Source organism: Corvus cornix, chromosome 3 (assembly GCF_000738735.6).
Source record: "Corvus cornix cornix isolate S_Up_H32 chromosome 3, ASM73873v5, whole genome shotgun sequence".
Lineage (NCBI taxonomy): Eukaryota > Metazoa > Chordata > Aves > Passeriformes > Corvidae > Corvus > Corvus cornix.
The window spans coordinates 66,053,273-66,341,630 of record NC_047056.1 but is presented as its reverse complement, the minus strand read 5'-3'; the positions used below and the strand labels follow the sequence as shown (position 1 = coordinate 66,341,630).

The window sequence follows — 288,358 nt, the reverse complement described above, 5'->3', positions numbered from 1 at the left end:
AGGCATTTGCAGCTAAAACTTTGCACTTGAATTTTTAATTTTTTTTAAATCTGTGGGCTTTTTTTTCCCATGTGTTTTGTGGTATTTTGGGGGGAATATGCAAGAGTTGAGTAGACATAAACTAAAAAAACAAATAAGGGCAAGGAGCAAGGCCATATTTTGAGTGTCTGAGACTGAAGTTTGCTCTAAGAGTACTTGACAAATTTCTGTCTCCTGAGAAATATCCTTCTACCTATTTCAACAGAGAGATTATAAAGAGAGCACTGTGAGGAATAGCAGGAGGTATGCCCTTGCTATAGCACTAGGACATATACTGATATAAAACTGATATAATCATCAATTTGCTGATAATCCTCTCTTCCTCCTTCATTCAATTAATACGCTTCCCTACATCCACACTCTGCTGGTCTACTGTTTCACAGTGAGCATATATTGACCCTACATTAATCTGTGTTTTGAAATACAGTGTGAATAGCTTGCATGAATCACAAACAACTGAGTTTTGAGGTTTTCTGGTCCAACCCTCCCTGCCCACGGATGGTCATCTAGGCAAAGTTGTAAAGGAATATGGTCTGTAAGTTTAAACTTGAGTATCAACATGACTGGAAACTCCATGATGTCGTTGGAGAACTAGCTCCAACATTTGATCACACTCACAATAAAGAAGTGGTTTTTTGTGTTCTGGTGACATTTCCTTTTTGTTTTTTGTTGCTGTTTTTATTTATGCCCAGTGACCAATCCTCTCAGTGGGCACTACCAAGAAGTGTCTGGCTCCCTCTTCTTCATTCCCTTCCATCAGGGATTTATCTACTCTCTCCCAAGCCTATTCTTCTCCAGGCTGAATGAGTCCCAGCCGTCTCAGCCTCTCTTCACATGAAAGATGTTCCAGTACTTTAAGAAGAGATGAGGGAGAAAGATGACATCTCAATATTAGCAGTAGAAGAGGTGGATGCTGTATTTGTTTTGTTGTTTATTTGTTTTAAAAGATTGATTGAAAAGTCTTTTTCTTCCCAGTACTATGGATTGGAAAAGCCAAATGAAGCTCATATTTGCTGTTTGTGCCTGCTGCTCTACTTACTGTATTCTAACCAACATTTTTCCACTGCCCATGTTCATGTTCCTAGTAAGTGATTAAATGTTTTCAATAAAATGTAAAGAGTGTATTTGTATGTGCATTCTTTTTTTAGTAGATCTGAACCACTTTAGCTGCATTTTTGGCAAACTTCATTCACTTCATCTTCTTGGCATTTCATTATATTTTGTGTGATCACAAAATCAACTCTCCAGCAACAAAGCGAAACACGACTCTTTGAAATAAATGTTGTCATTAACAAGCCGTGCCAGGCGCAGTGACAGATTTGCAGCTGTAATGAATAACATTTCCCGCAACGTTCTCCTGTCTGACAGAAAAGCTGTGACATTACTGCAGGCAACAGTGTTGGAAACTAAAAGATTGATTGATGCAAGTAGATAATTGAAACCTCAGCACTGTCACATGAATGCCAACCTAACAACCAAGCTACCACTCTACAATAACATTTATCATACAACAGCCTCTCCATGAGTAACACACACAAAACATGGAATATTTCTTCATGATCATGAGTTACTTATTTCTAATTTATCCTAACCAACTGATTAATTAAGTCTTGATCTCTAAAACAAAAATCAATTCTGTTACTTCTGGTATCTTAAGTTCCCAAATTCAGTCCAGAGTTGTTGTCAAAAGCCAAAAATACTTAGGAGGAATGAGATGAGTAGGACTGTACCTTTGACATGGTAAGTGATAGCATCATTGTCATATCTAAGTTCCTGAAGTTAGATGCAATAATCCATATTTATTCTTGTCTATATAAGTCAGTGACTGTCAGAGGTTCTGGGATTCAAGAAGTTATGACTAATATTTATATATAAAAATGTTTAGTGCAAGGCATCTAAATGATTGGATGATGGTTTTATTATTTATTTGATTGGATTTCAGAACACCCTCAAATTTTGTATCATAACCATAATTTATTTAGATTCCAAAATCATATTTGAACATGTCTGTAAGGCTACTTAGGATAGTTTGTCACTATTTTTTCATAATCCCATTAAAACTCACAATAGACATTTGCTCATTTAAGATAATGTTTCCTCTTTCACAGCTACTGTTAAAGAATGTTTTTATTATATGGTTTTCTTTCAAGAAAACTTACAAACCAAGTAATATCTAACATACATCATCCTTGGAATAAAAGGTGTAAAATGGATCCATGTGAAGCCATTGGATTTAGTAGAATCACACTGATTTGCAAAATTAAACAGTAATTTACAAGTCCACCTAATCTTAACAAGTGACTGATAAAAAATACAAGGACATTTACAAAGAGACCACTGAGTATGTGGCATTAGCAAATTATCACATAGCAACAGATCTAATGTTGCTAAACAGGCAAATGTCACTGACAGAAATACCAGGTAAAGAGGACAGAAACCATACCTGTAAATCGGAAATAAATTTAAAAGAACAGTATTTCATTTTTTTTCTGATACTTTCACAGCAAATATTTTAATTAATATTAAGAAGAAAAACTAAAAATGTCAACTTGTTATTGTTTTATACCAGAAAAGAAATGTAATTCCCCTAATAAAATGGGGCCTGAAATAATACTCCAGATAAGTTGTATAGTTTTTAGTATAGTTTTTAGTATAGTTTTTAGTATAGTCTTTACCCTGCAACTGATGTTAAATGTAATATATTTTACTCTTTGCCATGATTCTATAATTTATTTACCACTATTCATCATACAGGTCTGACAGGAACAGTCCATGAGAGGGGTTAAATTTTCAGCCTCTGCTGAGAATCTGGCCTGTCTCTTTCTGGTTTTGTCTTTTACTGATTGCCTCTCTAGACATATCTTTCCTCAAGTTCCCCTCGGGCTTCCTTCAATCTCCTTAAGATTTTTTTCTTTCTCTTCCCTCCATGAGCTTTGTTTCAAGTGTTCCAACAATCTGTTGACTGATTCCTGCAGTTCTTAACCATTCATCATGTTCTAAGAAGCAGCTTTGGTTGACTTCACCAAGGGCAGCACAATTTTGCCTGTGGTTATTCACTTTTCCTCACGTCTCTTTTCCATTTCATTTCATTGACTGGAAATTTGATTCAATTTTTTTCTGCTCTGGCCTGGCTTCCTTCATTCCTACAATTCTTTGCTGCTGCCTTTATCCTTTGCTGTTTTTCAGTCTCTCTTCTTTCCTACTGAGAGAGTAACAGAAGACTAATGAAATAGGAAGCAGTCTTTTGTTTGGGTAGGACCTCTAAAAGACTGAGACAAATACTGTCTGGGCTTAGGAAAGAATTAAGAGTCATAGAGAAGTTTCTTTTAATGAAATTTCTTACTTCTTAACTTTAAAATCAGATAAGCCATTAAAATGCTCAATAAAATGTTCAGTGCCTTTTTTAAGGACTTTTTAATTCTTATGTTTGTTTTGGCTCACTATCTTTTATTGCAAGCAGGGAGTTACATCATTATTCTCTTTGACTCTGTTTAGATTTCATTTCATTCAGTATATTTTAGTTCATACTCAGCTAAAAACCTCTCTAAATTTAATACAGATTCTAATATTAGGAAAATAAATTTTAGGATGTTAACTGATTAAAAAAAACAACAAACTTCCTTTTCTGATCAAATATTCATTTAGCTATTTTATAATCTGATCATTCTTTCTGAAGTTCCTATATGTCAGAAAACTGTCAGAAATTTGTTTTATGAACAAGCTATTTGAATTAATTCCAATTAAACCTTTCAACCAGATCAAGGTGCTGTTACAGGGCTCAGTCTCAGCTGGCTTTGATGTTTCCCTGGATACAGCTCCCAGCTCCCTGTCTGGTCCTATTGTGCAGCTGCAAATCTGCAGGTGGAGCAGAAGCCATCCTCCGGGGGCCACCAGCTCCCAACCTCCCATCGTGGGAGTCTCCATTTTCCAACCTGCTAAGCACAGACTATCTTCTCCTCCTTCACTGTGGTTTGGGGGTTCAGACTCTTGATGCTGCAGGGTCTCAGAGGAGATCCATCTGCTCTTTATCTCTGATGTTGCACAGTGTGCTGACCTCCTCCCACAGTTTCTTTACCTGGTGGCAGAGATCCCTCACCAGCAGTACTGAGTCACGCAAATCTGCTGGAAAGGTAAAATAGACAGCAGCAGCTGAGGCAAACCAGGAAACGCTACATCTTTTTCTCAGGAGAGGGTAAAAAACTTGCCTTGAACTCTCCTCTCCTCTATAAAGACTCATTAATTGGACTCACAGGATGTGCTATGGAATATCCTGTCTCTGTGAGTTTACTTTAATTTCTTCATTTCTATGCAAACATCTTCAAATGGCAACAATACATGAAACTAAAAAGCACGATCGGTAGTTCATATTTTTAAATAGGAGACTGTGAGTGCAAAACTAGAATTCTACATGATTGCAGTGAGATAATATGCATGTTGAATTTATAAAAAACAAATTGAATAGATAGTGGAATAGTCATTAGAAAAGCCCAATTCATGATGTGTTCCTATAAAAGAGGCAACTACAAAAAGGTGAGAATAGGAATCTCTTCTCTTTGCCTTCCTGTGAAGAGGCTGTCTTGATGTCAGTCTTTGTATTCTTTCATTTCAAGTGACTACCCAAATCTTCCACCATCTGCTCATGGCCAGCCCTCAAACTGGCAAAAAGAAGACAGCTTTCCTAAAACTAAACCATAAAATGCCAAATGCCATATGAGACATAAAGCTCCTTTAGAAAAAATGCAATGTTTTGTACCAAGCAAAGTGATACAATAAATAGATAAATAAATAAATAAATAAACTACTCTGCAAGAAATTAACTCTTAATGCCATTAAAGTAATGAGGCATAAGGTCAAAGGAAAGGAAACGAGATTTTAAATTAGTATTTTCACTGTGGTGATGGAACCACTGCTGAGACCCCTAATCCATTCATGCTGACAGACCCATTATCTGCAATTATTCTTTATTCAAGTGTAAACCACCTTTATGCACGGAGCTGTTGCTACTGCAATAAAAATTTTTAGAAGCCCTGTACTGTAAGTAGCAGCTGGCTTCACCAAACTGCAGGGGCCTTATATAAAAAAAATATCCTTTTGTTTTCAGTCATAACTTGAGTCTTATTTTGTCCTTTTGAGTAAATGAAAATAAAATATTTAAAGTCTCTGCTTGAATCTCAAACTTGCATCAGGGCTTAGGGTCAAAGTTTATTTACCCATATCATCTATATCTGTATTCATGAATATATTAGTATTTCTTCTGAAATGTGTGGCCTTATGTGAACCTCATTTTTGAAAAGCAGTAGATAAAGATGGGTGTTGTGTTCTGTAGTAGGCACAATGATTTTGAGAGTTTTCTTTTGAGAAGAGCTGGTCCTGTCAGCTTCCATCATCCTCAAACAGTTGCAGGTTGTTCCGTAGAATGAAAGTAGCACTTCTTCAAATTTTCAGTAATCTTATTCCTTTCCAGTCTTGCGCCTAAAAAGATTATCTAAAAATAGAGTGAATTCAAGAGGAATATTTTGCAAACCTAGTAGAGACTGAAGAAACTTGCTTACAAAAAAATTATTGGCTCAAGTATCTAGAGCTATTGCCAAGAACTAGAAAATATGTGAAATTAAAAATAAAAATAAAAAAGAGACATTATTGTCATTAAAAACAAACAACAAAAAAAGCCTGTGCTATGCCATTGCTCATACCAGGATGTATTCTAACTTCTGGTCACACCAGAGAAAATGATTTAGTAAATTGGAAAAACTAATAAGCTTATGTTAGCTTTCTCATTTCTGACTTCATTCCCATGAAACAAAAACGGTAAGAAAATAAAGTACATAGAGAATATAGAAGTGTAGAATTGTAACTGGGCTAAATAGATACAGACATAATTACTGAAAATTAATAAAAGACGTGTAAAGTAGACACAGGGAGAGAAATGTAAACGATGTCAGAAAAAACTCTCATATATAGCTTATACAGCTTTTGATCTCATGATGAGTACTCTGCCCTGTATTAAACATTTCTCAAATCTGTCACAGCAACATTATTGCATTTCTAAATCTGAGCCCAAATCCTCTAATAACCTATTAGATATAGACTTCCTTCCTGATACCAGAGAGGTCCTGTCCGAGTAGGACTAGTTCATATCATGGTCATTGTGCAAAGACATATTGCATTGAAATTAATATATGGGAAAAAGTATTATAACTCTGGAAAAGTAATAAATTGAAGAAATAACACTCCCTTTTCAAAATTCCAGCTTTATGACACAAAGTTCTTAACTATACAATCTGAAGACATAGCCTCTGTCTGATTTTTATCTCGTTGAGTCTGCTTGAAGGGTAAGGATGCCAAGAGTGAGACCATCACCTAATCCTCATTCCTTTAGCCCAGTGGTAGCAGCCACAGCAAAGACCTGTTTCAGTCACAGAAAGGCACCAAGGTACCTCTGTGAGGAAGATGGCAGTCACATATGTGCATACGGAGCTTGTCCCTTGGGTAGATATGGTGGAAAAGTGATGTGGGCTTCATGCAAATCGTGTCCCTAAAGATCTTGACTTACACATGTTGAGAAGTTTGGTCTGAGCAGCTTAGTCATCTGCAGGCACATTTTCTCCTGCTCAGCAGAAACCCCATCCAAGAGTGCAAGGCATTCAATTTCCTCTGTCGCATCCAAATACATTGGGGTCACTAAAGATTTTCAATGAAATAAGCAAGAATACTTCAACAAGCAAAGCAACTTATCTTTTCTAATTATATACTTTTAAAACACAACCTGACTTTTTGTGGAACTGCTTCTAAAATGCTCTGTTCTAAACTGATGCTAATCATGGAAGATTTCAGCCTGGATTTAAATCTAAGTTTAGCAGAGTTAAAGTTAAGTAAATATATACGTTTTCACCATAAAGCATCAGGCAGCCTGAACAGGCTGAATCTGCCTTTCCTCTACCAAAAACATTCTTTCAAGGTAAGAGACCAGAGGGGAAAAACAAGGGGAATTAGGTATCTTCCTATTTTTATACTTCTCAGGCCTTCCTTTCTTGAATATATGGCCCTGAACATGACAGAGGCATTTGGACTTTAATGTACATCTTAAAATTATTAATGTCACCTGGTTAAACTTCTTCATCATACAAGGGTAATGGACAGTGAAATAGGCAGGCTCTTCTCATGGCATTCAGCATGATGGCTTTAAAATAACTACAAACACTATGTAAAACATGATGTCTATTTAATCTACCACACCCGTCTCCCAAACCCTCTTGCTGCTGAGCAAATTGCTTGTACAGTCTTCTCACTAAAAAAGAAGAAAAGCCATTGCTATAGTAGCCACACTAACATAAGATATCATTTTAAATGGAAATAGCCTGTACAGGAGGTGTAGTTTGAATTCTTCAGTTTCATTTTTCTTACTTTTTCAGGTGATAAAAGCATTTCTGGGTGTGTTAAATGTAAACCATTCAATAAGGGAACATGAAATTCAATTATTTCAGGGATAATGTGATGTGATTTCACAATTCTTTAAGCAATGTGTAAAAGGTCAAACAAGTTTGAAAATTGTAAAGCTAAAATATCAGAAATAGGAATAATGGCCAAATGGAAAAACAGTAAAAAGAGATAACAGGTGGGTAATATACAATAGATATGATAGCTGGTAGATTAACTGAGTAATTTGTATATGCAGTTCTGTGATAATCCAGAATAATCATTCAGTGAACTTAAAAAATTCTTAGTAATTTTGCATTCTGTGCCTTGCATCTTTCCCTTTCTTTATTGAATTGGGCAATACGGGACTATACTTTCATACTGAGGAGTTATACTGTGGAAATACAATATAACATTTCAGAATATTAATTTCTTACAGAATTGTTTCTAGTAGAAGTAATGCACCTTGTCACCTGTGGGACCCATGGTCGGGTTTTGGACCCTACAAGGTGTGACTTCACCCAAGAAGTGCTGATGATGGCTGGGACACATTCCAATGAGAGCCTGATGAAGTCATCAAAGTAGTGTTTGTAACACAAGGAATGTAGTATAAATAGACCAAAACTAAAGCAATGACAGGTTTGATGGCAAATAATTATGTGGCTTTCATATTTATGTTTCTTAGAGTCTTTTCTCTCTCCCATCATCTCTTTCATTCACTGTCACCACTTGGCTATTTTCCTATCAATCAAAACCTCTGTATTGGCTTTGGTTTAGTGCTTTTCATTTTTTTTCTTGCAGTTTGGTTTGATCTTCCATCCTCAGAAATACACGTTAACCCATGTCACCTGCTGTTAGATTTGTCTCAAATATATTGTAGGAAAGAAGAAAACAGAAACTCATATTTCAAGGATTTAATATTTTAGAGATTTTATTCTCACGGTGTAAACTGGGAATATTAAGCTCTTAGGGAGCTGATTGCTCAGTAAAGTAATTTATTACTTGCACACCTATGATTTACGGTGCCTTCTTATATCCACTGCACTTTTATTACCAGCCATTCTCAGACAACAGTTTTTCAAAGTGCTTTAAAGAAGCACTGTTTTCTGAAACACAGTCAGCTGCAGAAGCTGGGCGATCAAACCTGGCCAAGATATTTTCCAAATTTACCAACCCTGAAGTATATGCAATTCCAAACCAAGTTGGAGGTTACTGCAGATGCTACTTGTGCAAAAAAGGCTGTGATTAGTCTGTGATAAGAGGTGAGTGAGCTGAGAGATGCCCTAGGCGATGTTTTGTTGCACAGTTAAAAAAATTTAGTATCTGGCCTCTCCTGCACAAAGGTTTCACTGCCTTGAAGCACTTGGGCTCTGGATGCCTTCAGGAACAGCTCTCCCAGCAGCCACTGCTACACTCCCGGAGTCTGCTGGGGCTGCCAAATTTTGGCTTTGCCTTCAGAGGTTTGTCACCTCATTCATATGCCTCGCTGCAGCACAAAGCTCTGGAAAAGCAACAGCATGCTCTAAGCATCCTTGCAATTTCTTGCTCAGCCCATCTACAAGTCTGCTTGGAGTGTCCACAGCCTCTGCTGCTGTATCAGGGGAGTGGCCCGAGGGTGAACAATTCCCCCTCTTCCCTGGCAAGAGGACAAAACTGTTTAAATCGAACTCCTTTCCACATCAATGGCCCAGACTGTCTGACAGCAAGGGGAAAGGGGAAGCAACTGTCTGCAAGAAACCTAAAAGAGCTGTTCCCAAATAGCTGAAAAAAATTTATTTTCCAAACATGGAAAAGCAACATGAAAAATGTTTATTTTCCAAACATTGTAGACAGAAAGAGAAAACAATTTCACATCACTGTGATAACTCAGGGGATTCCTCTGATAATAGCCATTTTGATAACCTTCGTAGAATGGTTGTTCATCCAACTTAACATCCTAAATACACATTTTGTCTATGTAGCTTATAGAGAGGTGACTAAAAGCTACAAATCTTGTGGACCAAGAAAAAAAGTGTAGGATTATATGAGCTAAATACTGCTTGGCAAGTATTTGACTGACATCCTCTAGCTGGGATCTGGTAACTTCTTTGAAGGAAAACACAGTCAATCATTTTGCCTGGCACCCTGCTTCATTCCTTTTCTCCACTTTTCTCTCATTTCTTTCCACTAGTTGGAGGAATAGAAGTTGAAACACAGTTGCTTAATGCCCAGGACAAAAAGTGGGGAAAAATCATTTAAACTTTTTCTTCATTCCTTTTTCCCCCAGGGGGAATGAGGAAGCCCTACAAGTAACTTCTTTTTGAACCAAGAGAAGCAGAGATATAAAGTCAACTCACAGACAGAAAATTACTCTCTCCTCTTAGAAAGTACAGAAATCCCACTACATCTTCTTTAACAGCACACCCTGGAACATCTCTTTTAAGAGAGCACTATCTCACAAGCATTTGCTTTCTGAAATTCTTCATTAACCTGGCTCTCTCTCCCTTGCTTCAGCTCATGTGGCAATTGCTTTCTAATACTGAATAATTTTTCCAGTTACACATCTTCTCATGTGGAATTATGTTCTGCTGTAATCTGTGTTAGTTTCTGCAAGACACTGCTGTGCTAAATTGCAGCTGTGACACAGTTCCTTTCTTGCTACATGAAGGTCAAGAACAGACTCATTTGTTTTTTTCTAAATGACTCTACCTAATTGCTCTTCCTTTCCTCATTGATTCTGTGAGGGGTTTCCAATTACATCCTCTTATTGTGGATAAATGCAGTAGGTGACAGAGCCCAGCTTTGCAGGTATCCTCTGGATTAGCAGGTCTTCATCAGTCTACCTAGGACATATTTTTCTCTGGTATAAGTCAGATTTATTAGGCCATCTTAATATAAAGAGAAGCCATCCTTACAAGTCAGTTTCTTATGTTCTCTAATTCCTTATTTACCTTTTTTTAAAATTGTCCTTGGAACAGGAAGAGTGGATGGCAGAGAGGCGAAGGTGCTATTTCTTAGATGATCATTGAAAACCTACTGAAACAATGACAGCAAAAACATCTGTTCTCACAAATTTTAGGGTATTTTGTACAAAATATATTTCAGACATCATAGTAGTATAGGTTTATCTAATAAATCGAAAAAAAATTAATTTACAACAAGCTAGCAGATCAGGAATTAAGCTTTTGAGGCATTTTTTTCAATCATCTTGCAAATTCACTTACTTTTCTGATGGAAAAAAACAGGAAGTTGACTCTCAGGAGTAGAGTTAATAATGGATACTCACTGCAGAATCTTGGATTAGGGAAAAATCGGCAAGAAAGCTCCCAAGAAATGTGAATGTCAGGTTCTCAACAACAGTGATTTTGCATTCAGATCCTTTTGTATTGCACCACCCAGCTTACTAATTTAGTCACAGATTTTCTCTGCTGCAGTCTAATAACACAGTTAACATTAACTGTTAAAAACAGAAGAACTACCTGAACAAAGCTCACTGCATAGTTTCCATAGTGCTTTAAAATTTACATGTCAGCATTTGATAAGAAAAACAGAAGAAATGAAATAGAGGCGATAGAAAGATATTGCAGTGTAGTTCCACCTTTATGGGACAGGCAGTAGTTTCTCCTTGTGCAGAGCTCAGTAGGAGTTTTATTTGTGAAATAAAATTAGATCTAAAATGTCTAATAGTTTGTGTGAATGGGAAAGTAACCTTATCTCAAGCTTTACAAATAAAGGAGAACAGAGGACAAAATGGAGAATTTGAACATGAACAATGCTGCGTTGTAAGGAAAGAGCAAATACTAACAAGCACTTTGTACCTTTCATGAACTATCCAAAATCAAAACTCTTGCAGTACTTTTATTTTAAAATACCATGTTATTTTCTAGATCAGTACTGCTCATTTACATTTGGCAAAAACACAGGAAAGAAAAATTGAGAATACAGAGGTACAAGTTGGTTGGTGGTCCTTTTACAGCTAAAAAGTGAATTTAAGCTCCTAAAATAACCACCTGTTCAATCAAGTGAAACTCCTTTCATGTGGTAAAATCCTTATAAATGCAAATACTAATCATAAAATCAGACAGTAGGAGTGACTGTCCCACCGGGAACTTTAAATACGGCTTTTAATAAATGCTATATCTAAATTGCTAAAACCATAAGTCACTGTAGTGTCCCCACTGGTCTGACTAAAAGAAATGGTCAACATCATGAATATTACAACAGAGATTTATTTCTAAATCTTGCTCACTTTCTCTCTCCAGAGAATGACGAACAACACAATAAACGATTTTAGTGCAGAAATATTTTTGTGAGTAAATAAAGCAGTAAAGACTAAGGATTCTTGCTACTCTGAAGTAAAAGTGGAATTTCTTAAGGCTAAAAGATTAATATAAAAGCCCCAAAGATGTAGTCATACAAGGATTTGAAAAGGAGAGGATTGCCATTTTCACTGCCTGGTACTGAGACCAGGTCTGTGCATGCCTGGTCCTTTTTGAGCTCTTACATTTTTGGAGGGACTCCATTCAAACTATAGAGGATATTTCTGTGATAGATTGGCTCAAATGCCTTGAAGCTAGATACTGCCCAAAGTTAAACAGTGAAACTATATAATTGTTATAATATAGAATTGGTATGCATTTTTTAAAAAATTTTTGCATGCATTTTAAAATAAATCCATTTAAAGCTGCTTGTTTTTTTAATATTTTTTTTTTTAACAGTAGTTGAGAAGTACACCTAGAACTTCACATGCAAACATATGAAGTAGCCAGACTTTATGGCCTGAAGATCAGTCGCCCTGACGCAGGCCCCTCTTCTCAGCCCAACAGGTCCCTAGTATTGCCTCCGTTAACCCTTGCCTACCAGGTTTGTGTCACTGTACATTTTTTGTTTATCATTCACCTCCTTACTTATTATGCCCTTTACAATTAATTGGTTTTCCTTGACCAGATAACCTTAGGGAATTAAATGAGCTCACCTTCTATATACCCTTACAGGATACTCAGCAACTCATCCCCAGGGTAACTTGTGAGTTCTCAAACAGAGAACAGCCCAACAGAGCTCAGCAGAGCCACCTCTCCAAGGTCTCCTCTTTTTCTTAGGTTAGGCAGAGCTCTGATCATGATAAAGCCTTCTTGGATAGTTTTGGTGTTTGACCCTTGAGACCAGTAATGACCACTGCACCAAAAGACTCAGGGCATGATCCCTTAGGCATGCTCACCAATTTTCCTGTCTCCTCTTCCTGCTCCCTGACGCACTCTGATTGCTCCGCCTGCAATTAGAAACCTGGATGTTTGAAGCCACGTAAAAAGGCTAAGCATATACCACTGAAACCTGGCAAGAAACTCTCACAGTGGGGTCTGGACAGGGAAAGAATTTTCAGTTCCACAACAAAGAAGACAATAGGATGACTAGTTAAGAACATAATTATTGTTATAATTAGAATAAAACTATCACAATTTTTTATTTTTAATTTACATTTTTGAATAATTATACTAGATTTAAAAATTGGCTGTTATGCGACAGAGCCTAAGAAGATTAGCATGGTTATCCAAAGAAGCTTGCAGACCCTGTTTTGTTTCAGCTTTTCAACAAAGATAAATTTCAACTGTTTATAAGTGGTGGCACTCGCTCTTCTTGTGTAGTACCACTTCATTAATAAAGGCTAGTGTTTCAGGATCAGACTTGTCAGAAACTCTGAAGACAAAGCTCAGCTCTATCACAGCCATTACTGTTGCATTGGGCAACGCTCTGAGACGGCTTTTAATGAAATCTGTAGATGACACTACAGACTTTTAGGATTCCTCATAGCTGCCAATTTTCAAGGTTAAAGGAACATCATTTTAATGTTAAGGGGGTTTGACAAAGGCTTAATTTTTACTCAGTGCTTCAATTTAAAACAGCAGTCCTCATTTATCACTCATTACAGATGATTCCGTTAATATTTTATGGCACTTAACAGAAGAAGGATGCAGATACTGATTTTTTTTTTAAGTGTAGTTATATTCATCTGTCACATTGTACTTCAACACTGATTTTGTAAGCACTTTAAAAAATCTAGCTTGGCCATCGTCTTTCTTTTCTCTCTCCTTTTGCACAACTGCTGTGTTTGTTTGCTTTTTCTGAATCTGAGCACGTGCTTCAAGCTGTTGCCACAAATGACAGAGGAAGTGCAAACCATATTCTACTTTGATAGCACTGTAAGTCAAAACCATTTTAACTGCTGTTGAGATTCCAAGTTATGCTATTAAGTCTTTAAAATGTTACATACACATTTTATGTTATCTTGTCCTGTTTTGCTGTGTTTTGTGGGGGTTTTTTTTCTGGTTGGTTGGTTGGTTTGAGTGTGGGTTTTTTATATAATTTCTTGCTTCGCAAGTTAAAAAACGTTTGAGTGAGATCGGGATCCTTGCAGATTGCCTTTAGTTCTCGGGTCATTGTCACAAAGGCTTCAAAGTTACTGTGGATATCTGGAACTGTAAATCTTGGCTGTTCTTGCGGAGTGTTTGTTATCTTTCTATGTAACCTTTCAAAGTCATGATAGGATTATGTTTTAAGCATCCTTCTAAACTCTTATCAAGGTGTCCTATAGTTTCATTGGGGAGCCCAATGTTATGTCAATAAGCAGCACATATCTGTTATCAGGGTGTTAGAATTGCTAAGTCTAAAACTCACAAAAACTTTAAAAAGTTCAGCATTTTCCAGACTTTTTCAGTTAACGTAGAATGGAGACAACAACTATTCTCTTCCTTTTTGTTAGGGATTGCCAGACCCAGTAGCCTGACAGAGATGAGTTTGCTACAGCTCCATATCCCCAGGCCAAGAGAGTATTGAGGATGAACATGTATTCCCAAGAGGCACAGACACACACATACAGGAATATACACAGGAGTGGCCAGCCTCCCACAAAACAGGAAATATTCAGTGCTACCACAAACACAAACATCACCAATGGCTTCATCCCATTCCCCTCTCTAGTCAAAACCAGCAAAAAGCCAGTAGTGGGAAGTATCTACATTGTCTTATCCACTGACACACACATGCAAACAAGTATCTCCAGAAGCTAGCCCAGACTCATGACCTTAACAGTAGCTGACAATCAGATCCCATGATCTCTCCAGTATCCAGCTTGGGCCTTCTGGACACTCCAGTAGCTGTCACAGAGACCCTCTGCTTTCTACAGTATCTGGCCCAGACATATGGCTGCTCCAGTATCTGGCTCCCAGACCTCTTACTCAACCCACAGGGCAGCCCTGTGTGATGCCTGTCAGCAGTCACACATTGTCTCTGACACCCCACAGTTCCCTGAACCTGAATCTACCCAGCATTCACAGTTCCTTGTGACCTGATCCCTCTCCAGTGGCTGCATTCACAGCCCCTTACACAAACATACACATGCACACGTGCAGAGTCACTCATCCAGGCAAACTGGTAGAAATGGAGCTGAATGAGAAGCCAGGACAAACTGCAGGTGCCAGGCACAGGGCATGGCTGTGAACATGCAGAAGTGTATAGCTCTGTTGGCTGTTTACACCAAACAACCCGTTCCCTTCATTTTCCCTAATTTTTCCTTCTCAGTCAACTCTGATCTGTCCCTTCCTGGCCTTTGGAATCTGCCTAAAAATACCATCATTTTTGTACAATCCCCAAACACTCTTTGCCCCCTAATGAGCCCATATGACCAACAGTGACACCCCCACACACACCCCTTGCCCCACTCTGTCAGTAATCTCAGGACAGCCTCTCCTAGTGGCTCACAATTGTGGGTGTCATCCCAGATTCATGGGGTTAATGGCCCCCTGGGATGCCCTGGAGGGCCAGGGCATGGGCTTGTGTCTCTGGCTGGTTTATTGAGGTTTCCCTGCTTGGCACTGCTGCTCCTTCATGTCTGGAAAGACTGGATCAAGTGTCACTCATATCTTCAGCAAAAGCAAGAAAAAAATATGGGAAACTGTGGGGAAACAGCTTCATCTCTGTCTGTGGGAACATGACGGTGCAAATAACTCTGGAAACTACAATACATGAAGGATAAGGAAGTGATCAGGAACTGATCATGATCAGTTGACATGGACGTATAAATGGGAAAACTTGCTTAGCCTACTTGACGACCTTCTACAATGACAGGAAGAGCTTGGTGGATTAGGAGAGAGCAGTGGTGCTTGCCTCTGTTTTAGTAAGGCTTCCAACACTATTTCCCATAGCATCCTCACAGACAAACTAATGAAACTAATGCAATCTAGATGGTAGAGCAGGCTAGACTAGACTAATGTCTTGGTGGTAGACAGTAGGGTCAACTGGAAACTGAATGGCTGGGCCCAGAAGGTGGCGATCAGGGGCAAAAGGTCCAGTCTCTGTGTACACAGCTCTGTGTCTAGCTCTATTTAAACCCTTCATTAATGAACTAAATTGGACTCAATGACCTTGGAGGTCTTTTCCTACCTTAATGATTCTGTGATTTAGGTTAAGGGGCATGCCACAATGACAGCAATCTTTCATGTGTTACAAAACTGGGAGACATGACTCATATGCCATAGGCTGGAAAACTGGGCAGTTAGGATCCTCATGAAGTTCATTAAAGGAAAATGCAAAGTGCTCACCTGAGAAGCAACAATCCCACATTCCAGTACATATTTAGGGCTCTCCAGATGGAGAGCAACTCCATAGAAAAGGACCTTGGTATCCTAGTGGATACCAAGTCAAACATATACCAAAAATGCAGCCTCATGTCAAAGAAGGCCCAAATCATCCTGGGCTGCATTACAGGTCAAGGGAAGGTGTTCCTTTGTTTCTAGGAGTACTGGTGGGATTACACCTGAAGTTCTGGGTCCAGTTCTGGACTTCCCCATACAAGAAAGACATGGATATACTAAAGTGAGTCCAGCAAAGAGCCACAAAGATGATTAAGGGGCTGGAATATCACTTATAGGAGAGGCTGAGAGACCTGGGACTGATCAACCTGCAGATGTGGAGATTCAGAGGGGATTTATCAATCTATTGCTGGGAGGGAAGGAAGAAGAGTAACCAGACTATTCTCTGTAGTGTCTGTTGGCAGCACAAGAGGAAATGGGCACAGACTCCATCTGCACACAAGAGAATACTTTTTTAATGTCAGGGTGGTCAAACACCGGAATTGGTTTCTCAGAGAGATTGTGGATTCTCTCTTCATGGAGATATTCAAAACCCAACTAGAAATGGTCATAGACAATGTTGTCTAGTTTGCCCAACCTGAGCAGATTGAACTAGATGTCAAGAAGTCCTTTTCAGCCTGAATGATTCTATGATTCTGTGGGAAGGATCTTCATTCACAAAAGCTAACACTTTTAAATTAAAATGTCCAAGTTCTTAATGGAGAAAATTGCTACACATCTCAAAATTCTATTTTCATTATCCAGGGAACACACTAGTAATTTTAAATATCATGGTACATTCACAATGCAGGCCCATTTACAGCACTACTGAGATGTACAAAATTGGTGCTTTTTAGACTTACAGTCACTACAGATTTTTCTTGGAATTTATATTATCTGCATGGATTTGGAGTTGCATATTTGTGGAACTTTTAGGAAAATAATACATGGTTGAAGTGAAGCAGAAAATAAGAAAAGGTGACAGATTACTTTGGAGAATTGTAACTTTACCTGACATCCATCCAGAAGCAACGAAACAGGAAAGAAAAATCAAGCAGGCACACAAAGGATTGAAAAAGGGAAATGCTTACATAACTGCATCATACCAGAAACATCCAAAACATACTCCAAGCTGCCACTCTTGATTAAAAAAAAATCTGAAACTATTACAGCTTTCATTATATTATTAGCTAATTTCAACTGATTTGTAAGGAAACTTTTTTCTTTTGTAATCACTCTGATTCAGTGTGAACTCTGTGCCATATTCTGCTTCGTGAAGTCATGATAAATGCATGACCACAATATATTAGTAGAAATGTTTCAGCCTAATGGATGTATAATCCATGAACCAAATATCTTTGAGATATCATGATCTTAGAAGAGTTAGATATTAATGGCACCAAGGGAGCTATTATGATCTAGTTTGCTAAAAAGAGCATTCAGATTAATCAGATTCAGGGCCATTGTACTGTAGAGAGTGACTTATACTTGAGCTAATATGACAGTTGAACTCCCTTCACATAAAGTTGACTTGAAATACTGTGGAGGTGTATTAAGGGAGACTTCAGATACATAAGCACAGTGAAGATGGTTGCATACTTTGTATTTTTTAGTTAAAATCACATTTGACTGGAGGATAAAATCTGAGTACGAGACATTATAATTCAATTACTATTTTGACTTATTTCATTCCTTTTCTGACTGCTTTAAACCACAGTTTGGGAAGTACTTAACATTTTTTCAGTGAGGTTACATTTTATAAAAACAACTATAGATTAAAAAATCATATAATGCATTTAATAACAGATTTGCAAACAGTCTAAGACATGCTTTTTATAAAACTCCTTGCATGACATCAAGAGACTGATTTCTGGAAAAGGGCTATAAAACCCTGCAATTATAATCAGGTTAAGAATGATGTTCCCATTTAATTACAAATCTTCATTAGAGTCTTCTATGCTAAGTTCTCTTTAATATTAAGATTAAATAATGAGCTCCATAAAAGCTATCCAGTTTGCCTGACCTTTATATAACACTGGGTCAGATATCAGTGTACTGTAAAAGTGCCTTTTATGAGTCTGTTAGTTCAATCTATGTATCAACTGTATTTGAATTCTGTTAATGCATCTGCTGCCAGAATGCAGTCTAATAAAATAAAAGATGGGCAGAGAATGGTAAAAAGCTGATTTTCTCAGTCTTTTGACCTAGAAAAGTATCCTAGGGGAAGGCCGCTAAGTAAATTAGGGAATTTTCAGACATATGCCTATGTCTAGTCAGAGATGCTTGAATTTAACACGAAGTATGGAGGTAATGCAGAGAAGTATAATTATTCATCTATAACAATCCTCTTTATAATTAAAGACCATTTTTAATCTTCTTAAACTCACTGGTTTAATTTTAAGATTCATAAATTTATGCATTTTATGAAACCAAAAAAGTTAATACTGTAATTTGTCTACTGGAAAAAAAGATAACTGAGTGTTTTATGAGCATTCATAAAATAAGGGGGAAAAAAAACATTGGGAAAAGACATGCTCGAGTTGTGATGATTTTTACAAGCATTTCAATGTCAAAGTTTAGCTTGCAAAACTTAATTTCGAGGTCACAGGCAGGTAAATTCTGGCAACAAAGTTTAAAAGAAGTTCATATGAGATCTGCCTAAAAACAGGCAATATTTCATGACACAGAAATATTAATGGCACTGAATATCAAACATAATTCTTCCGCAAATCAATGCTTTAAAATTCAAAATGTATTGCAATAACTTAACCTAAATGTCCGGTTGTTCTTTTCAAATGCGAATACCAGATACTCTGGGGATTGAGATTAAGATTGTCCTTGCTCATTTTCTTAAGATTCTCTGGTCTTGGCTTCTTTTTTCATCAGAAAGAGGCAGTGATTAAGAAGTACACTTAGTAATTCTGTCCAGAAAATAGGAAGGGCAACACAAGCCACTGAGTAGCATTTCCCACTAAGTATCTTTCAAGTATGTTCAAAACTGCAATGGTTCTTTTTTCCCGGATCATTTTCAGCAGAATTTAAAATATCCAGTTTAAATGTGTTCAGGGTTTTCAAAATAAAAAAAATTAAAGTATGGGGTTTTTTCCCTGATAACTGTAATTTTTTTAAAAAAGCAAATAAGTTGATTTAGTTAAGGCAGATAAGTTAGCCACAGCAGCCACAGCAGTGAAAACTTGACATTAAACAAAGGGGATTCCTGAAGACCTACTGTAGAAAATTCTTTTCTTCTAATTCTTTTATTACAGAATACTGAAAAAGGGCCAAAACACAAACTGCCAAGGGAGGACTTGTAGAAAAGCACACCTGGCATTAAAAAACACAAAAATATTTTTTCCATGCATTTAGCATTTCTTCAAAAACACTGAAATATGAAAAACTAAAGTGTTTTCATGATAACAGCCTGTGCCAGACCCTTACTTAGGAACAGAATATTCACTATAACTAAACCTTTTCTTTCAAAGGATATTTGTGGTTGTAAAAGTTTGCAGTACCTATTGCAATTTTAGCCTGTAGTTCTCAAGATTTATGGTCAGATTTTATGTCTTAGTAGAAGTGTGAGCTGGAAATCTGATCCTGCTATAAAATTCAGGAAAAAAAAATTGTGTAAATTGACCTCATAGCTGTCTGAATAGTAATGCTGTTAATGAGTTAACTTCTGACATCTTTACTTACTTTTGAGTCAGTCCCGTTTCAAATTATTCTCTGCCATATTCCCTCAGTAGCAATTTTTCTCCATTAAATTTTTTTTGTCTTTTATAATATTATACCTGGGCACGTATAATTTGACCTCTCTGTTGACAATTGTGAGGTTCGTTTCAGATCTTTTAGTATGTTTATCTCACTGAAACCTCTGGGGCTGATAAAACCAATAAAATAGGTCACTGTGGAATCTGTGTCAAGCTGAAGATTCTGAGGGAATTCTGGGGCTAGGTGCCATTTAGAAGAATCAGCTGTTGTGAACATTATATTCGAGTTGAGACAAACCTGCCTCTGGAACTTGTTTTCTTCCTCCATAGACTGCAGTCTGAAAAACCAGAGTAGGAGCCTATCTTCTAAGCATCTATCATTAGGTGACCTGACTACTTGTTCTAAATGATGAACTGGTTCTCTCCAAACCCTTTTCTCTTAAGACAAGTAACATCTTCTCCACTGAAGGTGCTGACTCCAATGATTTTCATTTAACTCTCCCTGAATCCTTCACGCCTGTCTTGGTTCTGTCCAGGACGGGGTTAATTTTTGCATCAGCCGGGATGGAGCATGACCAGCACCCAGAGATTATTCTGTACTACCTCAGGTCACATATGAACCTCTTCTCAAAAGGAAGGGGAAGCAGGGAGAGACACCCTGTATTCAGGTGACAGTCTTCAAGCCATCTCTCTCCTTATGACAAGTGAAGATGACAATGAATAAGACCTCCTGTGGATCATAATATTAGCATAACATCTTACCAGATGACTGAAAGTACAAAGAGCTCCTTGAAACTCCAAAGGGGTCAATACTCTCGGTGAGTGAATTGATGAAGTAGGTGCCTTACCGTGACAAAAACATGGGGTGAGCTTTGAGCACAAGCTGAATTAGATATCTAGATAGTCTGGGAAAAGCTAAATGCTATGATGTTGAAACTCTAAGACGTTTTCAAGATTGCAAATAAGACACAATACAGTCTTTATAATTAGCAATCACAGTGGCACCAGGATCAAGTACAAAATCTGAAGAATGACTATTTGTTTTAAAACAACCTTGCTTAATCATCCTGTGATCACTCAAAGAATGATGAGACCTTTTAGAAAATCATTAGCAGTGCTGTCTTGGCCAGCACCTTAATTAGACTTTCTATGAACTTGGGAATTTCAGTAAAGGTGACATTTGCATCAGAGAATTTTCCCTTTTGTTTTTCAACGTATGATCATTTAAGAGAATACAGATCATTTATGCTGGCATTAAGAGCTTTTCATTCTTCTCCAGGTTCCAGGTATCATTCATGCAAATTAATTCATACAGACATTAAAAAGCCTATTAATCTCTTTAATATCCAAGAGCCTACTGACTTAATCATTTTTACCTTTTGTTATAAGAACTTGCCCGTTTTCTTGCTATTAACCTAGAAATTTTATGATTTCATCAAGTTAAAGCCAGTTCTTCCAGTGAGAAAGGCAAGGGTGACACAGGTAAGTTAAATTATTTCCTTCTTAAGCATTGATTTCTACTTTGAGATCTACTTAAGTTATGACATTCTTTTTTCCTTCTTGCTGTAAATAACATTTCTGTCACTGAATTTCTAATGTAAGATTTTCATATAAAATAGAAGTCTTATATAAAAGCAGTTTATTTTTAAAAAGCAATTTTAGGTAATAGAATAGAAACAGATTTCCTTCTTCATAAGTTTCATGAGAATAAATTATTTTGATGAGAATGATCAGGATTAAAAGATTAAAAGAAAATATCTATTACACATAGAAAACATCCAGAAAGAAAAACAAGACACAGAAAACATCAAAAAGAAAAATTTCAAAGATCTTTGTAATCACAGATTTCTTCTCTGCCTTGGCTTTGTCCATTGCTTTAATACATATGTGAACAGCACAGCTCCAATGCATAGAATAGGTTATCAGTGTCTCTGTAAACAAGGTCTGATTTATTTAAGTGCTTAAATACAGATTCAGGGACTTTTCTTTGGGCATAGTGTTTTAAAAATACTGGTTCAAGTAAAACATTACTCTGTCAGGGTAGGTGACTGGTTACATCCTCCAAGATATTTTGGAGACATTCTTATCATGAGTTCCTAATACTGATAAAGTTTTGTTTGACACAGAGGAAATCATTACCTGACATACATAAATAAACATATAATGGGTCATACCTATATTATCAAGTGACATACTGCTTCAATATAGCATAATACGAGCTTGAAGTAACTACCTTTATTGTCACAGGAAGACTCATTTAAAACACCATCCCCTGCCTTTTAGTAGGTTTTGACAGATGAAGATTGCTTCTCAAAAGTGTCTATATAAAAAGTATAGAAAATAAATTTAATATGATGATAAACCTCCTGTCAGTAGCCTATAATGCAGCGTGCATTTTTTGTCTTTATGGCTGCTTAACAAGGCTATTGAACCCCTGTGATTTCCAGGAGGAGGTTTGTTCTATTTATCCAGACAGACCAGTTTAACACAGAAATTATGAGTGATTCATATGAGTACAGGACATCCCACTCAATTCAAATTTCAGGAAAGCATGGGGAGGATAAAACCAAAGTTTTAACAAGGTTCACCCAAAAGTCATGAAGTTATGGTATCTAAAACAGACTAAGAATTAGTATTTGGCTTTTTATATTCCTTTCACAGATGTGATATTCCCATATGAATGGAGTGATGGCATTTTTTTCAGTTGCATTAGCACCACTAACAGTACAAGGCAGACAACAGTGGAGCATCAGCCTGCAAAAATAGCAGCCCAAGTAATTTTGCATAGATTGTCTTCTTCTTTTCTGTTCTTATGCCTTTGTTTTGTTTGGGGTTTTCTGGGGGCCTTTTTGGAGGACAGAGGCATAAGAGTCTTTCATAATTCCATTATTGCTGTGTTTGAACGTTTATCCTCAAAATCTTCCTCCTTGCTTCTATTCTTTGCCTACCCTGTTCCCCCCCAAGAGAGATAAACACACATCCTCAATCATTTGGCAGCTTGAAGAATGGAGATACAGAGGCATAGCAATTTGCCAAGGGTCAAATAAAATACCTGTGGTGGAGCAAAGAATCATATCCAGGTCTCCTTGGGGCCAGATTAATGAGATAAACATTGAACCAGACACCCTCTCTACACATTATCCATTTTCCATAGAGAAGTTTCAAGCAACTTATTTTCAGTGCCAGAATAGTTCTAAAATAAAAATTGAAAATAATTCAGCACCAGCAGTCTCAGTGGGATGCCTAATAATAGTACAGATAAGACAAGATGGATACATGCACATATTTATATGTCTATACAAATATATATATATACACACACAAAGCTATACACACAGAATAAGAAAAAGATGTGTTTATTCAAAGTAAAAAAGTGTTAAAATAGAGATGTAACTAATGCTTTAGAGACATTAATGCAAATAAAAGTACACATAAAATAAGATCTAGCTCCATAATATCAGGACAAAAAATATTAATAAATTCCATTTATGTTGATTTAAATCTGTATGTAACTTGAAAAAGAATGCTTGGGTATTGTTGTTTTGTGTTTTTATTGACTAATGAATTCCTTTGTTCATGTGAGCAAAATCTCTCCAAATCCAATAGCTTAAAAAAAGAATTTTAATTATAAAATCCAGAGTATATCAAGCTTTCAACAGGTAATTGTTTTCTCACCTTCCAACTACTATCTGAAGTTTTATGACATATTGGATGTAAGTGAATGTGCCAAACATTTTGATTTACAGTATTTCCAGTGCTGTTAACTTGTTCAGAATAACAAAAAAGATTGCTCAAAGACAAAGGGGGTAAAAAAAGGCAATAAATCAGGAAAGACAATAAAGAAATAAAGGTAAAATTCTAAATGTAGTAAAAGTCTTCCAAGAAATTCTGCCTAAGCCACTAAAGCAAGTGTTATGTCTGATTAAATAAATGGGTAATAGTTAAGTTTTCTTTTGCAAATGACCCTAACATTGCAGATAGATCATGACCTGAGTCCTCTATGTTTCTTTAATCATAGTCTAAAAATCTGATTTTGAGTCCCTTGAAACTGATAAAAAGAAGATAGATTATTTCTTTGAGCTATAGATCTAGATCAGGATCTTAGTACTAACAGTGATTCCAGCTCACTGTTTGTGGTTGTTTACTATTGGTTATTTCTGCATATGTTGACACACACATTCTCAAATGTTTCATAACCCATTGAAATAGCTGTGCCAAGATACATATCCCTCTGAAAAAATTAAGGGCAAATGTTAACTTTTTGGTTGTCATGGCACTAACATTAAGCCCTTAAGACACACAGTGAAACAAAAGGAAAGTTGAACTTTCTCATCAGCTTTTTTCCTGGAACAATTCAAGAGAGAAAAATGTCACCACAGTTAATAGTGTAAAGCCTCTGAGTGGCCTGAAGCAAAAGCACCTGTCAAAGCTGCAACCACAGAAAGAAAGGGTCACCAGAAGGACAAATGCTGCATGTATATAGTTGTATAGCAGTTCTCTGAAAATCAAGTTTAAATATGCTTTATTTCCACTGTTATACAAATAAATCCAAGTTTGGTTTTTTTTAATATGGAACTAAAGAATATCACTAAGGATATGAAGTCAGTGGGACTTAAAATGAAAATCACTACACAGCAGGCAAGCTATATTGCTGAATGCCCAGTTGCAGTATTGAATTTGTGACTAAACTCGAGCTAAACTGAAGAAAATATACTTGTGGAATTTTAAATTCTCGTGGCAAGGAATAAGACTGTTTTCCTACGTTTAAATGCCAGCCTACCTAATGGATGTACTGTCTCGTATTGTGAAATTAGAAAGACCGAGGAGGCAGTGTGCTTTCAGCAATAAGAAAAAGAAAAAAAGAACAAAAAGCATCCCCTTTATAAAAATTACAAATTCCACTTTGGCTGCTCGTGAATAAAGCAATTTACTAAATGGAAAATGTTGGTTTATCATAGCACTGGAAGGAAACTACACAGTTTTTGTTTCCTTCCCTCAGCCAGGACTCAGGACTCACTTGAACTGCACCAGCAGCCTCATCCTGTACCCCTCTCTGATTGATCTGGGTTAGTGTGATATATACATATATACAGAGAGAGAGACAAAGAACAAAGAACTGAAAAAGGAAGCAATTGTGTCTACTAAGTACTCTTGTTGCCTTGTTTTTCTCTTCCAGAAAAATTTTTAAGATATACTTGGCTGAAGTGGTGGGTCAGTAAGAAGCCAACTGCTGTGACAATACCTTTGAAGGGCTCACAGGACCCTACTGGGTAAGGACTGATGTGAATTTCTTCGCCTCTGGGTTTCATATACATAAATTGGGAAAGTTTTCACAAGTACTTAATCCAAACATTCATTTAGCTTTGAGGTATTGAAATATCACTTTCCGTTGTTGTTCTAAAATAAATTTCTTTTATGGTAAATACTATTTAATGTAAAAGAAATCAATAATTGCACTAGTTCAATCCAAGATAAAATAAATAAAATAAAATAAAATAAAATAAAATAAAATAAAATAAAATGTAAGAAAGTTGTGTGACATCAAGGGTTTACACATAAACAAAGTCTATAGAAAACTTTTTCAGCAAAAACTAAATCTGCTTTGCTGTGTGAGACCATTTAACCCAGGGCCCCAAATTGCTCTTAAGAGGCTGCTGCTCCACCTCCCTGGGGGTGTGGCTACCACATACACAGCCAGCTCTGCTGCTGTGTCAATGCAGGTCCAGCCACAGGAACAGAGCTGGGCTGGGAGAAATCTACCATCAGGCCTGCTGGGCTTTCCCATCACTCAGGAGCTGAGATTCAGCCCCAGTCCTGCCCTTGCTCCTTGTCTGAGCTGCCCTGCAGACACCCTGGCACCTGGCCCTCGGATGCTTGGTCAGGACCCTGAGCCAATGATGCCACTTCCCCAGCCTGACCTGAGAACCTGCCTTGGCACCATGGACTTGTCTTGTGATTCAGACTCTTGGGTGGCCCCAGTCAGTGCCTGCCAACCTGCCCAGCTCTCCCAGCCTGGTCCCACAGCTCAGGCCACCACTGACCTGCTGACCTTGTAAACCCAACTTTTCTACAGCACTGAGCCTTGTGCCCATGATACAAAACCAAACTAAGTGGTCTCAGATTTTTTTTTCTTAGAGTTTATGAGCAACCCTAATGATAACAGCTTTTTTATGTAATAATATCTGATTATATTATATTCACAACCTGCAATTTCTCCTTTTCATTACGTTCTTCTTTACCTAGCTACTGTACTAAATTATTATTCTTCCCGACAATATGAGATAAAATAATTTCATTCTTGCATGGTGCAAACTGTCTGCATACTTTGTTTGAGATAGTCTTGCTACTAGAAAGTCTTAAAAGCTTTCTTTTCCTAATTAATCTTTTTCTTTCTTGTCAAGCTTCCTTCTCGCATAGATGATGTATGGAATAAATTTCTATGCCCAAATGTTGCCAAGCTGAAATAGCTGACTGTTCTCACAGTTCAGTGCTTTAATCTGAAATTCCATCTGAGAATCCATTACTAGATTATTCAGTAGAAGGTATAGGAAAGTGCAAGGATTGATGCATAAACTCAGTTTTGGTCTCTCAAGTTCAACAAGACTATTCTCAGTCTCCAGATTTAAAAATACGCTGGAATTTCATGTCAGAATCTAATTCATATATATGTATATTTAAATTTAAGCACAGAGGTGTCTTTTCATGATTTTTTGGTTCCTTGCTAATACATAGCTGACCATCAAAATGGAAAGGGAAGAATAAGCTGTAAGAAATAAAAATTATTTCCACCAAAACATTTTCATCTATATATTTCAATCATAATGTGGCAGGTTATTTGTATTACAAGCACTTTATGATATTAAAATTAATATATTTAGTTTCACAATTCATTTACCCTCAGTCATATGATGATAAACTTCACCACTATCCAGATTAACAAATCAGTGCTAATAAGAACAGAGATCTCAATCCAGCTCATTGGTCTCAAACTCAGCATCTGCACTAAGTTACCACATCTGATTTAAGAGGGAAGTACCTCCCAAAAGGAAAACAGGCATAGGTTACATGACACCATGTCATGGTTTAATGCTGGCTGGATGCCAGGCATCCGCCAAAGCCTCTTTATCACTCCAATCCACAGTTTGACAAGGAAGAATAAATGTAACAAAGGGTTGATGGGTTGAGATTAAGGAGAGATCACTCACCAAATACTGTCACAGGCAAAACAGGCTAGAATTACGGATGTTGATTGAATTTACTACTAACAAAATCAGTGCAGGATAATAAGAAGTAAAACAAGGCCTTAAAAACACCTTCTCCTCCACCCCTCACTATTTCCCAGCTCCACCTCCTTCCCCAGCAGTGCAGGGAGACAGGGAATGTGGATTATGGTCAGTTCATCACCCGTGGTTTCTTCCACTGCTCAGGGAGAAGAGCCATTCCCCTGCTGCCGCATGGGGTCCCTCCCGTGGCAGACAGTTCTCCATGAACTTCTTGAACATGAGTCCATCTCACTGACAACAGTCCTCCACAAACTGCTGCAATTTGGGTCACTTTTCCATGGGGTGCAGTCCTTCAAGGACAGGCTGATCCAACATGGGTCCCACATGGTGTCAGAAGTCCTACCAGGAAACCTGCTCCCCCTCTCTCCGCGGGTCTGCAGGTCCCTGCCAGGAGCCTGTTCCAGCACAGGCCCCCCGTGGGGCCACAGTCTCCTCTCAGGCATCCACCTGCTCTAGTGTGGGTCTTCTTCATGGGCTGCAGGTGGATCTCTGCACCCCTGTAATCCTCCATGGGCTGCAGGGAAGCATCCTTCTTCACTGTGGGCTGCACCATGGGCTGAGGGGAAACACAGGTCCAGTGCCTGAAGCACCTGCTCCTCCTCCTCTGCTGACCTTGGTGTCTGCAGAGCTGTTCCTCTCACACGTTCTCACTCTTTTCTCTGGACGCAATTACAACTGAGCAGTAACTTGTTTTTCTTCTTCTTAAATCTGTTATCCCAGAGGCGTTACCACCATTTCTGATGGGCCCAGCCTTGGCCAGTGGCACAGCTGTCTTGGAGCCAGCTGGCATTGGCTCTGCTGGGCATGGAGGAAGCTTCAAGCATCTTCTCACAAAAACCACCTCTGTAGCCCTCCCACTGCCAAAGCTTGGCCATGCAAACCCCATATGCATCACTCCTAAATTTACTCTGTTAATTATAGATGTGCTAATACTGTAAAACAGCAGTAGTGAAGATTTAGTTTCTTTAACTAGGCAGCCCCTAGAGAAGAAATGTGAATAACTGAACAATAAAATTCACTGATCACAGTGAATATAAGAGGGATCCCAAATATAAGAGTGGTCATCAACCTCTTTTAACCAAATGTACCAGATGCTTTTGGCCACAGTTGTTACCTCCAGCGCCAGGAAGCCTGTGATCTATTAATGCCCAATCATTGCATTGTGTCACATTTCACAATCACATTGTTCAGTTACTGGTGCCAGTTCTGGCTGTTTTGTCCAGTCTCTGGCTTCAAAACAAGATTAACTCTAGTTTCTCTGTATTGCAGAGAAATTAAATACTTCAGTGTAAAGAAGACAAAGAGAAAGGAACACGCTTTAATAATCAGAAATCTCCTTGTTAAAGAAATATTTATACATCAAAAATCTATATGCATCTGGAAGAATCCATGAATAAAAGCAGATTGAAAAAAATAAGTAAATGCAGTTTATCAACACCCCAAATAGAAGGCCGAAGGAAACAATGGGTTTTCTGGTCCACGTGTAGATATAAATCTGAAAGGACAGAGTCCAAAAATGATAGAGATTGCATAAACCATCATAGTCTAATAGTCCTCTATCAGTATTTGAGATCAAAGTACATGTATTTGCATCTGATACCAGGGGGAAGTTCAGAAGGAAGACTCCTACCACCAGCGAGGCAATGATAAATGTATCCAGTGCTATTTCCAGCCTACTCCTACTTCTCTCCTGCCAGTAGGGACAGAGAATTTTTTTTTTTTAATTACAGCATATAGACAGTTACTATGCTTATAGTGTGCCAGACACATTCTCTCAGAGTTATGAGTGTAAAAGGCAGTTCAATTCCTTTCAGTCCAGAGAAGTGAGAGTCCTGATCTTTAGCACTTCTTTTAAAGTTGAGCATCACAGATGGATGCACAAGGACTAGATCCCCTGGCGGCAGCTCCCTGGTGTCTGTAAATCCTACTGCAATTCTTAATCTAACTGACCCCTTTCCTCTCGTGTCTCTGTGATCACTGTTTGATTGAAAGTGACCAAAAGCAACCACTTCAGAGTAAAATGCTTCATAGCAATTTCCCTAAGAGTGTGTAGAATCCACAGAAAACCAGGTAAAACATAGGCTGCTTGTATATTTTCCTCCTCCTAAAGCCCACTCTTGCCTTGCATGTTCAGTAATTCTCATTCAGCCCACTTACTACCAACTTTTGGCTGAGAATGCTTTGCTACTTCTTCCAAACACTCCCTTCCAGATGCTCCTGTTATTCACTTCATTGTGTCCTCCTGTCTATTGGGAACTTTCTGAAGCAAAAGTTGGTCTTTTCTTCTCTGTATACTCAGCCTTGGCTAAGTAAATGTGTAACTCTTCCCTGCGCCTGGAAAATAGCATTTTCCGAGTTAACTGCCTAGCTGTTATAGTCTGACTCCAAATTTCCACCTTGGTTTCTTATCTCATTATAATTTAATTTTCTTTTTGTTATCCCTTTAACAATTCCCTTCTGAATTCAATGCCAGTGGGAGGGAAAGTATTAAACATGTAAACTATTTTGCCTTTAATAATAATTTAAAAGAAAATATCCTGATTTTACAATTGTTGTCTTCATGTTTGTATCTATATTGTTTCCCTTTTTGTGTAAGACTGTTTTTCAGTTATGCAAGTCTGTTTATTATGGAATAATGTTATGGAATACAATGGTAAACTAAAACTAAAACATATACGTTTGCCCTTTTTCTGTTCTCGAGGACTGTTTTATGTCCAGCAGGTCACACTGTCAACAAGCCTGATCCCGATTAGGAACAAGATGTTCTTCAGAGGTTGAATCAGTCTTATTTGATGGATTTTTCTTGAATTAATCTTTGTGTTATGGTTTCTAGTTTCGGTTTCAGAACTCAAGGGAACATTTTTTTCTTGTTAGGTAGTTTTTTTCCTGTGACAGCCCACTGGGTTGTCATCAAGGCACTCTTCTGTCGATTCTGACTCCTCCATTCAACTGTTTTCATTACTGAATTTCATCTATCCTCTAATCTTCAGTCCACGTTGAGCTGCTGAATTCCTGACAGGAAAGAGGGCACATGCAGGGACCAGGCAGTTCTTGACATGCTTAACCTGGAATGAAGTATTCCACATTACCATTTCTCCTGCCTCAGATCTGCCATTTTTTCCAGCCAGAGTAGTCACCCTTGGCCTACCATAAAACTCCCACTCATTTCACCCAGTGAACTGTATCTCTCTTTTTACATCATCTCCCTAGATTCATTACATCTCCGGTGTACTAATAAGCCCCCTATCCATACCTTTCCATTAAAAATACCTTAAAGTTTTTGACTCACAATATTAAAATATGAGAGGATAATTATATATTTTATTTTAAAATTATATTTTAAAATGTATATGTATGTTGAATTTCCTCCTTCTTCCTACTGCTACTTTGTTCAGGTTCAGCTCCCCAGTACCTCCCTTCTAACCTCCTGCTTACTATATTCCCCAGGATCCTGGTGTTTGATGCCAAGGATTGGTGACAGCTGAAGCCAAGCCAAAAAGGTTCCGTGGCCCTTCTTGCAGAAAACAAATGTTTCTGGCAGGAACATCAAGTAGACACTTCTTATAAGAAATGCGAACAGCCAGGATTCCAGGAGTCAAATAATATGTGTCAAAAAAACCCCACAAAATGTCTATAGTAATTTTAAACTCATACAAATTTGAGATATCCTAAAGGCCTCCAGATGCAATTGCACTTCATCTTGCATTAAAAACTCATATAATCATGTACTTTAAAATATATTTCTTTGAAAATTATCTGTATTCTTTAGGAAAACCTTAGGTTTAGTTGCTGTTTCTTTGAGGTCGTTTGTGTCAGTACTAGAAGATGTGTATGAGCAATATTACTGGCTACATCTCTGTGGCTGTACATTCCTCAGGGATCTTTGTCAATAACAGCAAACCCAGCTAGCTCAGTAAATTTTTTCCACACCATAAAATAAACCTATTTCTTTTCTCCTCTGGCATTTTTGATTAGAAAACTCCATTTCTGTTTAACAGACACTATTAAGTCAAGAAGATTAGTCCAAAATAAATAAATAAATAAATAAACCCAGAAAAACCCACAACAAATATTTTGTCCAAATCTATAGGCTTTTTAAGTAATTGTACACAGAGTGGATTAGTGACTCGTAAATATAGTGGCTCAGCTACCTTTCCTATTTCTCCACCACTCTGCATTGTTGTCACACTCCACTGTGACTGAGTCTCATCAGGCACATTGGGCTTAGTAAGTGATCTTGTCAAGTAAGCTTCAGTCATGCCTAAGGCTCAGAAGCTTGTTGCAGTCAGCGTTCCTTTGGGCTCCTCTGTCAGCAGAAACTGGAAGTAAAGCTCTCACTTAGGTTTTGAATCTGGGCACCTGACTACCTCGAACTACCCACTTGATGCTCAAATGCTGTGCATTCAGAAAATGTTAGTTTTGCTAGTTTGGCTTTTACCTTACACATATCGCTTTTGCTGTGACACCTCTTCTCACAGGCACTTGAAAACGAGAGAACTATCACCAGGATATATGTAACTCCCTGAGGTGTTGAAGTAAGAAGAGAAAAATAGTGCCTCTTTCATTGTGCTAAATTACTTGCAGATCAACTTCAAAACAGAGCTGTTTACAGCAGCATTGACTAGGTATTTCAGTAGAGGGATTATGCATTTCTTTTGAAGTGAATGTACAGCTAGCAGCAATTTTGGCAGTTAAATGCAACAACTGCTTGAAGAGTTTGAAAAATATTTTTTAAATAGTTAAACATACCAGATACTTCATGAACCATATTCTCTAGTTGTAGTTGTATCCTTTATATCACTTAGTAGTCAGGAGTACCTTCTGGACCACATCCTTCATTTCTGAAATGACAGAAGTTGCATTGCACATGTTGAGGTAAGGGAGGAGTCCCAGAACAGAGAGGATTTATTCCTTTCATTTCTGCCTGTTCTCCAGTGGTTTATGTGCCTCAAAGCAAGCAGCGAAGGAACCTGATCCTAAATGAAAATAGCTTCCTGAAAATTTCAATTGCATTTCTCTGTGTAGAGCTATGACACTGATACCTCTCAATAGTTACTCTTTTATTTCTTGTGCTTGTATGTAAACAAATTAGTTTGCATAAAAATTCGAACTTTCTTTATAATTTAATGCCATCCTACTGCATGTTCCTTGCTGAAATGTTCTTCTTCAAATGTGACAAGTGTATGACAATAGAAACAGAAGACCACCTTTTTGACAGATAAGCAAGGATCATTGAGAGAAAAAATACTTGGCAATAAGATTCTGTGTTGCAATTCTACTGCTCTAATCCATGTCTGTGCCCCTGCTGACTGAATTAGCACCAAATATCAAGAGGTAGCACTAACACAAGGAGAAATGTAGGAGGCAGTTAAACTCTGAAATTCTTTCTAAAGCTTCCAAATAAAGTCTTTGTAAGACAACTCTATTTCAAACTGAATAACACAGAGTAGTTGCAGAAAGTAAATTATAAATTAATAATCACAAGTCTTCACAGTGAAAACTCAATTCCCTCTGAGTTTCACATGAACAGAAAGAGCAACATGACCTACTTTGCTAGTCAAAACTGTTTTAATAGCAAATACTCCCATGGAACTCTTATGGATGACATATAGTCTACGTATAAGTTTACTGCCAGTTAGAATCTGAGAAATTAATAATTATTTGCCTTCTTGAAAGCAAAAAAATACAGTACATATATGTTTACATACACATTACATATGTACTTGAATATATGTGCATTTAAATATATATTAATATCTTACTGAACTATAATCTAGTAATGGGAAAACCTAGACTTCTTCACTGTCTGCTTCTCTGTTTTATGAAAATTGATGTGAAATGGACTGGCAGAGTATGGGTGAGGGCAAAGTACAAGATCATTTAATTCACTCCTTACAGACAGTCCCACTGTGCTCAGAAACTTTGGGCTGATTCAGCTGAAACCATGGCAGATGTCCAAATCATCTGGCACAAATTTTAGTCAGCCCTCTCAGATACCTACCCATGCTGTCCCTTCTCCTTGGAGGTCAAAGTAATCATGGGTGCCTTTTCCCTTCACTGTCTTCTCTGTTGATCTCAGAGTCATGTAGCCCTTGAAGAATTTAGCAGACAACTTTGTCCTCTTCATTCTTTTCTTCTTTGTTTAGGTTTCTATGAAGAAAGCCCTGCCCGCTTCCTTTCAGTGACTCCAACGTGTCTTCAGGGGCGTGTGTTTTGCCCGCAGACTGGAGGCTATAAAGGCATAGAAATTCTCAGAGGTACCAAAAATTAATTCAGGTAGCATTTTTGAAAAAGCAACCCCAAAAGGCTGGCAAATATTTTCATGAAGTCTTATCCACACAGGAAAACAAGCTTCTGGCAAAGAGCTACTATTATTTCACTAACACATATAAATATATGAAGCTCTGGTAGTTACACTTCTGATTATGTAAGGAAATATTTATGTTTTCTTAAATAAGCATTCAAGGTTTGCTCTTTTCCAGGAGGTGCGAGCACTTGAATTTGAACACACTGAAAAATCAATTAGTGATTACAAGGGTTTTTTAGTCTAGGAAATGCATATCATTATATTAATGACATGATATTAATATTTAGATATTTAGGATTGCTTCCTCATGTTTTTTCAGTATATGGAATGATTAATATGTGTGAAAACAAGCATACAGGTGCCAAAATATTTGCCTGTTAAAGTGACTGTCCTATCTATGCTATGCGTCAGTCTTTTCAATGTGAGCCAAGGCTCAACTCCAGACAAGATTATTTATAGGTGTAACAAAAGGGTAACTGGTCTTTCATAACACTGTGCACAGAATCATATTTAGATGTTGCAATGTAGCTGAAATTAGTAAAAATACAATACTTCATGTATTTTGGAAATAGCACCAACATATGAATATAATGTCATTCACTGGTGTTTAAGCCTCATGCCTTAGAGATGACCAAGATAAATAGCCAGAACCATGTTAATCTTCAAAAAGAACTTGTTCTTCATATCATGAAAAATCCTTTCGTTCAAGTGATGGAGTTTACCCTGTAAATTAAATCTCTAAAGTAATGGAAGAAATAACCCATGACACTGGTGGGGGAAATTAAATTAGAGTCACTAATAGCAGGTCAGCACAGTACGACCAGAGGTAATAGAAGTGACCACAAGAATGATAAGCAGGCCTTCACTAGGCTGTGACATCTGTGTCCCAGTGACTGTGACAAACATTCATCCATGTGGCAAGCAATTCACAAGTCAGGTACTAGCATGTTTATAGCGCAGTCTGACACTGCTGGAGCCGAAGCATGCCAGTCTTTCTCAACAGGATGCTCTAATGAAGACCATTACGACAAGTAAAAATCTTTGACCCCAGTCTCTCTGCTAAATCAATCTGCCAGTGCTCCAGATAATCTTTTTACTTTATTTATTTATTTTTTCATAAGCACGGAAGATATTTTCTGAACTAATATAATTCCCATTTGTGCCAACATTGCTAAGTTAATGTAATTCTACCCTTCAGCAGTAAAATAGAAGGGAAAAGCAGTGGGAAAATAAAAAGAACAGATTCTGGTTTGAATTGTAAAAACCCAGTGTATGCTTTCTCTAAAGATTTTAAGATCATTGCAATAGCCATTGGCAAAATAGTAGGGTGAGATGTTAAGGTAAAATGGAGTCTTGAATGTCATACAAAGCACCTTTGAAGTTCACAGCCTTATTTATTTACTAACACCTGAGCATGATCACTGATCTTCTGATGTAAACCTCACAGTGTAGTAAATAACATAGGTCCAGAGAAAATACAGGTTTCTATAAAGTACAGAGCTAAAGGGTAAAATGATATTCCACCACCTATTTTCTCTGCGTTAGAACAACTCACCAATACACACCACCATTATTAGCAAATATTTTCAGTGGGAATTAAGGATATAGACAGTAGAAGGAGGGACAGTAGGATGACAAATATCAAAGTGCTTGGCAAAGTAAGCATGTAAGTAAATAAATAAACTAACCTTACAGCTTATGAGCTTCTGTTCAGAAAATTAAAGAGGTTGAAATAAGTCCTTGTTTACATTTTCCACAGAATATATGTGATCTTAACCTCTTAGTCATTATGTTGAAACAAACAACATATTAAAATGGAAATTTCCCCAGAGTTAGTGAAATAATGAACTTCATATCTCTCGTTTACTCACACTACTTGTTTCCATTTAAATGGTGATTACGCTTACTCAGATCAGGCTTACTAATGATCGTTTGGCAGTATTATTACATGGCTTAAAAATCCAGAGGTACAACAACAAGGATAAAGTGCTACTAAAAATGCCAGTCAGTGTTTTCTGGTGTTGCTCTAGAGTCTGAGATTTCCAAACTGCATCCTAGTACAAAAGTACCCCTTGTTCCAAGGCTCAGGCAGTCTTTAGAGGCAGAGTGTCAATCTCTCCAGCTCTGCAACACCCTTCCTCACTGCTGAAAACCTCCTCCTGTAGACAAACTGTACCCTCCTGTGTGCACTGATATCTGTCCATTACAAACTGGCATAAGGTCAGACCCCACCGATGACAACAGGAGTCCTGAAGAAATGACCAGCTGAAGATTCACAAGCAGAATGAAAATGAGGTATAGTGTGGAGGTCCGTCAATACCCCCAAAAAAATTCCACTGATTAGTTTATTAATTACAGACCTCTCAAAGCCCAATTTTTATATTTAACATAGACTGGATTTCAGAGCTTGCTAACACCCAGATTCTCTTAACTGAATTTTTAAAAAATTTTAACAACCTTCATAGGTTTTAACCATAAGAATTCTCCTTGTCAGACAGCCCTTTCCTAGGTCTGAGAAGCCCAGCTCTGCTGCTTCCCAGCATTTCCAAATTTACTTCACACTTCATCTCCTTCTCCTTGTGAGATAAAAAGAGGAAAATGGACAACATCAGTCCTTCATCCTTTCCCCTGGGAAGCCTATACTAGAAAGCAGAAAGAACTTTGAATGGAGAAAAATTTCTTTAAGAAAAATGGCACCAGAATTTTTATTATTATTATTATTATTATTATTATTATTATTATTATTTTTACTGGATGCAACATTCAACACTTGAGATTGTTCAGGGAAATGACTCTTTAGCATTGTAGCCATTTTACAGTACTTCAGCTCATGGTCTTCACCTGACAAGAGCCTGGGTGATATCAGCCCATCAGTAGAACTGACTCATGTCAGAATGCTTTGGGACTGAGGGAGCCCTCAAAAACAGGTACTGTGGTGGCCATGGGGCAGAAAAAAAAGATGAGTACCAGCTTGTTTACAACTTTTACCTGTCTCAACATGAATTATAGTTATCTGGGAGGACACACTATGTACTCAGACTCCCACACACTTAGCTGGACTTTTTATTAAACAGAAATTATCTCAGGAGACAAATATTTAATCTCAATCATATTTACTTTCTAATGTTAGTTTGATACCAAGTAAAGGCAAGGAGATAAACAAAAGCTCTTCTGAGCTCCTGGTTCACTTGGGATATGGAGTCAAAGCAGATGTGGTTCTAGTCCATAGTTACGTGAGATTTGCATGGACGTCCTGTGGCTGAGCAGAGAAAAGTATGCTGTAAGGATAGTGTCCCTTTTTGCCTTCGGTGAGAAGTGCTTGGCATACAGATGTCAAATTACCCCAAAATACCAAGTCCTGTTCATTTTTGGAAAATAAAAACTATGATCACTAATTGAACTTCTGGGAGATGGTAAACAAAAAAATACATTATAAAAATTAAAATTAGTTGAAAATATCTTTCTCATGTCTCCTTTTTCTCCTACCTCCAAACTTAAACCTAAAATTAGGCAACAAGGGAAAAGATTCTGACATCATGTCTAGTTACTTGAGTGTACTTACACTGGCTCGAGATCAGAATAATTTTTAGTGAAATTTAGTTAATGGTGTAATTTAAAAGTCAACCTAATTTAGTTCCCTATCCCTGCAACTGTGAGCAAGCAACATGTAAAAGGTGAGTTTTGAGGAAAGAAACTGATTTAGTTCATTAAGGTTTAAATGATGCATGGGGAAAAAGACAAAGTGTGTTGGTACCGGGATTGCTCCTCAAAGAGAGCGCCCACACTTAAGTGGTGTAGTATATACAAAGGTGATACCCATGGTTTGAACCTTAAGATTTTACAGACAGTTTTAGCTGTGATTTGGAGAGCAAAGAAATTATCTGGTTTATTTGCCCATCCTCAGGCACAGCTTCCCATTCCTCCTTTTGGGCTGCCTCTGGATAGTATACCATGCAGGGAATTTAGTCTAATTTAAAAGGGTTTTTTGGTGGTTGTTTGCAGACATGATGACTATGAAGAGAAGACTAGGGAGTGGAAATAAGTGAGACAGGATTCCTCTTTTGATATGGAGATAGCCTTAGACGTGTCAGATCTCAGAGAGTACACCCTGAGGTGTGTGCTCTTTGTACAGGTCTGATGAATTTCTGGAATTTCCTCAAAGATAGATCCTCATGGCAGAGCACAAGGCAATAGTGCTGCTGGCTTACATTAGCCCAGAATAAGGCCCATAGCCATATGCATGGCCTTGCCTAGGTATGTGTGTATATATTTCTGTAGATCTTCATGGTGTGACACACAAGTTTGTCTGTGTATGTTTATAAATATGTGCCTATACAAATGTATACAGGTCACATACAAAATATACACAGATATTACATATTCTTAAAAGCCTGGTCTCTTGCACTAACAGCAGACTATTTCCAATATTACTTTGCTTTGCAACAGTTCTCTCACCTTCTAAAGACAATTAAGGAGGAAAAAGTTGCACATTAAGTAGCACCATTATGAATTCATTTCCTACGTGTTTTTTGTATTAGCATAGAGGATGATGAATTATTTTTGTATTCAAGTAATGATCATTTCAACCTCCAGGAAGAGTTCCCTCATAACATACCATTAGTTAAATGCACCATCACAATAAAAAACTAACAAAAAAAGGCATTTATGTTGCTTTAAATAATGAGCTAAAAAAGAATTCCAACCTTTATATTACTTTAAGTAGTGAGCCCTGAGAGAAGCTGAATTAGCACTATAAATTAAGAAATATTGCATTATGGTAAGAATAAATTCTTTAGGTAACATCAGTTCACAACAGCAACAGCCAAGGTCAGTAGCTTTGTGTCCCAATTTAATTGCACAAAAACTGAGGGAAAAAAAGAAAAAAAAAGAAAAAAGAAAATCCTTCTCTAGGTCTCACGTATACTCCCCCATGTGCTCAGAGGGATCAAATGAAAATCATATATTCTAGCTTCAATATTAAAAGAATAAATGCCAGCGACCTACACGTGTCATTATGAAATTTCATTAGTACACACATACTTGTGTGCCAAAGCCTTCACTGGAAGTGTTACATAAGATAACGTTGAAGAACACGTGCAGTCTATCCAGGCATGAGTTTGCTTTTGAGTACAACCAACTGGACAACTGTCCTTCAGCTTGTTTCCTAATAATCTGTGTACAAATTCACACAGATTAATTTTACAACATAAACCTCCTCTAGTATATCAGAAATGTCATCTACAGTTCTTGCTCTTTGTGCCAGTGGCATACGCAAAATGCTGTAGAAATTCAGATATGTTTATCCTATGTATTAGTTAAACTCTAAAATATCATGAAGGATATTTTTATTATTCTTCTTGATACTTCACTGCTTTTCCTTATATTTTTGTCATCAACACTGAAATTTTTGCTCAAATTTCAGACTGCACCAGTCTATTGATTATACAGATAGGAACAGTGAATATTTGCCCTGATTTACAGAGATTTTGATGGATTTTTTTCAACAAAAAATAATCGAGTTTAGCTAAGAGATTCAATGAGCCTATGAATTTTTAATTTGATGCACACCTGCTCACCCATGCACTTGATGTAGACATACAACCCAATAACTAACACTGGCAGCGCTAAGCACAGAACAGGACCGAGGCTGTAAACACAGGCTACATCTATGCTGGTGAATTGAAAACACAAGTGAGTTCCATGCTGTAGTTTTCCATACTGTTAAATGAATAGCGCAGTATTGGCCTGAGTCAAACACTAATATCCTTGGGAATGCCCAGGGTATTTCCAGAGTTGATCAGGCTGGAAACTATCAGGCTAATAAACCTGTTCACTGTGGAAAGGGACAGGAGAGTTCAGCCACGTGAATTCAAACTCTGCCACGGCAGGCAGCCTCAGGGCCAGAGAACAATCTCTGGCTTATTTGCTGAGTGTAAATGTAACTACAGATTTGCACCAGTAGAATGCACCTCCTAATAAATAGAGCTGTTCAGGAAATTCCAGTGAAATTATTATGTTGGTTTTTTCTTTAGAAGGTTCTGGTTCATTAAAACTCAGACCTTTTGCAGGAATGATCATATCAGTTTCAGCAAAGATAGAATAGCTAATCAAAATTAGAGACAAGAATGTCATTAGCAACCAGAAAGGTCAACACTGATAGGATATTTACTTGGCATGTGAGGTAATGCAGTTCAAGTCCCTATTTTAAATCAGCTAGAACAAAGACTTGTGCTTCTTACTGATCCTGCACAAATATTTAGAGTTAACAGCTACTCTGAAACAAAATACAGGTATTTTTTCATTCTCTGTTTTTTAACCTGATAAAGTTTATGTTTCAGTCCATGGGGAAGGGATTTTTAAACTATTTCCCACAAAGTTCTAACCATAAATTACATCTCCATCCTTTCCCATTCTCTTCTTTGATATCCACCAAACACCAACTCAAAAATCTGTATGTTTTTCTATAAATAGCAGGGGCTAAGTACATAATTTTGATCTTTAATTTGATCCTGAAATAGGATTTAAATATAGGTCATAATCAGAAGTGATTGACAAGAATAGCAGAATGACATATAAAGAAAATTCCACTAAAGGAGCTGTATGAAATATAAGCTGTAACTGGTTTCTTAGGGAGATCAGTCAATACTTAATAACTTATATAAGATGCACAACAAAGGATAATGTTCTGATCTACAGGAGATCATTGCAAAAATCTATGAGGTGTGGATATGGATGCTTTCCTCCATTTCCTCCATTTCTCTTGTCTTGGAAATCAGGAAACAGGATGACTACAGCAGTTCAGGCATAGCCAACATTATAACACTGAGCAGACACTAAAATAGACAGCACAATTGAAATTATGCACATGATTCAGTGAGGCTGTACAATGATGTATATTACAATGTAGCTAATTCTCCTAAATTTATGCCATAGCAAACTGTTGTTGAAAATGTGAAACACACAAGAGAGGTTCTTTTGCAAAATGTTATTATTAAAGTGATAGCTTGCTTATTGTGTTCTCTTAGGCTCTGTTTACTACCAGAATTTATAGTCACCTAATTTTCTCTTGATTAGATATAGGTATTTATATTTATGATGGCTCCATTGAATTGAACTGTCAGCAGAGTTCATGCTGTATCCTTGTCCCAAAAAGCTAATGTCTTCAAACTCATTCTAAATTGATCACATCTGTTGATAATCACAACATCTCTCAGTCATACATGTACAATTGCCTCATCCTGGTGAACTGGAGATTTAAGCAGTTTCTTCAAAATAGTTTCTTTAGTTTACAACACCTGAACCACCTCCAGTTTTCCATCACAAATTGTCAGAAGGTTCCTGCTCCACTTGCCTGTATATGAAGCCATGAGACGTGAATAAAAGTACTCCTCTTTACTCCTTTGCATGTGCATATGTCTTTATTCTATGTGCAGTTTTTTCCTTTCTTATGTTTTTTTTCTTCTTTTCCCTCTTTTCTTTTTTTGGCACAAAAGAAAAAGAAGCTTATATCTGTTCTTTTTGTTCTCATGGTTTCATGCTCTCAAAAAAAAAAAATTTAATGCTTCTGTATTAGAAGATTTAGCGTGCTTTTCAGCCTGTCACTGAACTGATGAAAGGCAGCACAACTACACACTTTTCCCCACTGAGCTCAGATAGATAGTTTATTCACTAGAGTTCAAGTCTCCTGCCAACAACTCACTGCAGTTCCAAAGTATTCTCCTTACATATTCAATCTCTACATGTGGATCAGCCCATGCCCCTTCTTCCAGGCCATAAATTTGGCACTTTCAAAGATTTAATAGCAAGGTTGCTGCAGCGACAGTTCTATTTGTGGCACACCTCCCTTCCCATAGCTGATAGAGGTCTGCTGATCAGCCATAAAGTTCAATTCTCCTACTCCTTATCAATCAGCTTCACTGTGTGACCCACTTCAGGGAAGATTTAAACGAGGTAGTGCAGATCCTTCACAGTGAATATAATAATTGGAGGGAAGAATAAATCTTACATTGTTCTTCTAATACACCAACTCTTTCAGTGAATTGTTTGGCTTTGATATTAATTCAAAGATGGTACAGAATTTGGAATCTGTGGAAAGGTGCAATAAAATTCTAAAATAAGTTTAAACAAGCTCTTTTTTGAGAATTCTAATGGCTTCCCTGTCATGGTCTAGGAATGGTACTCCCCAATTCAATGCCCCTACCAAGACTCTTCAAACTATGCACTGCTCACTCATTCCCCTGCTTTCTCCTCGTCTTTCCTCTGTGGCAGGATGGAGAGGAGAATTGAAGGCAGGAACAGTAAAGATCATGGGTTGTGATCAGAACAATTTGCTGGAAACAGCAATGAGATAAGAAAATGAACAATAACAGCAACAATACTAATGACAGAGGGTACAAGAGTGGAACAATTCACACAGAACCCCCCTGGCTCCTTCTGCCACACTCCCTCTGGAAGGAACCTCTTCTCCCCCAGAGAGTCCCCTTCCTCCACCTCCAGCAATGGTGTGATGTGGTATAGAATAATCTCCTCATCCTGGCCATGCCCCCTCCTGGCTACTGCAAAAATTAATCTTGTCCTGGACAGAATCAGGACATCTTCCAACCTTAAATATCCTCTTCATGCCATGAAGCAAAAAGCATTCTCTGCCCCTTTCATTTCAAATTGGCCCATCATGGTTCCCATTTTGAGATTCAAAATATTGAACTTCTCTCCCAGTCGTGGCTTATGTCTGCTATTCCAGACAATGTGAGTGGGAACAGATAGGGAAATACTTCAATCTTGCTGAGAAGTGGATTTCTTTCTCAAGAACAAAAGAAGTTATCTGGCTTAACCAATATAGATTTCCTTTCTCCTTTTATTAGTACAGACAGCGCATGTTTAATTTAACTTGCTAGGTGGGGCTGCTTGGGATCTATTCTTAAATAACTTCCTGAATAAATTAATTTCCAGAGTCAGAGACTGGTAAAAAAAGAGAACACTCAGTCTCCTAAAAAGGAGGCAAGGGACAGTGCAAGCACAAGCTGCAAAATTCTCATTTCCTTCTTGATAAGGACTGTACTGAACTGTGTGGAGGAGGAAGAAAAGTTGCCTTCCATAGTATCTACTTTCAGACCTGCCAGGCATTGAGCAGATACAACTGCTAAGGAATACATGGCCACCTATCATTACAAAGGATATGACAGAACTGTCAGTGTCAGGAAAACAACATTCACAAACCAAGCTGTAGACAGAAGAAACAGACAGAATTTCAATCAAAACTTACTGCTTTGCTGTTCTACCTATATTTGCATCTTTCAAAATCCTTATTGTGAAAATCCTTTTAATCAAGAGTATGTCTCTCCAATTTTAAGGGTAGTAAAATATTATATTTTGCAGTCAAAATTACTGAGAAGAAGCAGAAAGTCAGAGAAGAAAACTAGAATATTAAGCAAACCAGAGAATAAACCAAAAGATTTGTGCATAATGCACTAAATTCAGCTAATTTACTTCTGTATCTTGTCCATTTCACGTTTTTGCTCAACCTACTCTGTAACAGTTGCAACCTTTGGTCAAGTTCCTATACACTGACATCCACTCTTCTCCAAACCAATCAAAAGATTAAAACTTTTTTATAGATACAGTTTCCTTAATACCATTAATCAAACAACACCTTTTTGGAAAACTCTAGATTCCCATTCTTTTGAATAAATGTCCACTTTGGAAACAGGAAGGGGCACAAATTCAGGTCCAGACTGCTTTCAAAGTGTGAAACCTAAAATAATAAAAAAGTGGCAACAGTTAAAGCCAGCTCCAGATACACGACAAAGGGTGTAATTTCAAAAGAAGAATCTAGAGGATGTAGATGAAGAATTCAAAAACGAATTTGAGGGCAGTTACATTGACCATTTGCTGAACAGCCACAATAATTTGAGTCCTCACAGATTCAGGCCCTGCTTCCAAACAGGTCACTCATTTCCCAATTATTTGAACCAGCCACTTGTTCCAGCAGTAGGGTTTGTCCAGTGTCCAGTGAGAAGTAGAGAACTGACCTTGAACAATAAACTTTAGAAGATAAAAGACTAAAGATCCCAGATACAGTGAGACACCAAGGAGAAATCCTTGGCGTATCTTGTTTAGTAGGTTGGACATGTTGATAAATCCCTTTTTCTGGGAATATCAGCCCAACAAATCTCATAAATTTGGACTCACCATTTATGGCAGCTGGTTTGGGGTCAGTAGCTCTGACTGAGGAAGCTGTGACCGGTCTGGAGAGATGGTCCCGAAAGAGATCATCTTCCCGAGGCCCGGTGTCTTCCCTCAGCTGCTGGCTAGGAGGGCCTATGCAGAAGCTGTCAGCTCTTTAGTGATTGTCAGCTTGTGATTTCAACTCAGCTCTGCAGGGCAGCCTCCAGGCCAGACCAGGGAGAGAGAGACGAGAGGCTCGTGTAGCTGTTCCGCACGAGGCAGCTTTATTGGTCCGGCAAAGGGAGGCCAGGGACGAGCTTGCTCTGCCCCCGCAGGGGCAGGGAGCTCGCTTTATAGCGATACGGGGGGGGGGGTGGGTATCGGAGGGTAAGGGCCAATGGGTTACAAAGGATCTGCATAGGGTCTCCCAGAGGTTTCTGGGTTTGTCTTCTTCTCGCCGTAACTGAAAAGTGGTTGCCTTTCCAGGGGAGTTCTGCTGGGAGGTTAGGCACTCTCCTTATCTCAGCAGATGTCTCTCCAGGGTGGGGGATGGGTATACCCCACAACCAGTGGTTATTTTATGAGTATGTTTTCAATTTTTCATATGCAATAAAAGACAGGTGACTTGTGTCTCGTGTACATGTCAGTGTAAACATTCCCAGCACTGTGGGACTGTGGTGCAGAAAGATTTATGATCCATTATTATTGTTAGTTGCAATTCATTAATCACAGAATCACGGAATCAATTAGGTTGGAAAAACCTCTGAGGCCATGGAGTCCAACCTATGATTGAACACCACCATGCCAACTAGACCACAGCACTAAGTGCCACGTCCAGTCTTTCCTTAAGCATCTCCAAGGACGGTTACTCCACCACTTCCATGGGCAACCCATTCCAACATCTAATCATCCTTTCTGTGAAGAAATTCTTCCTAATGTCCAGCCTAAATATTCCCTCTTGCCCTATTGTTAATTACTTGGGAGAAGAGGCTTTTTGAGTAGCAGGTCACTAGGAATGACCCATTAACTAGTGTTCTCATCATTGTCATGCACTTTGGTTAATGAACTGGTAAGTCCTACGTCGGTTTAGAGATACTGATTGTATTAATAATCAATGGTTGAAAGTCCATCACCTCTGTAGTTCTTGAATACACCCTGACACCAATCTTGTTTCCCTGACTCCATGAATTGTTTCTGGCAGCTGTCCTCAGATCTCCACCAAGTGACATGGCTGCTTGAGATGCTGAACAAAATGGAAAAGAAACGCTTAGAAGAAATTGAGATAAATTGAGAATGACCACACTGAAAGGTCTGGGTTTTATGAAAAGGAATGGAAACTCAAAATAAAGCAGTTGTTCTATCTGCTTTCTAAACAGAAGAATTCTGCACAGGACATCCAGTTCTTTCTGGTAGGATCACAGAAGAGAAACAAGTTTCTGGAAGAAAAAATGCATTCCACAAAGCTCAAAGCATCTTTTCATGAACCCAGCAGCAGTAGTTCTTCCTAACTATTTATTTATATTTTTTTCACACAGTGACCCTCGTTTCTTTTATTGCCATACTTCACTCTCTTTTGAATCAATCATGTTGTATGTGTCGATGTTGTAAAACCTATTTTCATGTATTTTACCTCCTTTCAATTTTACTGTCTTTGTTATAGAATAGAAACACACAAAAGAAATCTCCCTCGAGTGGGACTCTTTGACTTGGTTTTCAGAGATGCTAAATACTCACAGCTCACATCTCTGAATATCATGTCATTTATTACATTTCATGTCCTTGCACAGTTCGTCAAGGTACTCATTCTCCCTGCTTCTCTCCATCACAACATATCTATTCCTTTGGGTTTGGTTTATTTTCAGTATTTTTGTACTCTTTCAAAGAGGTTTGTATCTTTTTGTAGTATTGACTTACTTTTTCCAGAAAACTTCTGTAATTTTTTAAATGCATGTTCCATTTTGAACCTGGGAAACTTTTCCAGGAGAATGATGTCTACGAATGGGTAAAATTGATGCAAAAATATATGTCACTATAACAGGCATATTCTTTGAGCACATGGTTAAGTTCCATGCTGTCAGCAAAGAAGACAACTATTACTTACACACCTTCACAAGGGCTATAAACTGTAGCAGGCAAAACAGCCTCAACTGAGAGAATTTTTACTTAATTTAATTTAATTTATTCCCAATAAACACAAACATGTATTCACTGATTCCAGCATTAACATAAAAGAAATCATTGTTTTGGCCACACTTTATGCACTGTCCCTCCGAATAGCTTCAATAAGGTGACAGGCAGCACAGAAATTTGGAGTGGAGTGTATTGGTTTCTACCTGCTGCTCTTAATGTGCTAGTGTCTTTTCCCTGCTCCTTTGCACTCCTTACCAGGTTTTTTCCACTCCTCTGTGCATTTTTGTATCAGTCCATAGGCAACAGTCTTTCAGGGGTGTACTTGCCCCAGTTTGGGTCTACCTGAAGGTCAAAGCCCCTTCAGACTGGAGTGCCTCCTTGCAAGTGTGCACCCTGGGCTGCATATTTCCACAGCAGTGCCCCCTCCCTCTGTGTGTCTCTTCACATTCCTCCCAGTGTAACTCACCACATATCTCCTCATATGCCTCCTCCCCTCATGGCTGTTGCCCCTTCTTAAGCAGGTTAGAGCAGATGCCCCATGTGCTTTCCTGGCTTACTCTTATGCCTTAGGTTTTAACTTTTATATTTTTCAAATTCTGTGCTGCTTGGTGTGTGACTCTGAAGTTTCTTGTAGCCTGTTGATTTCTGCTCTCTCGTGCTGGGTAGGCACAACAAAGCCTCTCCAGCCCTGCTTTCCAACGACACCAACTGTCCTAGGCCAGAAGATAAACCAAAGAGCCGCTGGGGGGGGAGGGTGGGGCAAGCTGAGGGGAAAACTGAAGTTTTAATTGGAGAATTAACCCTGCTATGCAAATGAACCAAACCTATAAAAGGGTGAAGAACTCGCGACCTGGGGTCCATCTTGGGGTCCATTTTGAGAATAGCTTCAGAGTCCCCAGGGTGTGCCTTTGAAGGCCTTTCAAATAAATACCTACTTTTATTCCCTTCCTCCTGTCTAGTCTCTGTTTCTGGGAGGCCTCTTAAGGCATCAACTGAATTTCTGGCACCTAATGGGTTTGGGCATGTGATTGCTTTATTTCTAAAATAGATAATATCCTTGCCACAATTTACATCTGTTTTCTAAAATTTGCTGAGATTAAAAATGCAGAAAGTCTCCCATAATATTAAAATAATTCTATGGGTTAACCATCAGAGTATGTCCAAAGAATTATGCTGAACATATCCTTTTGTTTCCAAGCTATAGACCATAACATTAATTTCAGGGATGTCTTAGCTCCCTGCCTGCCTTTGAAGTCTACATTGAGGTCACTCCCATGTATCAACTTTTTTTTGGGATGAAAACATGTTTTGGTGTGAATAAATGTTTCCTTGGTTCTGTGTGCTTTTAAGTTTCCCTATTTTAAACTTACCACATGCAAAAAAATTATAACAAAAAAAGAACCCCAGAGACCCCTAAAATAAATGTCCTAATTAAAATCAAATAAAGTATGCATGAAAAAAATCAGGTATAGTTGACATTTTTGTTCCAAACTCTGTCTCTAATAGTCACTGTCAGCTGTTTTCATAAAGACTTCTCAGATTTAAGCCCAAATCACATCATATGGCATTGACTCTTAGAACAGCAAGTCAGCTATCCATCACTACAGCACCCAGAATTATAAACTCAGGAATGGGAATCAGCTTGTCAAATTCTCACAAAATATGTCCAGCATCTCTCATCAGTCACAAACAGTGAAGGACAAATGCAATAACAACCACCTGGTCAAAATGGTTGAGAAGCAGTCAAATTAGTTCAGTTTCCTACTTTTCACCTTCCCAGCAAGAGGAGATTTGCATGTTTGCAAGATAAGCTCTCTGTATGTTGTATTGACTTTCAGAATTAAGAATCAAAGGCATCTTCATCTTCAAATATCCTTCAGTCTTTTACTTACAATGTCTTCAAAGGAAAGTAGGGAGGAGGCAGATCAGCACTTTCTCCTAATCCCTCTAACTGGGTGGAAATCCATACTGAGAAAATCCATGGACAAATGCTATTTTACATGAGTAAAAATACTATTAATCTGTCATCCTTTATCATACTTGGATGATCATTAAGCCAAGCAAGAAAGCTGTTAATGTTTACAATATCTGATATTCTCCCAAAATATACACAATCTAATAGGAGGAAAACAGCTCTAATCCTGCCCTACTGTCAATGGGAATTAAATTCATTCAAATAAACATGCTTATAAAAATAAAGAAAAATTCTTTCTACAAACAGCTGGTTAAGTTTGACTGGTTTTTTTAATTCGTCCAAATAGACCATTCAGGCTGGGTGCAGTAATTGTTCTTCTCCCCCTGCTGTTGTTTTGCTAATTGCTAATGTTGGTGTATGTGAATACCAATTAAATCTGTTCCGATTTACTCTTTTTAACTGGTGCTTAGATTTTAGGGGGAAAAATGGCTTTTTAAATTTATATAGACAATGTGTGTCCTTTGTGATTTTCACAGCCTGTTCTGGTAAACAACAAATGAAGATAAATACAATGCAAAATCTGTTAAATACAATGCAAAATAGAACAAATTGCCCCATTTTTAAGGTGTTACCAAATACCTGGCATTTTATTATCCTTTACTTAGTTAGTTTTTGACCATTAAATTCTAATCTTTTAGCCCATTTGGTCACTTGCTTGTGATTTCCTATGTATCAACCACAGAATAAAGACAATGGCAAGGTAAATGTTATCTCACCAATTTACCTCAATGTTAATTGCCAGTGCTTTATTGGTGAAGGGTGGCAGTAATGACAAAGGAGGTGACAAACAGAAATGCAATTCAAGTGGAGCTAAAGAAAGTATTAAAATGGCTCCTTGGGTTTTATGTGTTTCACTTGACCCAAGTAAGCATCATTCCTCTAAATCATCATTTCAGACTGCTTTCTTCTGACATTCGGAGGATAATTTAGCAAGCTGGTCTGGTAAGGATGATAGACTACAGATGTAATACTGGGTACACCAAACCAGAGATGAAATGAAAGGAATAAGAAGGAGGGAAAAGGAAAAAAAAAAACAAAACCCAAACATTATTTCATTAAATTCACAGAGATTAGAGAATAGATTACAGATAAAAACTATGTGACACATTTTTACTTGGCTATGATTATATGGTGAAAACAGAAAGGAAGCTGAATATTAAGTTTGCTCTGCAGCAATTGTTTTATTAGGTTTAGAGAGGTGAAGATCCATCACAGGGTTTTTGTGTTCAGCAGTCCCATCAGTGCACCTTGTTCCTGATCTGTGGGTTTCAGCCTACAGCAGAGAGTGCCGGGAGCCACACAGAGGTTGTAGATTCAGCCAGCTCTGAGATAACCTGCTGCTGAGGGCAACGCTGGGAATTGATGGGCAGCAACAGAGTGGAGTAATGAAATCAAAGGAACTTGTTTCACACTGGATTCCTCACAACTATCTGACCTTTTTATTTTTTTTTGCTTCTTGGGTCAGGGTCTGTTTTCAACCTCCAGTCATTCATCGGGGTTGTAACTCTGCAAACTGGGTCTGTGCATTAGAGCTGTGCTCACTGCTCTTGCTTAAACCAGAAGAGAAGGTGGAGACAGCAAAAAGATACATTTAAAACTTCTGCTCACAGAAAGAAGAGCAGAACTCTGGTTCTGTCAAGGACTAAGATGAAAAAAATCTCAAACATTTAACAACTGTACAGCTGGTTATAGAGTTGTGACTAGTTTCTGATAAGCAGAGCATTTACTCTAACTCTTAGTTTCAGTGCACTCCAAAAGCAGCCCTCTTGGTTCACCTTTTTCTAACACTATAAATCAAGATTTACACCACTGAAGTCCTCATTTTCAGATTGACTACCCCTCCAAAGTGCTTCTAGTGGAAGTGGAGGTATTCTATAGTGTTTTCACAGACACGGATAGTAAGATTGCTTTTTCTTTTGTTATGTTCAATGAGCACTTAAGAGGAATTTAGAGGAAACATTTTAAAGCAGAATCTGAGATTTCTTCTTCATTGTTTGGATAAAATAAAAAAGTTGCTATTATCCAAACAAGGATCTTCAAATATAATAAAATCTCTATAGTATCACAAGTTATGTAGTAGTTTACAACCTAGGTCAAAATAGATGCTGATTTATCTGGTGGGAATTTCCAAGGCTTTTCCTCACAGGCTGGGCTGTGTTACGCGGCAGCTTTTCCTGGTATTTGGTCAAATCCTAGGTTAGCAGCACATAAGATCACAGAATCACAGAATGGTCAGGGTTGGAAGGGACCTCTGTGAGACTGCTAAAACAAGATCACTGGGAACAGGTTGCACAGGATCACGTCCAGATGGGCTTTGAAATCTCCAGCAAAGGAGACCCCACGACCACTCTGGAGAGCCTATTCCAGTACTCAATCAGCCTCAAAGTAAGCTTTTCCTTACATTCAGATGAAGTTTCCTGTGTTTCAGTTTGTGCCCATTGCCCCTTCTCCTGTTGCTGGGCACCACTGAAAAGAGCCAGGCCACACCCTCTTGACGCCTGCCTTTAAGATAATAATGGCATCCTGGCCTGTATCATCAATGGTGTGGCCAGCAGGACCAGGGCAGTGATTGTCCTCCTGTACTCGGCACTGGTGAGGCTGCACCTCAAATCCTCTGTCCAGCTCTGGGCCCCTCAATTCAGGAAGAACACTGAGGTGCTGGAACTGGTCCAGAGAAGGGCAATGGAGTTGGGGAAGGCCCTGGAGCACAAGTCCTGTGAGGAGCAGCTGAGGGAACTGGGGTTGCTTAGCCTGGAGAAAAAGACACTCAGGGGGGCTTTATCACCCTCTACAAGTACCAAAATGGAGGTTGGAGCAAGGGGATGCTCAGTCTTTTCTCCAATTTGACAAGAGATTAGACAAGAGGAAACAGCCTCAAGATGCACCAGGAGAGGCTTAAATTGATATTAGGAAAAATTTCTTCACCAAAGCTATAGTCAAGCATTGGGCCAAGGGAAGTGGTTGTGTCGCCATCCATTTAAATTTAAAAGATGTGTGGATGTGGCAACTGGGGGCATGGTTTAGTGGTAGACTTGGCAGGTTAATGGTTGAACTCAATGATCTTAAAGGTCTTTTCTAACCAGAAGTATTCTATGATTTGCTAACCAATTTGTTAACCAATAAGTTTATATTTGCTTATAAACTTAATCCCAGTTGGTAAAAAATTTCTATTTATTTCTCACTCATCCCTCTAAGCAAACCTGCAGTCCATGTCTACTTGTTAATAACTTGTAGAAACTGTATATGTAATAATATTTTAAATAAGGGAAATCAACTTTGCATCATATATCCCTGTTTTACTCATTCCATTTTCACCATCTTCTTCACTCACTGATGAGGAAGGTTAGTACTAAACATTCTGTTAATGGTTGTCAAATCAATCATGGTTTTCACTGCTAGAGTTATTCTAGAAAGAAGCAACACACTTTAGAAGAAATCAGAGAAGGCTGAAAGAGATAATGTAAAATCACTTATACAGACACTCTGGAGATGGAACCCCATTTAATATTTTATATAGTCATTAACCTGAGAGTGGAAGGAAGAGGCTAATGGATGGCCTATTGCTTTTACCTACAGGACAAGTTTCTGAAGCAAACTGTCTCCCCTGGGGCAAGGATCACACATGCCGAAAATCTATAAAGAAGGTCACAGATGAAAGGAGATTGAGCAGATTCAAAATTCCCATGTGAGCACGGTGAAAACTGCAGACAGACCAGGTGGTGAAACTTGTCATACTACACACAGCCGTGGGCCATTGCCATCCAAATGCTCAATTAGTTTATTATGGCAACAGACACACCATGCTAGCCAAATAACCAGCACATCTGCAGAAACTGCAGAAAATAATCAATTATTGAAGAAAGCTATCCACAAGTAACATTACTTTTACCCTTTCTTGTTCTTCTCTTTTTTTTTTCTCTGCCTAGATGCCCAGCTGTTAGAGATTACCCCAGAGAGCCAGAAATCCATGAACTATATATAGATATGAGAAGCATGGAGGGAAGGGGAGGAGAGGAGGAGCACTGGTGAGGGGGAAGGCATTAAGGATCCTTGATTGGCTGATTTGGTTGGGATTTTTTTTGTTCTAAGTAAAAGACTGAAAAACACATTAAACATTTCCAGGTGATCTTCAAAATACTATAAATATTTCCTGTGTGGACACAGTACAGCATACAGTATGTTTTTATGCAGTGTAGCCAATTTACATGGTAACCACTGCAGTAACAGGGCATGTGACCTGTTGTCACAAGGACATTTTGCCCAGGAATGAATTTACTCCAAAGGCTCAATGGTTGAGATACAATAGTTCCTCACTAGCACCACTTAGCATGGCACCCATCCCACCAATCATATAGACCTCCCAACCCCTTTGTTCTATAAGGATTGGTCAGCATCCAGTATTGAATTGCATTTCCCTGCCTCTGTGCTAATTAGAGAAGTTATCATGTTCTCCCACGTCCCTTCCAGCACCTGTTTCTAAGCTCCCTAAGGAAGCAGGGAACTGCTGACATGATAGTCCATCTATTTTCACAGGTACAGAGACCATTGCACGTTCTCCTATGACCCTGACATGCTTCCGTACAAGAATAGTCCTCCTCATCAAAGGGAATTTGGTGGATGTTGTTCTTCAGTGCTGCTCTGACTGATAGTCATGCAGTTGGCATATCTGTAGGTCAAGACAGACAATTTCTGACCCGGAGGAGAATGAAATTTTTCAGCACAGGAGTGTCAAATCTTTAAAAAAATGCAGAAATAGAGGTTTGGGGTGCTAACATCTTATTGGCTTTTGCCACAATATCTTATATTGTACTGAACTCTATGTAATAGAGATGGTTTCTTCCCTAAGGGACTTACTGCTATAGGGAACAAATGCACAAAAGTCAAGGTCATTCTTGGTTGGTTCTTATTCATTATTTTTCAATGAATAGATTAGTTTGGTAAACATTAAAAAAAAAAAAAAGTAATTTTTTCTCTACAGAAGAAAGACTTGTTTTCTTAACAATTATGTCTTCCTAAAGAAGTTTCTCTTTCACAGAATCAAAGACCAAGGTCCTGTATTTTGAAATCTCATTATTTAAGAAGTCTAGTTTAAAAATAAAAAAAAAAAATTTCCAGAAATAAGAAGAATGTTAATGTAAGCTTTCAGGGGAAGTGTTGGGGTCCCTCCCCTGCCGTGTAGCCCTGGGAGAGGGGCCCTGAGGGCACAGACACGGGGTTCCCCTGTCCCTGCTCAGCCTCGTTCCCATTGGTTGGTTTGTGTTCCCTGCACGGGCAGAAGGACCCTTGGTCCCGTGACTGGAACAGTTCCTCAGCAGAGCTCCGGCCATGCGGCTGGAGAAATAAACATCTCTCTGAAACAGCTATCAAGAATCTGTCTGCCCATATATATTTCCTTTCCACGGGACTCCTGGTTTGATATATGAGTGTTGCAGTAATCCCCGCTGCAACAGAGAAGCAGCAAAACAATTTCTGATATGCCTGAGAATCCACACAAAGGAAAATGCTAAGATGGATCTGATCTACCTGTGCTTTCACATCTGAAGTCTACCCTGTAGGCAACTCTGAGATGTTTCTATGACTTTGTTCTCAAAGATTCTGGTACAGCTGCTCATTCACAATTCACTGTTCTTTTAGCTTTTGTGGTTTCCAGACTACACTGTTTACTGTATTAGGTAATAAGAACAGCATGTTGAGCCACAGCAATAGAAAAACTATAAATCATTTGATAACCTTAAGAAATTATGGTTGAACTCAGACATTTTTCTAATGGTTTAGTGAATCTAAAGTGGAAAATAGCTATATTTCTGTACCTGTAATATCTGTCCACATATGAAAAATGCGAAAAGAGACAGAGTTCAGAGCCAGAGGGAAGGTGGCCTTTACCATGAAAGAATTTTGTATCATAATAATTAAAACTAAATTTAGTCACTAAAACAGGCTGTAAGGTCAACTGCGTTATCTATAATTATGGTAAGCAACAGGGACATTAAGATGAAATACTGAACTCTCAGTAGTTGGTGGAGGGGTAAGGAGGATATTTTAAAGCATGAAAACCAAAGCATACTATTTTACGTGTCCTTTTTTTGAAGCTTCACTTGAACATGATAATAGCTCTTAATGCTGATAAAGAAGCAGAACTTTATAGCTTACACTGTTCTCACTATGTTTCTCAAATCATGGTCAGCTTTGGGATATATGAGCATGCTGTATAGGGCCAGGAAGTTTTTATGGGTTTGGAATAGAGACAAGAACATAGATGTTTAAAATTGAAATGTTAAACAGCATGGTTGATTTTATATTTCATTTTAAAACTAAAAAGATGATGTACAGACAGACAGGTAGATAATATTTGTAGGTTTTTTTAAGAACCCTGGATGCCATGGGCCCTCATAGGATGCACCCATGAGTGCTGAGTCTGTCTTATGTCGCTGTGACACCACATTTGAAAATCTTTAATTGCTCACAGCAACTGGGAGAAGTATCAGAGATAGTATCAGAGAAGTGTCAGAGATGCCATGAAGATTTTTTGCTTTTTCTTTTATACCCCTGTTATACCTTTTTACAACTTCTGTATTCTTAGTGCTTTTTGCCTACATTCTTGGACTTGTTTGTCAAGCTGAGAGACTAAACATTTTAAAAGCTTCATAGTTAAGGATCAGTGTGTCCCAGAACCCCAAGGTTCTCCATATGGCTGCTTTCCACTTTCGTTTCATCCCTATGATGCGACAAGACCCGTCGGTGAAAAGAGCGTAGTGTGTGTCTTCTGATGGCAGTTGGTTGTACGGTGGAGCTTCTTCAGTGCGTGTCACTTGTTCTTCTTCATCAGCGAGACCAAACTTCTACCTCTACACTGATTCATGGATGGTAGCCAATGCTCTGTGGGGATGGCTAGAAAAGTGGCAAAAATCTAATTTGTCAAGAGACATCCATGACATGCGTTCAAGCCCTGCCTATAGCCTTGCTGAGAGTCCACATACAGCCAAGGCGAAGGGACAACATAAGTCCGTATGAAATATTATTTAGCAGGCCATACGAAGTTCCGCATATCCCGGGGGAAATTCATATGAGAGGTAAAAATGATTTGCAAAAGTATTTAATGGCTCTGAGTTCCACTTTACAGAAGCTCCAGAGATTCTTCGTGTTATCCAAACCAATAACATAAGACACACCTGCTCATCCGTTCCAGCCTGGAGATTGAGTCTACATCAAGTGGTGGGACAGCAACCCCTTGGAAACCAAGTGGAGGGGACCATTCCAGGTTTTGCTGACCACTTTTACTGCGGTCAAGGTTGCTGGCAAGGGACGGTGGATTCACTACTCCAGGGTAAAGAAAGCTTTTCTTCCCAAAACTACCAAGACAGAGACTGATACAAGTCAGAAAGATGCAGTTTAAACTGTTTTTTACATGTTTGCTGTTTGCCCAACCGGTAACCACGGTTCAGGGTTCACCCCATGATTTGCATAAGACTGTGGTCCAGAATGTGTTCAAAATTCTTAATAAGAGCAATTGCTGGATCTGTACTCAGTTACCACCCCTAGATGGGAGGGGTCACTGGCCATTGACTGGCATTTTAATGGAAGAGAACCGCACTGAAACGCGGGAACCAATGAATAGCACCCTTCTGCCCCCCCATTACCCTGAGTGGCCTGGTAGAGCATGCAAACTGTAAAGTTCCTTGTGCAATTGTAAATGCCACAGGAAAAGCCGTTCTTCCTTCATATTGTCATCAGACCCATTTCAGGGAAATAATAGACCCAAGAATTGCAGCAAAGATGAAACTGACAGGCTCAGCCATTTGGGACGGGGTTGTATTGGATATGTGGTGATAAGGCCTGGAAAGTTATGCCTGTGAACAAAGACCAGGCTTGTGCTATTGGGGCTGTGGTCCCAAATATAACATTATTTGACCATCTTGAAAAACCAAATGAGAGGAGAAAAAGATCTCTTAATCCCCTCGTTGAACGTCCCACACTTTTCCATAGCATAATCAGAGCCCCTGTACCCGCTTACGGAGTAGTTGAACTGGAGAGAGCAATTGTAAACATCTCGGCTGTCATTGAACGTATTGAGCAGCATACTGCAGATGCAATTTCAGCCTTACAAGAGGAAGTTAACAGTCTGTTCCGTGCAGTTATGCAAAACAAGATAGCTCTCAATTTTATATTTGCTGCACAAAGAGGTGTATGTGCTATTGTCAATACCACCTGCTGTTCTTATGTAGACCAAAATAAGAGAATTAAGAAAGATTTAAATGAAATTAGGAAGAGAGCTCAAATTCTACATAAAGTAGCTTCTAGAAATAACACCTTAAATTCTGATCATATTTTTTATACCCTCACCTCATGGTTACCAAACTAGGCCTGGGTAAAAGAAATATTTATAATAGCTGTAATTGTAGTTATTATCTGTGTAATAGCCTGTAGAGCAGCCGGTTGTGTAAACTGGCTCTGCAGGTAAAGAGTAGAGTAGAGTAGAGACTAGACAAGGTAGAGTTTTGTTAGTCTCTAAAAGGGGGGAAATGATGCCATGAAGATTTTTGCCTTTTCTTTTATACCCCTGTTATACCTTTTTATAACTTCTGTATTCTTGGTGCTTTTTCCCTACATTCTTGGACTTGTTTGTCAAGCTGAGAGACTAAACATTTTAAAAGCTTCATAGTTAAGGATCAGTGTGTCCCAGACCCCAAGGTCCTCCCCAGAACACATTCTGTAAACTGAGATAGAACCATCCAGGGGAAGGCTCCTTGGAGAAGGAGGCTCATTCAAGCCTCTCATTACGGAATTTTTTATAGATATGCTAATTAGTAAAACTTATAATGTTATACCAAATCTTTTTAGGGGTTTTGTGGGAGGCATTTTGGTGCATTTGACCTAGATGTGTGCACCTAAGGATCCTTAAAATCAATACCAAGGTAAAATCCCTTTTCCCCTTCTAACCATGTTTGACTCTTGATTTTAAGACCAGGAAAAGGCATCATCAGTACTGGGTTTGGTACCATTCAGCATCTTTATCCATGATCTGGATAGCAGGTCAGAGTGGACCCTCAGCAAGTTTGATGATGATACAAAGATGGGAGGAGCAGTGATATGCAAGGGTCATGCTGCCGTCCAGAAGGACCTCAGCCGTCTGAAGAAATGGGTTGACAGAAACCTCAGGCAGTTCAACAAGGAGAAGTACAAAGTCCTGCACATGGGGACAAACAGCCTCAGACATCAATATATGCTGGGGATAACCCTGCTGGAAAGCACCTTGTGGGAAAAGGACTTGGGGATCCTGGCTGACACCAAGCTGGCTGTGAGCAGGCAAAGGGTCCTTGCTGCAAAAAGAAATAATGGTATCCTGGTTTGCATTAGACAAAGTATTACCGACAGGTCAAGGGAGGTGATCCTTCCCCTCCATTCAGTGCTGGTGAGTCCACACCTGGAGTGCTGGGTCCAGTTCTGGGGTCCTTAGTCCAAGAGAGATACAGAGCTACTGGAGAGAGTCCAGCGAAGGGCCATTAAGATGACAAAAGACCTTCACAAAGGAGGAAAGGCTGAAAGAACCAGAACTGTTCAGCCTGGAGAAGAGGAGGCTCAGAGAGGACCTTATCAATGGCTATAAACACCTGCAGAGAGAGCGGAAAGAGGATGGCCCAAGGGTCATTTCAGTGTGCCCAGGGACAGAACCAGAGCCAATGGGCCCACACTGGAACAAAGGAGGTTCCATCTGAACATCAGGATATGCTTTTTTATTATAAGCATGACTGAGCATTGGTCCAGTTTCCTTATAGGCGTTGTGGCCCTCCTTGGATATATTTAAAAGCCATCTGGACACAGTCCAGGGCAACCAGCAATAAGTGGCCATACTTGAGCAGGGGGTTGGATCAGACAGCCTCCTGAGATCTCTCCCAACCTCAACCATTCTGCAATTCTTAGAATAACCACTTTTGTTCAGAAAGGGATGCAGGACTTTTGCTTTGATTTCTTTAAAATCACGCTTATGTCCTTCAAATGGTTAACATATTACCCAGTTACGTAAAATATATGCTGGATTTGGTTCTTTATCAGGAATGCAAATAAGAAAAAGAACTGTAGGAAGAGAGTATTCTTATTTACTTCTGATATTATCAGCATGGAATGAAACACACACTGACATTGTCCATATGTCAACACAGGAGCTCAGTCACTTCAGGAAAGAGGACTAGATGCACAAATGATGAAAATCATGTGTGCAGTGAGTCACCTACGTCAGTGGACTTGACAGCAGTGGTTGTTTCAGTGTTCAGTCACCAGTGGCTAGGCTAAGAATGTGTTCTGTGAAATAGCCTTTATAATCTTTCCAGTCCAAGGACAGCTGAGTATAGCTGCCTTTAAAAAGCTTAAGTATAATCAGTAGCTTATTTTACAAGAAAGCGATCAGGTTTTCTTACCATATTTTTCAAGGCTAGCAGTCCTAGCTATAAATATAGCTACAAATATATTTCCTTTTCTCTTAAAATGAAGTTCATTACACAGTATTCACAAAGCTTTGATTATTGTCATTTATTTACAGCATTTTCAGAGATGTTGGAATGTCTTGATGTCATGAATTCCAGCTCATATTGCATATCCCAAAGAAAAAGCAGTTGAAATAATTTAAAATATCAAGTTAAACTAAGGATTATGCTACTAGTAATTCTTTTATTTTCTTTGTAATTAGGACAATATAATACAACCAACATTTTCTCAAGAGGAAAAATCAAATAATTTAATTAAAATCAATCTTTATTTTATCACAAACAATTAATAACAATTGATCATTTTTAATAACAGCGCAGGTTCACTTGCATTATTCTTATCAACAGCAACATATGTCATTTTCACTCTTACATGCTAGCAAAGAATTAATCTGGTGATTTTGTTAGTATATGAATATTAAAAATTTAAATTGCTAGCATTGCTACAACAATAGGCTTTCCATGGATAATTCAAGTAAGAAACTACACACTCTTCTTCCCAAATAAAACTTGACACTTGGATAAAAGATATTGCATCCTTCTTTTGGCCAGTACCACTATTAAGCTAAGATGTGATGCATTGAATATTGAAAATGAAAGTTCTGGTAGAGAGGATGCTAAGTTACCTGTAGGTACAAAAATAACAACTATGAAAAAAGCATATAAGATTTCCATTATTATCTGATCTTTATTTTTCCAAGAGACATTATTAACTTTATAATGTAAATAAATATGATATGCATAAAAGCATGTCAAAATTAGAGTAAACAATTATTTTTTTTGTTTTTCAATAAAGCACATCTAAACAGGTGGTCTAAATAAATTGTGAATAGGCACAAGAAAACCATAATTAAATTATCCTCACTGGTGCTCAAAAAATAATCCTTGGTTCAATGAAAAGACACATGGAAAAAGGATATTAAACCCTGAGCTAAGGGTAATCTTAGTAAATTCACTTTTGAACTCACATTTCATGTGTGGTAGGAAAGAGCTCAAAGTTCTGATTATACTAAGTGTTTAAGCACCTGTCTAATTTCTCTGAGGCCAATGGGAGTTGAACATGGGTTCCTGAAGGCAAAACAGTCACACACAAGCACTATCACAGCTCAGAACCTGTATGGACACATTCCTGTTCATCTTCTAGAGCACTGCTGAGACAGTAGTGTGATGGAGGCTCAGCCTGGAGCATTCTGCATTCACGAAGTGTCTCTAGGATATTTCATGTGTACCTCCTCTATGGGATTTGCATACACAGACTAGGGATTTTAGGGATAATACTAGGTCCCCAAGACCAGGTATATGACAGACATGTAACATTTAAGCCCTCATGATAATTGCATACATCTGGGTTCCTCTATGTCATGATGTACTTTGAAACTTCCTTCATTGTAATAGCAAGTCCAGTGCACCCTGTTGTCCACCCTGACACTGATGCACTGGCAGGCTTATCCTAGCAGTATTAGCAACACAGGGGAAGTATATGAGAGAAGTAGGAGAAAACAGCAAGAAGCTAGTTCCCATACAACCACACGGTGTTGTGCAGATAACCTTGTAATTATCTGATTACTTCATCTCTTAGGTGCAAGCACCAGCCTTGCACCTAGTCCCAGGCACACTAAACTCTATTCCTGCACAGTGGCACCTTTGTGGGAAATCACAACAACTCGACCTTTTGTATCTTGACAGCTCCAGGCTCACACCTGCAGCAAGCTGCAAATGTCCAAGACCAAAAAGTCAATTTCTCTTCATTCTGAAACAAAGGGAGACTGATTGCATCAGTCCTATTTCTACATCTAAACTCAATCCTGAATTGACCAGGTATTAGCCTTTGGAAGACATCTATATCAGACATGAACAGAACCTGCAGAGCAATAATTGTATCAGTAAGTCCATTGCTGCGGGGTGTTAAATACCGTCTACTGCTTGCTCTACTTCTCTTGCTCATCTGTGATATCCTAAACATCAGCACATCCCTAGAGCAGGGAAGTCAATTGCACCAGAAGGCTGATAAGACAGTCTGATCCAGTACCTGCTAGGGAGGTTTGAAAGCATTCTTTGATTGTATTCTGACTCTAAAAAAATAAAATTACAAATTTTTTATGCACAGTTAGACCCGTTTAAGAGCGCAAGGGCAAAAGCAAAACATCTGCATGTTTCAGAGTTCAGGTATATCTTTCCCTGTGCTACACTTGCAATATACTGCATGGATACTGATAAGGTGAGGAAGACTGCCTGCTTTGTTTTGCTGTCTAGAGGGAAAGCTTGCTTCACCTGGGAAGATAATTGCTTCCTCCTAGTACCCACACAGTAAACACTTGTAACCACAACACACAGAGCACTCTAACGCATGCAAAAGAGTTGAGGATCCAAAAACTGTACCAAACAAAAGGCTTTTTTTTTCACATTCTACTTTCACCTTTGTGCCTCACCCTGAGAGAAGATTACTCTGTTCATAATGGGAAAGAGAAAAGACCTTTCCAAGGCCTTACTAATACTCCTGCCATCTGTTTGCCATTCTACTATTACATCATAGCATGCAAAATTATTGGATTATGACCAGTACCTGCCTAGAAATTTTTCATATATCACTTCCCTTCTTATTCCCCTGATGAGTCAAGTGTAGCTGCCCTATCTTACATCCTTCTTCCATTCTTACATCTTTCCTCCATTCTCTTCCAGCATGTAAACCTTACCATCTACTGCCACAAAAAGCTGCAGCTAGGTCCATCTAGGTGCTGTAGGGGGAATTTCATTTCTGCAGGTTTTCACAGGTATCGATTTAAGCTAACAGATACGTATTATCCACTGTAAAAGAAAATTACTGTTTTCATTACTAAGAAAACACTTTCCTGTTGTCAAAAGAAAGCAGAAATTATGTCCTTGCATTAAAAGGCTTCTAGGAAGAAATAGGCATTGAACTCCTGCTTGCAGTCTATTTCTTATGAGATTTTTTGTTCTTTTGAGAATGAAAAGGCCATACTTCCTTCATGCCATCTGAGATTAAATGGAGCCTGTATCTGGAGAATATATTCACATAGGACACCTTATTTCAACAGGGCAAACTCAATTTAGCCACAGTGCTTTTAAAGGAATGGGATGGGCCCCCATTCCTGGAACCATCTAAAATCATACACATTCAGGCTTTCCTGTGGCTTCTCCAAAAAAGGAAGTCAAGAAGTACAAAAACACAGATTACTCTCACTTAGCCCTTTAAATAGAAGAGAGTTGTGATTATACCAGCATAGCAAAGAAGAATCTGCCATCATTACAGTATCTTTTCTTATTCTGGGGATGTTGGCAAACCACTTCTACAATCTTCATGTTCAAGGTAAGTAATAACATCTATGCCTTGTCCCTGATATGTACTTACGTTCAAGTCCATGGGAAGATAGAGAGGATATTAAGATGGCTTTGGGGATGAGACTTGGCCCTAAAAGTGTGTCATATTTCTCCCCCTTCCCCTATTTCCCCTCATCTAGGTAGTTATTAAGAACTGTAGTGCATTGTGAGCCCTTCCAATCTTTCCTTCCACCATCTGCAGAATGGGACAGCCATGCTTCTCAGGAGGGATGAGCAGGCTTCAGCAAGGATATATGGTGTTCTTTTGTAGGTTGAGAGGTGGTAAACGTTCCTCAGGTTCCACCCTTTTAGGAGACATGCCTGTAAGTCAACACAGTCTACTTCAGAAAGTGTCTCAGTGGGAGCTTGCTGGCTCATGAGAGGGACTGGCAGCCTCCCTGAGATGGGGAAAGGAAGCCTGGCTGCTCTATGACATGGATGGGGATGAAGACTTACCTGTAATCATGGCTTACTGCAAGGTAGGTACACTGAGTGGCCGGTGGTCTATGGTCTCCTTTCTGATCACCCTGGCTGGACTAGCAAACTGATTTATAACAGATAGAGTCCTGTGAATGAAAGGCCTACTGATACACTGTGGTTTCACTTTGCCATTTGCACACTTCCCATTTGGAAGTGTCTGCCATTGAGTAGTTGAGAGTGCTCTTCAGTCTTTTGCGCCTTCTTTCAATTTTCCTCCCAGACCCAAAGTTAATCCTGCTGACCTTACAGTGCAGCCCTAGAGGTGTAAGGTGCGCCTATGCTAAGAAAATAGAAAAATAAAAATAAGAAAAGCACTTAAACACCATAACCACCCCACTCCCAACTCTATCCATAGCAACAATTATGTGGAAGAAAAGCTCTGTGTTCTCCAATACCAGATAATTTTGCACAGCTGAGGCGCAGCTACAAGTTTGCTCTTAATTGTTGTGCTATGAGAGGTGGAAACAATGACATCAGGCTAAGGTTATCTGTTAGCATCCTGACCCCTGGATTTATCTCATTCAACTTAGGTTACTTTACACTACAAGTCAAACCTAAGTCAGTTGTCCAGGCTGCCCCAAAAATCAGTGTTCATAGAAGTAATTCCTTTCTCTGGGTTATTAATCTCTGGCACCAAACTTGGAATAGACTCTAACCTGTAGGTACTGAAAGCTAAAGATGAAGAAAGCCCTCAATGTTCTGTTCAAAATTTTATGACAAAGCTTTTATTAGCTGAAACAGAAGTCTGGAGAATTGTACTACTTTAATATTATACAGAATACTCTGAAGCATTGGATTGGTGTACCAAAACTAGACAAAAACCCACAGTCAAATAAAAGGACAAGGGATCCTTCAAACCCATCTCAATTTGAATTGAACTATTAACTTCCATTCCTTCTGGGGCCTGATCTGAATTGTCCCAGTTCCTCCATTTACACCAGCCTCTGCTGGGATTTTATTACTCATTGACAGTGCTGTATCTGCTGAGACACATCGTTTAAGGATATCAAGAAGTATGTAGTAATATTCCTTACATCCTTGCAGAACAGTGATGTGGTAGCAGCCTCCAAGAACCAATTCCAATGTAAATCTCCAGACAAATGCTCCTCAACAGTGTGAAATACAGAATGCAGAACACATTCGAATGCATTACAGAAACTGAGTGATAGGGTATATTAATAAAAACATTTTGGACAATAAAAACTCTGCCATTTCAACAATGTTTTGTCATTACACAAAAAAAAAGGAGTCAATCTGGTTATTAAGACCTTGAAAAAAAACCATTCTGTTTAATATAATCTTTTGTTAGAGAAGTTAATTAGGGTGAAGAAATGCAATCTAGCAATTGCATTCTTCACTTCATAAACAGTATAACAGAATAACTGCTGAACTTCTGTAAACCAAATTCTTTTTAGCAAACACACACACACAAAGACTAAAGCTATTCTGACAAATTCCACATCATGTTGAAGTTCAGCGAAAAAAAGTAGGAAGGAGATTGCAAGCACACCACTAATGCTATCCAGAATGGATATGCAGACCCTGCTATATAGCCAATCAATCTAACATGTAAGAACAGTAGGATAATTAACTTCAAATTAATGGTCAGTAAAGAATTAGGCACACAATAAGCCAACTTCTCAGCTATGCAAATTGGCACAAATGTAGGACCTGGTCTGCTCTATGCCTCATAAATCATTGCAATTATAGACAGTAAGACTAGAAAACAACGTCCAAAGGTTGTTTCATTTACCCCCTGCCCAAAGGTGGAATCATCTGTACTGATGTCATTCCTCGCAAAAGCTTGTCCAGTCTGTTTCAGAAACACCCAGGAATGTGAACTTTATAAATTCTCAGCAGCCTGCTCCTATTCTTAACTGTGAGAAATTTTTTTCTTAATATTTAATCTAAGTTTTCCCTGCTGCAATGAAACCTTCCTTGTCCTAAAAATATGAATCAAGGAAGACATTATTGCCTCCCATACCACAGCCACATTTTATATATCCTTCTGTCTTTTTCTCTCTTGTTCTCTAAACCATACAAGATGTTCTGGTCTTTCTGCACCTGCCATGGTTTATCCATTCTTTTTTCTCTGCCCCCTGATCACTGTCACTAAATTCTTAACCACAGAGAAGAATTACTACAATTACAGAAGACGTGGAAACCACTGCATAGCTAAGTCTGTGATCTCTAAAGGTACAGGCCTTTGAATTGCTAGAAGATTCCCACACATTTTGAACAGAAATACATGGATAAATAAATCTGAGAATCTGGACTTCAGCATCTCCTGATAGCAAGTATCCGTGAATCTCATCCTTCTGTTTTTGAAGATCAAAATTCATCCAATAATGCCAACTATCTCTATGAGAGTAAGCTTATACACAGGAATGTGCATAAAACAATATAACTCTATTTTTGCCCCAAATAGGATAGATTTTTTTTTTGTGCTCATATACTCTGATGTGCTTTGATACTCTTCTTTTCCTGAAGGGGTTAGTTTCCTTATTATAGCCCTTAAAATTCTTTCAAGTAACACATCATTGCCTGTTGACTCTGATGATGAATTTCAACAGGGTGAATTTAATCCTGTAAAAACAGACATTTGTATTCTGATCCTTGCTATGTGATAGGAATGTATAATCTGTTATAATCTCAGTCTATCGTAGTGTAGTAGCAAGGATATTAAAAGAACCGGTTAATTATTCAATAGTGCAGTTTTAAACCATTGCCTTTGCAGCATCACCTCAATCACTACTTTCCCTCAAAAATGGTATTTATTAATTGATTGTCTGAATTCTCTTATTGCTAGACATAGCTACCTTTTATTCATGTCTTTTTTGTGTTAGATTTTGCTGCAGCTCTACCAATGAGGTATATCCTTCCTGCTTAAAACAAAGTGATCAAGATAACTACTTTGTTCACATTGCTTATCTCAGAAATACACCTTGAGAGTAAATTCCTGCTTTCATAACCAGAGCACTGTGGATTTTGTTGGGGGTGAGGGGAGTGGATGTTATAAGCAGTGATGCCACTGAATTCTTTGTTTCATAAACACCATTTATTGGTAAAGCTTGTCAGGTCTTATCCTTTTGTTTTACCTACTGGCTATTATTCATTGTATTTCTAACTTTTCACCGCAGTTATCACACAGTTGTACATATTTTAAGATGCTTTTAACAACTGCCATCAATCTCCCGGTATTGACCCAAATAACTTCATATATTCTCCTAACCTCCAGCAATTAAAGTCAGGGTGAATACTTCAAAAGCAGCATACTTCTCCTGGTCCTTAAGTTAGGTCTGGCTATGTTGATCTTTTAATGGAGCACAGCAATGTTAGCTCAGACCCTTAAAACAGTGAACATTTACTCAGATGTGGTGCTTATTCAATTCACAGTTCAGAGTGAGCATGTACAGTACCAGCTCTGTGTGGAGCATCATTCAGAGATGTGGATATTCTCTGGTTTATTTCACTTTAGCCAGAGGAGTATCCTCCATTCAGCTCCAGATGCATCAAAACTGTCTTTTTGCAGCTCTGATGGAACAAGATCTAAACACAATCCTTCCTATGTTCATGCCTTGATTCCTTTGGGAAATTGGGAGGGTTCCAGCTGGGAAAGAAAGTGCAAAGGTTAGAAGTTATGCATTACATGCTTCTAGATTTCCCAGACTAAACAGTGAAGTACTGGGACTGCAGGAGAAATTCTCTTGTAAGCATAATTTATTCCTGTGTTCTTTTGAGTAGTTGTCTCTTCCATACAATTCTTCATTAAGAATGTTTCTCACTGCAAACACCTCAGAACTCTTTTTATATTCCAGTGCATTCCTTTGCCATCTTTGCTTGAAACATTGTTTTTTTATTCATCTTACCAAGAATAGCCGCTGAAGGCACACACACCCCACAAAAAAAAAAAAAGAGAAAAACTCCTATTTCCTAAGATTCTAGGCTTCAGCATTTGCCTTTTTTTTTCTTTCTGGTTTTTTTTCCCTTTCTTTTCCTAACTTTTGAGGCAGAAGGAACCATAGTAAAAGGGTTGTCTCAGCCCCACATGCGGTTCCACTGGTTGGATATCCTTGGTATACGACCCACAGCTTTACTTAATCTGCAATGTTTAGTTCCAAATGTATGTTCTTGAAGATTACAAATAAGGGAGAGCCATTATCTTCCTATATAATTCAAAATGGTCTTGAACTTTCCAATTCTGAATTTCAGGTCATCCACTGGAGATGAAGTCTGCAGGACTGGAATTAACTTATGTTATTCTTAGAGTAGAATATGCCCCTGTGGGGCAAATTGGGCTAATAGGACAACAGAAATAAAAGAAACCAGTTCACTTTCTCTGAAGCATCTTGCACCCATGAATACATTATGGGAGAAAAAAGGAGATCTTTTTCTACTGTGGAAATACAGAATTTTCTCTGAATATACCCTGACAGACCTTGAACACAAACAGGTACTTCAGGAGACACTTTGCAAATGCAGTGATATTTAATTTGTCAGATCAAGATTCAAGTTAAAAACTGAAACCTCCTCAGAGGCATGATGGAATTCCAAAGATAATAGATGAATAAAATATGCTAAGACAACTTGTTACTAGTTCTGCCAGCTCAGAATTATTCTCTGCACAGCACTGCTGGCTGCAGTGTCCAATCTACTTTCCAAACCAGTTGCTTGAATTTCCACCACTAGTGGATTGGAGGTGAGGGAAAAAGGGACAATGGAAGTTTTATTCTACAGTTCATCAAGGGACATTTTTGTAAATACATTTCAAATTTTCTTTTGGTCATTTCATGGTAAATACAGAATCATATTCTGGATTCACTGAACTGTAAACTCGAAAGAGAAGGTTATACCAAAGTTTCTGAAAAGGTGAGAGAACTGATCCAGGCAAACACAGCAGTGTTTAACCACTGGTACTGATTGTGTAAGCCCATATCTTAGCCATAAGCATGAGGAGAGTAGAGGCAGGGGTTAAACATCTCTTTCAGTCCCCACCTGCTTTGTTTCTGCCTCTGCTATTCAGGTTGCTTCTAGTATCTCATCAAGCCCAAGGGCCAAGAAGGAAAGGAGAAAATCTCTTAGCTTCTCTAAGACAGTCTTACTACTACAGACTCATAAACAATCCCAGCTTTGGTCTCCTCTCTAGGCAATCCCAAGTTTACCCAACATCATTATGTCTTTTTCAAATCATTTTCATGAAGAAAGTACTTCAAAGCTTCAGAACAAACACCTAACAGAAGTCTATACTTGAGGATATAGGCTCAAATCTGCCATGGCAAGACCTTCTGGGCCAATATCTTAACAATTCAGCCACCTTCCCCAGCGTAGGTATTTTTGCCAAAGAAATGTACTGAAACATTAGACTCTGCCTGATACTCTTCTCTTGCTTTTGTTTCCTATGTGAGCTAGTGGAGATTCATGAATGGCACTGGTGACAAAGCACCTTGACACCTCCGTCCCTGGACACATTTCAGAGAAGCCAGCATGCATTATCTTATTTTCGCTGCAGATCGTCTGCAGAAATATTTGTGAACTTACTGGCTCCATCATGCGTCCTCGAGAGAGCACTGCAAGGGGAAAAACACTCCCCGGATTGTTCATGTTTCTAAGCTTATAAATGAGAACACTTAAGTTTTAAAACAAACCCTTTGAGTTACAAAAGACTCTGCAATGCCTCTGATGCACCTGCCTGGCTGGGAATGAATAGCCACACCTGTTCTTCATGATAAGAAAATCAACCCAAGTAAACAGACTATCTTTTGGTTTTGTGTTCTACTGTCAAAGTTGAACTAGACTTTTTAAACTTGCCAGTATTTTAGAATAATGATGATTTTAGTAAGCAGATTGAATTGTGGCTGCTACAATCAGCATCAAGCCTGGTTCTGGTTCTTTTTAATTAGCTTGCTATGGTTTTGTGCAAGTCACATAATTTTCTGCTTCGGTTTATCTGCCACCAGCACTTTGTTCCAGGATAATCAAGTTTGATGGTATATGTGTGCAGGTCATGATAGAGATTTAGAAGTTCTTGAAGGAAATCAAAATGTTCCCCAATAAATAGATAGCATTATTAAAATATCATGTACTCAATTAAACATTAATTAATATTTCTTACAGATTTTTATGCAAGAGAAATATAATCACTGACTCTTTTTATGAGACATCCTTCAAGTGCTATGCACTTTGCTGAAAGAGAAAGTATAGAAGGTCATTGTGATACTTAGGACTATGTTGTTCAGAATGTACACTAGCTGCCATTTCTGCTTGGTTTAATATGGTTAATGTAACATCCTACAGGCAGCATAACTACTGTGTGAATGCAATTAATTAAATGCAGGAGTCACCTGAATAAATGCACAATGACAACAAATGTATATGTAGACATCCAAGTTAGTCTCCCTAGGCTGTCTTTGTAGGCAGAAAAGAAAGCATCTTTAGGAAGTGGTCCATCCTGATCTGAGACAACCAACCAAACTATGCCACTTAAAGTACAGTCTAAAACTTCCTTCCCACGTCTTTCCAATAACTAAAAAAGGAGCTGCAATGATTAGTCAAACTGAAACCATTGAGACTGTTGTTTTCTAAAGACAGGTCAAGTGAAATCTACGTCAAAAGTTGGGATATGTATACACAGGAACTCGATTCACAGTTCTACCAGAAAAGTATCAGCTGGTTTTTAATAATTTGCTCCATTTCTTCATTTACATGAAGGTGATAATGAGATTTATTCATTAAGAAGACTTTTGCAGAACTAAGGTGAGGGGAAATGTTTCATCTCAAGAAATAATATGATGACAGGGAAGTGCCGTTTTCACTTCTCTTCTGAAAATGTCTATTTTGGTTTCAACCATGTGTCAAAGATGAAATACTCACTGCAGTGACTTCTTATCAAGCTAACTCTTCTCTCTGAACATTTCCAGTTTAATCAGGCTAAATAAATTACCCCTGAAAATATTAAAAATTTTGACCCATATAATATCATCAAAATTACTTACTTTCTTTGTGCCAACCAGTAAGTATTGCTTTTTGATAGCATGGCTCCTTTCAGCATAACACAGGCATAACAAATAAGAGGCTGGATCTAAAGGCAATGTATAAGTGTTAATGGAGGTGTAGCATCATTTTTATCCCCTTCCAACAAAACCCTCCTAATTTTATATTCACTGAGTAACACAATGAAGTACAGCAAGAATGAGAGAAGGGAAACATAGAACTTCTTACATGACCTTGAGCCAGACCTACAGGCATCCTGTCTGAGTGCAAAAATTAAAGCATTAAGTTTAGAATGTGTACCAACTGGAGCACTAACAGAAATTAGTTTGTCACTGCTGAAATTAAGTACAAAAGAATACTTAAATAAGTATAATAGGATTTTACTCTAGATACATTTTATACAACTCTCTTAAAGCTGTTTTACCAGCAAAACATATTCCTGATTCTGATAGTTTCTATGGCTGTCTCACAGTAAACAGCCCTGCTCATTTCGGGTGGTATAAGCTGCCACAAAAAATCTAGAACTGCCTGTATGTGAGAGGTGTGAGACGCCAGAATATTGTCTGTTTTGGCCATGGGACTGGTTCAGAAGACACATTATATGAGCATTGCTCTAAAAAGCAACACTGTTGTTCTTAAGCCATCACAATGGTTTGGTTGCTAATAAACTATATAACACTGGAGCAGCCAGTCTCAAATAGAATGCTGGCTGCTTTTCATCTAAGGGAAGGTGCAGTAACTTGGGGAGATGGATTAGTATACAAGGAAGAAAAGAAGTCAAGCTGAGCTGAGAGCTGATCCATCTGGAACCTACACCAAGTAGAAAATTCCAGGCTGAGTGGATAGCAAATCTCCAATTGTATGTGGGTTTTATTTGCTTGAATTTTTTTGTCTTGGTTTTAGTCGGAATATACCTACATTGGAAATAAAAGCTTCTGATTGAAATACACCAGTTTTAATTTAGTTCTAATTAGGACAGATTTTTGCATGATGTAATTCTGGTCAAAAATAGAATGGAAGAAAGAAAATTAACATCTATTAGGTAGTCACCATAGAACCAAGGTACTCCTCTTAAATATGGAAGACTCAAGTCTCCCAGTGTACTCTTTTTGAAGATAACCGAATCTTCTTCAACTCAGATGAGCTGATTGCTTGAGTTTTGGTTACATTCTAGGCTGAGGTGAAGATAGCTATGAAGAATAGGAAAAATATCAGTAATCTGTAGGAAAAGCACTTCTGAGATGGGTTTTGCAGGGCAACAATAATACTATCATGATAAAACAACAGGATTAAATTTTCACTGAGTCTACAGTGCATACAAATTCTCCTGTCAAAATCAAGAGTAAGTCAAAATCTCTGCTCTTTCACATGTCAGGACTACCAGAACACTCACTTGTTTGGGCCAAAAGATATTAAGCCTGATAGATGCTGGGACATGGAGGCATTGCTTTGCAGTGGGGGATATGTACATGTGTCCCTTGCAGAATCAGATCATCCCATCAGTATTATTTTCTGTCATAAATTGTTTAGTCTTACGGCAATTTCTAACCTTTCCTCAGAAGTAAGGAAGAGTTAAAGGACTGCAATCTTTTTGCATCCTTATGGAATCCACATTCTCACACATTTTCAACTATAATATGGATGTTTTCACCTCTTCATCTTGCACCTAAAAAATTCTGGATGGACATTAAATAATTTAATTGTGTACATTAAATTGAGTTTAAGCCTTTTAATGCTGTTTGATTGTTTACAAACCTCACTGTAATGAATTTATTGCCTTTGGGTTCAATTCTTCTTTTTTGCATAGAACTAAAAATATATATTGAATGACTTGGGAAAAAAAATTCGTAAGTGCAACAGATGAAAAACATCCTTCCTTCTTTATGTGTAGTAATAAGCAAATTTTTGGGGGGTATACCAGTCTGACTTTACTAAAATAAACAGTGATTTTGTCCCAGGTTTTATGTTTCCCCAGTAACCTTTTAAAATTTTTTTGAAAAGTGACTGTATGATAGGGAAACGTAAGAAAATATGTGTATTATTATCATTATTATATTACTGAATAGATTTTATCTGTGCTTAGACTAGAAATAAAATTAAAAATCCTTCACTAAGGGAAAAATAGAGAAGAATGAAGCAGGAAAAGAGCTGCATTTTATCCAGGCATGCAAACAGTAAACCACACTCCATTTTCATGATACTCTCCTCTGAGAGCCCATTGTCACGTTTGTGCTCAGATGTGCTGGTTTCCATTAGGTATTTCTGGAGACACACAACACTTAACATTCATACATAAAAGGCCACTAAACCATTAAGAGCAATAAGGGGCTTCCCAGGCAGCTGCAGAACACAAATATCACAGCTTGTGTATCAGAGAAATGAAATGGTGAGCATTTGGTCTAAGTATAGGCGTTCAAAACTTATTTTTCTGCCTTTTATGAATTTTGTGACTTCTAAATAGTAAGACCAGACCAAATAGTTCACCTGGTAATCAGAGCTGTGCAGTGGCTGTAGACAAATCTGCAGGAGTTCACAGATATTCTAAAAAGCAGCTCTGAGCCTCAAGGTCAAAGACGTATGAAGAGATAAGACAGTCCCCAAAGGTGGCAAAGACATTTTTCCTGCAGTTTTTGTGGCAATTTGAACAGATATCAACATATACACAGTAGAAAGATTGCCGCCAACTTTAGCCTGGACAGGCTGGTCCTTTGGAAAGGCAAAAGGGCAGGGAAGCTTCTTCATCTCTGGCATCTTTAGCACCTTCTTTTACAAGCCTTGTCCTTGGCAGGAGCACTTGAGCTGATGAAGCATGCATTCACCGTGGGTTTGGACTGAGACCCCCATGCTTTGGCCTGCTGTATTGTGGCCATGGCTAGGTTGGCAGCCCAGCTGTGTTTTGGAGCTGATCTCAGAGCTCATGTCTGCTCAGGGGTCACCTGACAGAATAGGAATAGCTGGCCAAACCTCAGCTCCTTTATACTGACCCAAAAGGGACCAAGAGATGAGAGAGCCTAGGAAAGGTTTGAAACAAGTAAGAAAGAAGTTATCTGACATTTGAATCCAGCGTTTAAGCCCAGAGGTGACATACAGTGTAAATGCTGCTATAATATTATGTATCCTAAGATTTGGATTGTTTAGTGCTAGTCCAACTGTAGTAGGTTTTGATGCCAGTAGTGTTTAGACATATGTAAATAAATGTTTACTGATAGAGTAATTACTACAGCTGTAGAAAAGTAAAGAAAGTACAAAAGCCTTTTTGCAAGCCATTAAAAGGTCACTAATTTTGTCTTCCCCCAGTCTATTAGCTGACATAATAAAAAACAATGTCTGCATCCACAGACTTTATCCCACTTTGCATGTATACTTTAATCTATATCTAATAGCAAAATCCTAAACCAAACTGTTGATGAACCTTTATATCTTTGTAAAACTACTTTAAAGTGCCCCCATGGTACTGCAAAGCCAGAGGTACCAAATTCACTACTTTGAGTCCGTTGTTGCCAAAATACTCACAGGCTGGACAAAATAATTTTCATTTCCAACATGATAAATTGATAATATGACTACAAACAACTCACAAACTTTGAATTCTCCTTCCAAAATAGATGACTACCTAAAGATGGGATTAAGTCCAAAGGATATCTCAGTTTTTTCATAAATATTCAATCATTTCATGATTGAAAAGTAGGGAGCAAAATATAAATACATGGTCAGCAACATATTTTCTAAATGTGTGCCCATTTCATTTAATTATTTGATTTTGTGTTGATTTATTCTTTTTAATAGAAAGCAAATCATGGTAGAAAGTTAGTACATTTCATATTTTCTGTCAAAAAATCACATCTTTCTTTTTTTATGTTGCACAGTACTTCATTCATCATCGATTTAGGTATTTTTCTGTTACAGTCTTTAAAAGTTGACGAAGGAGAAATGTCTTGTTTAGAGAAAAGTGAAATACTACACTCAGTTTCTTTTTTGTTTTATTTAAAGTTTCAACAGGTCTTCACTGCACGTTAATGTGGAATTTGTTATTGTTGCTGTATTTTCGTGTTAAACTCTACAGGTTTGTTGGGCAATTTCTAAATCTTTAATAGTAGTTCTAATGGCATTACTTGTTACAAATTAGAAAAAACCAACTTGGAATGCCATCTTAAATTATATAAACCCAGGGTTATTCATGGTTCTAAAGCAATATAACATTTGATAGTTCAGAGGTTGTCTAGATTAGAGATAATTCATTTGACCACAATATCAAATAGTCTTGGGATTTCAAGAATATAAAAATGTGATTTTTATGTGTCTAAATGTTCACTGTTTTAATTTCTTTCAGGGAGTTTGAAAATCTCTTAGACATTATCTGTGTGAATTAGGTTGTTTAAAGAAAAATGGCATTCTATTTCTATAGAAATTTTAAGATTTTCCAGTTGGCTTACAATTAAAATGAAAAGCAGAAATTGCTGTCTTTGTTCAGAGCAAATTTCAAAACCATTAGCTTAAAAAGAAGTGAAAGATGTTTCTATTTCTAGTGAAATAAAAAATTTTAACATCTGAAGTGAATTTAGTATTTCACATAATTTTTAACAAATGATATTGACATTGTAAGACAAAGTATTTTTACTTGGATACACATTTTCAAAAGTTGTCTAATCAGACTAATAAAAAATTTGGAAAAATAGCAAAACTGGTGTATTTTTTCATAATAATATATATCTATTAGATTTGTGTGTGTGTGAAGATGTTTTGAGTAGTTCTGTTGCCTAACTTTCAAGAACAGCATCTAACATCATCTTTTTACACTGGACAAACAGTGCTTTGCATAAACAGCCTTTTCAGTGGTGATAGCTATTCTTCCTTAACCACTTGGAGCAGAAGGAAGATTAGAATTCCGCTTTACCCTAATAAATCTGATAAAAATTACACAAGTATCTTCTTCAGATTATACAGAAAATGTCTTCAAAGTGTGACACAGAGTAGTTAAAATATTTTAAGTCCTATTGGTGTTACAGATTTGCAAAACCACCAGCTGCAAATGAAGGAAGGCAGAAGTCACTTGAGAGATTCTCAGCTTGAGAAACCTACTAAATTCTTCAGGTTTAACTACAACCTGCTCAGCAAACTTGTGCCTACCAGCAATGAGGAAGTCTCGTTTTCAAGGGCACCATGAAGGACAGAATACTGAAGAGCAGGTTGAGGGATTCCAACAACTTTAAAGAGACAAGAAATGATCAGCAATCCTTTCCCTCCACATGTTCCTTCTCTGTATGCCAGGTCCTTCGCTTTGAACGCAAAAGAGCTTAGAGGGGTGAGACTTCTGGATAGACACCAAGGGTTATAAACCTTGCAGTTAAAAGAGTTTTCAATCAAGCACTTCCTTTGCCTCCAATATGTGGCCTCTCATTATTTTTAAGAACGATCCTAATCTATGAAATGAAAATTAGTTACAGTGCAAGTGTTTTGGGAATTTTTTTCAGGAAGATGTCTGTTTTCACAAAAAATAAATATTATGGAGAGAAATAGATATAAAAGAAGTAAACTGGCGTGTATTTGTGTGGTCTGAAGGACTATAAACAATTGCATATTTAAACCATATTCTAAATTATAGGCAAAAAAATAAAAATAGTAGGAAGTAAAATGAAAGTTTGAAATTGAATATTGAGTTAAAAGGAGAAATAATTTAAAATTGATAGAAAATAAAAAAATTTAAATTATTTTTTCACTGTTACGAAGTTACCTATTTAACCCACTGAACACTAACCATTACACAAAGTGAAATTTCTTTAACACATAAAAAACATTGTGAAAAATGTTATTCTTTCAGCAATTTCCTTGTAGTTTAAAAAACCTAACCCCTCACCCCAAAAAAAAACCAAAAAACAAAGCAACAACAAAAAAACCAAAAACAACCCAAAAAAAAACCCCAAAAAACCAAACCAAACAAACAAAAAAACCCAAACAAAAAGAAACACCTAAACCACACCCAAAAAAAAGCAAAAAAATCCGCCTTTGGCTAAAATAACCAAACCCAGGCACTAATATAACAGCTTCCAAAATCTAGCCTCCCATGCCCAGTACTCTGTATATAGGGATTTGTTTCTCTGAATAGAGCTGGAAGATTTTCTTACCCCATATTTCTACCCAGAGCTACAGCAGAAGTTCTGCACATAGATCAGTTTCAATACATTTAAAATTAAAGGTTAAGATGCTCTGGGCAAGTCTCCTAGGATTTTCTTCTGTATTATTATTTGGAAACACTTTTTATCCTCAGTATAGATAGAAAGCCATAGAAACTGAATGGTGTTTTTCAAATACTCTTGCAACATGCAGATTCACCCCAGACATCTCACCTCAGTTGTGATTCTCCATGTGATATCCCTTTTCATTATACCATACTGCATAATTTATGTCTATGTTTCTCCTGGATTCTCTTGAGCTTGATGCTTTTCCTGGGCCACCAAAATTGAAGCAAGTTATTAGTATTACATCTGCTGTAGATATCCATTAATGAATATTGTTTAAAGAATTCCATGATTAGGCAGCAGCACATCTCCATTTTCCTTTCACTTTGCTTTGCATTAACCCATTTTGTTCAGAACCTTACAGTAAGTCCCAGGCACAGAAGGACACTGGGCTCAAGGAAAGACGGGAGTCTCTGTAATTTAAGCCATGGCAGCAGGCACCACATTACATGCTAAATTAAAGTACTTCACAGTGATGCATTAGCAAATCCAAGGGCAGAATCTGGCCCTGAAAAATAATAATTTTGAGAGGTAGAGGGTGCCGTCTGCAATTGTTTCCTTGCCTTAAAGACAGAGAGACATTCTGCTTTCCCAGCACTTTGTGTTTTTATGAAAGCAATCAGCATTAGATACATCAAACTGCATTCACTCCAAGCACCCCTGGATAATTTGCTTATTTCCACAGCCTCCAGTCTGACTTGCTGGAGAAGGTCTGCCAGCCCAGCCTGTTCAATAGCCATCTCTGTGAGTCGTAACACAGCAGCTCCAGATGGAAGACAGGGCAAACATCTCCCTCCAGAGTTATCACCAACTCAGTTCCCATCAATCAACCAGCAGCTGGGACTGAAGAAACATTCACTGCTCTGCCTGGCTCCCTCATGCCAAAGACTCAGCACGTTAGAGCTGTGCTTTCTCTCACATCCAGTCCTTGGGGGTGAAAAAACCTGAAGACTGTCACAGATTTCCCATGTGGATACTCAGCCCACCACCTTCAAACATCATGTCAAACTTAGTGTACAAAAGCACTGTCTTAGCACTTTGATTTGGTGTTTTTAATTCAGGGAATGAAGCTTCCTGGCCTACAGGTGACATCTTGTCAGTCTTTCCTCCATCCAAAACACAGAGGAGCATTACATGTATTATTGTAACGACACAGGAGCAAGTGATTGGCAAGCCAAAGGCATGTCTGGGTTAACATGTGGGAAGCATGCACGCTGAGTAAATGCAACTGCTCATGCCCATTCTGCAGCTGGTAGAAGTGGTAGGAGTTGGCTGATGAACTGCAATAATGGTGGGAATCCAGTTTTTGCTCTATAGTAGCAGACGTGGCAGGAGGTTGCTGTTCCTTGAGCCAAGACAAAAATGGAGAGTGAACAGTTGGAGCACTCCAGCAGCAGAGTTTTGGCACGAAGCTTCACATAAATGCTGCCTCTTGCCAGGGTGACCTGGTGCACGGTGTTCTCAGCCATCACCTGTGTGTGGGGAGGGCTGCAGAAGCTGATACCTTGGGGGATACAAAAGAAACAAAACTGCATGGAAAACAAATACATGGAGTGAATAGCATCTTCTGATCTGTTACAAGCACAAGCTGCAAACACCAGAGAATACTTCTCTGCTCAGAATTACCTGGCCTGGCCTAGATTTCCTGTGAGTTAATAGCCCCTCACTCCCAAACAAGAATGTTTGCTTTTACAGGAGATGTTGGTCTTGTCTAAGTGGGAACAGGGACCTGGTCTGCAGGTCTGACTGCTGTTTTCAGAAAGAAAATTCAGTGCCCCAAATTTGCCCCTCCATGAGGTAAGCAGGCCTAAAAGTCTGAAGTTTTCTTTTGGGGCATTTGAGAAAAAATAACCCAGGATTTTCTGGCCATGCATTCAATAACAAGAGGGAGCTAAAACAAATTTACACCACAAAATTTAGGGTCCATTTTAGGGGCATCTATTTCATAAAAATTTAATCAGAGACATAGTTCTGAATCTTACCTTTGTCTAACTATGAAAAGGTGTTATTTTCCTGTGCTGCCTGGACAAAATGAGCAGGATAACTTTGCATTTTTTTAAATGTATTCATCTGTTAAAAATTTGACTCAAATACTATTGTATATCTGAGGAAAAAAGGAATGGTGAGCAGATAAAAAGAAAATCATACACTGCAGGACAGAGAGGAGAAAAGAAGTCAGCCCAAGAGGGACAAAAACAGTAAAGAAAGAAATTCAGCTGGGAAATGAAATCATACTGTATACAAATTATATATGGAAAGAGAGAGAGAAGGAAATCTACTTCTGTAGGCTGGTCTTTTGTGAGCATCACTTTTATGCCTAGCTTCTGTATAGGTAGTACACCTTGCTTTTGCAGAAAACCTGCATTAGGAACAGAAAGCTTGAATCACCTATATGGAAAAATAGAAAGGCCATAGGGCTAAATCATAGGAGAGGAAGATTTGAAACATTGAACTAAAGGTACAAAGCCAAAAAAATACAGTGATAAATTCATGAATTCTACATAGTTGCTCCATTCAACATAAGGTACTCTTTACTGTCTCTAGTCCTGGGAGATATTTTATTCACCTGGAAAATTGCCTTCAGTCTATCCAAAATACTATTTTAGTTCTAAGATGTAGGAATGTCATTAAATAGAGGGCATCTGACATTGCCGTAGGGCTTCTCAATTGCAAAAATGCGCTATCAGATAAGGGAATTTGGCACCACTTTATTGTTACTATCTACTGAGACTAAAAAAAATTACACCTTCTTTGCACCTCTTGTACTTTGGAGTCTCCAGGGAATTCAGGACAATCACAACCAAGTTAAGATTCCAAACTGTCAATCAGAAGAAAAAGGAGTTTTCAACATTTTAAGTTGGTCAAGTGGATCACTCCCCAGTTTCAGCCAAAGGAGTGAAACAGCAAAGAAGCCCAGTTTGACTCTTTTTCTGATTTCCCATAGTAGCACTGAACAGATCTTTTGTAGCCTATTGAAAAGAATCTGTAAGATTTTAATATGCCTTTTTCCACCCCCATCTCCCTTTTTCCCAAACTCATAAACACTGGAAACTTGTGTGAAACTCAGTGATAAAGCACGTTTGTTTGTAGTTTAAAAAAATGTCTGTTTCCTTAGAGCACTGTTCTGCTCGTTCTTAAGCTTTCTTCTCTCAACCCACCTATCACAATTCAAAAATGTCATGTTAATGTTTTATGGGCAGACTCCTTCTGGATTCTTCTTAGAAATAGCAGCATCCTTGAATAATTTATACCAGTCTGTTTCTGCTCTACTTTTTTCCTGCACTTCAGTAAGCTTCCATGAAGGAGGGGGAGAAGGAATCAAGTAAGCAGCTGCTGGCAAGTGTCTGCCTCTACATCCAGCTTTTGTCTTCTGTTATCCCCATCCCCCACGACGTCAGGAAAGACAGGAAAGGAATATTAAAGGTTGAATTCAAGTTCAAGACTAGCAAGGCTTTCCATAGCTGAAAGGATCACAGCAGGTAAAGTCACGATGAGTGAATACCTGCATGTCAATAGTGTGTGTGGCATCATAACTGAAAGATGATTTAGTGAAATTTGGGGTGAGAAGGGAGTTTGACCATGCAGGGGTCTCCACACAGAGTTTTACATTGCCTCCCAAACTGTTCTGTAGCTTAAATTTTTTATGCCTTTGCTGGAGAAAATTTAAAAACAAAGCAAAGCAAAATCAAACCACACACATACAAAACTCACAATCGCACACCCACCACCTCAAAAAAAAAAAAAAAATATAACCTGCAAATATTGCAGGACTGATGGAGTGTCCCTTTTTAATCTGAAACACAAAGCAAGAGAAAAAGCAGAGGAGGCACCAGGGTGAGGTCCAGGCTGGAAAACCCCTGCTCTGAAGGAATGAACTTCCTGGTTGCATTTTCCACAAGTGTGAAAACTAGAACTACATTATTATTTTGTAGCTTGCTACTCATTACAGTAGAAACCAAGTGGTTAATGTAAGCTGCTAGGTGCTGTGAGATGTGGGTCTGCCCCAGCTATGCCCTGTGCCAAAGAGCCTGGAGACAGAAGTGACTGTTCCTATAACTACACAGCTCATCACTGCACTTGCTACGGAGACTGTACTGAAGGCTTACTGATGTCATGCACCACATAAACTTTGAAAAAGCCTTTTATAAATTTTATACCAGCACTACTACCTCCTATTCCAACACAAGGAAAGGCAGTCAAACTGCCAAAGGAATTTGTGCCTTTAAAAAAAACTTGATGGCTTTCTTTGAATTATTCTTTTCTAGCCAAAGTAAACAAAGGACAACTAAATCCTACTGGACTCACAGTAGTGTCACAAGGAGACCCAGCCTTTTAGCCTCTTTATTTTGGAAACATCCAAAGGAGGACTGCAGGTATTTAGCTGTCACGTTCTTGACTGCAGTGCTGGTCTTTAGACAGGAACATTTTATTCCCATAGTCATTCTCCCTCTTTGCTTGTCTTTTAATCTTACCTTCACCCACTTAAGGCAGACAAATTCTTTTCAGTGGCTTTCATTGTAAATCAAAAGTAAGTCTGCGTTTTGTACAGGTCATTCCTCACCCATTAACTGAATCCAGTAGCAGCATCTGCAGTAACACAGGGTAAAAACAGCCTTCAGCAGAACACCTGCAGTGTACCAAGCTCCAAGTTACCTGGGATGGGTAAGAAACAATGGCATTTTGAGAGCTAGCTCAAAATGTCACTCAGGAGACTTTTAATCTTTCATCTTCCACTTTTGAAACCAAAATACCGAACATGGATGACCGGGTGATAAAGCCTTCACCTGCCATGGTTCAGTTGAGGTGGTGTTAGGGCATGGGTTGGACTCGATGATCTTGAAGGTCTCTTCCAACCCAGTGATTCTGTGATTATCAGTTTCTCAGAAGTACAGAGAATATATATCTTCATTACAGTTGTTGAAACTTATGCTAACCTACCTGATATAGCTGCACCAGCTAGGGCAGGAGTTGCTAACAGCTAGACCAAATCATCACAAAGTTGCAGAGGCTAGCTTGGTGATACATTTTTCCAGTTTTCTCAGAGAGACTGGTAATAGGTTCTAATTTTCTACAACTATTTGGTGATGGTACCAAGTTACCTTGTGATGTAAAGCTTTCTCTATTTTATCCACAGAGAATGAAGTTACACCTTTGCCTGCAGCATGAAAATACCATAGAGAAAACTGTTATTTCTTAATTTCAAAAAGCCTCTTTTGAAGTGCCAGAAGGTTTCTAAGCTGCTTTCGTAGCCACAGAAATGTATTCATGTAGAGAGTGTGCAACTGTAAATTTTAATTTTAGAAGGGCAGAAGTTTAATTTTGCTAATAAAAGATAAAAGATAATAAAGTAAGGGGTCAGATGTTTGTAGCCTTAAGAAACAGCACCATTATGACTTAGATACCAGTCATAAGTCAACTCCAAATCAATATCTGACACTTGCACTATATTTAAATTATATTGCTCTAAAGTACATTAAGAATTCACTGTTGAGAATACAATTATTCCACAGATCAGGCTAAAGAAGGATGAATATTATAAACAACTTATAATTGTAAGTATGTTTCCCAGAATTATGTTTCAAAATCCATCTTAAATAAATAATTTGTAATTGTAATTTATAAATCTCATTATAACTCATAATTTAGTTATATGAAGAATTAAAGAAATAAAATATGGTTATTGTCTAATACTCTGGATGTTTTATCTTTGCCCTTAAGAATCATTTCACATGATAACTGATTGCTGGAGCCACATTTCTCATATCAAGGGTGATTAGGAAAAACACAATTATTTTAGAGTTTTGGGACCTTTAAGAGGATGTGATGTGCACTTATCAGACCTCCAGAAGCCACAAGTATATGAAACCTCTTATCACTGTATGAGGCAGGCATTAGCAAATACCCTTCCTTTATTAGCATGACAATTGATTAGAGGAAATCACAGCTACATTGCATGGTCCTGAAATGGAGAGGGTGTTTTCAGGAGACAGACATGCAGAGATACAAACGTGTACCACTGCAGTGGCAGGATGGGAAGAGCTGTTGGATCATCCTGAAGCTGTTTCATCTTACCAGTGACCCTATGACCCAGCCCTGCAATCTGTGGCATTACTGGGATATACAGGGCTAAAACTACAAGCTGGATAGGAAATGAGCTTAGTGTGGGAGTGCTTCCAACTTTTATCTAATTCAGTCAGTTTGACACTAAAAAGTTTCACTTGCCAAGCTGAATTAAAATAAGCTATACATTCTAGACAATTGTAATGCCTTTGGTTAGGACTAGCTTTTCCTGAGAGGGAAAAATACTCCCAAATTTTGGATGTTTCTAAGCGTATAGGATAAAATGAAATAGCCATACAGACCTGAAGATTTAAATGGATAACTGATTCAAAACCCAATTCATTTATTGCTCTGAACTTTCAGCTTCCTTTTTCACCTCTTATTTATATTCTGTTGAGAAACAATGCTAACTTACCTAGGTCATTGTCTACTTCTGCTGATACAGAAAGTCAGTGGCTGTAGGACTGGGTCTTCTGCTGCAACCTGAGGTCTTGTTAAATCTCTCAAAGATCATGGGAAAGCAGCTGAGCAGGGTATAAGCACTTTCCAAAAAAAAAAGCTTTCCCTGCAGAATGTTGTCTTGGTTGTTGCACCGATGTTATTTCAGAAATCAGATGTCTCATCCACATCAAAAGTCAGAATGATCCCAATCAGGAACAGCTGTTTTCACATGCCATAGCCAGATGACAGCAGCGACTGAAGGCAGACAGCTGAAGCTAGTTGAGATATTCCGACACACATCCACAGTGTGCAAACAAATACTTAAAATTTGTCACCAGTGTTTGCCTTACAGGATTGTAAGGCAGAAGTTTTCTTAAAGGTAATTGACAGTGGTGAAATTTCCTCTCAGTTTTGGTCTCCAGTGTGTGTGTTTGCCTTTTGTGGCAAACAGCTTAGGAGCCAGACCCTCCTGTAGTCACAGTACAGATAGAAAAAGAGCTTGCCAGCCTTCTCTGCAACCAGCCATGTTTGCAGATTTATGTTTTACTAACTCCTTAAATTAGAGTCACCCCTGTACCACTGGTTTTTCCTACACTAGAAGTCTAGTCCATTTTCTATTTCTAGTTGCACAGGAAAATGCCAGATCAACATTAAGACCCTGACATCAGGAATCTAGGGAACCCTCACAATCTCTTGCACCCTGACATCAATGAATTTCTCCTTCCATCACTCCTTTCCTAAAGAAACAGGCCTGTGTTTCTCTTTCAGGGAATGCTGTTGTGAAGCTTGTAAAGTAGCAGCTCTCATACCTCATTTATTCTAAATTTCAGTACATTATTAATCTGATTATAGTAATGTTATTCATTCATAGTTGAGGGTTCCCAAACATTTGTCTTGACTCATTTCTCATCAGCTCCAAAGGCAGTCTGTCAGCTGCAATAGGAGTCTCTGTTATTATCATAATCCAATGTACGTGTGCATGGCAGAAGGACACTTAAATAAATCAGGGAAGACTTCTGGGTTTCTGACTTGTTACTGCATGTCTCTCTTTCCATAACTGATCTGGTATCTGGCAGAGATGATAGTATGGATGAGAGCCAGCTTGCTAAGGAGACAGCCAATGCTGACGGTGGAAGAGGAGACAGTTATTATCAAAGTGTTGTGGTAAGAGTGTGGCTTCAGGTGACATTGCTGACTTTGGAGGACTGGTGCTTATGTTTGGAAGATGAGGTAAAACAAACAGTGAAATGTATATTTTTCCAACTTTTGATTTTGGTGCAAATTAATCCAGAGCTAAGGAGTTCCAGAAGAACATGGAAGCTCAGTTTTCATTATTCTGGCTTCTGAGAGGGCTGTGGAACTAAGATGCTGGTGATGACACAGAGAAGACAGGTATTTCTTGTAAGAAGCTGCCTCAGAGAAAAAACAACCCACCAAATGCTTTGTGTTCTATTTTTGGTCACTTTAAACATTTGGGAGAGTAATAGAGCACTTTGGAATATGAGTGGGTTTTGCTCTTTGCAAATGTAAATAAATAGATCATAGCATAAAGGCATTCAAGTAAATGATTTTTTTAAATATCAAGAACAGAAAAAAATAGTGAGAGGGAAAAAAAATGTTGAAAACCATGAAAATCATCATGAACAACAATAGAAACTTCAGAACGTTTAGCTATTCTCTTAAGCAGAGAGGTATAACTGTCCAGCTAGAGAGAGAAACAGGAAATGGGTTTGATATTGCTGCATATATATATTTGAATTCTCCAGTATATTAAAACACAATTCCAATCAGTATGCTCAGATAGTCATATCAAAGTAATTAAAGAACAAGAATGCAATACAAAATGCTTACCTTTAATAGTGTAAATAGCATAATCAGCTTATTCCAAGCATTTGTTAGAAATTCAGTAGCAGCTTTCTGAAATGCTCAATTTCTTTGCTCTGAAATGTTCACCACTGTATTTACTAAAGACATGAACACTTGTGAAAGTATGAAAAACTGTTCCCATCTCTCTCTCTCTCTCTTTTTTAATGTAGTTTTAGGAATACTCTTTACGGCTCAACTTATTTTTTTTCTTTACTTTAGAAAAAGAACAGAAGAACCTTCTTTATCTTTAACTGAAGAGTCTGTTCACTCAGTGGCAATTCTAATCTTCTTGTAATGATATTGGTAAATAAATAGGGGAAGGGGAAAGAAATCAAGACGTTGTATGTCTGTCTTCCCCATATCTGCTTAATTTTGGAGAATTCATTTTGTTGAAAATAGTGGTAGGAACCAAGGTACAATTTCTATCATGGTTTTCAATTCTAGTGATATTGAGATCCAGAAATTGGCTAAGATTCATTTCTAGGCTACTGAATGCTTCAAACGTACATTTTAATATTCTCTATACCAAACTAAGGCCAGACTGAATTCTTCAGCCCAATAGAGCCATGAAGATTAAAATGCCAAAGTACTTTTCAGTGATTTCCCCAGCTTTCTCATACATGCCATTGATTTTTTTTCTTTTGCATTATTCTTTCCTGAAAAGCCTGAGACTGAAAAAATAAATTACAAGGGCCTGCTAGTAGTAAGCGTGGATAGAATTAAGTCTTTTTTCATAGACCCTAGTTCAGTATTTTGTTCAAGCAGAGACAGAGTTCTTCTGAGCAAAGTTTTGCAGCAGTGGCTGAGGCATACACTGGCCCAGATGTTGTTGGAACAGAATGGAAACCACACAGCTTTCCATAAAAATCTAACACACACTTGTATCTCTTTGAGCACAGTGGCACAGCTCCTACATGTAGCATTTTTATCTGCTCCAAGATCCATACACTACAAGTAGCTGACCAGTCACAATGGCTGGGGGGCACTGAGTGGACGTGTTGCTACTGCAATTTTTAAAGGTGAGAAACAGAAGCATGTAGGAGAGAGAGCATAAGGAGCAATCACTTGAATAAGTCATGTGCTTCATTTCTATGTGCTGATAATTTGTTGAGTCTCAACCACCACAAAATTATACACTCGGTTGGTTCAGTTCCTTGTTTGCTGTAAGTTACAAACATACACAAAGAAAATTTCTGCTCATAGTCAAGTAATTCAGAGAGCAAGCATGGGATACAATGGCTGGAAAAAGAAAGCAATACAAGAGGTAGAAGATTCCCTGTTATCACATTTAATATCCCTGCATATGTTCTTGAATGCAGATTAAGTGAGCAAAGTTCTCCAATAGAGGTAAAAAAATAAACACCAGGGACTCTCTAACACTTACTGCTCAACTGCATTGTTCCATAACTTTCTGAGGAATGGAGAGTTTAAAAAAAATAGAGGTTCTTTCTTTATGGTTGGACATCTTTAAGTTATCATTTGTAAAACCACATAAAATGATTTAGTTGTCAAAGAATAACTGAATTACATAAATAAAACATCACATAAAAGACATCTCAGCACAATTTATGTGAAGTGAATTTCACAAGGACCAGTCTATTGTAGAAAATTCAACTTATCTCTTCCTGGTCCTTTTATTCTATCTAAACACAGAAATTTATGTCAGTTCAAAAAAATCTATTACTGTTTCTCATAACTGAATCCATTATTTTCCCTCCATGATCCAGCAGGTAAAAACAAGTGCAATAGAGAGTTCTAGCAGAGCCTTGAACATAAAATGCCTCAAGAATAGAATGAGATCTGTTAAACCTATCTTGCTGTGCGCTGTAACTGGAAATGATAACCTTGAGGTTTAATTTAAAACAAGTCATAGCAAAGACTTCTGACTGTAATTGTTATCTGTCATATAAATAAAATTATTATAAAATGGAAATGCGCTTGAAAAGGTACAGTTTTCTTGTAGCATTGCCTGTAAGCAAAGTGAACTCTGTGAAGGTTTATCACTCTTTGCTGCCTTCTTCCTCCAGTCTTTCTTAATAATGGATCCATTTGACTGCAAAAATATGGAAAGAAAGAGCTGACAAATGATTAATTTTCCATATTACTTTTTATTTCCAGAGCTTTACTGATTCTGTTGCACTTAGTGATTTTTGTCTCCTTTGTTCCCCTGCTAGCCCAAGGAAAAACAAAAATCCAAAATTAGACCTCATATTAGAGTGGCAGCATTTCCCTCGTACAGCAGCAGTTTCCAGACAGGCAAAATGAGGGCATGAATGCAAGCGCATGGATTTAAGCCAGAAAGAGGAACCAATGGATCTGAGATCAGCATCTGTGGTTTCCAAGCTTGGATTGTTCCACTGGATTGTTCATAGTGGCAAAGGGACTCTACCAGGCACCAGAATTAGTGCAACCGAGAGAAAGGGAAAGATGAACCTACTTTCCTGCTTTTCCTTGCTTTCAAGTTTGGTATGAAAAGAAAGTGCACTGGTCTCAGGACACACATCAGTGAGGTGGAAACGGAGCTCATGCTTGGAAGACAAAGATTCACTGCACCTTTTCACCTACAGTACATTTTGGGGAGGCCAGAAATGCAGAGGCTGCCTCAAAGATTAACTCAAAATTAACTTACTTGATGTAGTGCCTATAGTGAGACACACCAAAGTGAACCTCCCTGCTGCTTTCAGACAGCACTGCACGTCTCCCACCCCAGGCCAGCACATGGGAGAGGCAGCTGGCAGACCCAAACTCCATTAACCAGCTGCGGCTGTGCAAGCACGCAAAGAGGAAGCAGAGGTGGAGTGGCAGGATGCAACAGCAGGGAAAGGTGCCTGCCAGCAGCAGTCCCGAGTGCCGGGCTGCATCACCTGGAGGCCATCACACGCAGGTGCCTGCCCCTCACACAGCTCAGCAGGGCGCAGCTCACTTGCAGCTCCTGCTCCTTTCAGCCTAAGGTGGCTGCCGAGGCCACACTTGGTAGAGGGAGCTTGAAACAGCTGATTGCAGTTTGCAGCATGTGGACTACACACACGCCTCTGCAAAGGGTCTCTGCCAGATTCCTTCACAGCAGCAAACACAGAGCATGCTGTCAAGGGTGCTTCAGAGAGAAATGCAGTTTTGGGGCACTGATTCATCGTTTCAAGGACCCTTTTTCTCTCTCCTTTGAATACAGAAGAAATTAAGGAGACAAAGAAGTCAATTTAGCTGTACAAATAGACTTTCTACTGCATAAATGTTGGTTTAGGAATATATTCATTATTCAGGTGGGATTTCTTCGGAACTACTGGTGTCAATTCAGTGGGGTTCTGCAATATCCTGTTGACTTCCACCCAAGGGCAGAGGTCAGCAGAGAGCAGCTTGGACCAGTTGGTGTAATTTGAAATTCTGAAAACTTTCCTATTTCCCTGCTGTCAATTTTTTTTTCCTAGCAATTTGTCTCCTGTGAAATGCACACATCTGTGCTTTTTAAGATTATATCTTTTATCAGCAGTTTTGGGTGGGTTTTTTTTGATTGGGAAAACTCAACTTTTATTAACAACATTTTTAATGTTATAAATCTGAAAAATCATGTTAGAAATATTACTTGAACATGAAGATCACAAGTTTGACTCAGAGATCTTTCCAAATAACAGCATTAGTATTCTTATTACATAAAACCCACTCTGTGGGGTTTGTTAACCTCATACTGCAACAGTGTTAAACACAACTCCTAGCTAGATGAGAGACGCACGGGTTGATGGAGGTTTGATAATCATAAATAACATCTTGTTGAGGCCATGAGCCAGTAGCTAGCACAAGTCTCAAAACAAGCATGGATGGAGGACAGCAGGAAACTGCCTGGGAATCTTCCAGGTCCTTCCATGCCAGCCATTTAACCTCTTCTTCTTTCAGAGTGGATGACTACTTTCCAAAATCACATGGATGCTCTGACAGCTAATTAATTATGGCCGTATTATGCTTTACAAATTTAATTAGTATAAAGAGGGTTAGTAGAGAGAAACACTGCACAGAAAATTAAGTTGAACATAGACACAGTGCTGGAAAGATGCTGTAGTGAGATAGAAAGAGGAGAAAAACAATAAATAAGGAAAGGGCTTTTGAATAATGAGTACATAAGAGGTGTGTATGAAAGAAACAAGCAGTGTTCTGCCTTCCAAAGGTAGAGAGGGAAAGGAAATTAAAAATTAGAAGCAAGACAAGCAAACGAGATTAATAGATTTGAAATTTAAAGCAAAGAAAACAATATGAAAAAGATGTAATAAAAGCCACCCAGACCTTAAAGTCATGAACATTTCTGATATTAGAGGAAAATGGCAGCACACTTATACTGATCTCACACTGTGTTAACACAATACAGCTCTTAATTCCTGAATTATGCTGTTAAATAATTAACTGATGAATCATAAGTAAATAATTAAAACTTGGTTCTGTAAACCTCACAAATGAGAATATAAAACTGTCACAGTGATACCAGATTTTAACAGAACCAATATTGTAGTTAGGGAAAGGACAAAAAAAATTTAACATCTCTAGTTATAAAGACTGCTAGAAGAAGCACCTGGGCTCCATTTCTCCATGGAACACAATAAAATGGATTATTACTTAAGTCTCCTGTATTAGAGCTGAATCTGGAGAAGGTAGAAGAAGAGATTGCTAGTTACTCTGTCAAATACATAGACCTGCCCTGTTGGAGTGGGTTCATGATCTGGAGGAGCAGGATTGAAAAGGCTGTCACTCTAAAACACTGAGACAGTCTTGAGTTCATGTTAAAATATCTTTTCCTCCAATATCTCTACAATTAAGAGCCATAAAATAAATCCTTACAGTTCAATGGACAATAACTCATAGGTTCTGTAGCACTATTTGATGATCTTAAGAACAAACAGCTTCAAAAATCTAATAATAATTTTGTTTATTCTTGTAAAAGAAATACAGTAGACAAAGTATAAAAAGATCAGCTTGTGCATCCACAAAGCAAAATAATTCCTTTTCTCCCATGAATATCTGTTTATTTTCAGATATAGCAAAAGCACATGTACTTCAAGTCTAAGCAAGGCAATTAATTTGGACTCTGCCAAATCAGAGTCATCACAGTCACGGGATTACTTTTATTATTTTTTACAATGAGAGGACTCAGGGAGCACAGATCCTGCTGTGTAGAGCCATCACATTCCTTCATGAGAACAAACTGATAGGAATGAAAAATCTAAGTAACAGCAAGTAATTATTCCAATAAAGAAATGACAAAAAGCTACAATAGTTGTTTAGCTAGACTCGTTTGTTTATTCTTCCAATCTGTCATTTTAAAATAAATAGAAGACACATTTTTTTTTTAGAAACACCCACTTCTCCGGCTTCCTGTTGCTTTGTTTTGCAAAACACTTGCCAGCAGCAAAACTTTTAAGAGTCTTTTAAGATCAGAGAAGGGATTAAATGTACCAGGATTTCTCAGCACCCCCAAATAACCTACACACCTGGGGTTAGGCTGATTCCACAGCCCCCTATTAGCCGTGTTGGCTAGGACATGTCCTTCGGGAATTTCCTGAGGGTTCATTTCCCATGGCCTGGGCCTAGGCATTGGAACAGGATTCGATGTCAAAGTAGCTCTCCAGCTGCTTGCTGAGGGCATCGAAGGTGGGCCGCCCACCGGCCTCCGCGCTCCAGCAGCGCAGCATCATCTCGTAGAGCTGCACTGGGCACCTCTCCGGCTGAGGAAGTCTGTACCCGTTGTCCAGCAGCTGGATCACCAGGTGTCCTGGCATACCTGCAACCCGAAATGAGTTCATCAGGCTACTCAGGGCTTACTTAGGGATGCCATTAGTTCCTCTCTCTCTTCATCATAGAATCACAGTAGAATGGTTTGGGTTGGAAAGGACCTTAAAGATCACCAAGTTCCAAAACCCCTGCCATGGGCAGGGACACCTTCCACTAGACCAGGTTGCTCAAAGCCCCTTCCATCCTGACCTTGAAAAATTCCAGGGGCAGGGACTCATCTCTTCTGTTTATCAGCAATTAAAAACCACCTTCAACATTTCCCAACCACCTCACCCTGACTGCGCCACCTGCAAAGCATCACAAATAGGTTTGTCTGGGTGCGAGGCTTTTCCTCCACTATTTGGGTTTGTCAAAATTTTTCTGTCATCTATTTAGCTAAAATAGTTCCTAAATCCTTCTAGTCTCAGTGACTGCAAAATCTCCCAAGAAAACCTGTCCTGCTGCTGAATTTTCCTCACATTCAGGAGCTTTCCCTAAAGTCAACCCTAACTTTCCTCAAGGACATCTGGGTAATGGCATCCTGCCTGCTACATCGCCACCAGTCATGGAGAAGCAACCATTCCCCTATCTTTGCTACACCTTTATATACTCTTGCAGAATATACTATTGTCCTGTTCCCTTCCAATTTTTCACTCATTAAGTTAAATTTTGAGTTGTGTTAACTTCTTTTCCTTAGATCTCTGAATGGTGTTTCCTCTGCACATTACCCACTTCCACCACAAATCAACACAACCTCTTCTCCTAGCTGATTACTGAGAACAAACTCCTGGAAGTAATACCAAGTAAGCAAATAACCATGGCAAAAGGACATTTTCTACTTTCAAGATACCGATAAACTTTGCAAAGGGGTAATACGAAATAGATTTTCAGACAATATCCAGAGCCACAGTGTTACATATTTTTTTGTACTAAAATGATTTATTTATGTATGTGTGTCCACATGCACACACCTATATTTTATATAAGACTTCAGGATATTTTGCTTTCTTTTTTTTTCTTCAGAACAGTTTTGCAGGGGATGAGGATGGGAATCAAAAAGCAAAATCAATTTTTCCTTTTACAGAAAATATCAGTTTGGGACCCTGTGAAATGTAGTTTATGGTGAACACACCACCCCTCAGGCCTGTATAGATGCAACATAACTTTTTCTTTGCTTTAGTCCTTCCCTTGAGTTCTACTCACCAGCACAAAATGAGTCACAGTCAATCATCTCACTGATACCTTGTGTTATTGGAGCCACAGTTCTTTGAGCATTTCTCACAGTACTAGAAATAGTAGCCGCTCTCAGACTACTATATCTACTTTGAGGCTGGTGACATTTCATTTTTTAATTATTTAAAATCCTTTCCTTTATGAAGACTTTTCACTGCAATAGTCAAATATGAGGGAAGGGGGTAAAAATACCCTGATTTAATTTTCAGACACGTTCTTCCTGAAGTGCTTGTGCAGCGCTTCATACAATTTATTCTTCCATCGGATATACTAAAAAAAAAAGTAAAAAAGGAAAGGTTGGGCAATAAAAACCCCTTCCTTTCTTTCTTCCCTTTTTTCATATTCCAAGAATTGGCATCTTTGATCTGATGCTGGAAGAAAATAGCCAGCTGGCTTAGGTGCCTGTGCAGTGCAGGTTGACTCCAGCAAGAGAAAGCTTAAATGTGTGCTAATCACAGCCTTTGCAAAGCTTCCAGGGAGCCTGGGGAAGCCAGAAGATCTGACCCACTAAATTCACCTCATTTGTACAGCCTTCTTTCTCTCTTTAAAGTTTTAACCTTTTAACATGCCTGTAGTACAGGCATTCAACCTTCTTTTTTTTGTGTCATTCTGAAAGAAAGAAAAAATTAGACATCATTCTTTAGGTAAAAGTACTTACCAGCATAAGGCATCTTCCCATAGGTGATTATTTCAAACAGAAGTATCCCAAATGACCAGACATCTGATTTAATGCTGAATCTGTTGTAGCGGATTGCCTCCGGGGCTGTCCATTTCACTGGGAGTTTTGTTTCAGTCCTAGCTTCATATACGTTTTCATTTTCTACCTGTCATGGGTAAAACGAAGCAAGCCTGGTTTCAGATCTGCTTCAGCAAAGCACTTAAGCATCTGACTAAGCTCAGTACGTGCTTTATCTTATCATCTTTTATCCAAACTCGTGTCTTTCATGGCATTAAAGTACCCATTATCTGAAGTCTATCATTGGATTCGGCTTCACAGTTGAGAAATGCCGAGGCTTCATCAGAGGCTTTTCTAACACATTTATCATTTCAAGCAAGCACACAGCATTGGAGTGTCTCCTGATTAATTATGACTTGTTACTTTGAATTCTGGACTGGGCATGCAAGATTTCAGAAGTCTGTCAGGAGTGGCAGTGTAAGCATCCTGCTGACACTAGAGACCAAATGTCTCCACGTCTGGTCTTCAGTAAACAGAGAAGGCAGGAGCAAGAGCTAATGAATTTCAGAACCTTTCTTCTGTGATTTATTGTGGTGCTGAAGGGCCATTGACTTTGATAACAGTCACTTAAGCAGTTTTTTTGGGGACAAAAGAATAAACTCTGGCTGATTCAAATTAACATATTAGCTCTCAGTGAGTCAAATTAATTAATGTAAAGTGTAGGTGAAAGACACATAGAAAAACTGTTGACTTGCAAATTTGTAGAATCATGTCCTTAAAGCTTTATAGCACAGACATCTAAATTTTGTGAACATTTATTCCCTCTTTAATTCCTACATGTAATTTAGTGTACACAAGTCACACCCAAGCCTTGGTGAAGTTTTTCACATGTAAATCCAGGCATACATGTACCAGATTTTGCTTTTTTGATTGTTTAAATACAAAATGTATGTTTCCCAGCTGCAATGCTCTGTAGTTTTGAAAATACTGGTTGTTACTGATTTGTATCTCTATACTGATACTGATACACTCACTCATCTTTAGAAACAAGAAATTATTTCATTATATAAATAACACATGTGAAAATACAGATTTTATTTCTCACACTTAATCCTTTGTATGTGACCATGTTAGTGTTTTCACTTAGGAGACAAAATATTCCTAAGAAAGTCTGCCTAAATGACTCTATGACTGAGTATTTTAGTAAAGTTCAGTTTTAACAAGAAATGTCAACAGCTGTAAATTATTACCCTCTCTAGTGAGGACAAAAGAGAAATATCCATTATGAGCATTGTTCATTTAAAAATGTATATTTTTTTATATTAAAAACTTGCAATATGAACTAATGCATACATAGAAGAATCAAGCTAAACTGAAAAGAATTTTCAAAATCCCTTGATGCCGTTTTTAAGCCATTATTCTATACTTCAGTATGTAATAAATCTAGTTCTGTTATGAACTTCAATTTCTGCTGCTTGAATGAAAAAACCAAATGAGAAGCAGAGAACTTTTTTCTCCGTTTTTCCTTCTCAGTGCAAGAACATAAATAAATAATAAAAGCCAAACAAACACAGACTCACAAATTACGGATTTCATATTGAAAGCCATAAAATATGGCAAATTAAATCTTTCCAACACTGATAAAATCATTTTCAGAGGTAGGAAATCTCATTTCTAAACCACGACTCTTTCATAGGGAGATTTTGGTCAATGATACTTGGCATTCTCTGCCTTCAAGGACTAGAGAAAAGAAAACAAAACAGTGCAGTGGTGAAGAATTTGTGACCGCATCAGATATAAAAGCTCTGAGAGCTCACTTTATGAACTTTGCTGTTAGCTGTGGAGAGGAATAAGGTCATTTTATGATTACTGCCTGTGCTCACAACCATTATGGAGGCAGTGGGGAAGGGAACAAGGGGAGAATAGCTGTCAAGACATTTTTATATGCCTTCCCTTACAGGCCCAGGTGTATAATCTTTCCATCATTCCTCTCCATGTTGCAGATGCTGTGGATAAAGTTTGTCCAACAAAGGGTATTGCTTGCCAGGCTCCTTCCTGGGTGGCTGGGTGGGAAGCAGACACCAGGATTCTTCAGATTGACACAAAGGCACAGGACAAATTCTAACCTTATATGGGATAATGCAGGTAGAAGATACAAATGAACATTTTATAGGTCCTTTTCTCCCTGGGTTTGCCTTTTTCTGAATCCAGCAATTCAGGGCTACAATTCATTCTTTAGTTGGCCTCTTCCACCTTGTTCTCCAGAGTTAAAAGCAGAGACAATTAACCCTCTCACAACCTACCTTGAAAACTCTTGCGAGTCCAAAGTCTGCCACTTTGTAAACATTGTGTTCACCAACAAGAACATTCCTGGCTGCCAGATCCCGATGGATATAGTTCTGAGATTCAAGGTATGCCATCCCAGAAGCCACCTGAGCAGCCATGTCTACTTGATGTTTCAGGGAGATTTGAGAGCCTCCATCCTCTGTTTAAAAAGGAGATGACAAGAACAACGTAAGAACAAGAACAATGTGCAGATTTCAGACATAAATAACTGAAAATCTGACTAGTTCAAACAGCCAACATGAACAAACCAAACCATGTAATACAATAAAGTAACAGCCCAGCCAAATAACAGGGATTAGTGAATGACATTACTTATTTCACAATAACTGAGTAACAATGCCTGTCCCATCTTCTCTAAAACAGTAGATACTAAATGCAGGAGTTGATCTAGGCCAGGAAGGAGCTGCTGACACAGTCCAAAGAGAAAATCTTTTATCTTCTGACAGTAACATAGTATGTACCTTTCTGACAGGTTCATAAAGCTGTTCCAAACTGTGAGCAAGAGCTAATGTCAGTACCCAGTGGCTGTAGCCAGAGCTGACTAAAGATGGAAAAGCACAGAATTATCCTTGTTCCCTGTTCTCTGATGATTCTTATTAGGAAAAACTACCATCTGCTATCAAGTGTAACTCTCATTTTCACTTTCCACTCCACTTGACTGCTTCATGCTGTTATCTCTGTGGTTGCTACTCAACAGTAGGACTCCTTGAGATGCTTTCAAACTGCCTGCTTCTCCAGTAGAACTTTTTAAAGCAATGTGCATGTCATTCCCACCACACTAAGATAAGGAAATCCCAGAAACTGAGATTTGGCAGTCATAGCTCATTGTTCAAACAATGCAGTAGAAGAACTTTGAGCTGAGCAACTTGCCTCCACAAATGAAGGAAAGAGTCTTAGGTCATGAAAAACTGCAGCCAAAAATTGTAAGACAGGCAACCAAAAAAAAATTCAGTATAACAGAGTACAAATTCAGGGCCTTTGTGGGATTTAAACTGTGAGGTAATCGATGATAAACCAAATCACTGTTATGTTCGAGGACCACTGTCACCCGATCCCAAATGCTGCAGCACTCAAGCCTGAGTTCCTACCCCTGTAGCCTCTAACACTCAAAACAGTTTCAACTTTTTGTTTCAGAACCTTAATATCAAAAAGCTGAATCATTGCTGCTAGGCTTATTGGCAGTTCTTCTTTCTCATCAGGTTGGTGACTTTTACTTACTGCCTCTGTGTTAGAGAAACAAAACTGTTGTAGCTGGCAGCTTTCTGTTGTTTATTTTTAATTGATTTGCAGTGTTAGTGTGTCTTAGCATTGTTTTGCATAGCTTCCTCCAGTTCTGGCACTTTATCTGATGTAACCTTGCAATCCCACCTTACGAAGAGTGTGAGATGCCACTGTTTACTAATCAATTCTGCAATCTCCAGGCCTTGAATTTCCTGCTCATCTGAATGTTCTGACACAATTAGGCAAAAAAAAAAAAAAAATTAAATTATTAAACTTGCCCTGTATGTGTCTTGCCCTACTTTCTTTTTGAGGCTAAACTCATTGTCATGATAATTCAGCACTGAGATTATTTACTTCTATTGTTGACTCAGAATGTCTTTTCCTCTCCTACAGATACGTTTCAGAGGTGCCTGAACTTTTAAGAGAGGGACAAAAATCGGGCTTTGTGAAAATCCATCCAGTCCCCAGAATAATACCACACTCTGAAGATTTTCAGTTCTGATAACTGACAAGCATCAACATTTATTATTCATCTTGCCAGACAAAGATATAAGTCCACAGATGACACTCATGTTGTATTTAATTGGAAAATAACTAAGTGTGTACAAGCAGCTTGCATTAGTACCTGGGTTTTGGAAGTTAGCCTAGGTGAGTCAGCTTCAAATATTCCCTTTCACGTGACTTCATCTGTGCATGTTGTGAACTGCCTGCTGGTGAGAGCAGACAAGGATGCTGGCAAACCTGAGCACAAGTTTGTCACTGGTCTGCCAATGCTCCAGGACAGCCTGACTTAAGCTTGCTCCAAGAGACAAAATAAGGCAATGCCACGGGAAGAAGGGCTGGCTCATCAGCCTCGTGTTTAATGAGCTGCTTTCAGTGCAGAATAGGAGTTGGAGCTGCTAAACCCTCCCTGTCTTATTCCCTGCAGGACTCTCAGGGGCACCGTGCTAAAGGACAAGGATGAGATCCACCTCTAACAGTGGAGTGGCAGCTGAAAAACCATTTCTTTCACTGAAGCCTGTTTGGAATACCAGACTGGGCTGACCTACTGCCCTTAGCCTGTGGGCTGAGGTAGGGGAAGAGGCCACTGCTGCCCTGGCTGCCGCAGTATATCTTGGATGATCTCTCTCTGTAAGATGGTTCTGCACTGCAGCTGTTCTGGAGCTAAAGAAGGGAAAGCTTTAAGGAGGAGCCTCAGCTGACCAGGAGCTACAACCTGTGCACAAATGCAGAGGATGAAATCACGGGTCTCTTTGGGATCTGAAGTGTAAATCATGTATGTCTGTCTCATAAAGATTTCTGAGTACACCTCCAAAACGCCAGGCTGGAGCAAAAAACTCCAGACAAAGCACACAAGTTCAAGCACAGCTTCTCTGGACAAGCTGTCCCAGTGCCTCACCACCCCCACAGTGAAGAATTTCTAAGAATTACCTAATGTAAACCTACCATCTTTCAGTTTAAAGTCATTCCCCCTTATCCTATCACTACCTGGTCTTGTAAAAATTCCCTCTCCACCTCTTTTGTAGGCTCCCTTTAGGTACTGGAAGGCTGCTAGAAGTATATATATATATTACTTCCCATGGATTATTGTTTAACTGATAAAGAAAGCATAGCACCTCCATGTCCTTTTTTACTAATATTTTTTGACAAAAGCCTCAACATCATATAAAAAATTTATTAGAGGAAATATTAAAGAAGTCTTGAGGTCTGTACCCTGTTCTAAGCAGTCAACCACAATATCTCATACAGAAAAGACAGGAAAATATTCTCATTGACAGATAACTGACAATAAAAAAGTGAAAAATAAATAAGTGGCACTTTCTCCAGTGAGGGCATTGCCTCCATAATAATTCACCAAACTTCAAGACTGCATTCCTGCCAGAACAAACCCCAGGTCAATCAGAATTGATAAAAGCCCTCATGCATTTATGACAATTTCATTCACTTCCAATAACAAAGAAAACTTTTCAGGTGCATTTTCCTTGTACTGGTGGCAGGTCAATAACTCTGCATAGCAGTGTTTATCATGAACTCTCCCAAAGTACGTTTACAGTGTGCACAGGGAATTCCCATGTCTGTCATTATTAAGTAGCTGTCATTATGGGAAAACGTGATAGTAACTGTGAATAAAATATTTTAAAGCTGGAAAAACATACCATGCATTTCTTGGAGGGGAATAGGAACAAAGAATATCTCTGGACTTTCTTCTGCTCTAGTTTGCCATACTTACCCATAGTGCACACAGAGGCAGAAGCCTGGAAATATTTTCATGTTCCCTGCAGAGGCTGAGTCTCAAGAAAACTTATCAGTAGCTGTGCACTCCAGCTGATACAGATCACTTCCAATCACAGAGCTCTATACAAGCTTCAAATCTCTTTCCTTATTACTCTCACTGATAGCAAAGACTTTTCTCTGGCCACAATACCTATCAAAACCCTTGGATCTCTGCCTCCACCTCTTACTTCTGTGCACCTCCCTGTGCATTGGCCATCAGACAAGGAGGGATACCTCTAGGCTGGGTTTCAACCGGACGTTATTACGGATATCTTGATGGCTGCCTGGAAGCCAACTGACTTTCCACAGTCTCTGACGAAGAGCTACAGGAGTGAACACTTAGGCAAGGAGCAGGGTGCTGTGCATATGCTGGCAACAGATCCACACACAGGCTGCAGCACTGATGTGCCCTGAACATATTTAATCTATGCACACTAACAGGCCAGTTTTCACCTCTGCAATAGCTGTGACTCATCCTGGCTTTCTCAAAGCTATTTCTCCAGTGCAATAAATGTTTCCATGCACAGCAATCATTTCCTGATGTGCCAGGCTCTTTCAATCAGATAAGCTGCAATCTGTACACAAAGGCACCAAAGATGAGAATTTACAGGAAATTTGTGCCTTGCTACCTCTGGCCAGTAAATGCCTACAAAACTGTAGATGATCTGGCCCAAGGTCATGGCAAACCCACTCTGGGCAGTTTCTGGTACAGCTGTGCCTGTGTCAGATATTTCTTTAGCTGTAATTGTGTGTGGACAGACCCCCATCTAAAAATGGTTCCACAGAGAAGACAGGGGAAGACTTGTCATGGTAAATGATGTCTGTGGTACTACACAGGGCTTTGCTTTATGGGCTGGAAACAGAGAAGAAATTCAGCATGACAATTGCAGCAAACATTTTGTCTTCAAGAGATCCTTACAACTTTGAAGACATTTAGCATCTCACAGACATCTGCTAAACTGAAAATGGGTAACAACACTAGAATCAAGCATTTCCCAAGAACAGGAGTGAACTTAAAGAGCGCAGTCATTATGCTAGTCTGTTCCAGGCTGTACAATTTTATTTTTAATTATTATTTGCCTTCAAAAGAGCACTTTGAAGTGCTGCTGAGATAAAAGCCCTGATGGGATAGGCAAGGGACAAATTTGTAGGGAAAAGATATCCCTGACTAGTGATAGTTTTCAAAGCTGTTAAGTACAATTTTGTGGAAGTGCCTCTATTTCATGTCAAATATGATGACCTATCCTTCTGGATACTTATATTTTTATTCCTTTGTGTATGTTCCCATCTACTCATAGAACTGTGTGATAAAATATGGGCCATTATAAGGCAAGAATCAGACTGTGAATGTGTTTCTTTCCTACTTCTCAAATATTTTGGCATGTCAAAAATTCATAAACCTTTCTTTCTGCTTTTCTCACCCCCACACATGAAAAATAATGCAGCTTTTATATTAAACCAGGGTGCTGTATTTCTGTCTTTTATGTTAGTGTACTTACTAAACTGCAGCACTCTTAAAATGAGTTTAGAGTCATTTGCTTACTTTGAAGGTATTCTAGAAGACTTCCATATCTCATCAGTTCAGTAATAATATAAATTGGGTCCTCCAAAGTGCAGACAGCATAAAGCTGTATAAGCTTTGGATGTCTCAAGTTCTTCATCATTTGTGCTTCTCTCAGAAAGTCTTTTGGATCCATTGAACCTGAAAAAACAACATATAACAAAACATAAGCTGAGGTTATTAAAGGCCTTCCTACCAGCCTAGCAGTCTTAAGGGAGTAACTGAGATTGTTTTCTGTCTTTGAAAGTACATTAGCATCTCAAATCTTCACAGTTCCATGGAAAACAGACAGTGCAGCTGAAACAAACAGTTAATGAGTGAAACATGCCAGTTGCATAGGGACAGAGAACATATGTGTCCCAGCCACCAGAAATCTAAAGGCTAAAATCCCCAGGCCTCCCCCAAACAGGAAAAAAAGTGAGGCTAGAATGTTAAGGGATACATTTTAAACAAACAACTGGTTAACAAAAGGATCTGAAACTGAGGTGAGACTGTCTAGGTAATGAGCATAAAATTTCTGAGAGAAAACTAGTGCTGCAATCAAAATTTGTTGCACTATATTTTCGGCTTCGCCAATCAAAGCCTGAAAGCACTGAAATCAGTTTAGCATATGCAGAGAAGATGTGTGCATTTTATAGATACAAAAACAAATAGCTATTTATAATGATCATGTGATAGCAACCTTATTAGAAATACCAATGTATGCACAGATGTAACATTAATTTTACAATCTCTTAAATACCAAAGTGTCTAACAGCAAATGATGCCAACTTTGTAAGTGTTACATGAAGTCATGACATCTCTAATTCTATTCATATACATAGTGAACCAATGCAGAAACTATGTCAAAGAAGCAATCAGGAACGGCAGAGGAAGGTAAAGTCATGGCAAATTTAGGATTAAAGCTCATATGACCAGAATCGGGGATTGATTAGGAAAACATGCACAAATAAAAAAGCAAAGCTTTCTATATGAATGATCCAGTAGTGACCAGATATTGTCAGATGTTTGAGGAAGTTGGTAAATAATATCTGTTTCAAAATGCTTGTACAAACAAATGTGAAATTATTCAGCTACTCAAATGTCTCGTTCCTCCCAAATCAAAACACTTTAATTAAAAAATATTACAGTGAAGACTGGGGAGGAAAAAATCTAGTTATCCAAGTTATTTTGCTCCATGTCATGTTTAAAAACGAACTCAACTTCCTCAGTAAGCAGACTGAGAAATTAGAGAAGCCAAGGCTGCAAGAACAAGAGTCTTTTTTAATATTAGGTAACCTAAACGGTTTATTTGGGAGTTTGACTGTTCCAAACACAGATGTTTAAATTAAGTAATTCTTGAAGGATGTTAAATAGCTCAGCAATAAAATTCCAAAAGAAAATCTGTTCTACAAAACGAACTAGAAAATCAGCCTACCCACCCAAATCCTACCTTGAATGCCACCTCCTGAAAAATGCTCCAAGCTGTTTCCCAAAACATATTAATGATGTGTGATTTCATATCCTCACATCAATACAAGAGGAATGACTCAGAAATGCTCCTGACACAGATTTTATGAAAAAAGAGCCACTTGACATTGCTACTTGGGAGACCAAAGATTACATTGCAAGGAACAGGTACTCCTCTCTTCCGTGTCCTCATACTTCCCTTGGCAATCCCATATTGCCCAATTTGGCAACACTTTATAGGATGTCATTAGGAGTAATGGTCAAAGTTAATGGATTTCCATGCCATCAATAAGTGGCAAGCAGCCAATAATACAACCCCTCAACAGGTACAAGCTATTCTCATTTTCTCATTTCCCTCACTCTCAGAAGGAAGAGGGGGCCTTCACGAAGAGTAAATGATCATCCTTGGTCTGGATAAAGCAGAGATTATGGCAGAGAGAAAACACCAAATATCTGTAATGCTTAGTCTATGTCCTTTTCCTGTTTACAATAGCACAATCTTTACAGATTTACTTGAACTTTTCACCAACTCCAGATTAAAAAAGAATTTTTAAAAGTCTTGGGTTGTCTTTATAAGGTTTACACTCACTTTAATATTGTGAATATATTAATAAAATTGTGCCCCATTTGCTTACTTGCTTCAAGATATAAGCATTGTGATAAAAATCAGCCTAAAATCTACAGAGAGGCTGCATGGTGTGAAGCATTCTGCCTCCAAAAGCAAAAACATGAGTGTGGCTAATGATTTAGCATCAGCGCCAAAATTTGACAAGTTGATCCTAAAAAGGATAAAGTACTTGGTCCCTTAGGGTCTACCAAATCATGGACCCTCTATGGATCATTATACAGGGTTTCTTCACACCATAGCATATGACAGTCTGATTTGTTCCCACCATCAAAGTTTGCCTACAAGGAATTTCTCAGTTTAATCATGCTATAAACTTCTTCCAACAAACTGAAACCAAGCAACATGTTTTTCACATATGATAACTCTCAACAAATTGATCAGGAGGGAAGTATTCCATTAGCCGAATAGCTGCAAATCCTTTTCTACACTGTAATAGAAAATAACAGTGATAATAATGATAACAAACCAGAAAAAGATCAATAAATATTTCCTGAATATTTTGAAGAACACATGTAACCTTCAGTTTTACTTAGTTTATATCTTTAAATAGTACAAGTAGCAGACAGTGCCCCACCCCCCCAGAGCCCTGTAGATCTTATATTGTACTTAATAAGAAGACTGGATGCCAACTGAAAAAAAAAATAAATAAAAGTGTCTTTATGAGCGTTCTGCCTAAGATTAGGTTTTAGCAACTGAATAAGCAAATTAAAAACTGCCTCTAAAAGCAACCAAACACACTTGTTACAAATTAGTTGGATACAGCCTGTCACAATAGTGGCAAAGAATTTACAGTGCATCCTTTTGAGGAAGGAAACACATACCACATGGAGTTTCAAATAGCTGAGGGGGTTCTAGCTTGTAGTTGAATATGTGTGTTTTTAATGAAACGTACATTTTCAGCTGTAAGCGGTAAACACAGGATAAAGAGCAGGTTACTGAAAGAAGAAACCACTTGGTCATAAAACCAGTTATTTTCCAGATTCCACTGGCCTAAATGTAAATGGCCCTTAAATACTAGGTAACCTCCTCACAAGACCCTTTGTTTGCAACTTTCAATAAACCTCCTGAAATTGCTTCAAAGTAACCTTGTACTTCAGCGCAACCTAATTTTCTAAAGAAGCTTATACAAGATTAATTTACATGGAGACTACATTAAGCATATAACTATGATCTGCTGGAGAAGTTTATGAGTAATAAAGAAATAACATTTAAAAAACCAAGTATTTGGCAACACAAGAGACTAAGAAAACCTATTCACATTAACAGATGAATAATATATGTATCTGGATGTTCTCAAGCAACTTTGTCACCATACAGAAGTAAACTTACAAGCTAGTATAAGGTCACATACTGAATTAAATGGAATAAAAGAATCTCTTTTTTTCAGGGAAACTGGGGGACTTCCCTGAGTGCAAAGCTTTTTACACTGCACATGGATTAAAGAGATGGTATATTGAAAAACTGAAAATATTATTAAAACCTCCACTGACAGTACCAATCCAGACACTGTTTTGGGAAAGTCTCCTGAAAAAAAAAATCATGCTTGGGCAGCTTTTGTGCAGAGAGAAGCTTGGGAGAAGCTTTACAACATGATAATGACAAATGTATCCGTCAACTTCAATAGGCATAAGGAACTTTATAAGATACAATTAATTGGTGATGATAGATGTCTGCTTCACATGCTGACAGCTGGAGAAGCAAGCTAGCCCAGACAACAGGTTCTAGAAAATCCATCACACTCAACATAGGACAAAGTGCAAATCCCTGCTGCAATGATTTCCACTTAAATAGAAAAAACAATGTCTCAGTGAGGAAATAAAAATAGAAATGTAAAATGACATGTTCAGGGACCTGCATCAAGACAGTGCTGTGCAGAGCCAAAACCAGAAATAACAGCTGCTGGTTTCTAGACTATTTTTCTATCCACTGATCCCTATACCTCTTTGAAAACTGTGGGTCAAGAGCTCAAACTTCAGAGATGTTCCTTAAGGAAAAGATATTCTTATGTTTTGTTTTATCATTCACACATTCATGATATGGTTTGGGCTGGTAAAATGTCATAGATGTCTCCAAAGCAGAGACAAGTGAACCAGTGAACAAATAAGAGAATTATCTGAACAAAGGCATCACATAACTACTGCTTCTTGTTTATAGTCACACTGATCAACAGATTGTAAAGGGAATAAGGAGAGGTAATGGGCAAGATATTGACAGAATGATATTTGAGAGCAAAGAGTGGAATGATCACAGGGAATTTCAGTTGTTGTAATTGTGTTGAAGGGACAAGGGGTGGATTGTGTGCAAATTGTTGACTTTGGTATTGTGAATATGGTATTTTGCTTTTGGTGCCGAGAATTCTTTTTCTTGATAGTGAAGTTTATGAAGTTTGTGTGACGAATATGGACTTTAATGATAGCTCTTACATATGTGATACAGAGAGCTGAGGTGCAGAATGTATTTGGTTTAAGTGGAAAGTTTTTGGTAATGGGGAGCTGCAGGGTAGTTTCTGTGAGAAGCTGCTAGAAACTTCCCCCATGTCCGACAGAGCCAATGCCAGTCAGCTTCTGGATGGACCCGCTGCTGGCCAAGGCCAAATTCATCAGTGATGGTGGCAGCACCTCTGGGAAAACAGATTTAAAAAGGGGGAAAAGAAAACCTGTGCAACACAGCAACAGCCAGAGAAGAGAGGAGTGCATATATGTGACCCACACTGGAGCAGTCTGCTCCTGGAGGACTGCATCCCATGGAAGAGACCCACACTGGAGCAGTTTGTGAAGAACTGCAGCCCAGAGGCAGGACTCAAGCTGGGGAAGGTTGTGGAGGACTCTCCTGTGGGAGGGACTCCATGCTGGAGCAGGGGAAGAATGTGAGGAGCCCTTCCTCTGATGCAGAAGGAGCATCAGAGACATGTGATGCATTGACCACAACCCTCATTCCCTGTCACCCTGCACCATAGTGGAGGAGGAGGTAGAGAGTATGAGCGTGAAGTTAAGCCCGAGCAGAAGGTGGTGGGGAGGAAGGTGTTTTAAGATTTTTGGATTCCTGGAATCCAGACTTTACAATCAATGTAAAGAAATGTGCTTAAACAGCATGTTATTTTCTCATTGTAATGTGCATTTTTAATCTCTAATATGTTTTATCTGATATGTGAGTGCTTATTCTTTCCTGCTAATTATTTAAAAATCCTGATACATCTGAGATGCTAGATACCTAAAAAGAGGGGAAATTAGCTAGTATGCTGCACATCAATGTTTTTGAAAGAAGCAGTTGTGAAATTTTCAATTGGTGTAAAATATTTGAAAAATTGGCTCTTGCTCCAAATTGAAATGGAAACAGATTCTGAATACCCTAAATACTCACAAGTCAGGAATCACACATTTGCATCAAGGGAGAACTGGCTTTGGGGAAAACCCATTACTGCCATCTCACCAGAATTCTGGGAGATTAATTTTTTCCTATATATTGGAAGGTCATAGAGTCATAGAATCATAGAAACATTAAGATTGGAAAAGATCTATAAGATCACTGAGTCCAACCATTCACCCAGCACTGTCATGTTCACCACTAAACCTCAACCCCAAGTGCCACATCCGCATGTCTTCTGAGCCCTTCCAGGCATGGTCATTCCATCAGTACCCCAGACAGCCTGTTTCAATGCTTGACAACCCTTTCCATGAAAAAAAAAAATCACATTATCCAATCTAAACCTCCCCTGGGCACAATTTGAGGCCGTTTCCTCTTCTCCTATTGCTTGTTACTTGGGAGAAGACACCAGTCCTCACCTCACTACAACCTAATTTCTGGCAGCTGTAGAAAGTGATATGATCTTCCCTGAGCCTCCCCTTTTCCAGACTAAACAACCCCAATTCCCTCAGGCACTCCCCACAGGACTTAACCTCTGGACCCTTAACCAGCTCCATTGCCCTTCTCTGGACTCATTCCAGCACCTCAATGTCCTTCTTGTACTGAGGGGCCCAGAACTGGACACAGGATTTGAGGTGTAGCCTCACCAGCACCAAGAACAGAGGGACAATCTTTGCCCTGGTCCCGCTGGCCCCTGTTGCTGATACAGGCCAGGATGCCATTGGCATACTTGGTTTCAAGCCTTTTAGCAGCAACAGCTAGAGATTAGTTTAAATCCAGAAAAAAAACTGTTTGAGAAATGAGAAGGATACTATATAACAAGAAACTACATTTAGCCTTTCTAAAGACACCTTAAAATTGGTTTAACTCACTCTGTTTGTATCTCCAGAATGGAAAGAAAAACTAATACATACAAATAGGCTTTTTATTTTTTTACAAGAAGACATAGCAAGGGTTAAAGAGAAGACATCAGGCAAATTCAAATGTGAAATTAGGTCCACATTCTTACAGTGCCTTCCACTTAGGACTAGAAGGCTTCACATTATTGTCTAGTCGAGAACAATCTGTGTTTTGATTAAATATAAATACTGATCTCAGCAGAGGGATGATGTGTAATGGCATATAACAGCAAATTATTCAGACTATATATGGTCTAGAACAGATGCGCACTGCAAAAAAATGCTCAACAGAAAAACTCAAAATAGCAGAAATCCTTTCTGGCCCTCAGGCCTATAAATCTATGACACGCTGATTGCATCATGCTCTTCTATATTGCTCACCATGTGATTACCCTACTTGATCAACCTGCTCCTGCTTGGTAATAAGATCATTGCTCCATTTCACAATTTTTCTGGTGGTAAAGCCTTTTTAACAGAACCCTTTCCATCTCATCCCCCTATATTTGCCAGATCACTTCAAGTTTAACACACTTCTCCATTGTTCTGATGACTTTCTTGTCCAGAGAGTCTACACTGTAAAACAGCTTAGTGAAATGTCTGTTGTTTAAAATATGCCCTCTCCTGCCACAGTGTAAGACAAGTGATTTAGATCTTTGAGCCAAGCAACAGGAGAGGATCATTTTACAGTGTGTTACACTTGAAGCCTGAAACATTGCTCATGTGAATATTGGAAGCTTCAGTCGTCAACACAATGTATTTCTTGATTACTCATTAACTATTATGTTTTCGATTCATTTATCAACTTTATGTTATGGTGAATGAAATTACCAGCCCTACCCTTTGCGAAATTTTATTAGTACCAAGGTAATCATTTATTACTCAGATTAGGGTGAGGGTATTGTGGTTTGTCTTTAATTAGCGAAGTGTTATTCCTCATGAGTAACAATGAGAACAAGCTATGGAAAACCAATGTGCTGATTACTGTAAGGCCCTCCAAATGGTGAGAAAACCTGTATAGAAGAGGCTAATTCCCTGGAGAAGTAATACTACAAGGTTAAATGCTTACATTTCTGACTGTTTGAACTGTTTTTGCAGAATGAGATAGTTCACAAAGTACAGTGATAAGAGATTCAGCATTAACTACATAATTTATCAAGACAGCTTTGGGAATCAAAGTCTTCATTCTGAGCAACACTACGTGCAATGCACAGCTTCCTTATCACAGTATTAGGTCACAAACTCTCTGCTATCCAGGCATAGCATCTGGATGGGGCTTCTGTCTGCCCTAACTGCATACAACCCACCATGCAATCAGTGAGACTACTGCTGTTGACCTTAGCATGAGTCAGAATAGAGTGGAAAAAACTGAGATATAAAAGGTATTGATTAATCGAGCCCCTTTTCCCAGGTGAACTATGATACATAAAAAGAATCACAGTTGAAGGAATTTCTTCCATTATACTGTGATAGTCTCTATGTGATAACAAGTTTGCAGTGGGTCTTGTGTTTATTCCAGTGAGAAAGAGATTGCAAGATGGTTTCTGTTTACTGAGTCACTAGGGACATGCTCCTGTTCACTGAAAAAAGTTCTGTCTTTCATATGAATTACAGAAGGTCTTTAGTCTGAGAAGTTTTTGCATTTTTAGTTAAGCAGAGAAAAAAAAAGTGCTTATTTTCTTTCAATTTGCATGTCCCAAAACACAAACAATATCCTGATACAAGAGGGCCTTAAAACACATGCTTAAATTCCTCCTTGTTCAGGAAACCATTCAAGCAGTGCTCAAGCATATTGATGTTATTCTGAATCAAAGGTCTGAATCTGTTCTGCTTCCTGAATCATGTTCATTAGTGCCCAGCACAAGCTTTTTCAATTAACCACAGCTCATGTTGTTATCTCTTTTTAAAAAACATGTATATCATCCAGGCTACCTCCCTTATCTATGTAGTTCTTGCCATCTGCTGGCAGATATTTTATGTTGTCAATTTAAAATGCACAAATTACTTGAAGTTAATGAAACATAATTAAGAAAAATGCTAAAAGCTGTATTAGACAGTCTTATATTACATGCAAATAGTGGGTATAAATGTTGTGTATCAAAAACTTTGAGAAATTTTATTCAAGCAACACTAGGATTAAAGCACTTCCTCAAGACAAACTTAGCACAGTAAATATTATATATTACCAAAGAAATCACTATACTATATCACCTAATCACTAGAAAAATTCTACAGATGACAGACCAGTAGTAAATCAATTACTTCACCCACAGACTATTCGATCTAAAGTTACTCAGTTCCGTACAAACAAAACTGTACAAAATAGGTACAACCCTTGTTGCAGCTGCCTTTTTATTGAAGACAGATATTGAATTAACTCAGCTTGTCTAGAAACAGAAATCTGTATAAAATTGTAGTTCAAAATACCAAAAGAATATCTGGACGTAGAGCTTTACTAATCTTCATGTTTAGGTGTGTGGATTTTAAGAATGAGTGCATATATGGATAGCTGTAACATTTAAAAAGTAAGGGAGCACTCTTGCTAATATTTCCTATTATTAACATTTAAGAATAATGCACATACCTGGTTTTAATGTTTTGATAGCCACAGGGGTGGTATTATTCCACAGTCCTTCCCATACTTCACCAAACTGACCAGATCCTAATTTTTTCACAAATTTCAGAGATAGTCTGTCTATCTCCCACTGATCAACAGTTTTATAGGACAAATCAAAAGTAGCTGGAATTTGTATCTGGTAAAAGAAAATAAATAATACAATAATTGAGACTTGCAGCATTTTTTCAACAACATATACAAATCATTGTTAATTATGTCTGTTAAAAGCTGGAACAGATGTAAATAATGTTTCCTTAGAGTAAAAACATGCGATAAAGTGAGCTGAGAACATAAAGTATAACCCACATACTGGATGATTTTTGTTAGAAATAAGAAATATGCTAAAGAAAATATCCTTCCATTAAAAGCAAAAATTAGAAATCCTCCCTCTAGCAAGCTTTTTGAACAATGACGTATTGTTTGCCAGAACTTTGCGGTTTTGTCTCAGTAATTACTTATGGATAGCTAGAGTTATGAAGTTGGGGATTTCATCTCCATATATTTTTATACAAAGGTATTCACAAATCATGATTTGGCATATTTTCCACCCCAGACACTTAATGATTTTTTAAAAGTGCATGATATTTTATTGTTAATTTGTCAGCCTCAAGAATGGAACTATAACACTACCCTGAACTTCCTGAAAACAAGCAGATTATCAACATTCTGAAATGGCAGAAGCAGACAAGGGGTCAACATTTTCTGACAGATATGTGATGAGTTAGCTCACAAAAAATATTTTGCACAGTGTAGCATCCACTCCTTACCTTTAGGCATGGCTGTCTGAGCAACACACAGAGGCCATCACTGTTCTTGCTATAATAGTCAACCAGCTCCTTCAGAGTTTTGAAAGTTTTCCTTTTGCTTAGGAAAAAGCTACCATCCAGCTCTTTGATCCTGTAGTGCTTCACAGATGCACCATCAAAAACTAAAAAGATTTAAATATATTAAGTGTCCAGGAATTACTGCAGTGGTACAATATCATTTATGCCCAAACCATCATAAAAATCCTAAATATATTTATGAGTACCTTAAAATAAATTATTTTAGTTTCAAATAGGACAACTATAAAAAGCCTCTTTCAAACCAAAGCCCATTGTTCAGATGGCTTAATGCATCTTTTCTATTAGTCTTCAGCTATTTGTAGATTCTCCACCATTAGAACTGATGTAGAAGTACATAAATACATCTTCTGTGAGGCAGCTCATGTTTCCTATCTTTGAAGACACCAAAACCAGCCAAAAGCATCTAATTGACAGCAATCAGTTTTTAATATTTCCTTTATCCTCCTTTATTTTAGTGTTAACAGTCCAAACAGCAGCTGCTGGGCTGGCAGGAATTTTAGAGGAAGCTGATATACCTTCCACATGGCCTTGATTCTCTGAAAAGCACTCACATCTTCCAACGGGTTTTTTGAATTTTGTGCATGTTTGGAACACATAAAAATCAGGTGAATAATGCTCTGTTTCAAGTAGTTGATTAATTCATTTCCATTTAAATCTGTTTTGTTCTAATCTGTTGTTCTTAATCAATAAGACCACTCCTCACCTCCTGTAAGTTACTTATCTGCATATCTTGACAAGCAAAGTGTCCCTCCCTGTGAACATCAGAACACTCTTTAGATGTGTCAGCAAAAAAGTTGAGCTACTGCATGCTGGGGCTAGACCTGGACCAGCACCAGATCAGAGAGAGACAAAAAATGTATGTAAGTCTCACCAAAAAAAAAAAAAAAATTAAAATAAAATAAATTTTGGAGATCACTAGAGATTTTCTTTACAAAGGAATATCAGTAGAAGCAATAGTAGGTTCAGAATCATCAGAGAGGGCAGTTCAGAAGAGCTGAAAAGGTATTTAGTCGCTTATGTGGGTGTCATTTACAAGACACTCCACTCTTTAAACATCACTGTGCATGTCGAATGGGCAGTAGAGAGTTTATATTACATACAGAAGAGTAACAGATTTAGCTCCTCAGGAGGCCACAGCTCTTAGCTCTAACACTAAAAGTGTTCCACAATAAACCTAAAAGATAGATTCTTTATCCTGTACCACTGCATGGACTCGGCAATAATTTTGGTTATAATAACATAGGAATGCATGGTTACATATTGTATCTAGAAAACATACAGAATTGGTTGCATGAAATTAACAAAGCTGATATGAAGAACAATTTCTCTCACCATCTAAGTGATGAAATTAGAAGGGAAATCTGTCTTTCCTTAAGTATTATCATGGATGATCAAATATTTTTGCACTGTACTGTGTGATTGTCATCCCAGACCACCAGAGAGCAGACAGGAGCTGCTCAAAATAGTCTACCTCAGGCAGTATTTTCAGGGACCTGAGAACTTACAAATCTGCATGAGGACAGGAATGAGATTATTTGTAAACAAAATCCGTATTATATCGCGCTTTTCAAATTATATTTATTTTTTAATGAACACCCATAATTACTACTTTTTAACTATAAAATTTATGGATGATTTTGTGATGTATCATTTGGAAATGCAGCTGAAGCAAAATGAAGGAAAGGGTAATTCAGTAACAATGGACTGAAAATGTAATGACTTTTCCAAAGTTCACAGGAAAATCAATCCAGATAAATTAATTAGTCTTTATGATGCAGTGAACAGAAGGCCAACAGGATGACTGAGTTAATCCAGTCTCAGTTGTATATCACAAGTAATAGTAGTTTGACTACGTGATTTATTTATTAGCAGTATTATAACTATTACTTGTGAAGTAGCTAACATTAATAATGCAAGAGCTGGTTTGAAGGATGTGTTCTAATTTCTTAAATGAGCCTTTTACAAAGCCTTATGATTGACAGCATCCAGGTCAGATGGTGATGTGTGTGGAGAAGCTGGAGAAAATTTCTGCACTGATACCGTCTCATCTTGTAATAAGTAGCTGAGATTAGTGCAGTATTTGACAGGGGGTTGTTTACTTGTATCTCAGGGCTGAGTCTGGCTGTACAGGTCCTGCAGCACACACTTGCAGCTCCGCAGCACAGTGTGGCTCCTCTGCCTACATTATACAGAGCACATGTCACTCAGGAAAGAGCTATCCATAACCCCTTCCATTCATCTCTACATCCATGTCAGACTACTAACCAGGACAGGACTGTAACTTCAGTTTCACACAGCTTCACAGTAGCTGGGTTTGAAGGCTGCAGAGGTTTTCTCCTCAACTTGCCCTTTCCAAAAGAATTATGGCTCCCTGTTAGATTTCTACATGGTTTCAGTTTAGCAGAAGGATTATCCTCTCCCAGCTATCCATCTTCACATGATTGGATTAAGCAGAACTAGATTTTGCCACCTGAAAAACGTGAATAAAATAATTTACTACTCCTTCCCCAGGGCGCAAAAATTTATGGTGTCATCAGCAGAATCAACACCTTCACCAAATGAATCATGAAGACGCTAATGTGCCATTACTGCCAAAAACGATGTGTCCTAACATGGCTCCTGTGAGCAGTGCTCCCCCAGCACTGGCCATGCAGCACCGCCACCAGCACCTCTGCTCTGCCTCCACACCCAGCGTGGATGTGGGAGGAGGGTGACTCATGAGATCACTCTCACCAGCACAGAACGGGTGCAGAGGCAGATCCAAAATCGTCCCCTTAGTATGGCCATGATTTTGCTGATTTGATGATTCTGCTGCCTTGAACAACTACCTGTTTTTCCTATGCTGGAACCCAGTGTAGCCTAGAGGAAAGCACATAATATTCTTTTAGGAGCATGGAAAAAACAGCTGAAGAAAACACAAACCATTTACATTGTTATTTAATGCAATAAGTCTTTCAGATACCATTATTCAGTGACGGGCTAAGTACAGAGCCTCCTGCTATCATTGGCAATGACACTCAATTAAGCTGAGCACATCTAAATTATGGCTTTTAATTAAAAAGAGGCAACGTCTAAGATGGCACCAACATGTTTAAAATTTAATGCATTTCACACCAGATGCTGGAGTCATCAACATAAAAATCTGTCGACAACGTGCATTTTTAAAATGGGAAAACCTATTTTTAAAATGTCAAACACTCTAAATTTATAGCAACATATCTCAGTGGCCTATCTGGCTTGATGAGCTTTCCATTTAACTATTCACAAATGATAAAAACCTTTCTGAATATGAATTTTTGTTTTTAACTTAAATAATTATTTGTTATCCAAATCTCACAAACTGAGAGTTTTCCCAAAAAGGCCAGTTAGAAGTAAAAAGTGTAATTTTCATGAACGATTGAAATTTTTTTAAATTTTTTTTTTCTTACTACAGAGATCATTTGTCTCCTTAATTACCATTAAATCTCTTATATATCTCCCTGCCCATATGAGTATGAAATCAAGCATGAAAGTTATAAAATCAGTTTATGGGTTCTTGGGTAAAAAACTCTCTTCCTTTTCAATTTCTTTTTTAACTGAATGGCATGCTGGACAGAGAATCAAAATATTTTCTTAAAGACCTTAATTCTGAAAGCCAGGTTGTCACTCTTCTAGCAATTATCATCTACTCTGCAATGAAACCAAAACAGCAACAAAAGCTAGAGCAAAGCCAATCAGACCTACAGAAGATGGGACTTTTGAGGTCTAATGTTTCTGGACTGAAAAAAATTGGAACTAGAATTTAGGGACGTATTCCAAAATATCGGGTTGTGACTTCTCCCCTGCCAGAGTATCAGCTACCATGGAGATAGAAGCCATCCTTCTGCCTCAGCTTCAGTGTCTCATAATTCCTATTGATGGCACAAACAGGAGAGATGCAGGAAAACTGCCTTCTCCTGGTGAACTAAACAACCTTCTTTCCCACTAATGCTTCCCATAATACAAACCCTTTCATCATTTGCTTTAGAGTACACTAGCTTTCCAAGAAGTAGACAATAAGTAATGAGATTATGGACATAAAACATCTAGACCATGATGCGTACTATTAGGTTGGAAGTAAAAGAGCTTGCACAATACAAACAGGTGCCATTCAGCTAAGCTGATACAGTAAGCAGGAAATAATATTTAGCTCTTTGGGATGAAGCAGCATGTTAAGGATAAATTATGTTCAACTCTGGGAAGCTGCTAAAAGATCTAGCAGCACCGGGAAGTGATGCCACCAATAGTGTCTACAGATTGCTTCAGAGTTTATCCTCTTCCTTTGCCTAAAAGAGCACAAAGGTTTAATAAATCTGAGATGATACGTACATTCATGCATACATGCACAGAGGACAACCCATGTTTGTGCATGAAGGCTCCTGCAGCTGGAGCTTTGCCTCTGTGTATATTATTTTCTTCAGTGCCGCTCTTACCTTCACTAATCAAACAAACCACCATGGAACAAATCCACACTGTTGTGTCATACCTTGCTGTTATCAGTCATCATCAAATCTCCTGTTCCCAAATAAGCTTATACAAAAATGTAAAAAATGCCTACCACAAGCTTTTGTAATTGAATCAAGTATACTAAATCAGATAGAAAAAATTTTCCATCCAAAGTTTGTAAGGAAAAAAAACAAACAGCAGCATCAAAGGATGATCCTATCCTACTACAAATGCTGGCCTAATATTTATTTTCATTCTTTTGGATTTTTCTCTGTAGTATCTCACAGTTTAACTTAGATACTGCTGTTTTCCTGTTAGAGAAGTGGTGAGGATGCAGCATAAATAATCAATATTTTAAATCTTTCCTAAAAGGCTATAGTTAGAGAATAATAAAAAGAAATTGCATTTCCACCCCTAGGTGCATAAGCAAAAGATTTTTCATTGATTTTTAGTAATGTGTCATGTGTTGAAGTGCCATCATTAAGAAGATAATACCAGCCTATCTTTCCTTCCCTACATATCACCACCCTGTTATCAGTCTAGCCCAGTCCTTGGATGAAATCAGTTCACTGATGAAGAACACTTGGAGGAAGCTGAAACCATGTAACACAGCAACAAGTTGGCACAGGGAGCAAAAACATTTTGAAAGGTCTGTGGCTGTAATGCAGTCCTTGGATGAAAGTGTGCATGCACAGGGGTCAGTTCTGTCCCAGCTTGGGAGCAGTCTGATTCCCTGCTGATGGTAGTTTTCCTTCAAGCGCTTCATGGCAAGGACCAGCTTCCTTGAGGACAAACTGAAAGCTGTGGCATAAACTCTCCCAGAACTGTAAATATGACATTTATTTCAAGAAACTTCCCTGTATTTCACTCCATATTTCTTTGTCTTGGCAATAAAAAGCATTCCTCCCCTTACCACAAGACATTGCAGGTATATACACTTTACTTATAATTGGGAAAGTGAAAGCAAGAATGTGTCAAAATTTCATTAAGTTGTGTTTCTGTGTAATGTTTAGAAGGTGAAGGACACATAATCATCTGGGCAAAAGAGGAGTCAATATGAAAAGATCTGGTTATGGACAAGGTACCTCTCATTTTACCGACATAACTCTGCAGATGACTACTCATGGTTTATTCACAAACATCAAAAGCTTTTCCTGGTCTCTGGAATTAATATAGGTAGGGCACATTAGGAAGTTGGGGTATATAGCTCTGTTGTCTCAAGGACAACACTATACTCCTGGCTCACAGTTGTATGACAAGTTTGATGGGAAATGTTCACAAAAAACAACCAATGAACAATCACATTTACTATCTAAAATGGCAGATATCTAAAGCATGAAAAAACATTATGTACTTAGATGCAAGTGAGCAAAATTATTAACAAGTAAGTGTCCTAATTTGATAACCTTTCAGATTCAAATAAAGGAATACATTTCAAAATGCATCATAATCATCATCATCAATCTAATTTTTTACTGATGTTTACAGTGAAATTTTCAATGAAACATCACTGATTCTAAAGTACAGCTTTGAAGATCTTCCTAGAATTTTATCCCTGAAAACAAATAAATAAAAACCTAAGTGTGAGCTCTAACAGAAATCTCCTTTTCTTAAATTGCAGATATCTGTCAACACACTTTTATTTTTAGTTTTGTTTTGCGTGCTAATCAGAGCAGTAGTGTACAACTGTAATGTACATTTTTTATGCTTTGATCACAAAAATACTATCTGTTTTAAGGCAGCTAGAACATTGGAAGTACTGACCATAAAAAAGTTAATTTCCATTCTGAGTTTATTGATAAACAAATTCTATAAAATATAAGCTCAAATTACTTTTTACGTGTTTTCTTTATATATCTACTGGGAAAAAAATATTATTGTGAACTTAATTTAATTTTCATGCCCACAGTTTATTGTTCTTGAAGATGAAAAAGCCCAGATCACCTGAGAAATTTTTAAAACATTGCTTCAGATGAAAAACTAGAATATACCTGAGAGAGAGTATTCGCCTTTTAGACTTTCGCTTTCTCGGATTAGGAAGGCTCCTTCCTGGTTTCCAGGGTATGACAGTTGTCTCTCGGCATCTGCTCGTTTGATTGGGCCAAAGAACCATCTGGACAAATAAAACCCATTAATTTTACCATTCAGTGAAACATTCCAGGAAGACAGTTTAGCTTTTATAAACATGCTGCATATTTACTAAGAGATAATCTGTGCTATGTTAATTAAACGTCAATAGTATGGGGGAAAAAAGCCAACAAGAACCACAGAACAAATTTATTGCTAGAAAACATCACTTATACATTTGAGTGAAATCTGGACTTTATTGCTGACTAAAAGTCTTACTGCTTTCAAGGCAACGAGCATTCAGAAGTGACTGACTGGTCTTGTCCCAGAAAAAAGTCACCAAGAAATTTTGCCCAGGCTACAGGGCCAGAAATTGATGCCAACTCCAATGATGCCCCTTGAACTATGTAGAGTTGAGGGTATGTGATTATATCCTGACATCTTAAAAACCAAAAGATCTCTGAAACTGCAGATGGGCTCTTGGGTTCCAAGGTTTAAAACACCCTGCTTCCGCATTCCACTGCCATGTCAATATCTCAGATGAGTTACTGGCAATTTTTCAGCTTTGCTGCTTTTTGACAAACAAAACCAGCGTATCCTCCAAGTCACTACAAACATCACCTGTGTTCTGTGAAAATCTACTCCTGCCTATGCCTTCTAAAACATTTTTCCTCTCTCACTAAACCCTGTAGTTCACAAAGGCTTGTTCAAGCAGTAATTTTAATTTGCTGCTCTGGAGATAAGGTTTAGCTCTCTTGCTGCTTTGTGCTGTGTTAAAATTAAACAGAAATAAGACAGAAATGAGTCAGCACTTTCAACTGGGGTGGCTTTCAGCTTTCTTCCAACAAATATGCAAAGCTCTTTCCAAGATTAGCTCCACCTCTTATTTGAAGCAAATGATGATAAATAGGTATCAGAAATATGCCATATACTCATAGTAGAACTCCTTTTAAATTAATCATAGCTAAAACTATTACACAAACTTCAACTATAAATCAATGCACCACAAGTAATTTGCCTACTTGATTTGTCAATTACTAGTGAAAAGTACAGACAAAGTCATCAACAATTTTAGTATCTGCAAGGCTTGTAGTCATCAAGAGGAATGGAGGAAATAAATGAGAATACTGGGTGATACCTTAGCTGACCAAGCATGAGGACTGATAAATGGTTTTGTATTAAAAAAGAGGAAATAAAAAGAGGAAAATACAGACAGCACTAACCCACACTGAATATGATTTATTAACAAAAGAAAATCAAAGACAGATTTTCTGGACCATATTCCTGTCCTCTGACTGGAAGATGATTTGGATAAAACAGGTCTTGATACATATTTGGCAAGCAAAGTACTTTCACTAGAAAGCTGGAATATGTTAGTAATAATTTTAATTAGTTAAATGTGTTCATTAATTCAACTAATTAATTTAATTAATTCATTCATTAGAGTGCAGAAAACTAAGTAATCAATAAATGTTCAAATCCTTGACTAAGGTTCTTGTCAAAGGAACGAGAGTACAAGTTCAACTGTATTCAAGTCCCAAAGAAAATTGGTCTGCCCTAAAATCTGAATTAGAATCTTTCTGAAATTTCTAAATATACCTGCTCTGAGAATAACATCTGAAATCTAACAAACTATATGAGCCAAAAAAAAAATTTGAATATTTTTCCCCTTCAAGTATTAGACATCACTCAATAGTGTTCAAAGTGACCGATCCTCGTAAGAGTGTGTAAGAAGAGGTGTTTTATTTTTTGTGCCCTTTCCTCTTGGGTTACAAGGATAGCATCTTTTCAAAAGAACTTAATTTTGTACAAAACTCAAAAGAGTTTCCAATGCATTGTAAGCAAGACTGGATTTTATGGCCAGGATAGTCAAAATATAGTCTTTATGTGACTCAATATTTGAACATACACTGTTCGTAAGTGAAATTTCTAAAGCTGAAAACTTGAGCAGTATTACAATCTATGCAACTAGAGGAAACTATTAGTTTATTTTGGAAATATAAATTAATATACTATTACTCTGTGTATGTGGAACCATGTCTACAATATAAACCATGATTTGGGGAAATAATATGCACATAACTGCATTGCATTTAGACATAAGTATCTGCTTCTTTGATTTCAAAACATTTCAATGTATATGTTTATTTTTATTAGGCTGGAAAAACTTCACTTAAATCGATATGAAATTACCATTAAAGATTATATACAGGATATATAATATGTATATTCTGACTCCAGATAAGCTTAGCAGTTAAAAAGATCCCAACTTTCAAAATAAGATAATTAGAGCAACAATATTAGAGAAGGTAAGTGTAACTGAAGCGATTATTATGGAAGGTGAAAAGTGGACACATATTGTGTATTACCTCATTTGTCTGACTTTATATGATCTGAATAATGTTTCAGAAAAATACAAGGAAAATTACTTTTAATAGCACTTGAATATATGATTCTTAGTTCAAAGCCATTTGGTTTGTAATAATAATTATGCAGTGCCAAAAGTAATATTGAATGTGGAAAAACAATCTCTTAACTTCAAAGCAAATAATTTGTTACTCACTCTTTTTTTAACAAAAGCACATCTGAATTTAAAGTACTATTTTCAGTGTAATGGAAGTTTAAATTCCTGTTATAAAGCGTGAAGAGCTTATTTTGATTTCTAGCAATTGAACTTATGCTTCAAAAGGTTTAATATTTTACTTCATCCAAAAGTGTGTATCTTAGAGGGAAAAGTGCTCTAAAAAGTAATAATGAATCAAAGTAATTGCTCACTACGAGATATTGCTCTGCAGGATAGGAAGGTCAGACCAAAACAACACCAAATCCTTAGTAAATCTATTCATGCTTTATAGCTCAAAGACAGATGAAGGTTTTAAAACAGAACACTTGGAAAACAAGAACTAAACATGAAACACTCTCCATTGCGCAAGGTAAGTAACTGACTGCAGTGCAGTGTATTGGCACCAGACAGTCCAGGAGAAATTTGAACCAGCAGTTCTTACATAGCAATTCTTACATGGAATCTGAACTTCGGCTCACAGCCAGGTCACTTTGGGTCATGATTGACAGTGCTGGGTCAGTAGATTACCAGGTCTGGCACAAATGAGTGCATTCAGAATTGGGCGCAATTTTCCATTTCTAGGAGGAGATGTTTAGGTAGCACATCAATAGTGCTCTTCTGTCAGCAAGACCCAGGAATATGCTTTCTTGGCCAGCACTGCATCCAACACCCCAACTCCCTTTTAAGTGTAGGACGCCGGATCTGTTTATTTAGGATTGTTTCTAGCAGCTTCCTCAGAATCCCTTGCTTACACTATCATTCATAGCCATCAGGAATATGGTCATTAAAAATTCCAGGGTACTTACAGGTTACTTCTGGCCACCACATATAGGAGGACTTTGGAGGAAGAAAACATGACCTTCATGTAGGTCCATAACAAACACAGTCCTCACATGTTGTAGATGATTCTTAATACTGGAATACCAGTGAGATTTGGTGTGGTTATTGATAGCATAGTAATCACATCTGCATTTGCCATCAGTTCCTCTGGCAAGTTTATGATCACCCTATCACATCATGGATCACAGCAGGCTTTGTCATGGCATGTTCCCTGACTGTCACTGTATCACTACTGAGACCTCTAAAGATCTTCTTCCAGCAAAGGAAACCTTCATCTAGCTGAATGCTGGTGGTTATACTTGAAGGGCAATTTTTTTAAGAAACAGAGATCACATCACCTTACGCTCACTCATGCCTACCTATTCAGCCCAGTTTGAGTTGCAATGGAGTCATGAGTTCAGAAAAAGTTGGTAGTTCCACCTGGCTCTATCACTCCCTTTCCTGAGAAGCCTTCTGTCCGCCAGGGTGCAATGCACTGCTGACCTCCACCTAAATGTCAAACCCCCATTTACCTGGCTCTGCTTTCTGTCCCCCTGTGCTTTGCTACATAAAAATCTGCTAAAATAAAAATAGTCACTCCTACTTCTGCACTTCTTATAGCAGGAAGATACGGCAGGAACTTTCATACTGGAAAGTAGAAGAGAGGAAGAGTAACATGGGCCAAGAGCTAAAGCAAAGAAAAATGTCAAGGCGAAGTTCCCCAATGCTATGTCACTGGCAACATTTCCAGTGCCTGGTAACATGTTTAGAAGAGAACAAAAGCTCCAGTGGAAAAAACAAAACCCATAAATATCCCCATAACAAAAAAAAAAAGAGTATGCAAAAAGAGTTTTCTTCCCTCTCATTAATGCAAAATCCCCTTCTGATCAAATCAGTGCAATGCACATATCTGAGACAGAGACTGAAGATTTTACAGATCTCAACTACTCTGGGAACTATGGGCTTTTTCTGTCCTGAAATTAACTCTATCCAACATTCATAACTACACCCCCTCCCAAAAAAAAGGATTCCCAGCCATGCTCCAGATGAAAATGTTCTCAGGGGAAATATTTTTTTGGCAGCCTGCCATTCCTTGGACACCGCTTTTACAGACCCCACACCTCCCTACATTCGACCTCTCCTCTTGGTCTCTCCTAAATCCCTAACATGCTAAATCCTGACTCTAACATAAGCTGTGTGCTGAGCCTTAGCCAAAGCACCCCAGTCATGAGCTAGACAAAATACTTCTTTGGACATGTCAGTCCTTGGGCAGCTCCTTTGCAATTGTATTCCAACAGAAACTCTATGATTAACGACCCTGTGAGCATCCCCTTTTGGGATGTGGGTAAGATGCTCATGACCAAGCTAAACACCAACTCTGACATAACACCTGCAATCTTTAACTTTCTTGGAAATCTCAGTAGATCTCTCACTGCTCTTTTGTTATCCCCACTGAAAACCAGCAGAGAAAATGATGTGGCAGTTTGTTATCCATTTCCTTTAAGGCTCACCAGAGAACAGTTTCCCACTTTTATCCTCTACCATTACTTAGATTTAATATGTACAAGAGCAAAGTCAGAATCTCCATGACAACCCCACAATGTCATACCTGAAGTCACTGAATTTGCTTTAATAACTAGCTGTAGCTGGGATATGGGGGGATTATTTCAGTTTCTCATTGAAGCTACAGGACACTGGAGGTAGGACAAGGCTAAAAGCAGAGGTCTGTAACATACTCTTAATTTCGTTAATGTTCAATTAAAAGCAAAAATCCTGAGGGCTGAGTCAGCTGTACAACCACGTATAGAAACTGTGATCATTACAATCGGAATGAAGAGGGAGGAAAGGGTACAAAAAATGCTGAGAAACAGCATGCAGAAATAACAGGATGAATAACAGCATATCAGTCACATAACATTTATTTTCAAAAGTTACTGAAGATGTTAAAATGGACAGCATAATCCTACCCTGGATCAGCACTCCTGGATCAGCACTTTGTGGCATAAGGGCACCTTGCTTTTCACTTTTCAGAAGTGCTTATCACTGGGATTTACTTTCTCATGCTAGGGTAAATCTCATGAGCCTGCTAAATGTCAACAGCTGAGAGGGTTTGTTGAGATTCCTGTGGTTCTCAACCAGAAGTCTCCATTAGGGAGAAAATGGTGATGACAAAAAGGTTAGCTGGCTCTTCAGAAGATTAACTCAAGTGTGTTAACTGTGTCTGTAGTACTAGGCTGAGGAGAAGAGTTTTCTCAACTGAGAAGAGCAAAGAATTATTGCAATTAGAGCAAAATTCTTGGGTGAGGACAAAAAAACCCCAGATAATATCTATACCAAAACCACATATATCGTAGTTTCTTCTGGAATGCAGAAAGCTTATGTAAGAGTTAAAACAAATAAAGAAAAGCTCCAACAGCATTATGAAGTTTACATTTTAAATGCCTCAAAATCTACTGTCATAGAAAGCTGTAACTGCACATTCAAGTACTTTGAATTTAGGAGATGACAATATTAATATTGCTTTCATGGCATCCACTCAGCCATTTACAGAAGATCCAGTGTGATACCATCTTTAATTACATGACCATATCCAGTGCTCCCTGCAGTGTTAATATGAATGCTGCTCACTGAATAGTTAAGTTACACTCTATTTTGTTTCATCATTGCATAGATAGAGTTCATTTACTGTTGTAAACAGTTTACATTGTTTAGACTCTGCTCTCAATGCCAGTTACAAAATTACATGAATGGATTCTTTCCTAGCAGCCTCTATTACAGTTCATGACTGTAATTTCCAAATGCTTTACAAATATTCATTAAATTCTTTTTATGGTGCTTTTCCCTTGTAATATACTTTCTGTGGTGGAGAAACAGCCCGGAAAGGGACTAAGGCAATAAGAAAATATTATAAGTATTTTCTACTAATTTTGGATTCTAACTTGAAAAGTCCAGGACCTGCCTTTCAGTGAATTTAACATTCTGCAGTATGTAGTAGTTTATTTGGACAGCAATAGGTGCTAACTTCTGTGCCACAGAAGACAAGGAGAGATGTACAGAAAGTTAAAGAGACAGAGAAAGAGACAGGGAGATCCTCCAGGGTCTTACTCAATTACTTTCATCATATGACCATCCTGTGACCACTTCCCTTACTCAGCACATGGAAACCTGAACAGGCTTGTGTGCAGCACTCTTCACTGCTGTCATCCATGCAGGACAAAGAGGACTGCTGAACCAGCTTTAATCCATGCCAGGTTTGCAGTCTGCTGTGGGTAAAGAATAGTGCAGAAGCCGGAGCAGAAGTTTACCAAGGGAGCCACCAGCAAGTCCTCTCTATGCTGACAGGAAGGCTTCAAGCACTTTTGGGTTTTCCCAAAATACCAGAAATAGAGAATGCAACTGTCACATTTTAATGAATATGTTCAGTTATTACATGTAAAGTCTAATTGTATTTTCAAAACCTTGGTTATTTTGAAGCAAAGTTTTCTTAGATAGCAAAAAACCATGAACTTTTAGTGCAGCAATCTTCCCTACTAAATATCAAGCCCTTTCTCCAATGTACACGAACAAAATATTTCTTGTATTGTTCTGAGCCACGTTTTTTGCTTTTAGGCAGAGAAAGAGGCAGCCCATGCCTGGTATCAACCCTGGAAAATTCACACCCAATCAGGTAAAGACTGGAAAAATTAAAAGCAACTAAACAGGCTCTTCTGATAGAAAATATTAGGTTGTTTTAATTATAAGACTAATGAAGTAATAGCATTTCTTCAAGAGCTGATTTTTAAAAACATTAGGAAATATCACTGCAGAGATTAAAGCCTTCCAGATATAACATAGTTAAGAAACAGATGTGCTTTACAAATGATGAGCTGTGTGCATTAAGGAGAGTGTGGGAGATGAGCGTTGGCTGCTTCAGTTTTTCCCTATATAGTCTACAGTGAACATGATGACAGTTTTCAGGGAAAAAAAACAAACCAAACCAAACCAAAAACCAAGGAAAACACAAAACAAAACAAAAACCCAAACAAAACAAAACAAAACAAAAAAAACCCACACGAGGTAAAACATACCAAAACCAGAAAAATCTTTACTCTGGCTAAAGCATGAAGATGAACATTTGCAAGCAAGATTCCTTTCAAGAGCATTTTCAAAAACACAAACCTTCCCAGATACGGCATAAGAATCTACGCAGTGAAAAGTCAGGGATTTGTCTAGGGCTTCCAGACTTCAATTGGGCAGAATCTAGAAAACCTAAGACTGGGTTTCAGGCAGAGCCATTCCTCCTTATTTCTTTCTACAGGCATGCCTGGGATCATTTTTAATTCTGTCTGTCTCTCACTGTCATTTATTATCAGATACTGAAGGATACATGGAAGGACAAAATTTAAGAGGAAGGAATTTAAAGTTAATGATAAATGGTAAGGGAAGTCATAGGACATTGCAGGAGGAAGGGAGAAAACAGGACAGTAAAAATTCAAAGCTGTGAGGACCATAGAATACTAGCAAGTGGATGGATTGAGAGAAGAAAGTCAGAGTTCGTAGGCAATGATGAGAAAAGAAGGACAAAGCTGAGGACTGCATTCAGTGCCCAAGGGCTATAGCCTGCTGCTGAGCTGCTGCACTGCTCAGCAAATGCTGGTTTCCATCTTACTCTGCCCCCACAGAAAGTCTGGCCTTTGGCAGCCATTCCAGTCCTACTTGGGAAAACAACATTACAGAACATCTCTTGAAACAATTTCACAGACTAACTCTCACTGTGAGGATTGCTCTATACAGATCTTTTCTCTTTCTCAGTTCATCACACCACTCTTTCTCGTACTTGCCAAAAGAATACTTTAACATTAGTTTTCATCACATATACTTATTGTCTAGAGATCATTGCTTTAAACCTCATTCACCAAAGTACGATCAGCAAAAAGTGACTCGGGGCAGTTGTTAAAAAACATTTATGTAACAACACCCTTCTCTATCTTAATACGTTATTACATAAGTAAATTATCTGAGATCTTAACACACTGCAGACACTACCCGACTTGGACTTGAAATAAAAAAATTGTTTAAATTGTTTATGTATAGTGACGCAGCACAGTTCTGATTACCTATTTACCTCAATTAGAATCTAGTTCCCTCCAAGTGAAACCAGAAATTCAGGTTTTCAGGAATGTTTATGTCAGGGCATCACCCTTAACCTTTGGCAACTACAATGAATTTTCTTCATACGGAGAGAACTGAGTGATGTATAATGCTCAGAACCCTGTTGAATAACTTATCACAAACTAAAAGGAAGACTATATTGTGTTCACTGTGTGTGGGACTTGGAGCTTCTGAGTCTTTTCACGGTCACAGTGGATGGATTAAGTTTGTTTTTCTTTTTAAAGAGAAAAACATAGAACATGTGAATAGTTGTGTATCAAATAGTTGTGTAAAAAAAAAGGCTCATTTCTACACTATGTAAGCAGCAGAGATCTATCAAAGCAACAGAACAGCACTAGTTTATGTTTTTAAAAGTCTGTCTGTATGTTTGAAAGTGACTGTCTGTAGCAATACGCTCTAAGTTTCGCTGTATTTTCCATACTTTGAGATCAACACTGTGATTTTTCTTTGAATAACCATTACAGTGTGAAATACAGTTTTGGAAAATAACAGATCCCATTTTTCTCTTGGCTTTTGGATAACGTTTTCTTAGCGTTCTTGTTAGCAGATATAGCTGACTGGTTGGTGTTTTTCCAGAAACAGTAAATTTATGTTAGACTTGAGAGAGTTTTATTGATGAGATGGCAGAATATAAGAGAAGATATGAGAAGAGGCATAGAAGCAAAAAGGGAAAGAGAATTAAATTATACTTCCCCACTTATTTTCTAAACAAAATATTACAGTTTAATTTGGGAAAGTACTCAATTTGAATAATTTTAAAATTTAAAGGGGTTTTGTTTCAATTTTCAAAGGGAGGTTCAAAAATACATAACGCTTTTTTTATTTTAATTTTGTTCAGCAATGATTACATTATCTGAACACAAGATAAAACCAAGCAATACTCTTCACTTTATTTCAGGGAATATTTTGATTTCATGCAAAGCTAAAATGAAAGACTCTTGATAAACCTCTCTGCTTCTTTCTTCCAGGAGAAAGAAGACATTTTTCCCTTCTCCTGTCCCATACTTATTTGATAATGAATGTGTGCACTAGAACACAAGTGATAGGTTCATCCACGTAAAAGGGGACCTTTAACTAGAAAGAGGCGATTTAAACTTATGTTTGTAATATATTATAGTCACTATCCTGCTGGAATTTACAATGTGCATAGATGCTTAATTACAGTAATATGGAAAACAGCACTTTAATAAACAGAGGTAATATTTTGGAGACTGAATGTCTATGAGCTTACTGCCAAAATTAGGCAGAACTTTTGCTACCATTTCTTTGTAGCAAGACGAGAAATTTCAGGTTATTGCCAGAAAAAAGTCTTTATACTTCTAGACTGAAGGAGTAGATTCACCATACTTTCATTATGCAGTGCCTTTAAAAACAGATGGTTTCAATTTTACTAATCACTGACAACTCGACTGTAACACTGAACAGTAGCTTACTCCACACAATCCCAATGGCTGCAAGGTTACCATAGCAAATGTAAAACTCCCACCTACCCTGGCAGACTGACCTTGTGTGTATCTGAGACCCAAAAGGAGCCCCAGGTTCCACTAAAAAATCACTGGGGCGGAGATGAAGAAACTGCAGGAGATTACTGTCTCATGTAAAGAGGGCAAAATGGACTCCGAGCCCCTAAAGCCTGTTTTGGTCCAAGAAGTATCTTTGGTTTGTGTTACACCATTGTTTTTATAAGAAATAGCAAGCTGTGCCCTAAATAAAGGGCCTGTCAGGGCTTCACAGGCTTTTACAATAAAGTAACTGTGTGGGATTGTTTAGATAAAGAAAAATTCAACAGTGAGTAAGATAGTTTAATGGCAGGCATTTCCTCTTCCAGTCTAAAACAAATTTACTGTCTTGTAAACGTAAATACCAAGATTACTTGTGCATTAGTCTAAAAATCTGTGACACGTTGTGCGTAAACCTTTCCCAGAAGGACTTTGGTGGGCCATGACCGTACTGTCACCTGATTGTGTCGTAAGGGATTACGCACAACATTACATTCATTTTTCAGTAGTTGATAATGGCAGTTGACCGTGCCACAAACAGAAATTGATTTGCTCTGAGTCTGCTGCAGGATGACAAACCATTGCACCTTTGGCTACTCTTGCACTCAGTAATGACTGGAAGTGACTGTTTCTTCTGTAGGAGTAGTATTACCAGGCCAAGCACACGAGTTGTGGAATTTAGAATAGCTCACCCAATACTGGTTTCACTGCACAACAGGAGCAAAAGATAATAAACCAGTAACCAAATCACAATCTGATAGGTTAATTTGCGGAAATATCCATAAATTAATCTCATTTTGTGAGTGCCCGCTTCACTACTGTGTAATTAATTTTAACATTTGTATTCATTCTCCACAATATTAGTCATCTGCATGCTGTATTATTTAATCTGCTCTGAAGTTCTTCCATATGAGAAAACAAACAGTAGGTGAAAGTGATATCATATTACTTTTTGTGATGTTTCAGTTACATAAGTACAATTTAAGAGACTAAAGTCAATCATTAATGTTTGTTCTCTGTTGTAGTTTTGCACCTGGGTAAGGGTTCCATTGCATTTAAAGCTTGTTCTGATACAACTACTTGCATTTGGAGTCAATGAAAGGCTACCACTGTTTTTAACACCCATTGCTTTGGGATTCAGGGTGTGAAATACAGCCATATTATCACCTCTTTAAAAAACCCTCAAACTTAAGATGTGTTCTTGAGATCCTATTTCTGCTGCATAGAGTCTTTCAAATAATACTGTAAAATCTTGCAACAATGTTAGTAGTACCTGTATATGTTTGTACTTCTATACTGACATAATATTCTGTAAAAGTAGCAATAACTGTGCTGTTCATAACCGAGGAACAAAGCGGAAATCTTGAGGTAGCCTTAATGTTAGCACGGTACAGAGAACACAAATAACATGAATTAACACTAAGGGAAACTCAAATAGACAAGAAAATTTTCAGTCATACATTCATTTAAACCATTACAGCTTCCAAAAGCACTCAATTGATTTTCTTGAGAAAATCATTCCAGAGAAATTATTTTCTTTTCTCACAGAGAAACTCACCTCAGTACAGAAGTAATAGACAAACCCTGGGAAGCAAAAGCCCCCCTGTGCCTGCCCAAGACACTGGTGGCAGAGCAGATATCTCCATCCATTTTGTGCAGAGCTCTCTCTTGGACACTCACTTGGGTTCACATCTCCTCAGACTATTGCCAGCAGTCTGGTGGATTTGTGTGATCTGTTGGGTCAACTTTCAGTGGAGGACAACCAGAACACTCTGTCCTCAGAGGGATTCCGAAAGGAACTGTGCAGTCTGGCACCCTCAGGTGACTCTAAGCCAAATGACAGAATGGTTTTCCATGGAGGGACACATTTCTTAAATAAAGGGTCTCTCAGCTTTCAGACTAACCTTGTCAGGGTGACAGATGGGAAGGGTGACATACTAAAGATACCTTTGACTTCCAGAAGTAAAGCTGGAGCACATCGAACTCCATATCAGTGTGTGTATTTTCAGCCCAAGACACAGGATTTCTTTTGCAAGAGATCACACCACCATGTCAGAAAGGTATGTCGGCATCACAGGAAGTTTCTGGGTGATTTTTCAAGCATTTTAGCTCTGTAATAAGAACAAGATCTCACTTTCTCTTTTCTTTCCTTACAGATATTCAGAAAACTAATAATTATCTTTCCATTTTAATCAAGTTGTTATTCTGGAATAACATCCTAAACACCCAGGTTTACACCCTTATCAGTTGCACAGTCTGAGTTTTCCTGTCATTTCCTGATAGCTCATCAGCTAGTGTGACTGAGTTTATTTCTGGTTACTGTCTTTGTTAACATTAACTTGTCAGGTTTGGTGCCTGTGTGTCTCCCTCCCTTTCCTTGTTGGCAAAGTCCTCAGATAATCCTGAAAAGAAATGTTCCCACACTCCATGTACCCATCTCTATGAGTGCAATTGAGCAGCTCGTCCTCATCACCACCACCCTCCTCGTGTGTCCCTCAGGTTTCTCTGCGTGTCCGTGTGTATGGCTCCCTTCACTACACACCTTTAGAGAAGCAAAGACTCCTTCCATATTCCCTTACAGAAACGTCCACTAACTGAAATGATCAGTAATTTCAAAAGGAAAATTGAGGTTGGTGTGTTCTCAACATTTCTGAAATTCATGGTACATATTCATTCCAATATGTCAGTCTTAGATTTCTTTTTTTCTCTTTTGCAGTGAGGTTTGAAAAGTTGTGCTGCAAAATTGTTTGTGCCACAAATACAGAAAAAAATATTATTAATTAAACTAGAAATATATCTAATTTAGTGAGAGAAAGCTAAGGAAAAATGCTTACCAACATTACTGCAGATAAATTTATAATGTAAAATATTATAGAGTACTCTGCATAGAAGTAGTGAAATGTCAGTTAGTGCAATCCTTTATGGAGCCATCACTTATCCTTAAATCACTGCTTTGTTTTTCCAGTTTTTATTGATTAGGATTAGTGTACCAGCATGAAATAAAGTATGTATTGCTACGTGGTTTAAATGATAGAGAAAACAAATGCTTTTTCATGATCAATATTTTGTTTGATCTTCTGAAAAGCTATTTCCAGATGATTTCTAGGCCTGTCTGGAGAACTGAAAACTGCAAAGATGTAAATTTCCATTCTAATTTCTTATAACACTCATGTTTTTCTTTACACAGATATGAGGTGAAAACCTGAATGTCAACATTTAAGAAAATGCTGATGAAGGATAAACTTCTTATGTAAAGAAGTTTAATTTTAAAGATTTAACACAAGAAGGGCCTTCAAATATCTCCTGTATAGTATTGTTTAAAAATAACTGAAAATTGACAGTTCCTCATTCCCAGAGCAGTAAATATATAATAATATTTTGTCTTTTTTTTTAAATATCACCCAATAAATTATATTCTTTCTCTGCTATGCATACCTTGCTTACATAGCTTGAAAAAGAACAAAACATTTTACTATAGAAAAACATCTGAGTCTGATGAAACATATTTTCTCTACTAACCTCTTTTAAAATTAAAGTGCAGGTAAATTTTGTGTCATCTAAACTATGCTGCTGGAAGGCTGCTCAGCATCATAATGTTTGCAATATCTGCTATAGCCTCATGTTAGAACATAATGCCTGCAGGATAATAACAGGACATATCCTGGGTTTAGCACTGCATCTTTGGTAGGGAGCAAAATTAACAGATGGATAAATCTGTGAGGGTAAAGTCATTGATGCCTGCAGCCTGGCTTGACTTAGAGGCATTAGTGTAGATGGGGCAGATAGGTGTGATGCGTAAAGGACCAGTTCCTGAACGGCACAGGGACCTGTGCAGTACTACCACTTCCTTTTGTGTCTATTTATTTTCAGCATGTCTTTTTTTTGTGCCACTCATGAGTAAGCAGTCAACCATCTAGAAAAAAAAAGCCAAACACTTGTTTAGAAATATATAACTTCCTGCAGAGATGAGAGGGTTTTTTGTGGGGTTGTTTTTTGTCCTAGTAGCTTGGTCTTTGCCCACTGACAGAAATAAAGAATTGTACAGTGTCAGCACCTATGGTTTTGCTAAACAAACTTACAATAGGTCTGTAATTAGACATGGCAGTGATGTACCCTTGATATTGCTTATACAATAGTTCCAGCCTTTGGTGAAGTACAAAAGTAAGAGACCAAAGTAGAGGGGCTTGTGCACTTTTCACAAAATCCTATATGAAAGTAATGGGGGTAGAGGGAGCCATTGGTTTGACCTTGTAGGGTATCTCTTATGTTTTTACGTCTTAATCTCTTCAGTATGATAGAATCTTACACAAAGAAAGTCTTCTATAACCAACAGCGCTTTTCATATGTGACAAAATAATTCTTCACAGAGATACCTGACCTAGTTTGTTTAAAATGAGCTCAGCTTTAGGACTTCTTAGCCTAGCTGAACTGCTGGCTACTATTTCTCAGTTCTAAACCTGCTCAAAGATCACTCAGCTCTGCACGGCTCTGTATTGCCCTGGGCGGAGAGCCATCAAAGACAACTATTGAGGAAACATTGTACAATACCTGGAGAATGTTTTTGCCAACAACATTACTCAAACACAACTGTTCTATGCTAGCATGTCGAATGTTTGTTCTTACTGAGTTGGAAAAAAACTCACCAAACAGGACTATTGAGTTGCTACAACCAGTATGTGGACTTTTTTTTTTTTTCTCTAAAAGGTACTGTAAAGGCCAACTGAGTTTCACCAAGTCTTAGGGAAAGCTAACTGGCTGTATTTGCAGGATGTGTTTTAAGGATGTTGGTTTTCACATGATTCATTGCCAGAAATTTCATAATAGGGTAATGAAAACTAGTAGATAATGATTAGAATATATAATGTTCACACTAATGTCAAACAAAGACAAGGTAGGATAAAATTTCTTAATTTCTCAGAATTTGAATGGATAAAGTCATATATATTTAGAAAACCACATTGCCAGAAAATAGGTGACCTTAATTAGACAAGTGTTCATAAACTGCTCATCTACAATGCCATAATTCCTTCCACTTTTCTAAGAGACACATTTTCTGGACATGGATATGCACATGGATGTATAAATAGTACAGGCACTTGAAAAAATTTGACCCTTCACAGTTTGGTAAACAATTTCCTTTTGTGTTCAGTATAGTCTTTGAATATTTAAGAAACGAACAGAAATTAAGTCAAAGTTTGATATGTGCTTGAAGACAGCACTGGAATGCTCAACCATAATTAAAGAAATTAAGTCAATACATTCATGGCCTTTTTGGAGTATTCCATCATTCAAATTCAAGAAAGGCATTTCCAAGTCAAAAAAAAATCAAAAGCATGATCTAGCTTTGCAATACAGCCATCGTCTCATGGGACGATTGCATGATCTTAAAAATATCAGTCTTATAAACTTTATGTTCTGTGTGTACACATGTATGCACACACAAAAAAACACCAGAGATAAAGCATATCAATTGAAAGAAAAGATGGAATTTCACATGCAGCCTTTTCAATGTTTCATAGTAAATACATATTTTGGTGATAGAGACTTTTTCTACAAAAAAAAAAAAAAATATAAGAATGACTTTTGTACTTCACAGGTTCCAAGAATATGCAAACAATCTACCAATACTTTGTGTAGTGAGGTTAGCAGTGAACAACTTCTACAAGTTCATTTCAGTACAAGGATTAGTGGTGATTCTGGTGGTGTCCTTAGGAGTTTTTACTGTGACAGAAAGGAGAACTATGAGAGCAAGAGAGAGGGAGCACACAGAAACCACAGTGGATTACATTCAGTTTTCTGAGGTATTCAGTAGAATCTAAGGTTTCGCTTTTAAAAAAGCCTCTAGATATTTTGACTGTAAATACCACTTTGAAAAATGACCCACAGGAACCAATGAAACCCCAAAAGCCTCACTTTGCAGGAAGTCTAAAACAAGTCAGCCCAATGAAAGCTTTATTGTTCACTTATAGTAACTGAGATTCAGTCAATGTATGAAATAGTTAAAGCTGAGTCAGGCAACAGGAGGTGAAGGAATTAAGGAGATTGACAAAAAATAACCTACAAGACACGTCTACTTTCAAAAGGTTGTTTAAAAAGCTCACTGTGGAATTGACTGGTGAAATTTCATTGATTAGGTTTGGGGCTCAGTTTCCACCAGCTGGGAAATCCTACATAAGGTATAAGAGATAAGAAATGTTTTCGAAACTGACAAAAGTTAAAAGTAATTGCTATGATCTCCTTTGACCTAATCTACTAGGACTTTGTATGAATTTGCTTCCCTCAGCAGAGCAGTCTTGTGTCAGTAATGCTGGCATGAACACATGGAATGAATGATGGTCAATGGCACCCTGGCCTGTTCTCAACAATAGTGTGGCCAGCAGGACCAGGGCAGTGATTGTCCCTCTGTACTCAACACTGGTGAGTCCTGTGTTCAGTTTTGGGCTCCCTCACTACAAGAAAGACATTGAGGTGCTGGAGCATGTGCAGAGAAGGGCAATGGAGCTGGGGAAGGGTCTGGAGCAGAAGGAGGAGGAGCAGCTGAGGGAGATGGAGTTGTTTAGTCTAGAGGAAAACGGGCTCAGAGGGAATCTCATTGCTCTCTACAGCTGCCTGGAAGGCAATTGTAGTGAGGTGGGGGTTGGTCTCTCCCAAAAAACAAATGACAGGAAGAGAGGAAAAGTTGCACTAAGGAAGAGAATTGGCTGTTAGAAAAAGTTTCTTCATTAAAACAGTTGTCAAACATTGGAACAAGCTTCCTGGGGAACTGGTGGAATCACCTTTGGAGGTGTTCAGAAGACATGTGGATGTGGCACTTGGGGACATGGTTTAGTGGGAAACACAGGGGTGCTGGGTTACCAGTTGGACTTGATTATCTTAGAGGTATTTTTCAACCTCAGTGATTCTGTGATTTTATGGCTGTAAGTTGACTTTCAATAAAGAGCCAACAGGTCCATCAGGATAGCAGGCAAGAGCCCTCTCTACACTCCATCTTTCCTCTAACAAAAAAAAAAAAATCATGTCACTCCAGCAGTGAGGTGTTTTCTTTTATTTTTGCTTCATTAAAATTAACTGTGCAGCTGGGCTATATTTTTTCATCCAGAACAATTTGCACTATGTCATTTTCTTGTTTAGTTTAAACAACTGGCAGTAATAAAACAAGAGCAGGTGAATGTGTTACTATGGTTCCTGTTTGTAGTGCAGAATAACAGACACAGAAAAAGAGCACAGAGACAGGAAGGTCACACTCTTTGCCAAGACGATTTATCTTTTAATTCCAATTCTGGTATTTGTCAAGTTATTCTCTCTGATCATCCTTTGTTGGATGTGCAAATTAAATTATATGATTTTATCTCCAGTAGCGTTTTTTGTTTGCCTTTTTCTAAGTGTTATGTGTCTAAACACAGAAAGAAGAGCATTCCAAATTCATTGGATGCAGCAGATACAACCTCATTCAAACTACCTTAGAAATGAAAAATCTGTCTGGCTCATGGTTTTGACTGCTACCTGTGATGCAGAGAAAACAGAAGTACCAAGTGCTCTTACAGTTGCTAGTTTATCATTAGCATAGTTTGTGTCTGCTTTTGGTCAGATATTATTTAAAATAATGTTCTCATGGTACCAGATTTATTTCCTTGTGAAGAGAACGTTCACTATGTGACTAGGGTTTGCCAGATGAACACTTCAACTCCCCAACTGCCTTGTCCCACCTACCCCAGGTGGGGCCAGGAGAACACACCTGTCTCCAGAGACACTACAGACAATTCCTTCACAATCTCTCCACCTGACAGGTGTGTACTTCTTGGATGTATTTAATCTTGTGCAGCACATGTTGGGACTGAAATGCTGCAGCAGACAGAACCCAACCCATGGATTTACCATTTTTATCCTCTATTCACACAGATTGTTACTAATTTCATCCAAGTCATCCACCTAGGAAGGGATTGCTCAAGCCAAAGGAAGGAAGTAAAATGACCTTTTTTTAAACAAGAAATCATGCACAAATAAGAAGTGTTTGACTCTTGGCACAATTTAGTTCTATTATGTAATATAAATATACTAGCAAAACATAATATAAAAAATTCTCCCTTCAACTTTAGCATACAACTTCTACCAATAACCCTTGGTCTGAGGATAGCAACACAGTAAATAAATTTCATTCTTTCTCAGTTCTGACAGCCAAGGATACATGAAAATGGCCTTTGTTATGAATAGTGTTTATTTTTTGTTTTCCCCAGATGAGATGTTGCAAATGTTTTCTGCCCTTTCCCCCAGATATTGATCGACCTTATCAGCTCTACCTCAGTCGTATCGGACAGTCAGAAATATCCAGGAAAAAAAATTGTTATCTAAAGAATTTTCTCACTTTCCTTCTTGCTTTACTTCATTGTCTTTTTTACCAAGGAAAAGTAAAAAAAGCATGCCTTTGTCCCTGATAAAAATTCACAGAAACTTCAGCAAGGAGACAAACTGGTCCACTGCAGCACTTGCTGAGAACAAGCAATGACCCAGCATTATTCTCTGCCAGAACTGATAACACAGACCCAGATGGACTATCTGATCTCTAACTGTCCCTATAATAAAGACCATGTCAATATGTTGATAAAAGAGGGCCAGATATATTTGCTTGTTAATACCTCTGAAGGTCACAGGCAAAAGAAATTTGACTACCCTGCAAGCAGCTTTCAAGTTTTTATTGGCTAAGCGTAAAGAGTGGCCCTGTCATCTCTCACTGTAGAACCTTTTGTGCCCCTCTATTCCTTTGTTTCAGTGACTTTATCGAGTAGCCATGCATGCATATGAATGCAATATTTAAAATAGTTTCTACACAAACATGCGGAAATCAGCTGCTAAAGAATGTGATTGGTTTGGTTTTCTTCCCAAGCTTCCTAAGAGTCACACCACGAATAAAGTCTGTTTCTCAGAACAGAATAGCCAGTGTTTATTTGTCTAATAAGATGGAGATGCAATCCAGAAATAAAATTCCTGTTGTCTCTGCAGATGTACAGAAGCTGGCTGGTGCTACAAAATGTGCATTCAGTTAGGTCAAAGACTGTTGATCAACTGTGCCTGGCAAATATTGAAAGCATAAAAAATACACTGCAAATATATGGTAAATGTGCATTTTGGCAGGTGAACACGAGATTGTAAGTCTTCCATTCTTTGTCAGTTCTGTGCTGGAACCACAAAGGACTGCTATACAGGATGCAAGGATGCATTAGAAACTTTGCCTATTTCCACAAATGGCTATATCATGGCCATGAAAAATTGGCCAACGCCAAGGGGAATTAAAATCAAAATAGATGAGAGAAGATAAACTTAGGTCAGGGCAGAGAGTATGATTTAAGCTTTGAATTTTCATTAAAGAGACATTAGAACAACTTTTTTCTAATTGCAATCTTTAAGGAAAACAAAGGGTAGTTCTTTAAGCCATCATTACTCTTGTTCTTACTGTTGCACTAGGATAACAGAGGTGTGAACTACAGAGGGTGGGTGAAAGGGAATTCTTGGAGGAGATTGTAGCAAGGGATCTCCCAATTTAATACAAGGCAATAAAAATCCTATCCATGAGGATGAAGAGCTCAACTGGAAATGTTCAGCAAAGCAAAGAGGTCTATATTTTGGCCATGTTTGAGTTGGGATGACTCTCCAAATGTCCTGTAGAGGTCCTTTCTAACCTCAGTTAGATTATTGTTATATGTGTGTGGGCTGATAGCAGAAAGTCTTATATATATATATATATGTAGATCACTAAAGCCAAGTGAATTAGAGAGAAATCTGAGAAAAGACAACATGTTTAGCCAGATTAGGCTTGCTGTGAAATTAAAAGCTCATTTTGGAGAAATTACTTCATCTGAGAGCTGGGGAAACTCTTCATTTTTTCCTCTCCAGTGTTCTACCAATCTATAGAGAAAAGTGTTTTCTTGTAACTTAGTCTTTACTATAAAGGGAAAAAGGTATATAAAAAAGTAAAAAAACAATAAAATTGATTCAGTAACAAGTAAAAAACCAGAGGTTATACAACAATGCACTTTGGCAAACTTAACTTTGTATTTGAAGCTCTAGATATAGAAAGATAAGGACCTTAGGAGCTGAGACGTTGTAAAACTGAGAAAAATTACTTTGAAAGTATTAACAGCATGAAGAAATCTGATGACTTCTAATAAAGCTAGCTCTTGAAAGAGAGCAAAGGCCAAGCTGAGCAGAATTAGAGCCTACCGCCATTTATCTAGTGATTCAGAAAATGCCTTCTCTGCAGATTAATTTCTCCAGCTGGAAGAATTTTTTTGAACATGACCATTGAAAATGTTGTCTGGCTGAATACAGAAATAGAAACAGCTGGTCAGACTCTAGAAACTAAGGTCTTCAGGTTAGAGATTAATCTTAGAGTTGCCCTAAAATGCCTCTAGCACAAATCCTACAGCTGATAAAAGACTGGCATAATCATATCTGAGCCAATTTTCCTAGCCCATTGCAGTACAGTGGGCAGATCAGGTCAGAGATGATGTTCCAGGTCCAAACGAGATTTAACTAAAAAGCTGCATCATCATCCCTCTAAAGCCAACATTAATTCCGAGACTAATAATGAATGTCACTTATGCTGTTTCTTTGCACAGTGAAAATTTTTGCCAAAACATACCTTTGGAACTACAGTCAGACCTGGTTCAGCAAACACTGCTTCTCACTGCAACACACAGAAGTAACCGTGCAGCCCAGGCTGATTCAGATCTCACTCATCATCACCAGGGAGCCAAGTAACTGATTCTGTGTGATTCCTGATCTATTTCAGAATATTTAACAAGATCTGGCATGTTTCAAAGGGGCAGAAGAACATGGGATGGATAATTAAACTCTGTAAAAGTTTAACAACTTCATTTGTACTCTGTTGCTATATCAACTTTTGCTCTTTGCAATACTTGCTGTAGTTAAGTTTGTCCTGAGAGTAGAGATTTGCCTCCAGGGAAGATGCACATAGTCTAGAAGAAACCATAAGAAACTTATCTCTTAGAGACTCACCCATCATTCGGAAGAAAATGGAAAGGTGCAAAGGTAGCTTGCTTTAACTGATTAACTGGTAACTTTGTAGCTGTTTAAACTGAGCACTGTTCAGGGCAGGGGTCATATATTTTCACTCTCTGGGTAGCACAAATAAAAATAATGAACCATCACAGCAGTAACCAACTTGACCTTCCCAGATGATTTTTAAACAACTGATTAGGGTATACCACAGAGGGAAATTATTTAAAACAAAATAAAACCCCTCCACACTCTTCCTTTGGTAATTTATTTTCCTGTGACCACGATGTCTTTTCCTTGCACATACCAACTAGTGCTACTACCTCTAGGACCACCAGAGGTTGAGTGTGGCAGGGCACAGCAAGAGAAAAGGCCATGACCTCCTGTCCCAAACTTATCTAACATAACAGAAAAGAGCCTCAGTTCACATTCCGTGGGTTACTCACGGCTCAGCTTCGATGCTCTGGTCAGCAGCTATGTAGTTGGCAGGGATGTAGCCCGTGAGCTTGCGGCCAGGACAGACTGACCCCGCTGGCAGGAGGAGCCTGGCATACCACCATCCCTCATGGGATGCATTCAGCACTTCCAGCTTATCGCCAGCTCGGAAGCTCAAGTCCTCCTCAGTGCGAGCGTCGTAGTCGAACAGTGCCACAAAGTTGCAAATGTTTGCTAGATCCTGGCCAGGCAGCGGAGGTAAAGGTTTCTCTTTAATCTTACTCTCTAGCTCCTTCTGTCCTGCTTGGAGATCAGGTTTTACCACAGCAAGGTTGGCAAAGACTTGGCCTCCTTTGTCTTCCTGCTCACCATTTCTCCCAAAGAATAAGCAGGAAAGGTAAGGCTCCAAACAGGGACAGTGTTTCTGGCAAAAGTTTCCCATCCTGATTCTTTGTTCCTTCCTCTGCTTCTGCTTTTCTTTTGCTTTTCCTGGTTTCAAGACCTTTAGACCAATTTTTGCCCCATCCACATCTTAGCTTTTTGCAGACTTCTTCTCCTCCTTCTCCTTTGGCACAAAACGAAGCAGCTCTTGGCACAGCTGGAAGCTCCTCTCTGGGTCCCACGGAGAGCTCATTACAGACGACTCCCAGTTAGGGAGTGAAACCTGAGCATTCAAGTGCCAGCACACGTGTGGAGGGAATTTCTCACTTCCTCTTCAGAACAGGAAAGCAACACAACAGCTGTGCTGAGCTCTGAGAACAGGAAAGTGTGGAGCCCCTTCTGTTACAGCAAAACAATAACGTCAAAACATGTAAATAATGGAGGCTTTTCAATTCCTTCTGCTGGGGATGGGTGTTTTCTTATCTCAGATGTGGTCTGGTCATATGATCAGTGGTGAATGTCTGTCTTGGCAATGATTAACCAAACTGACCTGCCTGCTTCTTCAGCAGTCTGACGTGGACAGCTTGAATGAATATTTCTTTTTGTTTCCTGGTTTCTACTGGTTTCAGTTTGTAGTGGGAAGCCTTTGCTCACCTGAGACTGGCAGACGCCCTCACGGGGAGTGCACCTGTGGCTCCCGCCCTCACTCACACCTGGGCACATTCCCTGCCAAATACCTGCCCCTCAAACCAATCCACTGGCTTTTCTTTATTCAGCTGGGATGGGCTCTTTTTACAAAGAAAACCAAATACCTGTGGCTTACAGTAATAAAGCAGTATATTTTAATGCATTCCTTATTCTGCATTTTAAGGAAACCAAGGCACTAGCAGAAAGCATTTCTCTAGGTGGCTGTCTAATTAGATAACCCTATATAAAAATAATGGCTGTTTTCCGGTCACCATGTAAACAATGACATTGCATTGACCAGTATATTCCCATTTCTAAAGCATCTCTAACCCAGCATATAGACCAAGCATGGGTGTCTGATACTGCTGTGGCAAAGCAGGCTGAAGAATTGGCTGCCATATCTCAGTGGTGCAACCCAAGATTTGTAACTCCTGGAAATTGCCACAGCCTCGAGGACACGCAGTGCTTGGAGCAGGAAGTGCAGGAGAAAGCCTGTCTGCACATAGTGGTGGCCTTTCAGTAAGAGACAAACTCTTACAGATCAAAGTCTATTTATTGAGATCAATCAAAACTCACACATAGACCTATAACTTACCAGTGATCAAAACACCTGAGTCAAATATTTTTGTTTTCTTTTCTTTTTTTTTCTTTTTTTTTTTGGTCAGGAATATGGTGCTGTTTTCCAAAACCGGTTATACATCTCTCAGTTCCATTTAGAGCTGCTGACTTCTGTTCCACTTTACTAGAAAGAACATAACTAAGTAACAGAAACCAAACGCGCTTTCATCATGGCTCTCATGCATTTGAATGAGGAGACCAGTGGCAGAGGCAGAGGGCTACTGGTGAACTAGGCACTGTGGGATGACTAAAAGATAGCTCCACTGAAAGTGATAGTATTAATATCAGGTGCATCTCCACTGAAGAGGAATGGGAACTGCTTGCACACACTTTCGCAACACTGAAAAAGAAATTAAATAAAGGCCATACCCATTAAAGTACCATACCCATTAAGTTATCACTAAACCTCATCATCTTTTGGGTCTGATAAAGAAAAGGTATGCTGATTTTGCAGGTTATGATAATCGTATTTAGCTTCTGAAGCACCACTGGAGATGATTTTTTGCCAGGAGTTATTAATCATTTAATAGTAAGAAGACAAATATCCAAGAGATATTTACTTTTCCTAGGTGTGAAAAACAATATCCAAAGGAAGGAAAAGCCTATATTGATAAAGAAACTATCTTCATTAGTCTTGTTTAAGGAATTGTCTACATTTACTGAAAGCAGAGAATATTAGAAACTACTACTAAGTAATCTGGTAGTTTTCATTTTGCATATTTGATTGACTTTTCCTGTAATATTTTGTGGTTCTGGCTACTTGGGCATTGATTTGGCAAATACTTGCAAACACATTTACTGCCCAGAATAGTTTCATCAAAGCCATTTGCATCACACAGAATCAATCTGTAAAATGCACAACTCTTTTCAGTATCAAGTCCCACCTTTACACTCAGGAACCAATACACAAACACATTGGAAATCACACTGCATTCACTGAGACCACTCAGATAAGTATTTATAACTGTAGCTACAACAGGGTTTAAGCCTACAAATATTTGTGTATATGACTACCTTATCTCAAAGAGCGCCAGGCATTAAATTCATCTTCTCTCTCAATTTGTGCCCCTTGGCTTTACAAGAATGGAAAGAATTTTGCTTGAAGTGATTAATAACTATAAATCAGATTATTTTCATCCTGATCTTCAGGACCACTTCTATGTATTAAACAAGTAGACTTTAACAAATAGCCATTAAATTAATTAATCAGATTTAAAAGTCTTCTCAAAAAGAGAGAAGATTGGAGTTGCTGAGAACCACTGAGCAGATTTCCTATCCCATGTGGGAAAGGCGAGTAAGTGAGCTGTGGTGGCCACACTGCAGCAGCTACTGCAAGGGTCTTTGCTCCCATCCTGGTGACTTTATTGAGGATTCACTGCATTTCTGAAAATAAAGAAGTACTCTTAATGGTTTAGAGACTATATAATTTTATCACAGGCAAGAAAAGAAAATTAGCATGTAATAAAAACGTTCTTGCTGGTTTTACTGAAAAACATAAAATCTGATAAATCCCATAATCCTGATTTTCATATTCACAGTTTGGAACAAATGAGGATAATCATGTATATTCAGGAGCTTTCAATATAAACTGTTGTCCAAGTCCTCTGCATTTGTATTATGTGTAATCGAATAGAATAATCTTTGCATTACCTATTCCTTGGTTTATTTCTTTTGTCTTGCATCCCACTATATTTTCCTTTTTTTGCAAAAGGAGGCCAAGCAGTTTTGCATTGCTTATTGGCCTTCTGTATCTTTATATAATTTTTTGGGGGGTCTGAATATCAGAGCAGAAATTGTTCAAAAAAATAAGCTACTGGATGTAAAGTGACTGTAAAAAACTTAATCAGAGATATTGATAAATTTTATCAGCAAAAGTGCTTTAAGAAGGATACAAGGGTCTCACCTCATTCTTACAGCCAGCACTAGCTAGTGAGAAAGATGAATTTATTATAACCAGAATGGCACATTTACAGTATGAATACTGAAATTTAGTACTCTGGTCCCTATATTATAAAAAAACACCAAACACTAATATTGCAAGTAATTTCTTAAAATATGCAACTCCTTGAAACAAAGATTGATCATTTAAAAGCTGTGTCTGACAGGACTATACAAACTTAGACTTTAGAAAAGAGAGCAAATATATTCAGTCAAGTAGTACTTCCACTTCAAACTAGGTAATTTCCCACTGCTTTTAATGTGTATTTCCTTGTTCCATAAAGAAAAGAGTGTACACTGATGCTATAGGTTTGAGGATGACAGATATCTGAAGTTACTTGTTATATTCTATACGTTGCCTTTAAAGTCCGGTATAAGTAAGACTCTTGCAAGGAGCCTTAGACCTGCTTAAAGGATTAATATGAAGTCCTCTAAATCCATTAAATCAAATTCTAATTAACTTAGAGTCAATATCCCTTAGGCCTTGTTTATTCTACAAAACAATCATGTTTAAACATGGTGTTGAAACATATTTCTCTTAGCTGACTGAATGGACAGAAAAATAATGTGTTAGCACACATCCTTCAGTAAACTTAGTACAAAACTAATCTGCAACACTGATATAAATTGAAGTGATCTTGGAATCAGGTCCTGCTCTGCATGAATTAAGGTACCAGACTGAGTTGTATTAAATAAGTACAGATAAGATATGAATCCATAATATTTCAAAAGTCTTGTTTTGATATGAGTTCTATTTGTGTTCCACGCTCATTATTTTGTATGAGTTTGCATTACAGATATTTCCTATGATTATCAGTTTGTATGTGCTCTGTACAGAACTATTGGCATAAATACATAAAAACTTGGAGTTTCAGAAAAAATGAACCCTCCTTCAACACATAAATATGCTGGTCCATATTTCAGAGACAAGAAGTGAACATCACTGAGACTCAGTCTTCGGTACTGATGATACATGGTGTTTGAAACCATTCCCCTACATCATGCAGAGAAGAATTGTAGTCTGAACAGCGCCCTGCTGGGGAAAAAAAGAATATTCCAAGGCAATATCCACCAACAGTTTTGTTAAGATATATGAGTCAGTTGAAATTGGAAATTGAAAAAGAACGTGGTTTTTCTTAATGAGATCACAACAGAAACAAACATTTTCCTTCATAACTGTGTTGAATTCTGTAAAAGGAAAAAACTCTATGCAAGGAAATGAGAAATTAAGCTATAAAACACAAGAATTGTAATTAAATAATCTATGATCCCTGTAATATCACTTTCTATATTGTATAATCTTTTCCAGGCCAGAAGCTATACTGCTGCATTTAATGTATGCTAGTTTAAATATTTGACATTATATACCTTGCTTAGAAAACCTTCTTAATGCATTATGATAAAGCAAGTCAAATCTTTCAGCAAAGTAAAATATTCAAATAATGTGATCTTTAAAGAAATTAGCAGAAAACCAAAAGCATATTGTTTTGAATCTGTGCTTGGGAAATAATTTAAATGACTAACCATTTTAAAGTTATGTAGTTAAGGTAACAAACTGAAATAAAGCACAGCGGGTTTTTTTATTACAGCTGTCTTTTCAGCTGTATTTCTTTCTATTTGCACATTAAAACGGAACACATTACTACCACTTTGTAGCTTTTTTATATTCCTTTTAATCAGCACTTCCATTTTGTTTCCTAATTTGCAAATTGCCATTTTTTCAGTGGAAATAAATTATGTGTGTAATTTTACTCTTGACAAAATTGTTTACTCTTATTGATGAATCACTTTCCTGGTTTTGTCTATTATCTTAAACCATAAATCCACAAAGACACAGAGTTATATTTGATTCTGCATTTTCCAACTTTGAAATTTTTTTGCATTTGTAATGAGAAAACCCTGGCTATTTATTTCCATAAGGCTGATCCAGTAATCCATCTCTACCCTAGAAAACATTAAAAGTACACTTTCAAGTGCTTTGGTGATGAGGGCTGCTTATTTATTAGCCAAATTTGGGCCTGCAACACACTACATCTGACAACAAATTAACAGAGAGGAATAAGGTTCTGTCAAGGATTGACAGAATAGAGACTTTCTCTATTTGTTCAAACAAACAGATCCCACTTTGCTCAAATTTAATGTGAGTTTTGCCATTATCTGCAATGGGACCAGACCTCAACCATTATTTTTTATTTCATTGTACATTATTCTAAATGATATACAGCCTGCAGTGTTAAAAATTGTAACTTAATTTGCTTTCTATGAAGCAGCCTCTCTGAATAAAACCAGAGAGCTGTAGCTCTCTAAGGCATGAAAAATACTTCTAATCAAATCTATCTCTGTGTGGGAAAAAATATGGCAAGTGGATGACAAAGAATTATCAGCAAACATGACTTTGCCATTCTTTTAAGAAAATGTATCCCAAACCTGACCCTGTTATGAATAGTTTTTAAATTTAGAATGTGTATATATTTATGAAGATTTTATGATGGGTCAAGATCATTTCTCACATAACTCTATCAAAGTCTGCATACTAGGACGTAGATGACTTGTGAACATGATTTACCATTTTTATCTTAAGCTGGAATTGCATCAAAAGAAGCAGAGAAATCCAAAGAGAGACGGCTTGAAAGGAGTAGTGTGTCAAAGTACTGTACTCATTGTTTCACCTGTGAGTGAAAGTACTCAGGGCTTTTTTTCTAAAAATAAAACCAACACACTCTCCTGACCTTCACTGTACCTCAAAAAGGCAGCATCTCACAGGGAGCTGAAATTTACTAATAGAATATATTGATATACCATATAAAGGAACATGTCTTACTAATTACTTTAGATTACTGAAATATGACATGCAAAACCAATAGAAAAACACTAGCTGTTAATTTCAGAATAGAATAGAACAGAACAGAATAGAACAGTTCAGCTGGGGGTGACCTGCAATGATCATCTCCCTGACCACTTCAGACCCTGCTTGTCCCATGATTGCTCAGTTCCTGGGCAGTCCCCTGGCCATGTGGCTGGAGAATAAAGATCTCTGAAACCTCGATCAAGAATCACTCCCTATTTCTTTCCACAGGCCTTACTGTCTGATGCATGTTGCAGAAATCCCGGCTGCAACAGGAGTATATGAAGTTATCTCTTTACTGTGTTTCAGCATCAGTCTGACCTGTTTCTGTTTGTTCAAAATCCAAAGTTTCACAAAGGAAACTGATGCAACTTGTCTTGCAAATATGTATCTTTTTACTCTTCTTCCTTTCCTTTTGTTTCTGTGTTCTTCTCTCTCTGTAAGGATGTAGACAGTTTCTATATAGTTTCCTACATCCTCTTTTCTTTCTGCTCCATGTCTTTCACAGCTATGCAATGAGATGCTGTACAAAGAATGTTACCCAACATGCAAGACATGATCTTTATAAACATGGGGAAAGGGGATAGGAAGCCAGCAGCTTTAGTGATACTCAGTTTCAGTAAGGACTTCTGATACAGAATTCTGTTGCTGCAGACAAAATAATTCACTTCCTTTCTCTGAAAAAATTTCCCCAAAGTCACATTCCTTTGTCTTTTCTTACACAGCTTTAAGCCTTATCAGAATTGCTTCTCTCCCTGTCAAGAGCAGCTAAATGCAGACATACAACCTTCAAAACAGAAGAGGTTGCTCTGACCTGCTTCACAGACATACTTAAAGTACAGATATTTAAACAGTTATATCAGCATGATGGGCTCTTCTTGATGCTTAGTATATATTCCTCCACATCACTTCTTTCTTTTCAAAATCCAGCGTACTTTTTTTTAACTTTTCCATCAGACCACTATTAGACACCCTCTAGAGGCAGAAGCAGAACAGTAAATATCAAATGCAATTAATATTCAAAATAAGCTCTTATATTTTAGATGTGTAAGAATTAATATTAGGGTTTTTTTTATTGCAGCTCCAAGGAATATAACTCTCATTATAATCAGCAATGAACACATACAGAAGAAAATATGTATTGAATAGAAGATCAAACAGTCCTTTAGAAAAATGGATTACAGTTAAAGAAAGAAAAAACTGATCTCTCTACTCATCATAGCAATAGGATAAAATTTGATCTTGAAAATCCTAACATGGTGAGGATTGTAATTAATTAAGTAACTCGTATGTTACTTTGAAAACTCAAATTTCTGTGTTACATTACAGTGGGTTAAATATTTCTACACGTAGTCCTAGTAAGACCAAAACTAGAGCAACGTGCCAGTTTTTGATCCTGTTTCCAAGAAAATTTGATAATGACCAATTTGATAATGAAGCAGTGATGAATGAATATCATCCAGATTGAGAATCAAAAATAAGCGGGCTCAAAACCCCTAAGCCTTTAAGGAAAGACCTTAAATAATTAAACAAAAGTGGTCTGTGGGAAAACATAGTAGCAGCCTTCAAATAAATAGAAGTCAGGTGCATAATGATGTGGTTCTCACATCTTCTAGGAATAGGACACAACACAAGAAAAAAAGATGCATTAGCGCAACAGAGAGTTTGTTTTGAAATGAAGGAAGGGAGAAAACTGTTCTTCATGTAAGGACTCTTAAACACTGGAAGAAATTGCCTCAGTGGCTCTTTTAAAGAAGTAGACAATTGACTTTTTAAGGATGTTTGTAGTTGGATTGATCCTACCCTAGGGCAGAAGATGGCCATTGTTAGGTCTTTCCGAGTTCTGTTATCCTCGAGTCTGCAGTTTTGTAGTTGAGGCATTTCCCACCGGCTGTTCGATAGGTCTGCTCTTTTGAGAAGACTGTGTATTGAAATACATTAGACTTTTTTTTTTATGCAATCACCAGCAAGTGTCAGGCTTGAAATGCAAACCTGTAACCTACTTGGACAACTCCAAAATCTTCAGAATGTCTGAATTAGACATATTCCTGTTTTACTCATGAAGAAATTGAAGCCATAAGCAATTTATATTATCTGTCCATGAATACACTACAAGTGAATAGGAAATGAGGAATGAGAACTGAGTAGTCCTCTGGATTTTATGCTTAATATTGTAATCATAAAATAACAGCAGGTCCAAAAGAAAAATAAAAAAACCCCAAACATAGGAAAAATAAGACAGTGTCTCATAGATCATAGAAACTGCACTGTTCTCTCACTATTAAATACAAAAAGGTCTACTTTGGAAGCATAGTTTCCCCAAAAGTCCATATTTTTAGTGCAATTTCTTTTGATTAAATGTAACATTCATCGAGGTCAAAAAAGAAAAATCTTTCCAAGTACCTTTAAACAACTCTGCAGAGTTTTAAAATATATACTCACCAAGGGTCCAGTAATCAGTCTTGGTTATTAATCATTCTGACAAAAAAAAATTGATTTTCATTTCCTTCTTTCATGTTGCGTGGGAACAGCCTGAGGTAGATTACAAGATCTGAGAGATGATAAGGACAGTAAGAAGGATTTTGAGACTTTGAGCACCTAGTGGAATACTGTCTGTTTAACCTTTTGATGAACTATTGGGTTTAGTTTTGGGAAGCTTGTGTCTTTAGCAGCCTGAGTCTTGTTTCTATGCTGGTGAGACAGAATGTAAAGAAAATCGTACTGAGGTGCCAGATGCAATCAGATGTCCTAATCCCAGCAGGACACTATAAATTTTATGTGTGTAATTCCACTAAAAAGTTGACGTGTCCATATTTTGTACCATATAAAAAGGTTCCTAAACATCCTAATAAACAGTAAAACTTCTGAAATCGCTGGAATTTAATCAAATCTTAAATCCTGATCAATACTTAATGATATTCTTACAGCTTCCTCTACCTCGTAACAAGGTATCCTGTGTGCCACAGAGGGATGCCTTGAAGATTATTTAGCATTTTGCTCAACATTTAAAAGTCTACTGAAAAAATACTAAGTGCTAGAGACTGTTTTTCAAAGAAAATATATTCTTGACAGATTTCACTGTCTTGCAGAGACAAAGGTTATCCTTAAAATAAATTAGTGTTGCTAGATCTGTCTCCCAAAGTATCACTCTGTAATAAATCATAGCCCTACTTCTGTATATCCTGAGCTTATTCCTCTGATGGTTCCTAAACAAATATGTTTCCTTCCTAGTGTCCTAAACTTGAAATCAAGGAAGCAAATCCATCAATCCTGTTTAAATGCATGAAGAATCCCATTGAAGCACCATAGGATGGTTTAGGATGAGGATGTTGGGCTGTGAGGCAATCTTATACCTGTGCACTGAATAACTTCATGGGTTAAAAGCTAAACCAAATGCAACCCCGAGACTCATCTCTTAGCAGTGTGTTACAATAAAATATATTTAAAAACAAACAAACAAAAAAACCACCACCCAGCACTTTTTTGTTTGACTGATGTTACTTCAGAGTAATTTTCATTTGTTTTTAAAAAGAAACAGGGAAAAATCGAGAATGTTCTGACCTTACTTCTGCATAAGAGGGTGTTCCTTGTCTAAAATGAAAACTATCTGTATTTGTTCAAATTCTTATTTTCACGTATCACTATTGCATACTCTTCCATAGCAATATGAGGATCCCCTTCCTTTTTTTTAACTAAAAAGTCTTATAACCCTTGCCAAATATAGACAAAAGGCTACAACTGCGTAGTTGGGACAAAGCCGTACAGTCTTAGGACAGTAGGAAGTTTAGGGAAAGTGAAATAGACGAAGGTGCGGGTGATTCACAGCTAACTCAGAGAGATGCTCCAATGTATTGTACTGCTGCCCCCTTAAGGACAAAGAAAACGAGGAGCTGCAGTACTTGCCTTGCCCAGAGGCCTGCCACTTCTGCGTGACAGCTAGGATACATTTGAGGTATTTTGACACGGTTCTCACGTCTTTATGTATGTTACCGCACTCAGTTATGTTCCTTTTGTTCTCCACGGCATGTTGATACACTCTTGTGCTGCAAAACTACCCGGAGTTAGGAGCCTGTTCTGCATGGAAAGCCGGCATGATGAGGCACGATGGAAACCAAAATGCTCCTTTCCGTATTTCTAAAAGGCTTTGACACATCAAATCTCCCACTTCACACATGTTTCCTGCAGGTTACTAAACATTAGGGGGCTGAGGGCGTGTAGAAACCACTGCCCTCTCCTGCTGGCTCCATCAGTGTCTGTGTGCCAGGGGCTGAGGGCCGGAGAGGGAATGTCCCTCTGGGCAGCCTTGTAGCCCCAGCTTGAGGGATCCTGCAGCCTCAGGTGTGCCACACCACATGCAATTCTATCTCCTACAGTTAGTTAGACTAGTTAGAAATTTCCCCTACTAGGACAGGATTTATCATTTTTCCAAATTTGCCAATTATCATGTATTTACAACATAAAAGCAATTACTGTGATGCATAAATTAATTGTGGGGAAACCTAAAATAAATTCCATTAGGAGCTGATAGCCCAACAGTTCAACTTCAGTTATGTGGACATCTCTGAGTGGCTCATGGTGCCATCAAACCTGAAGGACAGGGCTGAAAGAGTGCTGTTAGCACAACAAGGTACTTCAGTTTTTGCAGATGATTTTCATTAAAGGCAGCTCCTTTCTGAGAAAGTCCCTAGAATGGGATGTCAGTATATTTAAAGGATTCATCTGAAAGGAACAAACTGAGAGACAAAACACTTTTAAGACAAAAGAAAAAGATATATAATGTGGGGTATATGTGCTGAAAGTAGACTGACAAAACTTTCCTGTTACCAGGCTTGTGCTGCGAATACTGAAGATAAGGTGTTATTCTCATTTATCTTCTCTTTCTCCAGAACTGAAAACCAATTTTCTTCATCAGTATTTTCTCTATTTCTTGTTGCCAAACTTCTGATTTAATCTTCAGCTTCACATACCTGAAATTTAACTTACTGAATTTCTCAGTGGGTGAAAATTGTTCCCTACACAAAATGGTTTAAGATAAGTATGATTAGTACTTCTGTATTGTAAATTCTATGATAGCTTGTCATTGCTATCAATATAATTGTGCAGTATTCGCAAAATCTGGATGTTCAAGATTACATTTAGTTGGCAGGGAATACAGTGACCAGAGGGTTGGACTAGCTGATCTTCTAACCCAAACCATCCCATTATTCTATCAATGAATACATAATTTTCAATATCTGCTCAGATGTTTCAATACTTCAGTGTGTTAAGTTGCTTTTCTGGTGAGTTTTTGTATTAAATGTTTTATTGGCATAGCAAGAAAAGTTATACCTTTTAAATGCCATAACCTAAACCCTGTTTTGGAAGCTACGTGAATCCTTTTCAGGGGAAAAAATAAAAAAGTAACTGGAATAAGATAGCTGTACTGCTATAATCTGCAAGGCAGACAAACTTTATGTGAAAATAGCATGAAACACCAACTGTGGGTGAACTTTCGGACTTTCTGAAGTCAATCAAAATTGTGGCCATCAACTTCAGTGGGACAGGAATTTGCTCTGTATTTTCTGAAGTGAGCAACTTTAGAAAAGTAAATTATCTTGAGCTCTTAGTTCCCAGGCTGCTGCTTCATCTGGATAGTTATCATCCCTGTTGTGTGTGAGGTCCAGGATGCATCTTTTTGCATGCTCAGGTTTCACATGTTAATTTTTATGTATTTAGGCATATACGTATTTCTTTAACATATATCTAAAACACATGTATGTATCATTATGTATACATGATCTATGGTGTGTACATACATATAATGTATGGTTTGTGTATAATATGCAATGTATATATAATACATGGTATGCATATATATATATATACAACATTAAAAAGTATATTAATGTCTATGGGAGATACTGAGAACTGTTGAAAGAAGCTGCTGTACAATGGGATTTGGTAAAATTATGTAATCCATTTCTGTCTTGCTCTGACACCTTAAATGCTCATCTTGTCCTACTACTAACATTTTTAAATTTTATTCCTAATTTTATGTATTTTCCTGTCTAGTCCACTTCCTAATCTGATACTAAACTTCTCTGTAGAATTTTTAAATGCATGTGACAGGTCATGAGATTAAATTCCTCTCATTCAGTGACTACGTGAATATAACAAACTGAATCTTAATATATTAAGTACATTTTATCTCTTTCAACTACTTAAATGTATTTTCAAAAGCATTTTGCTCTGTAATACCAAATTATCATTGAGTCATCCTGCAAAAATCAAATCATAATTTGATATAATCCAAATTTCTGCTGCACACTGCTGCTATGGTTCTGAACTCCAGCTAATCCACCTACAAAGCACAACACTTACAGCTGTTGCCAGGTAGGCAACACTGGAAAAGAAGGCTTGTATTAAATGTTTTTTAACAAATGCTCTCAATTCAAATACATTTTATAGTATTCCATTTATAGCCATACAAGAATTTTAAAAGAAAATATATTTATTCACAATATATTGAACTATAATTTTTCATATTTTTGAATCAAAGCAAAGTTTGGATGGTGTCATTGGTCTACTGAGAGAAAAGAACTGAAGAATTAGGAGGTCCTTCAAACAAGGATGTCAAGCCCAGTTGTTTTAGCATCCCGAGTCCAGCCTTAGCTGGACACTATTATTCAAGTTCAACCACAGAGAACAAGACTACCTCAATGCAACTCTCATCTGTGTGCTTTTCTCCAAATACAATACTTTCTTTCAGACAGCACTTCCTTTCTAATTGCACGATGGCATTATTTATTCAGCAGATACCTATTAAAAACTCATTTGTTTATGCATGTTATACTAAAACTGTCAATATACCAAAACTGTCAATAAATTAAAAGGTAGATAGTTACCTATGGAATTACCTATGGAATTTTGGTTCACAGCATAGTGTGGTCTACTGTACACAGTATACCCTGCAGGGACTTTGATGCATAGAAACATAAAATGGTTTGCGTTGGAAGTGACCTTAAAGATCATCTGGCTCCAACCCTCCTGCCATAAGCAGGGACACCTTCCACTAGGCAGGCTGCTCAGGGCCCCATCCAACCTGACCTTCAACACTTCATGGGATGAGGCATCCATAACTCTTTGGGCAACCTGCTCCAGTGCCTCATCACCCTCATAGGAAAGAATTCTTCCTTACATGTAATCCAAGCCTACCCACAGTTTAAAGCCCTTGTCCTATCACTACATGCTTCTGTAGAAAATCCCTCTACAGCTTTCCTATAAGCTCCTTTAGGTACTGTAAGGCTGCTGTAATGTTTCTCTGAAGCCTTCTCTTCTGCAGGCTGAACAACCCCAGCTCTCTCAGCCTGTCTCCATAGGAGACATGCTCTAGGTCCTCTGATTATCTTTGTGACCCTCCTCAGGACTCGCTCCAGCAGGTGCACACTCTTCTTATGTTGGAAGCCCCAGAGCTGGGCACAGCAAGAGCAGAGTAGAGGGGCAGAATCACCTCCCTCACTCTGCTACCCACACTTCTTTTGATGCATCCCAGGACACAGGTGGCTTTCTGGGATGCATGTACACATTGCTGGGTCATGTTGAGCTTCTCATCCACCAATACCCCTCAGGTCCTTCTCCTCAGGTCTGCTCTCTGTCCATTGTACTTGTGCTTGGGATCGCCCCAACCCAGGTGCAGGATCTTGCACTCGGCCTTGTTGAACTTCACGAGGTTTGCACAGTCCCACTTCTCAAGCTTGTCAAGGTCCCTCTGGATGACATCCCTTCTCTCCAGCGCGTCGACTGCACCACACAGCTTGGTATCATCGCAAACGTGCTGAGGGTGCATAATGAGGTAGTAAGTAGTGTTTGTCTACTTACATATGCTAATTGTCCCCTGTAGGGCCCTTGCGGTGTGGCACTGGCTGTCCTGTCACTAACCAAGGCTGACTCCTGTTCCCCGCCTGCTCTCTGCTCGCCAGGTCCCACCAAACACCCCCGATGACTCGCGTTTGCGGTCTGTCAGAGGAGCAGGAGCCCACCGTTCCCACGCCTGTTCCCAGGCACACACAGCCTCGGCGGGAAGCGCGTTTTTCGAATTCGAGCGCTTGGACACGCCTCCGGCCGTCCGCCCTGTGCCCGCCCCTCCATCCCCGGGCTGTCCGAAAGGCTGTGCCGCAGGTGAGGGCGGCCCCGCCGGGCGGGGCGGGCCGAGGGTGTCCCGCGGGCCCCGCTCCGCTCTGCCCGGCGCGGCTCCGCAGGAAGCGCCGCCCGCGCTCCTTCCTCGTCCCGCCTCTTTTCTCCTCCTCCGCCCGCCTGCGGCGGCGGCTCGGCGATGCAGCAGCACTTTTGCCTGGCTGACTGCGACGTGGTGGGCTTCGACCTGGACCACACGCTCTGCCGGTACCACCTCCCGCAGAGCGCACGGGTGAGTGCGGGCGGCGCGGGCGGCCGGGAAAGCCGCGGGAGGGGCCCCGCTCCGCCCCGCTCCCGCCGCATGCCCAGCCAAAGGCAAAGCGCCGGGGCGCGGGGCCGGGACCCCTCCGGCGGGGGCAGCGAGCCCTGCGCCGGCTGGCTCAGACATCCACGGAAGAAAAGAGAAACGCAAATGCATCTCTCGCTGGGCGCTTCCTCAGCAGGCCTCTGCTCGAGCGAAGGGGACAGCCATGTCTCCTTCCTTGAAAATGGTGCTTCTTTCCTGGCCGTAGCGGCGCTGAGGAAAAGGTAGAGCCTCCCCGCCAAATCCAGAGATGCTGCAGAGTGAGGAGTCCGCAGCACTTTGGACAGGAGACCTTTGCGAACTTTCTGGTGCTTACAGTAAAACGCCGAGTTTAGAGGCACGCGGCACCTCTGATTTGGCCCTGTGGTCTCTTTCGGAGAGGAAGTGCTGTCCTGTGCTGTGCGCTCCCGCCCTTGGCACTTTCTTTTTTAAACCCCCTGGTAATCTTACACTGACTTGTCCTTCTCTGTTGATGTCAGGACTCTGTCCAGGAGCTATCTTGTGTCGTGGATGCTCCTGGTGTCTCACTCTCCCCTATTCTTTGCCTACAGTCACCTACAGTACATTTTGCACTGCACAGGACTCCCACGCTAATTGCAAGATATTTCAGAATTTGGTATAGGAACAAATGTTTATGAGCTGTCCCATTTATTAATAGGCATGGTGCAGTGCATCTAGTGTTGAAAAAGTGCATTGCTTCCCTTAGCTATGTGTGAACTTGCGTGGAGAAGCATCTTCCTTACAAAAGAGGGTTCAACAGTAGCAATAAAATGCGTGAGCTCTTAAATTTCTAGGTGGAAACTGTGTAACAGTAGGTTTACCTTCCATGTTCTTTCTGTTGTGCCACACACATCACATCTTACACAAGCACGTTCTTGCTGATAAAAATTTTGTCCGATGATGGCAAACATTAGACAATTGATAACTATAAGAGTTTTTAAAAAACTCTAACCAACCAATGAACAAAATGGAGAAAAAATCCCAAAACCTTTTACTAAACTTGGTTCGCTCTTCATCTTCTCTCAGAAGACAGAGGCAGACTGACACATGCCCATTGCATGCCTCCTTACCTATTGGAAATAAAAAGTACTTTAAAAGGCTGACAGGCCCAGCTGAAGATGTAGTTAGTTCTTACTGTTTCAGCGTTGGCCTTCATATTTGTCTTTCTCAGATATCAATCATATTAATTCCAAGACCATATGTTGCAATTAAAGAAAAAAGGGCAGGGAACAACTTCAATAAAAGAACCTTGAGAAAAAGGGAGCAATTAGTATTTTTGGATGGTCTTTAAGGACATGGCAGCATCTCCGTAGATCTGCTTGTAAAACTTTACCAGCACAGTACATTAATAAATTGTTGAGTGTCATGCTAAGTCTTCTGAACTTAGAAATAATAACCATTTATTCAGTAGTTGCTGATTTTCTTCAAAATAAATTCTGTCAAATACTTTTAAAATGCCCCCTAAAGATAAATATTTATTGGTTTGGAAGCTGCTTGTTGAATCTCAGTAACCATGACATTTAAAATTTAAAAGAATGAACAAAACAAAAAGGATTGGGGAGGGGCAAGTAGTGACTAGTCTTTAACTACTTGCTATCTTGATTTCCCAACAGTCTTGAAGCACAGGGACTGTAAAATAAAATGTTGTAATCTGGGCTGTGCTGGACACATTGCAGCAGAACTCTTGTGTGTTTTCCAGCTGTGATAGAAATAACTTCAGGCACTACTTCCCAGTGGAGGCAGTGGGACAGGGGGGGCTGGTGTGATTTCACTTAGGAGGCGCTAACACTCGCATCTTGCCACTTCCCAAGGAAGCAGTGTCTTTGATGTCACTTAATCGATATAATGAATGCATATGTTTTTTTCATTTGTAGCTAATATATGATAGCTTTGCCCAGTATCTGGTAACGGAGAAGGGCTATGACGAAGACTTGCTGATTCTAGCACCAGACAGCTTAGACTTCTGGTGAGTACATTGAAAATAACATCATTCCTTTAAGCTGTAACTTTTACAAAGCCCGGAAAATAGCTTCGTTTATTAGGCAGTTGGTGTCATGATTGTCAAGTCCAAAGGACAAATCAAAAATTACAGTTTTAAATACTTGTTCTAAGAAGTATTTGTTATGAGATACTTCTAACGTGGTATTTCGAAGAGAGAGCTGAGCATCCAAGCTTGCTTTGTCTGTGCTTCCAGCTGTCTGGACAGGAGCCTTTTAGTCTCACTCTCTTATTTTATATATCTTCTTTGTCTTCTACATTCTATTCAACAGTAACCATCAGATTTTAGTCATTTTTCTCTCAACAGATGTTGTTGTGTTTGTGTAAGGTAGAATAATCCCAACAGCCTTCTGAGAAACCACAAGAAGGTTAAATGCCGGGAGGTAGCCTTTGGGTGGCACATTAGGCACAAAGCTGTGATAAAAAAGACTGAAACACAAGTTCCTGCTCTGAACTCAGTGGTCTTTGAGCAGGAACTTGAACCTTTATCTTTTAACTTCAGTAGGTTATTATCTAGGCCGTGGGGGTGGAGATTTGAAGGCCAGATAATCACTAGATATTTTTAGGGGAAAACACATGGATTTTTTTTGAAATAATATGTGCATTCTTGTGTAATCATTTTTACAATTCAATATTTGACTGGACAGTTTCCAGTGAGATTGATTTCAACTTCTGTGAGATGAGCACTGTATCTATTTATTATATTTTGAGGCCTGTGGTGCAAGAAATCATTTGTTCAGCTCTAGAGATCTTGGGTTTGGTCTCCTATTGAAGCAGGAGGTTCATTATTGTGGACCTGCATGCCTACAGTGCTGGTAACAGTGTGTCATTGCTACTTGCCCAGGAGTCATTCATGAAAGGTTGGGATCTGCTTGCTGCCTTCATGGCATACCTTCTTTCCTTTGGGTGCCTCATAGAGGATGAAGGTGCCTTTACTTCCTCAGTCACATTTATTCATTTGTATTCTAACCACTGAATTCTGAATTAATTTTTCAAAAAACCTAAGCAAATTTAGATTCAATTGTCCAAAAGATAAAGATTTATTAGGGAGAATTAGAAACTCTTGCCAAGTGTCTCCAATGCTGTCAACTCTTCCCTTGTTAGTGATGACTAACATGGAAATGTTTCTGCTTCATGTGTTCTTTGCTTGTTCAGTTGCCTCATTTAGAGTGACGTTCTACCCTTCTTTTCTGTAGTAACTGGTGTTATCAGTCTAGTAATAGCTAGAGGAGTTGCCACCAAAAAAAAAAAATTCTTTAATAGAAGTGACTTAAATATCACATTTCTTAGTTTTAACTATTTGGGCCTTAAACCTCCAATCAATCTATATGAACAGTCACTGAATTTACTGGACATGGAACTGGGTTTATTTAGTAGGATTTTGCTATGTAAGGAAAATCCAGTCCTCATTGCAATAATGTGTACTTTCTTATAGAGAGCATTGTTCAAACATGGAAGTATTTGAAGGGTTGTGACTTGTTTGGTTTTCTGTAGCATCGTAGCTACAAGCACCATAGCTTCTGTAACTGCGTATCACTGATAGATATGAAGACAGTCCTCTGAAAGCATTAATTTTTTGTTTCTTCTGTAAAATTAATTTATTCTTAGTTGCAAAGGCTTGGTGTTGGACATTGAAGAAGGAAACTTCCTGAAACTTGCAGAAGATGGAACAGTTTTAAGGTAATATTGACAATAAATCTATATTGTTAAATATAAGTTATATTGTTAAATACATTAACATTTTATCCCCTTTCTAAATGCCATCTCTCAATTTTATAAATATTTAAAATATTAATTTAAGCATGCATTAATTTATTAGATGTAAAAGTTTAAATACTCTTTGGTAATGTGGTGCTCAGTTTTTGTTAATGTTACGTATGGAATCTTTTGGGGATGTTTTGGTGTTAGCTGGTAGTAAATAATATCTCATTTTTAATAAAATCTGAGACTCTGAGGACATGTTGATCTTGAAAGTGAATTCATTTTCTTTGGTGGCTACCAATGTACTCTTTGTCCAGTTCTGCTAAAATCCAGAGTAAAGTATTTCTTTGGATTGAGAGTAACCTGGCTTGGGAGGCAGTGCTAATGACTAATACTAATGACTGGAATGACTATTATTTTGTGCCATAGATATTCAAAATTCTGCAAGTTTACAACATATAATTTAAATTGCCTGAGATAAACACAGAAACTGATACATTCACTTTCAGAATTGTAGGGGGTTTCCTCTTAAAAGCTGTTTTGCTTTCAGTCCTCGTTTCAGTACATCCTTAGTTCTTCTTTCCCTCCTTTTTTTTTTTTTTAATATAGAAGACTGCTGTTTTGAATCAAAAACTGAAAAGCAAATATATCTAAAGTATATTAATCTTAGTCCCATTTCTGCCTAATTTTGTTCCAGAATGAAAATCTGTGTAATTCAGTATGCAAGACAGACTCTACTTTTTTTTTTTTTTCTGATAGCATGTGGGAGAAGGAGCCTGAAGATGCTAAGGAAAATCAGATCTCATTAAAAGAAGAAAGAAATACTTTTGAGTCATCGCTGTGTATCCCAAAATTCATTAAATAGCATGAATTTTGGAGTACTAAATGCAGAATTCAAGATTAAGGGATATATATACCTCATTAAAGGGAAGAGTGGTACAGGGTTACTTCTTCTGGTGTTGCCTGTGTTTGCTTCAAAATGGGACCCAATTTGATGGTCCCAACTATTTGATTTTTAATGCCTAAAAAGGCTTGTGTGTACTTATGTATTAAAGAGCTGCTTGCAGGGCTCAAACTAGCACTTTTCCATAGTCCTGCCCTGCATTCTGTGAGTGTTACCAGGCTTCAGAATGATGTATAGGCTTTCTGCACTGTGCTTTATTGTGCAGTGTATACTGATAGCTCAAGTATAGTGAGTGTCCTCACACAATTGAAAACATTCGAGCAACACAGAGTGATTGTGTTAGCAGGTGAGGCACGGTAGCTGTGCCCCAGCCAACCAAACCTTTGTGTAGTAAGGCTTTTATCAAGAACTGGAATGTATATGATAAAAGCTTAGTAGGTCCTGGGAAACTTCTAAGCTGTAAAGAGAGTCAGTTTTGATCAGCTTGCATCCCCTGCAATATCCAGTTGCAGTGTGTTACTTTGCACAAGTAGTAATGTTTGGATGTTTTCAACCCTTTTCTGTTTTGTTTTGTTTTTTTATAAACAACTTAATGCATCGAATAGGGCAAGCCATGGTACAAAGAGCATGACATTCGAAGAGATCCTGGAGAACTATGGAAGGAGGGAGTGGAAGCATTTTAATACAGTCAGTGGAATGGTTTCACGCACAGGTAGCTATGCTTTAGCATGTCCTCTTCTTTGAAATTGCTCTGGTCCCTTCAGTGCCTCATACTGTTAGTTCTTAACACTGATTTGTAAAAATGCTTGAACTGGAAATTGCCAGAATAGGTAAATGTATTGGGGGAAACTTGATTTTTATGTATTTTTAACTTCTAGTACTAGACTTCACCTTAAATCTTTTTCATGGTATTTATTTCATGATAAGACAAATGAGCTGACATTATAGGCATGTTTTGGTTATAGTGGTGGGCACACTGTCCCTTGATGAAATAGACTGATACTGCCAGTATCATGATTTAACCCAAGCCAGCAGCTGAGGAGCATACAGCTGCTCATTCCCTCCCGCTCTGCCCAGGCCCAGTGGGCAGGAGAATCAGAAAGAATGGTAAATCTCATGTTGAGAACAACTTATAATTGAAACAAAATGATATTATAATAAATATACTAATAATACTACTAATAATTATTGTATTGATAAGGAGACAGAGCCTCAGAACCCAAGAGGAACAGCTGATGCACAGTAAATTACTGAATACCTGCTGACTGATCTCCTATCTCATTCAGGATAAATCTTAAATTTTTCTTAATTGTTGACTTGTTGCCATCAGTGCTGTTACTGGAGGTCTCAGTGCAGGTGCAAAGAACAATGTGGGTCTGGAAACAAAACTTTGAAGTTCCTTGCAGTTGAAGTTCCTTGTGTTTAAGAGAGGAGTCACTTTGAAGGAACTGTGGCTAGGTTTGTGTTCTTGCTCTGTGTTTCCTCTCTGCTTTACTTTGATCTTGGCAGTTGCAAATAACACACAGGAAGTGCTCACTTAAGGTGCATTTTTTTATGTAATGGAGATACTTTCGTTGAGATTTTTCTGACTGCAAATGTAAGGCTTATTCTAAACTGTAGGTAATCTTTTGCAAAAGGCAGGAAGAGAGAGGTTTCCTTTGGTCATATAGGATATGTGCTTTTCTTTTTTGCTTAAACATGCACTTGGTCTCTGTTGTGGATGTTAATCCCCATTTTGCTGACTTGTTCTTGAATATACCTAAGAGACAGGACACACAAGATCATGAAAAAAAAATTAATCACTGGTTAAGTCATTTCACTCCTTGGAGAGAGTTGTTGAGCATGACCTTAGTCTGGGGGGACACTGGCACCCTCCTGATACAATTCTGTTTTGCGGACTCGTGTAGTAATGTGAGCACACTTCCCCTTGGTCCAAGGCACTGTCCGCAGCGTGTGGGTGCAAGGGACATGACTGTGTCAGACCTGTCCAAATGTCTCTGAACTTCTCAAACACTTCTCTTGTGTTTTCGCTGCTAGGGAAAAAGGTATTTTGGAAGAGTTGAAAGATACCATCCTGACTTAAAACTCATGGTTTCTCCCCCTTTTCTTACACCTGGGATTTTAGAATCTTAAAATGTCTTATTAAAACCTCACTGTCTTCATATAGATAAACAACTTTTAGTTGCCAGTTGTGAGAATCAGAAGTGGAAAAAAAGGCTAACAAAGGTTGGGAAACAGATAATGCTTATTACCAGTAAAATCCAAATAGGAGCTTATATTATTATTCAAAAGTAATTTTTGTTTGTGATTAAAGCATACAATACAGGGGTGTTTAAAGTATATTTTTCAAATTATTTTTTCCAGCTAAATACTATTTGTATGATAATTATTTTGACCTGCCAGGAGCTCTCTTGTGTGCAAGGGTTGTGGACAGCTTAGATCAGGTAAGAACTGGATTGTTTGAAAATTATGTATTGCATTGTCTTTTTCTTTCACCACCACATCTCTTGGATGCATTATTAAATGCATATGATTTGGGTATTGAACAGCATCAAGGTCTTTTTCTTATTTGGACTGTTCCATGTTGGACTTACTGTATTAAAGTTGTCTCTGAAGATAATTATGAGCTACATGGCATGTTCAAAATAAAAGTGCTTCCACCAGAGGGCACAAATAACTAGGATACTAATAGAAATGTGCTGTTTCCTCAAGTTTACCCTGTGATATGCAGAATGCAGTTCTTAAAATCTCAATTATCTTCAATTATGCTTGATGGTACTTGAAATAAATAGAGTGTAAGTTTTCTGAATGACTCGATTTGCTAATTTGGAAGTCGTTAATGATTTGAAAGCTTCGTTTCATCATTTTTTAAGCTTGTTTTTGTCCTAAATATGTTGATCTGTGTACACAGATATAAATACACCTCTGGCATAGTATCTTTTAAATTTTTTTCCTCTGATAAACAATAGGTCAAATTCTTAAGGTGGAAAATACTTGAACCTTTTTCAGTGCTTTTTAAATAGATAGAATCTCCTAAATTCTACCACTGAAGTTTGATGAAAATAGTTTTGTTGTATAAAAGTAGGTTTGAATGTTTAATTTGTGTGCAGCTGGAGATAGGAGAGAGTTCTTCTCACAGAGTAACTATATTGGTGTCAAAAGAGTACTGAGGCAGTCTTCTGGCCAGAGGTACCAAAGCGCTGCAGGCCTGAAAATTACTTAACCTTGTCTGCAGAGTGAAAGTCAGAGCTGTGAGATGAGTATCTGGGGTCTCTTTGGATATTAGGTGACTTGCTGCTTTAGCCTTCACTCCAAAATAGCATGCTGAGTAGATTGCTGCCTAAGTCCAAGTGCTGCATGAAGTTAGCTAAAACTAGCTTATCAGGGAAGCATGGAGGACAGGTGCTCAGTAAGACTCTTAACTTTCTGCCTGATTAATCTCCTTCCTCTAAGCTGTTCACAGCTTAGAAACCTGTTGCAGTTGTGACACCTGTATTGTATTTACTTTAATTTAGACTCAGCACAAATCACCTACTTATTAAGAGAGAAAGCACATCATAGAATGTGTGTAATAAGCTTTCACATCCTATTACTAGTTTGCAGGCTGGAGCACTGGTCCTGGGTCAGTGCCATCTTCAGCCAAAGGGAATTAAAGCTGTGGCGTTTCTCCGGAGAGCTACAAGAAGTGGGTCATGCACCCTCTTCATCTCCTAGCAGTTCTAGAGTATTTTTCTGGATGTCGGCCCCATTTCAACCGGAGGGCTACAGCAATTCCCTGGAAGGTTAGCATCAGCCACTTGAGAAAGATGCAAGGCAGGAGGTGGTCAGCCTCTCCAGCCCAGAACTCATGCCTGCAAAATGCTGCATCCTAAGGGTTAGAAACCATTACATTTTCTTCTTTCACGTTTCTAAAATAAAGTAGAGCCTTCTGTGTCCTGTTCTGTGAGCCTGCTTAGTAAGTGCTGTTTTCTTACCGTTTTCAGACACCATCCTAGGTTCAAGAAAGCTTTCTACTGGAAGCAGATGCGAGAATTGCTAAGTTTGGGTTCAACATAGGTTTACACATGAGCTGGATGCTGGACTACCCTGCACTGTTAAAAATGTGTCTGTTTTTGCTGTGTCCAGAGCCAGAACTCTTAATGTGTTTTCAGACAAAGCATGGGAGCTGGTTAGTGGTTTTGATCTTCACACTGATGAGCTAAACAACACATTGCTTTGTTTTGATGGTTCAGCTAATAAAATCACATTTTGTAATCATACCAAAATCATGGTGGACTGCATGGCCATGCATACAGTTTTCTCTCTGCTTTTCGGGAATCAGTCAGTTTTCCTTTACATCGTGTGCAATGCCTGAAGATTTGCAAGAAATTTGTTTAAGTTATTTTAGTCTCCCCCGAGCTCAAATGTTTTGAAGGAAGTCTACCCGGTTTTAAACTAGTATCCATCTGTCCTCAAAACAGCACTCTGAGGAACTTTCTGTTCAGTGCACTGGTTTTTGGGGGTTTTTGTGGGAGAAACAAGCAAAAAAATCCAAAACTCCAAACTAAGGACTAAGCCAGCCACATGGAGTATGAGGGGAGCAGACAGTTGAGTCTGTCTTGAGAAGAGTGCTAGCTTAGGCTGCTTACATTGCTGCTAGACAGATGGTCCCCAGTATTTCCTGTGCATGGCTTTGAATAATCACCCTTGGTTAGCATCCTTGGCTAGCTGAAGCTGACATATGAAACCTTTTCTCTTTATTAGCTCTTTTATGTGTTTCTGTGGCAGTTTACTATAGGAATGGATTAAAAAAAAACCTCTGAAAAACACACAGCACCATATCTTTCCTGCCCTTAAACTGTAGAGCTGATGGACTATAAGCAAACTGCCATAGTGCTTGTCAGTTATGCACAAAAGACCTTGTTTGTGTGACTTGCTGATTGTGAAAGTAAAAGCAGACTGTTCTCTGGAAGCCTCCATGGCAGATTTGGCCTGAAATAGCAGTTTGCTTCAGTATATATAAAATACATGGTTTTGGTTTGGCAGTGATAAGGGTTTGAGTTTGGGTTTTTTTCAGTTTCTGAATGTTTCCCTCTCTACAAAAAGCTTTATGCTTATAAAATGGGTCATTATTCGGGTATCGGTGCAGATATCAATACACAGAGGGCAGCAGTGCCCTGAAACCTGCTAACAGTTGACTTAAAATGTATCCTAAAGCAGATGTGGAAGGCCTGTAACAGCATTACAGAAATACTTTCCATGACACATAAAGACTATACCACCTGCTTTACTGCTGCCAGGTTACTGTGTAAGTTATAGAGCTACAGGCTCTGTAGCTAATCCTCTGCTCTCTAATACTGGCTGGCTGTGTAATTGCATCTGTTTCATTCATCACTACTAAAATTTGTGGAGTTTGAGAGTGCTGTGGGGCTCAGCTGGTTGAGAAGGTTTTCCTCTCCCATGTGAGATTCTGAAGGGGCAGCTGAGGTCAACTGGAGCTCTGCTATGCTGGGGAAGCTTTCTGGGAATAGCCAGAGACTGTTCATAATCATGGACTGCCTTCCCCTGTTCTTCTGCCAGAGCTGGGGTTTGGCAGTCTTCAGAGCACAATGCAATCAAGTGCTGCTCAGCCAGGCTTCTGGATGAGTATTTTATACCATGTTTGGGGTAGGGTTCTTGGCAGAAGGGCATTACCTCTAAATTATAGCAAAGGGATTTGCCAGTCCTTAAGGTGGAAGGTGGTATCAATGCCAGGCTGTGGATAATGTCAGCATGCTTGTTAAGTTCAGTATCTGCAGCCCTAGGCGCTTCTTTTTCCCAAATGTCAGTGGGATGCTCATTCTGTAAGTTGCTGTTCTGATGCCCCTCTTTGCTTTAATGTTTTGGAGTTCCTCTCAAATATTAATCATTTCTCCTTTTCCCTTCCTCCTCCCATCATAATCCTCTAAGAGGGACATAACTTGTCTGCAGTTACCCAAAGTTAAGCTGGGTACTACTGAGCCTTGATGTCCTGAATCCTGCTGTCTTACTATTGTCTTAATCCATATAATTTTCTTTATTCATGGCATTTCTGTCACTGTTTCACTATGAAAGCTTGTAATAGCTGATACTTGATATAATGACTAGGTTCCTTTTGACATTTACAGCGTGATGGTCAGAAAAAGTATGACTTCTGGAAGGACATGGTGGCTGCTATCCAACATAATTATAAAATATCAGCTTTTAAAGGTAAGTGGGTTCACTGAAGAATCACTATAACAGCTGAAAGTATTACATGTGCTTGCAAGAGCAAAGATGTTTGCAAGTACGCTGTAGGCTACTCAACACAGCTTTTACTTTTCACGTTCATAAATAGTTGTATAGTAAACACATGTTTTTCCTGTAATAAAACATCTTTATCATTACTATTTCTGATTCGTTTCACTGTTTTGATGTCTTTAATAACAATTGTGATGTGCTATTTCACTCATTTTAGAAGAAAAATGGTTTCTTACCATGATTGGTATGGTAAAGTGGACATCCTTGAACTGTGTTTTGAATCTATTCCTTATGATCTTGTAATGATATATAAAATCAGAAATACATTGGGGAAGGAAATTCAAGTACTAACTAATATTTGATGAATTTCTTTAGTGCTCTAGTTTTGATTAGAATTCCTCATGTGGTATTGACACAATACAGAGGCAATTTTGAACTTCCTAACAATTGCAAGGGACCATTTTTTAAATAATAGTGTTTCTCCTACCAAAACCAACCTTATAATACTGTAATATAAATTAGAATTGGAAAACATCTTGGATACCCTTCACCAAGAAATTATTTTCCTTTCTTCACGGACATAACTTCAGAGTTACTACTAAATATAATATAAAATAATAAGTTGATAATAAAGGCTAACCATTGTGGGTGCACACAGTTAATTGAAATTATTTTTAACCTTATTTCTTGTAAAACATTTATATGCAGCTCAGTTCTGAATTCTGAACTACTATTAGAATTACCTTGGTTGATGCAACAGTCACTAGACACCTGTCTAGTTTGGGCCTTCTTAAAGCCTACTTTTTGTTCACCTGAGTTGTCCTACTTGCTGTATTTCTTTCAAATGTAGTTGACAAAATTGTTTCAGAGATTCCAAACAAAAATGGAAGTTGATACCAGGATGCAAATGGTAAAAACCAGCAAGATATTCCCAAAGTGCTTTGTTTGTTGTTGCTGAGTTTCTGTTGGAGCTTAGAGTGTGATTGGTAGATATGAGTTTCCCTAGGAACTCATTCGTACACAAAATAAATATATCCTTTCTTTTCTGCTGATATGAAATCAACCCTAATCAACTGTAACTATATTTTTAGAATTTTTGTTAATTCTTTTCTTCAAACCATGACAACTCTTTTTTCAAAAAGGTGTGGATCATGAAGCAAAAAAAAAAATTTTTACAAGTGTTCTTTGGAAATTAATGAGATCCAGGAAAAAGGTAGTCTGAACTTTGAAGTCATACAAATAATTACTCAGTTTTGTTTATATGTAAGTGTCTGCTTGTGTGTACATTTGGACACTTATACCTATCAGGTACTTATTTCTATATGTAAATCTGGAATCTGCAAATAAAATCTGTGATATGACTTAATCCTTTCTAGCTTCTGTCAAAGTGCACGTGCATAAGAGCGTTAAAAATACAGAAAAGTATAGTAACTGAGGCACGAGTTTTATTGGATAAAGCTCTGTAATATTAGAAGTGAAACAATACAAATTATATGCACTTAAATATTGTAATATAAGAAAGTGATATACTCTGTCATTAATCACTTTAAAAGGCTTCACAGTGTTTTTATTTTCCATTTAATAACATGGTCCAGTAGCTAAAGCACTGAACATGAGTCAGAAGAACCAGAGATAATTTCTTCCTGTATCACTTACCAGTGATATTCCCATGGAGCATCTCTTTTTGCTTCAGGCCCCTCTGTGATATAAGAATAATGGTACTAATCTTCTATGACTGCTGACAAAGAGATTTTATTTTTCTCAGTTTCACATCTAACGTAACTTCCTGAGGAAACTCCTAAACCTGGCTCCCAACATCTACATACCAGGAAGCCCCAGTGTCTTTCATAGCCCAGAGTCTGGCCAGAAAACCACAGGCTTTTGACTTAACTCCATGTCTCGTAGAGGGTTTAACCCCTCAGAGAAAAGCAGTGCTCATTAACAGTTAGTCAAGGTAAAGTTCCAAAAGCAAACTTATTAAGTGGTCAGTTGAGGGGACGCAAAGTTCCCAACTCGAAACGCCGTCTTAGCGGTGCCATTGTCAGTGGCGGAGCAGAACGACTGACCGCTTTATGTTTTGAAATCCACTGAGTGTTTGCAGTTCACTTTGATTTGTTGTCAGTGTGCCCTTGTGTCTCTTTGTCCCTTCTCTTTTTCACATAATTTTTTTGATCATAATCAGGTGTCTGACGGATTTTGCTTTTCATTGTCTTAGCTATGGTAATTGCCTTAGATAATTGCCTTATGTTATTTTTTTTGGATGGCTCTTTCAGATAGGCCTAATTGTCCTGACTCAGCTTGATGAAGGGTATTAACCCACTCTTCTACTTGTAAAGAAGTGAAGAATTGAGGCTTGCAAAAGGAAATTAAGGGGGTTCCCAAATAGCCCTGTGTTATTTTAGACATTCCATAGTGAAAAATAACTCAAAAAAAAAAAAAAAAAAGAAAGAAAAAGAAAATCTATGAAAAAATACTGTCAGAAAAGCGTGGTGTCAGATAGTAATGAGCACAGATATTTGCTATGTGGTCATTGCTTACAGAGTAACACCTGCAAGGGTGCTCTCTGCAATTGATATCCAAGCTGAGAATTACATTACTTGAGAATCCATTTTATTCTCAATATTTTATTTTTATTACTGGAATATTTTGCAACTGTGAGGTGATTAACATTACTTTGACTGTGTTGGATTTAGTGGATGTTTTATAGACATTACTAAAGAGCAATTTTAAAGAAAACATCATGGGGCAATGTATTTTACACTATTAAACTGTCGGCATATTGTGGAAACAACGTGTGCTCTTCAGAGGACTAATAAGAGCTTGAAGTATTGTATAATTATTTCCTTGTGAAAAATTTCAGATTTGATGATTTTTCTTGACAGAAAATTCAATAGCTTTTTGAGGGAAATATTGCCAAATACAACTTCTTAAAGCAGAATTTTGTAAAATTCCTTATCTTAAAGGCTACTTCCTCTGTTCTGAAGACTTGTCTTCCCCTGTAATTTTCCTGAGACTTCTGAAAACTGTAGCATCTGTGGCTATATAGTTAAAGTTATATATCTGCAATATTTTCAGCCAGTTTATAAGATTATATTTCATTTCAGAAGTAAAAAAATCATGGCTGATATGTCAGCAGACTTCATAAATTGCCCATAGCAAGGATTGATACACATGTTTTTGATCACAAGTTTATGGTCTTGGCAAAAGATAATGAATCTAGATGTCTGTGATATGTGTGTTTTATCTTTTATATGCAACTTCAAATATAAGAAACAAAAAGCAAAGATGCTTTTCTGGCCAAAAAAAACAATCTTCCAAAAGTTGTGCAAAATATTAGTAGCTCCTAATGCTGATGTAGCAGTGATGAGATATCTTTATTTGTTTTAATTGTGAAAACTGCAACAAAGAAGCAAGTAAAAAGTAAATTTGTTACATTTCTTTGCTGTGCTTTCCAGCTAAATACAGAAGGGATTTTTTGGGTGCTTCATGTTTTTTATCACGTAAGGCTTCAGAAATTTCAGTACTTCTTTGGAAGTGATTTTGTACTACTTTTTAAGTTTTAAAGCTTTAAGTTTTCCTTTGAATCTCATGTTGGATTTTCTTTCCTCTGATATCCAAGATCCAGAAGAAATAGGGTTTTTGGAAGGGCTTTATCTTTAGATAGATTGCTCATATTCATGTGGAGGAAATATTAAAAAACAAGCTTTAGAATGCTACAGACCATCCCAAGGTCCCCTCTAAACTGAAAATCCAAAGCTAAAATCAAAGTATAAGTTGTGCTTTTGCCACAATTTGCTGTATCATCTCTAGCTTTTCAGTTTTAAGAGGTGCTTTCTCGGTGACTTAATATCTGAGCAATTATGAAAGACTTAGTGACTTAAAAAAACCGGGCATGAGGTACCAAGCTGTAGACTTATTTGAAGCCCCACATGTTCGAGGAATAAAGACATGAAGGACAAAACCTGATTTAAAGTGGATGGATGGATGGATGGATGGATGGATGGATGTATGGATGGATGATAAGGGTTAGTGCACTATGCTTTTAACAATGCTGTCTGGGCCCAGTTTCTTCTGACTTCATTGGAATCACAGGGCAGTAGTATACTGCTGAGCACCAAGCATCTACAACAATTTCAAGCATGTGCTTTGGTATACATTTCATGTTGTGAAAGAGACTAGATGTTGAGACCAGAGTCTCACAACTACCAAGTCGTATTTTCCAGCTCCCATATCCAGTCCCTCTATTTGTTTCTGGAACAAAAGTTCCAGGCTGGTTGAGTGGATGGGCAGCAGCACATGTTTGAATACTGGGAAGTGCTGTTGAATTAATGTGAGTGACTGCACGGGCAAACAGTTTTAGTGCAAAAAGGAGATTATTCTTCAAAGATCTGTAATTAATATTTATCCTAAAACATTAAGCTAGAAAAGTGGGAGTAGACAATCAGACTCAAGTGTCTGGAGTTTTATTTTAGCTTGAAAGAAAAGTATTGCATAGTTGCTATTTATAAATGGTGGTACTGTTCTTTGTATTATTTCCATACAAACATTTGTGTGTAGTTTTTATAATAGTAGCTCCAATTTTCTTGACTATGTCTACTTGGTTGCTAAAATAAATAGATCTCATGTTACACTATTTAAGCATTTATTATTTCACTGAATTATAGCCTAAACCACAGGCTTCCTTATCCAGCAGCACTTAAAAAAAGGAAGAAAAAAAATCTTAAAGTTGCTTTCATGGTAGGTCTTTACAGTTTCCAAAACATTATATAGTTTTCCTAATGATGGATCAACTATCAAGCAAAAGGTATCCTAGCTTTTTTTATTAATCCCAGTGTATTATCAAGTACTTAGGACATTGCTGATTTCAAATGCACACAACATAACAAGCCTCAAGTTCTGCTTTCATGAAGAAATGATAATATCACAAAAATTTTAAGCATAGGCCTACAGACTTTCAGTGCAAGTGATTAAAAGCTTCTGCTTAAAAAAATGAAGCTAACAATAGTAGCTTTAAGGGTTCATAAGGTTTTGATATATATGATACTTTTAAAGCACGTGAATGGCAGCTGTCATTGGAAGAAATGTGTGATCAATCTATTACGGTTTCATAACAATTCATAAGCTAACTTTTAGCATAACTAATGAAAGAGATGACTAATTTTTGTAAGACATGTTTGTATGTAGATATGGTAAATATGGTTATGTCTACTGACTAATTACTGCCATATCTGATAAATTTACCAAATAAATTCCTCACACTACTGTGTTTTAAAGGAATGAACTGTTCAGGAAAAATCCAGGCAAGCATTATCTCCAGTTTAGGGGTGGTAAAGCTGTTCTGGTTTTGTAAGTGTCTGCATCTTGTGAAGATATGTTTTTAAATTTTAGATTTGGTCAATGTTGTTTTATAGGACTCTGAGTATTGTAGTTTTACAGAATATTAGGAGATTTTAAAATGTTGAACTAGTTTGTTGCATCAATGTGCATTAAAGAAAGCCAAGTGGATTTCAAGGCTTCAAATTGGGCTGCTTTTTCATATTGTGAAACTGTAGATCTTCAATAACATGTAATAATTTGTAAATCTACCTTTCTCCAAGGTAGTTATTCATTAATAAGAACAGTAGAGCTAAACAAAAACTGCGATGTTGATATGCACTCTAATAGAGTTGTCATTCTTGTCTTCTGTTGGATAGCTTATAGATGAAGCTGGATGTAGAATGTTCCTGACGTGTATTGTCCAGCTGTTGAGCTGACTGTGGTGTATTTGAGACCATTTACTTGGAATAAAATACCTTTAGGTAATTCAAGTATAGTGAAGTATGATCTAGCATACTTTATTGTATTAGGACCAGGGGGGCCTTGGGGAACCCAGTGTGATAGTTAGAAATTCTGATTTTCCTTTTAAAAGGAAAAAAAGAAAAAAGGACGGAGACTGGTACATTATATTAATTCGTAAAATTTTAATGTTGCATTCAGTCAGACAATCATCATTCAAAACAATTTTTTAATGACAATTTTCTAAAAACACACAATATCATTCTACTAGGTTTGAACCACTCTCTTCCACCTTCTCACTCCCTCCTCCTGTTGCAACACTGAAATTGCATTACCTGTTATTGATAAATCAGATCAGTACCTGGTTATAATGGTCTGAAGGAGAGTGTGTCAGGACAGGGTAAGTGGGATATTAGATGTGAGCAAACAGGAAACCTGAGAAAGAAGAGTGAACATAGTCAGAGGAGTAGAGACCATTAGATTCTGAATTGGGCAGTTGAAGCCATACTTGGTCATTCTCCATAAGATCGATGACAGCACTGCCAGAAGCCTGGTCAAGGTATCCCTTCTTGTACTCATCATAGGTGTACATGAGTGGGGAACCATTTTTGTAGAGTGCAACCCAAACATTTGTTCCTTTTGCATGTACATGGTAGGAAAAATAGTACAGTCCAGGGGTCCTGCAGGTGAAGATTCCTGTTCTGGGGTCATAGTGTTGCTGCCTATTGTACAAGATTTTATCAAATTTGATGGGGACTGTTGCTGCAGGGTAGGCTTTTGAGAGGATGACACTGAAAGCAGACACCGGCATCCCTGTCAGAGCTTGGTTTACTCCTCCTTTTATGAAAGATATCCCTGACAGCTCCCGAGACTCTCCTGCTTTAACATAGCCTTCAGGCATCTGTGGGATTACAGCTTGGCCAGGGGGACCAGGAGGACCCGGGGGGCCTGGCAAGCCGGGCTCACCATTGCTGCCTTTGGGCCCGGGGGGTCCAGGTGGTCCCATGGGTCCACTTAAGCCTTTTGTGGAAATGCCTGCTGGGCCTGGCAGTCCTGGTGCTCCTGGCTCACCCTTTGCACCTGGGGCTCCTGGCAGGCCAGGGGGGCCAATGGGGCCTCTGATCCCAGGTATTCCTGAGGGCCCCCTGGGGCCTGGCTCACCATTGGTCCCTGGCACTCCCTTGGCTCCTTGTGGACCCATTGGACCAGGCAGCCCAGGTAGCCCAGCAGGGCCTGTGTCGCCTTTTGGACCTGGGAGACCTGGGTGTCCCTTAGGACCAGCAAGACCCTGCTCACCTGGGTATCCCGGTTTTCCCTCTAATCCTGGTAGGCCTCGTTCCCCCTTGGCCCCTGGGAATCCCGGGTGGCCTGCAGGGCCCATGTCACCTTTGGGCCCAGGAAGGCCGTTTTCACCAGGCAAACCTTTGAGTCCTTGAGGGCCTATGTTCCCTGGTGGCCCGACTGGCCCTGGTTCTCCTGGCACACCAGCTGGACCTTGGTCTCCTTTAGGTCCTGGAAGGCCGGGAGGACCTTCAGGCCCTCTGTGTCCCTTCATCCCCGGCAATCCTGGCTTTCCAAAACCTGGGAGTCCTGGGGATCCAGGCAACCCTGCAGGTCCAGGATGTCCCTTGGCTCCAGGGATGCCTGCTGCTCCTGGTGGTCCCATTGGCCCAGGCTTGCCAATGCCAACTTCGCCAGGTTCACCTGGGAGGCCCTGGGGACCTGGGAGACCAGCTGCTCCAGGTGCACCTGGAAAACCTCGGTCACCTTTCAGACCTGGCTGACCTGGCAGGCCATTTTCACCAGGCTTCCCTATCCCAGCAGGACCAGGGGGGCCCCGAGGTCCCTGTGGGCCTGGAAGACCCCTGCCACCCGGACGGCCTGGAATGCCAAATCCATTTTCTCCCTTTTGTCCATTTATACCAGGGATACCTGGCTCTCCTTTCTCACCAGGGGGTCCCCTTGGCCCCTGAGCTCCTGGAGGACCTTGTGGTCCTGGCTTGCCAGGGACAGTCAGTCCTGCGGGGCCGGGAGTGCCGGGGGGCCCCTGTGGCCCTCTTGCTCCTGGGAGTCCAACAGGTCCAGGTTCTCCTTTCTCACCATTTAGTCCTCTGGCTCCTGGCTTTCCTGGTAGACCTGGCACTCCTGGCTTTCCAACCGCAGAGAATCCAGGTGGTCCTGGGGGACCAGGGGGGCCTTGGGGACCCGGACTTCCAAACCCTGGCTTTCCTGCAGGACCTGGTTGTCCTCTTGGTCCAGCGGGGCCTGGGGGACCAGGGGGTCCTTGTTCCCCCCTTACCTGCACACCTGTGAGAGAGAGGAAACCAGATCAACCAGGGCATCTACAACATACTTGCAGGCAATGTAGCATGGTGGTGAAATGCATGAAGGGCTAGTTTAACTTGAACATGGTAGAAGTCAAATTTCAGCTGCTGTGTTGGTCACTGAGAACCTGACATTCAGAGTAAAAGTGTTTCACAGCCCTTACCAGTAACAAGTGCAAATTTGTTGGAAATGAGAAATAGAAGGCCCCTAGAATTTTATATTTTTTTTTGCTTTTGATTCAGGGTCATCAGAGAGCTTAAAAAATGCTGTGCAGGCAGATGCAGACTATTAAGTAAGGAAGAACATCCCCAGCCAGGTAACAGATTTAGCAGGTCACCAGTTTGATGAATGAAATTGCAGAAAGCTGTCTGTGCAGGTGTAACAGTTTTCCTGAAACTACTTGGTGCTACATTTAAGTAGTGAGAATTTTCTTCTTCCCTCTCCCCTACTTTCAAAAGTGGGCCATGGCACTGGTTCTTTTGTAAACATATGCCTGTTGTATTTTCAAATATTGTCTGAAAGACTTCTGTCTGTCATAAAAATTTCACACAGTGGCAAGGTCACAACTGATAATTCACTTTACTGCTGTCAGAATTCTGGCACTGTTTCAGGTTTCTTTAATACTACTTCATTTTCTTGGTTACCAAAACAGCAGGTGGAGCCACTTAACCAAATGTCACAAATAGAGGACCAAACGAACAAGCTCACTACTTAGTTTTCTGTGTGTTTAGAGGAGCCTTCAGCTTCATGTTGGAATTAGAATGCTGATTTGTTGGACATTACTTATAAGATTAACATAGATACTGTGAGACTACTTCAGTAGTTTGCAACAACTGGCAGCATTATAGAACAAAATGGCATATCTGTGAGGGATGTTAATTCTAAAAGTAATTTTAAAAATAAAAAGTGAAGGATGCAAAAAGAGCCTAGACTCTGTTTTTTATAGTGCAACATATTATTTAGAAAAGGTTAATAATTTATCAACAATTGTATCAGCTATAATTTTTCCTTTCAGTCTCTCACAAAAAGACCAGTGTATGTATTACATATATACACATGAAAGTTTATGCAATTGCTATTCTGCTGTCTCTTAGATAATAAACTGCATTTTCCAGTCTGTGTTGGACCAAAAATGAGGTGAAGGTGGAAACTATTCTTCTACATATTGTTTTGTTGTAAAAAAATAATGGAGGTATGCTCATGAAATACATTTGATTTTGGGTTTTTTTTGGATCTGCAAGGTTGCCTTCTTCCTGTATTGACAGGGAAATTGCTCTTACCTAGAAAGTGTAGAGAGTGCATTTTCTGCTGATGCATAAAATCAGCACAAATGCATATCAACTTATTTTGCACGTCTTCCTATCTCATCCTTCTTAAGGCCATGAAAAGGAAGATAGCTGTTAAAATCCTACACATAGGATACAAGCATGTGATTTATTTGTGATATATAGACAAACTTTTTTGGGTTTTTTTGGTGGCAGATTGCATCAGACTTTAGCTCAGAGTGCATCTCCTTATTACTTTTACCATATTTTAGATGCAAATATATTGGTCCTAGGTTCACAGAGTCGGGGTATCTGCCAATTTAGATAAGATGTTAATGGCATTGTCAGCGCTCATGTTGTTATAGAGATTTTTCTGTGAGCTATATTGTTCCAAAGTTGTGCTGCTTTTAGATTAAAATCGTAATTTTAATTGTGCTGTCTAAAAGCAATGGTTATTCCTCTGAGAAAAGGACTGCTAAATCCATTAATGAAGTAGAATTTATACCAAGAACGTTGAAGTATTGGTTGGCTACTCTTTTACATGTCTCAGCACATACCTTGATGCAAAATTGGTCTACATTCTCTAGTGCAGTCAAACCCCATATATGTATTGAATTAAATATGTAGACTTTAACATAACCTGCAGTAATGGCTTATTTAAACGTTGTTGAATAGTGAGACCTCATTCAATTATTGTTTTCAACTTGCACTTTTTAAATATTTCAAGCCAAGGACATACTGGTTAAAAAATTGTGTTCTGGAGACCTGTCAAGACCAAGATTTTTTTAAACAATTTCACCAAACTTTAATAGGCTTTGGTTGTCAACAGAAATTGTGTGATCTGTTATATGTTGCCATGAGTCACCGGTTTGTGTTTAGACTGAAATTTCAGTCCCAGGCTGCTTTTTGACAAAGCTGAACAAAGCAAAAAGATAATTTATTGGTAACTGTATCTGTAAAAGTCAATGTTTGGTGATCAAATAGGAGAAGTAAGCTATGATGAAAAGCTTGCCATTGCTACTTGAGCTGTTTGCGTATGGAACAACTCACTAGACAAAAGCTGGATTGATTTGGTTCTGTAGGCTCCTGTTTTATTCTTCTGAGATAATCTCAGATTAGGAGTGATGATCTCTCACAGTCTTTCCTCTTTAAATTCTTCTAAAAACTCTCTATAGGATGCAAGAATAACAGTCCTCTATTTTGGTGCTTGTTCACCAAATGAAAATTTGTAAAAGCACTTTTGAATGACTGGAGTCACATGTCTATATAACTGTAGGCTGTTTCTGCTTTTGAGGTCTAGTATATAGTCTTCTGTTACCTTTCCTAAATCAAGAGCATCTTATACTTCTCAGGCTTTGATATAGTCATTCTCATTCTAAATATGGATTTTCACTCACATTAGATTTTGTGTTAGTATATAAAGTGAAAACTTTATTTTCATAAAAATTTCCCCCTTTCACGCCATTTTCTGTCTACCCTGATTCTTGCTTAATTTTTGCTGGTTTCCCCCTTCCCAGATGTTTTCTATAGAGGGGGAAAGAAGAAACACTATGAGGAGAAGTAAATGAAGTATGGTAGAGGATAGCCAAGTAAATACTATACTTCACTTTAAAATAGTATAAATATATAAATTATTATGAATAAAGTAATAGAAAAACACTATGAAAAGTTAATGAGGAAGGAGGGAGGAAATGCAGCATTTAATTCAGTGAGAATTCTAGTTAGTGAGTCCTCAGAGTGGCTGTTTATGTGCATGTATCTAAATTTAATCCAGGAATGCTGTTAGGATTCCAGAAAGTCCTTGTGCTGAAGACAAGGGATGAAACTATGATAGTATTTTGGTACAGCCCAGAAGAATATTTTGGGGGTAAGGTTCCCAGCCATGCTGCTTTCAGCTGGTTCTTACTGCAGAGATTCTTGGAGCATGTGTGTCAGAGCTGGTTGGTATGGGGCCAGTGCTGACACCAGCTGATACGAGACCAGAGTCTCTTTGGGCTCCATGTGTGCTGCTCATGATCAGACAGTCCAGAGAATCAGTCTGCAGAACTAATCTGAAAAAACTCCCTGAATGAAGGTAATGTGGATGCAATGCCCTGAGCAGCAATTCTGCTCTCCAGATTTGTCCCTGTCCTTTTTCTGGTGAAGAGAAGCTTTTTTGCTAATGCTGTTTTCTGAGCCACTCATTCAGTTTCCTCATTTCTGCCCAAGTGTGATTATTACAACTAAAAGTAGATGGGATACAGCAGAAAACAATGCTATTTTGAATATCCTGATGATGTCTGAAAGAAAATAATGCTATTCTCAGGGTGGAAGGCAGGATGTTTACAAGGAAGATTCAGTTCTCTTAATTTTAGTAATGACAATTTTGAGTAGACATTATGGATCAGAAGCTTTGATTTCAAGTTTTTTTAAAAAGATGTTGGCCTAGGCATGGAAAAATAAAACAGAACTCAAATAGTTTCAAACATTAGGGATAGCCACCAGTTTGACTTAAAGGGACAGAGAGGATAACCAGAAATAAGATACCACAATGTAGCATTGCGGTTACATATTGCCTACACAAGCTGCCCTAAGACTGATTTATGCAATGAAGAGATTTGTTTTTATATCCCAAAGCTGGAATTGTTCTATTACTATGTGCTAATTCTGATAATTAAAGCATAAGCTTAAATCACTCATGAAAAACTATGTAGAAGTTTATGGCACATTTTTACAACTATATATCATTTTATTTTGTCTTTCTAGGCTTCAAATGGGTCTTCATTTGCCCATGTGTATCATAAATATATTTAAATTCACACCTAACATCTGTTTTGAGTACAGATAACCTGACAAAATATGTAAAAGTTCTTCCTGAAAGGTAGGTTGTAGGTGACAGGCCTGTTGCTAGAAACCCCAGGGTTGAATTAAGAAATTTGAAGATAATTAACATGTTGTACATCATTACGTACACAATCGTGTTGTGTTACTCCCACTCTTGAAACGGAGTTGTTTCTTTGAGCTGTTACTTTGTTTCTGCTGTATATGCCTTTGGTGGTTATCATGTAAAAAATTTTTCTGACAGGTGTGCATCTTTGTCAGTGGGAGGCAACTCCAGAGCCACTGCAAATTCTTTCTGCAGTGGTAAAATTATTTTAGTAAACCTAAACTGTTAGTGAAATTCGACTACCAGTAGCATAAGGCAAGAGGTTTTGTTCATGTATTGACCCTCTAGGAATAATTGTGTTGGTTTATTATGAAAAAATAGTAAACTTACCTTGACTCTTTACATTGTATGGTAGAAAATGTGGCCCCTTGATGCTGGATTGTTTCTGATATCTCTCAGAAAAATATCCATCACCGCCATGGACAATGTTCAGACAAAACAGCAGCAGTAAAGATATTTGTAAATGCATGTTTCCAAATCTGTTCTGTGTTAGAAAAGGTAGAGAAAGTTTGTTTTAAGGAAAAGCTGTTTGGTTACATTTCTGGAACATGAATAAATGAGTTTTCTTAGGTTATCGGTATTAGAAGTAACATTATTTTGTGCTTACTTCCATCTGCTTTCACTAGCTATGAAAAATCCTCTAAGAAAAAGGGAATCAGCATTGCTATCACTTTGAATGATGGAGCTGTTGTATAGATAGATTAGAGGCAATAGTTCACTCTTAGGAAAAGAATAATTCTGATTGGATGGCAGCCTATTCAAGACAACAGTATTCAGAAACACGGATTATTTAAACTAGAGCTCCAAAGTAAGTTCAGGAGTTCCATATATCAAAACCCCTGAAATGAAGAAAAGTTTTCATTGAAAATACATAAACACCTCCATGACCTTACTGCCTCTGTCTAATGCTATAGCAAATGAAGGATGAAGTCCTGGCTGCTTCAGCATCAGTGGCAAAAATCTCACCAAGGTTGAAACCTGGTTTTTACCCGTAGCCTTACAAATAGCTCCAGTGGCAGTGAGGATGCTGTTACTGGCTCTTAAATATCAACCCTCTTCCCTCCCCAGACAGAAAACAGGCATCCTGAAGAAGTTACCATCAAAACCAAAGAGAATAAAATGGAGTCATGACATACCAAAATGTTGTGGAGCTCCAATGCAGAGTGGTAGAGGAGTGAATCCTCCTCTATTGAGGAGTTCTTCTGCCACTGGTGAGTGAGCAGAAGCTGATGATTTCAAGTGCCACCCTTGAGTATTTATCTGGTTTTCCCCTTAGCTGGGTGACTGCTGGACATAAGCTCCTCCCCCAAAATCAGTAAGCAGCAATTATCTGTGTGTGTATAAGTGTGTTTTTTAGGGGTGGGGGAGAGCTATTTTGGGCAGTCATCCTAGATTCTCTTAAGGGGGTTTTTGTTAGGTTTTTTTTCTTATTATTTTCTGGATTTCTTATTGTTTATGAGATTGTATTGCTCATAGCTTGTTTTTTCTAAAATTTTATGGCCCCTCTGTTTTTAGAATTGATACAGGTAACATTGGGAAAAACCAAGAACTAGTAAGTAAGGTTAGTAATTCCAAGTGTTTGTTTAAATTTCTCTGTAAATGTTTTAAGGAAAGACCTATACATTTTGAACTTTGGTGAGCTGTTACTTTCAGGAGTAACCCCACTAAAAGTTTGTAGAGACCATTTATGTGAGTAACCAGAGACTGCATACATGAGTAATTGTTCACTGGGATACAAGTGAAGAACTTTGAATCAATTAAGATGCTAATAAGTGAATTGTGAGAGAACCTGGTTACTTTTAAGCAGTTATTTTAGGAGATTATCTTCATGTTATATCTCTGGACTTCTGTTTTGATGTTGGAGGTACACTATTACACATATAATGAAAGTAATAATTCTGTGTTATGAAGTCTTGAAATGCAAGTTCACCTTACGAAATGAGAGCTTCATTGTGTCCAGTTATAACAAATGTACTGAAATCCACACTGCTTAATTTTGCAAGTGTTAACACAGGGTGATATTTGGGGGGTTCAGTTTAGTAAATTTAAACTGCTGCTGGTTTTACTATTTATGGATCAAACTTGGTTATGGTTTTAGCTCTTAAGAGATTTTGTTAAACCAGTCTTGCCTAATGGACTGTATCCACAGATTGCAACTTCTTTTTTTTTTTTTAATAAATCTTACAGTGATTCAGCATCACTTTATTGAAGTTCAGTAATAAGTAGGCAGTAACTCTAAGTCCTTGAATTGTTTGTGACTCTGGAAAATTGTTTAAAACTGAAGGTCAAAGTAAGAGACAAGAAACAAACTTATCTGATTTAGGGTGAAACTGTAGAATTAAATATATAGTGCACTTTGCTTTCAGAAAAAATACCTACATATAAATTATCTGTGTATTAAAACTGTTTTGCCAATTGCAGACTTCTTTGATATTCATGTATGGTATTCAATTTTGTAGGAGTTATAAGAATACTAATAAATAATGCATACTACTGTCAGTTCTCATGCATGGTAGGTACAGAAGGAACACCTGTTACTGTTCCAACCAAAAGACTGAGCTGGTGGCCCTGAACCCTGTGGCTGTCCTGTGGAATGACAGGTTAACGTGGGCTGAGTTTTACCCGCTATGTGTCTTTGTTTAAGTCCACACTCTTCAGCTTTTTTGGCTTTTATGTATTATGGCAAATATCCTAGAACACAAGTTACTGTACTGAAAGGGACCAGTGGACCATCAAGTCTGTTCTGCTTCCAATTGTGCTAATACCTTTGCTTACTAGAGGACTGGATTAATGTTTTAACTTAAACTGGTGCAATAATTTATTCAATGTATTGTTGAACAGTTCTTTCCTTCTATTCTTCTTCCTAGCCATCCTCTAAACAACACTATGTTCTATATTTTTAAATAACCCTTTTCGCTGCAGGGGTCTTCAGACTTAAGCCTGCTTTCTCCATTAAGCTTGCATGTCTAACCTGGTCAGTGATTTTCAGAGAATATTTGCATGTCTGAGATGGCACTTCTACTCCCCAAATATGCATTCAGTTTGTTTTAGTCTTTCAGAAAAGGAAACACTGTCCCTCAGTTTTTTTGTGTAACTTCTCAAGGTACTTTATTTAAAAAATTAGTCTCTATAAACTCAAATGAGAATCCAGTAATCCACTTTTGACAGAGGTAGCAAATGTATAGACATAAAGTTTATTTCCTCCTTGAAAAAACACAACTGCAGCCCCTTTTTTGGTTCATATAAATCCAAAAATAGCTTTCGATTTTTTAAAGCATTTAAATATACAGCCCTCAGTGGGAAGTGTGGTTGTTGCTAATTTGACAATATTTGGTTAAGTACAGCAGGCGACAGTTTTATGCACACACAGTTTTGTGCTAATTTCTTACCTAATTCATAAATACCCCCAAAGCAGGCACGCTTATATTACAAAAGCACCAATAATTTACACTGATATTTGCCCAGCAGCCTTGCTTCCTGCCTTGGCTCCCTCTGGGCAGGAAGGTGAATAATCTCTATGTGTCTCTGCATAAATAGAGATGATTGTGGGGTCAAAAGGTATATACAGGCAAACCCCTTGTCCTTGTGATTAACCTGAGCTCCACCCTATTGTGCTATCTTATGCCACTTCTTTGGCTTGAGGTTTTTTTTTTGTGGGTGTGGGAAATTGAGGTAGAATTGGAGTTCACTGCTTTTGTATGTTCCCCCTGTTGCTGTAGCGTGCATATGAAAGGTGTGCTGCGGTATCTATTTGCCCTTGCAAAAATACATGCAACAGGCACACATGTGTATCTATTTACAGTAACAGCACATTGTACACAAGAAAGGTTGTTTGCAAAACTGTTTTCAAAATATAAACCTTCAGATGCTTTTGTTTTATAGTTATATGTTTAGAAAGTTGTCTTTACTTACAGATGAAGGTGTCTTCACTCCCTCCTCCCCACAAATGTAATAGTCAGGAATAAAATTTGATCCATTCTGCTACTCCAGAACTTGCTTTTTAGTAGTGTACTGGCTGCATCTTCCCATTTAAAGGTAGTCATGTTGTGGCAATGCAATAGCTTAACTCCTAAGCTTAACTGCAGTAAAAAGACTCAAAATAGAGCCTCTATGCACCTCATGAATTAGGTACTGAAGTCAAAGCCTCCAGTGCCATTTGCAGCAGTCTGCAGTGTTTCATCATATTTGCTGACTGGCTGTTCAGATTGTTGTTGCATGTTGTTGGAAAGCAAGCTCTTACGCATGCTTTCCAAAACCCCTTTTTGCTGCAGTCTCTTACTCCTACAGAGTCGGTGAAAACACATGTAACATGGAAGGGACACCATGATTTGGGAAATGGCAACTGACTTTCACCACAAGCCTGCAAGTTACTCACAAAGTGACTTTAGTGAGTCCCACACTAAGTAACTGCTTACAAGGAAGAAGCATGGAACATCTTAATTAAACATAAATTGTAATGAAACAAGAAACCACTCCCTGTCATGCACACCTCAAAAAAAAAAAAAAGATGAGAAGCAAAACTCCAGCAAAGGCTGTGCTAGGTCCTTGCAGTAGTTGGGAACTGGCCAGTTATGTTCTTGATGCTGACAATTTTCAGCGTGAATATGATTAATTTATTGTTTTGACAAGGAGTCTGTGATCTTGATTTTTGCACCATCTAAGCACAAACCATGGGTTTAGTTTCAAATAACAGAGTTCTCGGAAAGTAGTAATTCACAGCTTTAACTTGAAATTTATCTTATTTTTAATAATTGGGCTTTAGTCTTAATCCTGATTTTTTTCTTAAAATTACTGTTATGGATTATATGGATTATAATAACTGTTTATGGTAAAATATGGTACTCAAGGAGCCTGGTGTATGGAGAGGTGTTTACTTCCTTTGTTTGGCTAGGTAAGCTCAGTTGAGAAGAAAGAGTCAAGAATGTGCTTGTGGGAGACTTTTCCTTTAATTTAAAAAGTGGACTGAAAAATGGGGAGTCATTTGTTATTGATGATATAAAACCAAAACACTGTCAACAACAGGACCCAATGATTTTGCTGCTTCTGGCTCAGGTCCAGTTTTCTTACCTGCTTGAAGTAACTTTGAAGACTACCCTAGTCTGTGACAAGTTAAAATGCTTATACCCAAAACTCATGGTAGTTTTGGAAAGGACTCTAACAGCAAAGGACTCTTAACAGCTTTGAATTCTCCAGTCTCCAATTTTAAGTTTTCAGAGAAAGGTGCTTAAGAGTTTCCATGAGGAATTCAAAAGCCTGCCATGAAATTAAAGGAATAATTGGGTTTCCTAGTTTGTGGTGTGCTTTATGGCACTTTGGAAACTCCTAAATCATGTCAACTCCATGGTTTAAAGCTGTCCTCTATCCCCTTCTGTCACACGGTGGTGAAGTGTGTTCTCATGCTCCCACGATAGCAGCCAGGTAAGTCCTCAATGGGAGTGCAGAGGAACAAAGTGTTCCACTGTAGCTGGCAGCCCAAACTAATACAGAGGGGTTTCAGCTTTTTATTACTCACAGTCAAATGGACCCAAAGGAATAGGAAACGGGAAAATTTGTTAACTCGATAGCTGTGGGAAATCTGGGTGGGTGGTTGTTTGTTTTGTTGCTGTTTGTTTTGTTTTGTAATTATTGTAGTGTTCTAGTTACATGGAGGGCATTTTCTATTCCAACACTAGCTGCTTGGGCTGCACAGGACTAGAAAATGTCTTGCTGAAGGAAATATTTACCTTGCTAATTGAAAAATAAATAAGATTTATTTTGAGTTTCAGAATGCATGTTGTCTTTTTTAATTAAGAGGCTTGTTGAGGTAATGTGTGGGGCTGTGGAGCCCTATCTGTATCCATATTTTGAGATATAATAAAGAGTTCTCTTTAAACAAACAAACCAAAACAAACTGTGTTATTCCTACAGTCCTGTACTACTCTTTTTATAGATTATAAGTCCTTATACTCTTTTAACACTTGTAATTGTGGTTGAGTAAATGTCCTCCTTTTAAGTAGTAATGGAAAGATGGTCTGTATTTTTTCTGGCGCTGCAAAACTGACTGCTGACCAGTTTATTCTGTTCAGCTCAAGTAACTGTTGATCACAAGAGCTCTATTTAGTATAGCAGTATATTTAAATAGATGACACCCAGTTAAATATTTGTAGTTGTATTCTGGCTGAGTTAACTTGCAGGGACACTGAACAACCATGTTGAAACCTCAAGAGAAGATGTGTTCCACATAGCTTATAGAGAAAGCTTTGAGACTGACATGAATTTTTGATGAAACAATCCTCTGAGACAGAAAGTATTATTGATTATTGTTTTCTAACAGTACTACATTGTTTATCACCATGTTCATTATGCTTGTATAAAGATAAGATAATCTTCACCCATCTTGGAGAATTTCTGGTAATTGAGTAAAAGATACCAAACAGAAGTACTGGTTTTAGAAAAGATGTTTTCCTTGGGTATGCTGTTGGCCTGACCTTATTCCTCCCTCATTTTTATTTCTCCCTCCCTTGCTCCTGAAAGTAAAAACAACAACTACTGTTTAAATGAATGTATTAATTTGAAACTCCTATCAGATATGTGGATTTAATTGAAAACCGATCAGTTTCAAGATACTGAAAACACAAAGCTGGGTTTATATATTAAATATTCATCCTTTCTTTCACAAATGCTTTTCAAATTAAGTAGTGTAAATGTTTAATTATATGAAGTTTTGTATTTTCACTAGTTATATTTAAAAGTGCAAACATGCAGCTGATGGCAGGACTTCCATGGAAAGGAAGAGTGGAAGTATTCAATTAACTTTGTGCACAGTTCGGGAAAATAAAATTTCCAGGTGCCTGGTCACTAAATATCCTGAGTAAATGCAAAGATTTTGTTCTGGATTTTGGCAGTGGAGTACCACAAAACTTTTCCTGGAGCTACTTAAACATAACCAGATAAAGAGTTTTCTGATTCATTCTAGCTGAAGATGCTCATTTTCAGCCTTCTGATTGATGCTGATTCCACTCCCAGTTGGGTCAATACAATGGTTTATGAAGCTTTTCTTTAAGAATTTGATTTGGATTAAAATCAATCAAACTTTCTGGGAGTGATGGAGGATGGAGGCTTGTTTTCTGTAGGTCTGTGTCATTTCACAGTATGTTGAAAATTTTTTTTTAACACACTAAATAGATCATTGGTCTTTAAAAATTACTGCAAGTATTCTTTCTATTTTAGTAAGTACCTGATGTTCTTGTTTAAAAAGAGCATTCACACAGAAATGTAAAAATGCTAAGCAGTCATATTTTCCCAGCGAGGACTATTTTTATTCACTTTTTTTTTAAATTCATGCTCTATTTTTTTCACTGATTTTTATTAGATTATTTAATATCTTTCTCTACCTCTGTGCCTGCTGGACTCAAGGTTTCTGTCAGACTGCCCTGAACCACAGTGAATAAAGTAGAAACCATGGAAAAAAAAGAGTGGGAACCACTTCTACTTTCCCAAAGGTGAAAAAGTTCATGCAGCTTCCTTTGGTATCCCATAATTAGGGGAATCTTCCAAATAGTTGAAGAAAAATAGGTGTAACTGAGCTGCTTTTTCAAGTGTACCCAGTGGAGTATGTAGTCAGCCTGCTGAATAGTCTCATTCACGGGCTGTACTACCTGCTGTGGTTTGGACAATTGGCACAGAGTTGTTTTTAAACTCCCATGTTTAAAAACAGGTGCCAAAGGGGGAAATCCAGACTTTTACAACCAGAACAAATAAAAGTTGTCTGAGTTCATTTTAAAAATAAGGGATTTGTTTGTTTTATTAAGTCTGGCATTTAAAATATTGCTGTTTTGTTTTAATTTATTTAAATTGAAACTTTGGAAAATTCTTTTGGTGGGTGCATGTGCATATGGTCGGTGCAAGTGCTTTGAGGAGTAGCTGAGAAAGCTGAAGTTGTTTAACCTGGAGAAAAGAGGCTCAGGGGGGACCTTATATCTCTCTAAAACTACCTGAAAGGAAGTTGGAGCGGGTTCCAGTGTCTTTTCCTGAGTAAGGCATGATACAACAAGAGGAAATGGCCTCAAGTTGCACCAGGAGATGGTTAGATTGGATATTAGGACAAATTTCATTACCAAAAGGGTTGTCAAGCATTGGAACAGGCTGCCCAGGGAAGGGGTGGAGTCACCATTCCTGGAGTTATCTAAAAGACCTGTAAACATGGTTCTTAGGGACATGGTTGGACTTGGCAGCATTGAGTTAATGGTTGGACTTGATGACCTTAAAGTCTTTTGAAATCTAAATGATTCTATGATCCTGTATACATTTTTTTATACTCTCTCACTTATGCGAAATAAGCTTGCATCCACGGAGCCTAAATGTTCCTGATGATTATTAGTAGGACTAGTTTTCATTTCAATTAGTTGAAATTGAATTTTTACAAGCATTGTATTGTCACAAAGGAGAGTCATAATTACTTGCTTTTAGTAAAGTACTAATGCAGTTGCAGCTTTTACTATTACAGAAAATGCATCATGGCTACAAAGTTTTATAGGTGATATTTGCCATATTACCTGACTCAAATCACAAGTTTCAATGTCTCCTGTATTTCATAGGAGGAAAAACACATGAATGTGAGGGATGATCTTCTTTTATGAACTTTAACTAGTATGCTTTTGCATTCAAAAGAGGATCAAAAGATAGTTATATAAAAGAGACATATGTGAAGCAGATAGATACTTCCCAAACTGCTGATACAAAAACATATGGAGATACCAGGAAAGATAGGGACTCCTAAACTCATGACAGGCAATCTGACCAAACATCATCCTGTTTCCAATGGTGATACTTGCTGCCCCTGCCGCTACTGTACTAAATGGTGAAAAACCAAAACTGAAGGTTGGACTCCTGCTGGAGGTGGTGTTAAATGACTTCTGCACCCGTTGATGGTGATCTCCACAGATCACAGATAAACAGATCACAGATAGTGAATTCTGCTGCATACAGAAGTGGGATAGGAAAAGGGATAAGGAGGGAAAGACTCATTTTTCCATGTCACATAGTCCAAATTGTGATGTGGACTCTGAATTATATGATTATCTCATGACACCTTTCTCTCAAGGAAGTCTTGTAGAACCTTTGGGTTTGTCCTCCAACAAACTGTAGATTCCAGTTTGAGAGCTAGTATATCTGTTTGTCTGCAGAGGAAGAAGGTTTCATATGATGACTTGGGGAGGGCTTTTTAACATTAGAAAATAAGGGTTTCTCTAAATTAGTTTTCAACCAAAAGAAAAAGTGTGGAGTCTGGGAAGCTATGGCTAAAATGAGTGCTGTTACTTGATATGGTAGCTATGCTACTTTCATCACATCATTTAACGTTAAATCTGGTAGAGCCAATTCCATGGCTTATCCAATCAGTTTCTGGTTATCCATTTTTGCACTAGAAATAAGGCAAGGTTCTATCTTTATATTTGCAATCTCATTCTGCATGCTAGCTTTCTCTTTTTTTTTAAAGGTACTTCACATTTTTCCAACAATAGATGTCAGTATTAGATATAGATGTATTAGATTCAAAAAGAAGCCTTATATACAGAAGATCCATCTGCAAATTCACTAGAAGTTACAAGAATGAGATTTAGAATTTGATTTTTTTGATTGAAACCCTTTCATTTGCCAGCTTGAAATATTTTTATATAAAGCTGAACATCTTTAAACATTCTCCTTTTTTCAGGACATAAACATAACACTATTTGTCTGTTGAAATATTAGGTCACCAGGAATGCATGTTAGGTCATTCAGAGAGAGCTTATTGTTTCAGAAAATAGACCTCCTGTGTCTATAGACCTGTGGTGAGATGTATTTGCTTACCTACCTATTAGTAAGTAAGTAAAATTAAAATTAGTAAATAAGTAAAAGTAAAATTAAAACACTAGAATATTTTCCTCCTGTTTCCTTTTTGTACCTGTCTAAATCCAGATCTTTTCTGGTATGTCCTGTGTACATAAATTGTATTGGGTTTCAGAGTTGGATTCCACCTTTGGCTGTGCCGATGACCGCAGGATGTTGAACTATGGAAGACTTTTCCCTCTGAGGCCTTCCTGCAGTGCTATATCCCTGAGACATACAAGTCATTTAGAGCAGGGGTTTTTGTTTGTTTGTGCACCAATAACTTGCAGGTACTTTAAGGGAAAGTATATTTAGGCTAGTCACATAGGGAGTGCCAATACTGTTGGAAAACAGAGCTGGCAGGAGCATGAGTAGAATTTATTTGATATGTGAAATAATCTCGGGTCAACCTTACAAACTATTTAATACTGGTATAGGATAATTTTACTACCTTTACCAGTTTCTAGAGATTAAAAATGCCAAATAAAGATAAGATGAACTTTGGCATTGACAAAGCAAGATCTATTTTACAAACTTAGTTGGGATAGTGGACACAGTTTTGTTACAATATTTCTAAAACTGCTTTGGAATATTTAAACTTCTACCAGATCATCTTTCAGAAGCAGAGAAAGACCTCACTGCAAAAATTTGTATTCTCTGAGAAAACAATCTGAAGTTTCTAGAGAATTTGATTAGAAGCTGTCACAGTGATGCTACCTATGAATCTCACAGTTAGGGCTAAATGGTCTCATGGGAACACAGGATCTTGGTCTTTTGGCAAGGAAAGTCAAATATAATCATAGAGGTAAATGACCTGTTTCTGTTGAGACTTGGAAAATCCAGGAATAGAGAACAAGTTAAAATTCCAGTATTTTTAAACCATTTTTCTATGGAATGATAATGCAGGATGTACTACCATCCAGCTGTTCTGATGGAAAACTGCCTCATGGTGTTGTTCAAAGCCCTGGGAGAAGCCTCTCTCCTAAGCTGTTAAAATGCTCCTTGGAATCCTTCATCCTAAGTTACCTGAAGAACAAATATGACATCTCAGATGCAGGTGCTTTTTTGTGTCTAGTAGCTGGGAGAAGTTAGTTTGCATACTTACATGCATACAACTGCAAAAAAGCTATGATTAACAAGATTGCTTTTTGTGTTTGGAGTTCTTTTAGGGCCTAATCTACAATGTCTGCTGGAAGAAAACATGTTTTTTCCAAGTTGTACTAATGTTCAGGAAAGGACTTTAGGCTGTCCAAGTCTCGATAAATATCTTATAATCAAGGACTCATGGCATCTAATTACATTTAAGGTGACTGCACAGTGGCCTGTGAAGTAAAATATTCCATTTTTGGCAGTGGGGCCTGCACTGGTTTATGCAGATGTGGGTCAGGCCTCTGATATTTTTTCAAGGAGATAAATGCCCTAAGTCTGTATTTAACAGAAAATGAATTTATAAACAGTCTAACAACCAAGTTCTGAGTTTTTGCAGTGAAGTTTATGGCCCATCAAAGCTTAATCACCTCCCTGTACCCCTACAACACAGCATTTTTCCTCAACTTCTGCATTTATGCCACATGCCTGGAAGGCACATAGGAAGCATCTCAAGTTTCTGTTCTTGTGCTAGGAGGACAAAGCATATGTGATTATATTCTGCCACTGCCTCTTCCAAAAGAAACACAGTCTGTTTCTTTTGGAGAGTGGTCTGTTAAGCAACTAAGTAGGTGTGAGATCTTGAGGCAGAAGGTGTAGATAAGCTCTTCGGGGCATTTAACTGCCAAACTCTAACAAGCCTTTATTGTGCAAATGCAATTAGAAATTTGTAATAATTGTATAAAACCTCGTGGCAGTGGCAGATGGATATTTTGCACATTGTACCACTATGTCCCAAATTCCAAACCTATGTAAAGACTTAATTCCTTGAAGCTGCTTTGCAAGATGTATGTACAGGACTAGGGTAGAGATTCTTTTTCCTGATATTTTTATTAAAGGATGAACAGACAGTTTTAAACAAATCTTTCTGAAAAAGCAAAAGCATGAGGTATAAGAGGTATAAGAAATTGCAGTTGGACTGGTGAAAATTTGGCAGCATTTTGTCTGAAAACCTAATCCTAATGAAACCTCGCAGTTCACACTGAAGGTGAATTATATATATTTCATGTTATAACATCAGATAATTATTTTAATGTTTAAGCTCTTTTATGCTTTTACAATTCAGGGCATCAGCTTTTTGTTTTAAGAAAAACTATTTTCACAGTCTTTGCTTTTTATTTTTAAAGATATTATATTTCATATTGTTATTAAAAGCTGTTTGATCTACAAATCTAGTATTGAAAGTTGTTTACTAACACTCAATTGCTATAGATTAAAATGAAATCTTCCCAAGGAAAAAAAAGCCAAGAATGCAGGTGCTTCATATGTGTCCTTTATAGTACTGTAATTTAAAGCATGATCACTTGTTATCTCTGTGTTCTCTCTCTCCTTACTGGTAACTGTGTCCCTCTGAGATCCTCTTGCTAGACAGATTCTAGGAGTAAGAAACCAGTGCTTTGGAAAATTTGAAACTCACAACTAAACTAGTTTCAGGCTTGCCATCTCTTCCCAAAGGGATTTCTTCCCATCTTCATCCCAGACATTTATTAAGTTTTCATTTGGAGAACCTTTTAAAGATGAGTATTGCAATGTTCCTGGCTCTTTTTGAAAAAGAGTGGATTTTTTTTTCTTTTGAAGTATAAAAAACAGTGGCAAAGTTCATAAGAACTGGTTTTTTAAATTTTGTTTTCCCAAGGTCAGTCATTTGTTTTTATTAATCTAGAACAGAATGTTTACTCTGAATTTCAGTTATTGTCATTTTAGATGACAAAAAACTTAGAAAAACTTTCTGTATTCTTTGTGGTTTGGAGCTGATTGGACTGTTAATGTTACCCTCCTGTGTATATCACAATAATCTGTAGATGACTATAAATATGTTTAAGAATATCAATAGATCTTTCGGGGTGCATCCTGTGGGGATGCTTTCTGAAACTGGTTAGTTATTACATGGAAGTACAGAGAGAGGATTAGATTTTTTAAATGCTGCATATGTGTGTGTAGATAATTATTTTTAGGGCTTTTTTAGGGTTTTTTCCCCCTGCTCTTTGTTTCCTTCTGGATATTGTGGTTAGGCAGGTATTAGGGATTGTTGTGATTGCACAAACCTCCAGCTTTTCTTAGTGTCCTCATGACAGCAACCTTGCCTGCCAAAGGCATACATACATACATACATACATACATACATACATACATACACACACACACGTATATATATTTAGATATGTATGTTTGCTGCTGTTTAAATGGCAGTAGCTAAAATGGTAAATACAAATACATATGATCATATATCAGTGTGCTCAGTTACTTATGTCATCTTTTTAGTTTACTTAGACATAGCCCACAAGTCCACTGCTGTCCAAAGAGGTTTTGCCTTGCTGCCTTCATACTGTGCACTATGGATTCATGGTGCTCATATGCAGTAAACGTGATGACTTTCAGGAAGTTTTCTTTCCTAAAGAAGCTGAAGTGAGGGTCCTGTCTTAGAGACCTTGGCATTACTGTGTGCTACAGTCTGATTTGTCAGACAAGATCTGTAATTCAGGAAATCAGGGATATGTTTTACCTCCCCTGCCAGTCACAAAAGAGCCAGTGTCAAAGGTTACAGTATGGCACAACGGGTGTCACTCCAAGAGCATGAGTCTTGGCTGCTCAGCAATAAATGGTAAAAGCAGAAGAGAAATTAAAAAGAAAATCAACTCTAGTTTGGTCAGGCTGTGAGAAGGTTAAAAAAGACAATTTTCAGCCCCATGTTCATAAAAATAAACTCACTGTGTAGGCATTAATTATTTCCTCTAAGCATTGAAGTTCTTAATTCTGGAAACAAAGTGAGGATTACTTTCTAGTGGAAAATACAATACTGAAAGGGCTTTGAGTAGGTATGGCTATTGCAAAGAGTGCTGTCTCACATCAGTAAAACTGATTCCTTTAGAAAATGCCTTGCTAGCCACCACACATTTTGGCTTAAGTTTTGAAGGTGCTTGAAGTATTCACAAAATTAGCTCTGTTTAGGCAGTGAGACATTGATGCTCATGCCCCAGATAGCCTCCTCCTAGGTGAGGCATCCTCTGAATGCCGCTTTTGTAGCATCAACAAACTGCTGTCCTCAGATGAGGCTGGAGATAAGAATTCATGATTTTCTCCAGTGACTGACTGATGCATTCTGGCACTCAATATACTGTCAGTTAGAAATTCATTCTTAGGTATCTGATTGTGTCCATTATTTAAGTACTTATTATATGTATTGTTATTATTCAGTACTGAATGCTCTGTAATGCCTGCATCTCTCTGCATCTGGCCCTTAGTGTCTGATGATGATGAATGGCATCTACTCCCTGTAGGCAGAACCAGCCAAAAGGACTAAATCAGGCCAGGTGCTGTCCACATTTTAGTCAAACCTTCCTAAAATGCAGTTGTAAGTACCTTCATTGATGGAGAATGATGAGATCGTACCGCTGACTACGCTTGTATTATAGTTCGTATTTAGAACAGTTAGGCAGTGGAAGATAGGGGGGTTAGTTTTATATCTTTGGACTTCAGCATGATGTCGGGTAGTAGTTTTGTAGTTTGGGGCAGGGGGGCAATGGAATATAATTATACTAAAATAATACATTTTAAGAATAGCCCCCTTTCCCTTTACTTCTATTACTGCTGATTTTTTTCTCAGCCTGTCAGTGCTGGAAAGTTGCTTTCCAAAGTTTGCAAAAAGGCAAAATGGCAAACCATAAGAAAACAACAACAGAAATCTGTTTTGCTTTCAGGCTATCCTCTTTCCAATACCACATCAGGAGGTGGTTTTGCTCCCTTTAGAGCTGCAGGATTTCTTCTTCTGAAGATTCTCTGGTCTGATGGAAGTGGGTGTAAAGGGAGAAGACAGCTTGTAGCTAGAAATATGAACACTGCACATTTCATACATAAAACATGCAACTACATATAGAATTGAATGCTTATCTCAGTTTTTCAGCGATTTTTTTTCTATGCATTTCTTTCCAATTTCCATATCTTTAGCTTTGCTCCTCAGTGTGTCTGATGCTTGCTTGTGCTGTTGTGGGCTATCTACATATTTACCATGGCATGGGTGGGAGTACTTGTTGCTGCTCCTTATATCAACTCTTGGTGCTCAAGAAGAGGTTCCATGGAGCCAAGCAGCATAAGTAGGATGAGTCCTTTTTAGAAAAATAAGGCCAAAATAGAAAAGGAAATACATTTATGGAGCTGGCTAGAACAGAGTCTTTAGGTAGCACAAAATTGCTGCATTGTACAAAATGTTCTTGCTGCAACTTGTCCAACCATGTTGATGTAGAATCACTGCTTTTAAATAGAAAAAATTAACTAGAACATAATTAAGGTCATATTTTACTTCTCTTCAAAAGCACTATATACAAAACTCAATATTTAGTATTAGACCACCAAAAATGGTAGTCTGTCCATTGACTCACTTTAAAATATATTCCTCTAAAAATGCAACCTGAGACAAAAGTCAGCAATCCTGAAACTTCAGACAGAATCACCAACTACTCTTGGTGAAGGCTTTGGATTTTCTAATTTTGTTATTATGATTCCTATCATGCTGTCTGAGAGCAGAATTTTCAATCTGTCTCATTGCAAATACAATATTTTTTATTCAACAGAACTGAAGATCATCTGAGTTTGAGTCCTAGCCTGGACATGCTGAATAAAAAAAAAGTTTCAAATTTCCCATTCATTTTATATGTATAGATGCAAAATGAAAAACCTGCTTCATGGCTCTTAGCTCCAAGAAGCTGCAGAGGAACTCAGGCTGGTGATGAAATCCTGCTGTGGTGACAGCCCAAGAATGCTGTCCACTCCATCAGGTCAGGTTTGGAATTCAGGGCACTTCTCTTTTGTTTGTGTCTGTGAACTTGAAAGGAGCTTTTTACAGCAGCAAACAAATATGGATATTTTTATGATATGCCACTCGTTTCAAGTTCCTTCTTGTCGTTGCTCAGTACTTGTTTTCTTCAACTTTATTTAACTCTTTGAGACTGAAGAGTCTTCTTGCTATCCGAGAAATCAATACCAGGTTTTCAAATAATTCTCTGGAGTCTTGACATGTGTCTACAGCTTATTCTCCTTGAGCAAAATATAGTTATAAATTTTCAATGTCTAAAGCCAAACTGGATCATTACAATAATTCATTCCTACTGTCATAGTACAAGCCAAAGAAGCTTGCCCAGTAGCTTCTGTTTCTGCCCAAAGCATATCTTCAAGGATGTAACATTCTATCCTGGCCTTTATGTAGTTGTGGGTTTCTCTGGTTACTTCACAGACTGCTCCTGATCCTTCTTCACACCACAGAGGAGAACTCCCTTTGTTATCACATCTTTCAGTTTGTCAGAAGTTTCTTTTTCTTGTCTTTTTTTCCCTCTGGTTTTTTTTTTTTCCCTTATTTCTTTTTTTTTCTGCACTGGAGTGTTGTGCAATATCACTTTAGCATGCAAGGAGCTATATTAGTTTGTTTTGATTTGGGAGAATCTAAGCATCAGGAACTGTCATAGATGGCTACTGCAGACACAATCTCTCCTACATCTCCAAAAGAACTTGATTAGTTTTAGTTTTGTATTTCGAGAACATCTTTCTCTCAGTTCAGTGGTTTTATTTTCGTATCTTTCTTTTTCTCTTGATCAATTTCTTATCCTGTCATCTTTTTGCTTGTTTGGATATGATATATATTCTGTCTTTTGGATACAGCAAATGTTCTTACGAACATATATGTGCATATATATGCATAAACTGTATCATATGCTCACTACTTGGATAACAGACTTGAACAAATAAAGTTTAAAAATATGCTTTTTCTGTAAGACATCTTTTGTATATTTGGAGATAAAAAGTTATCTAGCATCACCTAATTTTCAGAATTTAATTCCAGCAGAGTTTTCAGGCCATACATAAAAATCATACGTTTTATTACAAAATACTCATTAATTTTTGAAACGTAATGTAATAATTAATCCAGGTAAAATTATGAAATTTTATGAAAATATATAACCATTTTTTTTCCAATCTCTGAATGCAACTAGTTCCTGACTTAAAAATTCAACTTTTATACTAATTGACATCCAAGAGATATCTATCAGAATTAGGTAAGCTATAGCAAATCTTTGTAAAAATTCTATTAAATATGATTCTTTGCAAATTCTAAAGAAGGAGAAGCATTATTTCCTTATCAGAGGAGGAACATTCCTTGAACTGTTCTCAAGACTTCAGGTGCATGAAAATCTTTACTTTTTCAAGTGTCTTTAATTTCCTATTTTCCAAAGTAGTTTTAAACACTGTAATTATCTTTTGAGAAATATTAATTGATGCATTTATGTATAGAGCTCAATTAACTCATATGTTATGCATCAGAACAGCATTCATCTCCTTTGGAAATGATGGGGAGCAGAATGACAGACTGTGCTGTTCACCAGAGCAAATGTCTGGACTGGTCCCCTGCATCTGTAAGTAGAGTCTGTTGGATCCTAACTTCATCCGTATTGACAAAAGCCCTGCTCTTGTCAAAGGTTTTCTGTTGGGGTAGTCTGCTAAATTAGTCTGAAGTGTGTCTTTCAAGCCAGAAAATGACTTTAAACAGGAAAGGCTAAAGTAGAAATAAGGCTGTGACTGCAAATATGAGTCAACAAAGGAATTCTGGCAGGCCTGGCAGGCCCAAAGCCTACATGACCTACGTGAAGCCCTTCAGAATGTTTCTGTTGACAGATGCATGACTGAACTTGCATCTGGCAAGTCCTGCTGAGAGACACCAAAGCAGCTCCTTTTTTATTGACCAGAAGAGTGGATATAAAACCCTTTCTGTGACTTGCCAAATGTACACAAGCAAATTTGAGATGCCAATTTCTATTTGAGTCCGTGGTAGCAGGTTGTACTTTTCCTCTGACTGTCATTTACTAACTCTTCACAAGTGCTGTGTTACATCTTCCACTGCACTGCTAATGTCTAATTGACCCCATGAAGATTTGTTGTACTTGCATTTGAGTTCTTGAGAGCTTATCTTTTCTCTAGAAGCTGCAGCTTTCCAGAAAGGTCCTCCTCAGCATGGTTCATGCCTCTGGCCAGCTACACAAAGCAAATTCTGCTTTTTTGTATTTGAGCCTCTGAGCACATTGGACATGTCTATACGGCTGGCACCAGACTTTTGCAATCCTGCAGAAGCCAGCTGGATGTGAGGCAGGCCTTCACTGGAAGCTGTGTGACCATCCTGGAGTGGTGCAGCACAAGACATGTATTTGCAAGGGGACGTCCATGCTAATGCAGCTTTGTGTGCAGCCAGACCAGAGTATAAGCAGAGTCTGATTGCACCTGCCGGCACAGATACCACTGCTGTGTCCAACAGATTGTCTAGAACTGCCAGTTCTGGTCACCTAAAATAAACTATCAAATTACAGCAAAAGAAGTAGTTGTACTGTTGCAGAATACAAGGAGAGTGGAAAAAGAACACGGCTGGAAAAGGAAAAGAATTTTTTTTTCTTACACCAAACTATTTCCATCAAAATGCCAGAGTACACAAAACTAGGATTTGGCAGGAGCCTCTTCCACGCAGCAGTTCTCCATTGGATGCTATGGGGAAAGTGGCTTTGGAGCTGGATGAGTGAGGAGGCTGGAAATCCTATTTTGTGTGCTTATGATTTTGAACAGAACTTCTTCCTTCTGAACTGCAAAATACGGTGGTTGGTGTATGGCAAATGGTCAGGTTTGTAACAAATATGCATAACCAGTTGTGGAGTATTCTGTGAAGCAGTGGATCGAGAGAGAGCAGCTTCGGTGTCTGTTACAGTGCATTCCTAGAACTTCACTCGGTGATTGAGCGATTTTAAAGAAAGCGAAAGATAAATCCTTCCACACCCATTGGAAAAGCAGATATTTTCCTTTTAGCAGAGAACATCTGTTGTAGTTAAACTTATATATGAAACACTTTTTTTCTGAGGAATCAGAGCAACTGCTGTTTTTACAAACAGTAAAGACTGAAGAGATGACAAGAGTACTTATGTATTAAAGGTCCCCTTCTATATAGAATATAAACACTTATATTGTGTCAAGAGAGATTTTACCTTAACTTCATATGTCAAGGTAGCATATGAAATTACCATATCCATAATCTCTGATTCACATAAATTTACAGAAAAGAAGAAATTGAAAAAACCATAACAACAAAAAAGACTACAGAGCCCCATTCCCATGAAGTACTCCAGAGCTGTTATCTTTCCTCATTTTAAACAGATGTAGTTTGTATTAGTATTCTGGAAATGTAGGTGTATCAAAAGACCTGCTTTAGAAAGTAGACAATGTGAAAAGCTAAATATTTGTGTAAGTGACATTAGGTAGTATTAGTCTTTGTCTCTTATAAAGGCTAGTCCAGATAATAGTGTAAGAGCCACCTTCTTTAGCTCAAAAGCTGACTCATGCTTTTAATTACTGATTCAGCTGAGCAGGTTCTGCTTACAGCACCCAAACAGCCCCATAGAATTGCACAGACTGCTCATATGATTCACAAAACAATTATCTTTTTGGTAAGTGTGATGGTGTTTTTTTCCCTCCATAAAGATCAGGAGCTACAGAAGACAGTTTAACTTATCTTTAAAAAATGTTTGGTGATGTACTCATAGAAGCATTATTTTGGGGCTGATTTATGGCAGGAGGAACCTCCAAACATGGGTTAGGAGAAGTAGTGGCATCTACCAGAGATATTTTAAAAGACAAATTTTGGGACTTAAGAGTGAATTTGATAAGATTTACTTTAAAAAAATAAATCCAAACTATTTCCCCATCACTAATTTAGCCATTCCAACTTATGGTCAACTAGTAAATTTCTCTTTCCAAACTGGCCTTTGCTAGTTAAACACAAGGTGTTTACTTTGGCTACAGAACCTTTAGGCAGACGTGGTATGAGAAGCAGACAGTGCCAAGTTAATTGAAAGGTCTGTTAAAACATTTGAAAGTGGCCAAGGAGGAACAATGCTACTTATTTATTTGAACTCTAAGTATTAAAACATGGAAGTGCATTCTGTGGTAGTAGAGAAAGCATACTTTTTCCTACTTGAGAATGAGATATAACATTGGCAGATGTTGATTATTTGTAGACTTAAAAGAAATCATTATCTTATACTATCTAGAGATCTAGTTGTTTATTTAGCAGTTTGAAAAAATGTAAAATTCATATTAATGCTAAGGAGGGAAAAAATGTTGACATTATTAACAGTCATTTGAGTTTAGCCTGGTTTTTCTGCAGCTGGAATGCAGTTGTTTTTCTTCTGTTTGCCTGAGGATTGAGCCCACAAATAATTGCAGTTCAACAGATCACAAATAGCTTTTAATTTGTAATCTTCATGAATAAGTTGGTATTTTTATCATTTTATTTTCAGTTTCAACCTAAATGTTAAACAAGGATGTGATGAAATAGAGAAAAGTATGATTTTCACAAGGCACCTTATAAAAAGAAACAAGGCATTGTGTCAAAAACCAAGTAACACAGTTGCACTATTTATCCTTTTGTCCATCTTTCTTACTGTTATGTACCTTTCATTTCTTGTTAATCTTTTTTCCTTCTGGTTTTCCTAATTTTGTTCAGATTATAATTTTTATTATCAGCAATTTAGTTCACTATAGCCTTTTTTAAAATCTACATTTGTTCTTCTCATTTTCCATATGTGAGGATATTTCTATTGGTGTCACATAATTACATATGTAATTACTGCATTGTCTGTTCGTGCCTGCTTAATTCAAAAATGGAAACACGGCTTATCTCTTGTAATCCATTTGACTATGTAGCATGGAAATGGCATCTTTTTGGAATTGTGTGTGGAGCACTTTTACAAATATGAGAAGTTTGCCCCTACTTTCCATTGGTTTTAATTGTCAAGGTTTATGTGTAATGGACAAGAGATATTTTGATGAAAGCAGAAAATTAACTCTTTTGAAGAATCAGAAGAGCAATGTGGTTTTGAGAGATAGAAACTGATATGAAATTTTGGTTTAACTTGGTTCAATCTAACACTACAATTTCTCTGCATGACCTTTTGAACACCTTATGTCCATGTCCTTATTTCAATTGGACAAAGGCGTGTAGTGAACCAAGATTGCCGTGGCTGAAAAGAGGTTTTGCTTATGGCAGCGCACCCCAGCCATCATACCAAGGCAGCTTCAGCACTGTCCAGTAGCATTTGTATATTCATATGCAACATAAAAAATATTCCTTATATTCCTTTGCATTATTCTTTCTCATTATAGTAAGAGAAATGAACAGGGAAGATGTGTTCATACATAGGTCAGCTCAGGGGACAAACATGACAGGGTTTATCTTCCTGCCTCCAGACTAGTAATCTCTCTTAAAGTAAAAAGTGTTTGTAAAGAGTAAAAATAATACATACCTGAGTGCTAAAAGTATTCTAATATTTCTATTTAAAACCAAAGGTGTCTCTGAGCAATTCCCACAGATGCATTATGGTTACCTTTAATAACTCAGCCTACAATTTCATATGTTTTACTACAATAGTTTAAGTGTTCAGTCTAGCACAGAAAAGGTCATCTACATGGGACAAGAGAGACTGCATACAGAAAATTTGCCCCTTGCTTCTTACCCTTTTTTTCCCAGTGACTATTCTTGTGAGTAGTACTAGCCTTGCTCCTAGGAAAAGGGGGCTCACAGTTTAAATTGTAGTAATGCCATTTGTTTCACAAAAAAAAAAAAAGAACAGAAGCCAAAGGAGATAATATCTTCAGCATATGCAGCTATTTCAAGTTACTTTTCATATTTTAAAAGTGTTCCATCCCTTTTTCTTTGTAATGTAATCCTGCTTCCTAATTTAATAACTTTCAAGATAAAGTTTGGCCTAAGAAATGACTGGAATAAACCTAAGAAATCTGTAACACTGAAAGACATTTTTGAAAGAGTTAACCTTAACATCTAAAACGCCAAGAGAACTTCCTTCCAATTTTGACATCTGTCTCTTATTTTTAAGCAATGGCGTTAAATAATTTCCCAGATGTTACACAGCATTTTTGTCAAATCCATGTTTTTATACCTCCTAAATTGTATCCCCTATATTTCTGCAAGATATGTACTTCTTTCTTACTCAGTAACCCTAATTTTTTTCCCCCCTCACAAACTGTTACAGCCATTGGAATGGTTTATGTGTGTTTCCAAGGGTAGGTACTTGGAGGTTAAGTTTTTATATGTAATATATGCTACTGTAGTCTGTTAATTCAAAGTAATTTGGAGGCAGAAGGATAAGCCACATGTGGATAAAGCCCAAATCACAACGCTGATTGTCATCCCCCTATTTCTGGGCTTTAAGTCTACGACATACCATGTAATGAATTATCTTGCATCAAAATAGCAATGTGTGTGTATGTGCTTAGTAGTCTATGGTAAATGTGGAATTATGAGAATAATTAATTATCTTTATGGGCTAAGCCAGAGTTTCACAGCTGAGCTCATCTACTTGGCTGCTTGCCACCCAAAGGTCAGCTTCTCTGCCCTAGCTCTGTCCTTTAGTCCCCCTCCTGTGCTCTCCTCACTTCCTTCTGCCATGTGTGGCAGTTGTCAGGTTCTTCTTGGATCTGCTTTAGCTGAGATAGATAAAACTAATCAAACCTTTTTACTGGTTTAATTTTCTTCCATTCTAGAAAATCGAAAGATCATTATAGGGATGTTCCATCAGCATTAGATTGTAAGAGTGACCAGAGGAGGAACAGGTCCATAAATCACTTAGAATGTTCCACAGTCCATGTTTTTAATACAGTTATTTGACTCTAGCCATGAACACAATTTTTTTTTGTTATAAACCTGCACCTTGTGTATGAAACAGAGACATTTGTTCCCTTATGTGGTTAAAAGTAAACTGAAGTCCTGAAAGCAAGCTATATTGCAATTTATCTTCTATGACTTTAAAAGGTTGATTATATCAGAGCACTCTAGATATTTGAAAACTTTGGATTACTTACTAGTTTTAGACATCTTGAGTTAAAAGGTTATGTTCTGCAGGAAATCAAACTGGTCTGGTTCAGATGTGTAATGGCCAATTGATTTCAAACTGTTTCATAGTGGAAAACAAGACTGGAGAGGTGTGTGTTGCAGGAAGGAGTCAAGCATTTTTCCTGTCTTAGATTTTGAACATTGGGATACTTTTTCTACCAGAAGAGCAAACCTGCTTAATTAACTTCAGTATTGTGTCTTTTCCTTTGCAGCTTTTTGAAAGGAATCTGATGCTTGGGTAACTGATGTGTTTATACGCTAATAAGGACGTAATAGTCTTATTTCAGTTACATAGATTATATTTAGACAACCTTGACGCAGTGGCTTGTTGTTTTCTTCTGTTCCATAAAATGGGGTCTGCCTCTTATTTACTGCCCATTTTGAGAACAGAATAAGCTATCAATCTCTCTTCATCCACACCCCAAATTAAGAGCACCTGCCAGTTGCTGTGTATTATATTTGCAAATACACTGCCATCTGCAGAGTGGCCTAACAGAGGATTATGATGTCCTTAATGCCACCCATCAGGGTGCCCATCCTAAAAATAACCAGACAGTGCTACTCAAGGTAATGCCTCAAGCACATTGACTGCAAGCACTGCCTACTGCACTTCCTAATAAACACCAAGCTATCATCTAAAATACAAATGAATCACTTTAGGCTCATTTTGATTCTGACTGCTCAAGGGTTGATCATGGCTTGCAGTTTTGCTCTCCCTGGCCTATTCTGTTGTTAAAAGAATCCACTGTGTACAGTCTTTTTCCTTTCACCTTTTTTGCCACATAATGGGGGATGACAACCTCTATTATTCAAAGAATCCATGTATCCTTTGATGCTGGGGTAGGAAACTGTGAGCAGTGTTACTTGTGAAATATTACCTCCCCATAATTACTTCCTAATTATAGCCTGAGTCTTAAAAGATTATGTCCTAATGGATCACTTAGTACAGGTTTAAAGCTTGTCTTTGCAAAAGGCAGATATTCTTCATTTAAGGTCTAGATGTCTTCTGTTTCCCCCAGCATTGTCATTGCTCTTTGTTTCTTTCTTGGTGTAAATTGCTGAGGAGAGTTCTAAAGTTGATAAAATGACTATTGCTGGGCCATTGTATGTCTTTGGTATCCATGCCCAACCAGTGCAGAGACTGGAGTCATCAGTGACAGTGCTTCTCCCCTCTGGTGGGAGAGTGGAGAAATGTACCACAGCTGATGTGGTCCAGCCATGCCATTTGGACTGCAAGGGGGCAGATAATACTGAAAGATGTAAATATGAGGTACTGCTGCAGAATTTACTGGTTGAATTATTTTTGCTTTCTGGAACCATTTTCCAGGCTATGGTCAGTTTTTCAATACTGTCACTTCTCCAGAAAATTACTTGGTAATAAATAAGAAACTGTCCTGTAAGGAATTACATGTGGGGCATTAATAAGTAATTTACATCTGAAAGATAAGTTCATTGGAAAATGGAATTAACAAAGAAAAGGATAGAGATCTGCAATTTCCCACATGCTAGCAGAAAGTCACTGAGTTTGAAAAGAAGCTGTAAAAAAAATACAGGGATACCAGATAGCAAGTACTTTAATGAAAAATGTTGTCATGTAAAAAAGATGTCCAAAGCCAAACAATATTTGATAGAGTGATGTTAATTTGGTGATTCCTAAACACAGCTCCCTATTAGGTTAATTTTACTATGTCAGTCCATTCCATAAATATATTAGAAGACTTCATTCATTATATCCTCATATAATAGCTTGAAGTAAATTGGGAGCATAGCTTGAAGTTGTAGTGCACTGTAAATGAGTCAGGTCTTGGCAGAATAGAAATACAAATTAAAATCTGAAGTTCTGACTCATGTATGCCCTCATACACTTTGGAGGTCCTTTAAGCTACCAATGAAAGATATGCTGAATCTTTAAAAATTGTATTTACTAACTGACTATTATGGGAAAATAAAGCTCAATCAGCAACATCTGTCTTTAGGAGAAATGATATAGTCTAGTACATTCCTCTCTCACTCTATCTTATATTATTAAGGATATTCTCCTGTGATTTTTGTCACAAAGTAATTTAGGGCACAGCTATCAAAATGCATAATTTTGTCTTCCAAGCTGCTTTTAAGTGGCAGAATTACCAATTTTCATGGTAAGCCATGCTGATTTCTTTTACCAACCACGAAGATTTGAACCTTGGATGTTAGGGATTCCTGGTACATCCATTTTAAAATGAAGGAAGACTTTTCTTTGTAACAACTGCTTAGGTCTTCTGCACAAATAAAATTTTTTTTGTCAGATTTGAAAATACATTTGCCTGCTTTATATGCAAAAATGTGTTAAAAAGTAAGTGCTTTTAAATTCTTAATGCTATGGGAAGACAATACCAATTTAAGCATAAAGAAAGGACATTTTCTTTGGTGTACTGTCCAGCTTTCTTTGATTTTAGTACTGCTCCTGTTGGTATGGTCTGTGAGGATAAGCATGGGAGTAGGGCTCATGGTCAGTGTGTAGATCTTTGCAGGTGATGGCTACCTGCAGCAAACCTCTTGGGTCCTCCACCTCATAACTGAGGAGTTTCTAAGAACGTGCTGGGATGCAGGATGACCTGATAGAACAGACCTCCTCAAAGAGATTGTGAGCAATTACAGAATTAATATTATCAATGTGACTACAAATGTCTGGAAAAAAGACTATTCACTGCTTTTCTGAAGCACAAATACTAATATTCAGTCTTGAGCCCTGAATCAGCCCAACTAAGGTTAGGGACATGCCTAACTTTAGAAGTGTTGATCACTTTCTAAAAGTGTCTTCAGTGGTTTTGTTTTGTTATACAGAAGTGAAAACACAAAAAGTAGTGAGCATATTGAGCAATATTGAGTAATTCCAGTGTCATGGGCTACAAGACCAGTCTGGTGAAAGGTGAGATTTGATGTGTGCAGGTTTCAGGTGCAGTGTGGAGTTGGAAGGAGTGGATCAGGAAAAGAATAATTTTGGGTGGGAACTTGAATGCCACAAACTTCCATGGGAGAGTGATGGTTACACCTCAGGGGAGATGTAGAGTTAACATTAGGACATTTTTTACCAAGTTAGTCAAGTACTGGAATGAGCTTCCTAGAAAGATGGTCAGTGTCCCAAACCTGTCAGTTTTCAAGAGGCATATGGAAAATGCCCTTAATAACATGCTTAACTTTAGTTCAGATCTGAAGTGATAAAGCAGTGGACTAGATGATCAGCTGAACTAGCCTAGTCTAGTGTAGTAAGTTCTGCTCTATTCCAAAAGGATTGGAAAGTAACTGGCTGTAGAGTAGGAAGAGCAAGAGGGTTTGGGAGAGCATTAGGAGAGTGGAACTTTCGGAGGTAAAGCATTGACACTCTGGGATTGAGAAGATTAGATCTGTGAGGAACTAGAACAAAAGATTTAAAGCCATAGGCTTTAGGGGAGGAAGACTGGAGAGATGGGAGGCTCTGCACCAAAATAGACCAAGTCAATATCAGCTTCTGGTACCAGAGGCCGTTTTTCTCTCCCAGACATATGCATGGATTTGAAGTATCTTTGTCCTGACTTTTTGCCTTCATAAACCCCTATATTTCAACTTTCAGGGACTTTTTGCTTGAAACAAACACCAAACAGCTTTAAGATCCTGATTTTCCTTAAACTGCTAAGTTAACAAACCAACCCAACATTGGTATTGTCCTTCCTCACTCCTCCTATATAGAAAGTCTATGAAGCACAATTGAGAGCTGTAGCTGTGACAGCTTTTATGCTTTTATAGATGAGTTTTTGGGGCAGGTTGATTTATGTGTGTCCTTGTGTGTACGTTCCTGCATGCAAATCAGATACATCTGAGAACCTCTGATAACGAAAACTGTAGTAGAACTGGGTCAAATGTGTTTAAGTAAATACACTACAGATACAACACAGTAAAAAGTAAAATCATCTGCAAGGAGATTAGGTGTGAAGTACACTTGTTAATACTGAGCAAGGTAATTCTTCTGAGTTATCACCATGCATTATTTAATTTCAGGTATGAAGAAGGTGTTTGGCAAAGATAAGCCATACCTGCAGTTTAAAATATGAGCTGTAAGATAAGGCACAAAAGAAGTTGTATTGGTGGTTTCCTGTGCCAAATCTGGGCCCTTCTCTATTAATGTATAACACAGTAACCCTCTGATAAGAGGATTTTTTACTTTATTGAGGTGAGTGCTTTGAAAATATTTCAGCTTAGTCTAGCTGTGTCCATAGATTGCAGCAATAATAGTTGGCATGGTAAGGGTCATCTGGAATAGTCATTGAAAGTTAGTTTTCGTCACTTCAAAAGACAGTTTTCAAATCTTAAACTTTTAAGTAAAATAAGGCAGACACCAGAACTGGCTGCTGAGAGCCTAAGTTCAAAGTAGGATTATGGAGTAAAATTTATTCGTTAAAAATCACTGTGCGGACTGAAAAATACCTGAAGCATTCTCTCCCCCTAAAAATAGACAAATCATTTTAAAGGAAGTCTTGAGAGGTAGAAAAAAAAACCCCAACTTTTATGCAAGGTATCTGTTCAAATCTTGTTTAAAGGAAAAAAAATTAAATACAGTTTTTATTGTAGCCTCAGTTTTAAAGCTGTGGTAAGCTGCTTCCCCTCAAAAAAGATCCTCGTTTTTATAACCCTGTTCTTACACTTTTTCATGCAGACACTTTTCCAATGTATTTAAACAAGAGCAGACATCAAAGCAGATGAAAGAAAATTACGTATTTGTTTTCAATCCAATTTTTCACTGCTTTTGTGCAACTTGCACTTTTTTGTAAAGCTCAAGTGGTTTTGCCTGCTGCTACTCTAAGTGTTACAAGGCTACTTTGGAATATATTAAACAGAAGTCTTTTGAACACACAGGAAATGTTCATTGTTAGTAATTTGTTAAATGATCAGGCTAGTAAAAATCTAGCATATGATTAATCTGGGAGCCAAGTAGTATTTCTTTAAATTGGTTTAACAAGTAGGACAAAACCCTTATTCAAAATGCATCGCCTTGGAAATGTGAGTGAACTACAGCAGAAATAGTTTTCTGATTGTGTACATTGCATGAAGGAATATTTTAAGCATTTCAAGGCTCAGCTAAATCATTCTGCAGTTCAACTACTGAATTTAACATGTGGAATACTTAGTGCTATTTTAACCTTTTGTATCATTTTCCAACACTTCAATGGAATGTCTTTTTCCAACTTGCAATAGTGTTTATTTCTCAATTATTCAGTGTTTGCTAGTATAATTATAAAATATAAGCAAAAATCAGCATATTTTATGAAGCATCTATAATCAACATTTTTCTTTTTACAGAAAACAGTATAATTGAGGGAGAGTTGTAATTGCTATCTGTTTTAATCTTTGATCTAATTTCTTTTTGGTGTCCAGCTACAGGAATTGGTGTTTGTCCTACCTTTTAGTTGAATGAAAGCTGTCCCTCAATAGAGGGAGTGTCTGCTTGCCAGCTGTCACCGAAAATCCCTGCTTTCTTAACTCAGATGTGTTCCTCTTGCATCAGGCGTGATTCACAGGAGTGCTCAGCTGGCAATTCAAAAGAGTTAGAAGGAAGCAGCCCTCTCATTCAAAAACCCTTTTTTGGTGACTTTTGGACTTTCTAACTTATTGAAAAGCTGAGCTGAATCATATACTGCCTACTGACTGATGGGTCTGCCTTCTGATTCAGTTCCAGGAGAGAATAATTTTTTGTTTCCCAGCAGAAAATGACTCCATATGAGAGGTGGAAGGGGATTAGGGATTCTCACTTGTTTAACCTCCATGTTCTCATTTATCCGTGTTAAAGAGGAGTGTGAAATTCATTTGACATGTCTCTCTAATGGGATTGGCTTCTTTTGAGAGTAGAGAACAAATTCCTGTATGTTCTGTAACCAATAAAAATGCCTTCTTATGAGAAAAAGTTACAGCATTTTCCTGAGTTTTTCAGTCTATTCATATTCTTGTAGCAAAACTCAGATTTCAGAAAGGGGAAACAAGCTTTCTGGAAGATCTTACACAATTGCCTTTATGTCTGTCATCCATTTCTCTGCTTCTGTTAATGTAAAGGTCAGATAGCAATACCTGTGATTTCTTTTTTTTTTCCATATTAAGGAATGAGGGTAAGTCTAAAGTATTAGTGTTTCCTGGAATCCAAGAGAGTAATCTCAAATCAAGATATTTTCCTCCTTTTCCTCACCACTTCTGAATCTATTAATTCCGGTATTGAATTTGGATGATTTGGAAATTTCATCTTCTGAACACTGGTTTCATGGCTATGATATCCTGTACCTGACTTTCAAAGATTACTATGCTGTGCTTTTTTGAGTTCATGTAAGATCTCTTATGCTGATATTTTACTTAATTTAGCCTAAACAGTTCTTTGTTACCAAAGGATGAAAACCTTGCCTTTGGAGTAAACTCAATCACTACCATAGCCCTTGGGAGAAAAAAACGTGAGAAAAGTATAAATCTTAAAGATGACAGTGCAGGATGCTAATTGTCATCATATCCCTTGGTTGAGGCAGATTCATCTTTTTTACAGTCACTGTTTCATTTTGGTATTTCTGTGATGTGAGACAGGTAACTATGACGTGACGTGTGCCATTATTGTGTTGTTTCAAAATGCAATGTCAGAAGTTATATGTTTCTATTAATGTATGTAGACAACTCTAAATGTCATGTTCCCTGCACCTTAGCTTCAGAGATATTTCAAAACATTTTTCTAAACTTAGTGCAGAATACTTCATATTTTAAGTATTAAAATTTTAGTCAGCTCCATGGCCTTGGATTTTACCTGTAATGACATGGGAAATACTTTTTACTGTTGATTCTTTCTGGCAAGTAGCCAAAATCATGAGACTAGTTTGTCTGTGCATTTTGATCCTCCTGCTACATGGAATCTGTTCTTTGAGAGCCACTAATCTGCCTGATTTAGTTCAGTTTAATATGAGTCTGCCCACTCGAAGGTTGAGCCAGTTTCTGAGATAACATTAATTTCATTCAAATTGAGAGTCAGTTATGACTCTAAACCTAAAACTCTCATTTGACTGAAAATTCTAGTTTAGTGCCATAGAGGAGACTGAGTGGGAATGCCAATGTTAGAGCATTGCTGCTCTGGAGGCAGTGATCCCATTCACTTCTGTGGAATTTTTGACACTGAGTTCAGGAGAGACAAGGTTTTTCCTGAACTGCAGAACTTCTCTGCTTCATTTAGAGGCACAAGGTTGTCACAAGGCACATCTCTTTCCAAATGAAGGTGATCCTTCATTTTCTGCTGTACCTTTTATCATCGTTCAGGGACTGAGGGCTCGACATGCAGAAGGGCAGAACAAAAGGTCATAGTACCCATGAATGGGATTTCTCTTAATTAATAAGTTTGGAAAAAAGAAAAAATGTCAATCAAAGGGGCACCCAGAATTAGTGGATATATGTGCCACAACATCTCTCTGCCTCAGTGAACTGGGGATTTTTGTAGGATGGGAGTAATAAAATGCCAGTATCTCATAGGAATCCAATGAATGTCCATAAATGTTTGTAAAACTTATGGGTGGTAGTGCTGACAGTCATAGAAAGCCAATATTAACAGATTTGCGTGCAAAGTATATGTGAGCATGTAAAAAAACATGGAAATAAGGTAGTGAACCTGACATATTAAGAGGAAGGAATGTGAGATCATTTTTTTGGAACTTCAGCCTCAGGAGTTTGCGTTATTTAAAGGATACATGCCTTTATTTTTGTGATAAGTCTTATAATGAAAGTGACATTTCCTGTCCTGTATTTATTTGGCATGTGTCTGAACTTCCTTAATGCATCCCTTCAAATTCAGTTTAGGACTGCAGTATCTACAGTCCAGAATGGTAAGTGTTGCAGGAGTATTGGTAAAGACAGAAATTAGCAGAAGATGAACTCTTGATTTTCATAAAATAGTTTCTGTGTATATGGTTCTGAGTTCAGTCTATGTCTGCTGTGAATTGTTTTGAGTTGAATGCACTTTTACTTCACCCATCACTGCTGGGTAGTTAATATGGGTTGGATAAGGACAGGATAAACCAGCATTCCTATGCAGTAAATCATTGCTTCTTCTCCTCTCCCTTCGTGTTTTCCTAGTCCCACTGTCTTAGAAATTTCTTAGAAAATTCTTAGAAATTTCTTAGAAATTTTCACCCTACTTCAATGCAAGATTTGTAATCTTGGGAGACTTTCCTCTCCTGTAAATCAAGGGAGCTGAGAACTGAGGAGCTCGTTGCTTTCAGCTGTGACTGCTTCTCCACTGGGGGACAAACTTGCAGATGAAATCCCCTTCATGCTAAGAAGAGTTTCTAGGCATGAATAGTGAATTATGTAATCCTACTGGCACAGCAGCTCTATGTGGGAATAGAAAATACATAGGAAGGATGGAATCTTTGAAGAATTTTATTACCTAAATCCATAATGCAAATTTAAGCATGTATTTTAGATTGTTACTGAAGTGTAAAACCAGAGCACTTTAACACCAGGAGACATCTTGTGCTGTTACATAAATTTCAAGGATTTGTATTATAAAAAGGATTTTTATTAATATTACTTTTAGGTGCTGGTGGTTGTTGTTGCTGTTCCTGTTATTATGTGTAAGACAACTTATTCTTTGCATTCATGGCAGTAGCCAAACTATTTTCCTGACACTAGCTACAAATAAAATAATTCCAAAAGATTAAGAAACTGATTATGATGCAGTCATCTGGTGTGGAAAATACTGACTCACTGGTAGATGTTTAGGAATCACTCAGTTAAAGCGTGGAAATGCCAACCCACCCTAGCTTGTAGGTATAGTGCTTTATCCGTAGATTTATTCTATTCATGCATTTTGCATAGCAAAGGATATTCTTGAAGAACAAATATTTTTGATCCTGTTTACAAATCTTGTTCTGAATATAAACAAGACCTGGGTTCTTGTCTTAAATTACTTGTCATTGTAATACTAGGAGGGGCTTCAAAAATCAAAACATTGATGCAAGCAGACTTCATTGCAGTAAATCCTGCACACAGTAAAATGTATTTTAACAATCACAGCTGCATTACTTTTTAATAGGCTTTTATTTATCGTAAATCAAACCATGTTTTCTTTAGTACTAGCACGTTTCTTTTCTCAGTCCATACTCTAGTTGACATTTAACCACACATTTTCTTTTTTGCTTTAATTTCTATATATCATTAGACCTTTTGATCAACACGAAATCAGTACCATAAAACAAAACACACAGGCCCCATGTGAAATCTGTGCTTCTTTATTCCATATACCTAGTTACTGACCTGATTATAATGAATTTAATGGCTTTTAGTTTTGTTTCCATTAGAGATTTAAAGAGGTTGGATTCTGCTAGTCATTGTAGAATTCTGTGTATTGTCTCAGTCATGTTGGTCTGCTTTGGACAATGAACTTTGTATTCAAAGTGAGATTCTTACTTGATTTGTGGATGTATTGATACATCATTTTCTATATCTTCAATCTTGATTCCTGTCTAAAAATTCACTCTTTTAGACAAGAATCAAAATACTAGTTTCAACATTTAAATTATATATCAGTATGAGGCAGGCTGACCCTGTCTGTATGCCAGGTGCCCACCAAAGCTGCTCTATCACTCCCCTCCTCATCAGGACAGGAAAGAGAAAATATAACAGAGTATAGAAGATATATAAGAGAGTTTCCATTTTTCAGTGGTTGTACTGATTTACCAAAATATGGGCATTGATCTAATATCGACACCCAACTAAGACGGACAAAGACTCTCTAACAGTTTAGAGTTAGAAAGTGTATGTTTATTCCAGCGCCGGGCAGCTCCGCGGGATAGCTCCCTAATACGCAGTGCAAAGTTACAAGCCAATACAAAGTCTATTTGAGGCCTTAGGTTTTAACTTTTATATTTTTTATATTTTTAAATATTTTATTCATATTTTTTATATTTTATTTATTTATTATATATTTTATATATTTTTTATATGTTTCAAATTCTGTACTGCTTGGTGTCTGAAGTTTCTTGTAGCCTGTTGATTTCTGCTCTCTCATGCTGGGTAGACATAACAAAGCCTCTCCGGCCCTGCTTTCCAACGACACCAAGACTCTCCTAAGACCAAAGAGCCGCTAAGGGGGGGCAAGCTGAGGGGAAAACTGAAGCTTTAATTGGAGAATTAACCCTGCTATGCAAATGAACCAAACCTATAAAAGGGTGAAGAACTTGTGACCTGGGGTCCATCTTGGGGTCCATATTGAGAATGGCTTCAGGCTCCCCAGGGTGTGCCTTTGAAGGCCTTTCAAATAAATACTTACTTTTAATCCTTTACTCCTGTCTAGTCTCTGTGTTTGGGAGGCCTCTTAAGGCATCATATTTATCTACAAAAGTTCTGAATATTCAAAATACAAATGCACATTTTTAACATCGACACCTCCCATTCTCCGCTTCGGATGGTAATTAGCTTAAAAGTCATTAAGCATGCGTGGTATGTTCTCTGAATTGGGTCAGTGGTCTCCTTATTTGGGGAGGGGTCCTGGAAGTAAAACTACTCTCCCTTGTTCTGACCTTTCTACCTTTTTGGGTTTTGACAATACAGGTTACTCTTGGTGAACTTCCAGTCCTTCTCTTCATGACTTCTGAATAAGTTCTCAGATGGGAAGTGCAGTTTAGTGATTTTGTTTTGTCAGAGCTGCATTCATGGAATTTTATGAATAGATTTCTTTTCTGTGTACAATGTATTGCCATAAGAATTCTTCTGCAACCAAAGCAAGTGAAAAGCCTTTCTGTAGTTTATCAATCCACTTGAAGTATTTAATTGGTTTCTCAATTGTTGATTATTGTAGTTTTGATGCTGATGAACCCTTTGCTTACAGGTTCTCCCTCATATCTCATCTACATTTAATATAAACTATTCATGAGTTTTCCATAATATCTGTCATTTGAAAGTCTAAGGGATTCCCAGGGAAACTGGAATGAAGCAAAACAAGACATTCAAAGTCACAACTTGCTGATCTTGGAGGTCTTTCCCAATCTTTATGATTCTGTGATTCTATGTCTTCTGCAGATACCAGAATTCTATATCCTTTCCTGTCTTGGTTATGTTGCTCTTGCTTAAGAACTTATTTTGTTTCAAGTTTGCTTCTTTAGTTATATTTTGCATCATGCCTATTTGCACCATCATATGATAGTTTAGCCAGAGTACCTCTAGAATGTTTTTCACAAATGAATGTCCTTGAGGTACACAGTTTTGTCTTTCACCCTTGCCATCATCTGTATTTATTTTAGCTATAGTAATTATTTCAAGTAGATGGTATTTCATTCAAATGCTTAAATATTTTTCAGTAGACTACTTTAATAGAGATTTGGTTTTTCTTAGAAATTACCCACGTGTCTTCTAGATCTCCTTCTATAAATAGAGAAAAATCCGTGTGTCTAAAACTATCAAATAATTACATCTTTATCCTGTGTTTTATTCAGTAAGTCATTTCAGACTATCTTTTATAGATAGTCTAAGAAAACAATATTTACAACTTCTTACTGTTTGCAGCAAAACTCAGTTCTTTATCTGTTTTGCAGTAACATTATCCCAAAGTTAACATTTATTCCTAACATCTCAAAAAGCCATGAGACCAAAACAATATTGATTTAATAAACTTCTGAATCATGATACAAATATTCTTGGGTTTGTATCTTCTTTGTTTCAGTGGAGAAAGAGTCTTTATTTTTGCACAGAAGTTGAAATGACATGTTAATAAAGATTATTTAATGTTCTGTTCTGTGGGGAAGAGAACTGGGTGTTTCTTCAACAGTGGAAAAACTTGTGGTCTCTCTAAAGCTCTGGTTGCAATTTTGTTCTCTAACTTCACTTTCCTGTACTTAACTGACACTTCTTTCATCCATATGCTTGAAGACTGCAACTTCATTATTCCATCAGATATGGTCTTCCCTTATGTATGTCCTTATTTCCTTTGTATACAACCATATCCCCTTCAAACAAGCACCAAGCTATAAATGCATAATAAATTATAGCTTGAAAAAATATTGTAGGTCCGTAGATAATCCTAGAATTTAGAATGGTTTAACTTGATCCCAGGCTTTAGCTTGGCCTATGCAGGTTCTTAATTCTTTACGCCATTAAAAAGATGCAATTAATTCCAAAAAAATAAACAGAGCTGGGGGTGGGGGACAGTCTTGTGCTTAGGAATGAAAGACTATAGAACCAATACCTGAAATGAGCAAAATAAAAGAAATCTTGGTTTGGTGCAAGCATTGCTTTTCATCCTTTCCAGTTGCATAATGATAAAAGCTACAAACAGCAAAGTTGCAAAGAGGGAATGATACAGCAAAATGTTTCTGACCTTCTGCTTTGCTTAATGAGAGCACTTAGATAAGGAAATATTGGGCTGGAACTTGTAAGTTTGATAAGCTTTTAACAGAGGTTCAGACAAATTTACAAAAGCTGGAAGAGCAAGACTGTAATCTCAGGAGAAGAATCTGTGCATCTCTTGATCAGGCTGCTGACCATTTTACAACCATGGCAGTAAATACTTCTAGCCCAAGGGTCCCAGTGCCTCTTACCAGCCAGACTCCCATAAAGCCCTTGACAAGTTTGGAAAATAAATGCATTAACATTCACAAGAAACCTAGACATTTCAGTGAGACTCTCCATAGAAATACAGATAGATAAGCAGGAGGAAAGAAAAGCACATGAAGCTTGAAACCGATTTTGTCAATGGTAAAGAGGTTTAAAGCTGAGGCTTAAACCATTTGAGTAAGCTACCACATGATATTGAAGCATCGTGAAACTAATTAGAAGATACAGGCAGGTAGACAGACAGGAATGAGATAGTAATGGCATGTATAGTTCCATTATTCCTGTATTTTCCTATATATTTTTATTTAAAATATGCAAACTATATTTTTTTCCTGAATGAGTATGAAATATGAAGACATTGACACTTGCAGTGATTTTCTGCTCTCCTAGAAAATGTACAGCTTTTCTTCAAAAATTAATCGTAAATCCATACTCACTTGGTGTGTTACAACTAAGCTTTGACACACTGAGAGTAGCTCAGTTGCTTGGTGCCAATAACACCAAGGTTGTGCATTTGATTCCTGCATGGGCCATTCACTTACAGGTTGGACTCGATGATCCTTATGTGTCCCTTCTTACTCAGAACATTCTGTAGTTTTGTGATTTGTTCTGACACAGCTTCTCATGGGCTTTATTTTTAAATAATTTGTCTTTGAAAGATACACTTAATAGATAATACACCTAGTTACAAATAACTGACTGTCTAAATAGGTTTTTTTGTCTGTTTTGGGTATGATTGCCCCTAACGTATTATCTTTATGTCTTTACCATGAAAAATGACACCGTAGCTTCACATAAGGGAACACAGCAAGTTTGTTCTAAAATCAGTTATTACCTCTTCAATCAGTATCATGTTCACATGATACATTTTTGTTATTTTTATTTAATATGCAGTGTGGAAAAACAGTCTAGCTGCAAAACATTAAATTGCTGTTTATTGATCTCTGAAAGTACAATTCTTTCACACTGATTTTTCAGGGAACCTCTGCCTGCTATTCTGCCCTGCTTTGCAATCTTTGCTCTTCTTTATCATCATATGCAGATATCACGTTTCTATACAATTCTGGCTTTAGATCACAATTTCACTATTATACTGATCCTTGGCATCTTTTGAGATTGGCAAAGGAATCCTGGATGACACTGTTTGAGGTCTGTTCTCCTATCTTTAAATGTTTAGCCTGACTTTCTAAGAAAACACATATGGAATCTATGTGAACACAAAAGGGTAGCTTGTGTCCATGTCACAGGGTAAACTGAAGACCTTTGGGAAATTGAAAAGGAGTTTTACAATCTCAAATGTAATAAGGTTCCTTAAAAAACTTTGTTATGAAAATAGAGAAAGCTTTATTGCATGAGAGCAAAGGTTCAGGCTGCAGTTAGAGCTGGTAGGCCTAGTCCCTGCAGCATCCACACAGCCCTGACTACGCAGTGTTACTGCATCTCAGCACAGGGCAGGCAAGATCCACAATAAAGAGAGAAATCAAGAGATTTGGGGTTTTTTATGACCAGACTGAAATAGTTTGTAGGAAAATACAGCTAAAATAATTAATTTTAAGATGTACATATCCTGTGAATATTTTAATTGATAATCCTTGGTTTGTTGGACTTTTTTTTCTTTGTTACAACAGCACAGAAAAGTCAAAAGATGTCTCGATTTCTACCTGTATTTTTGCTTTTGTGGAAAGCTTATTTGGATAAGCCTTATTTTGGATAATCCACTTAAACTTTTCATTTTTCCATTTCCTTTATAAATTTGAGATAATGTTTATTTGCTTCAAATGACTTTTCAAAGATTCATGAAAGAATAGACAATATACGAAGTGTAATGTATTATTGTTAACTTTTTCTTAACTGTCTGCTTTTTCTTTGGTGAGATAGTATAAGGTTGGAAATTAAAGACTAACAATTATCTTTTTTTATATACATTTATTTTATAGTTCCAGTATTTTTGTCAATAAATGCATGTTTCAGCATGTGCTTCCCCAGATCTGTACTACAAGAAGATAAGACTAAGAGAAGAATAGATTCAGTCCTCAGATATTTTATACTACTAAAATTATGACAGGCATATGGCAAAATGACAAAGCGAGATTTCAGTTCCTAAGGGAAGAAATAAAATCTGATTATTCACAGTCATTTACTCTTTACTTACACTGTGATGATTTAAACTGTACATGCTACAAAACCATCAGATGTCTGTGTAAATAAATGTTTTTTGATGAAACTCTTCAAGCTTTCTTTTAAACTTGCATAAGAACATCAGAAATTAGGTAGCTGTATCTCATAATGAACTCTAAACCTCCTCTATTTTATATGAAATTGCAAGAAGTTACTGAAACAAAATAAAGTTGTAGTGCTTATTTTAATTATGATATATTATTTCACTAATTATTTACTTTGTTTAGGAATGTGTATATACCAGAAAAGCTCAAGAAAAAAAAAGTGAAGAAAGCTCTTTAGTAAAAAGTCCATGTGCTTGATCCGTCCACATGAAAATTTTTTCTCATTTGTATTGTTCAAATGACTCTTTGTTTCTTTCTTAAAAAATAAATAAAGAGATAAATCAATAAATAAAACCAACAACCAAATATTTGATATGAATAAATTAATATGCCTCCATAAAAAGGAATGTTAGCATTGAATTCAGACATTTAGTTCTGGTAATGTCATCAGAATTGACAAATCTGTCATTTCCCTTTGAAAATCTGTATAAATATACTAGGGTACACTGGAAAAATATTTTAAGAGCTTGGAAGATGTCTTTTGGGTTCTGTTAAAGTATAAAATAAAGGTTTCAGGGAATTTCAGCCAATTTCCAAATTATAGTTAGGAATTTAGCTTTTGGGGTCTTCTTTCAAGCCAAAATAAAGCTAGCAAGATTCTTCTGGCACACTTCTTCTTCTCAGGCCCCGCATCATATAATTGTTTCATAAAAACAGTCCAGGTCTCTTAAAACTCTTGAGGTTTCTGGCCTTCAGTAGCTCTTCTGGAAGGCACTCGAACAGCCTCACTGTTCTCATGTTTGAGGAAGTTTCCAGCCTAAATCTGTTTGTGGCAAATTTCTAACCTGCTGTTATTGTGGGTTTTAAGATTAAACTGCCCTTCTTTCTTGTGAGGGGGGGTCTAATGATATGATGTATTTGACTATTCATATAATTCTTGCTCTTGGAGTGTTTTCTTGCAAGACAAGCTGTGTTCTGAAAGACTCTTACCGAATATGGACAGCCAGATACTGACTCATATGAGATCCCACTAGTATATCTAGGAGATCCCACTAATATACTTGTATTGACTTTGCTGCTTCCGTTGAATTTATCTTGTGTAGTATGTCTGAAGAAGTTGCTTGTGTTTTATAGAGTCCTGGGTCAGAAAAGAAAAATGCATGTTTTTCTCTTACCTGATTTCTGGCTGATGAGCTACTGAAAAGTAAATTTGCAATAGTCCTTGGGGAGATTTTTTTTGTTTTAAAGTTAGGCACCTAAGGAAGACTTCCAAATATACCTTATGAATGACTATAGAAAGATGGAAGAATTTCCAGAGAATCTCCATTCATCCCATTTAGACGTGGATCTGCAGTAGATAAGATAAAATATAAGTGGATTTGTTCACATCTTGCTATTATTATACAAAGAACTGTGAAGTTATGAAGTTTTTAGGTGGATTGGATGAGTTGAATCCTATCTCGGCTGGGGAACACTGTACTTTGTACTTTCATCCCATGAGTAATATTCTGCTCTATTTTTTCCTTTGCCTGGTGTTCTTCTCCCTGACAGTGCTTCTTTTTTTTTTTTTTTTTTTAACTTCTTGTATTTATTCCTATTTTAGGGGCAAATTCACAAAAGTAAAATTATAAATAAAATTAATATCAAGACTGCTTCAGGAGAAGCTCTATTGGAGTAATCTCTTTTAGCCCAGAGGTTCCCCTTTTAGCACAGCTCATTGGCACTTCCTCTGCAACAGTCACTTTAGTCAGCACCTTCACAGTCTTTTTCTGACCTTTTTTTTGAGTTTATCAAGTAATCTCCATTGTGACACCTTACCAAATGTTCTGCTGAAGTTCAGATAAAATCTAATCTCTCTGTGCAGTTCTTTTGTCTGGAAAATCAGGTATCCTATCAAAAAATCAGGCTGGTCTGACATGACCTACCTTTACTAAAGCCGTGTTACATTTTATTCTATTGTCCATTTACCTCAAGCCATTAATTATTCTTTCCTTCAAATTTCATCATATGATTCGCATGGAGCCTGACGTGTGAAAGGATAAAAGATTTTGGGTAATTTTTTATTCTTCGGAGTTGGCACAAATCCTATTATGACGAACATATTTTGTAGCTCTGCCTAACATCTTCATTAAAAATCTTTCTGTTGGGTCTGGTATTAATTATATGGCCATTTTTCGGAGTTCTGAGATGAAAGGGATCTTGTGAGTAGGCTCAAGTGCATTAAGCTGTTTAAGCTTTGCTTGTTCCTTGACTATGATTATGGATATATACTTACCTCACACTCTGACTTCACTGAAGACTTCCATTTAATTTGGGAATCACATTGATTTCTACTGTGGTATTTCAGCTACTTTACTAGAGCTACTTTTATTCCCCTGGTAGGTGAAAAAGTTGTTGGCACTTCCTTGAGCATTTTTTTTTTCTTCAGGGAGAAATTAATTTTGGCATTTAAAGTCTTCCTTTGTATCCAGTCATTTTAGGCTTTCTGCTTTTTCAAATATTGTTATCTGTCCATTTGAATGTGGAGACATGATATAAAGGGATTTCCCTTACACTGAGATGCAAGTTCCAACAAATACTTGAATATTTCTTATAAAGAAATTCAGGTGTCCTTCATCAGTGTGTTTTTTACTTTTTTCTTCTTTTGTCTGAGTGGACTAATATTTTCAAATAAATCTCAAGGGAGCTCTTGAAAAGTGTTTTAAAGTATGTCCTGTCTGCCACGTAGTTTATTTTCCTGGTAAAATAAATAGCTATGCACTTTCAATAGTAAAAACAAGCTTATATTACTTGCACACTATTAAGAGAATTTCTGGTTAACCAAAGCTTGTTTCCAGTGGCTATATCATTCTTTAAGTGGAAAGAAAAAGGCCTTGATATTAGTGACCAAACATCTTTTACAAAACACTTTGTCTAAGATATAAAATTACTATTTTAAGTCATTAAAACATAATGGACTAAAAGACATTTTGCAAAGGAAATGTAAGGTAATACTGCAGTGGCACCACATTGCTCAGTAACAATCACAGAATTATTGTGCTCTAGGTTCTCCAGATGGATGTGGAAAGGAAGAAAGAGCAAGTGCCTCTAAGAACATGCCCCATGCCCGTGGATGTGGTTCTCCCATTACATGAGGTCTTTGGCTGTCTACATTTAGAAGTGCTTTGAGATGCCAGCATGTTGAGCCACTTGCTTTACAGGAAAGGAGAAATGCAATTGATTAATGCCATTTTGGACTGAAGCTCCTTCATTTGTTTCTCATAACTGAGTGGACCATGATCCAAGCAAGCTAATTCAATAAATAAGGGAGTACAGTACAGTTACAAAGACTATCACAACTGAAAATTTTCTTATGAAATTAAAATACCTCACTGTCAGTGACCCTTGGCTGTATATTTTTACTTCTGTATCAAGTGGGGAGAAAGGTAATTATTTACCTAGTTTGTTCAAATGTTTAGTCAATGAGGTTTTGGAAAGTTGCTAATGAAGTAGAGAAGCCAGTCTTCTCTTTTGCAAATGTTAAAGGAGGCTGTTATGTGCCCCACTGGGAGTATGCTGCACCATTTGCTGTCTGCAAAAGGTTTTGCATGCCAGACATCACCAGTTTCTTAATCCAGGTTATGGAATGAAGCAGAAAGAGCTGTTGTTACCTGCTGTGGTATCCTGATGTTTAGGACTGGGACCAGCTGGTTATTCTGGGTTTTTTTTTAATTCAATTTGACCTATTCTTAGAGAAATTTTCATTTTATCTAAAAGATAATTACTTGCAGAATTTGCAGTAAAAGGCATAGTGCAAACTTTAATGAGAAGAGTGAATGTAAGTAAAAGGAGTAAGCCCACATAACTTTGCTTAGCATAAATGTTAGTTCAAGGGTTTCTTTTGTCCCCATGCCCTCTGACACTGGCTGTATTCAAGCTAAGACATCTCATTTTCCCCAGATTATGGATGTTTGCAGAAGACAGTCAAGATTTGGGGCATGTCCTTTTTATCTGCAGAGTCAATTTTCATCTTTCATGAAAGAGAGGACGAAGAGGATAAAAAATAATTTATTTTCAGACACTCCTATGCCTCTAGTCCTTCAGTATTCATCAATCCAATTAATTCTAATCATTGCTGTTTGTCCTGCTTCAGAGATGTTCATGTTTAATTAATCCAGCTGAACAAATCACATCACTCCAGCCAGACTGGCTTTCATGCAACTGAACACAGGACATTGACAATTAGGCATTTGTTGTCTAGATTCCTCTTTTGAAGCAAAGGAAAGAAACAGGCATTTGTAGCATGTGACTCACATGGTCTATTTTAGACATCTGTGTACACTCAAGTGGGAAGAGCAACATGCTAGAGACACCCGTTTGTCTCCATCAACTGTAAAAGAAGCCTTGCCATCCTGCACTGATTTAGGGGTTGTCAACCTTAGGTGGGGTGATTCTCATCCTTAAAGACTGTTCTTTTACTAGGCTAGGTTTTTACCAAAACAGTGATTCATGATGAAGTCCTGTCCTCATCTTGCAGAGTCGGGAAATTTCCATGTCCCTGAGAAAAACTTCTCACTCTCCCTCTTTGCTTACCCAGCAATTACAGGGTAGCTGTACATTATGTAGCTGGTATTGTGTATGTAACTCAGGGGAGAGCTCTTGTTTAGGACCAATCCTGGAAGGGACCCCTCAGTGCTGGCATTAACTGCTTTGGGAGGTTCTGGCTCTTTTTCATGGCATTGGGGTCAAGGCAATGAAATCTGCCCTGCAAGACCTGGGGCACAGACAGGAATTCAGAGCACTGCCCTTCTCCATGATCTCCTACAGTTTCAGGACTTTGCCAGCATTCCACTTGCACCTGCAAATGTTCCCACAGCAAAGGGAAAGAAATTGGGGTAATCCATATGGAAACTCAAACAAAGCAAAGCTTTCACAGAAACAATGTTGGCAGTAAGTAGAACATTGTCGATATTCCAAAACTGGTGTAATTGTGGACAACTGTAGGAGGCAGGGAGCATTTAGAAACATCCTTAGTGGCTGAGAATGAACATCTTCAAACACTTATGTTTAAGTTGAACCTGAATGCATGTGCTCACATGCAGTGATGAACTGATGCTGGCTGAAGGCTCCTAGTGCCTCATCCAGGATAACACATATTTATTTTTTAAATAAAGCACTGGTGCTGATAAGATTCCTCCCCAAAAAATATCATCAAGGTTAACTTTGTCCCAGCAGACTTTCTTTGAGGCTCCCATCACTTCAGCTTTATAAAGCATCAGGTATTTGATCTACATTTAGCATAAAACCAGCATGAAGTTATAATGTCAGCATAAAGAGCTTATTACAGTGAGCTTTTGGAAATGTGAAAATAAAAGTGACTATGTCCACACCTGGCCTGCTTCAAAGTTGTATTATATTGGGTGATCTGCCAGAGGACAGATCTGATATAATTGTCTGTGGAGCTTAGATTTTATCCCATCACACTTACGTGAACTTATCTGCCTGTTCCAAGGAGAATAAAGAGATGGTGATAATAAAACACCTAGTGAAGGTATCAGGATGACAGAGGTGCTCGTATTGCAACTGCAGTAGTATTCTCTTCCTCTAAGGAAAACAGTAAAGTGTTCTGGTGCCTGGCAGGAATAACAAAAAGGGGATATTCTCATTGTAAATAAAAATAAAAAGACAAAAAATCATTTTAATAAAACAACAGTGTTAGTGCTTGATTTATGAATTTTTAGTTATATATTTCCTAGTAGAAAAAGAATCAAGAAAAAATAGACATACTGAGCCTTTAGTATCCCTTTGTGATTCAAACAATATTCCGATTTCTTGCTGGTGTCGATTTCATTAATTAAAAAACTAGTAATATTCTCAATATCCTGGCTATTCATCTGTGTTATAAAGCACACTAGTGCTTTGGTTTTGAAAGCTAAAATATAGCAAGCTGTTAATGGAATTTATATTTGTGGTCCCAAGAGATTTAAATGAAGCCTTGAGGGTAACCACAATCCCTGGTGAGAATTCTCTTTCTTATTAAAGCTGACCTGGACAGAACTTGCTTTCATGCCACATTGAAATTGTCCAGAGAAAAGAATCTCTGTGGGAGACAACACACATTCTTTTTGTCTCCCTGCCTCTGGCCAGCCTAGCATAGCACTGCATCTTAGTCATTAGCAAGGGAGAGAAGGAAACCAGTACTTCCCAGTTCTGGAAAAGAAAACCATTAAAGAAAAAATACTTACTAGATTTCCACAAACTAATAATGAAAGGTTTGTTTGATCACCAACAACTTGCTCCTGACCTCATGAACTGGAAAATATTTTCTGTTGTCCTTGGGTAAGTTTTGTCAGTGAATTGTTTCAGGGTTTCTTGGGATGCACAGAGTAACTTAAAAGGTGACTTGCTTCGATTGTAAAACATTTATTTATTCAGTACACTTCAGTTTGCTAATTGTTTCGCCGAAGCAGAAGCAATTAGCTGCCAGTAAAACATTAGCAATAAGCTTTCTGTGATGTTCCCTCCACAGAGTTAGCACCTGTGTTAAATTCTTGTTCTAAATCACCCACCTGGATCTGCCTCAGTCTCTGCATTAATAAAGTAGGAAAACTGGTGTAGAAAAGCTAAACAATATAAACAACTCCCCTCCTAAAAAAAAAAAAAGTGTTATTTGCATACAACTTTTCTATCAAATTGATGTTTTAAGGTACATTTATTTTTTGCATTTACCTGGCTTGAAGTTACTAAAACTGCTTTATAAGTCCAAAGCAGAGATTTCCTAAATAAAAACTTGCCTGCTAAATATAGGTTTTCTTGCTAAAAATAAAACTGAATTCTTATGGTAAAATGTATGAAGTTATTTGAAATTGAATGTATAGTGTAATTATTGTACTACTTTTTAACGAGGATGTAAAACAAAGAATGCTGATGGGATACTCTAGCTAATTCTGTGTGGTGCCAGCCACTTTGTAACTGCTATCAAACTTCAGGAAAAAGAGATCAGCTTCTTTTTAAAAAGAAGTTGAAAAAAATCAAAATACTTAGGAAGTTATTGAAGAGGAAAAGGAAGCATAAGTTTTGTGTGCAGTTTTTAATGCTGGTAACCAATTTTCTGACAAAACTTAAAAAAAATAATACATGATCATGTGCTATTTTTGGAGAATTATAAGCATCAAATAAATCTGTCAGGAAGCCAGATAACTACTTGAACACAGAATTATCACTCTGGTAACTTACATCAGTCTTAGAAGGTGGTTTGAACTGTCTTGCTGGTAGATTTGAAAACTGAGTGAAATACATCCAGTCACTGGCCATATGGCATGCATCCACCTTCCAGCATGAAATCCAGTATGTGGCACTAATGTGTATTTCAGAGGCAAACTAACTTCCAAATGGCTGAAGGATACCAGCCAGCTGCCTGCACGGACAGAGAGAGAGAGACCAAAACCCAAGGGGAGAACACTGCAGAAATCCTTTAAGTCTCCTGTGCCTTTGCACCAACTGTTTGCCTTATAGAGCTCTGAGTAAAACCGAACAGGAAAGATCATAGACCTCTTGCACTGCCAAATATTTTGTGGTCTCCAGGAGCTTGAGAGTTGAACTATGAGACCTGTGTGGTATGTGAGAGAGCTGGAAAGGATTGTTTCAAGTTGGGAGGCAGTGACAGCGCTGCTGGATCTCAGTAGCCTGCTGAGGTGCCAGACAGCCTCTTCCTTGGAGCTTAAAATGGACGAGTGAAGTGATCCAACAGCTAGTAAGTTTATCCATTAAGGTCAGGTAAAGTACAAACTCCTTAATTGCAGTGCTTACCAGAAGGAGGGGAAAACACTTTGGGAGTTTGCAAAATCAGGGTTATATTTCCTTCTCTCAAATATACCCTCCAATTTTTAAAAGTTCACTGTGACAGTTTTCCTTTTTTCACAGTGTACTTTAGAAGCAGGAAAATACTTTGTTTCTAGGCATTAGAAATCCTCCAAATGCTGCCCTAAGTTGGCCAGGGGCAATAAAGAACTCTCTGATACTTTTTTTGTTTGACAGACTTTTAACTGACGTAGATACAGCTGGAGGGTATGTTGTGAAGTTCTGTCTTTTAGGCATTCTTTTTGCTTGCTCCTTGCACCCAGATCTTTGCTTTTTGTAGTAATTGTGGTGATCAGGTCCCTGGGATGCCTTTCTCCCATGGGATCATAATGTGTTTGGAGTGAAAGAAATATGACCCGTTTGCTACAACAGTACCAATCAGACCAGGTCCAAAAAAACCTGTTGTGAATTCCTCTTTCAGCTGTTGTTACTGCTCCCTGGCCAGAAACCCTACTCACTCAAAGAGGCTTGTTTTTTTCCCCTTCTCCCTCTCCTTCCCTGGTTTAGATCGATGACTTTCTCCTCTCCTCCTCCTCCCTCTTTTCTGAAACTCATTGTTCTTAGGTTGAAAGCAGACACCAAAAGCACCACAAACTGTTTTCTTTGGTTTGAAACAGCCCTTTCTGTGCATTCTGTGTATACATAATGATTTGCTAGCAGTTCAGATCAGGCACCATTCACTGGAGAGGGCAGGAAGTACTAAGACATGCATGCTGAAAAATTCTTTATGAGGAGAAATTGCACTAATCTTAATGTAAAGACTACTTACTTCAGAGGTCCCTCAGGAGCAGGGCACCAACAACAGGACATGAGCTGGGATAAGAATCCCTTGGGATCTCACTGTGTAGTGGGTGGCAATGTCTTCTGGGCCCAGGGTAATGACATAAGAGGGTTTTATCACTGCTAAATTTTAGACTGTATTAACTATGCAGGTGTACATTTCCACTTGATCAGTCCTTAAGAGCAGCTGAAAAGTTTCAATTCCCATTTAAAACTCAGCAGCAAGGTCACTTCTGAGTCAGGTCTAGGTTTTTCAGATGTGAGTTATCAGAAAGACAACTGATTTTGGAGGGCTTTTTCTTTGAGCCCTGCCTAGGTTTAGTCCCTAATGAAGGACAAGAGAACGTAGTTTTTCCAGGTAACTCAGTTCATTGCAGGGTGGGTTTGACTTTGATCATAGCTATTGTTCTTTTTTTAAGTCTTTTAGAGGAGTCTGTCACAACTGAGTCTGTGATTTGTGCTGTGAAGGAGGAGTGTGAGTCAATTTTTAAAAAATCAGTCAGTACCAAAATAATCTTTATTAGGCAAAAACATCAAGGCTGTTAGTTTTTCCTCCCATAGTCAGTAACAGAAGAGTTTTCAGCTTTGTGAATGAAAACCTGCAACTGCCCAAATGATGCCCATGCTCACTTTTTCTGCCGTTTGGTGCTCCTTTTTACACATTTCATCACAAGCTGAAGGGCTTTGCATTGAAGGGTGCATTCCCAGCCATTCCAGATAATCTGACTAAATTCTTTTGCATCCTACTAAATGATGAAACACAGTAACCGGGAGAGTTTTCAATAAAAGCATTCACTCCTCTGTGAAACTTGCTCCCTCTGGTGTTTCAGCAGAGCCACTGCTTGGTGACTTTCAAATCCAGAGTTAGAATTTTATTACATTGTAGTAGTGAGGGCATCTGTAATCTGTAATTGTTATAAAAACTTACAGTATCTTACTTAAAAATATATATTTTGTTCAGTCAGTGTTTTTATAGAGACACTCAGGTGTCATTGCAGTGAATGCAAAGAGCCACACACATATCTTCCTATCTTGGTCTGAATGCCCTATTTATATCCCTTAATCCCTATAATCCCTATTTATAATCCTTTTATTTTACTATATTATTTCATTGCATTTCCAAGGTTTTTGGCATTAAAGAAAAATAGTTTGTCTGATTTTGGAACCTTTATGTAGAAACCACTTGTAATTTGGGGTTTTTTATAATGTAAAGCTATTTGTATCTATCAAGCTAGAAAAAAAAAAAAAAAAAAGGCATGTGAGCATGCTTCTGATTTAAATCGTTCCCAGTTCTGCTGTATTAGAATTTGGACATGTTCTTACTACTCAAATAAGATTGACTGGATAAAATACGAGGCACCTATCATGTAGGCAAAATTTGTACATAGCAATTGAAATGTTTCTTGCATGCCTAAGATCGTAAGTCACTCAGACGAGCTTCTTACTGCACTGTGGGGAAATGCTGCCACCTGTTTGGTTTAGCTCTCTGCACTTAATAAGCTGGAGTACATTTCCCAGTCTAGGACTCCTGCAGTCTTCTTTATATCCATTTTGTTTGGCTCAAGCAAAGGATATTTTAAACAAGCTGGAAAGGAAGAGTTTAAACTTCCCAGGTGAGCAGTGTGAAAGGTGTTTTTAGATTGGCATGTTACATGGGGCGTGTTGCTGAGCTTGCAGATGGCATAAAAAGTTACTGCCTGTCAGGTGAGACAGAGTGACTGTATATGTGCACATTAAACCTGTCCCCACAGTGAAATAAAATGCTTGCCTAAATGAGGGAGTAAAGAAAGCAGGTACAGGTTCTCATCTACCAGATGCTTAGGTTTGCTTATTTGATCTCTGGTAATCACCTGCAACAGAAATTAAAATGAGAGAAGGAGTAGAAGCAAAATCAGCTTGTGTCTTTTGAGTGTATAAAGTACTATTAGCTGATGCTCAGTCTCTTATATTGAGGAGAATAAGATCCTTGTAAACCCTTTTGCCACTGAAGTCAGTGTGAATTTTGTCACGGGACTATGAACAAATCCTTAAGAGGCATACTTCTCTCAGGCTATAAAATATCTTACTATAGTACACAGTCAGCTATGGTCAAATACCAACAGCTACACACATATCAAAGTGTCTAAAGTTCGAAGGAATCAGATAGAAGTTGTTTAGACAGCCTAATGCATGTTACCTTTTGTTTCTATATAGCACTGCCATTCTTTGGGCAAGAACATTTATGGCAGAATGCAACCACAGATCCTGGATAAACCAAGAACTTTTATTACCACAATGTTTTGGTGAGCTAATCATGAAAGAGCATGAGGTTAAATAAAAATTCCAGGAAAACTTTTATTATAAACTTTCTTTATTTTTCTTTTTATAGCAGCATGTCCTCATACTTTCTAACAATGCACTTCTGTAGAAGAATGATTATACATGTGGAAAAAAACATAAGTAATCCAAATGCCTAACAATTAAATGAGCACATAAGAATTTTTAGTCCTTTCTCTGAAGATTCTTGAAGTCTTTATGTATAATTTAAAGTTTCTCTAAGTATAGTTACTGTTTTATTCTATCCACTAGCCCATAAACTTGTAACTATAATGGTAATAATGACATTTTCCATATAAGTGTATTTATCTTTCACTACAAATACGTCTTACATGCATGTATGTAATATGTGCAAATTGGATTTTGTTTTATAGCAGCTTTTAGCAATGAATACAGATATGAGCAAATTCTTGAGAGATCTTCATGTATCTGCTATACTATTGTCAGACAGAGTTGTCTTTGATAATCAAATGGTTTCTAATGCCTGAAAATTTGCACTTAAAAAGGAAAAAGAAAATATTACTTTTACTTCTGTTTCTTTTTGCTTATCATGAGTCCTTATACATAAGAGAAATTCCTTTTAAAAAGCAGTTCTGATGTAGCCACTATTGCTGATATAATTTAACATTGGTCCTGATAGGAGTATTTTAATGAAAAAAAACATACTTTGTGTCCTATATCACTATAAACTGTCTAAAACCAGCATTCATTCGAGAGACATTTCCATACTCAATTAATTTCTTTCAGCAGAAAGGTAGTAATAAAACAAAGCTCATACAACACATGATACTAACACAAGAATCTGACACTAATGTTCAGATGTCAGTCCAAAAAAATAAGTGAATGAGGATTAAAATGTCTCATTTTTGCAGAATGTGAGGTGCTGAATGAAAACATGGTGTGCATATCTCATTGCCTTTGGCAGGAATGGTAATTTAAAGACTAAAGGAGAAGTGGGTCTCCTTACAGGTCTGTTCTTGGAACTTAATAACCAATCCCACAACCTGGAAAACAGAAGAGCTGTTTGTGCGTCATCTGGTTTCTTCATAAATATTCAGGGAAGACTTTTGTTTTTCTGTGAAAACTGCCTCTACAAACATTTTGAATATATAAATATGAATTGTTCATGCAGTCTTTGCTTTCATAAATACCCTATCCTGTTTGGCTAAGCCTCATGTAAGTGGAATTTGAATGGCAGGACTTCCTTCTGTGCAGCCTAGCAAGGGTTTGAGTGGCAACCTGGCTCTTGCTTTCTGCTTTTTCTCATCAAACTGTTTAATTGAAGTTGTAGTGAGAGGGCAAGAGAATTGGAGCAGGACCATTGGTGGTGGAGGTATGTGGAAACCCTCCTGCTCCACAGCCTACCCACCCAGGAGAACAGCATAAGGATGCTCAGGAGTGCCCACTGCTGTGATGAGCAGGGTGGGTTCCCAGCCACCCATTGCCAGAACTGCCAGCCACTGCAAGACCGTGTTCCAGCAAGGCAGAAACTACTTTTGCCTGCCTTGCAACATGGACTTGCAATAAGCAGGTGCCAGTCCATGTGCAAGTGTATTTCTCACTTACTTCTTTTTTGAAGGGCTACTGTTTAATCTTGATGCAGGACAGGGGAAAATCTGGAATCCTGGAGAAATTTGTGAGCTAAAAAAATAGCTGTTTCTTGCACAATTATGCTTACAGAAACCGTTTTTCTTCCTCATGCTCACTCCTGGAATTAATCTGGGTTAGTCATTGTTGATTTGGGTTTTATTTTACATCAAGTTTACTTTTCACCTGTTTGCCATTGTTTGGATAATGATAGAACAGATGAAGAATCAAACCAGGAGAGATAAGAATACAGAATCACAAATAAAGCACCCAGGAAAATGTTCTTCATAACTTTTAAATAGATTTCTCTGGACTATAAACTCCAAAATTCTTCCTGACAGATTGATCAGCAATGACCTTTCCAACAGCTCTTTTGGTATAATTTTAACTAATTTCTTCTTTTCCATTCTCCACAAGAGAGTGAGGAACTCAACACACAGGCTTTGCATAAAATAATTTAATTTCGTTGTGCCATTTTTTCAGCATTCTTAATGGAGACTGTACATCTTGTTAAATTTCCGGAAAGCAGATTTTTTCTTTGTTCTCAAGTTGATCGCTCTGCCATAAAAAATGGAGTCTTTGTGCTCATGAAAATGGCATTAGAAATTGAGCATTCCTCTCTCAACCTTCCTGCGGCAAATGAGCTGGTACAAATAGGAAAGGGATGGTCTGCAATGAAAGTAGCATGAAGTCAGCAGTCTGTATCTCTCTGTTTTGTTTGGATAAGTTTCAGACTTTTTGTTCAGGTTAGCAAACTGTTATTAACAGAGCTGTGCTGCTGCTCCTTGCTGAATTCATTCCTCTTACTGTCTACTAGTAAATTTTTCTGATGTGACCCAAAGTATCATTATCCATATCACATTGATAAACATGGACACTAGCATCACTCATTAAAGCAATGGATGGAAGTGGGGGGGCACATTCCTCAGTAATGTGTAATCGCAGTTCTTTAAGGAACTATAGAAGATAACTTGCATTTAGCACACCACTGCCAAAGAGGTGGGTTAGGTGTTCCTAACAGATGGCTTTCTAGCCTCTTTTTGAAGACCTGCACTGACAAAGATCGTACAACCTTCTTGGCAGCTTTTCCAGTGTTGGTACCATTCAAATCAGAAACCTTATTATTATTTCTAATCTAGGTTTACAGAAGTGCAAGATTATTGCTACTTGACTCATTGACCTTGATCTCAGAGGACAGATTATTATTCCTTTTTAATTTTTTGCCCCAAGCGTGAGTTTTCTACATGCTTGAAGACTGCTAATATTTCCCTCTTAGATTCATGTTTAAGCTGTCAAATCACCCGGTGTTTTCCATGAAGCCTTCCTCCACACTCATGCCCTGACCTCTGACGCTTGCTGTTCGAGGACCACTGCCATGTGGGGTCATTTCTGTGGAACTGCACGTTTCAGTTCTGTTCCGTCTTTTAAAAGTTTTGTCTGGAAATTTAAGAAGGTTTCAATAACTACAGAAAAGGGAAGAAACTCATAGCTGGGATCCGTGCTCCTGACAGCCACGGCGTGACGATTCTCGGTAGCAGGGGGGCTGCGGTGCTTTGAAGTGACGGCGCAGCCGCCTCCGCGGTGCCGGTGCCGGCGCTGGTCCCGAGCGGGGCCCCCCTCGCTAGATGGCACCAGCGGGCCGATGGACCCGCAGGGAGGCAGCGCCTGGAAGGGCGAGCTCCTGCTCCGGGAAGCTGCTCTCTCTCTTTCCAGTGCCGTGTGGCTGGACTACTGAGATGAGCAAATACGCACACATGGAGGCCTTGCTTCCTCCAGCTGTGCCGGCTTTTTAGAGATCAATGAATCCCTTTATACTGCGTCTAACTGCGCGGTCTGAATGCACCCCGAGTCCTTGTCATTTGAGCTCTTGGAGCCTTATCCTGATGGCCCTTCTTGGTACATCTTCCTGTTAATATTTCTTCAGTACATGGGGACTGGAAATATACTTCCGCAGCCTCAGCCAGATTCATGTAGCTCTGTAGGCCAGAACCATGAAAAGCACTTGGTATGTGTGTGATTTGAGAGCTGTATTAACAGGGTAGCTAGGGTGAGATCCCAGGTAAGAAGAGTAAGGCTTTCATTGTATGTATTAAAATGTGATGGTAAGCATAACAGAAGGTAGTACATCACCTACAGGAGGAGTAGTTATTGTTGAACACTACTGGTAAGTTATAAAAATAATGAGATCACAGAAAGCACACGACCAGTAACTTTCTGTATACACAGGGTAATCATAAACGTGAAAGGAGAATAGCCTGTTACAAATCCCCCTTGGTCACACTCTTCTGAAGTGTCTTATTTTCTGATACATTTTAAATGCCTCATTTTATACATAGTTCTTCTCCCTACCCCATTCTTGTGGTGCTTGTTGCTTGCAGTTTCCCACTGCCCATCAGATTGTTCTTGAATTGTGGATGTGGCATCTGTATCAGAATGTTATGTAGGAAGTAAAACTGGAGTCTGCTTGCAGCTCTTGGTCCATCTGTACCATTTGGAAAGTTTGCAACTGCAGACCAGGAGGCTGGAATTAACACCATTTATCCTTGGCAGTGCACAGTTTCTTGGGAGACAGAAAAGGATTATTTCTTGTTTAAAGAAAAAATATTGTTTTTCTTTAATATACATACATATATCTCTCTGTTTGTGTGTTAGTATGTGCATGTGCATATTAAGAGGTAGATGATGATGCTGCTTCCAGGAAAAATATTTCTGAGAACTTGAACTTCCTTCTTACTGGAACAAGTGCCTCAAAGTAGCTGATGCTTTCAAAGCTTCAAAAAGAGTTTCATCTCTTCCCCAGAGCTATTTGAATTTGAGATCTCAGAAGCAGGGATTACCTGTAATGTCTTCTTGGTGGAGCAGTACATCTGAGTAGGATTTTTAGTTTATCAGCAACTGTAGTCTGTGTGTCATTGTAAAATATCTATCTACTGTATTTTATTTCTTCATTATGCATTTCATTTCCACACCAAGCATAAAAGCACATTTTACACAAGCCAATGTACTCAAGTAACCTTCATCAGATTCATAAATAAAACGGTACTTGAATATTTGACTTCCTGTTAAATTAGACTGCAGCAGCATCCTGAAGAGATCCCATTTCCCACCTACTTAGCTGTATTCAGTTGAACAAAACAATTTCATCCTTCCATCCTAAATTGTTCTGCAGGATTTTTTAGGATGTCTTTACCAGGGGATGTGTTTTAAAGGTGAATTGACAACAGGTAGAGTTTAACAGGCATCTAAGTATGCAAAATTTGTCGGGAAAGTAGGTGCTGAGCACAAATAGTTGTAATGTATATCAAAGAAAAATCTCAAATATACTCCTATGGCAAGTTTGTATGACAAATATGTGTATAAGGATCAGTACCTTTAGCAGGCTGAATATAGATGTAGATTTCCAGAATTTTTATAGTAATTTCCCACTGATAGGTTGTCTTCCTGTAAATATTAATGGCAATACTTATATAACAAATAATGCATATAAATCTTTAACAGCAGGAAAAAATGTGGGTTGTGTTGCCTTGAGCAATCACTGTATCACCTTTCAGTCTTTCACTTCCGAGCATAGGTAAGTGTGTTGCATGAATCCTATCAGAAGACATTCTTGACAATGGAATAGAGCAGATTTTTCTACCTGCAGATTATTCACTTTAATTGTTCACACAGTGCAGTAGGGAGGATCTGGAGAATCAGACTAATTTAACTGAATGTCCAGCAAAGGGTAGTTACCTCTGCACAAGTTTAGTGCTCATCCCATGGGTTGCCAGAGTGTCATCAGAAATTGGCTAGTCTCATACAGTTTGATAAATCTGGTCTGTTACGCTGCAAACTAGCATGGTAGTGTAAAGCAAGGAAGTGAATTCTTTTGAGAAATAAATAATTTCCTCTAAAATACAGCAACAGATCCTGTCCTACCTCCAAAGTACATCCTTCCTGCTTTGTAGTGCACTGGGGAAACATTGCTGTGTTGATATAAATATTAACATAAAAACAGAAGGAAAAGAAAAAAACAAGAAAAGAAAGAAAGAAATTCTGTCTCCAGGATTTGTGTATACAAAACTATGGAAGGTCATTCAAACTACCTACATCAAGACAACTTCCTTACAAATACCATGTGTCAGCAGTCAGGGTGAAGTCAGGCTGCAGACTTTGCGATATAGATATGCTTCTCATAAGTTTTTTTATTTGTGTTGTTTCCCTTTTCTAAAGGAAGGGATTTGCAAGCTTGGGATGAGATAGGGCAAAGACTGCAGCGTGGGTCTGACTCTGGCTGTGGGAGCAGTTAAATCAGCCATTTGGGAACACCAGTAAGAACAGAAAACATATGAAAACAGCCTGGATTTCTCTTTCAGTGCCCATGGACCTCAGTAAGAAGTAGGAGTAACACTACATGCAAAAGCCATGCCAGCATCTGGCTGTGGCAGTGCGCTCCTAGGAGTCTCGACTGTTCTGCATCCAGGACACTGCTGATGTGGCGGGACATGAGGCAGGGCTAACAAGAAGGAGGGTGAAGGTTAGGGGCAGACTGAATGGGGTTCTTCCAGATAGGAAATGGTGGGGGGTGTCAGGAAATGATACTTTTTAAGCTTGCTTGAAAAATTTTTGGGGAAAAGTTGTTAATAAGCTAGGTTTTCAAGAAATTATGCAGCCTCACCTTGAAGCTGACTTTGGTTAGGGCCAGCCCTTAAACCTTGCACATCCATGAGGTTCTGGGCTGTCCATCAGAGGTCTTTGGTTCTACCCCCTGCTACACAGGGGGAAGGAGGGGGTGATGTTCAGCTAAGATGTCAGAGCAGTAATACCTTCTAATTTAGACATTAGGACTTCCCTTTAAATATAGCTAAAGGTTCTGTGCTGTTCCTAACAGCCTTTGTCATGGGAACCTCACCTCAGAAAGGAGGAAGAGTGGTGGTTCCTGCCTTAAAATATCAAGCCAGTAGAAACAACATCTACTCTTAACTTCCTTAGGAAAATTTCTAGTCAATCAGACCATTTTTCGTTGGAGAGCTATCTTTAGCTACCAAAGCATTTTAAATTTTGCAGTAAATTTCTCATAGGCCACAGGAGTAGAAAATAAGTAGAAGAGGAAATGACCCATGAAATATTTGCAGAGGTGATGTTTTGTGTGTGTTCTGCTAAAATGTCTCCTTCAGTGTATTAAGTGTTTATATAGCACTGCAGCCACTATTAATCCAAGTAGTCATGTTTTTCCTAGCCCACCATGGACCCTTTCCTTATGGTCACCCCCTTGAAATTAATCAAGGTGAGCACAGAGTTGTCATCACTGGAAAATTGTTTATTATTTTAGGAAATGTGATCTATTTCTGCCTGACCAGAGCTGGATGTTGCTAAAAATACTGAGAATGTTAATGTTACACGGGCAGTAAACATCTTCTTTAACACATGGAAAAGCAGCAAATGAAGAACCAGTTGATCTTGTAGTTCCACTGGTAATATGTGATTAGTTCAAAACTCAAGTGCCCCATGCAAAGTGCTTACATTGTGATCATAAAAATCCCTACTTTTCTGAGAACACAGGAGGAAAAGTTTTCTCTTTAATTTGATTTGACATCCTAATATATGTGCCCTATTTATGGGTTTGCATTATTAGTAGAATGCAACCTATCCTTAATACTGGTTTGTTTTTCATTTCTCCTCCTATTTCCTACCTCCTCTCTTCTGTCTGATTTTTGGGGGATTTTTCCCCGTTTTCTATCCCATTTGTGTTTCATTGTATATACAAGAGCAGTTTGAAAGATACTCTGTTTTGTAAGCAGCTACTCATATATCTGGGCACATAAGCGAATTCTTAGCTAAAACAAGGAGAGGTTCATCAGGTTGCAAAGTTCAGCCTTGTGATGGGCAGCAATTCATTGGGGTGTCATCCTGAATTTCTGGTCTCCACTGGCCACCCCACCCATACTACTTTTTTCCCCCTCTTCTGCTTCTCTCTTTTTTCAGATGAGAATGAGCAATTTGGTACCAGAATATTAAAATCTCCTTTGTCTCCAAACTTAGTATCTTCTTTTGATGTCTGCTCCTAATAAACGAAGAAGTGTAAATAGCTGGTGTTCTTTCTGCCTGAACTGGACCAGGATCTTTAACCTTTTGACCTGTTAAGAAACAGTACAGTTTTTCTAAAGAATTTCTCAGTCTTTCTAAAGAATTGAGACAATTGCAGAAAACATAAAAACTCGGAATATTTGACATCTGTCGCGCCTCATTTTTGCTCTTATGACATTTGCCTCTTCCTAACCTCCTATCTTCTAGGACTTTCATCCTTTTATTCTCTTTTTAAAAGTTTTTAATCTCCTGGGGGAAGGAGAGAGTGATTTATCTCTTCCTGCTGCTCCCTGTTCCTGATATCTGCCTCATCCCAGGCCTCCAGAATGTAACCATATTTTGTCCAGTCATCCCTGCGTCATCCTTCACTATCTTTTCTTATCTTGCTTTATGTTAACATTTCCTTCCCTCTGTCTCTCATTTTGCTTCTGCTGCTCCTACTAGAACACACACTTCAGCTTAAACGAAAGGAAGTAAAAGCCAACTTGCCATCACCCCCTTTCTCCTCTACTTGCTTTCATTAGATGAAATTTAAGTTCTTTTGCAGAATCTTCTGTGATGAAGGTATTTTTCTTGTGTTTCTGTTAAATGCTCATGATAGTTGTTAGATTAGTTTATTTAGACAGGAGAAGAAGACAGCAACAATGGTGAAAGAAGTGTCTCTGTTCACTCTAGAAACCTGAAGTGTTGTAAGCCTACAGTGGATAGGAATAAACAATGAATATAGTTGTCTGTATCTGCTGACTGTAACATTTATTGGAATTCTACTCTGTTAATCAAATTAATAACTGTTACGTGCAAGCCGGCATTAAGACAAAAATTAGGGAAGAGCTATAAGTTCTTTCTCATGGCAGAACTATAGAGAATTTGGCTATGGGTATTAATAGGTAAGCTATCATATTGCCTTTGAATTTAAAAGAGAGAAAAGTCACATTCCCAAATACTACTTTCGTTGTAAGAGATTGGTAGTTGTTAAAGCCACTAAATACAAGCTACAAATTGGCAGCTGAAAGTTTATTTTTCTTGGCTGAATTCTAGGATTTTTTTAGCCTCATACTTCTCTGCTTAGCTAAATTGTATAAATAGCGGATAAATTATTTTTAATTTAATCAAGTAGGTGCCCCTTAGAAGCAGTGACAATACAAAGAAATACACTGTTCCTGTGTTTTAGTTCTGGGCTGAAACCTTGCCAGAAACATACCCCTTGAACATTTGCCCACTTTATAATCCAAATAACAGATAAGGGATGAAAACTGCAGTGTCCTGGCAGTGCGGATTTAGAGACACTGAGTCTAAAGGAGTCCAGAGCCAGTGGGCATGAACTGACCCTGCCAGGGAGAAGTGGTGTAATGCAGAGCACAAGAGAAATCCATAATTATTTTTTCCACAAATACATGTATTATATTAGAACATCAAACTGTATACTTCAATAAAGTAATTTTGTGACTGTAGTAGAGGAGGGTGATTGGCTTAAGGACTGGATTATTGTCTGTGCTGGAAGACATTACAAGCAGTGTACAGCTTCCTTCTGAATTTGGTCTGGGGGTTCTGCATTTCCAGCATTTCCAACTACATAATTCCCATCACAGTATCACAACTGTGTTACACACAGTTAAACTGCAAGTCAAGACAATGCAAAGAACATCCTGATTAAATTAAAATGTCAGGTAAGACAAGAAAAAACAAACTCCAAACTGGACACAAGGGAACCTCTGATAATATAGATAGAGGAAATTATTTTGCTTTGAAAATACAGCAGGACATTGATCTGATAGGAGGCTCTGGCAGGACTTTAATATGTGCTGGTTCTAGACAGTTCATTTTAATTGCTTCTATCTTCATCTTAAAAAGTGTATATTTTTTTCTGGAAGGATATTTAGTGGACTGCAAAGGTAGTCATTGTTTTTTAAAGTGCATTTGGAAGATGATTATAAATCCCTACAGAGGCTAGTTGCTAATTTGCTATTCCAGGCTGCATTTCAGAGATTTGAGATAAACTTCAAGTTGTTTAGTAACAAGAATGGAAATTGAAAAAATTGCATTTCTTCCATGGTAACATATATGTAATAAATTCCAAAGTTGTGTATAAAATGTTTAGACATTCAGTTTCCTGCTCCTCATCATTGGATTAAGTTTTCTCATAAAATCACAGGGGGTAAATATGTTGATTGTTATGTTGATTGTCACAGTCTTCTTGTTGCATTTTTTTTTTTATTAAATACTTCTTGGTATTTTTGAGTAAGTGTTCGCACTGCCAAAGAGCCAGAGGTTACTAACGAAGGCTTTGGCATGCTTGAAGGCAACTGAAAACAACAGAGACTTTGAGGTGAAAGTCGGGATAGTTGTTTTGTTAATGTTTTGCTTTCACTGATATGTGGGTGTGCATTTATACATGTCAATGTCCATATAGCTGTATGTTAAGTGATATTCATAAAACAGAGAGGAAAAAATGTAGCTATTTTATTTTAGGCAGTGTACAGACAGCAAACCGTCCGTTGTAAAGCTGGCAGTGACCATAAGTCCCCCACTTTGATACACTGACTTTGTGCACCAATAAAACTTTTCTAAAGTTTGCTTACAGTTCCGTTTTTAAGAGTATTTTGCAATTTGGATGGCCCATAAGAATTATCAGGAAGGTATAACAGGCTAGGGACATTTCTTATTTCTCAAGAACAGTGTTATTCTGAAGAATTACTTTTTTGTTTTTCAAGAACGGAGCTGTATGACAGTTGTATAATCACTTATTACTGTTAACTCATTCTTGCTTTCCTCTGTTGGCTCTGATAAAATTATTTCTTTTCTCATTTCTCACTGGTGCTTTGCTTAATTGAGTTTTCTTCCTATTTTTATTGTTTGCTTTAGAAAAACACAGTGCAGCGTATGCCATAGTGGGAAAAAAGCTTCATTTGAAGGTTTGACATGATGCTATTTCTCCATCACATGTTAAAGCTTCCACAATTCTTTCTGCCAATAAGGTGCCTGTGGCTCTGCTATACTCCTCAAAATTGGCTCTTGCTCTGGGATAATGAGCAAGTTTTTTGGCTTTTATTTTATTTGGCTTTCAATCAAATCTTGCAAGCTTTGGTGGTTAAACTCATTTATTGGTAGGAGTTTGTATTCCACCAAACTGTCTTCACCAGATGCAATAGTATGTTAGGAATTAAGTCAAACTCTACTTTGCTGGGCCATGCTGGCCTAATTACAGTAGAGTATGCTTTAATGAGGATTCTTCTGAGCTGCCTCTGCCTGATATGGCAGACAGCCCAGGGGCAAATTTCAGATCCCAGTGTCAAGAACTGATTCATTGCTTGTCTGCAATTAACAGCTGGGCTTCAGGGTCTGGATAGAAAGCTAGAATAAGATCCTCTTTCAGCTCATATATTGAACCCAGAGTTGTTGGCCTTTTCCAATGCAGATGTAGCTAAAAGGCCAAATATAATAGATTTGTCACGTAGAACATACTGCACAGATTATGGAGAAATAAGACAGTTTTGATTAAATTAACTCAAAGTCTTTAAATTGCACATCAAAGAATGGTCACGGACAGTGGAAGGCATTTCATAAGGAAAGAAAAATACAGTGTCCAGGAGTAAAACAGATCTTTCTGTCTGAGAGTGAAAAGAGTGATAGGTCACTGGTTATATAAATGAGCTTTGCCATCTTTATTTTAATTTCTTGAACCTCTGAGAGCTAATGACAAGCCTGCTTTGTTTGTGTGTCCCCCTTCATTCTCATCTAATGTTGTGCACTTTCCAAAACACCAAAAAGAAAAATTATCATAGCATAGCATATGAAATATTGTTGCTAGTTATAATATGGAGGGGGGAAAAAAAGAAGTTTATGCTCCTAGAAACTCTATTGCTCATCCCAAACAATATTCATGCCCCAGGAAAGAAGGAGGGAAAACACAACAGGAAACCTTCTTTCGTAAATCTGCTTTGTTTAATCAAAAGAATCATTGTTCTTGGCTAGCTCTCAAGGCAAATGTCATGGCATCCCATAATGCCGGCTGCAGGAACAGGCTCCTATTCCCCTAGTACACACTGTTACACAGCCTGACCTAAATACAACAAAGAACTGGAACGGTGGCCTGGTTGTGAGTTGGGAGATTTTGCTTGAGAGACTCTCCTCAGATATACTAGTCCACCTTTTTGGAAGAAATCTGTCAAGCCGTAGTACAGAATAATACATTTTTACCTCCTGTCTGGTTCCAGGGATAAGAGCCAATTTGAAACTTCTTTTGGAAGACTTTTGTTCCCTGCCATCTGTAGATGTTTGAATGTGTAGTATATGAAATAGTGTTATGTTTAGCACCCAGAATCTTTCAGTCTTTCTTTGATACTAGTGTTTCAAACATGCATGTTCTCTTTCATTAAATAGCTGAAGTTCAAGTGGTTTAAAACTTATTTTTTTCGAACTAGAGAACAGCATTACTCACATACCAGAAGGCTAAGTAATGTCTGGGATTTATTAAATCATTCAGCTAAGTTGACCACAGTTTCATATAGAACAAGTGCTGGAAGAAAAATAATCTATGATGATGTTCATTATACAATAGCATACACAGACTGAGAGCCAAACACTTGGTATCATTTCTGTCTCTGCAATTATTGTATTTCTTTTTAAACCTTTAACTAGCTTGACAGCCTTGGTTATAGAGAGTTTGAGCACAGAGGAAATATGTAGGTAGGTTTAATGTTAGTTTGACATCTTGGTAAAGCAGCTATGGGCTGTAACAGGATGAATATTTATTCGTGACTTTAATGAATAGGTAACTTTTACTGCCAAGTTAGTGTTCTTGCACACTTTTAAAAATCTTACATTCCAAGTGTATTTGCAAAATTCTATTGCTGTTTTATTTGGCAAAAAGAACATTATTGAAGCTCGAATTGGAACAGGGCAGTTTTTGCATCTGTTCCTAGTATTCCAAATACTTATGAGTCTTTGCCACTTTATCAACCTTTTATAGATAAAGTGCTACTTGAGAAAAATGCAAAAGTAATAAAATGGATGTTACTGATCAGTCAATGCTAATGTAAAGTGTCAGAAGTAAGTGAACAGGTGTTCTTTGGAATTTTGGGTCCTTACCACTTTCTAAACATTTAGCTCATTTTACAATCACAAGCTGAGTATCCAAAAATTGAGCAACGGCAAAAAGAAATAATTATTTCCTGCGTAAAACTCTAATCTGAAATTTCTTTGCTATAAACCATTATGAGCAAAAGAACATCAAACAAAATAATTATGAAAATTCCACAGTAAAAGAGAAAAGCCATGCAAACTTACTTCTGCTACAATGAATCCTCTTGGTTTGATTGGGGGTTTTGGTTTATATTAAGTTACAGCCCGGAGAAAATTTTAAACGTTGCTTTGCCTTGTTTTAATTGTGTTGTTTGCACATAAAAGGATATTTGTTGTGTGGATTAAGTGGTTTGTGAGCAAAATTGGATAACATAATTATGTTTTAATTTTTTTAGAAGACTGTGGGATGTATTTCCCAGAAGTGAAAAATCATCCAGACAAATATTTACAAAGATGTCCTGAGTCTGTAAAAAAGTGGCTGAAACAACTGAAGAATGCTGGGAAGATTCTGCTGTTAATTACCAGTTCTCACAGTGACTACTGCAGGCTTCTGTGTGAACATGTTCTTGGGTAAGTGCAAAGTCCATTTCAAATTATATCTGCCAAACAGCGACTGGAGATAAGCCTGAGTTACTGGGAAGCTAATTTGAGTTTTGTTTATGTATGGTGAATTACTTGGTTTTGAGTTTTCTGGTGGGCCCCTCTCTTGTAGATTGTTACAGGGTACTTGTGGAAAGTAGTCCATCTGTGAGCCTGTGAGCTGTATCTGACCCACAGCACACTGCATCCTTTTGGGGGCATCATAATAGGGTTGAAGATTCCAGGGAATTATTTTTTAGGCCATAAACATCATCTGATTCCTAATTTTATCATTAACTTTTGCTAGACTGTCTTATTTAAGCCACTTCCTTTCTTGCTTCTCCAGCAGTGAATGAAATTAGTAGTACTATTTAATTTCCATGCAGTAATCTGCAGGAAAAGCTTACCAATTCCTTTTCCCATTAGTGGTTTCCAAAAGATGGCTGTGCATGAGAAATGTGCTTCATCACAGCAGAAAAGATAAAACAGACAGTTCATTGCACTTGGCAACTGGTTGAGATTGTAGTTGCTGATCACAACAGCTGTTTTTAGCGTAATAAAGAACATGAGTGGTCAAGTTGAATTCAGTGAAATTCAGCAGAGCCATCACTTACACCCCTAGAAAAAAAAAAATCAGTGATGCAAATAGTGTGGTAGGTGACAGAGTGAGACTATTAATTTATTATTAATCAAAGAAACAAAGTAGTTCAGAGTGAGACAACCTCGACTATCAGGATATGCCAGGGAACATCAGAGCGAATGCAGCAACCAAGAAGAAAACCACGGGTAAGTAAAAGACAGAGCTACCTTCCAAAACCAGTCCTGCCAGTATCACTTCTCTTTTGTACTCTCTAGGCTAAATGCTAAAATGAAGCATCAACTGTGCCAGTTCTCACTGCTTTGCATGAACATTACACTTGCTCATTTGAGGGGCAAATCTACCTCCTGACAAAAAGGAATTCTGCTTATGAGCAAGATGCCTGTGAATTAGCTATTTTGTGTAGATCTGTCTAGTTATTTCCTAAATGAAAATTTGGTACAAAAGTAAATTCTTGGCCACATATAATGATTTTGGCTTTCTATTCCTTGGTGAATAGTGTTCAGCTGTTTAAGGCAGCTGTAGAAATCCTGCTGGAAGACAGTAAGCAAGGTATCAGAACGATCAGTTGCCTTTCAAACACCAAAAAAGATATTCTACTAGAAGGATACTGCACCACTCTCTCTTTCCACAGAAGGGTAGGATGGTCTAAGGTATTTATTACAATCATGTTTTCCAGGGATTCATGCAGTGTGGCTTCCAAGTAGCTTCTGGAGAACTGAGTACTCCACTATCCATTAAACTTTACTGAAGTGGGGTTATTTTCCTGAAAATCTAAACTTTTTATTGGTTTTGTTTGTTCCAGGCTTCTCATTTCAGACTGAAAGACTCTACATACCTGTGCTGCTTTTTGCTGTACTGGAATATAGTTTAGATGCCCTCCTACTACCTCTGACATTAACTTTAATTTGACCAGGCTAACTGCTTTTTATTCTTGACATCAACACTGCATTTTATTCCTGATATCAACACTTATGAATTGCACCTACACAGTCCTTTATTAATTTCTATTCCTACTTCTTTCAGGTAATCAGTATGATACTGAGAAGTCCAAAACTGTATAGTATGAAATAAAAAACCTTTGTGATAAATATGGAAAACAGAGATGCATGTGAAATTTTAGCCTCTTACTCCTAATATCCTTACCTTGTAACTGTTTAGTTTTTTGAACTTTATTAAAGAAGCACCTTTTGACTAAGAAATTATTGTCTTCATAAAATCTGTGCTTGGAAATTCATGCTTAAGTGTATCATTTACTATTTCATGAGCAAAATATCCCAGTTGTGTTCATCTGACCAAATTGTCCTTAACTAGAAGACATTTTGGTAGGGAGAGGAAGTGTAAGAAAAAACTTCATTTTGAAATCAAATGAGAACTGTTTCCCAGCCAGAGCACAGATATACTGCTGGGACCAGTATATAAAACATGTAAAACTAAGAAAGCAAGTGCCAGTTCATCCACACAGCAGCGTCGTGGTGTGAATTTTCAGTCTTACCTAACACGAGGATGCTGTCCTCATGTGTCCAGTTAACTGAATGTTTAAGTGTTGCCAGGAGCACACCTAAATATGACTCAGTCATCCCATAGTCACTGAAGCCAAGTGTATTTCACTTTTTCAGGAACGTTAGCCACCCAAAAGTGAGGAATTTTTTGAAGCTGGTCATTTTGTTTCCCTCTGTGGTTAGTGGAAATAAACTACTGGGCATTATCCTCGGCAATTCATTCTGCATTGTAGAATTATGTCCGAAATAAGTGGGATGAATTACCTTTCAAGAATGTGGATGTTTCTCCACTGGCTCTGTCTGTGGTGTCTGAATTCAGTGTGCAATTTTTAGGAGGTCGAAGTTATGATACATGTATGACATACATCCTACCCTTTGTGTTAGCTATTTACTGGAACCACTGGCCACTCTACCAAACACAGGCAGTAACTGGAACAGATTTGATTTGTATATAGTGTTACATAGTAACATAACACAAGGTCCCTCATAAAAACATGAGATTGAATATGTTGTTTCAAAAAAGGCCACAGCATCTCCTCACAGAAAGCATAATTTTTCAACAGATCAATAAAAAGTTACCAAATCTTCTGAAAAACTCTTTTATCTTCTGAAAACTCTGTCTGTTTCAATTTTTTTAAACAAAGCACTTGCCACTTTTTCCACAAATCATAGAATCATAGAGTCATTTAGGTTGGAAAAGACCTTCAAGATCATCAAGTCCAAGCATTAACCAAGCACCTCTATGTTCACTACTAAGCCATATCACCAAGTGCCACATCCACACGTTATTTGAACACATCCAGGGATGGTGACTCCACCACTACACTAGGCAGACTGTTTCAATGTCTCACCACCCTTTATGTGAAGAAATTTTTTGTAAAATCGAATCTAAACCTGCTCTGGTGCAACTTGAGGCCATATTCTCTCATCCTCTCACTTGTTAATTGTTCTTTGTTGTGTTCCTGAAACGTTTGCTTTGTTTTGCGAATTCAAGCTTAACTTACCCATGGATGCATTATTTGCACCAGACCCTAATTTGAAAAGTTTGTCTCTGTCGATTCTTTTCACCTGAGGACAGAAGAGTCTGGCCTGTTTGCTCAGTGTCTGGAATCTTCCACATGGAAGCAAATTTTAAAAACATACCATTGTAATATTTGATAATGGTTCTCTTAAAAAGGTAAAGGTTTACATATGGTCACAAGTGGAGAAAAATTAGACAAATCTAAAATTTCATTAGAAAGGCACTTTTATTTTAAGGCTGAAATGTAATTTTGAGCACAACCCAAAAGCTGTCTCTCATAGGGAGAGCGTTCAGTTTTTGATAAGATATCTCAGTTCTATGGAAGATCATGAATTATTTGAAAGTGATAGACTTAGCTAGTTTACTTCCAGCAAACTTCCTCTACTGCTGATAGCATTTCAGTGCCTGTGTCCATCTTGGACTTGCCATCTGTGATTTCTTTTTTCCATGCAAGAGTATCCATCATTTTTTGGATGTTGTAGGCAATGAAGTCACCTAAGCAATGAAACACTTCTAATAAAATAAAGTACATCATAGATGAGGAATGTTTTCTTATATATTATGCTGAGACATTCAAACCCATTTAAACTGATGGGATTTCCAGAGTTCAGATAACAATCTGTATATATGGACCTAAAGACCTTTGAAAAATCTGAATTTAGTGTGGGAATCAGCTGGTAGATGAAGACTCAAAGCTGATGGGTGTTTATTTGTAGTCGCATGTTCAGCCTCCCTGTAACCAGCAGGGATGTAGTGAGAGCAGCCAGTGGAATCTGAAGAGGGAGTTCGGCTTTCAAAATGGTGCTTCAATTTTGGAATATGTGAAATCACACTCTAATTTTCCTTGGCTGTAAATTAGATCTCTGTTGTCTGCTAGTGGCATCTTAGGCCTGTGCATCCCTACAGATACCAACAATATAAGCACCTGTGTTTAAGTGTCTTCAGTTACTTCCTAGCCCATCACTTCACTTCATATGTTCTTCCTTGAAAAGAATATCCCTCATTTACAACTTTCTGTGCGTGTCTATGCATACGTTGCCATCTGAGATTAAAAATATATGATCTGTTACATGTTCTCCTGAGATCAAGGAACATCTTCTTACAAATAATGAGTGTTCCCAAAGATCAAAGTGTGACTCCCTTTTGACTACCTCAGGAAAATACGGATAATAGTGACACTGAACAAGCACTGAAAAAAAAAAAAAGTGACAGAAGCAAGTGCCTTAAAGAAGTACTTTGTTATTTTCTTAAGTCTTAAAGAGTATTGTATGGCATTTAACTAATTTGTTAGTTCAGCTAATCACATTTACTTTACTTTCTAGGAATGATTTCGAAGAGTATTTTGACATTTTGATCACAAATGCTTTGAAACCTGGTTTCTTCTCCCATACACCAAACCAAAGACCTTTCCGAACTCTTGGTAAGTTGCAGCTGTCAGTCTCTTCTCATCTGCTTACCTCTGTGGTTAAAAAAAAAAAGGAGAAATTAAATAAAGGCGACTGAGCACTGGCAATGGGGTGGGAAGTGGACACCTAAAATTCTGTTAAGACTGAGAAGCACTGAGAAATTAAAAATTACAGTATTGAGGACAATTGAAAGGCAGAGCTATGATAGTAATTAAAATTACATGGGGTCTCAAATACTGCATCATTAATGAAAAAGAATGTTTTTCTTTATTGTGCTGACAGGGTCATGCACACAAAACAATATTTAGTTCTGGAAAAAACCAGCAGAAATATTTAAAGAATTTAAAGGAAATTCAGAGAACTGTACAAATAAAATTGCAAAACTGAAGGAAATGTTTTGTGATGGAAATCTGACAGCATTAAATGTGTTTACTTTGGCTAAATAATGATGGAGTAGGTGAAAAGGAAGTGCCCCTGTACTCAGTTAATATAATTAAAACAATCTGAAACACTTGGCAATGTTGTCCATAAGGTAATTAAGGTTTTAACACAAGAGGTTTATAAGAGCAGTGTTCAGTGAAGTACAAATGACAATGTAACATTGCTGAAGACAGTTAATTCTTCCATATTTTGGTAAATACCTTTATGGTTAAATGTTACCTGAAAATTAATTTTATAGGCAAAATAGCTTAAGTCAGCATACACTGAATCATATTTTATCATTTTATGACAGGAAAGTCAGCATTGCAGCTCAAAAGAAATTTTGCTTGTGGAACGTTTACAGTAAAACTGAAACAAGTAGAAGAAATATATATTGAAACTACATTTTAATGTTTCACATATTTATATAGGAAAATAAGTAAGAAGTATCTTAGGTGTGATTTTTAAAGGATTAGTTCAAATAGTTGCCAAGTTGACTATTTGAGAAAAACATATCTCAGAAGGGAAATTGAAACTATTTGTGTGAAAGGAGGGAGGGGACTAAAATCTTAAAGGGTGAAAAAGGCTCAATTCTGCAACCATTTGATTTAGTTTTGTATAAGGCAAACTAAAAAAAAAATGTAATTCACTTTGGATTTCTTTTAAACAATCTGATTAGCCTGACTTCCTAAGGAAATCCTGCTGTGTCCCTCTGTCAGTAATTCAGCCAGCAACTTTTGAACCTGTTGGACAGTTTCAGTAAATTTAATAGACAGCCAAAAAGCTCCAAGATACTTTGACAAGGTGGGGGTTTTTGTGCAAACAAGGGCAGACTAGAGGGAGAAGACCAAGTTACTCTCTCCATTGATATTGTGTAGCACTGGCTTAATCACTACATTACACTGTAAGGACCAATTTTCATGAAGCTCTTTCTTTTTCTGCTTTCAAACAGGAACAGCATTATCTGGAGTCCTCTTATTGACTTAGTGGTTTTCATTCCGTTTATATCTTGACAATGCAACGGGGCTCAAATGTCAGTCAATCACTCACTACATCAATACCTTATTAATGCTAAATAAAATGTAGTTTCTGTTCTGGACACCTCACTATCTAAGTAGATAAGGGACACAAACGTAACTAAAGCAATCATCAGATAAATAATTTATTGTAACTACTAACCTGGGAGTGGGGGTTTTTTTGTTATTATATTTGTATTTGAATGAAAGTAACTGGTTTCTTCTGAAAGACCAGCCACAACATTCAAAGCAAAGAATGATACACATAGGACAGGTTTTTAGAGGTGTGTTTAAAAGTACCATAGAGCTTGTTTAAGAGTACATGAAGTTTAAACTGTAAAAGTAGGGGCATTTATATGAGAAAGTGCCTGAAATAATAATACATTTCTATAATGTTTATTTTTATGCCCTCCCTCTGTGTTCCTCACAGCAGCTGAAACAGTATACGGTGAACCTTCTGATATGTCGACGGGGAGCAGTTTTCCAGTTTTCAGAATTTTTTTTAAGGCTTTCTTTCATATCAGAACCACTGAAAATTCAAAATTTCAGTTTCCACTTTGTTTCTTCCTGTTGGCACTACAGACTTCAGGCAGAAGAGTTTGGCCATTGTGCTGCAAATCAGGGAGACAAAATTTACTTATTTTTCCTTTGAAAAAGTAAAAAAACTATAGGTGGACATCATAATAAATATTTTCTTAAAGCACAGAGACTAAACTTTTGCTAATGTAATTTAGGGAAAAAAAGCTTGTTCTAGGAAGAAATGTGTTGTAGAAAATGAACTGAAGTAATTGCTTGTCATTGCTATCCATTTCTCCAGATTTGAGTCTCAGCCATGTTCTTCCAACCATCAGTAGGTCTGAGCTGCAATAAATTCCTAATGATACCATCTTTTATTGGGTTATAAATGGACTTAAGGATAGGGCACAAAATATGGAATGTGTTCTTAATTTCAAACATCCCAAGTGTTTCATTGTGTGCTGGTGCTAAATGTTATTTGTCTATAACAGGACTTCTGCTGCAGATTTACTAGAGGAAAGGTTTTGAAGTTTACTAAAGAGAAGGATAAATTCTTTTCAGTGAATAAGTTCAAAAGGCAATTGTGTTCAGTAGGCATTTGAAGGAGAATGAGAAACAGGATGAGATGACAAAGGAGGCATTGTCTGGAAATGTGATACTGGGTAACAGCTCTGAAAATGTTTTTTTTTTCAGTAGACAAGTAATTTTAGAGCCAGTCCATTTAGAAACCATGAAACATTATTTTAATTGCTCAATTAAAATTGCATCAGTATTTCATTTGAGTTTCAAGATGTGCATCATCTAAAGCAACCAAAACACTGTTTGAAAGCCTAAAAGATTTGTGTGACTGGGACACTGAAAAGCACAATAATTAATTATTTAATTTTGCATAATTGTCTTTCAAAGTACCATTCTGTTAAGTGGAGGAACAGTTTATGTGAATCTTTGCAGATTTTAGGACAGCTACATTTATTTTAACCTGGCAAAGCAGTTTTTATAATTAGGGGTAAGTTATGTAGCAAAGGATATATTTTGTGAGAACACTGCTGTACATAAAAAACCCCCAGACTTTGCTACCATAATATGAATAATCCATAATTTACTTGTTATTCATGAGGTTATATTTTCTTTTACATAGGGAAATACTTCTTATGGTTCTTGAAAGTACTAATATTATCTTGAGCTACAGGATCTAAGGATCAGGTTGAAAATGTTTGTGTAAATCCTGTGTTGACAATGAAGGATTTTCTTTGTTTTCAACAGCTACATTCAGCTTAAAATAATTTATCATTCCACTAAGGGTGTGAAGGAATATAAATAGAAAATACAGTTGTGAATTATATGATACTGCAATACATGAAGATTTCTGTAACATTTGACAGCAGAGCTTTCCCATTATCGCATCACTTTTTAATGCACATCAAATTACCAGCCTGACTGCCAGCTCTGATCATTGCCAAATATATGTTTTACAATCCAAAATTATAATTGAAATGCTAAAGATAAACCTTAATTCCCTGAAAGCCTTCTCTAAGTCTGTATTCACAGGGAATTCTGCTTGGTCTTAAAGAAGGCTTATATATCTTTTATTTTCAGTGCATGCACAGCTGTCTTTTCTGATCTGGGGGTTTTTTGATAAATTGAAAATGTATTGCTGGCTGTTCAGTGTCTGAATTTGAAACACATACTTAAAAACTTATGTATAGCCTCATATATGTGTGTATATATCTGTATAGGCTGAAAACAATCCTATTGATGGAGTGCCAGTGGATGCCACATTTCGAAGCTTGCTTTCAGTTACACTTCCAGGCTGTGTGCCTTATTCCTGAATTGGAATTTCTGTCCATCTCAAGGTGCCTCTGCTGCAGAATGTAGCATTCTCATTTAAGAAACTTTCGGTCCTCTAATTTTTATGATGCCATTTTAACAATTCTGTGCAGAATCTTTTTTCCACTTTCAGTCTTCTTCTCTAGCCCTCTAAAAATACAAGAAAATTCTATAAGCTGAAAGGACCAATTAGAAAAGTAAATAAGGGGACAGGATATAAAACACCATACCTCTGGACTGAAGACCATCTTTGGTTATTAGGGACTTCAAGACTTCAGGAGGGGTGATCCCATGTCTGCTACTTGAGTTATCTTTTGCCATCTTTTGTGACATCTGGGCTTGATTATGCTGGAGATGGGCTACAGAACTGGGTGGAGAATCAGGGCTGATTCTCCTGATAACTAGGTTTTGCATTTATTTTCTAAGGATATTTAGGCCTGAGGACCAGGATGAGGAAGGAGGTGCCTTTCTTCATGTGTAAGGAATTTAACTTCTTTTTAGGTTATTCTTTTTATTTGCGATTTCTGTCTTTACCACCAGAAGAATATCAAAATACTATCCTGTAAATTTTATAAGACCTTAGTAAAACTATAGAATATATATTAAAATGTGGAATTTTTAAAACATTATATAGCACTATTATATATCTCATTTAAATAGTCTTGCATTATTCACTCATCTGAAGAATATAAATGCCACCTCTAGAAAATTCTGTTAAAATTTTCAATGAAAATGCATTGAATTGAATCTACAATATAGCTCAATAGCTATGATTGTGGTATAATAGGTATCTCAGTTACTACCTCTCGCAGTGAAGGCTGCCTTGATAAGAAAAAGATATTTCTTTTTTTGTGCATCAGCCTGTGAGGTTAAAGCATGAAAGCATAGCTAGTCTTTTTTGCTATTTTAGTTGTTCCAACTATGTTTCTTACCAATCTTATCTTGCATTATATCATCAGATCTTCATATTTAAGTGTAGATTCAATTTTTAAAATAGTTTTGGATTTAGGCCTTAGCTGATCACAGATATGACAGCACATTTGTTGGTATTTTTATGCAGAAACTTGATATTTAGTGAAGAACTCACTCTCCCAATAGGAACCTGTTCTTCTGTTGCACCTGTGAATCCTTACTCAAATACATGGGTTGTGGCCCTCAGTCTGCAAAGACTGTCGTATTTCCCACATATTTGGTCTATGCCTCTAGACCCAGGCCAGTGCTGGGATTAAATTAGACTTTTTCTTCTGTTTGATGTGGATTCCCTGCACATCTTTATCACCGGAGCTCGGCTGCCCATGAGCAAGGGGGGGAAGGAAAATCTGCTGACCTGAATGCAGGGGGGCACAAGGACATTTGTGTGAGGCAAAGATGAATTGGAGAGGGGCTGGGGGAGCCAGGTGGTGGGAAGGGAGAGCCTGGGAAGAGGCTGTGTAAGAGCAGAGTGGTGCATGGTAACATACATAGGAAAGGGATTTCACGCTGGTGGGGCTTTTTGAATTTCAGGTCTTTGCTTTTGACTTCTACCATTGTCTCAAGGAGAACTTTTGCAATAAGGCTAATATGTCAGATAGCTTAAAATGATGTACCCAGGTACTGGGAAGACTGGTGCTCCCAGCTGGCCCTCCAGCCACAGCAGGGATGCAGCACCATCCTCCCATGGGTCTCAGAAGCCTTTTGCAGGGAAGCCCATGAAGGGCCTCTTCTTGCACCTCTCGGGAGGCACAAGCAGAATAACAACAGCACCAGCAAAGGTCACCTGTGTAATCTTTTCCTCCGGTGGCTCAGGGTGTTCCTTTATGTAATGCAGCTGTGCTTGTATCCATTCTTCTGGAGATGGTGCTTCTTCCTATCAGTCTGTCTGGGTATATTCTGTAACATGAGACAACATAATAATGCATTTTTGCTGGGAGCTTGTGACAGAGTGGCATGGACAGGTTGTGCTAGCTGCACACTGCATTATTCAAGAGGTGTAAAGTCTGTAACCATTTCCCAAATCTCTTCTAAAATGACTGCCTTTATATTGTTGTAACATCCCACAGTGCCTTATGGCCCTTAAAAGCAATGCTGCTCTTTTTAGGGAAATGCTGTTTAGCAATTCTTTAAAGTGTATTGGCACTGTTTTTCATTTATTTTCCAGCTATTTAGGAAAGAAAAAGAAGTATTATAACTAACAAGTAATGATATTTTGTACTCTAGTTTTCAAAACTAGATCTTTTTGTACGTCGCAGGATGATGATATTAAGATGAAGAGTCTCTTACTGCTCTAATATCAGAAACAGGTTCTGTAATAAGCTGGCAGTAGGAGGTCCACTGTTGAAAGGGATAAAGTATCTTGTTCTATACCCAAGCCACCACTGAGAAATAATTCCCTACTCGTATGTCAGCCAGGGATTTTCATTTTATCAAGCAACTGGTTGGTATGGATGATTATATAGAAATAATTCATATTCATTTTTAATTTTTATTATGAAAAACTGGAAGGATTATGGAGGCACCTTATAAAGATGCTTCCTTCAGTTGACGCCCTCTTTAGCAACATAATCAATGCCTGACTCTACTTTCTGAAAAGCAGGCTAGGGGAGGCCAGTAGAGCTGACAGTGGAAGACACATACAAATTTCATCTCATAAACCAGGGTTTGCTTTCATACAAATATTCATAATCCACTTGAGAAGCTCAGAGAGTGTTTAAAAAAATCCACAATGTCAGGCCTCTTGGATGACTGTTTCACCTCCTACCCTTTGTTTAAATGATCTTAGTCTAAAACTATTCCACTTTGTGTACTGCCTTTGCAAGGTATCAGCCACTCCACAGATTATTTTTCTGATAGTGTAAACAGCTGTCTCAAAGACTTCTGGTTTCCTGATATTATTTATGTGCTGTAGACAAACATTTAGAAAATCAACAGATGTTACCTTGTAATCAAAGGGATTTACCAATTAATCTTTATAAGGTTTGCTAGATAGTACCTGTGTGTAGTTTGAAATCAATACTTTGGGAATCATTTGAGAATAGAGGCGATTATTTCCTATCATGTCATCAATGTTTGTAATTATCTATGGGATAGGTTAGATGGGAGTCTTTTAACTGTCCTGATGGGTTAACAAACTCTTTCCAACAGTTAAATTTTATTTTATTTCATTTTTTATAAACATAGCCTTAGTTGACTGTGACCGTTTTGATTTTGGATTTTATGTGTTCAGTACAAAGTTCTGTGTGAAAGCATTTAAAACAGGTGCAAAAAGCAGAATAAAGCTGGGCCAGCACAGACTCACATCCTTTTGCAGAGCGGGTTGTTAAAGTCACAGGCTTCATTTTTTCTGATAGTTTCCAAAGCCCTTGGCTACTGTATTTGATGGTCATTGCCTCACAAAAGCAAATGTTTTGTACAATTTTGTTCCACTACAGAGATAATGAATTAGAAGTTGACAATGCATAGTTGATTACTAACTGGCAGTGTATCATTTTTAAACCTGTCGTGAAATGCAAGAGGCACTCTGCAGTTTGCACTGATGGTGTGTGCATCCACTACTACAGTGACATGGTTAAACTGGTGTAAGTTCTTCAAGTGGTGACTCTGTAGTAGGTAGACTACATGGTAGCCAAAGAATGACTTTTTCCTTACAGTGGAAATCTGAGCTGAGAAGCCATCCCTTTTCCTAGCAGGAGGAATAGAGCGAGTGTGGTTTTTTGTGTTTATTTGGGGTTGTTTTTTGAATGGGCTTTACTGGTACTTGCTTCAGAAGTGCTGTGAGGCCAGATTGTCATCACATCATTTATACAAATTTGTTATACTAATGATGGGTTTCACTCAAGCATTTTAGAGCACATAAGAAGCAGCAAAGCTCTGTTTCTGTTTCTACTGGGAGAGCACTGTGTTGAATTGCCCGACTACCCCAATTCACTGTAAACCTGGAGCCTGGGCCAAGGGCTAGAATTTCAGCCTGAATCTGGCCGTAGGAGGTACCTTGTTATCAACTGAACCGCCCAATGGAAATTGGGTTTGGTGCTCCTTCTTGAGCTCCTTTGGCTCAACCATATTAGCCAGAAGAGCTGCCAGGACACAGGCTAATTCTTTAACATTTACTCTGTTTGCCTAAGCATTGAGGCTTATGCAATCTCATGGTATGTGCGGGTAGGAATTTCCGCCCATCCCCTACTGTGAACCTCTATCAATACTGCAATTTCAACCACATTTGAGTCTGGCCTAGCATTCTCAGAGATATTACAGCCTCGAGAGGCTGGAGAGGAAAAGATGGGTCTATCACTGCCAACACGGAGAAAGGCTGCAGTATAAACTTCCCCTTGATTAGATATCTGAGTATCCATCCATGAGAGCCTAGCTACAAATGACCCAGCTACTGGAAAAGCACCCGTGAGACTCTGCACCCTATTAGACATTCAGTGAATGCAACAGCAGAAACAACTTCATAGGAAGATAGGCCCCATTATTTCCATTGTTGTTCACAAACAACTCCTTGTCTATTTAAAATTTTTTTTAAAAGAAAAAAAATTAAACAGTCTTTGAAATAAGGCATCTCTTTGTTGCTTTGTCATTGAGATGAAGGCTGAGCTGTGGATGCATTCTCCAATGCCCATCCTTCTTTAAAAGAAAAAAATTATAGTAAGTGTGTCAGGCCAAAGTCTTTATATGTTTGCATAGTGTTCAAAGTACCTCAGAGGATAAAAGGAATAAGAAGTTATTCATCCAAAAATCAAAACAGTGAAAAACTGCAACTTGCTTCTGCATAAAGACAGCAGGGGTTGCTTCAGCTGATTACCTTTGATATTAAATAGCGTGTTTGGCACAGAGCTGATAAGAATATTACAGAAAACTAGTTCAAAGAAAGTTAAAACTGCTGCTTTCAAAAGCATGGTATCAACAATATTCCTTTTGTTAAAACTGGAAAACATGTTTAGCATAATTGCCAAGTACTCCAAAACAGAATTCTTTGTGTATGGAGAGTATGTCTTCATTTTCAAAAGGAGTTACAGTAACTACTACAGTAACACTACTACAAAATCCCAGCTATTGATTATATCATGTTATATTCAAGGTCTTGAAGGATAAAACTTAAACCTCTTTTCTTTAAGGTATTGTGCAAGGATGTGATAAGAGTCAGTTTCTGTGTTCAAGAAACCCACAGGCAGACCAGATAAACAAATGGTAGAAAATAAAAGCACTGGCTTTTCTGCTTGAGCCAAGGAACCAAGATATTGAATGACCTCCCCTGAATTGTATCTCCAGCAGATCTGCATATCCACCTAAGATATCTAATGTCCTAATCCAGAAGCAGTGAAGAACTGTAAACCGGGTTTGAATAAGGACTCATAAGTCTTGACTGTGAAAATCCTTTTAGCCCTTTTTAAAGATTTAGCATAATGGGATAGTTAATATTATTTCAATTAATTCTGCTAGATTTAATTTTTATGGTTCATTAATATATCCTTTATAATTTCAAGGAATTGGACCCATGAACTTCATGTGTTCTATACTGAAATTAATCAAAATATTCAATAGTTATCCAGTAATTACTTCAAAATATTGAAAGTGATAAGCGCGACTAGTTGTTTGTTTTGGAAGACAGTTGCATACCAGTGTTTCAGGCCATGTTTATGTTTCACTTTAATGGAAGAAACGTCCTTCATAGAGAATCACGTCAAATGCCTTTAAACACATATACTATATGATTGGGAGGTCATTAAAAGTCGAGATCTATAGAAAATCCTCAGTCATAGTTTTGTGATCACTTTCTGGTGTTGTTTCTTTATTGACTTTTATTTCAGGACTCTAGCAGAGAGTAGAACCTTGATACAGTCTGATCTGGATTGTACCAGATAGACAAGGCAGGAAAACTCCCACACTTCGGAAGCCAAATTAATCAAAAAAATGCAGCTTCTTTTCACAGCAGAATGAGCTAAGAGCCTGTCAACCCAATCTTCTCTCTCCAGTGGGTGCCCATAGAACATAAATTGCCATAGCCTAAGTCTGTGTTTTCAAAACCAAAACCAAAATGCCTAAATGACCACTTTGTATTCCAGACAAAACTGTGTTCAGCAAAAAAATTATCTGGCGTAAGGGAATTCTTCTCTAAGACATGAAAATGTTTTTAAGGGGAGATGATCTTTTCCTCCATATTCTCTAAGAAGAGACAGACAAGATTTAGAAGCAAAGCAGTCAGCACCCAACCTAGACTACATTTATAGTGCAGTAAAAATATGTGGTGCATAAAAATGATTGGGATTTATGGAAGATTTTGCACTGAATGTGGAGACCCAGTTCTGTATGGAAGACAAAAGCAAATGCACATTTCCATACATGAGCAATGCTTGCCAAGCTGACTCCTATTAGCCCTGAGATTAGCTCAGCTGGTTAGAGCATGGTGCTAACAACACCAAGGTCACAGGCTTGTGGTAACATTAGTAGCAGCCATTCTGGAATAATACCTTGAGTTCTCATGTTTATGCTTCCACAGAAATGCTTAAGAACATCTAGCAATTTTTTATACAGATAATTCAATTCAATACCAACAATTCTAGACTAGAAGCGGGGAATTATGTTTATGAATGTCTTTTCACCTGCATTCTATTTCCAAGCACATACAAGACTGTCCATCAAGAGTGTCCATGACTGGGGCGAAGAACTAAATTGAAAATTTCAAAAGACTTAAAGGAACACTAGGGAGACAAACCATGCACAACTCCACAGCTGTTCTGGCATTAAGAGAATACATACTTCCTTTTGATTTGTTTTGTGCATTTTTATTATTAGATGGTTAAATACATTTTATTTGTATTTACAGATACATTTTATTTTGTCCATGGAACAATAAATATCCCACTGGAAAGCTTATAAATTTATGTAGATTATTACCAGACTCTACTGCTCTTTCTAAGTAGGATGTTACACCCTTGGTAGCTTATTCAAAACCTGGCTTTTCTTCTTGCCAAATCTGTATCAGAGAAATGTGGATCATTTTCAGAAGCTATTTTTTTATATGGAGTTGCAAGCCTCTCACTGTCATGGTTTCACCACAGCCAGCAGCCAAGGCGCTCACTCACTCCCCCAGCAGCAGGATTGCAGAGAGAATCAGAGTGTAAAAGGTAGAAAACTCATGAGTGGAGATAAAGACAGTTTCTTAGTGAAAGCAAAAGCTGCGCCCTCAAGCAAAACAAAACAATTCACAGCTTCCAGGAAGGCAGGTATTCAGCCAACCCCAGGACAGCAGGGCTCCTTCACACATAACAGTGACTTGAGAAGGCAAACTCCATCACTCTAAATGTGTCTCCCTTCCTTCTTCCTCCCCTCACTTTATGTACTGAGCATGATGTCATATGGTCTGGAATATCCCTTTGGTCAGTTTGGGTCGCTGTCCCAGCTGTGTCTCCTCCCAAACTCCTATGGCACCTCCAACTTTCTAGCCAGCTTGGAAGTACTAAAAGCAGAAAAGTCCTTAACTCTGTGTAAGCTCAGCAATAACAAAAACATTTCTATTTTCATCACTGTGCTCAGCACAAATCCAAAACACAGACCCCTCCCAGCCACTCTGAAGAAAATTAACCCTTCCCCAGCCAAAACCAGCACACTCCCTCAAACAAAAATTGACCCAGAAGTACATTGTAAGGGTGCTGCCATATGTCAAAAATCAGAGGTCTATTTTGAAACAATTAAGTGCCAGTAATAGATACAGAAACCACAGTGTGTAGAAACTGCTCTGGCTATCTATCATCTATCCTCAGCCACCTCCCACTGTAGGCAATGAAGGGCCAGCAGGCCTGGTCCATGGAGGGCTTTGCAGTGCCCAAACAGCAGTGCCTCCACTGCACAGAGGATATCGGCCCATTGACCCAGTGCTGCGCTTCCTGTTGTAGAGCCTTCACACTGTGTTTCTATGTCTGGGTCTGAATCCCAGCTGAGGTGTTCTCACTGCTTAATTACAGACCTGCAGTGCTAATCAAGAGCCCCAAGGAAGCCAAAGGTCTTGCAGAAGTGGGACAGGACCTATGGAAGATGGGATGCCTGAGGGATGGGTCAATATAAGTTTGTAAATTTTACTGGTCTGCTGAGATTTAGTTCAAACCTGTGAGAAATAACTTCACATTGCAGTTCTTAAAACGGTGTCAAAATCCAAATGGAATTCCTGGAAGAAAGAAAAATTACCTGTGACACAGGGGACATACCAGTATGACTTTGAGGGGGGAAAACCTTCTTTGACATATATCACATGCGCATAAACAATATGTGATAGAAGTTGGGAGTTTTATTCATCTTTATTCTCCACGTAATTGTTTTCATCTGTAGAATTCAAAAGAAGTAGATGATTAGACAGAGAACCTTGTGATTTGCTTCATAACTAATTTGGAAATTGGAATTGAGGCAGTTTGTAGTAAAGCAAAGATAAAGCTGTGTATGGTACATTCCTGGCAGAGCGATAGCTGGCAACTGACGCAGAAAGCTTCCCTTCAGCATAGTTTCCATGAATCTGTATGTGCTGGTTTTGATTAAGGAGCTTTAGAGTTCTCTTGTGTGTTCTCCAAAATGTCAAGCTTTTATTAAGGTTAGTCTGTAGAATTGTTTTTTTGCAGAAAGCACATTTTGGTTTTCCTGCTGCAGATCTGCTATTGGAAGCAAGTAGCGAAAGGAGATGGTTAGGAAGCCCTAGAAATGAGCTGAGAGCATGTGGAGGAGTCGTGACCAAAGCCTAGGCTGAGATCTGCTTCAGTTTGATATGACAGGTGATCTCTGCCTCAGTTTCACAGTTTCTAAATACTGCAGCTTATCCAATGTTTATGAAGCACCCAGGAGAACTGCAAAGTGGTAAGTGGCAGATGAGATCTACAACAAACAGCAGATGTGGATTTATTGCAAGAGGTAAATATCAAGTGTGTAGAGAGTCACATTGTTTAGGAGCATCTAATAGGAAATAATAGGTCAGAGAATTTAAGAAATGGACATTTCTTGGCTGGTAAGCAATCATGGGACACTGCGTCCTTTAGGTGAGTAGCAAGTCCTCTGTAGTTAATGTTCCAAAGGGAATTAGTTCTTGCAACCTGAAAGCTCAAAAACAAAAGTGGTGTACCATCTTCTTCCTCACTCTCTTTGTTCTTCAGCCTGTCTTTATTATTCACATTGAGCTCCAGATGTCTTAAACTTCAATATGTATGTTGCATGTTTTTCTAGGTAGAGTTAGTGACCCCAGGACTTTTTCTCTTCATTAGCAAACATGTTCATTCTAACTTGAGTCTTATCTGCTGTAAAACCACTTCATATATTATTACTGTCCACAGATTCCAGGTGCTTCTGTGATACTGCCAGACTAAGACTAAATGCTCCAAGATTATTATTCTTTTTTTTTTCTGGAGTAATAGTAGCAAGAGATTTTATCGGTGAAATTCCTGCATAGAGAGAGCTGGCACAATGCTCTTGGTTCTGAGAAACAAGGTAAAGCACATTTTCATATAGATACCCAAGTGGTTTTGCAAACCACACAACATGCACAGATAAGGGACTGGAAAGGTAATCATAGAATGGTTTGGGTTGGAAGGGAATCTTGAAGATCATTAGTTCTAACCCCCCTGCTGTGGACATGGACACTTTCAGGTGGACCAGGTTGCTCCAAGCTCCATCCAACATGGCCTTGAACACCTCCAGGGAAGGGGCATTCTCAACTTCCCTGGACAACCTGTGCCAGTGCATCACCATACTCACAGTATCTAGTATCTAATCTAAAGCAACTCTCAATTTAAACCCATTTCCCATTATCCTCTTGCTACATGTCCTTGTAAATATTCTTGCCCCATCTTTCCTGTAAGTTCCCTTCAAGGCCACAATTAGGTCACCTCAAAGCCTTCTCTTCTCCAGTCTGAATAATCACCGTTCTCTCAGCCTTTCCTTATAGAAGAGGTGCTCCATCCCCCTGATCAACTTTGTGGCCTTCCTCTGGACTCACTCCAATAGGTCCCTGTCCTTCCTGTGCTGAAGATTCCAGAGCTGGATGCAGTACTCCAGGTGGGGTCTCAGGGGAGAAGGATGTTAGGGGGACCATGTCAAAGGCCTTACAGGAGTTCAAATAAATGACATTTGTAGCTTTTCCCTTATCCACTGTTGTAGTTACTCCATCATAGAAAGCCACTAGGTTGATCAGACAGGATTTTCCCTTGGTGAAGCCATGCTGGCTGTCTGGAATCACCTCCCTGTGCCTTAGGAAGTGTCAGAGGAATCACTTCTTTTACTTCTTCAGAAGACTCATTACTACAAATCTTTCATGTGAGTCTTCCCTTCAAAGGATAACTAAACATACTTTGCCAGAAAGGAGTAATTTCCATTTTTACTTGCCGTCTCCAGCAAGTTGCATTGTTCTGAGTTTTACAGTGACTGTTTCACACGTAGGAACTCTTCCTGTTTGTTAGAACATTAATTCCCTATCATTTTTTATTTTGTTTGTTAAATGTGAAGTTGTTCTGTATCTCAACAGATCCTACAGGAACAAGGTTTCATGTTGATTTTCACTCTGGTGTTACCTGTAAGCAGACCTTAAACAGCTTCTGAAATCTATGCCAGTTGTTCTGTCATACTCTTTGTCCCCCCTTTGAATTCATCCATGACTGTGATCCACAGGGCCATGAAATTGACCCCAGACCTCAAGACTGAACGTGTCATGTCTCTGTCTTCACATGCTCACACTTCTCTTTCCCTTCTTTTGTAATGTTTTTATCTAAAAGGAATAGTAATAATATAAAATGCAGTAGAGACTGTAATAAAATCATCCTTATTGCAAAAAAAATTGCAGAATCACCATTAGGATTCATTGATGATAAATGAACAGACTCCAAGGGGAGAGTCTAAAATACGTGTTAGGTCCCAATCTCTTTTGGTATCTCTTGAATATATTCTTGAGCAAAGGGAAACAAAATATAAGGCAGAAAATATATCAGGAATAAAGTGTGTTTGCTACTGAACAAAACCACCCAGTGTGATTTTGGGTATGTTTCATATTCTTTTATATCTATGATGTTAAATTATTAGTGGCAGTTTTTATATTTTCTAAGAGAAAATGGTCTTTAATTATTTAATGGCATTATATTCTAATTAAATATTTTTTCTTTGATTGTTACTTGAAGTGCCAAGTATTATAAATAATCTATAAAAATACTCACTATTTAGTACATATGTGAAGCAATGCCAAGGTAGTCTCTTCCCTGACAGCTGTATTCAAATGGGTTTAATATCAGTATGATTTTTACATGTGTAACGTAATGTTTCTCTGCTACCATGTGATAAAAAGAAGTCTTGGATCAACAGGAGCCAGAACCCCTCTCTCAGCAGTCTCTGATGTTAGCTTTCATTTCCGGAGAAAACGACGGATCATTCTAAGGCATCCAGTTTTCCTTAGAAATACTGTGTTTGGGTTGGGTTCTTCTTTTTAATTACTGAAGCTGAGCAAGGCTCTAATAACCACTATCTGCAGCTCTACTTGTAAAATGACTAACAAGCAGAAAGCTGTGTGGGTTTGCTTATTTGTTTATTTATAATTCCCAAATTTATTTTTTGCATTTGGAATCTTAAGTTAGTCTTCAAAGGTTGACATAAAACTGCTCCCCTTCAGAGGCAGCCAATATTTGGAGCTGGAACTTCAGACAGAATAAATCAATAAAATTAAAACAGGGATTTGAGACAGTGTAATAAGTTAGGAAGAAAGAATGGAACTACTCATAAATCGTAAATCAACCTGTTGTATAAATAGTTTAGTATAAAAGTTAATGAAAATGTCTATTGTGTATTCCAGGCAAATGAGTATGTGTGATAACTATGCATGCTAATGTCTCCTATGCAATCATTATTTCCTTTGAAATAACATCTTTTAGGGACTTGAAAAAATGAAAAGCAAAGGCCCCTTGCAGCCGGGTCCTTATATTGCTTTGTGGGGATACATTTGTTCAGAATCAAACTATCCATTCCAGTTTTCATATATATTTTATACCTGAAGTAATAAGATACAGGGAAAGAATTCTTAGTCTCTCTGTAACTGTGGATTAAAGAACTTTTATTCTTTTTTTGGTCCTTGGGGTTATTTTTTTTTAAGTCTAAGGCCAAGGTAAATGATGGCATGGAGTTTTTCCACATTACACTTCAGTGTCAATTTTCAGTGGGGAAGACTATGGTCCAAGAGCAAATTTCAATATGTCTTTTTTCAGTAGGTATTGCTAGGGTTTGGGTAAACTAAAAGATTACAGGCTACACAGTGCAAAGAAAATGCTTTGTGTGTCTCACTTTGATTTTAATTGAGAAATTGAGAAATTTTTCTGAAGTGACAGGTTAGGTCAGAACTGTCTGATGGCTCTCATCTCATCTTCTCTGCTTCCCTCCATGTTCTGCTTCCATCTCATGTACCCCCTGGTAAGAACAGCTATGGACAGGTGCTTGAACTGAACTGTATATTCCTGGAATGTTTATGTCAGGGCTTTTTTCCTCAATTACCTTCCTTTTTTAAATTATTTTAATTGGAAATGCTTTCTGGAAAAGCCTGTCTCTCTCCATAATTATATAGGGATCTCTAGGAAGACTATGGTACTAATTTTAACATGGTTATTTTTCTGAGTGTTGGAAGCTCCTCATTTTTAAGGCTCTGGATCTTCTTACAAAACTGAGATCCAGAATAAAACTGGTCTAGAGAGGAAATTTATTTCTTTTCTTGCCATTTTGTACCTTTCCAAGATCCCAATTCAAAAACACAAAACAGACAAAAAACCCTTACAAAATATGTGCAATGAAGAAGGGAAATTATGTATTTATGTCCCACTTATCCTTGCAAAGTAGAAGTTTTCTGATTTATAAATGCAATTAAATAAAATTATGGCAAAACCCTCACCAAATTTGCACATGAACTACAATTAAAAATGAACTTGTAGGAGAATCATTTCCCTAAAAGTGATTTTTCTTTTCTGAGAAAAAAATGTCTTTGCTTGTATTTCATCATATCAGTGTTTTAAACAGAAATGCTTTGTTAGCCAGACTGTTCCTGGGGTGGCAAAAAGTTAATGCTTTGACAGATTTGAAAACAAATTACTTATCTGTAGGGAGATGTTATTTTCAGTTCCTGTAACACAGCAATCAAAACCTTCTAGAGAAACTTAATTGCTGACATCTCTAAAGGAACTACTGATTTTCTTACAAACAAGTAAAACTTCAGTTTAGTCTCTACCTAGCCTGTAGCTTGGCACAGTTTAAGCAGTAAGGCAGATTTTAATAAAAGCCTAAAAGGTTTTGATAAAACTAAAAATGTAAAAACTCTTTTTTTTTTTCATTTCTGCTCAGAGGATTCTGTGGTTTTTACATATGCCCAGAGCAATTTGAAAATACACTATTTTGTACTTTGGTCTTACCAGGTCTTACAAAACAGTGGAAGGACAGAAGTCCTTCCTGAGAAAAGTAATTGTTAATAATGGGATAAACAGTACTTAGGAATTATTAAGAAATAGGGGGGTTTTTTCCACAGGGTGGTATCTGTATTTTTTCCTCAGCTTTATCTGTGGTGCTCTTCCAGAGCATTGCCAGCTTTTAGTAGTACTGTTATTTAGTCCTCTGTAGGATCGAACACATATATGTTGGGATTGCTAAGCATAAGAAATATGTATCACTCCCTATGTAAACTTTAAAATCATGTTCCAGTTTTCAAAACTGAATTTTTACTTTGATTAGTTCAGCCTCTGTCTCACCAACCTGTAAGCCACCCCAAAAAACACAGAATGATGAAAAGGCAGGAAGGGGAGGTGATCTTCAGGCATTTCCTGGGGAAAAAAAAAATAATAACAGCTAGGATAGCCAAAAATGGAGATGGCCAAAATCACCAGTCACTTTGGGAAGCCTTAACCTTTCATTTCAGCATATCATGTTAAGGAAATAATTTGTTCTTTATCATTTCCCTCCAGTCATCCAGTCAGACAAGGGACTGACAAGGGCTGATGCATGAGCAGATGGATTTCACAGCTGCTTCCAGGGCACAGAAGTAATTCAGGGATGGCAAAACACACACTAATACCTGAGTGAATCCTGAAAACCACACAGCACAGTTGATTGGTCTGTACACAGGAATTTTTGGTGATAGCCTAAAAAGGGTGCCCATAAGGTATGAAGCTTTACCTCCAGGAATCTTGTAAGTACTTGCTTTCTTCATGGAGAACATGCCCACAGGGAAACTGCAGCTTTAGTCATCCCATCTTGTTACACCTTTACAACTGGAAGAATCCACCTGTGCAGGTCCCCTTCTCCTTGTACAATAATGCACTCTCCTGCCCTGATTTCCCTTTTGGAAAGGAGAGTTTGTCTTTCTTAAATGAGCTCAAAATGCTATCCAGAACCAGACTGTGTTTGCAAGTGAGACTGGAACATAACCCAGTTTTTATATTAATCCCTCATGGTCTGAAATGGCATTATTTTAAATTGCAGAGAGGCGTATCAGTGTGATAGTTGTGGACCATAGAATGGACTTGTTTTACAATAACCCCCGTGTTGGTAACCAGAGCTTCAGTTGCTGAACATGTGAGCCCATCTGCATGAGGTGCCTGCAGGCAGAGGGAGCCCACCGGAGCTGCCCATGGGCAAGAAGAGGCAGGAGCAGGTACAGGCACAAGCAGCGACAGAGTTGACACATTTTTCATTCTACTGCACAGCTCAAAGGGAAAAAAAATACCAGTAACTGTAATAGCCAGTCTAACTGGGTCTGTGTGGAAATGGGTTAAAGGCTCTCTAGAGAAAGGCAGAAGGAGGGGCTGTAGGAGAGCTGTATGCACATTGTAGTTAAACCCAGCACACTTTCAGCTGACAGGGCCTCTGGGCACTTGGAATTGCTTTCTTCCCCAGGTCTCTGCCCAGTCAAGTAGATGTGAGGTGTCCTCAGGCTCTTTGGTGAGTCACTGGCAGGTCCTGGCCCCAGTGTATAGCCAGCACTCACTGCAGGGCACCCAGCCAGAGGAGCAGCACAGGGTGGTGCCTCAGGAGTGGTGAACTGATGAAAATTAACCTGGGTGTAGGTATGGCTCACTGTAGGCAAAGAACTGTTGAAGCATAAATTCACCCTTGCCTCAGCTTCTCTCTTAACCTTGGGCTTCCCATCTGAGAGCCCTATCTCACAGGCTGGGGTCTAACAGTGTAAACACCAGCCAAGCTGGGGATAGACCCCAGGTTCAGACCCTTCCCATCTCAGCAGGTATAACTCGTAAGAGGACACAGAGCAGATGGCAGTAACCAAGCTGTGCAAAGTCTTTCCCAAAAAATGACTCTGCCAAAGTAAATTACCATCAGTTGTCATTTAAATGAGAATAAGCTTCACTGATTACATTTTGCATAATCATTCAGAATGAAACCAGATGTTCCTCAAGCCATGTTTTAAAGCTGCAATGCATGTTTAAACGTAGGCAAGAACATTCTCACAAGAAAAAGGATATTGAGTCTTGTTAGTGAACTGGTTTCTCTGAAAAAACTTATATTTTATTGGTGATGAAAGTATATTTATGAATCAGAAACCATTTCCCAAGCTGTTAGACAAAGCTGTATGGAAATTACCATCCCAGCAATGATAGTATTGCCCCAGCATGAGTCAAGCTTTCCTTGTTGTTTTTAAAAAGGAACAGTAACTTCCCCTCAGGAAGACAGCTCTGAATCACAGTTAGGTTTGGGCAAGTGTTTTAACAGAATGATTTTCTGGGTTTAATTATTTTAATTTTACTTGCTTGGTACCTTTACATTTCTTGACGTGGCAGGTTTTCAGTCTACAGCCAGGAATCTGGGTTTCAGTGTTATGTGAGGCTTCAGAAGAATCACTTCATCTAAATCATCAGAGAAATTCTTGTTGGTTATCCAGTCTGTTTGAAATTGTCAGGACATCTCTTTTCCTCCTAGCTTATAAGACCTAAAGCACCCCCACCTATGTGTGTTGCTTCCTGCTGGAAGAATATTTATAGCATTTCTGACCTTTGAATGAACTTATAAGAATCAATAACAGCAAAGTGGAAAGAAGGTCAGCAGCAGTTTTCCTCTTGACTGAGTGTAGCTAGTATTAGGCTTGGAATATCTAGCATATATTAGGAACTATCATAATCATATTTATGCAGCATTTAAGCGAATTAGAAACCGTCCTTGTTAATGACTTATTGCAACTGCAACTCCATCCATTTCCTTCCACTTCAGATTACAGTAATAAAATTGACACAGTCACCCCTCGATGTGTGAGCACAAGCAGCCATGTGAGATGGTTCAAGGCAAGGTTTGTCCATTCAGAGTTGTTATCCCTATGACCCTACAACTCAAATATTTTAAAGCACCCTTCCTAATTCCTCAAATTTAGGAAGCTCCTTCCAAAATCAAAGTGTTCCCATAATGAACTAGACATCTCAGTGCTGTTTGCTGCCTCCTTCTAAAGGGGAAATTAATTTCTCTTTATTTCATTGTCTAAAAGCAAATTTTCTAACTTAATTAAATCCTTTCCTTCTCCAGACTTGGCACCCCTAAAAAATGCTTGTTGCACTGTCGTTTGCCTACCACAGGGCCAACTAGTTCAGATTGTAACTGTGAATTAGAAACCTAAATTCCGGATGCCTTGAGTTAAGTGAGATTAATCCCATTGCTAGCAGTGACAGTAATAGCTCTCACAGAGCGAGAGGTCTTCTACCTTGTAATTAGAGTGAATTGTTTCAGTCAGGACTTCCCCTCGTGCCATTCCACAGAGGTAGCAAGCAGGGTTTTGCTCTTTGCTGGAGCCTCCTGAAGCTGCTGTAATACATAGGGCTCCTGTTTGCAAATGCAATGTCATTTTTCTGAAAATACCTCTCATAAAAGCTCCATTTTTCTCCAGTATTTTCCTGATTGACTGAATGGAGAGACAATGATAGCTATACAAATCTTCACAAATTTAAAAAAACTTCGTCGCATCTCAAAAGAGTTGTTTTCATATGTTTCTTTTTCTATGTCCATGTCATTTGAAGAGTGTGGCTACTTGTTCAGTGAGCCATCCAAAAATGTGTCTAAAAATACAAGAAAAATAAAATAAATTTCCTGTTTTGACTTCTGTTGAACAAACTTCTGTTTGTTCAAAAGTGGTTTGATCAAAGGTTTTAATAGTCAGGAAATTAAGATTTTTTTTAATGGATGCTATCATATTTTTTATTATTGTAATTATTGTTACATTCCTGAAGAAGAACAAAGGAAAAGACATTTCCACACAAGTTCCACATGAATTGTTAACGTCAACTTTGAATTTCCTTGTTTTTTCCTAGTTTATAAAACACCCTTAATATAGAATTGTTTTGTCTCCATTTCTTCAATTTTGTGGAATCATAATATTAAAGAATGGTGTCATTCCTCTCTCCACGCACCCATTTCCATCTTCTTGCTTCTTTTTTAATTTCTTTCAAAGACCAATGTATTGCACTATACACATCTTCAGTGCTCTTAAACATAAAGCTGTCTTAGCATTTCACCATTCTCCAAAATTTGCACTTCAGCTTTCAGCAGTCTCTAACCAAGTAGATGTTGCTCTTTTCCTCTTATTCCTAATACATTTTAAGTACTTTGAAAAATTCTATAAAGCAAGAGAAAAACTGAAGTTCTGATGTTACACCTAAGTCAGATCTAAGTACTGGGTTGCTTTCTAACTCTTCTGTCTCTAGCAAGAAATAAGACACGTTTGAGACTAAATAACAAAATCAACCTTTTGTTATATCAATTCAATAGACAAAAGACATTAATATTAGTATTTCTGATGAAACTCTATCGGTTCACTGAGACTACTATTTTGGCTCCATCAAGAAGCTAAAAGGAGTTCATCTGGCAATAGCACATGGATTTGAAAAAGCAACAAGGTTATATGGACAGCGGGTCAGATCCATGCTTTGGAACCAGCCAGAGACAAAGCCTATGGCAGAGTTGGGTGATGACCAGGGAGTTTCAGTTTCTACTGATTTTTCTCATTTGCTGACACTGCCAGAGTGGGTACATGTCACTGTGATTTATACCACCACCAGCAACATTGTGGTTGTTGTCCACTCGTCGTCTCTTCAAAACTGGATGATAACTGGAACTCCTCATTGTTTGTTCTGATCTAAGGCCGGTGAACGCCCTTAAGAGCTGCTTCAGTCTTTGTTGGGTTTATGTCAGTGTTTAAAAACTGTGGGTCATTTTTATGCATGGCAAGGTACCTGCTGCCTCCTAAAGTCTGTTTTATTTCACAGTTTCACCTTCATCTGTAGCAGCTCCATCAGCCTGGTCTGTGTGGCCTCCTGCCTTCTCTGCTGCAGTGTTTGGGTGGCAAAGCCCATGAATTTAATTCTTTAGGTCTTCTGTAGCCAGTACTGATGAAACTCAACTGCTTCTTTTCTCACAAATATCTGTCTACCCCCAGCTACCAAACACCTTGACTGAATCCACAGTCAGTACTGGAACTTGAGCCAGACACTGGGGCTGGTTTAATGTCAAAATAGACCAGCTGTGCACAGGTGGCTTCTCGCACAAGTCACGAGTACAGGAGGATGGGCTGGTTTCACTAACAGCATGCAATTTTGCGTGGTGATTTCAGAGAATGACGAGGAGCAGGAGGCTCTGCTGTCACTGGACAAGCCTGGTTGGTATTCCCAAGGTAATGCTATCCAGCTTTATGATCTACTGAAGAAGATGACTGGCAAGTTGGATCCCAAGGTATGTTATAAGTGAGAGTAAATCTTTCTGAAAATACCCTGTTTCAGTCAAGAATTCACCAGACAACCTTTCATTAAAGTTCTTGATGTGATTGGTCACAAACATCTGTTCTGGTTGTGCTTGCTGCTAACAGCCTGCAGCCCAGAACTGGAAGTAGTGTATTTGTCTTCTTACCGGTAAAATATGTAAACTTTCTAGATGTAAACTTTCTGTATGCGTGGTTAAGCATTTCAGCAGCTTTGGGAAGAATCAGGTTGTAATCGGGAAATCTCCCTGAGGAAACAGATCATATAGATTAAAAGATGGCATCAGTGAAGACTAGGGCTTGGTTATTTTAAGTACAGGTCTGGACAGGTGAAAATGCCACTGAAGATGGTGTGACAACATTTTTCATAGTGAATAAATTCTTCCCTGGACACAGAAGATTTCTGAGTCACCGAGGAGTGCTTTATGTTCTCTTTTGTTTCCAATGTAGTCTAAAACTTGTTCCAGTTTAGTGTATTTTCTTGGTACTCTTTCCACTGCTTCCCATCAAGCTATTTCTGTCAGTCAAAAAACTCACACTTCCTTTTGCTGGTCCCAGTTAGGCATCCCTTTCCAATGCCCCTGGAGGGCAAGAGCAGGGAGCGTATGTGGGGCCAGCCTTTCCCTTATGGAACTGGTTGAAGATAAACCTCAAACTTGACATTAATACAATCTCTGCATGTCATGACCAAGTGTAAACATGGAGAAATTTTTATTAGGTCGTTCTAAGGCTCTTTTTCTCTCTCTGTGAAATACAGTTTGCTTGTGTTTTCCTTGAATACAATGAACTTCTAGTTTGCTTCTTCCCTCATAGGTTGTTTATTTCGGTGACAGTATGCACTCAGATATTTTCCCAGCTCGTCACTATAGCAACTGGGAAACTGTCTTCATCCTAGAGGAGCTTCTAGGGGACGGAGGTACAGTGCCTGCGAAGGCTGAATCTGAGCCCTTGGAGAAGAAAGGAAAATATGAGGTAAGGGTTCCTGCAGATGTTTCCTGGAACAGAATAAAATAAATTACAAAAAGCCTCATGTCACCTGCGCTAAGAATGAACCTTCTTATCCTACCAGGGTGCTGGCAGCATCAGCATGCCCCACAGATGTATCCTCCTTGTCAGGAGGATGCCATTCTGTCCCAGCTCAGCAATGCATGGGTAGCACAGCACCTCTCCCTGGAGCTAAGCCATGGATCTCAGAAAAGGAGCTGTACGTGCACTCCTTTAGCAAGAACCTTTGTAGTAACAAGATCCTGCCCTCCATCCCACAAGGAGAAATTTCATGCCCACTTATCACAAGTCCCGCACTTGAACTCTGCTAAGTTCATGACGTTTCCCCGTGTGTTGAGGCCAACTGTAAACACGGACAAATTTTTATTACATTGTTTTAAAGGTTGCTTTCTCTGTGTGAAACATGGTTTATTTGTGCTTTCCTTATATACACAGAACTTTTAATTTGCTGCTTCCCTCACAGGTTATTTTGGTGACAGCTGTGCTCAGGTAAGAGGGACTGCTTCAAAATCTGGTCCAGTGCAGACTTACTGATAGTTATCTCAGATAAATAACGTGATTTTCAGGTTGATCACAGTTGGGAAGCAGGGCCTTAGCACTACTGTCACCTTTTAATTCTCCCACGGAAAGTGGAAAGTTACTATGGTTTATGCTTTCCTCTGCTGCCAAAGAGCAAAGTAAATAGGAAACAGCACTGAGATGGATGATGAGGCAGCATTCTACCTCCAGCATGTCCCATGTGGGTAGGAACTACAGCGAAGCTTCACTCTCCATTTGGAGTGTCTCTTCATTTCATATGCTACTAAATAAGTAGGTCATTTTCTTCTAGTTGCAGCAAGATACATTTGCTTCTCACACTTTGCTTTGTAAAGCACTAAACTTTATTTTTCTTTTAAAATAATTACTCTTTGTGGTTAAAAGTTAACTTACCAATAGAAAAGATTTGGGGGGTGCTTTTATACTAGGTATGTTTTTAATCCAAGTGTTGTAAAAGATCCTGGTTTTAAAGGAGGAAAGGGTATCTTCAATGGGACTAAAACAATATGGAAGTGCTATTTATATCTTTATATTTTTAATAGACGTATCTCATATTTCCCCCCACTATCCTGATTTCTAAACTAAGGTCAGACAAAGATATTTCAGTCACTGAAATAAGGAAATGTATTCATTAATGTTCAGGTTTTTTCCTGGGTTGTAGAAAAATAAAAATGAAGACAAAAGAATTTAATATACTATCAAAAGAATGTGTTTCTCAGTAGGAAGGGGACGTGGGGGAGGAAGAGCTAGTGGCACTTCATAGGTTAATACAATCTAATTTATGTAATTAGTGCTTTAAAAATAACTCATTTTCATCCATAAATTTGTTCATTCTCTGACTGGAGATTCTGCTGCATTGCTGCGTAAAACTTACATCTCTATGAGGTTTGGGGGATTTTGTTCAACATGGTTTCTTAAGCATGTTCAGTATATGCTTTTGAAGCACACATTTTTAAACAGACATATAGGAAGTTGTTCTTTTCCTGGGAGTACAAAGAGTAATGGATTGATGTGTTTCCAAGCCCACGATGATGATGTGGTTTTCCCTTGTTGCAACACCTCTGCTCGAGCGCCTGCAAGATCCATCTTCTCTATCACAGCAGCTGTCAAGCAGCAAATTGAGACTTTTAAACAGGTGCTTGACAGTTCACTGACACTGCAGCACTCTTGATAAGAGATTGCCGTATCTCAGGGAGACACCACCCCTACCACACACAACCCCTGTTCGTTTACATCCGCTACCAGTGACAGCGAGCAAGCAAGGGAGAAATGAATCGCACTGATTAAAGGAACCTGAACCAGGGGGGCCGTGGCAGGTCAGTGGTGTTATTTCATTACCATGCTGCTCACTGGAGTCTGAACAACAGGTCACATCCATATCTCTGCAGTTGACTGGACACCACTAACTTAACAGGACTAGTTCAAAGGGACTCCCTTTACAAGCCTGTGAGAGTTTTATTTTCATTCCCCCTAGCAACTTCTCCCATTAACCCTTTGGTTAAGAAGGGAGAAAAACCAATTGAAAGGATTGTACAAAGACAGGTGTTTTTGGAAAATTAGTCACAAATAGATTAGATTTCATCTGGTTAATCAGCCTTAACATTCATTGGCAATAAAAAATACACTACTACTGTAGATTTTCTGTGCCATGCTGTGTGTGCAGAAAGGGACTGAAAGCTTAATACACGATGTAACTCTCAATTCTATCACTCTTTACAAAATACTATTAAAGTAATAAAGTATTGCTTTAATTGGCAATTGCATGTTTCACAAAGAAATTACAAAAATCTGGTTTTAGTTGTTTGACTGGTGTTTCATCACTAACAGGGAGAGGGGAAGAAAACAACCTCCTCACACACAAAGTTGGAGACTTGTAATTTCCATTTTCATTTGCAGTTTTTGTCTTTTCCCTTCAATTAAATGAATTATATAAGCCAGATAGACATAACTGTGAAATTACGGTAACAACTGCAGTTCTTTCAAGTGCATGAGTCATAACCAAATAAGCAAGAGAATAGCAAACTAAACACTATTTATGTAGTTACTTGGCTTCTAAGTAAATTGCAGCATGCAGGATGAATAAAAATATGAAGCATTGTGTTGAAACAGGATTTCCACACACCCCCCCCCCCCCCGCCAGAATTGGGGGTTGGTTTGTTTGGCTGGAGGCTTTGGTTTTGCATTCTGTTCTTTAAATGCGTGATCAGTTCCATCAATGAACACTCAAAGGAAAGCTGGAATTTGTCCCAGGATTTCGAGGAAAATTATTACAGAGGAGCTGTCAGTGTGTAAAAAACCTTGGGCTATATGAATGAATGGAGCAGAAATCAAAGAATTAATTGGTGGATATAGACAATAATTTTGTAGTTAGAAGGGAGAACTTAATTTTTACAATATTGCCTAGTGACTGGTTCTTTGTAGAGGTCAGGGCTGTTATCACCCCGAATTTCCATTAACTCCCTTGGTGTGACAATAGACAAGGCTGTTTACTTTATGCCTTTTGGCTCTGTTTGTCTCTTTATTCCTGATTATCTGACACAAATCTAACAGTACTTTTAGGAAAAACCTGATGGGCTGTGTGAAGCCTGGTGAGTTAAAGCACCCTGAAGTGCAGCACATTTTATTTTACGTCTGCTTATCCCTGTGGTAGTTTAGGTACAATGATCATGGGTGAAATGTTTTATATTTGCATGATGTGTAGGAGGGCAGGTTCTGTGCAACAAAATTCAGACCAATGGGTCAGTTGTCCATTTGCACACCCAGCATGGGTGTGTTATACAGGGACAGCCGTTGTTGTGGCCAGCACAGCTGTGCTGACAGAAACATCTCAAATACTTACTGTTACACCAGCAAAACTGTATTTTGAGCATTGATTTTTTTTTGTGGCATCAAGAGTCAGTGGTGGTGTTACTACCTCAGCACAAAGCATACAGTCATCAGTACCATCACTGATACTGGATGCAGTAAAGTATTCCTCATGCTCCTGCTTGGTACAAAGGTGATGGCATAGATGGCAAATCTGCATCTAAATAAAGCCCTTAAAAATACTAACAGCCTGATCTTTCACTCCTGTCTCCTTTATGTCTTTCTTTCTTTCATCTCTTTACCAAATGTAGAAAAACTTCAGAGCTCAGCTCCCTGCTAATTTCTATTTTAGAAAGGTCATTTGTAAGCTGACAAATCAGTGTTACCCAAGGGTCCTTTTAACAGATTCTGTCTATTCTGTTAACAGGCCCTATTTGTCTGCAGTTAGCAGAGCAAAGGTGATAGTAAATATTGCAGGTGTTTTGACTTTGTGGAAGGCCCTGGAACTTGGGGATTTCTGGTACCATCCCTATTTCCCTGAAGTATAGATGTTTTCTATGAGGCTTTGTACCCTCATCTGACACAATCAACATCTGACCTGCTGCTGTCTGACCAATATGCCTGAGAGCAAACCAATATGCTTGGGGGATTTGCATGAGAAAGAGGGATTGCTGGGCGCTTTCCAGGATCTACTGTCCTGCTGTGAGAGCAAATTCTATGTCTGAGGACTGCAGGAGTGGCTGATGCATCTTCCAGAGCTCCTCAGCCCCACTGCTGGGCATGTGCCTCCAGACATGCGAGTAGCCACAGTAAGAGGAGACTTTTGCCTCAGTTCACAGATGTACAGATTCATGGTATGTGGTCTGTCCTTCACTGCAGGCTATGATGTGTGCTGCATGCAGATGAGATAAGGACATCTTCAGGGCATCGGTTAGGGATGGAAGGAGGACCTATGTCTGATATTTCCTAGGGATGTGGTCAAAGTTTCGACTGCTCTTTCCAGATTTGAAGTCAAGATTTAGCTTGCCAGGCCTGCCCTGTCATGTGGAGATAAGCCAGTAAAAAAATGATGTGAGTTCTCTATCAGATGACTTGATGACAAGTCTCATATCTAACTGGGTTTGGTTTTACCAAGGGCTGGGACTGTAAATCCAAAATGTAACTCCCTCCTCCTTAATAAGGAAGAAATTCCCACCGTAGAATCAAACTTCTGGAAAAATCAGTTCATTTCCTCAGGTTGCATTTTTAGTTGTCTACTGAACTAACCATCCATTTCAGAAAGCAGAACCCTCACATTTTTTCTCTTGTCAATAAACAGGGCCCTGTCTTTTGTGCAAATGCTTATGTGGGCCACTACTGGGGTTGTTGTTCTGATTAATCACCTGAACAGCTGTAACAGCCTTAAGAGTTTTCTGCATCTGTCATCCAGCTGGCAAACAGGTTTTAATTCATCAGAGCATCTACACTTAATTATAACTGATGTAAAGTCTTGGGATTTGCATAGAAAGATAAGATATGGTGTAAAAATAAAAATAAAGTAACATGCTGTCCCTTTGTGTAAGGTACAAAAAAAAGCCCCAAAAACCCCACAAAAAAAGCCCAGGACTTCAGGTAAATGCTTATTTTGAAACAAAAGATAGGAGGTTTTTTCCAACTTATTTACATCAGAAGACAGAAATTAATATCTCCATTTGTTGAAATCAGTACTTCCTCCCCACCCCCAGCCATGCTCAGAGGAAAAACTGTAACTCAGACTCAGGGAAAGAGTAGCTCTGTGTTTACTGGTGTCATCTGTCTGGCTGCATCCACCGCTTCCTTTTGATGAAAAGATACAGGCCTCTGTCATAAACACCAGCAGATTCTCAAAACTGTTAGGAGAGGGGTTAAATGGAGAATAAAGTACAAAAGTTCACAAACCTGGAGGCACACGCTATGGTATCTGTTCTGTGCTCTGCAGGTCTGAGAAATTACTTTGGACACAAATGACTTTAACAGATTTTCTGTAGCGTAGTTTTGTTTCCCATTTTTTCCTCTTTCTGTAGATGTGTCCTAGCATTTTTTTTCTGATTGGTCATGGCAGTATATAGCAGGCTTCAAGATGAACTGGTAAAAAATCAGTTTTCCCAATGCTGCTTCAATGCTTTCTTTAAAGCATAATTAATCTAGATGTTGTCTGAAAATATACATTAAAAAAATTAATATTCTACAATTTTCTAGGCAACAGACTGTCTCTTCATGGATTCTGTGGCTCTGTTTTCACTCGTTCCTCAGCTCAGAAACAGATAACACAGGTGGCATAATGCATTCTTTGCAGTTACTCCACCTAGCACCAGGAAGCTCCTTTTCCCCCAGGAGGAGGTCCCAGCTGTATCACAGCCTCTCCAGCAGTGAAGGGCAGCAAGCAATTCACACTATCAGAAACAGAAAGACAGGGAAAATAGAAGGGGTTTTCTTACAAGGTTTAAAAAAATGTTTAAAGTTAACTTTTTATGTCCTAGGGAATCCACAAATTGTATAAACAGGAACTTGGGGACTTATGGGCAGAAGATTGCTATTGTCTTTATATTTTAAAGCCGCATTGCTCCTGAGATACAATATAGGTTTCCCAGAAAATCAGATAAACACTAGAGTTCCTTAAACTAATGCTTGTGGATGAATAAAGGAGGTTTTTGGGGGTTTTTTTAAGCTTACATATTTATTTATTTTTCTTTCAGGAAGATCAGCTCAAAGTTCCTTACTTTGTGTCTAAACAGTGGGGCTCTTTCTTCACGGACAGATTGCCAGGCCTGGAAAATGCAGAGGAAACCTTAGTTCACACGTGGTCCTGTAAATGTATTAGCACTTACAGCACTATTGCAATCCCTAGTCTGGAAGCAATAGCAGGTAAAGATGTTTGGTTGGTTTTATTTTCTAATGAACATGTAGTATTCATAGTAAATGTGTAGTGCTGTAGATCTGGTTTTGAGATTACATGTATCTAAAATATGTTCAAAATACTCTGTTCATATGATGCAACACTTAGCACTAGTGGCCTAAGTGACTGATTACTTTGATGTTTGTGCTTTTAATTGTTGCCTGATGCACCAGGCTTTTGGTTTGTGTCTGCAAATACTAGATGTTTAATTGAGTCTCTGTTAGAGATAGGGTGCAACATTTACCAGACTGTAGATTAGTTCCTGAGCTTGGTCTGGACTTCCCCACTGTGTTTTGCTGTTTCTACTTTCAGTGGTGAGTTGCATTTGACAAAAACAATGTGCAAAGCTTGTTACACTTCCCCTATCACCTCACTGTAACTTTGCAACTGCAGTACATACCAGTGGATTACCAAGTGGTGGTGAAGACCTCCATGCGCTCAATTTACCATTTTGCATCACTGAACTTTGTCGATACCCATACCTAAAGGAACAAACAAATCATTAAATGAGTGAAGAACACAGGAAGCATTTACTTTACTAACCCCTCTGTTCAATGTCTGTTGCCTGCTTCATGCATAAGACAGGGGAATAAAAGGTTTGTTGCAAGAGAGCATTTCAGGTTTGCCCTGCAGTGACTTCTACAGCAGGACATGTGGTAGACCTTTTCTTTGCAACCCTATTTTACACACGTACTTACACTGTATGGATATCTCAAAACAGAACAATCATAGAGTGCCACAATTTATTTATGCTTCTGGTGTTTGCCATTTTGCAATCTATGTCAGTCTAAAGGGACAAAGCCCAAATATACCAAGGAAAAATGCCAACAGAAAAGATAACTTTTGTAAAACTCCCATCTAATAATACTTTTTGCAGGGTTATACTGTGGCTTGCTTTGGAAGTGTTGGCCAAGAGAGAACACATCAGTCAGCCACAGTCTGAAAGTCTGCCTCCCAGCCAGCTTCCCCCCAACCACAGCTCAGTTTAAAGGACAAGCAAGGGCTCTCAACCACAAATGTACCACCAGCTTTCCAGCTACAGATGAAAGGGTGAGAACCAGAAAGGCATATCTGAGCAGTTAGTGAGTAGGATAGCTGCCTGTCATCAGCAGTGGAGCTCTTGCAAAGCCTGTTTCTCCATTAGGAGGGACACGGTGTGCTGTCCCTTGCTGCACTGAACCAGCGCTGGGGCAGGGGTCATGTCTGTGAAAGTTAAACCCCAGTGCTAAAGGACAGGGGAGGGATAATGTTTTAAACGTGCAGCTGTGCACCAGACAGCAGACTCAAAGGTGGAGGTACGAGAACATCTCTGCTTTCTTACAGAGAGAGGTATTTCTTGTTTGCTTGTGCGGAAGAGCAGATGTTCATTATTATGGATGTTGAGGAATTCCTGACTCCTCTTGAATACCTTGTCTGACTCCTGTCACAGCAAGCTGTGAGAACCCCTGCTTTGCCAAGCCCTGAAGATCTGGCTGCAGTTGTAAGTCATATCTTAGCTGCAGCTATTTGGGAATAACTAGCTAGAAGAGATTGAAACGGGTTATGCGAGTTTGATGCGCTCCAGCTTTTCCTTTTGTATTCATCTGCTTTAATTACCAGCAGAGGACTTTCCACTGCCAAGCTGCAAAAACACAGGCCTTTCCTCAAGATCCCCTGAGCCCAAGTGTGCAGCCAGACTGCCACCATGCTGACCACATGAAACCAGCTCCCAGCCAGCAATGTGAGCTCAACTCCGGCTGGCTCAGCCTTGGCAGCACCTGGCTCAGCCTGACCCAGCCAAACAAGCTGCCACTTCACTGGAGCCTCCTGTGAGCTGGGGGTTGACAGTGGCTTCTCTTCCAACAATGTCTGGCCTGGCTTTTGTACGCCTATGTGAGCAGTAGTAAGTGCCACGTACAAGTCAGGATCCCAACAGCTTGTGATCTGCAAAAATATTTGGTGAAATGCAGAGGATTGCTGCACTGCTTATTTGAGATTGATTCTTGTCATTTGGCTGCAACAAGTATCTGTGCATAAAGAACAGCTTAGTGTACTTCTCAAGATACATTGAAAAAGATTATTCCAAAAACTATTCAATGTTAGTCAGTACTAGCAATGTTTTACAAAAATAACTCAGTTTTCATCAAAATTCTTAAGAGAATTCTTTTCAGAGCATTATCAGAAATTACCTTGGTAATAAAACCCTTCAAGCCTGTTTGCTTCCTTTATATTTTTTTTTAATCAAGGAAATATGTAAAAAAAATTAAAATGAGCTGTACAACTGAATTGAGAAGTTGGCATAGAAACAACTCTGACAGTTCTCTTTTTTCACCGACCTGTTGTAAGTTTGGTGCAGGTGCCTTCTGATAGTTTCACCTGAAGAATTTATGCATTAAACTAAAGGGAATGATCTGAGAGTTACCAAAGAGCATTGTAGGAAAAGGGTTTCATAGGGAATGCTGCTGTTGGAGTTTTTGTCCAAAGAGTTCAAAGATGCATTAGAAGTTCTGAACTTTAATCTCACCTCTGGCAAGGAGGGTGTTACTGGAATTGCAGACTATTACACCACAGCTCATCATCTAAACTCCCCTGAGAGTACCTGAAGAGAATGTGGCATTTTCCTTGTGCATGAAAAAGTATATTTCATTTATTGTTAAAATTGCCCAAAGGAGACCTTCTGCAATACTTTCTGTGTACTTCCCTCAGTTTGGAGTGGAAGTCAGATAAAGGTTATACTGACACTACATGGTTAATTCTCCTATTCTACATGCCTCATTCGCAAATCCATCTGTTTCTCCACTTTTCTGCTATTGAGTCTCTCCTCATTTACAACTTCCTTACAGATTTTGACCATTTTAAAGCACAATGATATCATAAAATAGATTTTCCAAACTGGGATCCATTGCCGTGGGAATGTTACTTTAGAGCTCCCATATGGAAATTAAAAGGTGGAGGGGTCTCTCTGAAAAATGAAGTTTTGCATAAACCACAGTTTCTAGTACATCCTTCTCCCCTTCAGAAGGTTAGGTATGAGCCAAGTAGAGGAGGATTACTCTTTCCTACCTGAATAATCTGAACTTTACCTTCAAAGATTGTGACCACTACCCTGTGACCATGTGATCACATTTCCAGATCCCCGTGTTAATAATTGCATTTCCTGCATCATATAGGTATTCCAACAATAATTTCAACAATTTCAAAAATACTATTTCAGACAGGTTTTTTGATTAAAAGTTCTTTGATCCCAAAATACAATGCACATATTTCAAGCTAATGCTTCACCTTTCAATCTCACTCTGTTTGTTATTTTTATAAAAGTCGCACTTCAAAAAATTCCATGAGTTTTAGAGCTATGGGGGGAAGTTTGGTAAGTTGTTCTTTTTTTTCTTCATTGCAAAGAAAAGGTTAAGAAAGTGGGCTCTAAATCGTAATAAGGAGAACATAAAAAACTTTTTTTCTAATTTCGTTATTTTTAACCTAATGTTCTAAACTTGTCTCATAACCTCTGAATAGTGAAGTTTTTCATAGGATTAAAAACTACTGCAAGCAAGAATAGGAGATTGAGTGATGTTGCAGCTCAAGAGAATTTCATTTCAGAGAAGAATTAGTGCAAATGTAAATGTTTTATGGAGACAGAGTTCATTTCACACTTTGGAGATTTGATAGCCAAGCTTGTGTCATGCATGATGATAATGCATTTTTTTAAATCTTGCATGCAATATGAAATCATATCAAGGTTTGCCCATATGGCTGCATAAGTTTTTCTTCATGCCTGATTATTATTTCAATTAGCTAGAACAAGAGAAAAATCTCCATTATAGTTTACCAAAGCTGTCTCTTTAAAGATGCTTACAGATCTGTACCCTGCCACTTTCTGCGGGAGTTTGAGTCGCCAGCCTGCTTGCTGTATAAATATAATGATAAAATTGCCAGTGAACCATGACAAAGAAGTTCATGTTTCTGCTTAGAGCTGCAAATTATCTGCACAATGGAAAGCTCAAGGCAGCCGTGACTGGAGCTCCAGAACCAGCAATGTGCAGGTCGCAGATACACAGGTCTGCCCAGCAAAGATCAGCTACAAATCACAAACTTCACACACCATCTTCCACATGTATTTTAAAGGTGAATGCCCTGGAGGAATCAACTGTTATCATGGAAGACATGAATTTCAGTAAGCATGTAGCCATATACTGATTTCTATATCCTGAACAGCATCATTTGTAATGGTTGCTGAAGTGAAACAAAAAAAACCCTCATGTTTTAGCACATTAGTTCTATGTTTCTTCATTGACATTACATCACTTAAAATCAAATCCAACTCCTTTTAAAATTAAATTAGTCCTTGCTGTAACCAGACTGATAATTGCGCTCTTATTCAAAAAATACAATAATACGTAATTCCCTTAAACACATAGAACTATCTATATTATGCATTGCTAGTTATCAGTAACCTTTTATATTTAATGCCTTATCTCACAACTGTGCTTTTACTTGCCACATTCAGTGTAAGACTGATTCTATACAATAACATCTAAAGACTAAGTTTATCAAAATTCTTTGAGGATTTCAACTGCTTTGGGAATTTGCTGTTACAAACAGTAGTTGCTACTACAAGGCCAAGGAGGTCATTTTTGTAGTTAAACCTTTTATGCAAAAAAAGTATTCTTATGCCTGGTGAAAAATTGGTTTAAATACACAACAGCAACATTTTCAAGGTTTTCTGGTCCTGAGGTTTCATGTAAGGAAAAAAACAGATAACAAAAATAACTGACTAGAGAGAAGATATGTGTTCTGTATGTATAAGCAGCATCTTGATCTATGTGTCAGTTGAAAAGCATCAGATAATGTAAATCTGATTCATCTGTTCCAGGAAACTAGTTTCAATGTTCTTTTTTTAAGGAAGAAAAAGAAAAACATGTCTAACACAACCAACAGATATAATCCATTTATTTTTTCAGCTAAAAAATACAGCTGAACCAACCATAAACAGCATTTTAACCATAACAAATTATTGTCCAATAAATCAGGACTAGTTTATGAAAAGTCTTCAGGACCTAGTTACTTTCCAAATGGTCTGGGACCTCATCTTTACCACAGGATTTGACTACTTGATAATAATTTTCAGTGTAGAAAGGACAGTGTTCACTGTATTACAGTTTGTTCAGGCTTTCCTTACTCCTACAGAAAGGTGTATTGACTTGTGCCCCTGAAGACCATGTCAAATCATGCAGAACCCAAAAGATTACTTCCTAGCCAATAGCTGACAGAAATGTTCCTGCCATCGTTATTCTGCTCTATGAGATGTCAAAATACAGCCACCTCGAAAAGATTAAAGGGAGAACTCATGAGCAACTCATTAGAAAGGGGGGAACCACTCAGTCATTTCTACTTTAAAGTTATCCTTCAACTCAGGCAGCATAATTTCATTTACAGTCTGTAATTAAAGCTATAATTGGGTTTTGACTGGATCGCAGACTTATGGGGTGGGTTTAGATTGACACTTTAAAAACCCTGGTTGTAATGCAGTGTTGAGAATTTTTGAGTGTGAAAAATAGTGGAAATAGGTAAATCACCAAGTATTGAAAATACTTGTCTGACCAGGTTGAAATTTTACATAACCTGCAACCTCACATGTACAAAACACATTGCTGGAAGCATTTATGTACTCTGGATTGGTGCCTAACATATTCCCTCTGGATTAAGATGGACACACATGCACAAAAAACTGTAGGCCTTGTCTTCATGTGTGTCTGTGTGGATTTTTATTTAGAGGTAAACAATGTTTGTCACCCATCCAGAGAAAAAATCAGGGAAAGGGGAAGAAAACATTCGTTTTACAAGAGAGGGGAACATGATGAGATTAACCTGTCTCATGAGTTTGGAGAGGAAGGTTGATCTTGGTGAGTTTACCTCAAAATGAAAGTAAAGGGGTGTATCATCTCTGCATTTGTCTTAATATAGCTCCTTTGCAGTCTCAAAATGCAACTCCTTTTGTTATCAGTCAGAAATGCCTGTCAGCTCAAGCAATTGCTTGTTTCTCGGCTAACTTCTTCAGCCTCTTTCAGAAGCCCTTCCTCCTGCCCTAAGATCCAGAATGAGTCATTCACACAGAAATTAATTAACAGATCCCTGAAAGACTAACACCTCCTAGTAGTATCTTGGCATTCTCTCAAGATTTTTTTTAGATTAAGTCTTCATCTAGAAATTTAAAAATATTATAGTCCACTATTTTCTTTTGGTCAGTTCCAGATCAAGCAAAGAACCACACAGACCTATTTTCTTACAAGATCTTCAAAAACCACTGTTAAACTAAAACAAAAATGAGAGAAATTTCCCTCACGCAGAAATAATGAGTTTTCTCATAAAAACCCAAAACAGCAAAGGAATTTCTAAGGCTTTCCTTCACTGCAGGCTCTTACCAGGCTCAGCTGCGAGTTAGTGCACGCCTTGTGCACAGCTGTTTTGTTCAGGAAGGCGTCAATGGTCTCTTGGCCATAGGGTAGACCCAAGGTAATGTGACTTGTTATTCCCAAGATAATTGCAGTAAAACTGCACGCCACGAGCAATCGCAGCAGCCACGATGGGACAGTCATTCCATTTCCCCAGGCACTCATCCATCTGCAAAACCCTGGCAGTGGAGCTGCTGCTGCACATATCCCTGCAGTTTGCCACTTGGGCTTTTTCCAGTGGCACTGTCTTCTGTTTTAGATACCACAGAAGAGTAACCAGTGGCAAACCTCAGTGGCACCGAAGCTCTTGCTCAGGCCAAGCTCAGGCCACAAATGTCTGCCGGCAATGCCGCAGGCATGATCCCAACCAATACACCTGTGTTGGCAAAAGCTCTTTTGTAAGTGCAATTAAAGCAGGAAACCTGCACTTTTACTGAGACTAATTTTAGTCTTTATTCCTGCCTGCCCAGGGGTAAACTGCACTGGCTCATGTCACCAACTATATCCAAACTCAGAAGCTTTCTCCTGTGGAGCATACCGATACTGAGGAGTCCCCCCTTTCCCATATGACACCGCACAGATACTCTCCTCCTCTCCAACTTTTGAGTTATGGAGTATGCAGACAGCAGCAATGACTTTCATGTAACGGACAGAAGGAATGCTTTCCTCGTGCTGACTTCACTCTTTTGGGAGCTTTGCTTTAGTACAGCAAACATCTGACCTCCTGTTTAGGAAAATCAGCCTTAGAAGTTTTTCTAAAAATAACTACTATCAGATAAATCCACTTGTGACCTTGGGTTTTTTTCTTTCTGCCTCTAGTACGCTCTCTCACATCCTGAGCTTCTAGTGCAAGTGCTGCTTTGACTGTTACAAAATAGAGATGGGTCAGGAGATAAAAACATTTAGTGTTTAAGAAAAAGCAACACCTATTACAGGTTACCAACAGACTGGCAAGTCAGGTCACTCGAAGGCACAGCCAAACTGGTGAGTTGCCCTGCAGCAATTGTGCTTACTCCACTGCTCAGAAATAATTATTAGGAGTTGTTATCATTAAGAAATCAATATTTTCTTTCAACGGCGACTTTGAAATACAAAGAAAGATTTATTATAAAGCTTCTAAGCCAGCATTAATTATGGAAAATCCTGTAAAAGCAAAAGAATTTATACTAGCTGATGGTTTGCCCTCTGCCCCTATAATTGCCTCACCTGGATGAGATGTAAGATAGAGCTCTGCCTGTGTTTTCTGAAATTTGCCACAATTAAGCAGTTTAAAGATTTTTTCAAACTTGGGTATCACTAACAAGGTTTTAGTTCTCTTCCTTGTGCCTTTTCCTTGGTGATAATCAGGAGGATATAGTTGGATTCACTTAAGAACACAACCCTGCTGTTTACTAGGAGGCTTCTGCAGCATCTGGCGCCAGCCCTGCTCACTGGCAGGGAGCAGACCTCGGGGTGGGAGAGGGAGTTCTGCTTTCTGTAGAGCTTCTCACTCGTCATGAGGAGATGCTGCTGTGGTGTCATGATGAAAAAATGTTGGCTTTGCTTTTGTTGGTCAATCCTGGAAAATGATTCCTGACATTTCTCCTGTGTATTTTGGGAGAAATCTGTTTCAGTCGTGGACTGTGCTTTTAATAGAAAAACAATGCCATCCAGCTAAAGAGCTTAGTTAAGGTTTTATTTGTTTAATGTATTGGTTTGTTCAAGGAAATTTTAAAAAATTAGACTAGTAAGTTTATCAAGCAGGCCTGTGTCTGGATTAAATTAAAATTGTCTTCCCTTCAGTGACTCAAATACTTTCCTGATCACTCACTGAGAATATTACATTTTCCCTTCTTCTTGTGGTTTCTCTTTCTTGCTTGTGGGTGGAACTCCAAGTCTTCCTCTGATAAAAGCTTGTGGCATTCATTTAGCTTGCCCACACTAAGAGCACAGCACACGAGACAGTGAGATGTTGTTAGCTTTGTAACTATGATATAAATCCACCCATAACTCCTAAGTACATGCATGGATATGGGTATACATAAGCATCAGAACACAATGTTGTAATTAATGTCACTTATATCCTGGATCTGGATGACTGGAACACAGTAACTGACAGTAGTTACTGTTCAAATATCATCATTATTTTGTTCACACCAGGGCTGCTGGAGGTCCTGTAAGGGAGATAGGGCAGGGCAGGAGCTCTTCCGAGCACAGGCTAAGGCATATAACCTGTGAGGGTTGCCCAAGCCTCATGGGAAATGCTAATAACACTGAATGGTCACCCTAAAGGAAACCAGTTTTCATCACTCACTTGCACTCAGGTTGGTGTGGGAGCACAGAAAAGAACAGGACAGGAATTTGGGACAATACATGTAATAACTGGCATTTCTGTGGATCTAGGACCCTCTATACTCCTCTTGGACCACTTGGGGCCCTCTATGTCTGATTTCTAGGAGTCTTTGGCTCTTAAAGTGAATATCTTACTTGTCTTGGGTAAAAAAAAAATAAAATTAGTCTGAGTGGAGTTACCTAAGAATGATAGAAAAATTCTGGGACTGTGATTCTCAAGCAGTTGGGTAGAGTCAGCTAGTTCATTCTTTTAGAATAGTGGCAATATTGGCTGAGTTTTGTGCTGGATTCATTATCAGCGCAGGTTAGGACTCAGTACAGCCTTGCTGTCAAATCGTAACTCAGAGAGGACTACATATCTGCCCCCTGCCTAATTTATGACTCTCCATCAGGGTTAGATGAGAAGTGGGTGCCAAGATGTAAAGGTCTACCACCACAGCAGCAGCTGTGAGCATGCACAGTAGCAAACCCTGAAGAATTTACTGGGAAAAAAACACTAGGAAAACAACAACTTGGAAATAAGCAACTGGTTTTTTTTCCCGAGATTGCTTTATTATCAAATACTCTCTTTTTTTTCTTTCATGCTTTTGCAAAATGGATATGGATATTTTCTAGTCATCGCCCAAAGTCAGCTTGCTGAGACAAAAGCAATATTTAAATTGATAGACTGGGGTGTGAATAAATAAAAATGTGATTATTCTTTTTTGGAGCCTTTTGCATTGTATATAGAATGGTTTGGGTGTCTAAGCTGATTATGTAAAGCTAGTTTACCAGGAAATATCAATGAAATTACCATTTTGATCCAGCTGGTTCTTCTCCTCAGCAATAAGCAACTCAGTGGCAAGTCTGCCCTATTTGTGGTGCTCTTTGATTAAACTGCTCTTGGGAGATTCCAGACTGCCAGACTATTAAGCTAGTAAAAGCTTTTTTGTGAAAGTAACTGTATCGCATTTAATTTTTATAGCTTGTAAAGATATTTGGAACTATTTGCTTTCTTTTTCAATTTATTTTGTAATTTTTGAAACCTTTGTGTTAAACTGAGCGTCATAAATAGACTCAGCAGCCAGTAAATCCATTGGGCCTTCTGCATACTAGGAAAACATCTGCCTGTTCTGCCGTGCTCACAACAAGCTCCAGAGATTTCCCTGACTCAGACAAAATGAGAAAATTAACTTCTTTGACAAGCTAAAATCACCCACTTAAATAATTCTCTTACAATTAACTTTCTTCCTATTCCTACTTTATTCCAGCCTCTATCTGCTTTTTCAGCTTGATCTAAGTACTCATTTGCTTGCTGTATTATGTTTAATACGGGTTTAAAGCTGGATGCTGTCCTGGTGCCTGCCTGCGAATCGCTTGTGAGATAGAACTGGACTTCCTGTTGTTTGTGCCGAAACTATTAAAATTGTGGGTTTCTGTTTCATAAAAGCTGCTGAGTGGGAAAAAAAAAATTGCAGCACGTAGTGACAGGATTTCTCATCCTCAAATTTAGTCCAAATTAAAAATAAAACTTGCAATTAATGACTTATTGTACAGATAAGTACAGATTACTATGAGTAATAGCTTTTATGCTTTACTTCGGTTCTAAACAGACAACCTGGAAAGGAGCTAACCCTGTTTGGGGGGAGGTTGGTTTGTTTGTCTTTTCATTTATTGGAAAGGGAATTGTTTCTTGAACTTAAGTTTTATTTATATGTCTTTTTAATTTGGTTTCTTGAACTTTGAGTATGAGGTGAGCACGGGAAGTATCAGTTTTCTGGCTGTGAGGGTGGGTGGGTCACTGTTGGCAGCAAAGACTTTTTAAAAAGTTACAGAAAAGAAAGCTTCGACTGTTCAGAGCTATTTTAATGCATTCAGTGTTCTTTACAGAATGGAAGTGATGAGTACATCAAGTTACAAGTGCAGATTTCTAAGAATGCTTGATACAAAATGATGTTGTTAACACTGGACTGCAAGAAGGTCTAAGAGCGGGTGCCTTTGGGGAATCTTGCTTCAACAGCCATGAAAACCAAAAAAGGAACTGATTCTTTGTTTTAAACATAGCCCTCTTATGAGTAGATTGCTGAGGTAAAAGAGAGGGGTAACAAATTGAAGAACTCAAAGGTGCACTGGGAGAAAAACTGCATCTAGGCTCAATGAAGATTTTTTATTAGCATTTAAGAATTAGTTAAACAATTTCTCTGACTAGCATTATTTCGGCAATCAAGGAACTGAATATCCTTTACTGCAGTTGAATAAACTCTGAAAGTCAATCCCTTGAACAGCTGAAGATGTCAAATAAATGCGTAATCATGCAATCTGATTGAACTCTGATGCTGGTGAGCAAACAGCTCAAGGTTTTAAGAAGTACTGCTATTCACCACAGGCTTATTTTTTATGTAATGCAGACTGTGTTGCTAATCAGATGTGGTATGTTTCTGTCTTGCAGATTTACCGCTGGATTACAGATTTACACGATTTTCCTCAAATAGTTCAGCAACTGCTGGGTACTACCCAAGCCCTCCAAGAGCACTGCTGCCAAATGAGGACTCCGTGACGATGAAATAGGTTGTCGGCTTTTTCCTTAAATAACCCTGTGGCCCTTACTTAAACTGCTATCAAATGCTAATTGGTGAAAATGCTGTGTGATGCTTCATAAAATAGAGTGATGGATTAAAGCAGACTCCTGTGTAGACTTGTGTTTCACTTGTTTCTCTAGTCCAGCCAGAACAGGTGAGCAATGCATCCTTCACTCTGTCCTCTGACCACCATTACCTTTCACAAAGTGCAGTTGGCTTTTTCCATGCGCTGCCCACAGCCTTCAGGAGAAATGTAATAGTAATAGCTCATCCCAAGTTACATTCTACATTTTTGAGGACATTTTAGCTGCTATTTCTATGTAAGGTGATGCTGTTGCTACCATAAGCCCCAGGAAAGACACAAACCATACCCTCAGCCATATCTCATTTAACAGTTACCTTGGACAGCCCAGGTTATCACCATAGACCCATGTTTTGCAGGCTCTGAGGAATTTATTCTCCCACTTTAACTGTTCTTGGAGATGGAGAAAGACTGAGTCCTAAAGAGAAAGATCATCATACTCAAAGAGGGATTTGAATGAGATTTAGGCAACTAAGTGCAGACTGATAATTCTTAAAGCCTTTATCATACTCTGTATCCCTGAAAATGCCAGACCATTCTTCAGCCATAAGGTTCCCTACATGCCTTTTCCTCTTTTAGTCTTCAGTACCTCAAGCATCAGAGCTCTTCTGCAGAAGGAAGGAAACCTGCATACAGTTCCCTTTTCTGGAGTGGATTCAAACCCACATTCTTCACCTCCCTGCGAAAACCTCCCAAGAGCAGGAAAGATATGGCAACCAGCCATCTTTGCAAAGTACAGCCTCAGCCAGGACTGAAGGCATGAACTGAAAATATGTGCTTTTTTACCTGCTTATTTCAGCAGCAGGGCTCCTGTTTTCTGTGGATTTAGGTCCAAAGACCTGTGCTCCAGCACTTAGGACAGGGAGCCCCCAGTAACTAACACAGGTGAGCAGATGCAAAAACATGTCAAATATTTGTTTAGTCAGCAGTTTTGTCACACTAGGATGGCATAATTTTGGCTAAATTCCCCTCAAACTTTAAAGAACAATAAACAGAAACTTAAGTTTCTTGTTTCCAAGGAAAAGAACTCATTTTGCTAGGCCTAGACGATTACTAGAATGGATTTAGGTTATATTAACACTTAACTTGTGTCACCACAGCTCAGTCTGTATCTTTGTGGCTTCACCAGTTAAAATATTTTGTGTCAGAATCAGACACAAACACCATTCCGCTTCATTTTAGAGATACCAGCCTCAGTCTGCATATCTTTTTCCTGCCTTACATAGAATGTTATTTTTACATTCTTGTGGACCAGTATACTTGCAAGTAATAAACATTTCCAAATTAGCATTAAGCATTGGTTTATTGAAAGGGAAACATAAAATAAATGGGGACAAAACTGAGAAAAACTTCCTTTAAGTCAGGGTGGATGAGAAATGAAAATGAAAGTGCCATTCTCCTCCTCATACACTATAGGCTGAAAATACTTGACTTAAGATGGTAACAGTTAGTAATAGTTGAATTTGGAAATTTTTTAATTAGCATCAATGTCTTCAGCAGCAAATCTGGCTCACTACAGCACTATGATTTGTATTAAGGAGAGAGATAACCAGATTAAAATCCCAGATTCCTGATTACAGCATCATTGAAATTCTAGCCTGAATCAAGTAATCTTCTGCAAATAATTTCTAACTAATTTGTGCTGCAAAGCCATATTGTGTACCCTCACACTTCTTTTGTTACAAATTTGGAACTGATTTTTTTTAGGTTGGGGATTTTTTTCTTGATTTTCTAAAGAAAACTAATCGAATTGTTACGGAAAATCATACTGAAAATCTTCTAAGTCCGTGGGTCCTGGTGTCTCAGTGGAGAAGCATTATTTTTTTTAATGGGAAGGTGGCAGATTCTAAGGACAGCCTGAATACAAAACCCACCAGAAGAAATACATATGCCCATCTTTGGCAAAGGCTGTCACCAGCCATTTGCATTTGCTGCCAGAAGGACCTCACAGTAGCAGAGAAAGAGCAGAATAACAGAAAGATACTGTAAGCACAACTCCATGTGCCACCATAGTCTGTGGCTGCAGGAAAACTTGGGAAAAATAACTGAAGTAGTTACCAAAAAAGCAGAGTTCCTCTTACTAAAGACTCTTCTGTTCAACAATCTGTGAAAATTATAGAGGTCTTATTACAAAGTAGAGATTGTCAATGGAGGAATGAGGATGCAGTTGGTGCTGTGGCAAGAGGAGAGCTGTTGGAAATAACATGAAGAACCAGGGAGAAGAAATGCACGTAGCAGGAAACTGGTAGAGAGCTGGCCATGTTTAATATGACACTATAAAGACACCATCTTTGCTGTTTCCTTATTTCTGTCTCTCTTCTTTGTTTTTTTTAACCCCTGGAAATCTCTGAAATTTCTTGGATTCTCTTGTGAGAGGCCACTGAAAAAAAGATTTCTGAAGTGCCCGCAAAAATATCTTGAGCATCGGCAGGGAGACATAAAGTTGTAAAGTTTCATTAAAATCACTGTGTCTGGTTAGACAGCCCTGAAAGCCACAGTTTTGCTTCAAACCAGAGATGAATACCAAGTCTCCTTTGGTGTCTGTTTTGGTATAAAGCACATGTGTCCAGATTTTAGAATAAAGAGAATTTATTTCTGGAAAAAAACCAAATGTTCTCTGAATTTACTTTATAGCTAAGTAGCAAAATGAGAAAGGGGAGATAAGCTTGTCTCAAAGCAGTGCAAGGAGAGGTTTTGCTACAGTCTCGAACAAAACAAAACTTGACCTGCTCAGCATAAGACATATAAATACTTCAATAAATTAATACCTTTAATACTGATAGGGAAGTCACCTTTGATGCACAGCAGAGCTCAGTGCAGGTTTCCTGACTAGGGCTTCTTCCTGGGAACTGAAATTTTCTTCATCCCCAGTGAGAAGTTAAATAAACAAACATGGGCAGATTATCCGTGGCAGACACGGGGCACTGCTGGACACAGGATTTTCTGAGACTGCTCCTTCCCCAGGCTGATGGGGCTCTCCAGCTCGCCTGAGTCCCAGGTCTGTGGTAATGCAGTAGCGATTCTTAAGGGAATTCCCAGGAAAATTTGTCTGATTACAGGCACCAGGAACCAGCATTCCCAAAACTAGTTTAAGTTTTTCCTTCTGAGGCCAAGTATGCATTAAACCATACCAAGGTAAACAACAGCAGAGTGTAAGAATATGTTAATTAGCAGAGATGCCACCAGCGGGAAGGCGACATCTGAGCTTCCCTTTTGCCACCACAGGGAACAAAACCACAGAAAGTGTAAAAGAGGCTTTTGTACACAAACTTGATGTTTCACAGCACAGTTTCTCAGAAAGTCAGGTTTAGAAATAAAGTCACCTCTGTGCAAGAAGGTAGAAGTCTCACACGCTTCACCAGAGGGATCTGACGGGAAGATGTTGCTTCTGACTTCCCTGGGAAGGGAGTATGGCATGGGGCAGCCTGCTGCTCCTCAGCAGCATGGAAGGAGCAGGACAAGTTTTACAGTACATTTAAGGGACTGACTTTTAAAACAAAATATGCCTCTTTCTGTACACATGCCTGGAGGCAAATAGCATTTCAGCTGCCTCATGGCATCAGATTTAGGAGGCAAAGCACATGGCTAAGCTACAGGAACCTTACCTCCGTGGAGAGTGCCCGCTGTAATGATATAATGGCTAAAATGGTGTAGCCACAGACATCTATTGCTAACAATTGGCCACAAACCAGCCCTTCCAGCAAGCTGATCCAGAACCCCCAGGGGAAAGGTTCAATCCCATTATAAATCCAGTTGCCTGTAATTTTGTTTTCTGCAATTCTAAGTAAGTGGAACATCAATCCCCCTTGGTGAGTCACAGGAGGGAAAAAAAATTTTAAAAGAGGTTTTCTTCTGAATGTTTTTGGTGCAAGAAACAAATCCTGTTTTTCAGTAAGCATTATAAATAGAAATGTTTAACTGGAAAACGGAGCCTGGATTAGGGCCAAAATAAGATGGAATCCAGGAAGTGAAACAGACTCAGAGATTTCCAGCCCTAAAAGCGTGCTAGCATCTTTACAGGGCAAGCTGGGGATTTCTGTCTACAGGACTAGTGCTGTGGCCAGCATGACCGATCATTTTGCTGAATATGGGACAAAGGTGTAAGGCAAATCTTTCCAGGATGAAGTGGGTACCCACGGCCGATCTCTGGCAGCCATGGCAAGACCACAGAGGTTTTACAGCTGGCCAGATGTCACAGTTCACAGAAGGGCAAACATCTGAAGCAGCGCATTTAACTTCTGCCCCGCTGCAGCGAAACTGATTTAATCAGAACTGTGCTAAAAATCCCTCATGCCTCCCACTCCCGCTGCCGCAGCGCACACATGGCTCTCTCACACATGGCCGTGACGACTTTTAAGTACTTGCACAGGGGTGAGAAACCATCGCAGCCACTTCAAAATGATGTGATGGCTTCCAGCCCCTTCTGAAAATTAGAGGTTGCAAGATGCAAAATGGCAGCAGCATAAATGGAGCAGCAGTGTGCACAGCAGCTCCAATAGCCCAGCTGGAGCAGATCCTCTAGCCAGAAAGGTATTTCTGCTTTCCACTGGCTACTAAATGTTGAGTAAAAGCGCTTAAACACTCCATTTGATTCCGTCTTACAAGGCTGGGAACTTAGATTCCTTTTAAAAGTGAAGAAAATCATAAACCATCTTACCCTGTATACAGGAGGGAAAAAAATAGGTGTTCTTGTTGAAAATTTATGAGAGTGGTATTTTCTGGGTATATTTTAGGAAATAAGTCCATTAACTTTCAGTAGACCTTGTTCTGTTACAGCACTAAAGGAACTCTAAAAATTGGGACTCCATGTGCCTAATAAATTTACATTAAAAGATTACTTTCTAAAGCCTCCACTATCTCTGAGGAATAAAAGTACAGGTGAATATAGCAATTCTTTTCTTGCCTTATCTCAAAATAATACCTGAGAGTTTCAGTTTTCTTTCTCTATCATCCCCTGTAGCCTCAGACCTCAATAAGAAATCAAATGTGCACTCTCGGGTGCTAAGCAGCCTGTAAATTATATTAATCCAGAGAAAGAAGATGCTACTATAAATTTTGTGAAAAGAAACAATATGTTATGAAATTAAGAGAAAAAATTCTTTATCTTGTTCTGACAGAGGCCTCAAAAATACCTATTGGAGGGCTGCTGTTGAAGCAACTGCAGCGATGTTGGAGACATCAGTGTTGGAGACAGCAGCAATGAACTTCTATCCCTGTTTTTTCCCTCAAAGCTGCCCCGAAAATGTATACACATGAACAGTCATCAATTAAAGGGTAGGATACCATGACATGGGAACCCAGACATGAGGGAATTATCTGCATTTCATAGGAGATCTGGAGTTTTAGGTCAATTAAATAAACTAAGCACTCTTAGGCAGTAACCAGGGAAATCTCTAGATCGGTATTGGACAGGTGATGGAAAATGGAGTATAGATGGAACTCAAGGACAAAAAGGCTGAGGGTCAGCATGAGCTGACCATAATAGATCAACAGGGCAATAGATGGCCAGAGGGTATCAGGGAAAGGAGTTCACGTATATCTCAGAAAATAATAATTACCAAAATATATCCTACTGTGTGGGATTTTCCTCTTTCATCTAATCTTCCTCCTGTTATTGTGCAGGATTTGGAGATAGCTGGTACATTACTGATATTAATCCATACACAAAATGAGGGGGGAAAAAGTAACCTGAAGACAATTAAATGAATTTAAGAAAATAGACTTAATAACCATTAATGTGACCATTGTTAGATAGATATTCTGCAAAAGTATTCGTATGTATGTAATAGATACTTGTGTGCACATTTAAAAACCCCTGCTGTGCAGAGCACACTGCCAGGAACTCAGTAAATATGGATTGTGCTTATGAGTGACCCATCACGAGGTGGTTACAGGGTCCCCTGAAATACTCAGCAGCAGCGCCCCAAACGCCCCAGAACAACAGACAAAATAACCAATTATTGATGCAGACTAGTGCAACAACTTCCTGAAGGCCCTAAAACTAAGAGCAGTGGTGGAGCTGCCTTTAAGGAGAAGGTATGACTGCAACAAGAGCCACCAGTTGTTGAGCACCATTGCTTTAGAGTCAAGTGTGAAGAATTGATCACTACAGTACACTCTAGTGATAGGTAGGTATAGGTAAGTATTATGCTTAAGCAGAAATTAATTTTTCATGCCTTGCTTTGTGTTTGATCTAATACCTCACCCTTGAGTCTTGGCTGCAGTAAATAGAATGGAGTAAATCAGAG

The 288,358-nt window shown here is 38.2% G+C and overlaps 3 protein-coding genes across 4 annotated transcripts; 1 reads left to right on the top strand and 2 right to left on the bottom strand.

Annotated features, from left to right (window-relative positions):
* Positions 1-88,070: 88,070 nt before the first annotated feature.
* Positions 88,071-137,242, bottom strand: FRK (fyn related Src family tyrosine kinase). The gene is made up of 8 exons (XM_010402671.4): positions 136,397-137,242; positions 114,830-114,951; positions 108,297-108,457; positions 107,497-107,665; positions 98,559-98,717; positions 93,478-93,659; positions 91,157-91,322; positions 88,071-89,275 (listed from the first exon to the last, which is right to left on the bottom strand). Exons 1-8 carry the CDS (start codon positions 136,825-136,827, stop codon positions 89,082-89,084), a joined length of 1,584 nt encoding a protein of 527 aa, XP_010400973.2. The 5' UTR covers positions 136,828-137,242; the 3' UTR covers positions 88,071-89,081.
* A 13,800-nt stretch (positions 137,243-151,042) lies between these two features.
* Positions 151,043-282,144, top strand: NT5DC1 (5'-nucleotidase domain containing 1). 2 transcript variants are annotated; one of them, XM_010402660.3, is made up of 12 exons: positions 151,043-151,258; positions 153,205-153,296; positions 154,937-155,008; positions 156,539-156,645; positions 158,298-158,377; positions 162,059-162,140; positions 236,249-236,423; positions 240,876-240,973; positions 263,307-263,425; positions 264,264-264,422; positions 270,512-270,680; positions 281,899-282,144. In XM_010402660.3, exons 1-12 carry the CDS (start codon positions 151,166-151,168, stop codon positions 282,015-282,017), a joined length of 1,365 nt encoding a protein of 454 aa, XP_010400962.1. In that variant the 5' UTR covers positions 151,043-151,165; the 3' UTR covers positions 282,018-282,144. The 2 variants fall into 2 exon arrangements, with proteins under 2 accessions (XP_010400962.1, XP_019145810.1); XM_019290265.2 differs by lacking the exon at positions 270,512-270,680.
* On the bottom strand, positions 168,111-175,753 carry COL10A1 (collagen type X alpha 1 chain). Its single transcript, XM_010402649.3, has 3 exons — positions 175,598-175,753; positions 174,792-174,945; positions 168,111-170,252 (listed from the first exon to the last, which is right to left on the bottom strand). Exons 2-3 carry the CDS (start codon positions 174,928-174,930, stop codon positions 168,358-168,360), a joined length of 2,034 nt encoding a protein of 677 aa, XP_010400951.1. The 5' UTR covers positions 174,931-174,945; positions 175,598-175,753; the 3' UTR covers positions 168,111-168,357.
* Positions 282,145-288,358: the final 6,214 nt, after the last annotated feature.

Excerpts from the sequence above, each read along its gene's own strand:
- FRK (XM_010402671.4), bottom strand. The coding sequence starts at position 136,827 with ATGGGAAACTTTTGCCAGAAACACTGTCCCTGTTTGGAGCCTTACCTT. Across the intron at positions 107,666-108,296 it reads TCAGACAGCCATGCCTAAAG|ATACAAATTCCAGCTACTTT; the intron begins GTAAGGAGTGGA and ends TTCTTTTACCAG. Across the intron at positions 93,660-98,558 it reads TCTTCTAGAATACCTTCAAA|AGGATGGAGGCTCTCAAATC; the intron begins GTAAGCAAATGA and ends CTTTTTAAACAG.
- NT5DC1 (XM_010402660.3), top strand. The coding sequence starts at position 151,166 with ATGCAGCAGCACTTTTGCCTGGCTGACTGCGACGTGGTGGGCTTCGAC. Across the intron at positions 151,259-153,204 it reads ACCTCCCGCAGAGCGCACGG|CTAATATATGATAGCTTTGC; the intron begins GTGAGTGCGGGC and ends TTTCATTTGTAG. Across the intron at positions 264,423-270,511 it reads AGAAGAAAGGAAAATATGAG|GAAGATCAGCTCAAAGTTCC; the intron begins GTAAGGGTTCCT and ends TTTTTCTTTCAG.
- COL10A1 (XM_010402649.3), bottom strand. The coding sequence starts at position 174,930 with ATGCATTTACAAATATCTTTACTGCTGCTGTTTTGTCTGAACATTGTC. Across the intron at positions 170,253-174,791 it reads ATACAATGTAAAGAGTCAAG|GTGTGCAGGTAAGGGGGGAA; the intron begins GTAAGTTTACTA and ends TCTCTCTCACAG.